Here is a 288,358-nt window from a genome sequence, read left to right as displayed (position 1 = left end):
CACAAGACATGACGAAAAAAAGACCCATCCAAATGACTCCATCGACCCGAGACGTCACCCACACGATCAAAAGACACGACTAGAGACCAAGACAGATGAACCCCCCCCCCCCCCTGACCGAGATACCAACCAGATACCAGCCACAGACCTAAGACGCCGCAACACATGAGGGCATCACACCAGCCCATGCCATTCGGTCCGTGCCTCTGAGCCTCAGCCATCGGATGGCGACCTGTGGCCCGGTATTCTCCAGGGCAGGCAATATAAGCTCATCATATTGGTTGTAATCTGTTTTCTTCCCTGTCTTCTGTCTTCATTCATGTACTCACGCACATCATTTCATACATCTCTTCAACATGCTTTCTTTCTTGTACTAGATCGGCGCCATCTCTCGTTGGCCCCGAGTAGTGTTACGGATGCCCCCCCCCCCCCTCCCTCCCCTCCGGTATTCTTTAAAATCGCCTCGTCGTCAGCGGCCATCTTCTGCCCACTGTCCAGCTTGCTGCCTCGCAACAGTATACTAAATAAAAGCTCAAAAATGTAAACACGTTTTACGGTACAATACATAAATGAGGTCACAGAGAATCGGTAAATATAAAAGTATCCACCCCAGCTACATGTCAAAGCACAAGAAAAGCAACAAACTATATCTCAAGAAGCTCGAGAAGGTACGGATATTTCGACCACCTGGAGTTCTTTAACGTGAGCTTACATCATACAACACACGGACGCCACTCCGCTTCGCCTCCATCAAAACGAAGCCGCCGGCGGTCGGGGTCGAACCCAGGTACTCTGGCCATAGGGGGTACCCATGACTGCCCACACTTATTCCAGGAACTCTGCTGCTGGCTACAGGGCTCTACAGACAAGGGCTATAACAGGGGACAGTTGGTTCCTTACGCTGGTTACAGCAAAGTGGACAAATTGTCCTGAAGAAGGGAATACCATTTCCGAAACTGTCGACAAAATAAACTGTGAAAACGAACAGCCGCGTCTGTCGTAACGCTCTACTATATATATATATATATATATATATATATATATATATATATATATATATATATATATATATATATATATATATATATATATATATATATATATATATATATATATATATATATATATATATATATATATATATATATATATATATATATATATATATATATATATATATATAGTGGAGCAGCCGGTACGATTTCCCTTTTTGCTGAGTGCAACCCCTCAAGGGCAACCGAGAGCCACCACGGATTTGACACCGGTCCATCGCAGTTGCAGCCGCCGCCTTCGAGGTCAGTCGTCAGAGTTCGGGCCTCTTTCCTGCACGCCTGTGGCCAACATGCATAGATCTAGCACAAACATTGCTGCTAACGGAGAGTCTTCACCCCAGTTCGTCGTCCTCCAGTCTCGAACGCCACCGTCCTTCCATGGCGAGCTTTATGAGGACGCTGAAGACTGGCTGGACCAATTCGAACGGGTCGCCAATTACAACGGCTGGGATGAGCAAAGGAAGCTCTATAACGTCTACTTTGCTCTCGAAGATTCAGCGCAGACGTGGTTCGTGAACCACGAAACGACACTATCAACATGGGACCTCTTTCGTCGCCAGCTGTTGGCGACCTACACCGCCAACGACCGAAGAGAGCGTGCGGAGTCGGCGCTGAAATCTCGTATCCAAGCCCCAAACGAGAGCATTGGAATGTTCTACGAGGACATGATCCGCCTTTTTAGGCGTTCTGATCCAAATATGTCAGAGGAGAAGAAAGTGCGCCACCTAATGCGCGGGGTGAAGCAAGAACTATTTGCTGGGCTTGTGCGCAATCCACCTGGCACGGCATCAGAGTTTCTAGCGGAGGCCACCACGATAGAACAAACACTTCGACACAGGGCTCAGCACTATAACCGTAACGTGTCCGCCATGTCACCGGCCGTCTACGGTTCCGGCATCAACGGTTCTGGTGATGCCTTAAGGGAGCTGATTCAATCTGTGGTCAGAGAAGAGCTGAGACATATTCAGCTACAGGGTCTAACATCGTCGTCGAGGCTTCCATCACTCGCGGAGGTCGTTCGCGAAGAACTGAGGCAAGCCGTCTCGGAACCGTCTGTGCCTGGTGTGCAGCCACCGCCACCGAGTGTGCCAACGTACGCGGCCGTGCTTCAGCAGCATAACCTCTGTGATCCTCCAAGAGGGAACACCACTGTGCCGCATCCAAACCAGCACCATAGTGGGTACGGTTCTCCCAGAGCCAGAGTGAACCCCCCTACTCTTGATTCAAGCCCACGCCATCCTCCTCTTCTAGCCGAGGCACGACTTCGAAGAACTGACGTCTGGCGTGCTCCTGACAATCAGCCTCTTTGTTACCACTGTGGTGAGGCCGGTCACATGTTAAGGTTCTGTCCGTACCGCCGCGCCGGACTTCGTGGCTTCCATCCGCGTGCACGATGTCCTCGGAGTGGTGAACGACCACCCGAAATCTAGGAGTACCTGTCGACGCATACTAATCCTCCGGACGTCCCACAATACGGGTCCCGCGTCATTACTTCTTCCCGTTATCGTTCTCTAAGTACACAGCCCTCTACATACCGCACTAGCCGCTCAACGAGCCCCCGCTCCCCGAGGCTTCGGGAAAACTAGGAACAGCGACCTGCGGAGGTGAGGCCGCTGACGAGCGAAGGGTTGAACATCCTCCATCAAGTTTAGTACAAGATAACGGCTATCAGACAGCGACATGTAACGATGATCCTGAGTGCGCAGTTTCGGACATACCGGTTTCTATCGACGATTGTCTCATTACAGCTTTAGTTGATACGGGGGCGGACTATTCAGTTATGAGCAGTGGGTTAGCCAGGAAATTGAAGAAAGTTTTAACCGAGTGGACTGGGCCTCAGATCCGCACTGCAAGGGGATACCTTATTACCCCGGCTGGAAGATGCGTTGCGAGAGTTGCAATTGACGGATTTGTTTATGTTTGCGACTTCGTTGTACTTACCCACTGTTCGCGAGACATCATACTCGGCTTGGACTTCTTACAGGCTAATGGTGCGATAACCAATTTGCAAGAATCACGAGTGACATTTTCGCCGAGCCAAGGCATTGCGAGATCTAGCGTCGACGGTTCATCCACGTCTGCCTTACGTATTACAGCTGCTGACGTTACGGTCCCGCCACGGTGCCGCATTATGGTCTTGGTAGAAAGCGACTCACAATGCGCCCGAGACGTACTGGCAGAGACGAACGTGGGCTTGCTTCTTGAGAAAGGTATCTGCGCTGCAAGAGGACTTGTTCGCTTACGGGACGGTTGTACGAAGCTCTGGATTACGAATTTAGGGACCGAGTTTCAGCACATTGCGAAAGGAACGGCCATCGCGTATGTTGCCGACTTTATTGAGTCAGGGAACATCTGTACTCTGGCGCCGCCATCGCCAGCCAGATGTAATGCACCCGACATTCTATCAACTGTGGACATTAATGCCAATCTGTCGGTGGTTGAGCGGCGGCGACTCCTAGAACTTCTTCAGGAATTTGCTGGATGCTTTGAAACGTCTTCGAAAGTTGGGCGTACCCCAGTAGCCAAACACCGCATTATGGTTGACGCGGAGGCCAAGCCAATTTCCCAACACCCATACCGAGTGTCGTCAACGGAACGAGAGGCTATTCGAAGGCAGGTGCAGGAAATGCTTACCGATGACGTGGTACAGCCGTCTACCAGCCCCTGGGCTTCGCCTGTAGTGTTGGTGAAGAAAAAAGACAACACCTTGCGTTTTTGCGTCGATTATCGTAAGTTAAATCAGGTAACGAAACGGGACGTATACCCGCTCCCACGTATCGACGACGCAGTGGACCGGTTACGCAATGCCAAATATTTCTCGTCGCTTGACCTCAAGAATGGCTACTGGCAGATAGAAGTGGACGAAAGGGACAGAGAGAAAACAGCGTTCGTCACCCCCGACGGCCTTTATGAATTTAAAGTGCTTCCTTTCGGTCTCTGTTCTGCACCAGCAACCTTCCAGCGAATGATGGACACCGTTCTCTCTGGACTGAAGTGGCAAACGTGCTTAGTGTATCTCGACGATGTCGTCATTTTCGCGGCTAGTGAGGAGCACCTTGACCGACTGCGAATGGTACTACAGGCACTGCGTTCAGCCCAACTGACGATAAAACCACAGAAATGCCATTTCGGATTCCAGGAGCTCCGCTTTCTTGGCCATGTTATTAGTTCTGAGGGCGTGAAACCAGATCCCGACAAGACTGCTGCTGTGAAAACTTTTCCGCGCCCAACCGACAAAAAGTCCGTTAGAAGGTTTTTGGGGCTTTGTGCCTATTACAGGCGTTTCGTAGAGAATTTTTCAGTGATTGCCGAGCCTCTTACGCGTCTTACCCGAGACAATGTTCCTTTTGCGTGGCAAGATGATCAAGAGGATGCTTTCAACGAGTTGCACCGGCGACTGCAGGCTGCCCCTATACTTGCCCATTTTGACGAAAACGCCGCTACGGATATCCATACCGATGCCAGTAATTTTGGACTCGGTGCCGTTCTGATTCAGTGGCAAAATGGCACTGAGAAAGTTATCGCTTACTCAAGTCGCTCTCTTTCAAAAGCAGAGACAAACTACTCAACCACGGAAAAGGAATGTCTCGCGGTAGTTTGGGCCATAACTAAGTTCCGACCCTATATTTACGGCCGACCTTTTAGGGCTGTGAGCGACCACCATTCGTTATGCTGGCTAGCCAACCTCAAAGACCCCTCTGGACGGCTTGCAAGGTGGAGCCTCCGTCTCCAAGAATACGACATTACGATTGTATACAAGAGCGGCCATAAGCACAGCGACGCCGATTGCTTGTCTCGTGCACCAGTTGATGCTGCCCCTTCCGACCGAGAAGACGATGACTTCCCGTTTCTTGCTGTCGTCACGACCACCGACATGGCTCAGCGTCAACGGGCTGACCCCGGTTTACGCAGGCTTATTGAGCATCTCGAAGGCCTTGATGTAGCTGTCCCACGTGCTTTCGCACGGGGTTTATCCTCCTTCAGCATTCGCAATGGCGTCCTATATAAGAGAAACTTTCAGCACGACAAGGAAACCTTTCTTCTCGTTGTACCGTCCGACCTCAGGCCGGAAATCTTGCACGCATGTCACGATGAGCCTTCGGCTGGACATTTAGGAGTCACGCGAACATTAGCACGCATCCAACAAAAGTACTATTGGCCTAAGTTGCTGCCTTCAGTCCAGCACTACGTGAGAATATGCCGAGATTACCAGCGGCGAAAGACACCTCCGCTGAAGCCTGCAGAGCTCCTTCAGCCGATACCTCCGCCAACAGCCCCTTTCCAGCAAGTGGGTATGGATCTTCTGGGCCCTTTCCCAACGTCCGCATCAGGGCACAGATGGATAGTAGTGGCGACGGACTACTTAACGCGATACGCCGAGACACAGGCACTTTCCCGTGCAACTGCTGCAGAAGTAGCCCAGTTTTTTCTTAAGACCATCGTACTGCGCCACGGTGCCCCATCGGTTATTATCACTGACCGCGGTACAGCCTTTACGGCTGAACTAATGCAGGCTCTCTTCAGTCTTATCCGCACAAGTCATCGTAGGACTACTGCTTACCATCCGCAAACAAATGGACTGACTGAACGCCTCAATAGAACGCTTGCAGACATGATTTCTATGTACGTCGACGTTGAGCATCGCACGTGGGATGAAGTCCTTCCGTATGCAACTTTTGCATAAAATACGGCTGAACAGGAGACGACGCGTCTTGCGCCATTCCAGCTGGTCTACGGTCGTCCCGTCACCACCATGTTGGACGCTATGCTACCCATAAGTCATGGCGACGATGTCACCAACGCCTATGCAGACGTCGACATATTTCTACAGCGGGCCGAAGAAGCGCGCCAGCTCGCACGATGCCGTATTCAACAACAACAACATCGCGATGCCAGTCGGTACAACCTCCGACACAGAGACGTTCACTACCAACCTGGCGACCTTGTATGGGTGTGGACACCAGTGCGCCGTCGAGGACTCTCCGAGAAACTACTTCGCCGTTACTTTGGGCCATACGAGGTCATTCGGCGTCTTAGTAACGTGACTTACGAAGTTGTTGCTCGGAGCCAACAACCTTCTACACGGCGGCGCTCAAGTGCTGAAACTGTTCATGTAGTGCGGATGAAACCGTATTATGAGAGGCAGTGATCTTTTGCGCGTGTGTAGCTTTGTGTTCCCTGCTTCTCCTGTGTGCATAATCGGAGGACATTCCCAGCGTCGAGTCGCCGCTTTCGAAGAGGGGGGGTAATGCCGCGTGCCTCTCTGAAAAGAGGACAAAGAAGAACAGAGGACAAAGAGGACGAGACTGAGTGCAGCGCGTGGAACTGTTCGGATCAGTGATCGCTGCCTTGTACTCGTTACAATATATATATATTAGAAAGGCATGTGGAATTTTTGAGGCAGATCTAGAAAAATGTGTTAGTGACGCTTCTATCACAATGACTAAAGCTGAAATGGAATTCATGTAGCTGAAATGGAATCGAGGTGCGGAGATATGTGCCTCATGCATGACAATGCAATGTCAGAGGATGAGCAAAAAATGTATAAAAACATGCCTTGCACCTTCATTAAACCATTGTGAGTTCGTATTTTGTTAGGCCTGTCTGTTCTACGTTCCATCATATGTTTAGTAGTTTGATCGTATAGCGCGCTGAAGTTATCGTCCTTGCAAGATGCATACATTGTTGAGGATCCAGGATAGAACGAGAGAAAGACGATTGCTACACAGTATGCAGGAGAACTGAACAAAGGCTGAGGGGGAGCCTGAGTGCGCAGGTCAAGCTAGCGTTTCAACCAGTCATGCCGAAAGTTGGGCGAGTTGGTTAACATTCATGATGGAAAATAGCGCGAAAGTACACGAAAGTCCGTGTCTTACTTCCTTCCGTCCTTCGTGTACTTTCGCGCTATTTTCCATCATGAATTTCGACCAGTCAACTTCTTTTCGTCAGACAGACGGAGACAAGCTCCCTGGTCTAAACGTTTGCTTGGCTTGCGAACAAAGGCTTCTCCTCAACCTTTGATCAGTTCCCCTGCATATATTGTTGGCACATTCTTGGGCGATTATGCCTCTATGGCTCAATTCGCCGCGCCTGAGCGTGAGTGCATTTTGTTGGAAAGGACTGTGCCGCCGCTCGATATCCTTCAATATCCCAGTAGTTTTAAGCGCTCTTTTCTTGAGTCGATAAATGATCGATTATTTGGCCGCTAGAACTGCCTTTGTAGAAGCCCACAATGGCCTCCCCGGTAAATTGGTAGCCGATATGAAAATCTTCGAAATTTTTACTTGAAGCACGATTGTCACTTTATTTTTTTTTTATACATACTCGGCGCGATGGCTTATCGCTACGACCTGGATCCAATCTGAGCAGCGGCGACCGCCAATCACAAAACGCAAAAAGCTGATTTGAAATCAGAAAAAAAATGCTTCTGTGGTAGCAAAACTCCGGGTAGTCGATGCGTATCTGCAGCATGCAATAAAGCAAGTCTTATGTGCGATCTCGAGAAGGCTGACCTCGCGTACCTTACCACAGTTTCGGCATATGTTCTCGGCTTCTCCTAGGTAACTTTCTTTGTGTGTGTAGGAATCTGCGTGCGCCAGCTGCTGAGCTCCCTCTCCGTTGGTTCAAGACTTCATTGTAACAAATTTATTTCTCATCATCAGTCTTCGTGGAGAGCTGAGCTGGTGGTGGCAAGGTCACTGTTAACATAACCATCACGAGATTGCAGCCTCGTAACCAGACAACGCATGCGAGTCTGCACGGAGCGCTTGCTGAACCAATGTAAACAAGATGCGATCAGACAAAGACGAGGCAATGAAAGAAAAGTGGCTACAATCGCACCCGAACAGTATTCGAATGCAGTAGCATTACTTACCGGGGTGAACGATTTCGGCGATGTGTCTCGTGGTCTTCATGCATTAAAGAAGCATAAAAAAAATCACCAAGACAAATTTCCTTCGGAGCTTATTGGAAGCCTAGAATTTCACGTGGGAAGCGAGTACAGGATCCAAAATCCGCGGCGGCGCCTTGTTGCATTTCAAAAATATAGGTGAACCTAATTTGCGTTTGTTAGTGAGTGATAGAGAGGCGAGCTCTTAGCAAAACGTAATACGTTTGGAATATAGTGCGGTATATTCAAAATATATTTTAAATATAATTTGTTTTCAAGAATGGGCTCAAAATATATCAGATAGGTTTTTTTTTAGTTCAGTTCAGTTGTTCAGTCGTGTCCGACTCTTCGTGACCCTATGGACCATGTCACGCCACGCTTTCCGGTCTCTCACTATCTTCCTAACATCACATAACTCCATGTGCAGTGCCTCGAGGATGCCATCTAACCATCGCGTTCGCTGCCTACCCCTTCTCCGGCGACCCTCAACCTTTCCCAACATCAAATCTTTCTCCAGCGACTCCTCTCTTCTCATCAGATGACCAAAGTAGCTGAGCTTTAACTTTAGAATTTGACCCTCCAGTGAGCAGTCAGGGTTTATGGTCGAAATATCGACTGATTTGATCTTCTGGCAGTCTAATGGTATTGTGACTGGCCATAGGGTTTTCTTGGCAGGAAATACTGGAGTGGGTTGCCATTACCTTCTCCAGTGAATCACATTTCGTCAGAACTCTCTGCCGTGACCTGTCTATCTTGGGTGGCCCTACACAGCAGAGCTCACGACTTCATCGAGTTTCGCAAGCCCCTCCGCGACGACAAGGCAGTGATTGCCCAATATTCCAAAAATAAGGGGATGGCACGCTCACACCTTCTACTGTTAAACACGACAATCGTCTGTGGATTCTGCCCTTGGCCTTTCAAATCCGAGGATCATCACTTCGTATCGGTGGACGCAGCATTTTCCCACCTGGACGGGACTTAATGCATACTCCGGCCGCCCAGCTTGTGGCCGGCCAATGTCGACAACAACGTCACGGGATATAAAAGCGCGCCCACCTGGACGACACCGCGACGGGGATGGCACGCTCACACCTGCTACTGTTGCAGGTTAGTTACTTTAACGATGTCCCCTGCATCAGGAGTAATGATTATTGTTTGATATTGTTGTCGTGCCCAGCTGAGTGGTGTGAATTAGTGAGGAAACGACTACTAGCTTTGTCGGACTCGTGTTCTGTGTGCTCTGCTTTTACTCATTTGATATTGCTACTCTCGGGTGCGCAAGATGTAGAAATGAACCCAGGGCCTCCAGGGCCTACTACAAGATCTAGTATGGATATAGTGACACAATATGACACTACGCCATAGGACACACATAGTGACACACTAGCGTCGGTTCTCGACACTGTTCACAGACTTGAGGAGGGTCAAGTAACAACCCTCATTGAGGTAAATGGCATCGTGGACAGGCAAGAGGCTACAGATGTTGAATTAGAGCTTTTGACAGAGAGAGTAGCAACGCTGTAAACGTCTCTTGCGCTGCTCAAATCCTCTGAAGACGGGGTGTCTAATACGTGATTGCTGATTATTGATGAACACCTCAGAAAAATAACATCGAGGTGCGACGACGCGGAAAACAGAATGAGCTGGTGCAATTTGCTATTTTTCGGTATTGATAATTTAAAGGATGAGGACTGGACTGTGTCCGAGCAGAAAGTAATAGATTTATTTTCCGAACACCTGGGTATCACTATCAGAAGCACGCAATTTTAAAGAATACACAGGTTGGATCAATTTACAGAGAACTGCCGGTCAAAAATTGCGAAGCTCGTCCTTTTTAAGGATAATCAAGCCATTCTGTCATTAGCGCACAAACTAAAAGGAAAGGATTTTGCCATCGGGGAAGACTTTTCACTATCTACACGAAAAGCAAGAAAACATCTGGTAGCAATCGCCCGTTCACTCGACAAACCTTCCAAACTTGCCGTTTACAAACTGCACATGAGAAAGAAAGCTTATATTATTGATTTTGCTTTCAGCACGCTTGTTTTTCAGAGAAGTTAACTATGGGCAGAAACGTGCTCACATGCGCACGAGTACGCAAACCCCAGAAAACCCCTTCCATATCAATTTCCTTTACTAACATTCGAAGTGTGCTTCACAAGCGAGATCAGCTCAGCTGTATCATTGATAAAATTGACTCAGATATTATCGTACTTACAAAGACATGGTTTTATGGTAATATAACGAACTACGAAATCTTTTCTGACACTAATAGGTTTATCATAAGCAGGTTTGACCGGGCAAATGGAAAAGGTGGTGGTGTTTTACTCGCCATAAATAAATGTATCCACTCTGCTCCGATTGATTCTAACTAAAATATAGAAATAGTGTGCGCGAAGTGTTTCAACTCCTCTAGCAGTTTCCTTATCGGAGTCTGTTATCGTGCGCCCGATTGCAGCACTACCTTCGTGGAAGTGTTTCAGCTCCTCTGGCAGTTTCCTTTTTGGAGTTTGTTATCGTGCGCCCGATTGCAACAGTACCTTCGTGGAAGACCTTCACTTTAGTATTGCCATGGCGATGCAGTGGTCGAATGCTGATAGCATACATCTCCTCGGTGATTTCCACTACCCGTTAATCAACTTGCCCGACTCATCACCTTCTTTTCGTTCTTCGGCTGCATTCGTTAACCTTACTTTAGACTTCAACCTGTCTCAAGTAATCAGACAGCCCACCCAGGCTTTCAATATTTGGGACCTTGTCCTCATCTATGATCTTAACACAATATGATTAGTATGATACTTTGATGGCTTTAGCGATCATAAGCTCTTGCAATTTACAGTTAAAATTTTGTCATCATTTCCAGGTGTAATAACTAAAAAAATGATATTCCAATAAAGCAAACTATGACGACATGAATAAGGAGCTAGGGTTTTTTAGGGAACCCACGGTTTACTAGGTCTGTTCGAAAACTATGGAATAAAAAAAAAAACCTTGTATCAAAATGCAAAGAGTACGTCCAATATATCTGTTAAGCAATAATACAGAGATTGTGACAATACGGCTCTGCAATATCTACCGCTAAAGATAAATATTATTTCAACGACTTACCTTCTATGCTTAAAACAAATCCAAATAAATTCTGAAAAGCGATATCTCCTGATTGCGGCATCGTTACACGGTGATGATGACATTCTTACCGACAAAGGATACTCATCCGCATTTATTGCGTTCTTCTCGTTCATGTTCACCAAGGAAGATCATTCCAGCGTTCCTTTTGTAGAAGAAATAGATTACAGATATATGGAACCCATAAGTATCACTACCGACGCCATCGCTCAACTCACTACAAACATTAAAACTTCAACGTCTGCAGGCATCGATAACATCACTGCAAAAATTTTAAGAAATACTATTTCTATTTCCAGCCGAATCCTTTGTCAAATCTTCCAACAGTCACTCTCTTCCAGACAGCTACCAGCTGGCTGAAATATTGCCGCGGTTATTCCAATTCATAAAACAGGATCATAACCTTACCTGGCAGTTACCATCCAATTTCACTAACTTGCATATGCTGTAAGCTGCTTGGACAAATAATTGCTTTTAACATTTACTGCCATTTAGAGTCTAATAATGTTTTCTTCGTTAATCTACAAGGTTGTTTTTCATGCGAAACGCTATTGCTTGAATTTACTACTGACCTGACTTGACTGACGATAAAGCGCACGGGAAGACACACACAAGAGAAGAAGACACAGGACAAGCGCTAACTCACATCTAGGTTTATTTGCAGCAATAACAGCAAATATATGCTGAAAAGGGGTCATGCGCAGTACATAACAATCACATAAAGACAGAGAAAAAATATAAGGAATATTACAAAACATGATCAAGGAAAATCACAAAACCCGATCAAGAAAACTGATCTCTGCCTTCCAGAGCCGCACCGACGTATCGCTGACACACCTATCTCCCCTTTTCCCTATATGGAATGCCTCCAAAAGCTCACGCGCTGTCTTATCACGGCCTCTGCCCAGAATCTTAATGTCAGCCAGTCGCGGCTCGCACGCAGTGCAGTTCGCGCAATGCGCTGCCAAATTTGTCCCTCCACTCCTTAAAGCCCGCAAATGATCCCCTGCTCGATCATTAACACAGCGCCCGGTATGGCCAATGTAGGCCTTCCCACAGATCAGCGGGATCTCATATACGACCCCCATGCAGCAGTCGACAAACCGCTTAGCATGTTTTTTCTCACAACCGCTCGGTTTTCCAACACGCGAAATGCGTGAGCAAAGTCCAGCGCCACTAGAGTGAAGGCTAAAGCGGCTGCCTTGTGCAAAGACTTGGTTCTCGACAGGTTAGGAAATGATATTGTTAGTACTAGGTGCAATGCCCTCTCAGTGTTTTTTACGGCTAAAACACATAAGCTGAATGTGCCTTTTAGGTCTGTTGTTAGTGAAAATGGTACTTGGCAGCATGTATTAAGCAAATACCTTCAGAAGCATTTAAATTTACTGCAGTTTCAAGACCACTTTTTAACGAAGAATTCGAATGAAGTGGTGAGCTTTCTCGAGGATAATACGTCGATTGGCTATGTATTCTCTGTAGACGTGGAAGATTTATATTATTCGGTGTCTCATGCTGCCCTGTTCGTTGCTGTGAGAGATGCTATTGAAGAAAGTGGGGTTGTGCAATTTCAGAACTCTAGTGGTCTAACAGTGGATAATTTTATACGTGTGCTTGAGTTTTATATTGGTGTTACGTTTATCTCTTTTGAGAACAGATTTTATCGCCAGAAACAAGGGATATGTATTGGTTCTTGTGTTGCCCCGGTTCTTTGTAATGTGTTTTTAGCTTTTGTTGACCGCGCCCTTGAGCAGACCTTTAATGGGAAAGGTGTGCTAAAGGTATTTCGGTACGTGGATGATTTTCTGATTGTTCTTAACAAGCTACCAAACTCGACGAACACTGACGCGGTGGGTGGGATTTTGGACAACTTTCGGCAGAATGGGAGAGGTCTGGTTTTCACTCATGAACTCCCTTCACAGGGTTCATTGCAGTTTTTAGATATTAACATTACTTTAAGGAATGGTCATGTTTGTTGGTTGTACGCTCCGCGGGCAAAGAAAAAAAGTTTGCCCTACTCTTCGGCACATTCTAAAACTGTTAAAAGAGCTATCGCTAGCCAATGCTTAGGGTCTGCCCTCATGAAGTCGTGCCCGCATGCTGTGCAGTCGAGTTTTAATAGGCAAATACAGCGGTTGCTGTCTGCTGGTTACCCCTGCGCGGTCATTATGTCGGTGACGGAAGCCCTGCTCCGGAAAACCAAGCGAGCCATGTTTGGGAAGAAAACTGCTCCGGTGAGAAATACGGCTAAACCTGTTGTGGTACCGTATATGCATAAGGTTGCGCACCACGTGAAGAAAGTGGCGAACAGACATGGCGTGCCGGTGGTGTTCTCCGCTCCGAAGAAGATGGCGGAGCTTTGCTCACGCATTTCGCGTGTTGGAAAACCGAGCGGTTGTGAGAAAAAACATGCTAAGCGGTTTGTCGACTGCTGCATGGGGGTCGTATATGAGATCCCGCTGACCTGTGGGAAGGCTACATTGGCCAGACCGGGCACTGTGTTAATGATCGAGCAAGGGATCATTTGCGGGCTTTGAGGAGTGGAGGGACAAATTTGGCAGCGCATTGCGCGAACTGCACTGCGTGCGAGCCGCGACTGGCTGACATTAAGAGTCTGGGCAGAGGCCGTGATAAGACAGCGCGTGAGCTTTTGGAGGCATTCCATATCGGGAAAAGGGGAGATAGGTGTGTCAGCGATACGTCGGTGCGGCTCTGGAAGGCAGAGATCAGTTTTCTTGATCGGGTTTTGTGATTTTCCTTGATCATGTTTTGTAATATTCGTTATATTTTTTCTCTGTCTTTATGTGATTGTTATGTACTGCGCATGACCCCTTTTCAGCATATATTTGCTGTTATTGCTGCAAATAAACCAGATGTGAGTTAGCGCTTGTCCTGTGTCTTCTTCTCTTGTGTGTGTCTTCCCGTGCGCTTTTTCTTCAGTCAAGGTGCAATGCACCATCTAGCCCAACATCAAGTTTTGTTATACTACTGACCTGCATTTGAATATGGACGTTAGCTTTCAGACTGAATGCATCTTTCTTGATTTTTCGAAAGCATTTGACCATGTAGCTCATCGCCGTCTGATATCTAAACTTTCTGATTTACATTCATTCATTCATTCATTCATTCATTCATTCATTCATACTGTCAGCCCTGGGCGGGCTATTACAGGAGTGGATATCAAACTTGAAACAGAAAAAGAACACATCAAAGAAACACTGAGATCAACACTAAATTTCATACATAATTGTGTTTGCCACTTGAACAAAACAAAAACATTGTCATAGAAATCAAGCAGAACATAAAACATTGTGCAGTTTATCTAAAAATTCGCTAAGTGATTGTGACGTGACAACGGAGTTTGGTAACATATTCCATTCCTTAATGGCTCTCGGGAAAAAACTAAATTTAAAGCAATCATTTCTGACAGGCGGGATTGGGATGTACAAACTGGGACGATGGCGTGATGTTTCCCCTGTTTTAATTTCAAAGTATTTTGTTTGATCGATTTTCAAGTAGTGGTTAGCGATCTGGAAAAGAAATTTGAGTCTGTCGCATTTGGTTCTAATGTCAAGTGTTTGCAAATCAGCAGATTTACACAAAGAAGTTGGAGAATCAGAATAACGATTCCTATTAAATATAAACCTTGCTCCGAGACGCTGGATTCTTTCCAGCTTAGAACAGTTGGAAGCAGTGTACGGGTCCCAGACAACTTTTGCATATTCGAGGATAGGCCTAACTAAGCTTTTGAAAACCAGACTTTTTATTTCAGGAGTTGCACTGCACATATTGCGTCTCAAGCTCCAGAGTGCCTTGGAAGCCTTAATACATACATTATCTATGTGTGAATTCCAGCGTAAGTCAGATGTGAGTGTTACTCCAAGGTATTTAAAATTACTTACTCTAGTTAGTAATCTACCATTAATGCTGTAACTGTAATCAAGGACAGTTTTCTTTCTTGTAATGGTCATAAAAACTGTTTTGTTTGAATTTAATACCATCTGCCACACCTTACACCATTCATGTATTTTCTGCAGGTTTTGATTGACTTCTGCCTGATCTTCTGGAGTATTAATTTGTTTATAAACGATGCAGTCATCTGCATACAGTCTAACTGGAACGCTCAAACTAACAGGCAAGTCGTTGATGAAGATCAAAAACAAGAGAGGGCCCAGAACGCTGCCCTGGGGAACACCGGAATCGACTGGCATGATGTTGGATTTATACTCTTGAACCTGAACATACTGTACTCTAGACGAAAGATATGACCTGAACCACTTAGTTATAGTTTCATTTTTAAATATGGCGCTGATTTTTAGTAATAGTTTAGGGTGCGAAACCTTATCAAGCGCCTTTGCAAAGTCCAAAATTACGATGTCTGTTTGCATGTGGGAATTAATTGACTGGGAAAGATCATGTACAGTTTCCGTGAGTTGTGTGATGGTAGAAAGCCCCTTGCGGAATCCATGCTGGTTTACAAATAGGTTATTGTTACTCTCAAGAAAAGTTGATAAGTGAGCGTACATAATATGTTCGAGCAACTTGGAACACGTGCTAATGAGGGAAATGGGTCTATAATTTTCAACGTTAGAAGTGGGACCATTTTTATGCACAGGCACTATTTTCGCACATTTCCAGGCAACGGGAACACAACTAATATCGACAGACGATTGAAAGATTTTGGTAAGAAATTTAGAATTCCACTCTGCATATCTATATAAGAATTCATTCGGGATACCGTCCGGTCCTGAGTGAGTTCTTTTTTGTGTTGATATTCAAAAGGAGTTTGAGAACTCCTTCTTCACTTATTTCTAAATCTGGTATAGGAGGGCAACCTGGAGGCTCAAAAAACGGTGATTCGCCGTCATCTTCAGTGAAAACAGATGCAAAAAATGAATTAAAACTTTCGGCCCTCTGGGGGCTCTCTTCTCCATTAGAATGGTGAGATTTACCGCCGCCATTTATATATCGCCAGAACTTACTGGGCGCTTCAGTAAGAAATCTGGTGAGAGTCTGACTGTAAAAGGTATTTTTACTTTCTTTGAGGAGTCGCTTTAACTCTTGGCTCATACGACATATGGAGGTTTTTAATTCAGGGCTTGGGTATTGTGAGCATCTTTTTCGTTTCCTTTTGAGCTGTCGTTTTTTGTGAATAATGTCTCTATTAATCCAAGGATGCTTCCTTTTTGTTATTTTCGTGGTTTTAGGAATGAACATCTCAATTGATTTCGCTGTCATGTTTGCAAAAAAGTCCCACAACTTATCTGTGCCAAGTCCGTCTTGATATAAACACATGAATTCATCAAACGAGATTTCAAGGTAGTCCAGTAATCCGACATCATCAGCAGCCGCAAAATTCAAAACAGTCTTTCTGCAAGATTTGTGACATATTTCGTGAGTCATATTGAGCGACATAATCACCATTTTATGGTCAGACAATCCTTCTTCAACATCACAACTCAGCAAAAACTCTAGTAGACCAGATGACAAAAAGACAAGGTCTAGTATCGAGGATGTTGTCATACATACTCTCGTACTCTTTTCAACAATCTGAGTCAAACCATAGCAGTAGGCGAGTTCGATCAGATGTTCACTGCTAGCTGTATCAACTCTGCCGGGAGAAAGCAACATCCAATCAATTCCTGGCAAATTAAAATCACCTGTCAGAATAATATTGTCACCAAAGTGCACATTTAGGTCCAGTAACCTATTTAGGTTATCAAGCACGTCTATGGTTGAATTGGGAGCTCTGTAGAAAGCACCCACTAAGACAATACGACCATTCAGTCTGGTTTTAATCCATGCACTTTCTAAATCATCAAACCCTTCTATAACTGAGAATACTATATTACTCTTAACCAGTATTGCAACACCGCCACCCCTCCTTTCACGGTCTTTTCGTACTATGGAGTAGTTTGGGGGAGCAACTTCACAGTCTCTAATATCTTTATGTAGCCATGTCTCTGTGATTACCATAATATTGGGTTCATGTTCAAGGCATATACTTTCTATGGCGTCAACCTTGTTAAGCATGCTCCTAGCGTTCACATTTATAATTTTAAAGCAGACCGTCTTATGATTGTTTAGCCACTCATTGCTAGTGCTAGTGGCAACCTGGCATTTGAACCGCTGCTTGGTCTCCTCGTTCCATGCGTATAAGGTATTCTTGACTTTTAACTTATCAAAAATTAACTTAGCTTTCACGCCGTTCTTTCGTTCATCGGCACAGGAGTTCCAAAGGTTTTTTCGTATTTCCACAAGCCTTTTAGAAAAATCTTCATTTACACTAAAGTGAGTGCCTTTTAGGTTGAAACAGCTACTCATTATTTTCATCTTATCCCTAAAGTCAGTAAGTTTAATAATAATCGGACGGTCTCTACCTGGTTCCCTCTTTCCAAGTCGGTGAATCCTTTCAATAGTGTCCACCCTTTGTTTCAGAATTTTATCAAAGATGTCATTGTTTACTTTCTGTAGTAGGTCCTCTTCACTCTCTGATTCCTCCTCCTTGACTCCGCATACAATCAAGTTATTGCGCCGCGAGCGGTTTTCCAACTCATCAAGTTTTCTCGAAACTATAGTCATTTCTATTTCACATCTTTCAGCAAAAGTTTCTAGTTTCGAAAGCCTATCCCGAGACTCGTCAAAGGTTTGTAGCTTTTGTTCTATAGCAGACAGCCTGGATTGCATGTCCAGAATTCTTGCTTCAAACGATGTTTGGTTTTCCTGTATTTCGCTTAATTTGCTGATTTCAGTTCGAGAAGCAATTACTTGTTGAATCATTTCCATTGTATCCGGGCCAGGATTTTCCTCAACATCACTGGATAACTTCAGCAACAGGCCTACAATTGAGATACAATCACTAAAGCAAACCAGCAATGTGCGTGGACACGGCAACATGATCAAAAGAAGGCAGTTGCTAGGCAGCAATATTTTCGTCCACCAACGTGCACAAATAGTGGCACATCAGTTGACATTGTCACGACGGGGTTGCCGTGTCCACTGCTGATGGAAGGCGCAGGCGTACCTTTCATAGGCAAAATCCGGGCTGGAAGTGTGGATGACGTCGCTGTGCTCGAAGAGTGTGCGCAGAAGGCAGTGTCCACGTGCCACGACAGCAGCTTGCAGTGTGAAAAATGTACGCCCCCCGCGCACGGCAGTCGATAGGCATCGGCAGAAGCTGGGTGACGATTGAAGCCGCTGTCTGCGCTTACTGCACGGCCCAAGGCGATGGAAAAGAATCCGGTAAGTACCTGCACAAATAGTGGCACATCAGTTGACATTGTCACGACGGGGTTGCCGTGTCCACTACGATTAGATTCATGCACGTTGTCATGGCTCCGCAACTCTTTGACCCTTCGCCAACAGTTCACCGTTGTCAACAACGCTTCATCATCGTTTTCTTATGTTACACCAGGCGTACCATAAGGCATTGTTCTTGGTCCCTTACTTTTTCTAATCTATATCAATGATTTGCATAGTAACATGTCCTCGAACATCAGACTTTTTGCAGATGACTGCATTTTGTACCGCCCCATCGTTACTACAGATGGCCAACTCTCGCTTCAAAGGAACCTTCACATCATCAGCCAATGGTGTAAATATATGGCAGATGAGTCTAAATATATTAGGTGTCAAATAATTTCATTTAGCCGTAAGTGGCATCATATTATTTTCATTACCAACTTCACAACGCTACGATTACCCGTGCCTTAACATACAAAGACCGTGGCGTTCATCTTCCAGTTAACCTCAACTGGCCAGCTGCGCTAAGTGTTCTAAAACGCTAGGATATCTACGTCGAAATCTAAAAAAATCACCTTCTAAAGACCGCAGATTGGCCTCCCTAAGCCTTGTAAGTTCCCAACTCGAGTTCGCGTCATCTGTTTGGAGCCCTCATCAACAGTACTTAACTAATATGATTGAAGCTATTCAGAATCATGCCGCAAGATTTATATCCAGAAACCAATACCGCGGCGCAATTATAACACAAATAAAACTTGACGTTAACTTTGAATCATATGTATTCGTCGTTCTGTCTCTCTTCTTTGCTTACTTCATAGACATGTGTACGGTACCCTCCTGTGTCCCCTTCCCCTCACTGCTCGTTCACGAATATCTCGATGGTTACATAACTAACTTAGTTTCACGTGAGTCATTGGTACTACCCGGACATTCAATTCATCTGCGCTGTCTTGGACCATATGAGTTTGGAATAATCTTCCTGGCTTTAACATTTCTATAGCTAACCGCGACACATTTCGTGACTCGTTTTTCAGTCATTACTCATGACACTATTATAAAACTTGCACATTGTTATCGCTGATTCCGATCAATTCTCACACTATCTTTTTTTTTCTGATACTTACGCAGTTTGCCATTTTAATTTACATTTCTCCGCTCTGTTTTATAGCATATCTTTTAGGCAGAATTTGGCGTCTACTATTTCGTTCCTGTGCTGTATTTTCGCATGTTAAGTTTTTGTATTACACTCTATTTTTGAATTGTTTGTCAGCTGTCATTTTATTTCATTGCCTCTGTGTTTCGTTGGTGTCTAATTTTCAGGTTTATTTCTATTCTGTATCAATGTGTCCACATTTGTCGCCCCCTTACTCACTGCTCCCCATTGAGGCCTGTAAAGTATGTTGAATAAATAATTAAATGCTTGTAAAATATGTCACAAAATACCACATATGAAAGTACGCTTCAAGCATACTTCGAATACGTGAAAATACATATGGGCTTTTACAATGTTGGGAATGAATTCAAGAGGTGCTTTTGTAGATATGAAATTATTTCGCCTGAAGTAAATTTCAAGTCTTTCTTGATATTCAATATATATTTTAATATTTGTCGAAAATGCAAGACTTGAAAGTACATTGCGTACTTTCAAATACGTGAAAAATACATGTGTTTCTAGCATATTGGGAATGTATTCACAATGTACTTTTGTAAATAAGAAATTAATTCGTGTAAAATGCACTTCGAGTATTTCTTTACACTGAGACCTATTCTTAAAATGTGCGCTGACTCCTTCAGCTCTAATCTCTGCAGCGTCTAACTTGAATAACAACGGTATGCTGCTCTAAACTCGTGCTGGCATGGCATCCCCAGGAACAAGACGCTAAGAACGGTTGAGGAACAAGTATCAGATACATGAATCTCATAGCTAGCGCCACAAACATTTTCGCCATGAACGACATCTATTGCTACGCGATGCCCATTGCTCCCGTTAAGTGGCATGTAGTTTCCCCACACATGCATATAGATGGATGATTTATCGTGTAATGCCCGGGGCTAGCACAAGGCTAAAGATCTATTTTCGCCTGAAAATGCCTGTAATGTCAACTTGCTTAAAATTTGCCAGTCTTGGTAGCAAGGGGCATGAGAGCGGAGAAGACGTTGGCCTATAGGAACATTAATGAATAATAGCTTTTATTTCTTGTTAGCCAGCTCTGAAAATGCTTCGTGTTTATTTTATTACAGCAATAATAAATATATTTATTGTGCATTTTGAATGTATTCCAAGCATGCTAGATATTGCCGCGAACTGACACATTATTACTTTTGACACATTATTCGTATACTTCCTACCAGCACAAAAAAAAAAAAAAGGTCACGAGTACGGTAGCAATGCTTTGAAAGTAAATTGTCACTCTATTGTTGGAACATTTTTCATGCTTGCTTAACAAGCAGAACTTTATAAAGTCAATTTTCAATATGTTAGAGATACACTAAACCGGCAAACAAAGCTATTTTAACATATTTGAAAAAGTGTGTATTGTTGTACTCCTAGTATATTTATAATGAATTTATTCTACCTTTTAATTAAAGGGGCAAAAAATAAGAAATAAATGTGAAATAAATACAATACATTTCAAATACATTTTAACACGTCCTTTTGTTTTCTATAAGGTATATGTCACGTGATATTAAGGTGGTATAAGGCTTCGAAGAAGAAAAAAATAGTAAAATTGCTCGGCGCCGATCACATGTGACTATCTTCGTCAGGTTCGTTAGCAACAGCGGCGGCTCTAAGACCATCGCGTTCCTTTCTAAGAGTGAATGAAAGAAGGTGTTTGCATGGGATTACAAAACTCGCTTCCGTTGGTTTGAAACAAAATCCTAGCAGTCGTTAGTGGGACGAAAGGCTTGTTAGCTCGTTGAAAATTTGCTCTTCCAGAACTGGGCCTGTCTCTTTTTTTTTCTTTTTTTTTTTAGGGGGCGGGGGGAGCATTTAAGAAAACAAGATGACAATTCGCATGGGTTTTACATCATTTCTCACGTTTGTGATTTTCAGCGAAGCCTTTTTTGTGTGTGTTGTGTTCCTCTGACAAAACTGGGAGAACAGGGCCTCGTGAGTTCCAGAAATTGGTGACTTATTTTACTGCTGATAATATTATTAAAAACTCAGGAAGGATTCACAGAGCAGAAACTTCCTTTGGCCTATGGCATTCTTTTTATTTTTTTTTGGGGGGGGGGAGCGGAAGGAGGGGGGTGTTGTTATAATAGCATTAATATCTAACAATGTTCAATTTGGGACAATTTGAAGCTTCAGTGGGAAAGAACTGTGGTCTTCATTATAAGATCCACTAATGAAGGAAGTGCCGTTGTGACGTCGCCAGACCAGAACTAACGCTTTCAAACTAGAAGTAAGAACTACATCTTTCGAAGTGCGGTCATTGCGTTTGTGTCGCTACCTCCAGCGACCATAAGAAAACATGTAAGCTCCAGCTACATGACCTGAAAAGATGTCTGGTTTTGTGCAGGCAGAGGGTACGTAATCGCAGCAGTAAAATAATGTACAGAACTCGTTCATGCCCCCCCCCCCCCCCCCACAATATAAACATACGTTCCTCGCACTTCTTTTGCGGGGATGCAAATTTTCACGCGTTATCATTAATGGCCCCATGTCGCATAAAAGCCGGTGTCGATATCAGCGTTAGCGTTCTTCCTGAATGGTGACTACGTGCCACCGACGGATTTGCACAGTGCGAGCACTCAGCTTATTCAATGTATGACACGCCGTACCCCCTTTTTTCATCTTTGTTCTCCTACTTTCACTTTCCCTCCCGGTCTCCTGTGAGAGTGGAGAAGATTTTAATCTCTACACTTTGCCAATGGAGAACTACGGCTCCCAAGAACAAGACGAATATATTTTGCAGACATGTGGTTTCTAGCGCTACCGCATTAAAAATAAGTTCACGATATAAGAGGACCCTGCAAAAATTTCTGAATACGGCTTGTAGACAAGCCCAAAAGTTAGATCGTGTTAAAGTCCTCTTCAACGTCGCCTCACTGTGCACCGTTGAACAAGAAATGACGTTAGAGAATGAGGTTTCACTTTTCTTCAACTTATTTTTTTAACTCGCACCTTCTTCGTGTAACGCCTCAACTAGAGTATCTGTTGAATAAAGCATTCTTGAAAAACATTTTAACATCATGTAGCAACAAAAGTGGTCGTATTCAATAAAGCTCACTGACCTGTTATTCTTGTATTAAAATATTATGCAGCGATCATCTTATGTCCGTTTACCAGAACAAATATTAAAAAATTTTAGTAAGTTAAAACCTATCCAGCTCGTATAGTCTACGATATACTCATATACGCGATGCGCAAAACGCCGACAACGCCGCCTGTCGCCAAAGCCGCAAAGCGTAGGCGGGCTCGGTCGGGCGCTGGTCATGTCAGCGTGTATGCGCGCGCGTCGTGTTTTTGTCTTTGGTAGCGGTTTAACATATATAACGCCGCTGTCAACCTTTAACAATGTCCTGGAAGAATTGCTGCGTAACTGGTTTTTCGAACACACATAAAACCTTCCCAGGAACACGTTTGTATAAGTTTCCAGCGATGCTTCACGAGAACGACCGCGGCCGTGAATCGTCGCTGTTCAATGCCGAAAGTAAGCAATCGCACCTAATGATATTTGTTCAGGTTAATGTCATTTTTTCGACGCGATGCTACACGACCAAAGCTAATGCCCTTTCCAAATTATGGTAACTGCGATTGATGTTGCGAATTAAGATAACTGCGATGTAAACGAAAGCGGCCTTTAAATTGATATTCATGCCTTGCATGCCTTGTAACCAACCTGTTGATTAGGACTCTCAGTTACGAAGTTAGCGGCAGTGTCGGCGGCGTTTGTTTACGAAAGGGCACGGAAGGTGCGCACGTCTGCGCTCGACTGCGAAACGCGTACGAGTTACAACAACATAAACTTTGCGCACTAAAGCAAATGTCAAGAGCAACACGTAAAATAGGCATTATCTAGTGTACTGTCCGACGGCGCTTTTATAGAACCTTCGAGTATCGCCCTACGGTCCACCATACTACAGCCCCGTTGACTCCAGTACGCTTTCGCCAGATCGTTCGCTCGGCGTGTTAAGGGCCGTCGAAAAATGCTCGAGCTTAGCCTCATCAAGAAAGAATACCGCAAATTCGTAACGCTTGCCACATCGGATGCCGCGAGCTTACCGCAACGACGCTGGCCGCGAAGCGGCCGACTACGGCGTTCCGGCCGTGTGCTAGGCCCTAGTCATCACTAGGCCTAAATGGTTTCGCATAAAAGCCGTAGCTGGACGTGCTCTGGAAATAGTAAATTTCCTATTCATAAAACTGCCTTACTATAAGTTCAATTGTCTAACAAATCGTCTTACAGTACACGGAAGCTGTAACTTCGGCGACGCCTTAGCAGCGGAGCTAGAGAGCGAAACCGGATGAGCTGCATCACACCGGCGGCAGCTGCTAAAAGCAGAAATTTGCTGGTATTGCGGTTGTCACTTCTTCCGAAATCTCGTTACAAAACAGCGCTCCTCCGTAAAGATAATTTTTTTTCCTCAAATTAAGCGGGTATTATTTAAGATGAACAGAGCATGCTTTTCTGAAGGCGGCGAAAAAAATCCGTTGTGTCGGCAACTCTACGCCGACAGACCGCGGCAGCAGAAGCGACCTGTTCCGCCCGCACTGAGTGCAGTGGCTACGGGTTGGCTGGCAGCGATGGGTGCCAGTTATTTTTTGTTTACGATGCTATTTAGCATATTTCACATAGATGACTGGCTGCAAAATTATAGGAGCAAAGTATACTATTTTATGCGGGTGACACTTTTGTAGTTTATTTTGGGTGTATCTTCTCACCGAGTGTCTGGTGTCGACAAAGCACATTTCCTCGTTGATCGCATTTGGATGAGTTCCACAAACTCATTCGATACCTAATGTCGTTTTCATCGAATATCATTATATATTCTCATGTAGCAGCAAACAAATATAATTTTGAACGAGCGTCATTCAATGGAAAAGGCATAAATTTGCCATCTGGCGGGGCTAAGTAATAACCATTTTTTAGTGTTTTCTGCTTGTCAGTGCACCTTCCGTGAACACTTCTTGTCTAAACTGGTCGCTTCCGCTAGCCGGGAAGATACAGTAAGAATTAAACTGGTGAAACGCTTAGCCGGAGCATCATTAGCGTGCACTGACATCGCACAACACGCGGTTACATTTTGCGTTTCGCCTCACCTAAACTCAGGCGGCGCGGTTGACTTCGGTCCCGATAACTCGATCCTCCTCAGTAGCTAGCTGAGCCACTACAGCGGGTAATGCCAATATGCATTTTCAAATTTTCCATGCGATTCATTTGAAGACCAAAGCCAGAGTTCCTGTTGTTTGGCAAGATTACGAAAGCATAATAGGTCGCTGCACTTGCTATTCAGACTAAGGGCTCTAGAGCTGATTACAAAGCGCGCTGTAATTCTGCAGTTGGGTGCGAGGGTAATACGAATGAAATAAACATAATACCGCAATAATAAAATAGGATATAAAATTTAAATCTGATATGCACTTGGCTAACCTGTGATGCAGCTTTTCAGATATTGCCTCTGCTGATATCTCACCCCCCCCCCCCCCATGAAAATATCTACCCACTCTGCCTTTCTGACGACGGAATGTATGAAATCCATGCTGTACAAGCAGTGGTAAAGTGCAAGCGAAAAAAAATCTGAACTCTTTCTGCAAGAGCCCAATATGCGCTATTTTTCTGATACTCAGAATGATGGTTTGCAAGCTTGCCGTCTTTTCCTACGGTCGCACCGGTACGAAACCGCTCGCAGTTTTGACGACGCTGCCTCAGTTTACTGTAGCAATATATTTCATGTAAACAAATCAAGCGTGTACCCTTAAGCAAAGAAAGAACATTGGTTCGTAGGTCAAAGAATAAACGAATTAGCGGGGCGTTGTAATGAAAGCGGGGCACTCAAAATGAGCTCCACTTCGTACGCAACCTTGTTGGCGCTCGGTAGCAGCAAACACTTGGTGCATATGGAGGCGATGTAGTCCTAGACGGCTGTGATATCGAACACATGCCCACTATTATACAGTGCGATCCTCTTGCGCACACTGTTACCGTGGAAGTACCCGAGACGCGCACAAACGGCAGATCGCACCCGCGCACCACGGCCACGCTTGCCACAGGAGGCCCGCCTCGGGTTCCGACGGCCGCCGCTACGCGGCTTTCAGTGGCGCCCCTATAGGCTCTGCGCATGGCGTATAGACGCACCGCCAAGTGAAAATGTTTGCAGTCCCCTATTCCGTTCACCTCGTTGTGGTGGCGCAAGGGTTAGGGCGATTGACGTTCGTGCCCAAGGATGTGGGATCGCATCCCAGCCGCTTCGCAGCATTTCGGTAGAGACGAAAAGCAAAGCGACCATGTGCTGTGCGATGTCAGTGCATATAAAGAGCCCCAAGTGGCCGAAATTTCCGGAGTCCTCCACCACGGAGTCTCTCATAGCCTGAGTCGCGTTTTGACGTCAAGTCCCATAATCCAAACCAGCCCAAACTCTATACATTTGGAATCAGCGCGGCGGTCAAACTTTTGGAAGGGGCTTTACGTAAGCATTTAGCCTTTTTAGATGCGGGTTGTTTATTATCTATAAACGGAGGCGGCCATGTTTCTCACCTAAAATTCTTAAACCGATTAGGAAAAGGTGACTTTTGGAACGTAATAGGAATAGGGGCGGTCGGAAAATTCTCTGCCCGCGCCTATTCCGTTCTTGGCGATTAGTATAATAATAATAATAATAATAATAATAATAATAATAATAATAATAATAATAATAATAATAATAATAATAATAATAATAATAATAATAATAATAATAATAATAATGAGAAGAATAATATTGATAATAATATAGTTATAATCATAATAATAATAACAACCCTTATAGGAGGAACATCGTGTCGAACATGATGACATGGGGGCCCGGAGTAAAGGCTGCATGTTGACAGCCTGACAAAGCCCTCGACCACGTACACGTTTTGGAAACAGCAAGGAAGGTCAAAATGAATACTTTTGTAGAACGAGAGAAAGAATATGGCTGGGCACAGTAGGAAGAAGGCATTGATCAAGGGTAGAGGGGGAGCCTTAGTTATGCATGTCCCCTTTCAAGAAAGGCGTGTCAGCATAGAACCTGCTTTAGGTGTTGACTCTAGTTTCTCCTGCTGCTGCCACTTTTTTTTTTCTTTTTCAAGCCCCGGAACCATCTGTTCCAGGCTGCTGAAAAATACATACCGAAGGAACATTTTTACACTCCTTAACCTTCTTTATCCCCCACCATCCTACCTCCCCCTCCGTAGCTTTTCTTCTTCGGAAGCAAAAGCGAAATTTTAAGACAAATCCACTTGTCGAAACGTTGGCTCGGCTTGCAAACGGAGGCTCCCCCTCTACCCTTGCTCAATGGTCTTTCATAAAATGAACACTTGTCATTATGACAAAAAAAAGGACATTATGGTGTCGCAGCGCTGGAAGACAATGATAAAGGACTAGGGACACACACAACTGCGCTGACAGTTGTGTGTGTCCTCAGCGCAGTTGTGTGTGTCCCTAGTCCTTTGTCCTTGTCTGCCAGCGCTGCGACACCATAATGTTTGATAACCACCACCAACTAGCCCAGCAGTATACCCTACAAACAAAAGGACGACAGCAGTACAAGCAATCATGGAGTATTACTTCGAGGAGAAATCTACGCCATCGTTAGAACAAAACTAAGCATATGGAAATGGCAATATTGGCATATATACCCCGCAGGGGTGGCGCAGTGGTTACAGCGCTCGACTACTCTTCCCAAGGATGCGGAATCAAATCCCGGCCTCGGCGGCCGCTTTTCGGTGGAGGGGAAAAGCAAGGCCCCGTGTGCTGTTTGATGTCAGTGCACATTAAAGAACCCCAGGTGGTCGAAATTTCTGGAGTTCGCCACTACGGCGTCTCTCATAGCCTGAGTCGCTTTTGGACGTTGAATCTTACAAAACCAAACCATTGGCATATTTAGATTATAGGACAAGTGAGTGAAAACAATGCAAACAAATAGCACTATCACAAAATATGTTTTTAAGGAACAAGAAGAAGATAAGAGAAAGAAAGGTCAAATGTGAGGTACTGATTTATTCGCCCAATATCTATTATGTGTGCTTTCTATTCTGCTGTGCATATCCATGGCTACTCATTTGCAGTACTGCCTTCACTGAATCAATTCTCTGTTCTTGATCAATTTTGTTACTTAATAATAATTTGGGACCATATATGTCCTAAATATTTGACACATGGTAGAGAGATAAGAGCACATAAATGGGAGTCTTGTAGAACACAATGAAAAATGAGAAATGGTTTAGGTGTGTACGCTAGCCTACTACAATTGAACTTGCGTGGTCGGAAGAAACTTGCCTTCGTCGAAACGTTGCCTAACAAGAAGCGCTTTCCCCAACCACCCAATATCGATGTCTGTGCTTGAATCTTGTCTTTTGTTAGGCTAATCTGCTAGAATGCCTTCCGATGTATGAAGTATCAGTAAAAAAATAGGAGAGTGGAAGAGGAAGAGCTACCTCTAGGCGCTCACAGACTGGGTCACCCGATGTTTACTGCATCATGAATGGAAAGAGGTGCTTAGTGATGTAAACAAGATGCGCCGATGCAATTGAAAGCTCAATTGGGTTGGTTTGGTTTGGTTCGTGGGGTTTAACGTCCCAAAGCGACTCAGGCTATGAGAGACGCCGTAGTGGAGGACTTCGAAAATTTCGACCACCTGGGGTTCTTTAACGTGCACTGACATCGCACCGCACACTCAATTAGTTTAATTATGATATTCGAGTGGAAAGATCCTCAGAGTATGATATTCGAGTGGTGAGATCCTCAGAAATGCCCAGATATGATTTGAGCGTGTTAGGGAGTGCGAAAAGAAAGGAAAGGGACAAATAGTGTGGACTTTAGGTTCCGAATCCCAGTTTATACGCTTCTATGAGACACAATTTTTTTTTCAGGCGAACTTTTATGAAGCATTCTTCATTAACATCGATTAAATACCTCATATTTTGAAGATTTTTATCATGCTGCCACAACTTTTAATGGCTTTCGGGAAGCTACTGCTTTACTGCTAGTAACTGATTGGACGAAGCCACCCGTTCTCGCCACAAAAGAGGACGTTACACGCCTATCCCTGTATCAAAGGTAGATGCAGAGGTAGCCGCTTACGCGGTAGCCTACACTTATTTCATGGAACTTGAATGGCATCTTCGACCATCACCTTAATACACCTGACCTTGGAGTGCACCTTCTTCTGCTTTGCGAAGGGAGACTTGAAACAACGCTGCTTTGTCATCTGTGGAACAGGTTACTTCTGCAAAGCAGTAGTCACTGCGTATTGGCATGGTCGACTGCCTTGCTTTTGACAAGTGTGGCACGGAGAAAACAACGGAGCGAGTCTTTTTCGAATGTCTGCATTTAGCGCGGGAAGACATACTCTGTGCTGTCCTCTAAATTGGGTTGACATTCTCGCTTTGTGAACGATATTAATAACTTCAAACCGCGTCCAATGTGGATGGTGCTCTCAAAGCATACAAATCACTTCTTCAATTCGGGAGGACGACGAGCTCATGCGACAGACTATTATTTGGCTGCACGCCTGTACTTGCTCCCCATACCATCTTTTTTTTTTTCCTTTTACAATCCCCCAGTGCGCGGTAGCCATGAGAAACAATAAATCTGGCTGCTTTCCTTCCCTGCAAAAAATTTCTGTGCGGACCAACGATATGGAATTATGCGAATATGGAGCCCATGAGGTAAGCAAAAATATATGGAAATTCATATCTTTTCCGTGTACATGTCCGGATGACCCAGCCACTGTAGCTATGCTAAAATTAGTATAACTAATCGTTTATTTAAATTGTTACTTTGATAAACGATCCTTTGCGATCATTTCGTTGTGAGCTCAGATGCGTTTGTTCTAACCAGCCATGGTGATACTATAACCTGCGTCGAGAAAATGGCTTTGTAGGCTAGTCGCGATGTCTATCGTGTATTATAGATATTTCTGCTCAACGTTCTCTAGATCAGCCTGAATCCCTGCACGTGAGTTTCAATACTGGTTACATTTTTACCGTCTACTAAACCTCCGTCGTGGTGGTGCAGTGGATCGAATCTCGGTGGCGGCAGCCGCTTTTAGATGTAGACGAGAAGAAAAGCGCCTGTGTGCTGTGCGATTTCAGTGCACGTTAAATAACCCCAGGTGGTCGAAATTTCTGGAGCCCTCCACTGCGGTGTCTCTGGTACACTGAGTCGCTTTGGGACGTTAAACCCCCTAAATCCAAATCCAATCAGTCCTCTACGAAGCGCTCATTGGCACTGATATGAGACTTTTCTGCTTGCCAGAAATATACATTTTCATGAAGGTCTAAATCCCAGAAATAAAAATGTATTCAAATAAAAATAATCACGGAATTCGTATGCTGCGTCAGCCGTTTCCTCGATCCTGTATTCTGAAAACGCTACTATGCACCTTAATCTTCGTGGCGATACAGAAAAATGCTCCTCCTTCATTCCCGTGCAGAGTGGAATGTATGTCAATATGCAACAGGGGGCACAACAATACAACGCTTCAGTTTTAGACCACCGCCAGCGATATCTCGTGTCACAGCATCCAGGAATGCATAATTTCGCAGAGGTTGCAAAACAACACCCTACAGTTCGGATAGACCTGTAGATGCCCTCGAATGAGGTACTCACGTTCATGGGATTGAAAGTGTTGAATTCCTAGTGATTTTTTAGACGTACAGGTAATTGCGCACACCGCTCACTGTTCTATCCCCCCCCCCCCCCCCCCCGCCGCCTCTTTACCCTACGCATAACGTCTCCTCGAGCCTGCACATGAACAGACGATAAATAGCAGGATTAAGATGAGGGTTTATTATCCAAGCGCCACAAAGACGACACAACCGGCAAGAAAGACAGGACAGGCCTGTTGTGTCTTCTTTGTTCCGCTTGTATAAGTATGCGAGCATGAACCAACCAGCCCCGCAACGCATTTTATTATCCAAGTTAGCGTTCAGTAAAGAGTTGCGCCGTTACTAAACAGTGTGCCTAATTATTTCAAGTAACATTAAAAAACAAAAGCACCGTGACTGTGCCATGTCGTCAGTAATAAAATCTGTCACCGTATATGAAGAATTTCTACAACGTAATAATGTGCGGAAATAATTAGCGGCTTATTGATTCAACTAGAAAACAATGGAACTCAATTCTCGTATGTGCCAAAACTGCAACCGAAAAGATTGGGCTGCAGTTCTCTTGAAGAATAATGCAGTTGCTTGATTCATTTATTTATTTATTTTTCAAAACCCCGCCAGATCCTAATGGAAGCCTATTCTTCCGGCCTTAATGTGAGCCCATCGCTCACGCGATATTGGCCGTTAGTCCTGAGAGGTGGCGTTGCGCAGCTGTAACTCTGGCAGTTAAGACAAAATTCATCCACGTTCACTCCCCCTCCCTGTCGACACAAGATGGAACCCCGGCTTCTTGGGACTAATGTGCCACTGTCGTCTACATTGAAGGCATTCCTCGTGAGCTTACGAACGCTCCTGCCGGTATTGGGGCAAGAAAAACGAACGAGCAAAGAACGAACAATTTCATTTTAGCCCCATCAGTAAATTGCACACCTGGGAATAGGTGCTTCCTAGCCATCCCAGTAACGCTGGGAAGATGCCAGCTCGGCCAGGCTTCAGCCGAATTTTTGCCAGGAAAGTAATCTCCCGCATAGCGTTCGGCAGTAAATCTTCATTTTCTCACGCGTCAGTCAAACAGCCCTGAGGTTCAAAAAATGAGAAAATAAAACGTATCCAATCAAACGACCTAATGGAAAGTTAGTAATAGGGGTTATTCGTTAAACTCTGTTGGCTGGTGGTACGTACGAAAGGTCTCCCAAACAAATAACGCAGTAGGGACGCTTCGTGGTATGGAAGCACCATTCTGCATGCGCAGTTTTACCAAATGTCACTCAGCAACACACAATTTATTTTATCGATAATTGAAATCGACTAATGTTTTTACATATTGCTAATAATAATTATCACGATGGGCTTTACTGCATACCTGAATATTCACTTACGAAACGGTGACTCTCATCCTACGTCATAGCTGTGAACTATACTTTGGACGAGTATCTTTTTTCAGTATCTACAACATTATTTTTTATGTGCCTTGCCAGATTTGCGGACCCTTTAAGGAAGAAAGAAAAACTGGCGATTCTATACTGGTTCTTGCCAGGGAACAGTGGTAAAGATATAAGATGAGGCTAAGAAAGACCCAGCACAAGCCCTGACGCACTACTAAGTGTTTAATGAAAGGCATTAGGTATACAGAACGGCAAAAAGAAAAACAAGAAACGGCACAACATTAGCAAAACAAAATGCAAATAATCCACTAAATAATATTTAAATAAAGCTTCAGCATTAGTAAGGTCTGAAGATGGAGGATTTAGTGGAAATCGTAAATCGCGTCACTAGAAGGCTTATCTTTGTATCTTTGTCTTGTATTCAAGGGTTCAAAGAGTTTCCTAGAGTTTTCTTCAGTCCCTTTTCTGATGTTGGATCTTTTACGTACTTTTTTTTGTAAACCATGTCCTAAATATTACACATAGTGCAACTTCATTAAAGTAATAACTTTAGCTTTGCACTGGCTAAGGGGAAAGCTTTTGTCTAGGCCCTAGCAATGGTTTGTCTGTGCAAAGCAAAGCAAATGGTTTCGCAATGCTTCCTTACTGATCATTCAGTAAGGAAGAAACGCAGACTGCTGTCTGCCTTTACAGCAGACAGCAGTCTACTGTAAAGGCAGTCGTCGACAGGTCCTGGGTCACAGACACCCCTATAGATCGTTAATCGCAAAACTCGTCATGTTCTTCAGAGTAAGAAGTTCATCGAAGGAGTTTTTCCTACATTTGCGCCAAACTATCGCATATGATAACATTGTCAAAACTCCAGAAACGGCAGAAGCTCCCCATATCATTTACAATGCGCGAAAAAAGAATTAGTTGTGGTTTAACTACTCTGGTTAACTCTAGTTGACCTTGGATCCGAAGTGAAATCATTCGGTCTTTTTCGGGGTTGTACCCTAGCACTGCTTTGCCCATTCTTCTGTTTACTGTGAAAGCAACCCCATTCCTTCTCCTGGATTCGTGCCCACAATAAAAGACATAATGGTCGCCGAAATTAAATTCTCCCATTCCGGTCCACTTGAGCTCGCTGATATCCAAGATATCAATGTTCAGTCTGTCCATTTCTCGCTTGACGACATCCAGATTACCTTGCGTCATAGATCTTACATTCCATGTTGCTACGTGATATATCTCCTTGCAACATCGGACTTTCCGGTCACTTCCCGACACATCCACAGCTGAGCGTCCTTCTGGCTTTAGCCCAGCCGATTCATTAGTCCTGGATCTACTAGGAATCGCCCTTTGTTCATTCCCAGTAACATGTGGAACGCCTTCCAACCTGAGGGCTCATCTTCCGGCGCCCTATCCTTAATGCTATTGTGACTGGTCATAGGGTTTTCTTGGCAGGAAATACTGGATTGGGTTGCCATTACCTTCTCCAGTGGATCACATTTTGTCAGAACTCTCTGCAGTGACCTTTCTGTCTTGGGTGGCCCTACACAGCAGAGCTCACGACTTCATCGAGTTTCGCAAGCCGCTCCACCACGACAAGGCAGTGATCCATGAAGCGTAGATTACAACAGATTGTGGCAAGTTCTCCAAGAGATGGGAGTTCCAATTCACCTCATCTGTCTCCTCAGGAACCTGTATGAAGGGCAAGAGGCCACAGTCAGAACTGGGCATGGCCGTACTGATTGGTTCCCGATTGAGAAAGGAGTGAGACAAGGCTGCATACTGTCGCCATGCCTATTTAACCTATATGCTGAGGGCATCATGAGGAAGGCTGGTCTAGACGAGTCTTCAGCTGAAGTGAAGATTGCTGGAAAACGTATCAACAGACTTAGATATGGGGATGATACCACTTTAATGGCAGAAAGTGAAGTGGAACTCAAGAGACTTTGATGCGCGTAGAACAGAGTGAGAAGTTTGGGCTTAAGCTGAACATTATAAAGACAAAGATCATGGCGTCTTGCCCTATCAAGTCCTGGAGCATCAAGGGACAAGAAGTGGAAGCTGGAACAGATTTTCTCTTCTTGGGCTTCAAGATTACCCCGGAAGAAGACTGCAGCCATGAAACTAGGAGACGCCTACTTCTGGGAAAGAGCGCCATGGCTAGCCTTGACCGCCTAGTAAAAAGCAGAGACAGTAGACTGCCAACCAAGATCCGTATAACTCGTGCTATGGTCTTTCCAGTCGTGATGTATGGATGAGAGAGTTGTACTGTGAAGAAGGCTGACAGCCGAAGAATTGACGCGTTTGAATTTTGGTGCTGGCGGAGACTCTTGTGAAAGCAGACTAGAGTTCCCTGGACTGCCAGAAGATCAAATCAGTGAATATTGTCGACCATAAACCCTGACTGCTCATTGGAGGGTCAAATTCTAAAGTTAAAGCTCAGCTACTTTGGTCGTCTGATGAGAATTGAGGAGTCGCTGGAGAACGATTTGATGTTGGAAAAGGTTGAGGGTCACCGGAGAAAGGGTAGGCAGCGAACGCTATGGTTAGATGGCCTCCTCGAGGCGCTGCAGATGAAATTATGTTATGTTAGGAAGATAGTGAGAGACCGGAAAGCGTGGCGTGACATGGTCCATAGGGTCACGAAAAATTGGACACAACTGAATGACTTAACTGAACTAAACCCTAGTTGAATTGCGATAGCAAAGGCGGAAGATTCTTTTGCCTGCTACATTATTCCCCTATCAGTGTAAGGTGCTACATTATTGGGGGCACTTAAGCTCATCCTTTAGGAATATGACGCGAGAGTATAAGCTACCAGCCCACATATACCTGAGAAGGGTTCAATGCTGCTGAACCGAATGTGGAGCGAAAGCATTTGTTGGGGCGACCGAATGTTCTTCGTCTTCTCCTTCTTCTTCTTCTTCGTCGTCTTCATCTTCGTCTTCTTCTTCGCCTTCGCTTTCTGCATCTTCGGCTTCGTCGTCTTCGCGGCTGTTCAAGGTCAAACGTGGCCCTTTCCGAGACCTTCCGGTAGTATTGCTGTCGCAATAAAAAAAAATCTAATCACCGCCGTAAGCACATAACGAATGGGATGTGGGCGCCGACTCAAAAATTATTCCTGGTCACCAAACTGCTATCCTACGTGAAAAGAAATTCAGGGCACTTGCTTTTCTATCATTGCAGTAACAGGATTGCAGAAATTAAATTACCTTAAAAAATTGCTTTTCCATGCAATTTGCAATCTATTGAATTTTTTTCCGGTCGGTAATTTTGTAATGTAGTAATATAATAATTTAGTAATGTATTGATGTAATTTAGTAATGTAGTAAGGAGTAATTTTGCAGCAGAAGTAAATAATTCGTTAATATTACTCTGCTCAAGTGCACCAACGCTCTTTCAATCGGCAAAACGGTAAGGTGTCACGGCAAGCAGGAACGGCGCGCGGAAAGCCTAGGCCAGCCTAACATATCTGCAAAAATAGAGAGAATTGAGTGGAATAGTGCTTCTGAGACCTGCGGTTTCCTGTGTAGCCGGGTCACTTACTGCGACTGTTCTATGGTTAGCTGCAAGCATTTCCCGGGCAGCTAGACTTGAGGCGTTAAGGGGCGGCCGAAGAGACAGATGGTCAGCCAGTTCAAAACTAGTTAGGAACGCGCCGTAGCATTCGGCATGCCCTAGCCGAAAGAAACAGCTTCGGCGTTGCCTAGGCCATGCCGTGTTTACATGAGACACTATAGCAATTCGTATTTCATACCGTATCACGGGGATGCGATGCACCAGCGTTTACATGTAGCGCCTTATCTCTGGCGCGATAGTGGTGGCACACGTTGTTCCATCCGAACATTTTATTCGTTTTTGTTTTTGTTTTGTATGTGATTTCTGGCTGGCGAGAGGGAAGCGGTGCTCGGCGAGTGCACCCGTCATTAATAAGAATGCTGGGAGTCATTAACAAGCTGTTAAGTGGAGGAAATCCCTCCATGAGAGTGTCGTGTGGAGGGCTACAAAAATCCTTCCGTAGACCTCCAAGTAACAGCCCCTCTTTCGCTGTTCCTTCTTTCACTTCCTCCTAATTACCCCCCCCCCCCCTCAAAGCCGTGTTCTGTGGAGGCAGAGCCCAAAGACACTCGTACGCTTTATGATGGCCCTTAATGCTTCCGAAATTAGAAACTAAAGCAAAGCCCTCCTCCGGTCCGGTGCGTCTTTTTTCTTACCACACAGCTTCACTTCGTCCCTATTATGCCTTGAGGTTTCTGTCGAGAAGTGAGACAGTGAATGCGCGATTCAGTTGCTGAATAACAAAAAAATAGTGTTCTCAGGAGCGGGGTTAAGGCCTCCTCATATAAGTGCCAGTTGCTGCTCACTTGCTTCCTCCATGAAGCAATGTCTTTGTAAAGAGACACCATTGGAACCCTCGTTACAGAAGAAACTCGGTGTTGTCAGTCATGAACGCAGTGACTGGTCGAAAGTAATGCTCGTGGTCATGTGACGTGATGAGGTTACTTTAAAACGGATGATACACTTATTACCGGCCATGGTATGAATGCGATCACTAAATTTTTAAGCCCTCTCGACCTGCTTTTGTTCAAAACATGCTGATGCATGTGAATAGCACTACTCCACCTTCAGCGACGTACTTCCGGGTCGTCCCTTCCTCTTGAGAGCCCGCAGGGGACAGAGGTGGCGTTCATTCTGGTCCCGTTCTATTTTGATACGTGGAGCCATCTAGCTGTCCAAAGTCAACTAAAGAAATAATCGAGCATAGTGACTCACAAAAAATTCCCGTATTATAATTAAGATCAAAATTGAACTTTTTTGTCAACTCGTTTCATATCTGCTAGAGGGGATTGCAATCTGTAAAAGATCCTGATATTTTATACGAAATATTGTTGGACAAAATAATACAGTTGCGTAAATGTGATTTCCCAGTTGTACCAATAGCTGAATGCAGTAAAGGAAGAAAGCCTTGTATCACACGATATCTGCTTAATTAAGCGAATCAAAGCAATAAACTTTTCAGCCAATTTGCAAACTCGAAAGATTTGACATTCTTGAAAGAATATAAAAAGATAGAAATAGGTTAAGTTCTAACGTAAAAATTCTGAAATTAACTACTATGCTCAAAACTTCACGTATGTCTTCTTTAATCCACAAACAACCTGGCGTACAGTCAAATATCTACAGATACCGGGAAAAATGTACCGACTCAAATGACAATTGGAGGAACCATTCTTAATGTTAAAGATCTTGCCAATGAGTTCAAGAGACACTTTTTGGCATCTGGAGCTATTCGTACAATAACGACCAATAATGTTAGACAATGCGTAAAATCAAGTTTCCAACATAGCCTTTTCTTTATCCCGCCTCTCCTTTAGTGGTTGCAATGACATAACACAGGGCGTCAAAAATAACTGTTCCTGTAACTTACATAGAATGAAAGTAGCAACAATTAAAGTAATTGCTGGCCTAATAGCTCATCTACTCTGTCATCCGACAAATCTCGTCTTTAGAACAATGTTTTCCTCAACAAAATGAAGATAGAGTAGCTGTTTTGTACTTATACGCTGTACTTTTACTTATCCTTTGTACTTATACGCTGTTTTCCTAGACTTCAGTAAGGCATTCGATTACTATATTAAACTTCAGTTAAACGTCTTAGCAAATTGTCATATTATGAGATACGAGGCGATTCAGTTAAATTATAGCTAAACTACTTTTCATGACGCTCTTTATTTGTTTTAGTAAAGGATTACACATCAAGTTTTGAGCTCATAAAATTTGCGAATCCTCAGTGGTTAATTCTAGGGCCTACTTTATTTCCTCTGCATATTTTGTCTATCCCGAAATTTCCCGCTGTTTTCCTTTACGCTGACCATAAAAGTGCACTTTTTTCAGCGCAAAATTTTGACTCTTTATTTCCTCATTTAAATACGCGGCTTAAGAATTTATCTGAGTGGCGTGTGGCAAATGAGCTACCATTAAATGTTAAAGAATTACATTGTCTTTACTGCGCTTAGCAGGCCTGTTCATCGAAGCAATGAAGTAATATTTCAATCGCGATCACCAGAACTAGTTTCAGAAAACAAATTTTCGAGTCTCATATTCAGGAAACCCTCCGTTGGTCTTCTCATGTTCACTTTATTAAGCATTGTGCAATGTTGCACAATGCATTGGCATGCTTTCTGAGTCGTGTGCGTTTGTCCTTCATACGAAGTTCACCTGTACTAAAACCATTTCATCCGTTACAATGTGTTCCTTTTACTGTTGCTTCGTTATTTAAGGCATCAGCTCTATTTTAGTACATTTCACTTGCAGCTACATTATTGCGTGCTTGTGTGGGGATCCAAAACTGTATCAGATATAGAAAGCCTCCGTTTATTGCCGAAACAAAATGTGCGCGTTAATGAAAACTTATGAAGACTTAACTCAGCATCATTATATTTTAAGGCCGAATCCAGTCCTGGACATTGAATCACTGTTTAAGCTGCGATTGTAACAGGTCGCTTTCAAAGGTATTAAAAACGAACCAGCTAATTATCTCAAGATATAAAAGAATGAGCCACAATACGAATTTAGGAAACCCAATCTTGTCAAAAATAAATGCATGAAAAATTATGGAACACAGTTGTTCTGTTGGCAAATTTCTAAGCTGCTGAACATCTATCCTGAGCTGACTGATTTCATGAAAACTTATTCCTCTTTATCTGCTTTCGTAAAACAGGCGCAGATTTTTTTTTTCATTATGTTGAAATCAGCTAGTGGGGGTAACCAAGCAATGTCGGTATATATTTGTTATTTTGAAGATTATGCACCGATTCTTGGGTGATCTTTTTCTCCCTCTGATAAGTGACCTTATTCATGGTTATTATCCCCAATGAGATCGTTTTGTACTTCCCATAGTTATTTTCATTGCTATACATAAAAACTTGCAGTCTTAGTATAATACTGTGTATTTTTGTCACATTGTATTTTAATTACGTCCAAACTGTAGCTATATGAACGCAGGGAATCTATAGGGCCTATTCAGGTCACCATGTTAGTCACATGTAGCCCCATTCACCCAGACAATTGTATTACAGACAGCGCAGATGACAGCAGAATAGACAAACACGGCGCTGCACACAGCGCCGTGTTAGTCTCTTCTGCTCCTTGTCGTGTCCTCTGGGCTGTTTGGGTTACTTCTCGTTATGTATAGCCACCAACTCGCCCAATATGCCGTTTTTGTACAATTGTACTTTCTCTAAATTTCAACAGACTCAAACGTCTGCATACGACCAAGCGCATAAGCCAACTGCCGTCGCACCCACCACCGGGCTTCCGTCTCTGTCATGTGACCAGCGCACCTGCTAACGTTGTTGTCACGTGGTCCCATATGGTCACAAAACCCGATGATCGATCAGCTCTAGCCCATGTTACCTACCAACTTCCAGCGCACCTGTCATTCTCAGCAATCTCACATGATATCCTGACGTCAATCATCCCGCTGCCAAACAGCGCATGACCATGTTGCGTGACCTGACAATGACATGAGTCAATGAGCCAAACTGATGACTAACCTCTGCAATAAAGCTTCGGGGCTAGCCGCACTAAATGTTTTCTGCGATGATGTTATTACATTCATAAATATACATTAACTAAAATAAATCCATGGAGCGCGAATCGAACTAACGGTGGCGCGACCATAACGGCTCCACTGGCTGCACACTTATAGCACTAGTCCATCGCCGAAGATTTTTTCATTAAACGAAAATGCTGCCAGCAATGGGAAATTCAAACTTTTGTGTATCAAAAAGATACAGACTGGAAAATACGGTGCCTACACATCCCTGCACTTTACTGCACCACAAAAATGAAAATTATGGAACTCACAGAGACGCTTAGAGATAGGGCAGCCAATCATCAATTTATTCCAATTAAATATATGGTCCCGTACAAAAATGTGCACCTATCGACACCAGACTTCAATGATCGTGGTGATTGGGCATGTCGAGCCATAATGTAGTTCTTCCCCAAAATATTTAGTCCCATCCACACCGTAACACAGCCCTTCCCAAAAGGCAAAAATATAATGCTGCACGTATGTTCCGGATTAGGAGTCCTTCTTAAGCTTTCGATGGAACATACCCTAGCAGAATATAGCATCATCGCATGGAATAAATCAACGATTAATAATTTCTGGCATATTACACAGGCAGCAATTCGGCACTAATCCCTAAACATGTTGCTATCATGAAGACCCGCCTTGGCATGAACCGTTGGAGCGCAATTTAAAAACGAACGTAATTGGGGCAGATTTTACGAGAACTCATTTAAAACGTTGTAAATCATTGAAGCTGAGAAACGCTATACAAGAATGCCGAAGCAGCGATACAGGGAATGAAGACTCTGTGAGAACATGAACCCTCTGTTTTCAAGAAACTCTAAAGAGCTTATCTAGAGAAAAATGCACAGTGAAGAAATTGAAGGTGTCAGTAACTTCCTTAAATTGCATAGAATTTTCTATTCAGTCAGTCCACTCGCCGCAATTATGTAACGCAGATGGACAGTAATACGCCTAATGAGCGCTGCTATGGTATATATGGTGTCCCGATAGGAAAATTAAATATGTGAAACAAGTTAAGTCACGAAATAATAAACGATGGTTACTCCACTAGATTCAAGAGCGACAACCATCTAGTTTGTCTTAGTATCAGAAACTAATAGGGCATAGCCTTGTGTACAGCTTCGAACTCGCCACTGGCACTAACCACCCAAGAGGGTTGATTAGAAAGCCATTTAGTAAACTTTGGTGATTATCTAGTAATCAGGTGCGTTTTACCATTTACAGCAACTGACGTTCAATGCGGCGGAGAGTTCGTTTCTTGGTTTCTAAATGGTATCTATTATATCTTGAACACCTTTTTTTTTTTTTTTCAGATTCATAAAAAGCTTTTGTTGAAAATTGAGGTATCCCTTGCTTTCCTGTGTTTCCTCGCAAAAGAGGAGTTCAAGTGAATGAGAAAAAAAAAACTCTTTTAAAGGGCTTCAATACTTACCTTTTACGGCAAGCTTTTTTTTTTTTTTTTAGTGAGACAAGTTTTAAAAAGGCTTAATACTGTTACTTAGGCGATATGCTTCCCAGATCTCCTCAATAAAGTTCGTATTCCAAGGTACTCTTAACTGCGTGAGAGTCATCAAGTACTCTACAAGCACGTAGATAAGCCGCAGCAGAACAGCCTTACTCTCTGCTAGTTTCATTGATCCAGGTTCGTTTGTTTGGTGTTGAAGTCGGTACTCGAGCATTTTTTCTAAATGTTCAATCGTCAAGCGCGAGATAAAGGAGAGGTAAGCAGGACCATAACATCAAAGCCTGGGGGGGGGGGGGGGGGGGGGTACCGTACGCCTCTTCATTGAATAGCCCAGAACCTCAACAAGCTTCAAGGCTTGCGTGACCCATCTTCACACACTCTGCCCTTTCATTAGCAGAGATGAACTGCCCGATACAGTGTTAAAGAAGCACGCATAACATCACTTTGAGGCCCAGGGGCCATGGCCTATTTTGGACCGAGGAAATTCAAATCCTTTCACTTGACAACTCCAGCGGTAACACCTGCCGGTTCACTGAAAATAATACTCATTTACATCTTCTGTATGAAATGCGCGTTTTGCGAAAGCCTAAAGCCATTTGAGGTCTGACACTTCGGATACAGGCAGCTACGCGAGTAACGTTACAAAGTCTACTGGCATGTAGGGTTTGATTTCATTTCATTTCATTTATTTTCCTTAAAGGCCCTGTGAGGGGCATTACATAAGGGGTGGATACATCATTGTAGGCGGCAAGTGTTAACACGATGAAAATGAGCATGAAGATTGTCAGCGAAGGTCGCGGAGCACATGATGGCTGCAATGTCTCTGGGAAGGTCGTTCCAGTCAACAATGGTACGGGGAAAAAATGAGGCTGCAAAAGTAACCGTGCGGACACGTGGACGAGAAACCTGGGAAGGATGACAAGTGCGATGAGATATGCGGGTTGGCGGGACGATGTAGGGCGCGCAGGAAAGTGAACTGTGATAAAATTTGTAGAATAAGCAAAGGCTGGCGATACGACGACGAACTGAGAGGAGTGATAACCCTGATTTATCTTTCAACCCTGACACACTGATGTCGTAGGAATATGAAGAATGAATGAACCTGGCTGCTCTGTTTTGTACTGCTTCAAGTGCGTTGATAAGGTAAGCATGATGAGGGCTCCAAATAGGTGAGGCATATTCTAATTTTGATCTGACAAGTGTTTTGTATGCTAGCAGTTTTACGTGATCGGGGGCATGGCGGAGATGACGTCATAAGAAACCTAGTGTTCTATTAGCAGTTGAGATAATATTTGTGATGTGTGCACTCCAGGATAAGTCGTTACACAAGGTGACACCTAAATACTTATATGATAGACAAGACTGGACAGGGATGTTACTAATTACGTATGGGAAATGAAGTGGATTATCGCGGCGGTGAAAAGACAGGGTGGCTGCGGCAGGCTAGTCGAATGATTGCCGACTTTATTCATACGTCATGCTCAAATATCACCACCTTTAAAAGCGGTATTAAAACTGCGTAGACTGCCGAATAAGGATATCTGTCAGGTGCCAGCTTCAATCACCTTGCCCCGGAAAATTTTCTAGACTCGGCAAGGCTGTTTCTTGGGCTAATTAGTAGCATTTTCTCATGTTGGCGAAGCCTGAATCGCAAAAAGGACAGGGACGTGTCTCTTCTAAGTCTCTTTCTCGCCCCTGACCTTTTTTTCACGTCAGGCTTCTCCACCCAACTGTGTTTCCGTCATCCCTTACCAAGTTTGCAGAAGTGCTGGTCGAACGCTCTGTACATTCACTCCTTTCATTGATTACTACAGGGGTAATATGCTCCTATCAGTACCCAAAAAGATCAGTATCATTAACGTATGTACTAATGCTAAACACGGCACCTCGCAATGTGTTGGATTCGTTATCGCTGCGCCATCTCGTCATCGCTACAGACACGCACTTAATTGCCTCCTGTCGGGCACCAAACGTCCTGTCATTAGATCTCACACGTGAACAGCGCAGACCCTTGAGTGAAATTTCGTATTTCCCCACCGCAGCGGGTGCATTCTTTTGAAAACGAAATGCAGAGGAAGCCCGTCACGAGTTGCCCGATATTAGTACACGTAGGAAGACCTCGAGGGGTCGGAATTATTTCGAAGCCTTATCGCTTCTGCATTCCTCACAGATCAGAGCACCGCTTTGTCACGCGAAAAGCTATTCAAACAATTTCGCATTTTCCGTGAGTTCACTAACAGGGAGAAGAAAAAGTAAACAGCACATTGACGCATCACGAACCCGTCGCTTTATCTTGATAGCGGTGTTATGGACAAAATCCGGAAACATTGGAGCCGACGCTACAAAACGAAAGGAAGAATGAGGAGGAACATTCGCCGACGGTAGTCCGATCAGTAATGGCGCAAGCTCTGCCGCTGACGTTGGAAGCAAGTAGCGCTATCGGCGGCATCTATAATTCTAGGTCCTGGCACGCGCGTCGATAATCCGAGGCCTGCCGCCGCCCTGTCTAGCCGCCGCACAAGTGAAATAAAAGTTCGATCCCTCGCGTCTGACGTCAATCTCGGGAACACTTAAGGCGTGGACCTGTTTACAGAGGCTGGGGAGGCGCGAGTAGCGGCGGGTGTACGCACCAGCGCCAACAAAGTTTGGGCCCGCGTTTCACAGCACCGGCGGCAGGGGGGAAGGGGAGAAGGAGGGTGGGGGTAGTCATCGATTGCCGATGATCCGCTTAGGTTGGAGTGACAGCGGCCGCGTAGGAGGAAAGGAGGGGTGTTTGAAAAGCGAGGCACGAAGCGAATGTTGTCCGCGGGAGAAACGGGATCGCAAAACCAACCCTTTTGTTTCTTCGCAAGGACCCGTTGGGCCGACTTGCTGGACGTGCGCCGTCGCATCGGATGCTCAGCGGACTGTGTAGGTATGTGTGCGCTCCGGCGGACGCTGCGCGGCCCTGGTCAAGCTTGACACGAGCAGTACTCTGTGAACGGATTTTTTTTTATATAAAATTCACGCTGCGATGAGGGGAGCACGCGCTGACCAATTTGTTTTTCTTTTTTTCAACGTACTCCCCTTGCCAAGAACTCATGCGCCATTTCCAAACTGTCACTATGCCTCAGAGACTGTGCAGAGACTCTAGTGTGAGCGGGCAGCTGTGTGAAGCCCCTGCCTTCCTGAAGACCTAACTAACTTTGCTTTCGACAAGGTCAAGGGAATATCCGGCACCGAAGTAGTTCTCCGCGCTGTGAGCTGAACACCATGGGTGTGCCTCTAGCAGGTGACAGCTGTCAAGTCACATAGCCATTATGCGATAGGCCAGCAGGTTGTGTCACCTGACGAGATCACATGAGTAGGCTGAGCTATCAGGAGCTGTCGAATCGAATAGCTTCATCGAGATTGGGAGGCCGAGATGCAGATCGAACCCGGCACCATTGAATTCCTAGTCGGACACGTTACGCCTACGCCACGCATGCACTCTCTTGCTTCTTTTTACTACCAGGGCTTTATCTCTATGTCGGGTGGCCTTGCACTTAATGTGGACATGTGTAATCACTCGTGTGGGTGAGATAATATACGAAAAATTTAATGTACAAACGACATGCGAGTATCAAAGTGCACATATAGATGAAATAGCATCCTTCAGGGGAGCTCGAACACGGGAGCCAATAACGCTGGCACATCATACGGTTAAAAGCTGATCATCGGTGTTTCCTACATTTATTTATTTATTTATTTATTTATTTATTTATTTATTTATTTATTTATTTATTTATTTATTTATTTATTTATTTATTTATTTATTTATTTATTTATTTATTTATTTATTTATTATTTATTTATTTATTTATTTATTTATTTATTTATTTATTTATTTATTTATTTATTTATTTATTTATTTATCTTGTAATGAAGCGGTTTAGGAGCTCCCAACCTGGAGCTCCGCAGTCGAACCTTGCCCGGCTCTACCATCATGACAGACGCCACGACCCAGTCTGGCCCGCTTTCACCCAGCACCTCCACCAAGTGTAATGAAGTGGTTTAGGTGGTTCGCACAGAAATATATTTATCTTACGTAGCAGCTACGACGGCCAGCGTTCACAGCAACAGCTCGAGCTTCGTCCTCTTTGTCGTCTTCACTTTATTGTTTTCGGCGCGCGACGTCTCTGATTTTCTCTTCTTTCCCCTTTCCACGGGTCATGCATCTCTATTACATATTATTAATTTGCGACGAAACTTCACAAGTATTCTAGTTTGGTTCATGCGGCTTAACCTCCTAAAGCGACTCAGGCTACGAAGGATGCCGCAGTAAAAGGCTCTATAGTTTAGGTCACCTGAAGTTCTTTAACAAGCCCTGACATGCGACTGCGCACCAAACCTAAATGACAGGACGTTCGAAGCCCTACCTCCCTCTTTTCCTGCGCCACTTTTCTTTTCTTCGACATGGAGCCGTGTCAGCGGGCATTGGGCAATAAAGGGAGCGACCACCTTCTCGAGTGTTCACCTTAACGGTGGACGGCCCTGTACATGTGAATATTGCTTTTCGACTACATCGTAAACTGCTGCCGCGGCTGGAATTAATCCCGCGCTCTTGCTCTGAGCAGTTGAACTCCCTATAAAGCCACTCATCCACAGGGGCAGGCACCTCACAAATGACGCGCAACATGCCGTTCCGGGACAAAAATATGAATGCTAAAGTTTTTGAGATTAGCTAGAGCTTGAACATTACGGCTGCGTTTAACCATGTTTGCTAACCAGGGGTGCAGCCAAGCTATGTACCCCATTTCGATTAACACTGACGAAATTTTAAAACCGTTTGTCAGACTGGCATAGGTAATTATTAATTTCTAGCTGAGCCTCAATCCTGCAGACTATTATGTGGTAGTTGAGCAATCCTTGTCGACTGCGCATGGTGTATATTCGAAGAAAATATTGCTGAAGTCTAATATGCTCGAATATTCGCTACTCGGTTATACTTTGCAATGCGCCCTTTGAAACGCCATGAAATGGATTCGAAGTCACAAACAGCGTGATACAGCCGATATGTCTACCGCGAAAAGTTTATATTTAACTCTCATTCCCGGTGTCCGGAAATAAAGACAAACAGATCATATTTTTGAAACCCTATATTCATGTACGTGACTGAGAACAAATCTGACACCACTGAAAAACCCGTTATTGCTCGTATGTGCTTTATTTCTTTACAGTTCCATGTCTTTAAAGTTCCTTGTAGTTGAAAACGACCACCAAGATAGATTGCTCTTTTATAAAAGTTAACTGATTCGTACAGCTTGCTGAGAATTTGGTGCTCGTTTGGTCGTCATTGAAGGCTATCGCTACACATTCATAAAAGTGTATTATCATTTCTTGCGCTATATCTAATGGAAAGCGTAGCAGGTGTCGGAAGAAAATTAGGTGGGTGGATGAGGTTAAGAAATTCTTAGGGGTCAAGCAGATGCAGCTAGCACAGGGCCGGATTAATTGAAGAAAAATGGGAGAGCCCTTCACCCTGCAGTGGACATAGTGTAGTGATGATGATGATGTCATAGCTCATTTATAGTCAGCACATCAGTGCTTCCTGGACAGCGTGTGCGGAAGTCAAGCAAAAAAGCATAGTAAGCAGCGGTGGCTCACGCCTTTGTTCAATAAAGTTAATTCAGAGCCTGCACTCTATTATTTGCGATGGATGTTCAGGGTGCTGACTTGGAGAAGTAATACTCGCATGACAGATACAATTAGTAGATTTAGATTGGTTTAGCTTGGGTTTGGGGTTTTTAGTAGGCAGCAAAACAAGAAGCAAGAATAAAAGGAGACGAGGATTTGGAGGAAGAACCACTAAAGACGAGGAGAGGACCAGGCTTGGTTCGATCATTCATTGCTTTTGTAGTATCGCATTCGTAACAGCTCGAACTATATTCCGGCATGAAACAGCGAACATCATGTTCCCTATGCACTCACGACAAACAGTACGAATTTATGGGCGGTACCTGCGAAGGGTATTTGGTGGGGATAACTGATTCTTGGCCGTTTCTGTCCACGCCTATGCTTGTTGAATCGAAGCAACCGCTTGAGTGCTTTTCACTCGCACTAGTCGCTCTCTTGCGCTTTAGTCCTGCTCAGGCTTAGCATGACGTGAAGTAAGTTTAACTAAAATATATGTTCGCTGAGGAGTGTGGGTTGCAGGTCAAGTCTCCGACTCACAACTCATCGCAACCAATGAGCCTCTGTTTCATTCGAGTGCACTCCGCGCCCGCTGGGTGTGTACATATGTGGGAATTTCTGGCTGCTAACAAAAGCAGTACAAGGATGTAGCTAATTTCAGAGGGTGCGTGAAAAATGCAATGCTGAAAGGTTTAAAGGTATGCAACCACTGGCACCACTACACAAATAATGAGACCACTAATAAACTATTTCAAAACGTGTTTTGAAGTTGTTCCCGTTATTAGCCAGATCTATGGATTGTAATGTGCTTTAAGCGGAGCATTTCGATTACGGACCATCAACCACCAAGGAAATCCAATCTAAAAAGTTTTCTGCCGACCTCCCGAAACATGTAACAATCGCGTTTAGTTTACTCCTGGGGCATTGTTAGAAAGTTTGCGTTAATCATCGCGTCGCGCAAGTTATTTAATATTTTAGTATTAATTAACTCGCAAATGCACACAAACGCATCCAAATATATATATATATATATATATATATATATATATATATATATATATATATATATATATATATATATATATATATATCCAGGCTGGTGAAAGGACACTGAAACTGGATATCAGTAGGATTATAATAGCATTGAAAACTTTTTTTTTTTTACGTGGTGCACTGATAACGACAGAGCCGAGGCAACTGTCCACGCAGCTTCGGTGGTAAGCCCTGAATGCTGCCAGACGTCGTATGTTCAAGCACAGGCGCCTATTTCGCGCTTTATTAAAGCGAGCGCTTTACTAAGCCCATTACGCGACAATCCGGTCGCCGGCGTGTGAACTCGATGGTACTCAAAACGACTTAGATGTCCACAAAAACAAGAGTGACAGATTCAGCGCCTCTCCCTTCCTGTGAACCAGTTATTAAGGCTGAACCATTCCTAGGCTCGTTGTACGCGAGATGTGCCAACGAGATTCCACAAGTGACAGATACTGCGCATTTCCTTTACTGCAAACCAATTCTAGAACGCCAATGAACCTTGATGCGTTCAAGGGAACGCTGGTTGTGTTCGACAAGGGGCGCGCGAAGTACCGTCTGCAACAGCAACGCACATGCCTTCGCATTTCTCTACTGCAGCTTCTACAGTGCTCTCGAAAGAAGTATGGCGAGGAATTGATTTCTAAAACTTGTTGCGCTTTTAATGCGGTTCCTAGTCATCTGTTGGGGCCACTACCAGATTTTCTGTGACGCTAAGTCAACCTGAAGGAGAGAAAAATAAAAGACTTCCATATGTTTCACGTGCCCCTCTTGCTGCATACCTTCTTCTCCGCTATTTGGTAACGTAAAAAAAGCGCGTAGTGCTTTCCGCGTTCGTAATTACGTTCATGCTTTAGCGAGCTGCCAATCTATTCGTTTAATGAGTGAACTACATAAAAATGTCATTCTCACGCCTTAAACATAAAACGCCCATTTTCTCAACAAGTGCGGCCGTTTCTTTTTTTTTTTTTTTTTTTTTTTTTTTTTTTTTTTTTTTTTTACTAGGGAACATCATGCGACCAACCTAATAGCAATATGTCCTGGAAGTGAAATGAAATCCGGACACGCGGCATTTGATATGGACTGCGAACTACATTTGCGTTACTGTCTATTACCTACCTATCGATTGATTGGTAGTTTAGTACCCGCTAGCAGGGTGGTGCATCGCTGACTCGATAAATCCGTTGCTGGAATAGAACCTTGTGCGAAACAAGATCAAGCTGTTAAACCGGAGACTGATGTCTTTACTGAGCTCCCTGGCTGCAAAATGGCGAAGCTTAATTCGGAGGGCATTTCAATGCAAGTGGAAGAAAAACATCTTCGTAGGCATCCTTCGCAATAGGAAGGCTTTTTGGGGGTCCATTTGCATTGGGGGACTATTGGCTAGGGAACATTTGCATCACTCATTCGGTATTGCCAAATATGTTTTGAAGCACTTGCAAATCTCTGCTCAGAATTTCGGTATTCAGTTTGGCGTTGCAATCGCGAAAACCATTACGCACTTCTGTGCTTTAACAAGACGCAGCAAATGCGACATTAACCGATTCGCCTCATTACATGGACAACAATAGAAACAGCGGAAAATATTGTCTAATTTTTATTACTCTCTAGCTCAGCGAAGTGTCATGATCGCAGACTATGAGTCGGGGGAAAACCAATCACAGGTTTCTATCATGCCCTGTCTGACTGTGCTAACTTTTCGAATCATTTCATCTGCGGGAGCTGTGTATTGGTATTCCACATGCAAGGCGTTCTAACGAAAAGCGCAGCTTCACAATGCCAGCCCGAAATCAGCGTTGATCGAGGTTTGCTGTGCACAGCGCCCTCCGTGACTAGCACAGCGTTCTAAAGGAACGAAATCGCGCGCCACACATGATACCCGCTTACATTTTATCATCCCAAGAAATGTAGCGAGGGAGCAGCCTTACGTCACCAAGCTTACACTCGCAGCCAGCAAGCTGGGGCCACTGACAGCGACCGCCCCACCGCCGCTCGGCCCTGAGCTTTCTCTGTCAGCCGGCTGGTCTGCTCGATTACTTTTGGCAAAGACGGTACATCACATTTCCTTCCGTTTTCTGCAAGCCACTAAGAAAAGATTAGAAAAGGCCACGTGGTACCGCCTGCTTTCCTGTATGAGAAGGTGTGAATTGATAAGCGAAGTAATCTCATGGCAAAAAGAAACAAAATGCTGATACGCATTTAGTCTAATCAGTGGGCGTATATCGCATTCCATCCAGCGCTAGCTCTAACACCTGACCGCTTATTTATAACTTGATAGAAACGTTTGGAAAAGAAAAAGGATGATGACGATAATGGTGCTCAAAAGAAGCAGAGGTGAGGTCCCGTTCCCAGAACAGCCTGGCAAAGGACAGCTACACCGAAGTGCTCATGGCGCGCACGCGCGCATTCTTGCTCATTTCGCTGCTGTGCTCCGTCATACGGCGCTTATCGACTCGACGGTCGACGTTCGTGCGTTCAGGTTAAAAAAGTAGGAGGGCGTACATTATGTTCAGGTTAATGGGGCTTATATGGGCACGAAAATAGGCCTTAATTATGCTAATATTTTTATGGGTTGCTTTGAAACCGCGTTCCTAGACAGCTAGAGTTTAAACCCGTTCTCCTATAGAAGATTTATTGATGACATCTTTCTTGTCTGGGATCACGAGGAAGCAGAGCTAGGCAAATTCATTGCAGAGTTAAACCGTTCCCATCCATCAATCTCTCTTTCGCACTCTTACTAAGCTTTAAATATTAATTTTCTTTCTGTCAATGTCAGTGCGTAACGGTCAACTATTTACCAGTCTCTACGGACTGCCATCAGTATCTACACTTTAATAGTGCCGCGAAACCTTCAAAACTGTAATTGTTGTCTTTTTTTTAACAGCCGCCGGCATGCGGCCTTATCACTGTGATTCTGGCATGCGTATCAATTCTGTATCCCGTGTTTGTTCATGCTCGTTGTCGCGATACGACGCGTTATCATTTTCTTTGTCGCGAACGATGCACCGAGATCTGTCTCGAAGATTCTGATCACTTGCGTATGTTTCTACAATGTTCCAGTTTGTACTAGTAGCAGTTTGCGACGTTATCTAGATTGTTCTGAGCAACCTTTATATTGAGCGTTGACGAGTGCGACGGGCATTCTTTGTTCGACGATCGATGAGCACGTTTGTTGCTATCGCCGCCGCCGAGTTGCTTAGTTCTTTTGCGGGCGCAAGTCAGCCCAATAAAGAGTTCATTTCGGTACCATCAAGCCTGTGTCTTCTTTTGGTGTCAACGGCCTTGTCACCACTAGGTGACATCTGGTGGAGGTGCTGCCTTTGATCCTTCAAGCGAAGAGTTCCTGTTACCCTGGAGGACCAGCCAACAGGCCACCGAACCAGTCGCCGGCTTCAATGGCTCCAACCTGAACACGGTCTGCTGCCGGACTCCACTACTTGACAATAGTAGCCACAAAAAAAAACATTGAAAGACGAGCATTCCTTGCAGTCAAGCAATCCGCTTTAAAGGAATAATCTCCGAGCCCTCAGACTTTTTCCACAACTGTGAAAAACTTCGCGAAGAGTTTAATAAGCAAAAATATCCGCCAAAGATGAATAATGACGATATTAAACGAGCAGACGCACTTGACCGTAGGACCCTTATTGGCAGACCTAAAGAACATACTCCACAACAGCCAACTAACCTTGTGGCTAACTTTGTCAATGGCCAATGTAGCCGGCATTCTGAGAAGGCGTCACAATATCCTAATACAGAGGGAGCCGCTGAAGTTTATCTTTCAAGAACCACCGAGAGCAGTCTACCGGCGTGCTAAAAACCAACGTGACCTCTTAATTTCCTCCAAAATAACTACTCCAGTTTTTAGCCGCTGTTCGCCTTGCAAAAGCTCCCGGTGTAAAGTTTCTTTCCAAAAGACCACGTCACAAGTAGCCGTCAACACCGCTTTTAATTACATCATCATCATCATCATCATCATCATCAGCCTGATTATACCCACTGCAGGGCGAAGGCCTCTTCCATATTTCTCCACTTAACCCGGTTCTGTGCTAGCTGCATCCACTTGACCCCTGCGAACTTCTTAATCTCATCCGCCCACCTAACTTTCTGCCGCCCCCTGCTACGCTTTCCTTCCCTTGGAATCCAGTTTGTTACCCTCAGTGACCATCGGTTATCCTCTCTTCGCACTACATGTCCTGCCCATGTCCATTGCTTCTTCTTAATTTCTACTAGAATGTCGGCAACTTGAGTTATTTCTCTGACACACTCTCCACGCTTTCTATCTCTTAATGTTACCCCTACCATTTTTCGTTCCATAGCCCTCTGGGTTGTCCTCAACTTAAGTAGAACTCTCTTGGTTAGCCTCCAAGTTTCAGCCCCATAGGTGAGTACAGGCAAGATGCAACTGTTGTATACTTTCCTCTTGAGCGATACCGGTAAGCTGCTTGTCATAATCTGCGAGTGCTTTCCAAATGCGCTCCATCCCAATCGTATTCTTCTTGTTATTTCCTTTTCGTGGTCCGGATCTGAGGTTACTACCTGTCCTAAGAAGACATATTCGCCTACTACTTCCAGTATTTCGCTACCTAATGTAAACTGCTGTTCCTTTCTGAGGCTGTTTAACATTACCTTAGTGTTCTGCATATTGATTTTCAAGCCTACCTTTTTACTTTTCCTGTCTAGGTCATCAATCATTATTTGCAGTTCATCCCCCGAGTTGCTTAGCAAGGCAATGTCATCAGCGAATCGCACATTACTGAGGTATTCTCCATCTACCCTTATCCCTAACTGCTCCCATTCCAAGTCTCTGAATACTTCCTCTAAACAAGCTGTGAATAGTACTGGGGAGATTGTGTCTCCTTGCCTAACACCTTTCTTTATGGGAATTTTGTTACTTTCTTTATGCAGAACTATGGTTGCTGTGCAGCCGCTATATATATCTTCCAGCACTTTCCCGTATGGCTCGTCTACCCCCTGATTTCGCAATGCCTGCATCACCGCCGAGGTTTCAACTGAGTCAAATGCTCTTTCGTAATCAATTAATGCTATGTATAAGGGCTGGTTATATTCCGAGCATTTTTCTATCACCTGATTGATGGTATGGATATGATCGATAGTAGAGTACCGTTTCCGAAACCCTGCTTGATCCTTTGCTTGATTGCAGTCTAAGGTTGTCCTGATTCTATTAGCGATTACCTTAGTAAATACCTTATACGTAACAGACAGTAAGCTGATTGGTCTGTAATTTTTAAGGTCCTTAGAGTCCCCTTTCTTGTGAATGAGGATAATGTTTGCATTCTTCCATGGTTCCGGTACCGTCGATGACACCAGGCACTGCGTATACAGGGTGGCCAGGTTTTCTAGCACGATATCCCCCCCGTCCTTCAGCAAATCTGTAGTTATCTGATCCTCTCCAGCTGATTTCCCCCTTTTCATAGTTTCTAGTGCTTTCTTGACCTCGTCCTTCGTCACTGGTGGAACGTCTGACTGTTTTTCCCTACCGCCAATCTCATTACGGTCCTGACTACTTTGGCTACTGTAGAGACCTGCATAGAACTCCTCTGCTACTTTGACTATCTTTTCCATATTAGTGACATATTAGTGAATTACATACAAGGTAAAGATAAAAGGCAATTACACATGCGACACCGAAAATTTAGTCTATCTGCTTGAATGTTCTGTCTGCCGGCTTCAGTATATTGGGCAAACTGCGGCATCATTTCGGATGCGGTTTAATAACCACAAAGCTCATAGCAGCGGCCTTCCTAATTTGCCATTATCCAAACTTGTAAGCCTTCAGGGTCACTCATTTGATAAACTAAAGGCTACAGTTTTGGAATCAGGATTTAGATCACACCACGACCGAGAAGTCAGAGAATCGTTCATAATAAATTTAAAGCTGCCTCGGCAGGCAATAATGAAAGCGTTGGAAAATTAACCTGCCTGTCGTAATTCGTCCCGTTGGACGACCTGCCAAATATCAATGGGGCCATGACTGGTGTCCTCTTTTTAAACTGCGTATACGTTAAAACATGTGCTTTTGCCACGCGCGTTTTCATTTGTATTGGTTAGTTTCCCAGTAATCTCATAAAACATATTTATCACTACTGTGCATTATTCTCAAACACGTATTATTTTTTTTTTTTTGCTTTTATACAACCAACGCGTACTTTGTATCGCATTGTGCTATACAGTTTCATGTTACTGCTTTGCCACGTGCCTTTTTGGGACTATATATGTCTCTTTTTGTTATTTTCGTACCATGTTGATATCACCAACCTATCTATATATATGATGCAGCTAAGCATTCGCGCTTTTTTCTGGCGAAGGCCGGTCCGGCGGTCGAAACGCCATTAAATTTTTCTGAGCCACAAACGTCGTATATTTTTTGCATATATTTCTAACTAGGCATGAGGAAGTTTATATATATTGTTACGGGGAAGTACTTGTCGGGACTTGCGCTGTGATGGCCGAAACTCGGCGCATATGCTTCAAGGACCATCGAGCACCCACACTGTCTGCGTCATCGTCTTCTTCTAGAAGAGCCCTTCATAGTTCACGCCTTCCTCCTTTGTCGTCGTCGTCGTCGTCGTAGTCTACGAGCACACCACTTAGTAGGTGGCGTGCTCACACACCACACTATTCCCCTAGCGAAAAGCAACGTTCCCGTGCGTGTTAGGCGTGCAGTGTGGAGTGGGAGTAATGTGGCTTGAGGCGGGCCACATACACTATTTGGGAAGTGGGTGTAGCGGACGGTGACTTTGGGTGCAGCGACGTAATCTCATATATTACGTTGGTCACTGGGCGTATTACACGATAAGGGCCGATGTAGTGCGGTAGAAGTTTTTCGCACAACCCTACATGGTGGTTCGGGAGCGAGAGCAACACCAGAGATATGGGAGGAAAATGAACATCACGGTGATGAGCGTCATAGCGTCGTTTTTGAGCTTCTTGGGAGGCAGAGAGCTTGTAACGAGCAATCTTCCGGACGGCATCAGCTCGGGCGATGGTGTAGCGGGCATAAGTACTGGCGGGGCCAGTTGTGGGAGGCAAAGTGTCGAAGGGCAGCAATGGGTCTCTTTCAAACAGAAGATAGAATGGACAGTACCCAGCAGTATGATGACGCGACGAGTTGTATGCGAAGGTGACAAATGGCAGGCTAATGTCCCAGTCGCGGTGACCATCGGATACATACATGGCGAGCATGTTGGTGAGTGCGCGGTTAAGACGTTCCCTAAGGCCGTTCGTCTGAGGGTGATAGGCCATCGTGAATTTTTGACGAACGGATCACGAACGAAGTATTTCGTCAACAACTCGGGAAAGAAAGCAGCGGCCACGGTCGGTAAGCAGTTGATGGGGAGCGCCATGGTGAAGTACGACGTCGTGCAGAAGGAAGTCACCAATGTCAGTGGCGCAGCTGGTTGGAATGGCGCGAGTGATCACGTACCGTGTGGCATAATCGGTGGCAACAGCAATCCATTTGTTTCCTGAAGATGACTCCTAGAAGGGCCCTAGGAGGTCAAGGCCAACACAATACAATGGCTCAGTCGGTATGGCAATTGCCTGCAGGTGTCCAGGAGGCAGAACAGAGGGTTACTTTCGGCGTTTACAGAAGTCGCAAGAGGCTACATAACGTTGGACGGAGCGATAGAGGCCAGGCCAGAGGAAACGCCGGAGCATGCGGTCGTATGTGCCTGAGAGGTCAAGATGACCAGCAGTAGGAGCGTCATGCATTTAATTGAGAACAGCAAAGCGAAGGTGTTGGGAAGAAGGAGGAGGGAAAAACTTTATTTAAATAAAAAATATGTAAACACTCCCAGGAGGACCTCTTAGTCCAGGAGCCCTCTGAATGTTCCTTCTAGCTTAGCCCGCTCGACCAGCTGCAACTGATCAGCAGGTTGCGTGGCTAGAAGAGCAGCCTCCCAGGAGGAGGGGGTGTGGTGTTTGACGGGAGGAACGCGGATGGGATGTGGACATTCCCATAAGTAATGGTAGAGGGTGGGTGGGGTGGCGTTGCATGTGGTGCAGTATGGTGGGAAGTCCGTGGGGTGAAAGATGTGGGCATATTGTGGAGATGGAAACGAATGTGTCTGGAGTTGTCACCAGTACGTGCTGTCGATGTGAGAAAGCGTGTGATGTGGTGGCGGGTACGTGGCACGGCAACGATGATAGTAGTGAACAATTGTATTGTAGTCAAGAGGTTCGATGGGGGTGCATAATGAAGGTTTGGGGAGGACATCCATCGGCGCCCGGAAGCTTAGTTCTCGTGCAAACGCATGAGCACGCTCATTTCCGAGAATGTCCTCGTGCCCAGGAACCCAACGTGATGGTGATGAGATCGGGAGAGGTAGGCAGAGTAGATAATATTTTAGCAGATGAGTGTGGGAGGGTTCCTCGCAGTAAATATCTGTATGCTGTTTGGGAGTCTGTGCATATTGTGGTGTTCTGAGTCTGCAACTGACTGATGTGTGCAATAGCGAGTGTAATGACCAAGCATTCGGCCTCGGCGATGCTAGTGCAGTGGAAGGAGGCGGCATTGAATGTTGAGCGGCGAATGTCCGTGAGAACAGCAGCGCAGATGTGAGGAATGTCCGGATTGTGTGAAGCATCCGTGTAGATGATGTCCTGGCGTGTAGAGTATTGTTTGGAAAAATATGAGGCACGGGCTGCGCGACGGCCTTTGTGGTGTTCGGGACCCATATTTCGTGGGAGGGGTTTGAGCTCGAGGAGGCTCCGCAAATGCGGAGGGATGGCTATATGAGTATGAGGTGAGGGATCAGGGGTATTGTAGCCCATTGAGCGCAAGAGATGAGTGCCTGTAGTTGTTGTGCGGAGTCGACGTTGTTGGCTGGAGAGGTGCGCCCCTATGATCTCCTCAACATTGTTATGAATGCCCAATTGAAGGAGCCGAATCGTGCTGGTATGACGAGGTAAATGGAGGGCAGCTTTAACGGCTAAGCGATGTAGGACGTTAAGTTTATTTAGTTGGGTTTTGGTGATGTGATGGTAGGGGATTCTTAAAGTGTCTTTTCGTTCAGGCCTTGATTGTGGCTTGAAATGCGACGAATGAGATGCGTGATCTGGTTGATTTGGCGCTGCAGAAGGTATATGGTGTAGGTGGCTCTAGTGTCATGTTGAATGTGGAGACCCAGCAGTCGGGGCCGTGGTACTTTGGGAATCGGAGCGTTGTCAAGGAGTACGGTAATGGTTGGGGCATGTGGGAAAGGCTTGATGACTAGGAGCTCAAATTTCTGCAGTGCACACGCAAGACCTATAGCCTGTGTATATGTGTGGATGGCATCTGTAGCGAGTTGCAAAGTATATTCAACTTGGCCAAGGCAACCCTTAGTAGTCTATAGTGTGATGCCGTTTGCGTATATTGCTTGCTGAAGGTCAGGTATAGTCTCGAGTACTTGGGCTAAGGGAGTAATTAGGGCGATGTTAAAGAGGATGGGCGAGAGGACTGAACCCTGCGGTGTGCCCCGGTTGGGTAAATAGATGATCGGGGAGGTGTAGGACCCGAGTGTGATATGAGCCGTGCGTTTGGTTAGGAATGCCTCAACGTAGCGCCAGATGCGTAGCCCGCAGTTAGTTGTGGCAAGGGTAGACAGAATGTGGTCATGGCTCACGTTGTCAAATGCCTTTTGTATATCAAGTGCATGTATGACCCGTGTGGCATTTTTAGGGAGGGTATTGTTTAGGACGGTCTCTTTCAGGTGCAGTAGAATGTCTTGGGTGCAGAAATGTGGGTGGAAGCAGAATTGGGAGTGAGCAAAAAAGGCGGTAGATTCGAGTATGGTTGAAGCCGTCTAAGGATAACGTGTTCATAGAGTTTGCCAAGACAACTGTGAGAGAAATGGGGCGTAGGTTGTCTAAGGAAAAGGGTTTTCCGGGCTTAGGAATGAAGTTGATTGCAGCGTGTTTCCAAGAGGCTGGTAAAGTGCCCTCCCTCCAGCGTTGGTTTTAGTAAGCTGTGAGTTGAGAGAGAGCGATGTATCATCGAGGTTTCGAAGGAGTTTGCATGTAATTTGGTCGGGCCCGGGTGCGGTGCTACGAGTGATGTGGGCGAGGGTGGCCCGTACCTCCGCGGTGGTCATGTCCTCACCTAGCCTTAGGTTAGGTGGGGGAGGGGATGGGGTCGTGGAAGAAGGTGGGAGAGGGACGAAATGTATCGCTGTGTCAGGTTGGGGAACGACCAGCAAGTGCAGAGCGTCGTCAGGTCACATGTTGCTGCTGTACAGGGCGTTCCCATGCAGCAAGTACATGGCGACAGAAGAGTCACAGCTTCTGTGCGAAGGCAGTCGATGAGAGAGCTGAGGGTTGGGTCTAATCGCTGTTCGTCGGCGATGTGGGAGAAGTATAGAGAAGACACAGGCGACTCGTGGTCTGTAGGGAAAGGGGAATCGACGGGTAACGTGACACGCAGTCTGCATCCTGGTGGAGCCGACCGGAATTGAGTACAACAAAAAAGGTATGCTCCCGCAAAGTATACTCCTGCAAGCGTAGTGCCCAGTGGCCGAGGCGGCCAGCAGGATCCTTAAAGGAAGGCAGCCCAAACAAGGCGTGGTCGGCTAAACAAGTGGGGTCGGAATTTTCCAATGGGCCGAACGAGAGCCAGGCACTCCACTCCCGTTCCGTAATAGAATAGTTCCGCTTCGCTGAAGACAGAAGGCGGCTGGAGTACGCAATCACGCAATTGTCGCTGTGCAGGAATGGTACCAATCCCGTGGCCACTGGCGTCGGTACGAAGTTCCGTCGGGGGAGACAGGTTGAAATGGGCCAACACAGGAGGATTGGTGAGAACAGCGATGAGGCTGGAGAATGCGTTAGTCTGCTCTGGTCCCCAAGAGAAAGGAACGCCTTTCTTCAGCAGGTTGGTGAGAGGGCGAGCGATGGCTGCGAAGTGCGGGACAAACCAGCGAAAATAAGAACATAGCCATAAAAAACTGCACACATCACGGGGTGAACGGGGAGATGGAAAAGCACGGACAGAGTAAACTTTGTCGGGATTGGGTTCCTCGCTGATGGCATTTACCAAATGCCTAAGCACTTTAAGTTCGCGGCGACCAAAACTGCGTTCCTTTGAGTTCAGTGGAAGTCCGACACGGCGGAAAAGTGCCAAGATGGACGAAAGGCGATGCATGTGGCTTGGCGCGTGAACAATCACGTCATCTAAATAACAAACAAGTCGTCCACTTGAAGCCGCGGAGTAAGGAGTCCATCATCCGTTGTTAAAAAGTCCCAAAGGCATGATCTTAACTTGGTAAAGTACATCGGATGTGGCGAAAGTTGTCTTCTCGCGATCTTGTTTGTCATCAGAGATTTTCCAGTAGCCACTACGTAGGTCGATAGAGGAAAAGTAGCGGCTCCATGTAAACAATACAAAGCATTGTCTATTCGCGGAAGCGGGTAGGCATCCTTCTTTGTGATCTTGTTCAGAGGTTGATAGTCGACGCAAAAGCGCCAACCGCTGCATTTCTTTCTAACGAGCATGACAGGACATGCACAGGGGCTGTTCGAAGGTTCGATGATATCGTTGGCTAGCATCTTGTCGACCTCCCGCTGGATTACATGGCGCTCAGAAAGGGACACACAATAAGGCCTCGGATGTACAGGTTTAGCATCGCCGATGTCAATGCGGTGAGTCACAACTGATGCTTGATCCAGAGGATCGGTGGAAAGCCAAAAATGTCAGTGAATGACAACAAAAGGTTGTGAAGGTCCTGAGCGTGCTCGGGCTGAGGTCGGAGGCAATCGTCGCGGAAATAGGGTCTGTAATTGTGGTGGGGAATCGGGTGCTTGAAGGGCACTTGAAGGTGGGGCCACGCTTGAGAGCAGACATGGTGCAATCTGTGAGTGGGGACAAGGTAGCAAAGGATATTATTTCGGGGAGAACATGGGGCGACTATTCGAAGCTCAGGATAGGAATGTAGATGCTATTCTAGGTAACGCGGACGATGAGGTAGGGAAGAACGACGTTGCGGTGGAAAAATACCTCTGTGATGAGGCAGGCAATATAGTCACCGGCAGGAACAAGCGGGAAAAGTCACAGTGGTAGGTAAACAGCAGAGTCGGGGGGGGGGGGGGGAGGCATACGAAAGAAAAGAACTCAGCGGAGCCAAAGCGGGGTGAATATTGAGGATGTTCTGGGCCGGCAGGGACATCCAAACGAAGAAGGCCGCGGGAGCAGTCGATAAGGACAGAGTGGCCCGTTAAAAAGTCAAGACCGAAGATCACATTGGGAATGCACTGGTTGAGGACGGTGACCAAAACAAGGATGTGATGACCGGCAAGGGCGACTCCGGCAGTGCACACCCAGTGACGGAAGCAGTACTGCCATCGGCAACAGGAACGGTGGGCAAAGCGACGGGGGTCTCCGCTTTTTTAAAGCAGCTGCAAAAAGGTGAGCTCATGACCGAGTCTTGGGCGCCAGTCTCAATGAGGGCAGACAGGGACACCATCAACAGAGATGGAGAGGAGATTACAGGGCGAAGCAGTGGGCAGTAGAAGATTTCCAGGTCGGGGCACCAATGCAGCGTCACCTGCGGGTTTCCCGTGAAGCGGCGGGCGGAGGATGGCGAGGAACTGCGACCAGGAAGAGGCGAGCGGGAACGGCGGACTGGCGGGGAGGGAGAACGGCTGGGCGCAGAAGGAGGCGGAGTGATCTCGGTGCGGGGCGGCTCATAACGAGGCGAAAAACTGTGCGGGCCATAGTCGAAATAGCAGTCAATGTAGAGAAAGGGTCGAGGTGGTGAGGACCATATCTCTCGCGGCAGTGGCGAGAGGTGCGGCCTACACGCGAGCACGTGAAACAGGTCGGCCGTTTGTCAGGGGTACACCACTCATCAGGATTGCGGTATCGGTAACGTTGTCTGTAGGTGGTTTGGGGCGTAGAGGAAGCAACCATGGGAGGGAATGGGCTTGGACTCTGGTGTTCCACTGTGCGGTTGCAGGGGACGTTCAAGTTGGAAACCTCCTGAAGGACGACGGCTTGAACAAGAGATATAGTCGCCAGGCTGCTGTCCGAGAAGGGCGAGCTAGATTGAGCAGAGGCGAGTGCTTCCAGTTCACGATGCACGATGTGAGTCCAGTTTTCAGAGTTTGAAGGCTGCCGTAGGGTCGGCAGATCCTGCACGTGGAGCTAGCGGCGGTGTTTGGAAGCCGGCGAAGCGGTGTGCAGTGTGCCTGTGCTTGGCCTGCTCGAAATGTCGACAAACCTGTAGAACCGTGTCAACCGTAGAGCAGTCCCAAAAGATTAGCAGGTTAAAGACATCTTCCGCTATGCATTTGATGATGTGCCCTCACTTTATCAGCTTCGGTCATATGTTCATCACTTTACGGCACAGCGCCAAAACGTACTGGATATAGGTGACGTAAGACTCGATAGACGTCTGAGCACGAGTAGCAATGTGCCTCTTGGCGGCGAGCTGACGGCCAACAAGCTTTCCATGTAGTTTTTATTATCGGTGCAGTGCGTATATGAAGAGGCCGAGAAGAGACACAAACACAGCGCTTAACTTACAACTGACGTTTATTGAGGCTCTCAGTTCAGTTACAGCACGGTTACAGATAGACGTCTGCTCTCCGCCAGAGTGCCCACTGTGGAAGTGTTTTTTGGAAGACCAAGGCACACTCTCAAAGCTTTGGCCTGCATGGCTTCAAGTAGTTTAATGCTTGACTGCGAGAGGCCTTGAAGAACAGGGAGGCTATAACGCAGAAGACCTTTACAAAGTGCTCCATAAAGCCGTAATAAGGAATCGGTAGAGCAGCCTCTTCTGGTCGTTGAGAGCATACGGAATATAGATACGTATGAAGAGAGTTTGGTCTTAAGTTGTTGAACGTGTGGTGACCATGAAAGAGACCTATCAAAGGTTACACCTAGAAATTTTTGATGGTTGACATACGGTATAGGAGTGCCAGCAACTTTCACTACATAACGGGAGAGATCACGTCGTGAAAATGAAATTGCTGCGCACTTTTCTGGAGATATGACAAGACCTCGCTTGTTTAAAAATAATGCAATGCCAACTATTGCTTTTTGTAGCCGAGCATGCACAATGCGCCTGTTTCTTCCGGAGCACCATATGCAGATGTCATCTGCGTAGAGGGAGATTTGAACAGTTGGTGGCAAGGACCTGTCCAAACCAAAAAGAGATATATTGAAGAGGGTTGGACTTAAAATCCCTCCCTGAGGAACGCCACGAGACACATAATGTAAGGACGTGTCACCTTGATCCGTTGACATGTATATGGTCCTATCACGAAGATAGTCAGAAAGCCAGTTATGCATTCGTCCAGCAATGCCAATTGAACGCAAGGCTGAATGAATCGCCTCGTGCGTGACATTATCAAATGCTCCTTTAACGTCAAGAAAAACGGCAATAATTAGAAACCGCCCAGCTTTGCTGCGCCTGACACAGTTGGCAAGAGCAATAACATTATCAATACTGCTTCGGCCTTTTCGGAAGCCAGACATTGATGGAGGGTAAATTCCCCTATTCGTCAAGTCCCAGGTAAGGCGTGAATGAACCATTTTTTCCATCAATTTCCCAACACAGCTTAGCAGTGCAATAGGACGATAAGCGTTTAGATCAATTGATGGCTTACCAGGTTTAAGAACGGGTATTACGCGCGCAGTCTTCCAGCTCTCTACAAGGCTGCCAGCTATCCAAGAGTTGTTATAGATGGTAAGCAGCTGAGTTTTGGCTTTTCTTCCAAGACGCGACAGCGAAGTGTAGCTAACATGGTCAGGCCCTGGGCAAGATCTTTTGTTGGTAACTGCTAGCGCAGCTTGAAGTTCTTCCATAGTGAACAATTCGTCTAGGAAAGAAGTGTTGGGCGACGGGACAAAGGTGGGGAGCACATTTTGCAGTGAAGGAGCTGCTAATGGAGCAATCATCTTTGAACAGAAAGTCTCTGCTACATGAAGACAAGTAGTATTGGCATTTAGAGCCACGCACTCGAAAGGATGTAGTTGTGAAGGCTGACTTCTCAAGCTTCGTACAATACTCCACACTTTAGATAGTGGCTTTCTAGGATCTAATTTTGCACAAAAAGATGTCCATTTCCTTCTTTCTAGCTTGTCCAAATGGCGTTGAACGTGTTTTTGTGCTCGCCTAGAAGTCCGGATATTGTCTCTAGAAAGTGTCTTGCGCGCTCGTCTTTCTGCTCTGCGACGTATTGCTCGAAGTTTTTCATATTCGGCGTCAACAGCTGAGTACACCTTTGGCAGGTGGAGGACTCTCGTGTGCAATGTTTGAGCATGTGCTACTGCAGCAATGAAGGAGTCATAACTTAAGTTTGACAGATCCTGCTTTTCTACGGCATCAGCGAAAGCTTCCCAGTTCGTGTAGCGAACTTTATGCCGCTGAGAGGCGAGAGAAAAGCCACAAACCTCAATATATGTAGGTAGGTGATCGCTGCCATGAGTCTCGATGTTCACAGACCAGGTTGTTGAAGCTGACGGATCAGCAGAGATCATGGAGATATCAAGAGCACTGGAGCGTGCTCCTTGATAGTAAGTTGCTTGGCCGTCGTTGAGAAATAATAAATTGTTGGAAAGTGCGAAGTCGAATAGCTGCCGGCCTCTGGCTGTCGATCTGACGCCTCCCCAAGCAGGATGATGTGCGTTGAAATCTCCCGTTATAATGTGCGGCAAAGGGTACTTCGCATGATATCTTGTAGGCGTTCAATATTGAAATTAGCACGAGGTGGTATGTAGGCAGCAATTACTGTAAACTGCATGTTCATGCACTCTAAAGTGGCTGCAACGTACTCATTATGTGGATCAGTTGGTATGGGATGCTGGATGAAGTTGACGTCTTTCCGGATAGCCAGAAGAACTTTACTGAGGTCTCTACCAGTTGTTGATTGCAGTACTGTGTAGCCTGAGAGACGGATTGTAGTATTAAGCCGAGATTCTGATATAGCAATTATAGGGAAACGATGCTTGAAGACGAAGTGTCGAAAGTCAGAGAGACGGGGGCGGAGGCTGCAGGCATTCCATTGAAAGATGGTGGCCTTATTTCGGATGGCTTGCACGCTGGGTGGAGCAGACGACTGATTGTCTGCTACCGCCATTGTGCCAGGAGAGGAGATATGAAATCAAGAATTGTAAGGATGGCTTTCGCCACCGGCGAGGAGAGTGGTATAAGAAAAGCACGAAGAGCCTCAACAAGTGAGCACAGTTGGGAACTAGAAATGTCAGAGTTTCTGCGAATAGAGGTTTCGCATGAGCGGTTCCGGGATGCACTCCTCGAATGAGGCTGCTTTACAGTAATTTTTTGTGGGCTTGGTACAGATGGTTGTTGAACCTCTGATTGTTGTGGAAGAGGAGAAAATTCAACCACGTCATCAATTCTCGGATGACCAGCATCATCTTTCTGTGACTGTCCTTGTGATTTCTTTCCCGTCAATGGTTTTTTTCTGTGATGACTACTCCTGATTTGATCTTGGTCAATTAAAGCAGCTTTTGCTGACTTGTAGTCGGTATTGTTGGATATCTTGTACTTATAGATTAGTTTCTCCTTTTGGTAGGCAGTGCAGCTGGAAAACGTTGCCTCATGCTGCTTTCCGCAGTTGGGACAAATGGGGATGTCACTTGGGCACGTGGTACGGTCATGATTTCCCCCACAGCGTGGGCAGCGCAAGGCTAGTCGGCAAGCAGTAGTCACATGGCCGAAGCGATGACATCTACCACATTGTCGTGGTTTTTGGATGTATTCATGCACACGGTATCTTGTATATCCAAGAATAACGTATTCTGGCGCAGATTCTGTCACAAACACAATGCGGATATTTTCGGAATTTCCCAGACGGCGCACCGATTTTATTGGAACTCTCTGTAATAGTGCCGAGTAGATATCTTCTTGAGAAAGATCCAGGGGCACACCCTTGATTACTCCTACGCCACAGTTGTTTGGTCGGGGCTCGTATGCTTGCACTGCAATTCCTGCTATTGATCGTATTTGTAAAAGGCGTTCAGTAGCGACCGCGGTTCGGGTGTCAACTGCCAGAAGATTAAGCCGCTCGTTGGGGCGAACTTGAAGGACGGCATCTGGACCCAGAGATTCAAATGCTTGCCTCATTGCCAGCGGATTAAAGCGAGTAATACGATATCCGGTATCTACTGGTTTTATGATTACTGTGAGGTTGCACTTGGGCGCTATAGAAGCGTTAGTTGCGTCGACACTGAAAATCGACCGCCTCGAGCTGCGGCGACGCTTCGATGGCACTTGAATAAATTTGTCTGGCTCTTGAGCAGACTTCGCCGCAGCATCTATACAGGTAATGGCAGACGAAGTACCTGAGCTATCAGGAAAATCATCCTGACCTGTAGGCATCAGCCGATCCCAGCTTGCGGTAGAAGGACCAGATGCGTGTTGTAGATGAGCATCAGAGGGTGAGAGTCCTGAAGTACCTGGTGATGACAGGTGACCGCATGATACACAGGTTGGGATGACGGGTGATGATTGCAGAGCTGGCACAGTCTGCAGAGGTAGGCCTGACGCGATGCCAGAAGAACACTCAGGTGATGATCCAGGGTGCGGCATCGGTGGAGCCGCACCCGCCGCTGATAACATGTCAGGATCTTGCAATATAGGCTATTTGGGACATATATATCGAATATTAAATGGAAAATCAAACAGATTTCGCAGAGACGAGCAGGCAGCCTGACAGCTCCCTGACTTCTTCGTCTTCTTATCTCTGTGTAACCGTGCTGATACCGCAGGAGCTGCTTCGCGCCCCGCTGCGCTTTGCACGTGAACCTACCCACCCGTTTTCAGAGCAAAGCATGACATCACTCTCCAATCTACTGCCTGCGCAATATCAACGCGCAGTACCGTCATCTTTCCCACCATGGAGGTTTGCTTCATGGCAAATTTCGACAACTATACCTGGCATCAAAAGAAAAGCCCACACCCCAGGACCCGCACTTAAATACTTCGCCCTTGAGCACATCTGTGCACGCTACAGTCATCATTGCCACATCTATCTGATGGCTCTGTCACAGCTATTTCTTCATCCATCGGCGTGTGGATACCATCAATGCACACCACAATCTCGGCAACACTCAGTCATCGCCCTTCAGCTGTGGCTACTGAGTTAACAGCTCTGAGAGAAGCAATTACATATATTCTACAACAACGCCCTGCAGCATGGGTTATCTTCAGCGATTGTCGCGCTGCACTACAATTGCTTAAATCATCAAGAATTCAGGAAGAGCTCGTCATTGACATAAATAAGCTGCACACAGAGGCCTATGACCTGAGTCACAGCATTGTGCTACAGTGGTTACCTGCTCACTGCGGCATCGCGGGCAACGACCTCGCAGACTGCCGCTGCAAAAGAACTAAAAGATTCCACAAGGACATTATCAATACCATTCTCACGAAGAGATGCAGCAAGACTTGTAGCAACCTGAATCGTGGCGATTGCAACGCTCTCTGTGGTGTGACCCGAACCATCAATATCGACCTCTGCACCGAATAGATCCCACTTGCGTCTTTCGAATTCCTCACAATTTGAACAGGGTGGCATCGAAACTGTCTACACAGAATCCGCTTAAATGTGTCATACACAAACTACTTCCTACATAAAATAGGCATAGCGAGCAGGCCTCTGTGCTCTACATCTGATGTGTGTGAAAATTTTGAACATTTGGTAACCTCCTGTCAACGGTTTACTGCACATCGCAGGACACTGCGCAATAATTTAAGCTTACCTAAAGAAACAACCTTGCGCCTTGAACATGTCCTGGGTCCTTGGTGCGACGGATCGTCTGCTGCGCGAGCTACCAAGGCCTTACTAACTTTTCTGAAGGACACAGGGTTGATTGATACCCTTTAAAACTCATCTGTGTGTGATTATGTGCGTATGAAAGTTAACCTTTTTCTTAAGGACTCATCTGTGTGCGCTTATGTGCGTGTGAAAGTGTGCGACACCGATTTTCTTTTTTTTCTCATTTATTTCCCTTCCCCTCCCACAATCTGTCACCCTCATCCCTCAACCCTCATCAGGAGTAGCATGCTAGGCTTACCACCAGGCAGACATCTCCTGTTGCCATTAAAATATATATATATATATATATATATATATATATATATATATATATATATATATATATATCAGTTCAGTTCACTCGTTAAGTCGTGTCCGACTCTTTTTGACCCTACTAACCATATCACGCCAAGCTTTCCGTTCTCCCACTGTCACACAGCTTCATCGGCAGCGCCTCGAGGATGCCATCTAACTAACCATCGCATTTGCTGCCTACCCCTTCTCCTGTGACCCTCAATCTTCCCCAGCTGTGGCTGGTCATAGGGTTTTCATGGCAGAAAATACTGGAGTGAGTTGTCGTTACCTTTTCCAGTAGATCAAATTTTGTCAGAACTCTCTGCCGTGACCTGTCTGTCATGGGTATCCCTACACAGCATAGCTCACGACTTCATTGAGGCTCTGCCGATAAGCTGTCTAAGGCTTTGTCACTTGGTGAACTCTGGTAGCACAAGCAAGGGGGGCTGAGCTAAGAAGCATAAGAACGAATTTGTAGTTTGCACCGTCAATGTCGTGTACAGGCTTCCGCTTTCCTGTGGTAAGCACCACACGGGCTAGACAGGTAGATGTCTCTATGACCGATTACAAGAGCGCAAGAACAAAGTAGAAAACAATGTTTCCGGTCATCTTGGCATTCATTGTAGGGACTGCAAAGAGGAAAAAAAAGAGAAAGAAAGAACCATGTTTCCCCATTTTCAACTTTTGCGAAGTCTTAACTGTTAGCCGCGTTAAAATTGCGAGAGAAATCATAGAGGTCTATGAAATACCAAAACACCAAAAGCAATGCGTAAGCACCGCGTCAATTGCTCTATGTGAAAAGAAAATGTGTTTTCTGAGCCACCATTCGGAGATTGCTCACTGCTTGTCATGTGCCACTGTCGTTCAGAGTTTTGGTCATTTATGATAATTTTTGTGTTTGTTTTCGTCCTTTTTGAGACTGTCTGCCGCTGTATTTAAACAGAGGCAGAGCCTCAACAAACGTCAGTTGTAAGTTCAGCGCTGTGTCTGTGTCTCCTCTCATCCTCACCGTATATGCGCTGCACCGATAATGTCTAACCAACATGCCCAAGCATCTACCTTGTTTCCAAACAGATCACGAAGTTTTCTCTTTGCAAACATCTCAGGAGGGAATGTCTGCTTCGTGTGTTTCGAACCACACGCGTGAGGCGCCGGTGAGGTAGGAAATTACATTGGCCAGCAGCAGCGTGGTGTCCCACCTGTTAAACTGCCTAACACGCTCATAAAGCGAGAGCCACTCCTCAACATCCACCTCATCTGTACCGCAGAATGGGCCAGGGTTACGGGGGTGGGCCACGACGACAGTGGGAGTTGCAGAGGTTGATGGAGCCGCGTCGGTTGTCATCGCGACGGTTCTGAGGTGACGACCGCTGCGGAGATCCAGCGTGGGGTTGTCTCGAAATCGCGACCTCCGCCTAAGATGTTACGGGGAAGTATATGTCGAGACTTGCGCTGTGATGGGCGGAACTCGGCGCATAGACTTCAAGGACCATCGAGCACCCACACTGTCTGTTTCGCCGTCTTCTTCTAGACCATCTCTTCGTCATTCACGCGTTCCTCGGTCATCGTCGTCGTCGTCTGTGAGCACACCACATTGTCGGTCACGCATTCCCCGGTAACAATATATATGAGCCACAAAGTTTTAGTTATATTTTCAGAAAACATTCCAGCCGTAATCAAAACAAAAATGAAATGCTACTGAAATAACAAGGCAATTTGGAATGTTCTGAGCACAAACATCTACTTGATAGCTACGAGTAGTATGGAAAGTACTGAGCAATAAGGATTTTTCATGTAAACTAAATAAATGTCAAAAATGAGAGCTTATTGGTTTATAACACAACTTTTATCGACATTTTCGGCCAACAGCCTTGGAAATGAGCGTACAGAAGTTTCACGCATGCTTTTAAGACAAATACAATTTTTGCCTGCTCTAAGCTGTATTCAGCACAGGTGAATACCGGACGCTCTCTGTCACGCTCGTCGTTCACTTTCGTTCGAGTGCGCCAGCGAAATTCCCAGCGTTGCACAGGTGACGAGAATGGCAGTTTTGAAACTTTGACTGTTGATATATATTTTTTCACAGTGGGCCTCGCGCCTCTGAACAGACTCCAATGGGAATATCTCATCAGTAAAGTATTTATAGTTACCTAACCAGTCTGCTGGATAACATGTCTGTTGTATCCTGACGCAAGCTCCCACTGATAATGCTACGGCGATGAAATTGTTCTTCGAACTTAAAAATCCAGTTTTTAAATATTTCAAAAAAGGCCTATAGGTGAAACGCCCCGTATAGTGCTACTTCAGGGTACACTTCGTCCGACTAAGGATGTAGAATATTAGTAGAAACAAAATCCAAAAACTAGAACAGATCGAATATTATTTCTGGCCTACAGCACCGATCCGAGCCCGTATTTTTTGCCGCCCCCTTGTACCTGAACAGAACAGGCCCAATGCGCAGAATCACTCCGAATCGGTTCGGACTCAGCCCCACCCTTGGTGGAGTGCAGGATGCTTTCTTTAAAACAATAAACAAGAGATCTTACAAAAGATCTCAAAGATATCTCTTGAGAACACCTCAAGAGAACCCTACACTATGTGCATGGAAATAAGCGTGTTCCACACTGCGAAAGCGGTTTCCACAGCCATCGAAGCCTGGAAAGCAGGAAAAGACAATTCAGTCGCAGAAGTGTAACTGAACATGTTCGCCGACCACCAGTGCTATAAATTTTGCGCGAGTAGTCCGGTATACGTCAAAAGCACACAGCTCACGCACTTTAGACAAGTGTTTTGTATTCACCAATATATTGAATGCATACAGTTTTCATCAAAATCGATCAGCACTTCCAGTGGTCTTAGAGCTTCGCCATATGTTTGAGCCGGGGACAGAAGTTGCTCTTCGAGGCAACACTGGCAATTCAAGGCAATGGAAGCAGCGCCAGAATGCAGTGGCGCTTCGCTTACTACTAGCATTCATAGCACAGCAACCGCACGCGGGCGAACCGGAGAAAAATAACACGAGAGCTACGCTTTCATTAAACGCTCTGTTGGCGCGCATTAAGTTGTAATAGCAAGCACAGACTGAAAAGAAGGAAGTCATGACTGCTAAGCCGTTATTGAATCCAGCGGCCCGAAATCAGCTGTGCGCTTCGGATTCAACTGTGGCTCGTGAATTCCTTCTTTCCAAGCCGTTTTTCCTTTCAAAGCATTTTCAAAGTGTTTTGGGAAAACGTGGCGCTCGTGCATGTTTTTTTGTTTTCTTTCTTTTTTCTTGAGCCCCGAGTGGCTGTCGTGCTATGAAGGTTAACAGAGACTACCCACTCGCCGCAACCATCACACCGCTTTATAGCGCACGCCATAGAGATGTGTGAGGGTGGAGAAGGGAAAAGCTTCTCCAGAAGCGAAAATGTTCGAGTCGGTTGGTTCATCGTCACACAGAAAGCCTAGCGCAGTAAATTAAAAAGGACGAAGAGAACAGTACATGCGCTTGTCCTCTCCTCCTCGTTGTTAGTCGTTTTACTGTGCTATTCTTTCTGCATGAGGGTTAAGGCAAGTGAGGCAAAGCAAATTGAGGCACATTTAGGCAGTACATTTTCTAGCATTCATCCAAACAAGAAATTCTTCTTGTATAACGAGGGAGAGAGAGAGAGAACTTTATTTGCCCCAGATGTCGTGCATTAGGGCAGGTGGGTCTCTTATCTGAAATGCGCTTCATTCAAAAGCTGTATTTACTTTCCAGCGTGGAAATTACAGAATAGGTACTGGGGAGGCGTTCTTCAACAGTTGCGCACAAGTGAAGACCTCGGGAGAGAATTTTGCTCCAGCCTTGAAAGTGAACGACTGCGCACTCAACGCAAACGTCTGGCGTAAGCTATGCGGCATGAAATGCAGCCGTCGAGCCTCCTGTTGTCTTTGGTACAGACGCGCACTGTTGGAACAGTATATGGGACTGTATTGGGTCTATTGATGTGGGACTCATCTAGAGTGCCTCAATATCTTTGTGACTTCGTTTTACGTCTCGTTCATCACGTGGACAATGCTATTGAAAAGTGTTTTAATAGACGCTTAAAAAGTATTTACAGCTGATCTGAAACACCCGAGCGCTGAAGCTATGGCGGGTAAGTTTAATTTTGGTTTGGTTCGTAGTGTTTTACTTCCCAAAGCAAATTAGGCTATGAGGGACACGACTCCGGAAATTTCAACTCCTGGCGCCTGGGTTTGTTTACTGTGCCCTGACATCACACAGCAGACAAGTTTAATTTCAATGTACAAGCATTCATTTGCTAATAGCTGGCATAGACAGATTGTGTCGCCTAGTGTCTGCACGACCGGGCACTTAAGAAAAAATCGTGTGACCTCTAGGCACCGAACCGCCCTATTTCCGCTTAGAAGCCAAGCTCTCTAACGACCACGCTACGCCAACTTTCTTTTTATGAAAAAAATATACGCTACGCCTTCTTTCTATTTAAACGTGGTATTTATCTCTCAATTTTTTTTATATCTGCATGAACTGTTAATAGAGGTTTTAAAAAAAGCCACAAAAAGACACCTCAACATACAATGAAACAGAAAACCAGATAGCAGAACATTTTACTAAGAGCTGCCACTTCGGTCAAAGTCGGTCTGCTCAAACGCCTCCCTCAGTTGAACATTCATTTAACAGAAATTAGATTTTGTCGAAATAACCGATTCGCAGCTTCGATTTCAACAGCTGCTAAATACTTTCACAGCTTTAGCAGATTTTGCAATCCTTACGCCATGAAGGTTGCAAGTAGCTACTGGCAGGTATGCGACGCATCCTGGTCGCATAATTAAAAAAAATCCCCAGGTGATTTGCAAAGACACAGTGGCATTGTTGGTAACGGCGTATCCGACAACGCTGCTGAATAAGCATGGGGGGGGGGGGGGGGGGGGGTGCACGCATAGACCGCATTCCACTGAGTAGAGTAGACACTGCGAGACAAAGTGATTTCGCACTCTTGCCTGAAACAGAAACCATGCTTCATGGAATACTCAGGCAAACTCAGGGTGCCACTAGCACATCCTTGACCCTTTATTACAAACCAATCTACCGCGTTTGGCCTCATCCTAGACGATGCAGCTCCTTTACGCTGGAATGACATTCCCAAATTCATGCTTATTCCAACCTTCTTATAATGGCGGATTTTCCAATGTCTCACCACTGACTATTCGGAGACGTAGTTGAGCTCGCACCTATACTTTGAGTCTACCTCGCTGTGACCTTCGAAGTTTCCGTGGACGCAGAACTCCACAACGTGGATAAGCGTCACCTAACGAAGGCTACTATTTTTAAACCTTGTCCTCAAACTGCATTGACTTAGAAAGCTATCGAGGTGCCTCTAGAATATTCGATTGACACTTGGGCCTCTACGGTGCAGTACATTCTCTGCGCGCGTACTTAGCGATGACCGACTGAAAGAAAACACGGATAGATTTCGTACCCCAACCCAGGCAATGCTTTCATTCATCTTCTATATCGCTCCTTTTACCTCCTTCCCACGCGTACGATAACCAATCGGCCGTTACCTTATTAAAGTATAGGCCCTTCTTTTTGCCATCTCTCCCTTCAGCGACAGCTACGTGAACTCTTCATGATTAACGCGGAGTTTAGAAACAAAACAAGAGATTGAAAAGCATGCGCTAACTTTGTGCCCGTTTTGATATAGCACGTGCAGATTTCTATTATTTAAAGTATGGCCTTCGTTCATTACCTTTTGTCCACTTTGTTTGTGTGTGAAAGGATGCGAGTCCTTTCTCCAGCGACAACTTCAAAAGGTACGGACGCTGTTCCTTGCAGAAATATGGCTGATGCTGGCTAATAGTCTGCAGGGCAACAAGCATCTTCACAGTACTCCCTATACACCTTGAACACTTTTATTGCCTCGGTGCGCCTGCAGTATATAGACCACTAGTCAGGTAAACGTGATCGGTAAAGGTTCATTTGAATGCTAGAGCAGCAAATAAAAACGGGAGATTTCCACTCTGTAGCAAAAGCACAGCGTGGATCAGTTAGCAAATTCTGCACGGCGGCACAGATTCATTGAAACGCTTCCGCTACTGCAGTTCGGATACGGTTGCTTACATGTAGTCAGCGTCACTGATAATTCATTTAGAAAATTCCCCCCTTTTTAGTTCAAAAAATTTAAGGTGCAAAACTTGGAGGCCGAGCAATTTAAGTCGAGTGTCAAGGATTTCTAAGAATCAACGCTATTTTAATATTGCCAAAATGCTGATGCTTTCGAATAGCTACAGGGAAAAAAAGGACCTGGAAAATATTTCTGTAGAACTAGTGGGAAATTGAAGATGCGGCATGGTAACGTCACTATAGTCAGCGTCGTCACCTTGGCACACGTTTGATTTCTTTTTTTCTGTCATCACTTCCTTCAAGTCTTTTCTCTGTAAGGGACAGTGGTGATAATGGCCAGTCCACTAACCTGTTCATCGCGTGACCGCTAGGCAGCTCCGTATGTAGGGCGGAGTTAAAGCACAAAAAGGGGGGGGGGGGGGCAGTTATTGATGTAATCAGCATTCACAATATCGCCCTCATTCGATACAAGGTGACACACTGGTTTGGCGTTTAGTGGCTGAACTCGAAGATGCTAGATCATATCCCAGCCGTGGCAGCCCCATTTTCAAGAAGGTGAATCTAAAAAATCAACCACGCTGTGCGACATAAGTGCATGGCCAATTACGTCACACATTGTGTTTATATAAGTTGTGACCACCTAATGGTACCCATAAAAAATGGCGTCGCAGCAGCTGTTTTCAAGCCAGCGAAACGCCAATTGGGACGACAGCACAACATAGACCTTTGTGGCGGGGCTTATCCCACTTCCCTCTGCATTTATTTTTATTTATACTAAAGAGGCATACTGCAATAGCATGAAGGGATTTTAGCAGGGTGAGAATGCACAAATAAAGAATTATAATTCATGAGAAGGGGGAGGGGGATAAATGTAAACAACGGCATGTTTCAACAGTGCAAAACTATATAAAATAATAGCATCAAGCACAGTGACATGGCATGACAAAAACAAACAGAAGACCTATAGATGGCAGTCAAATAACTTTAAGGATGGCTGAAGAACTTCATCATTGGCGAGTAAATTGCAGCCAGTGAGTGTTCTTTAACTAATTGAGTACTTAAAGGTGTTGTTAGGCTAAAGCCTTTCTGGGCTCATGGTGAAAATCTCGCGTTTGCGAGATGAGTTCGCAAAATCCCGCGAAATGTGTATGGGAGACGTCACAATAGATTCTGACGTCAACATAATTTCCCTCGTCAAGACGTCGCATTAGGTTCTCATTCTTCCTTCCTTCATTCTCGAGTGTTGAGGAGAGGAGTCCTGAAATGCCGGTGTCGCCGACGACGAAGATAAAGAAAAGAACGAAAGGAAATGAAATTGTAACTGTTACACAAACACGCAAGATAGAGAAGTAGGTAGACATAAGAGGTAGAGGGAAGAGATATAAGGAAGGAGGAGGACAGGCTTTCAGCAGTAAACCCTTAAGCGAGGCTAAGTGCAATCCTGTAATATTCATTTGCGTGCAAAGGTATTATTGCCAGGTCATGACGCAGTCTTGTGCTGTATACCCTGATGAAAACGATATAATGTTTGCAAAATTTACGCTGCAATGTCCATTAATTGCTTGATAAAGGAATTGAGGACGCGACATAGAATATATGTTAACTAATGAAACTACACCTTGTATTGTTAGCAGTGCACTTACAGATGCTCTCCAGGAGGTGTTATATTGTTACGGGGAAGATCCACAAGCGATAGCAGTCGAACAACTAGCGTTGATGGCAGCTCAGATATGTCCACCCTCAGCGTCGTTGTTTTCAAGCAGACTGTCGCACTTCGTCATACTCTGGAGCACGACCAGCGAATCACCCAAGTAACAATATATAAAGCGAACAGCCCTTTTCTGCACACTTTCAATTTTATTAATATTAGTTGCTGTGCACGATTCCCAAATGATGGCATTATAATCTAGTATTGAAATAACGATGACTTGTGTCGAATAGGCAAGCAAACGCTAGGAGTGGAAGGCCCTAAATACTTATACTTGGATACCTCTTTTAATATTGTAATATTGTAATTTTTTGGTTGTAGGAGTACTGGAATTCTAAAAATACATTTTTAGGTTAGTTTACAGTTTTTTTTTTAATATTTACAGGCATTTCCCAATTGTCACACCAAACAATGCATTGTTTAAAGCTATTTGGTCAGTAGCACTGCTCTATTCATTGTAAATAATGCAGTCATCAGCATACAATTCAATTTCATAGGAATATCATGCACGGTATCATTACTGTGCCTCGTAGCAATATAACAGAAATAAAATGGGTACAAGTACCAAGCCTCGGGGAATGGCAGAGGCAACCGAAAAAGTATTAGTGTTCGTGACTGAATGCAACAAATTGACGGCTATCGTGAATGTAGGCATATATCAATTGTACGAGCTGCAACGTTTGGAGCAATTTATCCAAGTTGAACGATGATCTTTTGTTAAAAACCTTGTCGAATGATTTGGAGAAGAAAAATAGCATCTGGTTGGATACCGTTATTTATTGATATATCAATATCGTGCGCGGTTTCAAATAATTTGTCCTTGTTTAAAAATCTCTCCTTAATCTGGTTGAAAATTTGGTCAACACAATATGCTTATCTGAACATTTCGAAATGTGTTTATGTATAATATGATCGAGCATTTTGCAAACTAGACGTTATTGAAATGGGACGGCAATGAACAAAGAGGTTTTTCTTCCCGTCTTTATGAAGTATCTTGACTCTGGCGGTGCTTCAGTTCCTCGGAATCTGACCTCTTTTTCAAAAACAACACGTATAGATATTTAGCTCCCCATTTAGCATACCATTCCAAAAAAAGCGTTGGGAATTTGATCAGGACCCGAAGATTTGTCAGTATCCATATTTAAAAGCCTGTTTAAAACTCCCTGTTTGTTGTATACGACGCTTGGTATAGGCGGAAAACCAGAAGCTAAATTGGGTAACGTCTCATCATCTCTTTGTGTAAATGAAAACCGATTTGTAAATAAAGATACTTGTAATCTTTATTTACAATACTTACAATAATTGTAATTTGCCACGTGTTTGGAGTCAGGTACTAGGTTACCATCAATTACAAATGTACCGCACTCTTTTATAATACGGGGAATAGCTCGCCAGAAGTTTTCTGGTGATGAAGCAATGTATCTGGGCAAGGAAATATTATTTTTTTTTTATCTAGAGCAATTTCATTTTCAAAATCAGGAATCGAAGTAGATTATTTATTTTCAATGATGTCACAGCTATTATTATTGTGTTTTTTTTAGCCATTTTAGTTTTCTATTGAGCTGCAGTTTAGAACAACTCAGCCAGGGATTGCCACGAGTTTTATAACGACCATCAGTACCAAACGGTCAATACATTCATTCACAAGAGCCGTAAAAGAGGACCACAGGTTATGTACCTCAGCGGTGCTGCTATGAAAACTGTCGAAAGAAACTGATATCATTTCAATAATTGACGCATCGTCTATACGAGAGAAGTGATAGCACCAGGATAGCACAGATAGCACCGGGAAGCGAGGAGGTGGAGTATTGGTATACATCATAATGGAGAAAACCTTCAGCCCCATACCTGAATTTTGTGCAATGCAAGAAGATGCTGAACTCTTAACGGTATCTTGCGGCAATCATTTATTTGTGGCAGCCTGGCGGCTCCCCGCGGCTTCAATAGATAATTTCAGTGCTCTTCTGGAACAAGTTCTTGATTACGCGGCACAAAATAACCTAAAGGTTTTTATTGTCGGAGACATAAATATTGATTCGTTGTCGAGTAAATCAGCGACCAAAGCTTTTCTTCGCATGCCACAGAGTCATGGCACTGGAAATCTGATTACAGCACCCACAAGAGCTACAAATAATACTGATAGCCTTATCGACATGTGCATTACCAACGTAACCTCTACCAGAACCATTGCTTTTGTTTTGAAGCTAGTCATAGGTGACCACAGGCCTATTTCTTACTTAATGCCATATTATGCTGAACATAGCATAAACATGATAGAAAAACAGCGCTACAGACGTGGACGGAGGTGAAGAACAAACAGGACGGGCGCTGATACAGAATAATAAACAAGAAATGCCGTAAGCCATGGATCTCGCGAGACCTCTGTAAGAGGATTACTGAAAGAAACCGTCTATTCTCTGAATTCATTCAGACTAAAAATTTAGATATATTTCGTCAATTCAAAGTAATCAAAAACAAGCTAGGCGCAGATATCTAGAAAGCACGTAGGGACTATTTCCAAAGAAGGTTTGCGATCTCTAATGGCCCTCGGGAAACATGGGGCAACTTTAATAAATTACTAGGTCCTCAATCCCAAAACTTGCCGACTTCCCTTAATCTAGATGGTCAAGTTTTTGAACGTGAAACTTTATCAAATAAAATGAATGCACACTTTTTGAGCATAGGAACCACCGAACGGATTGCTAACGGTGCTAAATATCCAGTTACTTACCTGCAGAATAGCTATGCGAGAACAATGTTTCTCACACCGTGCAGTGCTACCGAAATTAAGAAGATTTAGGACTTAGGACATACCCAACGAATAGCTAATGTCTGGTTGGCAGAACTGTTAGTACGGCTCAAGTCAAACAGGCTTGAACTAAATGTCAAGAAAACCAAATATGTACTCTTCAGAGCTAAAACCAAATCTGCACCAGACAACTTCGTGCTGAAATTTGATGATAATGTGCTTAGTCGCGAAAAGTCGATAAAGTTTTTGGGCGTGTTTTTTCAAGAACACCTCTTATGGTCCGATCACATAGATTATTTGAGCCGTACGATATTCATTTCTATCGGCATTATAAATAAGTTTAGAACGCCACTACCGATAAAATTCAAACTACAGCTGTACCGTTCACTTGTTTATTCATACATTCATTATGAATTGCTGGCATGGGGAACCGCAACACAAACGAACAAAACAAAAATATTTCTACTACAGAAAAGAGCTGTTCGTGCTATAGCAAACATACCTATTAAAGAAAGCACGAAAGAGTATTTCCAGATTTAAGCGCATAGTTTTCAGCGCAAAGGCACGCGGCCAAAGGAAAGAAGGAAGACTATAGGGACGAACACAGCGCTGACTCACAACTGTTTATTTTTCGACGCACACAAGAGTTATATACAAGCAGACGCGCAGGCGCATACCGTGCCAGGGAAAAGATAAACAAAACGAAACGCATCACACCTTTTATCTCAAGAACTTAGAAAGAAAAATCTTTTCTGCGTTGTGCAATACAACTAAGGTATCACTAACACAACCTGACCCAGCCCTCTGAATATAATATGCTTCTATCGTTTCCCGGGTGGTTTTTAATCTGCTTTTGCTTAAAATCCTGACTCCAGAAAACAGCGGTATACAATCCTTGCAAGTAGAGCAGTGCGCGACAAGGTTAGCACCTTCCTTATTCTTTAGATCATTTGCGTGCTCCCTGAGCCGGTCGTTGATGCTACGCTTTGTTTGCCCGATGTACAATCTGCCACGCGTCAGGGGAATTTCGCACACTACGCCAGTGGCACATTCCGCGAAGCGGTTCCCATGCCTCTTTTTGCACCCGGGCTTTTTATTATCCCTGGTGATGCGTCGGGCCAATTGGCCAAGCTTCCTAGGGGCAGAAAAGACCAACGGCATGTTGTGCCGGTTTGCCACCTTCTTGAGGCCATGGGATATTTTGTGCACGTAGGGCATCACTTCAGGCCTTACTTTAGCCTGCGGAGGGATTATTGCCTCCTTCTCTGGACTTCAACTTCAAGAGCGTTTCTGCAACAGAGACAGCAACCGACCCAGGGAAACCAGCAGCCTCAAGCCTTTCCAACTGACACCTGAAGCTCTCTTGCATATCATGTACACATGATTTTCGGAGCGCAGACTCCAGGCAGAGTTTAGTGACCCCCTCTCTTAACAATGTTTGAATGGGATGACGTATATGACAACAGCTCTTTTTCTGCTCTAGGTGAGTACGCCCAGCAAACGTGATTATTCATGAACCTGATTCCTAAATCCCAGAATTGCAGGCAGGCATCCACTGAGAGTTCGTACGTGAAAGTGAGCCCCCTGCCATGCTTTTGAAAATCATTTAGTACACTCAAAAGTGTATCCTCATTGGGAATGGTACTAGGTATGTTTATAACAATCAAAAAGTCATCTACGTAACGAAACACTTTTCGAACGCAGTTAGTGTTAGATTGTTTAAAATGATCGTGTAAATGGCCATTAATGCTGGCTAAAAATATAACACATAAAACCGGGGCAACACATGACCCAATGCAAATCCCCGAAAAGTGAATGCTAACATTTCTTCAGTAATCTTATCATTGCAGTTCTTGAACACGCTTGGGCATTTTATCTTGTGCATATTGGAATCTCCAGACCGAATTATCCTATCCTTAGGCTTGATATTCATGACTTAGTATTGCTTTAATTCTTCCATAAACAGTGATGCTAGACGTTGGGAGCTTATACAAAGCCCCCCGCACAATACACGCGCAATTTGCCCATTGTCACTGCGCCTTCTATGCCGTTATTTTTTATTGCGTAGCACTACTAGTCGCAATCACGGATTTCGCCAATGTCTGTCCGAAGCCGCTCTCTCTCTCTTCGTGAACTTGAAGTGGGGACTTGCGTGTCCCGCGGCTCAGCACTGAGAAGGCGGAGAAGCCGCACAGCTCCAGCACAAGCCGCTCTCTCTCTTTCTCTCTCTCTCTCTGTCCATCCGTCTCTCCTTGAACTTGAAGAGGAGAAGGGGGAAGTGGGGACGCCCGCATCACGCGATTTAACACAGGGGGGCGGAGCGCCCGCATAGATGCACCGAGTGAGAGAGTAAGACAGTGAGAGAAGGGCGTGTCAGTGGCGGACGTGGCAGCCGTCACTGGACGGTTGGCATAACCTGTGTCCTTGTACCCTCCCCTAGTAAATAATTAATTGATAGTCCATACAACTACAACAACAACAAGCATGTGTCACTTCAGAGTGAGCAGCCGTGTGTCGCTCGCGCGTCCTCAACTTCGGCATCTCTCCCCTCTCATCAGTCACTACTCAGCCTTCACGGACAGCTGACGTGCGCGCGCGGTGCTCCCAGCCGCTCGCCGCGCCGTTATTAACAGTGCAAATCAGCTGTTATTTTTTTTTCATGGCTACATGACTACTTCATAGTTGTATACAGCTGATTTAGAGCAGGGTTTCTCTTTTTTTATTTTAACTGATTGGTCGCAATGTTTCTTTTTTGTCTATATTTATATTGTGTATTGTCCATCATGAACTTGTCATTGAAGTAATTTTTCGCATAATGTATGTATGCCGTACTTAGTCAACATTATATCATTTTTCACACACTTTCCCTACAATAAGGCCCTGAAGGGTGCTGTAGGAACCTGTATAAGTAAATAAATATTTTGAGACAGCATATAAAACATTTATTGCATTACTCAAAGATATATATTCTGTTTGCTTTCCCTACAAAATACATAATCAACCTCGAAGAGCTCGTAAACCTTGGATCAACACTGCGCTGCTTAAACGTATAAAAGAAAGCGGTAAATTGCACAGCCACTTCTAAAAAGGATATGTCCTGACGTATTAAATTCATTTAGAAATAAATTAACAAAGGAACTTCGTGAGATAAAAATGATTACTATTATGACAATCCGCCTATTTAATTTATTTCATCGCGCAATTGCTCAGAGGTGACGTGAACGAAATTAAACACTGTCATAGGACATGTACCAGAACCAATTACGAAACTTGTTCTTGGTGGCGTAGAATTTGAGGGACGTGAACTCACTAACGCTTTCAAAGATTTCTTCAATTATGTTTCCCAAAAACTGTCTACTTGCGAAGATGTGCCCTTGAGCTATTCTCACAATAACTCATCCATATTTTTAAATCTTTTTCCTGAAGGTGAGGTGGTAACGGCTTTCAAGCATATTAACAATACAAATCTGTGGATATGATGGTGTGCAGATAGTGCCAGTAAAACCTGTTATTCAAAAAAGTACAAAACTTCCTGGCATATATTTTATACTTATGCTTATCAAAAGGTGTGTTTCCAAGTAAGGTGCAGTCAGCGAGGGTCAGGCTAATATAGAAAAAAACGCGACAAAAATTACATTTCCCACTATAGCCCAATGTCTACCCTACTATACCTTAGCAAAATGGTTTGAAAAGTTCATTCTCACTCTTTTTACGTTGTGGTTTTCTACGTGGACATAGGCCACCAACCACCGCGGGTTCGAGCGTCGCGCGAGCCGAAGCCCCGATCAGCCGTTACCACGCGCACACTGAAACACCACGGCGTGCACTCAACCTCCGCAGGGAGGAGAGCGCTTCGCCGCAAAACACAAGCCTCCTAGTGACACAGAAGACGTTTATTGAACGCCGTCCACCAGCGGTACACAAACACTCAGTCACCGCGTACCAGGAGCGCGCGAGGAGCAAGACTTCGCTGAGCGCTCGCAGTGACAATGAATGCGCGCCGCCAGCACGCAAGGGCGTGCTGTGATCTCTCTCTCGCAGTGACCGGAGGGTTCCTTTGAGAGAGAGTGGGCAACCACCGCAAGGTACGCCTGTCGCGGATCGTTGGATCACGATCGACAGGCTCGAGCGTCGCTCTCAGGTACGACCCGGAGCAGACAAACTCGAGTACACGCTGGTCTGCGCGGACAAAGGCCGGCAGACAAGAACAGTAGTGTACGCACCTTGCGATGTCTCGGAGGCGTCTCCTTGGGCCCCGCTCGGAGGGTCGCGCTAGCGCGGCCGTCGAAGCGGTGCCATCTTCCCGTCAAAAGGCGCCAATGGGAACAGCCACTGGGACGCCAGGGCGGAGCTGTGGCCCGAACGACAGTGACAAGTCGTCCGAGCCTCCTCCGCCGCCTCAGACGGGAGAAAGGGAACGAGGAGAACAACTGGGAATCGGGCGGCGGCCGCGCAAAGAGAAGCCGCGGAAAGCCCGAATCCCACAACGTCCTTCATCAATAAACCCAATATTTTTAATCCCACTCAATTCGGATTTGAGAAAAACAAGACTACTGAGCTTGCCCTTTTCGCTCAAAAAGAGTATATTACCACACCGCTGTCTATCTTCTGGCGCCACCAAGTGGCTGAATGTCTTGGCACGTGGCTTATCGTCGTCCTCGTCTCTCTCGAGCTTCACTTCATTAAAAGGGCCAGCTCGGTTGTTCTGCTGCTTGCTACGTGTGTTGGTGACATTTGGTGGAGATGCTGGGCGCACATCGGTTTGAATGGCTGTAGACGTCGCATTGTCGAGGTCTGACGTGTTGGATGAAGAGTATTGGCCTGTACATTCTCCAAGTTCTTCAAAATAAGCGACTGTCGTGTTCGCCGTCAAATGTTGGGGTTCACACGTGAAGTTTGTCGCTAGCACTTCGGCCTGCCCACGGACAAGCTCGACAAGAACCCGAGCTACACAAACTTGTCGAGTGAGAAGCAGCAACATGTTAGCTTCAGAAATGCCACGCGGGCTGGTTCTGTAATCACATTTGACTCTGACGAACTTGCTGGCACGCGGAGGGATCGTTATGTGGTCGTCACAGACGCGCAACATCGTTTTCCGGAAGTGCGTGTCGCTATCAACGGCTCGTTTGGTTGAAAACGATACCATGAGGTGCTCCCAGTGGTCTATAACAGCACCATACTCTTGAAGAAAATCCATGCCGAGGATCAGATCTTTGCAACACTCTTGTAATAAGGCAAATGTGCCAGTGAAAGTAAAACCGCAGATATCTATGCGGCAAATGCACATGCCAATCGGCGTCATTACATGACCACCGGCGGCGGTGCACATCATTGGCCTAGACCAAGGCGTCAGAACCTTATGGAGTGCCGTGGCTAGCTGGCTGCTCATGACGAAAAAATCGGCGCCGGTATCCACAAGTGCGGTCAATCACAACTGTAGGCGGTTAAAAACATTTCCCAGGAAACAATGCGTTCGCAGCTCGTCGGTAATTTCGTCGGATTGGGTCGTTGCTGCTCGAGCCGTCGCGTCAAATCGTCGGGTGGAGGCTGTTTATTCTGAGACGTAGCGGCGACCTCACCCCCGGAGGTCGCCATGTTTAGTTTTCCCGGCGAGGGGACGCACATCTGTATTGCCCAGAGGAGGAGTATCGACTGGGTGAAGGAAAACGCCTCGGGATGACGATCGCGACTGCCGTTGCAGTGACGTCGGGTGCATCTCGTTAGCAGCCAGGCATTTCTTAATCTCCTGTGGTCTTTCGCCATAGCGGGGTCGAGGCGCGTTTGGTGGAAATCGCCTAAACCTATTCTCCGGTATGGACAATTGCGAAGAATGTGGCAAGGTTAGCCGCAGTGATAACAGAGCGGCCGTCTGTTGAGCGTGCGCCACAAGTGCGCCTTGCTGATAGCGGGACGCTAGTCTTGCTGCGGCTCGACGGATCGCAGATCTTGATGCTGCTTGACGGGGCGCAGGTAGCGAGGCGGTGGTCTGGCGATGGGGTGGAATGGATGGGGCTCGGGGGCAGGTCGGCGTAGGACATCACTATAAATCATAATGCATGGCTCCCGTTGTGGTGGGGGGGGGGGGGGGGGGGGGGGGCTGCACCACTAGCCTGCTCGTCGTCCCATTGTTTGAATGCAGCCACACGGTCAAAACAGTCCAACCAGCCTTCCACATCCTCTAACCGGTCACCGTGACGAACGGTGGGGCGTTGCTGGAATACTGACTTGTCTGGCTGCCCGTCGTGGATATCACGGCTCGCAGAGCTGTGGTCAGTGGTTCGAACGCAGATTATAGGCCTCGGAGGCGGTAGCTCCCCTTTATGGACGGGAGTGGCGTCCGCGCGTCGCTGATCAGCGTCACTGACGTCCCTGCACAATCCACCACATGTCACCAACGCACGTATCAAGCAGCAGAACAACCCAGCTGGCCCTTTTAATGAAGCAAAGCTCGCTGTAGATAACTTTGAACAAAAGAAACTCTTCTTGGACATATTCTTAGACTTTTTGAAAGCCTTCAACAACATCAATCCCAAAACGTTATTCAAGAAAGTAGACAGCTATGGCATACGTGGCACAGCCTGCTCTTAAACATTATCATTGCACATGTACCGCCTTTGTCAAAAAGTTTAGAGCCGAGAGGGTTGGCTTTTAAGCCATACTTTAACTTCTTTAACTATCGTGGAAGTCCTTTTCATTGGAGAGGGTAGGACGAAAAATCTTCTTGCCTTCAGCAAGTTTGGAAACCTGGGAATTTATTACGAGCCACATGACATGGCTCAGGAGTAGACCCCCTGGACTCTACACTTTTGACAAATACCAAAGCCAATTACCAAAAGAATGCAGTATGTTGAAATAAATTGTCCCTTCTCCGCAATAAAGCCCGTCCCCTCGGGAGTTCCATAAGGCAGTCTTTTAAGCCCCCTTCTTTTTACTCTCTACAAAAATCGTATTGTAACCATTGATTAATCAGCGATATACACAATTTACGCCGACGATGAAAGTCTGTTTCTTTTTCTGGTCATTCAGGCGCAGAGTTATCTAACCGCGCTATTACAACCTTAGCCAAATTGAAGACTAGACGTGTTAAATAGTTTTATTGCATAAGCAATACTACGCCAGGTTTCAGCCCGTCGCTTAAACCCGACCGGTAGCCACGTTTGATCTTTAGAGCGACCGCAGATGGGCCCCCTCTTCAAGCCGTTGGGTAAGCCCGGTCGGTAGCCACGGCGCGCCGCAGAAGAAAAAAGGAATAAAAAGAAGGAAAAAAGAAGAAGAATGAAAAGAAGAAAAAGAGGAAGAAGCAGAAAAAGAAAAAGAAAAGAGAAAAAAAAGAAACTGGAAAAGGAAGAACAATAGGAAAAAGAAGAAGGAAAAGAAGAAAAAGAATAAGAAAAGAAGGTGAAGAAGAAGAAAAAGAAAGACAAAAAGAGAAAGAAAAGGGAGAAGAAGTAGCTACGTCGGCTTTCTTACGCAACCTGCCAGGTTTACCTAAAGCTAAATCCCAGCTAATTTTTTAACTGAATATCAGTAAAACAAAGGCCGTTCTATACCTCCCCAAAACCAAAACATTTGATTTGCCTCCTCTGGTACACTATGATACCCATGTAGAAACTGCCCATTCTATGAAAACGTTAGCCATGTATTTCTCAGAACATATGACATGGGGTGTTCACATGTTCACAGTTAGTCAGGAAACTATCACACACAATTGGTTCCCTGCGACGGCATTGCTCAGTATCTCCACTTTTACCTAATATTCTACTTCATATTTTCGAATAGAGGAATGATGTCGTCTATCTAGACTTTTCTAAAGCATTTGACCATGTCCCTCATCAACGTCTTATGTCCAAACTTCCAGGTCTTTACCTTCACCGACTTGTTTTAGACTGGATTCATAATTTCCTCACGGCTCGCTCTCAGTTCACCGTAACAGGCGGTCTTCCTTCAAAAACCACTTGTGTAACTTCCGGTGTGCCACAGGGGTCTGTGTTGGTACCGCTGCTCTTCTTAATTTTTATTAATGACCTTCCCTCCAATATCTCGTCCACCATCCGCCTCTTCGCTGACTACTGCATTATTTACCGACGTATAAGTACTAAAGATGATCAAATTGCCCTACAGAACGATCTAAAGCTAATTGAAAACTGGTGCATATTGTGGTTTATGAAGATTAATACTAGGAAGTGCAGCTATATGCAAATTTCAAGGAAGCGCTCGAACTTGATTTACCCTTACTGTTTGTTTTCTGAAGAGTTATCGCACGTAGAATATTATTGTTACCTTGGCATCACTATTAATAGCAAACTCACTTGGGCAGACCATATCCCAAAATCACGGCGACGCCTCACGTACAGTCTTTGTCAAAAATATACAGCCAAAGGGTTTTGCTTCTAAGCCCCGTAACGGGGCTTAGTACGCATCTACACCATTCAAAATCTAGTAGACGACAAATCTAATCATCATTCTTGTCTATGCCTATATATTCCAGTATTGCTTCCAGGGGCTTAGTTAGAGCGCTTTGAAGCGAACCCCTTGGGCCGTATAGTTTTGACAAAGGCTGTGCATTTGGTTTCATTAGACTATCACTTTCTATTTCCCCTCCTAACATACAAAAATTGGCATATGAAACATTTGTTCGCAGTAACCTTGAATACGCATCCGCAATTTAGGCTCCCCATCAGTCGTACCTAATTAACATTCTCGAATCCATTCAGAACCGTGCAGCCCGCTTCATTTCGTCAACCTACGATTTTCATGCCAGCATAAGCTAAATCAAATCATCACTTGGCCTCACTTCTTTAATTCTCAGACGCAAAGTTGCGCGCCTGTGCTTATATCATAAGTTATATTTCAATTTATCCAACCTTCGGGGTTTCCTCTTAACTCCTCCCATTCGTACATCACGCCGTCTAATTCCAATAGCGTCCAAACACTTCATGGTTCTACTAACGCTTTTAATAAGTCTTTCTTCCCGACCGCAATTGAAGAATGGAACCTGCTGCCCGAACCAATCACTAATGAGACTGACGCGACTAGGTTTAGAGCAACGTTGGTAAATTACCTTCTGGACTAGCATGTTGTTTTTGCTTCAATTCATGTTCATGTAATTTTTTTTCTTCCATGACCTTTTCTGTTACCCACTGTATTCTCAACCTGCTGCCCGGACCTATCGCCAATGAATGTGATGCTCTCAGTACTAAAGCGATGTTTATAGCCCTTGTTCATGACTAGCGCGTTCTTTGCTTCTTCTTATGTTTTGTGTTATCTTGGTGTATTTATATTGACCTTTGCTCTGTCCTTATTTTGTTTACGCTCCCCCCTTATGTAATACCACAACAGGGGCATTTAAGGGTTAATAAATAATGATGGTGATGATGAAATAACAGTTACAAAATAAAATTCTTGGTATTTCCTGAATTGGATTTGTAGAAACTACTCTAAGCTTGTGGCACATGCATCGATAGACCTTTTAGAATACTTGTATATAATATACATACGCCTTCGTGTACACTTCATCGGTCTTTTCAGCAAACACTGTACCCGGACGGCGCAAATTTGCTATCATAGACAGCGCCACTCAGCCACGTCTCGGTTAGCATAACAACCTCTGGATCATTGAAAATAGCAATACCCTCTAACCCAGTGGACTTGTTAACGACACGGCCGTTTATGTTCAGTGTGACAGTACTTTCCGCTGAGAATTTCACCGTCAGTTGCTGCTTTCTTTACCTAATTTGTAGCGACTTCCTTTGACCTCGTCCAAACCTAAATTCACGCTGTCAGCACTGTGATAGATGAGTTTAACCTTCACTCCGTTATCGTTATCCTCTTAGCGCTTTTCCATAGCTTTTCCCACTGTTTACGAACTACTTGTAAGACGTCTTCTGATATTGAAAGCAAAATGTTTTTAAGCTTGTAGGCAGCGCTTAAGGCGGATGTTTTATCTTCGTAACAAAGCCTGTTTTAACTACTGGCCGTGATTTGTTCACGTTTACACGACAAAGCTTGTGTATACGTTCAGTCCGCATGCAGTTTGCCGTGTTTATGTTCTATCACTTCATCTTTTGATGTTATTTTAGCTCATAGGACGCCTCGTTACTGGACCTCTACATCGTAAATGATCAAGTTGTTTTGACGGCTTCTGTTTTCCAGATCAACTTCTTTGCATTAAAGCACAGATAATTCGCTCTCCAAATTGACAGCTTATGCTCGAAGTTCTTGACTTCATCAGCCAGTTTGTTCAGGCTAGAAAGCTGGTGCTCGAGAACATCAATTTTAACGATTACCTCAGCGAGATTTGTTTCAATTCTGGCCTCGAATTTCTGCATTCCTTGCACTGTATCCATCATAATTTTAAGCTGCCCAGTGAACAGTTCTAGCAACAACTCTTTTTCCTCAAGACCTGGATTATCCTCTAAATTCCTGCACAGCCCTACGGTATTCACTACAGACATAGTACATGACAATATTAATTGGATGCACATGAGCAAGGCAGCAGAAATAAACAACGATCATCGCTTCAATACCAATAAACATGAGCATTACTACTAACCTGCAGCACAAAGCGAAGCATCCCACCGATACAGCTGCTGCCTTGCCCACTCGTTACGGCCTCTAGCAGGCCATGTGCTTGTACGGAATCACTGATGGACTTTCAAATGGTGACAACAAAATTTCTCTTTTTTTGCACCAATTTTTTTCCTTGACCATTCTTCGTGCAGCATTCCGAGTGAGGCCATACCATTTCGCTTCCCACCTAACATGCATCTGTTAGTCAAACTGCAGCGAGCTTAGCGATAGTGATTTCAACTAACGTCCTATGCCTTAATCACCTCACCACATCAGGGGACCTAGTGCCGTGGACACCATCGGATAAGTAGAAAGAGTACTGAGGGCATCGCATTACTGGTGACGTGGTGGCGCGCCACAGGATGAGGCGTGGGGAAGGGCCGTCTGGGAAGCGCGTCGAGCGAGTCAAATTTCGCTTAATACGAGTAGGACGATTGTAACTGCCTGCATCAACTTGTAAATTGTAAATCGATTTGTAAAGAAAAGAAAGCCGCAATATCTGTCACACTTCTGGCTGACACCTGACCCCCCCCCCCCCCCCCCCCCCCCCACCCCCCCGTACGGGAACGGAAGAAGGCGGAAGTGAAAGAAAGCGTAGAAGAGAGCTTGTAGTGATAATATAATAGATTATGCAGTATATTATTGGATAGCTGCTGAAGAGTACATTATAGTTGCACCATTTCTTAGTTATTGTCAAACCATTCAAAACATCTTACGCTGGATAAGCATGGTTTGACCGCGTTGAATCCTGCCAATTTTTGCAATCAGTTGTTCGCGGTGATTGCAAGACTGGACAAATGTTCCCTCATAAAGTAAAGACCAGCCATCACGTACATTATGATAATAGGCTCGCGGTATATGGACCATATTACTCATGTGAATCGTAAAAGCCAATAGACCCAGAAGTTAACCCAGACGGACCCCCTATGTAATCGCCTAAATTGTACATGTGCTTATTAAGAATAATAAGTCATCATTTAGACAGCACCTGATCTAATTAAGAACAGTGCAACAAATGAGAATTTCCCTCGCTGGGGAGAAAAGTTTCGTCCTCTCGTACACCATGACAACCGGCTTTCTAGCAACCAAATTTCGTCCATCGCCGCACTGGTATTTCTTCCAGAATCCCATTCTCAGCTTTCTGATGGGGTTGCATTGGCACGCGCACTAATTCTACCTGCCGCTAGAAGTTGCTCTTTCGTTGGTGACCTGTTGTAGCGGCAACATCGCAGAATCGAAACTCGCACCTGCGCGACGATTGTTCGTCGCTCACGAAGAAGCAAAGTACACATTTTGCGAAGCAATGTAGCGAAATAACTGAAATCATCAGACACCTGCAAAATATTATTGTAGTTTTTTCGCTACGATTCTTCCACCACAGACTCATGTGCCGCCACGTCCTCGCTTTCGTCGGAATCTGCCACTCGGAAGTGATGGACGAGATGATAATATGGAGCAAAAGAAAACAATCGTTCTGCAATGTCAGTCTCATTTCGCGACAGATCGATGGTGCTCGTGCGCTAGCAGCGCTGAAAAAACAGTCCCCGAAAGCTGTCGGTAACAAAGGCATTGTTTAGCTGCTAAAATCCCGTTTAAAGCACACGCCACGTTGTGCCTCACAGCTGCCTCCAGCTTTGAACGGAGAAGTGCTCGGATGTAGAACTATGCCTGGCGGGGCTGACTATACGCACGCTGCTTGAGGCATTCCCGAGCTTCAAGCTTTGTGTGCAAGCAGAGCAGAAGTACGCTTTTTAAGAGAGTGACAGCGGTCGCCTTAAAGGCGCAGTCGCACCACCGTAGTGAAATACGCCAATAGTTCTAGGCGAGGACCGACTGCACTAAGTGAAGCACGTCGGATGTGCTGGGCCATCAAGGACGGAACAACAGAGTGACGGACACTCCGGCGCCTACCAGCTTGCAGTTCTAGTTCAGGAAGCACGAAAAGGTACGGTTGAACAGCTTGGATAGTAAATGAAGAGTATGAAGTGTCAAATTAGCCATGCAAGAAAGGAAACAGTATAATATCTGACTGGGTGCCCACAGGACAGAGCAAGATGTGCAAATTAGGTGCAAAATAAAACTAAAATCCAAGAAAACGTTGACACAGCAATTAAAAGCCACATGAAGTATAAAACCATCAAAATCAAACGCAGGTACACAAGCCGAACAGGGAGACTCATCAGAGTTACCCGCTTACCAAACAAGTCCGCGACACTATGTCAGCGGGTTAGCTCTGATGAGGCTCAACGTGCGGGGGGCGGAAAAGCAAGCACTGGCTTACCCAATGCGAGGTAAATATTAACGCAACTCTGCCGTCTCTGTGGGAGCTCATAGATAGGACAAACGGGATTGTACATCAGTGGCAAGTTACTCGAGCTGTCAGATCTCTGGGACTAACAACAGTAACCTCTTCTGCGGTCTTTTTAGAAGTCGTTACGCCCAATAGCTCAGGTCATGGATGAACGCCATTATTGGCATGAGATTAATATTTTGGGAGCTTCGGTGATCGAAGAGAAAGAATAAACCTATGTGAGAACGCTGTCTGTCACCTTGTTTAAAATTCCATATCTTGACCATCAACTGACTCGCGTCTTGGCTGTACTAATTTTATTTCTCTCTCTCTCTCTCCGTTAAACGCTGTGGCGTTAGAGGCCTTCTCCAGAAACTCTGAGCCGACGTTGTCACCGCAGCACTAATTTGTGGCTGATTCCACGTTCTCGCGCCAATTACAAACTGCCGTTTTTGAAACATAATCTTCCACAAATTTTCAATAAACATGATCAATTTAGCAGCCCCAACCTAAACCGAATAATACAGTATTTTTTATCAAATTAGATTTTAGTGGTTGATATTTCCTGTTGTCCCGATGCTGAGAAGCTTTGGATATTAAAATACACTTGTCTCCTGTATGTTTCCTTTTTAAAAGTATTTGCCTACCTTGATTGTATTGCACCTGTGCGATGTGTTTTCTTTTTCTTGCATTTAATTTTTGAATGATCTCATATCTGTTTACTTGCAAACATGTATCCATCTCCTGATATATTTGCTTTTTCACATGGACAAATCTGTGCGGTGAATTTGCGCATTATATTATTTTTTTCACTATACTGCACTATGCGTGTTAGACCACCATGCCCCGCCTTGTTCAATCAATCAATCACCTCTTTATTTCCACTTATATCAGCACTTGGGCTTGACAAGCAGGCATGACATCTTTTAGTCCAGGTGACCCTTTAAAATTCTCTGAAAAATAAATAAATTGAATTAAAATTGAATTGAATTGATAGCGTATGTAGGTTAATTGGTATCCGCAAAGGAAGCCATAACGTTTCCGCATCATACCCTTAAAGTCTTCCTCGACGAAGTGGGAGAAACAACGGACGACACGAGCGCTGCTTTAAGGCGAATCCTTTCCAACTGGCCCAGTTTTCTGTTCCCCTTAAACGCGTAGCTAAAGTGACCCCCAATTATTTTTTCGTCCCGCTTATGAGGATACGCATGTTTTGTTTAATTTTTAGGAGTCTGAGTTATCTTCCTTTGCTTTTAGCGATACCCTTAGGGGACCTTATTTCTCACTCCTTGGCAGCTTATCTGTTTATGTGCTTAATTTCTCCATCATCCCTGGTTGTGCGCGTCCATTTGTCTTTGTTTGGTCAATAACGCTCGTAGTTAGGAATATTTCCTTGTACCACCCTTCGCGCTGTTTCAGGCATGAGAACGGAATTTCATGCTTGCTAGTATATTTTCAGTACTTCGTACAAAACTTGCATGTTACACGTGCAGGCCGGTCTTCCCGTTTCGCTAAAAAAAAAAAAAACGATACCTCGCGCCCGCTTCAAATAGCCGAGGAAAGCATTCTATCTCGAATACGTGGCGCACGATATTCCGACGCCGCTTTGGGATTTTATTTATTTTCGTCCAGCCGTACTGCCAACTACTTTAAATAAACGATTGACAATACTCAGACAAATGCCAGAGGAATGCGACTTTTTCGGTACAATCGTCAGCACTTGTGTCTACAGCGTTTGGTTACCTCTCTGTAGCACGAAGAAAATGCGACAGAGAGGTAGTCGAGCGTTCGAGTGTTTGCCTTTTTAACAGCATGTTGCCGGTTGTAGAAGAAATTAGCGGATTTCACATTGTTCGCTCCGCTGCATACCGCTCCAGCGCTTTACATCTGCGTACTCATGACTACACGAGATCCTTAGTTCAAATCAAGCGGATATATACACACACTGCAAGTTTCTGCGGCAGGCACAAGGTCAAGCATGTATCGCGATGATCAAATTCGTCGTCGTCATTGGCCCAAAAGCGCAGACGTATCAATACAGTCCCATTTTTAGTCCCGGTGCGAAGGAGAGCGACAAGAAAGGCGCAACACTCGAGTAGACTCCCTATGCGCATTTCGTTTTATCGGTCACTGATGGGTGCATAGAGCAGTTTCAGGTATGCTCGTTTCCTGGCCAGAATATCAAGTCGTGCGTAAATCACTGCTGCTCAGTCCACCTGGCAGACATGCGTTTGGGACGGAAAAGAGAAAACAAGAGGCGGAAGAACTTGACCCGTACAATTAACGAGATTGACCAGATGCGTTAGCTGACAACAGCCGTTGTCGATTTCGGAGTCAGCGTTTCGACGAAATTAACGCTCGATGTTAACAGGCGTCAAACTGAACGCGCGCGCGCGTGCACTGCAGCCTCCCATCTCCTCCACGTGTCCCTCCGGCATGCGTCGTTTCTTCCTGTTCGCTACATTGGAGCGAGAGAATGCCATGGGGCCGATGCTGCGGTGTCTCCTCCCTCCGGCATTACGGACTCAGCTGCCGATGGCGTCGGGAGCGCTATGCTAGAGCTGCTGCTGCTGCTGCTGCCTCGCAGCTGCAATTGTGTGCGACGGCATCGGAGGTAAAGGACAACGCGCCGGCTTCCCGATTCGAAGGCACAGCTGTTGTACCTCGTCAGTGCGTCTGCGAGACGCACGTGCGTACGCAGACCGACCCATCGACGCCGGCACGTAGCCGCTTCCACCGGAACGCAGACCGCGATCCTTTTGCTCGGCGCACGTGTTGACTGGCGCCACGCGCGCTATAGGCTCGGGGACGACGGCTGGGACAGCACGAACAGTGTACGTATCCGGCATCTCGGCGGTGGTGGGCGAGCTTTTGCTCACGCGGTGCATTCGGCATTGGGACTACAGCCAAAAAGCTCTGGTGGCAAACATGACGTAATGCGCGTTAGACCTGGGCAACCTGAACTTCTTTCGTTGCCTACATAGTTTATCTACCGTGCATACCTTTCCACACTAAAAAAAGTATCGCAGGTGAAGGTGAGTGCGAGGTAGCTCAGTTGCGTTATAATGATGGGCGCCTCTGGTTCCTCCAGGACACAAAAGATGAAGTTCGAAATATACTTCCAGTCCACGGAGTGCTTGCCGTTTGCCACATTTCTTGGAGATCGCGACTGCACGACGGCACTGATTAGCTGGTATCGAAATTGTGCTATCGTAAGAAGCTACGTAGCTATAGCGTAACGTTTCTTCTTACCAGCTAAAACAACTTCGAAACAATAAACAATAAACATTTGCATTCCAGGTCATGTAGGCCCCCGGATGACATGCGCTTGAAATCGGTTTGCGATAAAGTGGACTCCCACTGGCCGTAGACAACTCCGGAAGAATGAGGCAAATTTTCAGATGCAAAGCCGAGTGGTCCTTTCGATAATGTTGGCACTTACTCTTTTGGTTTATTCTTCTTGGATACTTGTCCTCTCCGCGGGCAGTGCGGCCCAGCGAAATTCCTCGGTCAGCCCCACGTGCAAGTATGTATGCAGTATGCAAGTATGCAGGATGTGATTTAATCAAGCGGCCGAGCCGTATGAATATGAAGCGCGATTTGCCAAGAAATGTGAGCACTTTTTGCGCTGCTCTTTGGCTCATATTTCTTTTGTAATGATCTGTGTTGTTTCTGTGACAAGAGAAGCAGGCCAACGCGGGCATCTCGATTTTAATGTCAAAATATTTCACCGTTTACTCAACGCATGCGCTGAAGAGATTCAAAGCAGTCACACAAGTTTCCCAAAACGTGTGTTTGATTCTGCATTGAGCTTCACTATGAGTTACTCGCTTTACTGTCGGCCGACGAAGATCAATGTGTGTGTGTGTGTGTGTGTGTGTGTGTGTGTGTGTGTGTGTGTGTGTGTGTGTGTGTGTGTGTGTGTGTGTGTGTGTGTGTGTGTGTGTGTGTGTGTGTGCGTGTGCGTGTGCGTGTGCGTGTGCGTGTGCGTGTGCGTGTGCGTGCGCGTGCGCGTGCGCGTGCGCGTGCGCGTGCGTGCGTGCGTGCGTGCGTGTGTGTGTGTGTGTGTGTGTGTGTGTGTGTGTGTGTGTGTGTGTGTGTGTGTGTGTGTGTGTGTGTGTGTGTGTGTGTGTGTGTGTGTGTGTGTGTGTGTGTGTGTGTGTGTGTGTGTGTGTGTGTGTGTGTGTGTGTGTGTGTGTGTGTGTGTGTGTGTGTCGTAACAATCCTTATTAATTATAGCGTAGAATACAGGGACGAAAAACTTGCCTGCTTTTGTGCATTTTTCTCTGTGCGCATGTGAAGGCGGCAGAGTATTTTATCCTTCTGAGATAATTCTAAAATTATTACAACGAGCTGCTACTACTCTGTTGTCTCGACTCATATGAGAAGAAAAACCCGCAGGCGGAAAAGCTCGATCTGTACGTGACAGTTTTCAACAGCGAAAAAAGCAGTTCCCCGTCAGTCAATGGGAGTATTAGGAATACGTGGTTGTAACTGCCCTTTCACTGATTATACCATTCCGTGGAAACCTATGTAGTTCACCACCAGTGGAACTTGCCTGAGCACCCGTGAGCCACGCGTCATTCTGGCGACAGCAGATTTCGCTCGCTGCTAAACTGAATTCCAGTGAACGTACCATCACGGCTCCTCACTGTTTCAATGCCGATAGCGAACACTTATGGGTATATCCTAGATTCAGGCCTGCAGGAAGATGCAGAAATCTTCCGCCATCTAGATATCCCACAAACGCACGCCCTGCCTTTCCGGGGGTGATTACTGGACCTTAGGCAGACACGACCACGGTGACTGAGTGTATCTAGATGAAGCGGATTATAGCGCCGGAAAGATATCAAAAATGCTTTACATGCCGCGTTTTTTTTTTTTTTTTCTCCTTAAAGAAAGCCCTCAAAGTGGCAAAGAGAGAGAAATAAAAGAAACCTTAGCCTATCATGGCTACTCGTCATTTGTAAATCCAGGTGCGTCGTTTTGTTTACCTAAATGTTGTCTAAGTAGGACATATCTGATTTCGCTTCAATTCACAACTAGGACAGCGTCTTCTAATTAGTTTTGCTTTACTCACTGCTTTAGCAGTGCTATGTTCACTGGCAGAAAATGTCCTGTTATGTGTATGCGAATCAGCCTCTAGTTTATTCAATCCCACAAAAAATAAGTAGTTTAGAATTATTACTTTGTTCTGATAGTCATAAAAGTGGGAGAGTAGCCGAGTTCTTGACGCCAAGGTGGGGCACTCCTCGCGATCTTTTAATTTACTCGAATTTAAAGAACACGACTTGCATTGAGAGCAATACAATGGGCCCGACGTGGATGAATGTTGATTTGCTGACATTTCGTGGGAACTATTTCTGAAACGAACGCCCCGCTGTTAATCCCATTATAGCCCACCGATGTTCCCAGCGCAAGCATGCATGTCAATGCGATGTCGTCAGCTCTAGATATGTACAAGGCACGCGCTTTGTATAGCGTCATAACATGTTCCGAGATTGTAGAATACAAATATTGTATGCCGCGTTGAAACTGTACATTTCCTGCGGTATTTGATAGTGCACTCGCGTCATCATTTTGAAGTGGTTTGCGGCTATAGGAAATTTTGCGTAACAGCAAGCACTACTTTGGTGTTTCTATCTATACAACACATGCCAATTGATGTTCTCTTTTATCATGCAGCAGTAAATTAATAGTACTTTTGCGCTGCTCAGCCTTCCTTGCGTTGCTACACCTACATTATTTCCGTTCCTATGTATCAAATCCTTCTTCAGTGACTAGTCACTCACTGCTGTACTGCTATAAACTGCGTCACATACCAAAAAAGAAAAAAAGAAAAAAATACGTGATTCGGTAATGTCAAATTGTAGATATTGAGCTTATTGCATTTGATTTAGTTTTATTTTTCCAGTAGCCTGCAAAGGTTCATGGCCATTAAAATGTGAACCAGCGCTTGACACTTCTCAAAAAATCCTTACAGGCCCACTTCAACCACACTCGATTCATTCAAACCCCAATGTGTGCACGTGATGCGCCAAAGAACCTTTGTTTTCCTGCTTTTAGCACTCGTTTGACCTCGGAGACTTCGCGCATGCGCAGCCGTTATACTTCCGCTCTACTGCCTCTTCCTTGCAACACTTCCTTGCTCGCTGTAACGCACCAACCTCTCATGGCTCTGGGTTGCAACCTCAAGCTTCTGATCAGAAAGCGGAGAGTGTGTAAGAAACGGCCATCTGTTTGTTTGTTTGTTTGTTTGTTTGTTTATTTGTTTGTTTGTTTGTTTGTTTGTTTGTTTGTTTGTTTGTTTGTTTGTTTGTTTGTTTGTTTGTTTGTTTGTTTGTTTGATTGTCTGTTTGTTTGTTTGTTTATTTTTCTCGTTGTGGTGTTCCATGCCTGACCCTGCGAACGAAGTGGGGTTGAGGTCCAGAATCAAACTGTCCTCCCTTCCAATGTACTTCGGCACTGACATCATCGCTCCATGGAACCCCAAAGGTACTCGAACGCGAGCGCACAGTGTCAAAGCAGGCGCGCTGTTCACAGAGGACATTCTTGGACAAGCGTGGAAGCAATAATATTCACGATTAGCTGAGCTAACGGGAGAGTATTGATTGTCGAGAGGAGGCCAAAATTCTTCGGCGAGGTAGAAAAATCAACAGAACGGCTGAATGGGCCTCAGTGGGTGTCCCAAATGACAGTCATGTATCAAGTGCGCTCGATAAATTTGCACAGAGATGTGGGAATCGGATTGAATGCATCGACGCTACAATAGTAGCAATCAGCTCTAGGCTTGACGGCATGCGTTTTGGCTGAAACGTCATAAACTATATAAGAGAGTGTGGGGCCTTACAAGGCCAAGGCATCCAATAAATAAGTAGAAAATTTCCATTTAAATTTCGCATGCTTGTTTAGCCCGCGTCATTGGGATCTAGAAATTCAGTGGTGTCCGAACTTCATAACACACCGTTCTCTGGTCACTGATTATTTTTTTTTTTTTTGCCGGCATTAAGGGAACGCAGTGAGCATATTGATACTTCAAATTCTTTTAACATTATGGGACATTTTGAGACCATCATTCAGACTAATACATTCAGCATGCCTGGAAGCCATCCAGAAGAGAGACTCGTGAATCGGGGTGAACAATACGGCTCCATCAGTTCTTTCTAATATTTCTTGTCGTGATCGTACATTAAACTGGTGTAGTGAAGATGCTCTACAGATGAATACCGCTTTTTTTTTTTTCAACCTTTGACATGAAGAGAGCTGGACGTAGAGACAACAGTTTGCAGCTCATGATGTGGCTTCCCCATTCCTTATTGCGCTTTCACATGCGTCGTCAGCGTGACGTGGCAGTTATATCCACCGGCCTGATTTCGATTTCTGTCGTTCTTTTTTAAGCCAATGTGGAACGGAAATACCGCCCGTCGGTCTGTGTGAGGCGCCGAACGACGCCCGTCTGCGCACGTGTCCCGTGCCTCTGCTTAGTACATCGAGCTCTTTTAACGATATTCTCACCCTAGATACTTCGATGGGGTCGTTTCCTCCGATCTCTAACCTCAACTTTTCGTCGACATCCATTTTGGAAACAGGGCATTTAGTGCGTAGAGAGGACAACCGATGGTCGCTTAAGGTAACAAATTGAATTCCAAGGGAAGGAAAGCGTAGCAGGGGGCGACAGAAATTTGGGTGGGCGGTTGAGGCTCAGAAGTTCGCAGGGGTCAAGAGGATGCAGCTAGCACAGGATCGGGTTGACTGGAGGAATATGGAAGAGGACTTCGACCTGCAGTAGGTGTAGTCCAGCTGGTGATAATGATGACGACCATGACGCAGTGCCCTCAGCTACTGCGCAATATCACATTCTCAAACGTGCCAAAAATGTTGATTGAAACAGAAGTATAACGCTCCCGGCTGAGAGAGACCACCTACAGCAGTGAGCAAAAGTTTAGAGACCACGCGCTTCGGAAAAGCGCGCCAGCTTTTTCTTGAAGTGAAGTGGTTATTTTCGAGATGTTGATTAAGGTACCCTCCTTAATAATCTTGCCATCTTATCAAATCAATTTTGTCTTGCACATGTTTTTATATAAAAAAGTAATCGTAGTTGTTCGCTTGGCCTCTCCAATTTTACTCCCGAGTGTCCGAACCAAACCAACTAGCCCAGCAATTAGTTTTACTTGAGTACATTATATTACACACGGACTCACGCTCTGAAAAACGCAATATGTGCACCCTGTCACAAAGCGCTGAAAATCCCGACCCTGGGCCACTCTTCATCCCTGCCAACATAACCACGCTGGAAAGTCAAACAATAAAATATTCCATGCTTTAAGCCGCACAACTCACTAGACACAAAACACCAACACCAGTTACAGATTTTCACGAAATCGACGACTCGCTGCGATGGCGACGCGAACTGGTATAAGAAGAATCGTAGCGTGAGAAGCCTTTGTTTGGTGACTCCTTTGGGGGCGCCGCTTTATCGGCTCATTCACACGTTGTTGTCATAATATGGCTATGAAATCATTGCCGATTATTCTTCATTGACGCCACACTGTGGCCGCCTCGATCCCGTCGACGGTGAACTCGCCGATAGATTCGCACTGTATTTTGCAAAAAGAAAAAAAAAACGTAAACTGAAGAGCACTTCTGTGCGTCTTTCTGTAATTCTACGAGATGTAAAAGCCGGAAGATATCATTACATTGCTTTCCAGCTGCCAGCAGTCTCCGCATAATGCCGTTTTGGGTGTAAACATCGTTGCTGGCAAATCAACGTCTATGATCGTGCATATGTTCGCCGCATTTTAAGGGAGGCGACCTGTTATCTTCAAGCGAAAGCCCGTACCATACCTTTGTTCTCTTTTAATGAATTCTCGCTGCTCGACTTCTTTGACATCTGGATGCAACCGTATCGCTCGCCAAACTTATAACCTTTGCTCGATGACGTTGTTGACTCGAACTCACTTCTGCACGCTTCGTTACTGTTCCTTGACTGCGCTGTGACTGGAAACATGCACAGAGTCGGGCGGACGGTAAGAAAATAATATAATCGGTCTAAACTATTGTAGCATTGTTGCCTTACATTCATTACGCTGCTTCCTTCCGTTGCTTACGTACACACAGGCAGAGCCAAGTGCCGTCAGAGTAATATCGTGTGAGGAAAGCAATCTCGTATCGTTTTCGCTTTTCACCTACAAACGGCTTTAAAAATATTCCATTGTGATGGCTCACTGGTTAGTGCGCTCGAATAAGCCAGGGATCTGGGATTAGAACCCGTTGCAATTAAGGTGAAATGCAAGGCGGCCGTATATTGTGTGATGAGAGCGCACATTTACGAACCTCAGGTGGCCGAAATCGTCTGGAGTCCTCCCTACAGCGTCGCTCACAACCTGAGTACGGTCAGGATGCTAACCCAGTAATCACAATTAAACAAAACACTGCTAAAATTGAATATTCATGTCTAAAGTAGCATGTGTTCATCAAAATTAATGAGTACGAGGAGGCGCAAAAGTGGGAACATTTACCGGTTGAAACTGTAGTAACGGAATCCTTCGATTCCTGTACTAATACATCTATTTGTAGCCTGTAAGTATATCGAATAAATAAATAGTGCGACAATGACATAGTCCCTCTTTGTACAAGGCGCGTGTCATTCGCTGATTCTTGCTTACCGGCAGCGTTTGATGCAAAGCAATTTCGCATCTAGCTCTGTTATTCACCTACTTTACGCTTTTTGAACGTCAATGCTATTAGTTTTGATTTCTCTTCAAGAGCACGCACAACTGCAGCCCTTCGCCAGCCTTTTACACACTCCGGAAAGCGATTTATTTTGGCCTCTCGATCAGTTGGTTCGCACCGTCAATCAACAAACTGCTGACTCGCAACAAGTCACGACCATGAACAAACATTAAAATTGATTTGATCGTGGAATTTTAAACAGGAACAATTTAACATAGGCTGTACCGAGTAGCAGTTGTCCATAGCGGTGCTATATTGACGACACTTAAGCACCCCCATTTGGTAGCAAATATTGGTGGTATTCCCGTTATGCTGCCACTGTCTGCCCTTATTTTCCCTGCCCTGCTGCTTCCTTCAGAGTGGTTGACTTTTTGTTCCGGGGGATGACCCCCGGGTGTGAGATGAGCAGCCGCTCCTTTTCGCTGGCTCTTGATGCATGCTGGAATCAATTGCTCTTAACTTCTTTTCGGACGCCTCTGCTTTCTTCTGTACCTCTTGATGTGTTTATTTCTTGTGAGCATGGAATCATTCGATTCGACTTTAAATGATGTTTCGGAGTTTTTGTTTTACTTCGATGACTTGTCATGTGGCATGCGATGGGGCTTTCATTACTCCGCATAATATCCAGAGAGCTATTTTCATTGAAAAGCCTACCTATAACTCGGCTTCTGCTGATCACTGTAAAACAATTCTGTACTTTTATAACAGGATCGTTCATAATTAAGTTGCAGCATGCACACTGAAGCGTTCGTATCTTGAATACGAGGCTTTCAACACTAGCAACTGTACACATGTGAATATTCGCATAGTGAGGAGACCGCGCAGCACTGATGTGGTGTGTCTCTAATAACAGCTATCAGCAGATTCACTCAAGAAATTGTATTCATCACTTGCGCTATCACTTCCTAGTCGTAAAAAAACTACAGAATTGTGTCAAAAATACGACAAAATATCGTGTAGTTCTGTCGTAACCATCAGATTTTTCTGTAGTTCTGTAGTACTTTTCTGTAGTTCTGTATATATCTTTTGTAGTATATTTCTGTTGTCTGTAGTTCTGTAGCACTTTTCTGTTGTAACTACAGACATTTCTGATGTTACTACAGAATGTTCTGTTGTCACAACAGGTTTCCCGTCAAAAACCGCACAGAAATTCTGTCGTAATATCAGAACATTTTCTGCGGTTTTTTCTGACTAGGTTCGGTCGAAATTAAATGAAATAACTGAAATAAATGGGAGCGATCATGTGTAAGTTTATGAAACTGTAGGTTGTGGATGATGTTATGAAAACTTCTGACCAAAGGCACATTATTTCAAGTCCATACACCATTTGCAGTCACTGAGCTCTGCAATAGATTCACGCATAAGTAAATATTCGTAGCCGCCACGGATGGATCGTCTCCGTTACTACGGTGAACTTGGTGAAAGCAATTGAGGAAAAATTCTGCAGACATTCCAACCTCGATCGAAAGCTTTTTATGAAGTACAGACTTTTTCAAAAGTGTAGCGCCCGGATGTCTGCAGCTGAGACTTGTAGCGGCGCTGATTTAGCATTGGTGGATGAAGTCCTTCCCATTAGAGAGGGTAAGACAAAAGATATTCTTATCATCAAGAGATTAGGAACGCCGGAAATGCATTACAAGCCGCACGAAGTGACTCAGAAAAAGACCCCCTGTGCTCTACAGTGTTGAGAAAGACTGTGCGGTTGCGATTGCTTCTGCATCCTCCAAAAGGCGCAATTTAGACGCTTCTTAGATCACCTGAACAGGGTAAAGGCCATCATTGAATTAACTGTTGAAGACGAAGCAACGGAAGCATTCCATTTGTGTCTCGCACTCCGTCCTAAAGTTTAGCGTGTACAAAAAGCCCACCCACTCGGTAAGGTGCCTTGATTTCAAATCTGTGCACCCTATTAAGTCACACTCTGTAGTGCGTCACAGCCTCAATCAGGAACTGGAAATACAAGATAATTAAAACCCATGCAGAAAATGCATTAAGATAATGCGAAAGCATGAGCATTCGCGCGACGTAGATGGCTCCTAGTCGACGACTTTCTACATCTGCTTACGAGAATTCCAGAATCCGGAGAGATTGAAGTTCTGGAACAGCGCCCAGTTCTTCACACCGGGCTTTGCGTTACTCACGCCTTCGCGGAGCTCTTCGGCTTGAGGGGGTGGCTCAGTTGGTTATTCAACTGATAAGCGTTGCAAAGTCCTCCCCCTAGCACTAAGAGACATCAGAGAGCGATCCGTATAAACACACAAAGCATCCGTCCATGCTGCAAGTCGCGGGAATACAGGCGCACAACCTGGCGCTGACTGAATAACGACGTTCAGCAGCGCGGAGACAGACGTGCTCTCTCGTCCAATGCTGGGAAGCAACTGGCCCCAAACCAGAAGACGCCATTTATATACACCGGATACCATTTCACTCGTATGGCGTTATATAGAATGCCCTAGAACTGCTTTAAACCTGCATCTCAGTCGTTCGTGTCTAGCGGCATTCAGTGCACTCTTTGGCGTAACTTCTTAATTTGTTGCCTGGGTGACCTCATGCACCAACTACCGACGACAACACTCCACTAAAGGCACATAGTTGTGCGGACGACTGGCTACGACGACACCAAACTCTGGCGTCATTTAACGCATTAGAGACTCAGCACTTTTTAACGCATGGCTCATATGACATGGCTATTTCATATTAAATGACGAATGACTCATGGCTCGTACAGCACTTATTTGTACCATGACTTACAACTATCATCCGGTCATTGATGACGTCACTTGATGACGATGTCACGAGGGGGCCAACTTATGGCGGCACATTTTTCGGACGCTTCCGGCACCAACATAGACTACCAATGCTTTCACATAAATAAGAAAGGGCGTTTTCAGGTTTCAGGTTTTTTTATTTTCAGAAATGTATTACACAAATTAGTATGGTTTATTTGGTACTGAAGGAGGTCCCAAAGCGAAGCTGTCAGGGGGACCTCCTATAACAAAATGCTTAAAACAAATTCACAAATATGGCAGAAATTGAACATTAAAATATGTTAAAATCCATGAACAACAAGAACAACAATACATAAAAAAAAGAAAAACATAACTGTGTGGTTATAATTACTTCGTTAATAAGAATGTTTTGATGTTATTAGGGAAGAGCCTATACGACCGAACCGTTTTAACATATGAGGGTAGTGAATTCCATAGAGTTATAGCTGAAAACAAAAGGGTTTGTTTGCCATAATTAGTGTTAACTCTGGGAAGTAGCAAATTGTCGTTTTGGGAAAATCTAGTCAGATTACTGTTTATGAGGGAAATGACGGAAGCGCAGTAATGACAATGTCACCATTGCGAGCGCTGTATATAAGTGTGGCTAATCTTAGGTGGAGCAGACTCAGTAAAGGGAGGATATTAAGATTTCGATATATAGGGGCAGCTGAGGCAGTGGACGGGGTTCGGGGAGTATCCGAATTGCAGAGTTTTGTGAATGACGGATGCTTGACATATAAGTGAGATATGTAGTTCCCCAGGATGATATGCAGTAGATTAAGTGACTGTAAACAAATACGAAATAAAGCGTCCGAAGAATATGTGGCTGAAAGTAATGACGAGTTCGAAGAAGCACCCTAATGCGAAAGGCAACTTTTTTGCATAATGATTCAGTGTGAATGTTAAATTTTAATTGTTTTTAAAAGAACATCTGAAAATGTTTATTGAAAGTGTTTATTAAAAAAAAAAAAACAGAGCCCTGTGGAATCTACACTACGGAAGTGCAAAAGCCGGAGCGTTGCTGCTGCATACGGCCAATCGCGTTTGCTCTCATTATCAACTAAATGCACCGTCATTAACATTGCTACTGACATCATTGTCATTATAACTAATAGCAGCGTCATTGTCATCGCTTCTATATTATCCTCCCTGTAGACAAGGAGAATTACGATGTGTGTTTCACGATCCCGGGAGGGGTTCAGTTAGTTATAGCGCTCGGCTGGGGATCCAAGGGATGGAAGTCCGATTCGTGGTGTATACAGGATTTTTATTTTTCTGATGATGTCATCAGGACGATTGACAAGTGACACATAAGCGCCAAGATCCGACGCACAGATCCCGAGGCACATCACGCGCACAACTTGTGCACGGGAATTCGTTCCATGAGTCTAGAAACGCTTTCGCATTAAAACCGACAAGCATTCGCCGCCGGCGCCACCACAGTGCAACGTAGTCATCTGGACCAAACAGCGAGTCGATTTCGTATATCCCATGCATAAGCGAAGGACTGGCATGGCTTTTAAAGAAACACAGTATTCATGTGCCGGCCAGCAAATTGCGCGGGGATCTCCTGAATAAAAGAGAGACTATTCACACCGACATGGACCTCGAGGCTCAGCTAGGGGGAGGGTCTCCCCCTTGCTAGCTCTCCTGCGCCGTGGCCACAGAGGTCTTTGAGTAAGCCTCCTCCGCCAGGCATAGGAGGACCTTTTGTACATCCGCATTCGGGCTGTAGGACTTCCATGCAACTTGATTAAGGTGGCCAGTCTGTTTAGCTCTCGGAGGGGCATTGCCAGATTAGATGATTTTAACTCAAAAGTACTTTCCAGAGATTTCAAGCCTCTGGGTCTCCTTTAGGCTCATTATGCAGAGTAACATTACGGAAGAAGCTATCGGCCTGAACTTTTCTTCAGGCCTACATTCCGAGAGTGTTATGAACCTATCTCGTGGTGGATAAATCATTCTGCTTAGTCTGGGAGTCTCACAGAGCTCCTTGTAGGTGATTAGGGGGTCTTTGTCTCCGGGAATTCGGGGTCTCTACGGCCGCTCGAATGTATTCATCTCGAGCAAGGCGATGGGCAGCCTCATTTCCTGGTAGACCCTCGTGAGCTAACGCAGATTATTGAAACTTCCCGGTTTAGCAGATGCTTCCTCAGTAGGCTGGTCCCCTGCTTGGAAATTAGGCATTTGCCCAAGTTCCTAATAGCCTCCTCATTTATTGTCTGAGAGAATAGTTTTGGCTCTAGTACCTGCACTACTAGCGCTATCGCAGCATCTTCAGCTATTAAAGCTTTACGCGTATTAACGGATCCAATGACTTTCTGGGAGTGGTTTCCATCTACTACTGCTATGACCGTGGCCCCTTCTAGCCCGCAGGCAGCATCGTAATAGGCTGATTCCTCAGGAGGGCCTCTCAATAGTTTGCTTTGAATAAATTTTGTTCTTAGCCCTCTTCATTCCTAGTTGCGGATCCGGTGCATATTCTTAGAAATCGGTGCAATTTCGAATTGTTTCCGCGTCTAAAGCTCCAAGGGTTCGGGCGACATAAGGCGGCTCTCCTGTCGGAAGCTGTAGTTCTTGTAGTATTTTTCGGCCCGCTACAGTGAAGTTGAGCCACCAGATCTGCGCCCCCCTGGCCTCTTTGGAACGCTCATCCCAGGTATTAAGGATTCTTACAGTTAGAAACTTCTCTGTCGAGGAGTCGGGGGATACTTTAAGCCCTTCTGAATGGCGTTCTGATCATTATCTCGAAATCATCCGCTTTTCCAGGACTGAGATTGAGAAGGGGGCGGAAGGCATAAGCTATTCTGCTGATTATGAAAGCACAAACCGATATACGTCTGAAGCTTTTTAAGGATAGAGAGGTTTTTCCTATTCTGCTGTTATAAATACTCCAGATCCTAATGGTGCTGACTTTTGGTACCTTATTTCCTCCCCCGTATACCTCCACTGGTTTGCTTAGGTGCCGTTGGTGAGAATCTTGGGTTAGTTTGCATTGCTGCACATTTAGAATGGTTCAGACGTCTGAGTAAAGCAAGATATTCCTCTATCTAGGGCGTAGTTCTCAACTATGCACGCCGCTTCCAGCTGCCTATGCGGTATATCGGCGCTGGAATCTCTCTCGGTCTAAAGCCTCTCGGTCCAGATTGTGAGTCCATCTCTATAGATGCTATGTTTGATTCCTTCTATCTTATCCAGCTGACGCGAAAGAGCTTTAATTGCAAAACTGAGAAGTACCGGGGAGGCGTCCTTCTGCCCCTGGTACTGATGGGCTGGGACTTGAGTCCCACGAAGCTGACTTCAGTTTTCCTGCAGGGAAGGAAATCTTTGACATATACAGTTTGAGCACTTGCTTCCCATTCCAGCCAAGTGGAAGCCTTCGAGAACCGCTCTGTGCTTAACTTTATCAAAAGCTTTAGTGAGATTAAGTCCCAGAATGGCGCTATATGATGTATCATCCTCGGAAGAATACAGGATGTCGTGTATGTCATCCTGGGCACTTAATCCCGGCATGTTCCCTACCATATATGCACTGACCAGAGTTTCTTGGTTTCCGTATGTCTAGAGATTCTAAGCTGGACAATTCTTTCCCACGAGCTTTCCCAGACAGAAGGTGAGAGATATATGGGCCTCATGTTGGATAGTTCAGGTTTATTGACCGGTATCTTCTGAATGTAAATCATGCTTTGGCAGGTTCGAAATTCCCGGGTATCGTATATACGATACCTTGTGATTATTGTTATTGGTTATAAGTTATAAGAGAAATTTGCCAAAGCGGCTAAAAGAGCCCCGCAATTATGTCGCCATAAACCGGAAAGCGTCAAACTCTGTGGCAGAACACACGCAAAAATAAGGGCATGAAATCACTTTGGGTGACGTAAAAACCGTTGCTAGCGAATTAAGTCTATCAAAGGGGCTGCACATTAGGGCCCAGATAATGCAGTCAACGCCGAAAACTATCGATAGAGCAAAGCGAATCTTCATCCTCCTTACGCAAACGCAAAATCAATGCGTTGAGCTGCCAAATATACCTAAGCTGCATCTTATTCGACCGATCCTTCATTGTGAACCAAGAACTCGTAGAAAATTTGAAACGTCAACTAATTGTTTTTTGACAATTGGTCATTGACCCAGGACAGGTTACACTAAGGATAATGTTGCTACTTTGTGAGGGTGTGCCGTATACGTTTAAGTCTCAACGCACTATAAGCCGATAATATCTGCTCTGTAGGTTATCCCTACTAAGCTGCAAGTAACTTCCCTAATGCAGTACACGTAGCCAGTTTTACAAATTTTCATTTTTTTTTATTCAAGATGTCCTTTTTAAAACTTATGGAAATTGCTCGGAAATAAATAAGTTACATCTGTTTACCTAAACCAAGAAAATTTTTATAAAGATGTTTTTTTTCGTCAGCCACAGGCTGATTGATTGATTTATTGATTGATTGATTGATTGATTGATTGATTGATTGATTGATTGATTGATTGATTGATTGATTGATTGATTGATTGATTGATTGATTGATTGATTGATTGATTGATTGATTGATTGATTGATTGATTGATTGATTGATTGATTGATTGATTGATTGATTGATTGATTGATTGATTGAAACCTTTATTGAGTGCATGGGAATTCTCAGAGTTGTGGGTGGTCCGCTTATTCCGGCAGCCCAGTGGCCTTACTTCAGCCGTGGCCACAGGCTGAAGTCTTCTATGAAGCCGTTAATGCAACTCCTTGCAGCCGAATTGTTCCTGGGACCCTTGTTTCGGTACTCGTCCGCAACAGTTGTGGACGTACACGTCAGTGGCGGGTATGGTTATATTTGTGGCATGTTCATAGGCACTATTTCTTCTTGAAATCCCCAGCAGGAACGTCAGGGACGGGGTAAAGGCCATCACAGCCCTATTCATTCTAAGGCGCATCTCCACCGGTGTCATGAAATAGTGATGGGGATAGTGCACGGAGTATTATTAGACACGTGTATGGTTTAGTGGCTGTCGGTTTCGTATTCCTCTACTTTCCCGAAACAACCTTTTCTAACGAGATACGTTAAAAGCTAAGTTCACCGGCGTTGGAGCTGTGAGCGAAACACGAGCAGGGTGCTAGCAGGCGATATCTGAGAAACAAGAAGGCGTGCCTTTCAGATATCGCTGTTGCTTTAATGTTCAGTTAGGGGTGAAAGGGATGGAGGTGATTGACTTGGGAATTTTCACTTTTTTTTTATCAAGTTTGTTACATATATCAAGGGTAAATTCTGCGCTTGCATGAGTAAGGAACGCAGTTAAGATTGCCTTCGCCTCCTGTTCCGAAGAAATGGTACAAAACGTGGGCGTTTTTCTTCTCTTCCTACTGCTGGCGTTGGCAGTGGGGCTCCCAACATCTGTCGACAGCTCGAAGCAAGAAAAGGCAGGAAATCTGCCGTGGTCGCTATTTTTTGTACTCATATGATTGCAGCTAAACTTGGCAGTGCGTGCGGAAATTTTCAGATAGTTCAACTGTATCGTTATTGTGCTGAGTAGCACTGCCATCGTGGTTTAAGACATCATTACCCATGTAGCTAAAACCGTGTACTTGGAGCCATATGTTTGTTTTCTAATAAGGCTGTCAGCACAAAGGCGACCACCGATTGAGAAAAGGTCATGAGCTGTTATATGTCTTTCGGAGCCATTATCGCAGATGGCACAAATGGCCTTCCTATTCCTTCTTATTCTTCCTCACCGCAGAACACACCTGTAGCATTTTGGCAGCCTTCTTCAAGTGCAGTTTTCTTCATTAACGTTTGACGCCTTTATCTAGTACTGTTTCATTTCATTTCAATTTTCTTCTTATATAACGGGGAAAAGTCTTTCTTCCGTTCTGCTCTTTCGAACATCGAGACTTGAGACGCTGTTCAGAACTCATGGTGAACGTCAGTTTGACCTTTCTGTGTGGCTCTATGTTTTCACCTTTTATTGCGAACGAAATAGCCATGATTTTAACGGACCCCTCAATTGCCGCACAAGCGCCTCGACGAATTTCTCTCCGTGAACTAATGCTGACGCGACTTCACTTTAAGGGCGATATTTTTATTGTTTAGCATCGGAGAAAAATGTCTGCCTCATTAAATAGGGCGCGAAGGTCGTGTGGAGTCCACTACGTGGAGCTTACCAACTGCATATATGCTTGGAAAAAATAACGAAGAATAAGAAAGAAGGAGGCACCTTTCACCGTGTCGGCGCCTGGAGCTCTCCGTTCACACTCCGTAGCTCGTAATGGTCTCCCGCGGTTACTTGCCTCAGCATCATATATATGTGGTCTACTTTTTTGTTGTTCTCTCTTGTAAATGTCTGTTCCCTTCCATTATTTCATTTCGTCTGCTTTGTGCACAGAAATGCCTGCCCTCCCTCTTCTTACGTTTTCGGTGCGCAATCACTAATCCTACAAACAGGTCTTTTCTTGTATTAGCGGCTGCCCAGCAGTCATAGCCCTCCACAAACATAACAATAAGACTTCATTAAAAAAGGATGTTATGCAATGATATGTAGCCTCTTCAGTACTATATTAACCGCTAGCTTAAAGCAAGTACTCAGAGAGCTGGAATGTGGAGAGTTATAATTCAAGATTCACCATTGAGTATATACCTATGTAATCTGCGATTCACTGATAAAACCGCCTTGATAAGTGGCGAATTGCAAAGGATGATCAGTGACATAGACAAAGCAGAATAGTAAGCCTAAATGTTAACACGCACAAGTTTATAGTAATGTTCAACAGCCTCTGAAAGGAACAGCACTTCGCGATAGCTGGTGAGGCGCTAGAGAGGGCGCCTACTTAGGACTGGTAGTGTACGCAGATCCAGAATATTAAAGGGAAATAACTAGAAGTATAAGATCAGGGTGGACCGCATTTGGCAAGCTCTTGCAGATTATGACTAACAGCTTACCGCTATCGCTCAAGAGGAACGTATATAACAGCTGCACCTTTTCGCTACTTACCTATGGGGCTGAAACGTGGACACTAAGGAAAAGGGTTCTACTCAAGTTAAAGACAACGCAGAGAGCTATGGAACGGAAAATAGTAGGTGCAACGTTAAAAGATAGCAAGTGTGCCGAATGGCTCAGGGAACGAACGGGAGGTAATGACCTTCTAGTTAAAATCAAGAAGAAGAAATGTGAGTGGGCAGGACATGTAACGCGGAACAGAGGATAACCGGTGGTCTCCAAGTGTGCAGGGGATTCCTACAAGAAAAGGGAAGCGTAGCAAGTGGTGGCAGAACGTTAAACGCGTGTATATAATTAAGAAGTTTGCGGGGATTAATCTGATGCAGCTGGCATAAGACCGGGTTAACTGGAGGGATATTGGAGATGTCGTTTCCCTGCAGCGAGTGTGGTCAGGCTGATGACGATGATGATAATGATGAATAAGAGAAAATTGTGTTTCATTTCGGCCATGTACACAAGGTACACAACAGAAGAGCAAAATCTTTGCAGCATGCCTTTCTCACGGCATTACCATTTTAGCCAAAATTCTTCCCTTTTTTCGATGGTTGGTTTGGTTTGGTTTATATGCGGTTCAACAACTCAACTCAGGCTATGAACAACTCACGCTACGGGAAACGCCGTAGCGGAGGGCTCAGGAAACTGAATGCGCACTGACATCACACAGCACATGGGCGCCTTGCTTTTTGCCTCCATCAAAACGGCCGGGATTCGATCCCATGTCCTTGGGCACAGCTGTCGAGCGCCCTAACCCCTTCACCCCCAGGCGGGTCTCTTTCCGTGACAATTTCTTTCATACCACTCTCGGTCGCCATGTCGTCTTCATGTGAAATTAACTTGTTTCGTGTCAGTTTTGTTTGCTGCTCGGATGACATGAGGACCCTGCGGCTCAAGCTTAAGTTTGGAACCATTCGTCGAAAAAACGTACATATTCGTTTCAAAACAAGAGATGCGAAATAAGCTCACATATTCGTGTTTAAGGACCATGTTTCAGGTCCCCGCCTTAAGCCACCTTTGGCGTGGCTCCAGTCAGCGCGTTTTTACGTGCCCGTTCTTCGACGATGGCTGCTTTAAATGGCCAAGTCTGTGATCATACCCTTGCATAACGGCTTTTATGACGGGGATAAATACAAATATTTATAACTAATGCCACGAATGCCGTTTTGACTCGCAATAAGGATATGCGAAAAGCCGACATAAATAGTTTAATTGATCATCTGAGTCTGCGGTGAAAGCCTCCCAGGCGCTGCTCCGCTCTATGAAAAGCACAAGCCTAATCGAAAGACTATGATTTGCTGTTATGTTACGTGATATGACTGTGACGTGATGTGATGTGACATGTACGTAATGTGACTGTACTAACTTCACCCATCCCTCTCTCACAACTTTTATATCCACTCACCGCTTCCCCCCAGTGCAGGGCAGCAAACCGGTTTCTTTTACGGGTTAACCTCCCTGCCTTTCCTCCTCATCTTCCTCCACCTGAGATAGCGAGCCTTTCCATTCTACTCTTTAATCATGGTCTCAAACTTCCGCCCACAGCAGGCAATATTTCATGAAATGAACAGCTGTGATTCCTCTGGAAGCACAGCTAACACCCGGCTTGTTTGCTGCTGCTTCCTTGCATTCTGTGTTGTTCCGGGTGCATATAGCCAACCGCTATCTGCCTATTTTGCCCTCTATGCCTTCGTGTGCCGGGATCCACAGAATACTGTGGCGGGTGTGTGTACCAGGAGTGCGAATTCTCATGACAGGATAGCTCGAGGTCGTACATTCCGAGCCCCATCGCAGTCCACCTTCGAACCTTCATCTCTACTAACATACAGCGAAATAATAAACCACCATCGACTTTTTAGCAGAACATACGCAGATCCCCACAAAGACCTCACTCATCAGGAAGCCACTATATGACGAAACATGCAAGCCCGCACACTACCAAACCCAACCTGACACAATAAGAATTGGCCCGCGCAATACCCCTCAAATGCATGTCCGGCCTGCGGAGAGATATCTGCCATCATCCACGTGGTTTGGAATTGCCCCGAACAATTTAAATGGCACAGTTTGCAGACAATTAGCCATGAGCAGTGGGAGGCGAAGCTGGCTCACACAGAGCTCCCCATTCAGCCCCAGCTGATCGGTCACGCCTGGAGGGCCGTATTCGCCAATGGTTTCCCGGACCTGGGTGAACCACCCGCGCAATCACTTTGATAAATAAAGTTTATTATCTCTCTCTCTCTCTCTCTCTCTCTCTCTCTCTCTCTCTCTCTCTCTCTCTCTCTCTCTCTGCCTATTTTGCAATACGTATACGCTTCTTTAGTGTACAGTTTCCACAAAAAGAAAATGAAGATATCACGTGGCTTGGAGCTGATTATTCCGACAAAAGCTGGTAACAGTGTACGGAAGCATTTTCAAACATGTGCCACTCATTTTTCACTTTTGATGATCAACGCCAGCTATGTAGACGTGTGTTTCGCTTGGCTTTGTAGCCTTTTTGTATCACTACACGACCCGCATATTGCGGTCATGTAGTGTGGTCGTGGACAAGGCGGTGTAAAGAATATATAAAGAAAAAAAAACTGACAACCCCGGAGCTCAACTTCGAAAACGAAAAAGGGCCATTAATCTGAGTACAAAGAAGAGGAGAAATACCGAACTCTTGCTACCGAAAGAACAGCCAGCAAGTGCCAGCGCGCTCCTAGGTTTCGAGTTACCAACCGAGGATGGCATGGTCCACTTTCCCGAAACGACCGGGGAGCGCGCGCTTGGGAACAACAAAAGTCGGCGAGGCACCCCGCGGAGGAGACGAGGTGCCTGGGTCGAGGCTGTGCGCTCATGCGGGGTGCGAGTCCTGCAGAGGAACGACTGGCCGAGAGAGGGGGAGAAAAGAAGAGCGCACGGGACAGTGCTAAAAGAGACTTCGTCCGAGAAAGACGCGTGTAAACTTGGCTGAATATATCCAGTGTTTTTGTTACCGTTAAACAGTTTTTGTCCGCGTGTGATTTCTTCAGTTTTATTCGAATCCCCTGAAGTTTAAAGTTATAGTAACAAAGTTCAGTCCAATATCATCATCAAATCAAGATCTACTACAGGCGGTGCCTGTTTTTCCATTTCTCGGTGCTATGGTGGAGCGCTTTTCTTGCTTGCAGGAAAGGGTCTGCGCGGATCTGTGCATGGTGTCGGACTGCGACCGAACGCGGGTAGGTTTTATCGACGCGTGCATTCCGTTCACTCCTACGCCCTTGGGTAATTCCCCATCTATTGCATCTGCCTGACACGTCCCGCTTAGAGCAGGACCGATTACCCGTTTTTCTTCGATGCCGTAATGAGTACTCGAGTCGAATGGGCAATGCCAGTTGTGTTGCATAGCGTCTGTCTATAAGATAAGGTGACCTCGGGGAGCGTGCGCCCGTTAGGGAGTTCGTGCATTGGATAGTGAGCACCTTTGTTTCACCATGAAAGCGTTTGTCTAAATGGCTTAATTTGGCTACATTATATATTGCAGGCTATTGTCATCTAACAGGAAAATGTTACAGACGCAAGAGTCTGCTTTTTTACACGGAATTTAATGACTCAGCCTATGAGAGTTGACTTAAAATATATAGGTTTCCTGATAATTGTAGCCCCGCCTGGGATTTTAGCGTTCGCTTTTAGTTTTAGTTATCGCTTCCATAGAAAAGCGGCCGCCGCGGCCAGGATTGAATCCTCGTCGTCGGGATAAGTATTAGAGCACCCTAGCCACTGAGCCACTGCGGGGGGGCTGAGGCATCTGTGATTATTAAATTACTGAAAACGCGCACTATGTTAGCTGCGGTTCATTCGATGTGAGAGATAGACGGCAAACAAAATTGAAGGCGATGTCTTCTAGAACTTTCCAAATGCTTTTTACCACTTCAGTGTAGCAGGCGTCTGCCAGTGCGATTCTGCTTCTAACTGCATACATCTGCAACGACAGCCCGTCGCAGTGATGCAATGATTAGGGCGCTCGGCCATTATGCACAAGGATGCAGGATCGTATCCTGGCTGCGGCGGCCGCTTTTCGATGGAGGCGGGAAGCAAGGCGCCTTTGTGCTGTTCGATGTCTGTGCACATTAATGCACATTAAAGAACTCTAGGTGGTCGAAATTTCCGGAGTCCTCCGTTACGCCATCTCTCACAACCTGAGTCGCTTTTGGACGTTAAGCTCCTTGAACCAAGTTAAACCGAACATATACAACGACACTATGCGCACGGAAGAGATGAAGCGGATTGCAATCGGCAAACTTGTATTGGGTGCACATAAACGTGAAAATAAGATGAAAACGAAGCAGGTCAAGGTGAACCGTTCTAGGCCCAGGTGCATTAAGTAAGCGTTAATACCAGTAACGGCCGAAGTTAATGGAGGAGAAGTGCCTAGTTTGGTTTGGCTTGTGGGAAGGCTATGAGAGACGCTGCATAGTGGAGGGGTTCCGGAAATTTCGACCACCTGTGGTTCTTTAAAAACGTGCACTGACATTGCACAGCACACTGGTGTCATTGCTTTTCGCCTCTATTGGAAAAGCAGCCGGAATTCGATCTGGAGGAGAAGCGCTGGATTTCGAAAGTCTTCATGTACCCTATAACTACAGTATGAATATTATTGGAGCAAGGAAGGAGCATGGCTCGCAAGTAAACGCATATATGTAAAAGAGAACCAGTGGTACTATGGTAACCGTGAAACAGAAAGTATAAGATAGTGCATATTCACTGCAATGAACGTATACTTATGCCTTTATAATTTATAATAATAGCAAGTAGGGGCCTTCGTTTTCCTTCTACTCTGAATATATTTCTTTAAAAATTCGGTCAAATGCTATTTCTACTCTACGTACGTCTCCTAGAAACGCATATTTCTCCGGGCACAAAGATGTTCTGGGCACTTCAATGTAGCTGATCATACACTAGGTTATTTAATCAAGAAAAACAACTGCAGTGGATGGGAACAGATAAACATATAATCAAAGAAAATTACATAGTCCAGTTTTTTTTCCTGCAATTGAGTATGAATGAATTTTAACTGTTTTTTCAATGGAGAATGAGGTTCTACTTAATACATACTCTAATGACGCTACGAATGTTACTTGATTGTCCGACATCAAAGTTCCGACATCAAAGGGCGAAGCAGCCCCGAGGAACCAGCATAAGAGATGGCTGCAAGGACTGGCTTAGTTTTGTACTTACGCATGTTTCACTTCATTTGGCAGCCATTTTAAGAATTTTTTTTAATGTTTGCAATGCTATTTGTCTCGTTTGTACGGTTTTTGCATCATTTGGACAAGTAATGTTACCGCCTACGTAGGGAAGAGTTCGCCCGACAGTCTCGCCTGAGGGCGAGCCGGAATATAGAACGTACTAGAAATTGCTTCTTTGGCCGGCAAAGTGTGCAATATACTTATGGCCCTGGTTACTTCAAAAGTATTTGTTATGATCTGTGCAGAGATCATTGCCGCAAAGGTCAATGTTTCTTAGACTTACGCAGGGGATGCAAGCAAACCTTGACATATTTTGTTCAAATTTTGCCGAATAACTTTTGTTTCACAAAGCAATTTCGCAACAATATACCATGAAACACTTTACCAATGCTCACATTATTAAACCTTATGTGTCCTGACCTTCATAGCGGCATTCTGCGCTAGATTTAAACTTTATAGTTATAGGATTAAAATTTTAGTGAAAACTTCCAAATACGTTCATTTTCCTTGCGCTAGAAGGAGTTGGGATAAACCGAAGTATAAGGCAAAGTAGACGACGAAGCGACTCTGTCTCCTATGCTTCCTAATCATACCATCGCTCCCCCTCGACTTCATAAGGCTGGACTTTTTTTTTTTTTCATATCATTTAAGACTGTCTTTGCATCACAACATGGCATTTTATGCCTTGAAGCAATAAAAAAAGCTTATTTACCTTTTTTAATGTGTATTAGTGCACGTCGACTTTCTCAGCGTATACCATGCAACGTCAACCATAGATTTCAGAAGGCATGTACGTGCATGTTATCCAGTACCCAGTACCCAGCACCAACTCGCCCCTCAAGCTGTTAGTCTGAGATACAAGTGCATGTACAGGACGAAAAACGAGAATAGATGGTTGATGAAACAATGAGGTCTGGCTGAGCAGAACGCGAATTCGCGTATCATCAAGTACACACGTGGCGCTGCGTGTGCGCGCTTCCTGGCAAGTGTTTACCTTTCGTTGCTCCGCTTGATATATCTCGCTTGACTCCCTTTTTATTTTTTCACCAGGAGAATCGAACGCTCTGTACTGTGCCTGACATGTGGTCGACCGTTGCTGCACAGGGGCTCCGACGTGTTGCTCTCGTTTCGATTTTTTTTTGCCAGCGCCGAATCCGCGTCTCGTGTTTTACACGAAGCAGGTGGTCGCTCTCTCCTCGAGCAGATGACTGCAGTCGCTTTAATAACGACGGGCAATGATTTAGTTTTGTGACATGCAGAGTTGCTTACTTACTGAACAAATGTTTCTATTTTGCACTCTATTGACGCTCAACCTGTGCCCACAACGCGCGCCAGGCATAGGTCATGCTTCTCTTTGTCGTTTCATTTCAGCCGCTTGAGATAAATGCGCTCATTTAGCACATGCGCAAACGGCGGAAGAACGTTCCACTGACATCCTCACAAAGCTAACTATGGTCGTTTTCAAGTGCGCTTACTTTTTTATTCTACAATGTGCAGCCTATTTCCTGGCACAAAATCTGCCTTTACAAGTACAACTAAACGCACACGTCCATATCATGAGCCTAAATCGTCACGGGGTGTCTGCATTTTAAAATGCGTAGAGAAGTTCGCCCTCAGTAGAAACCATATAAGAATTTTGGACAAATTCTGGAAAAAAGTTGCTGAACGTAATTTTTTCACCCCATTTGTAGAAAACTGCACTGGCCGAGTTAACAGAACAAAAGAAAATCTTAGAAAAAAAAATGATATTTCGACCCCGATACGGGTACCTTGTATACCTCGTAAGCTATTGCCAGGCATGGCTGGATTTATTCAGCACTTGAGTGCTCAAGACAGCGTCTTGGAAGTAGCAAGCGACATATGACGTCAGCCAGCTTGTGTTCCTTCCAATACAGCAGCTTTGCTATTCTAAGACAACATTTGGTTACTTAATTCGCAGCCGGAAGAGCTATTCCTTGATCCCTTTCTGCCTGTTTAGAGAGTGGCAAGTGGGGGGCGTCAGGTTCAACAACGTAATTATTCACGTTCACGGACTGATTTAGAAACCAAGTACTTTTAGAATGTCAGCAAACAGTGTCCCATCTTGGGCCTTCATGCCGCCTTTCATGACGAATTGCCTTTCTTGTCATGATTTTTTTTTTACTTTGTCTGATAGCACGAAACTCTCAACAGACTTTTAGGTGTCGCAATCCTAATGGATTACATTCTTCTAGCCAGAAACATATTTAAGCAGAACGACTAAATGCTAACCATAGCATCGAGCGGGTCAGCATATAACGTATGTCACGCTCAATAAAGCAAACTGCGCTTGTCCTCAAAGAGGTCTTATTAAAGGCAGCCAAGAGCTGGGTCCGAACAAAGCCTTAGAGAATTGTCAAGTATATAGACATTATATAGCATTATCGAGCTGCGCAGCTTGCAAATATATCGAGTTGCGTGGACCAGTTTCGTCTCGTGCCTTAGGTGGATAAGGCCATTATGGAGTGAACTGAAATTGGTAGTGCTTTAACGCCCCGAATTACAACTCAGGCTGTGAGAGATGGCGTAAAGGAGGAATCCGGAACAATTTCTACCTACCTGGAAACCATTAACGTACACCGGTGCAGTACAGCACATGGGCGCCTTTTTGCGTTTGGGTTCAATCGAAACGCGGCTGCGAACCAAAAAGTCAGTTCACCGCGTTGGATTGCAGTTTATTCTACTTGTGTTTTGGCCTATTCTAAATGTGGCTTTTCTACTGCACGGGTACGACAAATATTACAGTGCCGAAACCCCCAAAGACACTGAATAGACTTTAGACCCACCTCATCAAATCATAAAATTTTGAATCTGGTCAGCTGCGCGCATTTTTGTGTGCAACCCGCTCATTCTTATTAAATCGCTTTCCGCTCTTGTACATGTTACAAAAAATAAGTAACCAATTACAATCCCATCTGAAATGTACCTAATTAGAGTTGTAAATTACAACCTCGCATGTGTAATGGAACAATTACAGAACCGTTATCAAAGGTGTTTGCTGGGATATAGCGTAACAAATCTAAAAGTGCTCGGAGAGACAAGAAAGGACGAGGGAAATTGGAGGAACAAACGAGCGCTTTCAAGTTTATCAAGAAAAGAATAGTACTCGACTACCATTGCGTTACGTTTCTTGGAACTTTATTGCCTTAGCACAATCTTGCTCAAACTGACATAAACTAGCGTGAGGTGAAGTGAGGTAAAATCTCCTGAAGTGAAAAGGATAGGAAATGTGTAAGTGACGAGCGTGTTGGTCGGCTACCTTAGTCCCGGGTTCTGCTGGCTTTTTGCCGTTTCACGGACCAGGTGGAGGATCCTACGCGTGTAAATCGTATGTGTGCTCTGTAGGCAACAAGTTCGGTGGTTTTGCTGTACACCCCTCGCATATGTAGAACATATTTGGGCAGGCGCCACACAGGGGCAAACAGCTGTAGCGATGGGGGTATATGTTACTCGTGACATGTAAGGTAGAAAAAGAAGAAGGAAGATAGTTCCACGGTATGACAAAGAACTGAGCAAGGGCTGATAGGGAGCCTCAGTTCGCAAGCCAAGGCAACGTTTCGACAAAGGGACCTCTCTTTGTTGGCCAGAAGAAGAAAGTCTCTTTATCGAGTCATTTACCTGGCTTGCGAACTAAGGCTCCCCAACAGCCCTTGTCCAGTTCTCTTTTACCTGACATGTAGGCTGGGATAAATGTTCGTTTGCATGACACGCCAGTCAATGGTCTCGGCATCTGTCAGTTTCTTGTGTGGCGGAGTATATTTACGCCTCTCCAACCTAGGAAGGAGGTATGAGGGTGATGCCTGGTGGTTCGCCTGGCTAACTCTCTGGATAGGCCACGTGCCCCCCCCCCCCCTCACTTCCTTGAGTCCTTAGGGCCCAATGGTTCCAATGACATGATAATATTGTTACGAGGCGGCAAGCCGATGAACGCAGAAGGACCAAGAGAAAATAGCTGATGACTGTGAGATGATTTCATGAAATGCGGCGGGCCTAGCTCGAGCGCTCCTACCAACGCCACTACCCACTCCATAACATTGCATTACATGAGGCCACCGAGTGATTGTCCCGATCGTGGAAGAGGAAGTTTGTCGATGTCGATGAGATCTATGGCATGACGATCGGCATGACTGGACGGAGAACAGGGAGAAGGAAGAAAACTGCGTCTTGCGCCGTGATGATTCCCGATGAATCCTGGTCCACAACGCTTTCGAGCCACAGGTCGCCAGGTGCCGATAGCCGAAGCCCAGGCACGCACCGCATGTGGTGTCGTCTTGGGTCGGTGGGGTCTTCTGATCAGTGTCTCGGCAGTGGTGTCATCAGGTCAGCCGCGTCTCTCCTAATGCCCTGTGATCGTGTGGGTGGCGTGTTGGGTCGGTAGGATCATTTGGTCTCTCCTTCGTCGTGTCTTGTGGTCGGGGCGGGGGAAGGGGCGGGAGAAGGGGCGGAGGAGCGGCAAGGTTGCGTCGGGTCCGGCAGGCTGGGGAAAGCCGGGTGATGTGCTCCATGGAACTCGCTTCCGAAGGCGCAGGCAGACACAAGGCGCCGAAGCTCCGGGCCAGGATGACGAGTGATGACGATGTACCCCACACCTCCAACCAGAATGCTACGGGGCGGCAAGCCGATGAACACAGAAGAAGAGAGAGAATATGGCCAATGACTATGAGATGAATTAATGAATCGCTGCGGGACTAGTGCGAGCGCTCCTGCCCACGCCACTACCAATTTGTTCCTCGCCCGTAACAATATTGTTTTTATTTGGCTGAATTGAGAAGATCCGATAGTCTCGCCGGCACTCGGCCTTGTGGGATAGCGACAAGCAGCCTGGTAGTCCGTGACTATAGTGGGTGAGATCCCTGCCATCTCTCTATATCTGATAGCCAAGGTCACTGCTGTGGTTTCTTTCTGTTGTCGGTGATTCGCACAAATGGAGGCCCGTATGACTAGTTTAAGCAGTGAGTTCAAAACTGTCACTGCGAACCTGTTTGATTCTGGGTAGACTCCTATGTCCGTATACAGGACGTGTGGGTGTCGGTTCAGCTTCCTACTCGAAACTTTTATACTTGTCTGCCTTCTGCATTGATGCCCACTGTGGCGTCATATGGGATGGCATGGGCGCTCTGATGTGGTCTCGGACGTGCAAGTGTACGACAGTGTGGCCTGCTTGAATTTTTTCACACGTTAACTCTTAAAGGCCCACAGAAACGGTCACCAATAAGGGTAAACAGCGCCGTAACACTAATAGATATTGAACCACCCATTATTCTCCCGCAAAAAATTTCGATCTAGCTTCTGCAACACCAGAGATATCGGCGATTAAAAATGGCCCATCCAATTTTCCCTCTCAGCTCGTACCGGAAGGGAGTCATAAAAAAATAAAGAATACTAGCAAGTTCAAAGCTCCGCCCAGATATACGTCACTTCGACGAACTTCGACGACCCGAGTACGCCAGCCGCGCGCTCTCTGGCTGGCGTACTCGGGTCAGCCCGTCCTCGCTCGCACACTGAGGAGTTTGCCAGTTCGCGCAGCGTAACCGCGGTTACGCGAAACCGTGGTTAGCCCATTTTACACGGCGGACCAAACCATGGTTACACCACTAACCGCGGTTATCGCAAACCGAGATTGGCGACCTCGGTTTGCGTCGTTAGCCGAGGTTATGGCGGCGTCTGTTGACGAAGGCTACTCGTCGGCGCCCGAGTGCGCGAAACGTACGAGCGGGTCTGCTTCACAAAGTTATTCATTTTCCCGCTGTATCACGTTTAAAGATAGATGTATAGAATATGCGGTGTCTATGGTGCCGCCCGACGTCTTTGATTACGGCCGACTGAAGCCTTATTGTCCTGCCTGCAGTATCGTTTGAACGGCTTCTTGCTGAGGCGCAGAACGTCAACAAATGCGCGGCCTTAGCTGTAATGAAAGTACATGAGTTTGCAACGCTTGCAGCACGGGATGCCGCGAGCAGGCTGAGCTATGTTACATTTTACAGCGGGGGTAGGGCGCGCGAACGCGGCGAACGACGGCGCCATGCGTGACCGTCCCTAGTCGTCGCCAGGCCTAAATTGTTTCGCTTCGAAGCCGCAGCGGTCGGCGCTTTGGAACTGATCAACGCTGTCGTAAATCGTCTACTTATAAAACTGCCTCATTGTGAATCCTATCCTGCCATAGTAAAATAATCATAGGATTAATTCTGGCGACGCATTAATCGCAGAGCTAGTACGAACAGATCGGATGAGCCGAAATGCACCAGCGGCAGCTGGCTTGAGCAGAAGCTTGTATCACGGCTATCGCTCTTACTAGCAATTTTCTGCTGGCTAGCAATTCTCACGAGGGCTTCATACTTGATTTTCGGCTCAGTATTCCAGACGCTAACAATTTTTAGCACGCTTTATTTCGGACCTCGGCGCTAACGATCCGCCGTGTCGTTCGCGTACGGTATGCGGGGGGAGGGACCACAGCGGCGGTGTTTACGGCGGTCGAGGAGGTGCTACCATCGTGCGGTACTTGACCGCCTGAGGAGGCGCCTGAGGAGCTCGCGCAGCGCACGAGCAGACGACTTTCGCAACTATCGGAAGTGTGTCCATGACGTCATGGCTGCAGTGGCCGCAGCGAATGGCTAGGGTAGCCTAGAATGGCAGCTTCTAGCAAGCCTTGCCAGCCAACTCATCCGTGATGTCACGGTTTAAGGAAATAGTTCCATGCGACACCGCCAAGTGACCTCTCTGCCCGCGAATTTCAAAAAACGCTGTTTTTAAAAATTAATAATAAATCGCTGGGTTTGTTCCAAGGCGTTATACTTTGGGTTAATGCTCATAAGGATTCGTTCTACACACTGAACACGTTTATCAGTGGCTTCTTAGTGACGTTTTCTGTGGACCTTTAATGAGAGCTTTTTTTTTTCTTTTTTTTTTTAAGGTTGTCGCTGATTTTTCAACATTTCCTAGTGAAGACATCATCGGGTGCACTGAACACTGTACTGATGTGAGTGCGAGAGTACGTACTGCCACGTTATACATTGTAAGAACACCTTGTGCGCCCGCTCGTAGTGACGAAATGCTTTAATACCTGTTTCTACGCATGCTTTGTGGGCGTCGCGAGCGTTTCGTTTTGGCGCTGTAGAAAGGCGCTGCTGGTAAGGCTACTGAAAACCATAAACAAAACGTCTATAAGTATTGTTAAGATAATGAGACGTGGCATACTATCACAAACATTCCAGTTTCTCAATGTTCCCAGTTGCATGGTATACGCAGTTGTGCATTGTTAATAATATAACATCCGTTAATATGGAAATAATAAAACATCCGTGAATATGGACGATTTGCATTATATGGACAATATTTCCGGGGACAAAACATGTGCTATGTGTTACTACATTGTTAAAGTGGAAACTCGCTCTCCCGACGGCTGACAAAAGAGAATGTCCACTTAACCCACTGAGACCCGTGTATTTTCGTCGAGTTATTATGAAGGGTGACAACAAAACCTCGACTGCCCCAACCAGTTTTTTCATTTCTCGTGTGCTGAGTGCACCACACTAGAGGAACGCAGACAAATTTGGCAATTGCTGAGTGATAAATTTCTCCTCTAATTTCTTGCTTTACAGTGAGAAGTTGTACAATTAATTAGCTGACCATTTTCCGCATTGCCTGAATGGCTGTGCACCAAACTCTGCAGGTTGTAACACAATGAGAGCAGCTTTAAGCCGGCCGAATGCTGCGAGTTTTCGGGCTAGTTGGCTTGAATCTTGTAATGCCGTGAAAGGTTATGCGCAAAGAAGACGACACGAAAAAAGATAGACACGACAGGACGAGCGCAAACTAACTAGTTTATTCAGAGTTGACATTTATAAATATAGCAAGCGCATGCGCGGCGGATATACCCACAGCATGCCTGGTAACAAGACACATCATTATACCGTATACAAGACGGACTTCAACTACAAGGCATATTCGCTTCTGTATAAGACGAGACGTATCGCTGACGCAATTGTACGCGCTCTTTGTCAAAAAAGACTCCAATTTCATGCGCTACGGTGTTGCTGCCCCGACCAAGTATCTTCATTTCAGTAAAACACATTGTTGGGCTAGTTGGTGCACTGCATGGAGAAATACTAACCAGCCAAGAAGACGCACACAGGGAAAAAACAGACGCAGAAAGAAAGACGGTCTTTCTTTCTGCATCTGTTTTTTTTTTTTTTTTCAATGTGCGTCTTCTTGGCTGGTTAGTCTATCTTCGTGCAATCTTCATTTCATTCAGTCGCAGCCGGCATTTGCATTTTCGGCTATGTTCAGTCAAATTCGTTCTACACTCCTCACCTTGTAAAGTGCGTTCATGCTCCCCTCCACGATCATTAGCGCAAGCGCAGCGTCCTGTTTGGCCAATGTAAGCCTGCCTACATGTCAGTGGAATTTCATAAACAACCCATTACGCGCATTTAACGTTGGGCTTGCCATGCTTCTAGGCACAACCATTCGGCCTGGTTTTTTCCTTTGCTGTGCGAGAGCAGAGTTGGCCTAACTTCACAGCTAGGTGCTGAAAACACCGTAGGCTCTCCGTACCTTTTTGCCATTATTTTCAAGTTGTGTGCCACCTTATGCATATAAGGTACTACTAAGGCTTCGTACTAATCTTTGGCTCCCTCTTGAGCGATTTGCTTTTCATTTCCTGCAGGAGGATTTCACTTACCGCCGCCAGAATCGTGCAGGGGTTGCCCGCATTGTCCCAACGGGACAGCTGCTCCAGTAAACGCTCACTGATTCTGTGCTGGCCTTTCATAGCATCACACATTTCATTACACGTTTCACGGCATTCCAAAATGGGATGTGAGCGTTTGTAGCGACGGTTAAGTCATTTATCCACGAGGTACCATGAAGCGTATCATAGACCACTAGATTTATGGAATTCACGACTATTACGATGAACAAGACGTCTAGGCTTCGTCTTAAAGAAAAGCCGACATCTCGACCTCTGGTTGATGTACTCCCAAGAACCTGTATTGCATATACGGTAAAACAAGAACTGATGGGCACGATGGTCAGACATGATTTCTCGTGCAATACGAGGCCAGAAGGCATATGTCTCGTTCCTTCTTGTCTCCTGGCATCGTGCCGTTGTGCTGTTGCACTAGAATACATATACGGACGCGTAGATTATCGAAAACTGCGGTAGAACTGCAGCTATCATCCAGACACAAGCTAAACGTGCATAAAAAATAAGTATCAGAACCCCCGAGCCCGCTCGTGAGGAAATTTTATGTAAACCGCAATGCTATAGAAGCAATAAATAAAATAGAGTCCAACCTTAGCCGTCATAAAGCAACTGAAAAGAATGACAGACTTGTCCAGTTGCACCACTTTATTTTAAAGATTCTGGTGACCGGTACAATTCGTTCCCAAAATTAAGCCTATAATTTAAGCTTCACTGGCGTCTACTATGCACAAAAGCAGACTTTATTTATAATCTGTTTAATATTTTATTTCTTAACATACGATCATTTATTTTGGGCGACTCGATTTACGGACAGTTCTCGGGAACCAAAGTTTCCATACTAACAAGCCACGATTTTATTTCTACAAAAAAAAACATTTAAAGACAAGAAAATTGTTCTTTTTTTTCTTTCAATCCAACGAATTAGCTAGGCACGACTTCTTTGAAAAAGCATCCATAAATGGCGCCAGCTATACCAAGAACTAATCACGTATTCGGCAGTCTGCACTCGTGAAGTTTTCTATACCACTCGTGCAGTGCCACACTCGGGCGTGCCACTCGTGCATCGCATTACGTTCGCCTATGACGAGCACGATACGAGAGAGCGCCACCGTGCCAACGCAGAGACCGACAGTGAAACGTGCATAGGGCAGTCCGGTCGTGTAGCACGCGTTTTACAAAGGGTCCATCCAAGTTAACTTTAGCCAAGGGTTAAAAATTAAACATTTGAGGTGTGCCAGAGAAACCACTTGTGTACATCTGCCAGACATGTGGCGCACAACAGAGAATTATTTTTTTTGCAGTTAACTGATTAGCAATTGAGATAATTTTTCTAATGTACACAAGGGACAAACTTCATGTCATGATATATTTGGCAATCTTTCATTTTTTTGTATTCGTTCTTTTTCTTCCTTGGATATCCTATCCAACATGGCACAAATTTTGTTTAGCTTATTAGGGGCATAAAAGAGTACATATACACCATATCTACCTGCGTCCTACCTACTTAAAACGATGGGACAGATGGTGAACGTAGGGCAGGACAGCTTTTTTTTTCTCTCTCTTTACTTGGAGGTTCGGGGGCTTCATGCCTGCGTCATAATTTTATCTTTTTTTATTATCTTATTGCATGCTAGTAATATGGCTTCATCTGTAAATCATGCTGCCCTGAGCCTGTTAACTTGATGGTTAAAACTGACCTACAGCATGCATACTTGACTTATCGATCGCAGACGCAAGGCAAGAAACAGCTGTGCCAGTCTCTTGGAATGCCCAGAACGGTAACTGTGCGAGGGCTTTTTCGACCTCTGTAGGAAAGGCCAACAAACGTGGTCCCGCTGTAAAAACAATTTTATGTCCAGGAATTGCGGCTCACTTTGGTCCGGAGTTTCATAGGTGAAGTTTAAGCCTTCTCCGCCATCCTGACAAACACTTAAAATCTCATCCGATTGTTCTTGAAGGTCACCGTGGTCAATAAAAGCCAAGTAATCATCTACATACCTAAAGATCTGTGACTAAATATGAAGCCATATTACTAGTATGCAATAGATAATAATAAAAACACAATTATCAAGTAGGCATGAAGCCCCCGAACCTCCAAGTAAAGAAAGAAAATAGCTGGTCCTGCCCTTGTTCACTACCTGTCCCATCGTTTTAAGCAGGTAGGCCGCAGATATGGTGTGGATGTACTCTTTAATGCCCCTAATAAGCTAGGCAAAATTTGTGCCATGTTGGATAGGATATCTAAGGAAGAAAAAGAACGAATACAAAAAAAAAGAGAAAAAAAATGAAAGAAAGAATGCCAGAGAAATCTTGACATGGTTCCTCCTTGTGCCGCAGGCGCAGTTTATGATGTTTCCTTTACGCGTGAACAAAGCTATATAGGCCAGACGGGCAGGTGCGTTAATACCCGCATACGTGAGCACAACACTTCTTTTGATGGGGCCCCTTCCTCGAACTTGGCCTTGCACTAAAGGAAATGCCGTCGTAGCCCTCCTAATTCTAACGCAGAATCATGTAATCCGCTCTTTAAAGATTCTGTTCAAGCACCGCGACAAACTAGCCAGGGAAATCAGCGAGGCATTTCACAAAAACCACGACACATGCGTTAGCACACCATCTGTTCTCGTTCATGACTGTGAACTGCGGTATCTTGATCGTTAAGATTCAAGTTATCGGGTATCAGTGCTGTTAGCACTACTCATGCGTGCTCTTGGTTGTAAATTGAGTATATATTTGTGTTCTTTTATATAAAATCTTCAGTTGCTAGTCAGCGTTTGTCCCGTCTTCATTATTCTCTCTTGTATCCGCTGCTGCGCTGTTTTCTTTTTTTTTTTTTTAATTATGTACCAACTCACTCAACTCGCCGTTTTGCTCTCCAACTTTACAAATCACATTTATTGAGTAAAGGAAAATCCTTAGCAAACTCGAAAAATTATCTCAATCACTGATTACCTAATTGAGAAAAAACTTCCCTGTGGTCCGCAGATGGCTGGCAGCTGTATACAAGTGGTTTCTCTGGCCTACCTCAAATGTGTTATATTTTAGCCCTTGGCTAAAGTTAGCTTGGACGCCCGAGGCTCTGCGGACAGACAACGCTATCGACGGAGCGGTGTTTCACTCAACAGTGGCCGATAGCTTGCTTTAAACAAGAGAAGAAAAGATACTAGGCATTTCAAGTTGGCATGTTTTAAAGAAATGGTGAATATGTTATCAACTGCAATGGCCGCCAGCGGCCGCCCTCAAGCAGCCACCAGTCGACGACCCGTGAAGCTGAAGTTGTACGAACAGTACAATATATGCATAGACACCGTCAACGATAACGCCTTGATGGGGTTCCGACAAACCTGCAGCCCCGTAATCGCAGCATTTCCCGAGCATGCACTGGCGTCCCTAGTTACCACTCGTTGCACGCCATTGTTACAAACGTAAGGTGGCCTCCGAGAACTCCAAGAAGAGTGTTGGTAGGAGGCCCCGGAGGAACAAGGGGTAAAAACCAAAAACAGCCGCATTCTGCGGTTGTTTCGCACGTTTGGCTGGGGTGCATAGGGGCGTCTGACTCGCGTCATGTTTGGTACCACTTCCTACGCACCAGGGCGGTTCAGCCAGAACGCCGTTAATACCGTGGAGGGCGCTACACGACAGGCGGCCATGCGCACCGTCAAGCGGTTGAAAAAAACTGACGCAATCACATCATCAAGGATGCTTCGCTCCTGCAGCCGTTTTTGTAAAGAAGCACTGAATTACCAGTAATCAATAGCAAAAAATAAAAAACAAGTAATTACCCGAAACATAGAAGAGTAATCAATTGATTGCAAAATTACACAAATGTGTATAATATTCAATTACGTGCGACACTTTTTCTACGCATGCGTATTTTTCCCACCCTTTACAGCCGAGTTTCGGATGCTTAGAGTAAAGTTTTTCGTTCGGATGTTGATGGGTGACTGGATGGTGGAGCAAGCCAGTAAGCTGGTGGAGCAACTTGGTAAACAACCGGAGAACTTTATACAAAAGAACAAGAGGTGGTACAAGAGTCAAGCCGGACTAGCTTCCCCAAGGGAGCAACAATCAGAAACGAACGGCAACTGGCCGCGCCGGCCGCGCCGACCGCTAAAGCAGAGCGACAAGGGACTCCGCGTCCCCGCAGTTGAGCTGGCGCCTCTTGCCCCAGCTCGAAAGCAACCACTACTCCCAGCGCTCGCCAGCGCGAGCGTCCTATCCTAAGGAGTAGCTCCTGCAAAAGACACCCGGGCGCAGTACCGCGCTCCTGAGATGAGCCGGGAGCATGCCCCTTTCCACAAGTAAAAAAAAAATAAAAACACATTTACTGCAAACTGTCTCCTCGGCAACCTTCGCAAAGCGCACCAGATGCACGCTACACATCGCAGTGCAGCGCGACAAAAGCCTGACCCCCCTTCGCGGGTTTTATGGCCTCCGGTCGCTCCCACTCGTGCGACGGCACAGCGGGAGACCGCGCTAATGAGGTCCGAGGAGAGGCAAAAGGGACGCTTCTCCCATCTCCAATAGCAAAGGGAAAATAAACTCAGAGGGGGGTACGAAGGAAGCGCTCGCATTTTAGAGCTAATCCTCTCCTTCTAGGAACTAGAACGCGACACGCAGTTCAACACTAGGCCACCCAGCTGAGAAATTCTCCCAAAACACAAGTACAGATATACATCAACACATACACGAGGGTCTGGCATAGAAACTTACACAGACAACCCAACAACCATTGAGGCCGAACAGAGCACGGGCCTTACACTTAGTTTTGGTGAGGCAATGTACCGAGATAAGGGCTGAGAAAAAGCTATACGCGTACGCACAAGAGAAAACGACGGCTGTAAACCATATACGGGGAGCGCGGATGTTTCATCGGATATTTGGCAGTCTAGGTATCCGCACTGTTGGAAGTGGCTTTAAGAACCATCGCGGCTATGTTAAAATAAAAACAGCAAACGCCACTTGACGTTACACTCCCGCATGCTCGGAGTTCTAGAGATTTCGAATTTTCGCTATCACTTCCGTGTTGTGTCATGTCATATTTCTTCTCGCAGCTGAAGAGTGCCCACGAGCACCGCTTCTCGCCGATAAGTTATTAGTTGCCTTGTCCATCTATAAGGTGTCGGCTGTTATTTGCGAAATATTGTGTCCTTGGTCTAGAAAAAAGAGAATTTCCAGGAAAGGCTGAGTGTACGCTCAGAAGACCGACACATTTGCCTGCCATTGCGCAAGCTTGTCTTGATGGGAGGCGGAGAACGAAAACTTTAAGACTGTTTACAGACACGCCAACAAAAGAGCACTAACAGCGTTGTGCGATAATCTGCAATGAAACGCTGTAAGAATAATAAAAACAGAATGATTTAAAGAGAAAAAGAAGTCAGCAATATTAATTTATGCACCTAAGATATTAATGACTAGCCGGACAGCAACTCGCTATAAAACATTGCCGGGGTCCGTCGACCAGATGACCCAGGTTGGGATTGCATATCACGAAGAGGGGGACGCGAGGCAGCAAAAGAGTACTTGGTTTTAGAGTAGCTGTAAGGGCCTGTGCAAGGCGGCTAAAGAAGTGAAAGGCGATTAGCCGAAAACGCGACGACGTCCTAGAGGTACCAGGAAGAACGAGGGAAAGGTGGCTGCACCCGTATGAAAGAGAATCTAACAAGGGTTGAAAGGGAGCCGCATTTCGCAGCCAATGTTTCGACAAGGTGACTTGTCTTCGTCTAGGCATTTTTCTAGGGGTAGTGGGATTCTTCTAGAGGTAGCGTGACCACGAAGCACCAATCACAGACTCGCAGGTGTCAGATTCATAAATGGCCGTTCGTCCCACACTGCAATTTGGAGCCCTACCTCGACTGCCGTTGGGGGCCGGATAACGTGCTTACATATGGAGCAACTACCGCACAGAGCAAATGCAGCTAACTTGGATAAGTGACCTCGTTGTGTGTTAAACCGAAAAGCAGTTAAGAACCCCAGTTTCGAATTTCTAGTGGGAATCGCTTGAAAACTCGTTTTGCACTCTATACAATGGCTTGTTGCCAAATCGGCTCCTTCCTATGGTATTCTATGGTCCCTAGCGCACGTCAGTTGCTGCACTGTATGTCCGTATCATCATCATCATCATCAGCCTGACTATACCCACTGCAGGGCGAAGGCCTCTCCCATATTTCTCCAATTAACCCGGTTCTGTGCTAGCTGCATCCACTTGACCCCTGCGAACTTCTTAGTCTCATCCGCCCACCTAACTTTCTGCCGCCCCCTGCTACGGTGTCCTTCCCTTGGAATCCAGTCTGTTACCCTAAGCGACCATCGGTTATCCTCTTTTCGCACTACGTGTACCGCCCATGCCCATTTCTTCTTGATTTCCACTAGAATGTCAGTAACTTGAGTTATTTCTCTGACCCAATCTGCACGCTTCCTATCTCTTAATGTTACCCCTACCATTTTTCGTTCCATAGCCCTCTGCGTTGTCCTCCAACTTAAGTAGAACCCTCTTGGTTAGCCTCCACGTTTCAGCCCCATAGGTGAGTACAAGTAAGATGCAACTGTTGTATCCTTTGCTCTTGAGCGATACCGGTGCGCTGCTAGTCATCATCTGCGAGTGCTTGCCAAATGCACTCCATCCCAGTCTTATTCTTCTTGTTATTTCCTTTTCATGGTCCGCATCTGCGGTTACTACCTGTCCTAAGTAGACATATTCGCCTACTACTTCCAGTGCTTCGCTACCTAACGTAAACTGCTGTTCCTTCCCGAGGCTGTTGAACATTACCTTAGTCTTCTGCATATTGATTTTCAAGCCTACCTTTCTACTTTTTCTGTCTAGGTCATCAATCATTATTTGCAGTTCATCCCCCGAGTTGCTTAGCAAGGCAATGCCATCAGCAAATCGCAGATTACTGAGGTATTCTCTATGTATACCCTTATCCCTAACTGCTCCCATTCCAAGTCTCTGAATACTTCCTCTAAACAAGCTGTGAATAGTACTGGGGAGATCGTGTCTCCTTGCCTAACACCTTTCTTTATGGAAATTTTGTTACTTTCTTTATGCAGAACTATGGTTGCTGTGCAGCCACTATATATATCTTCCAGCACTTTCACGTACGACTCGTCTACCCCCTGATTTCGCAATGACTGTATCACCGCCGATGTTTCAACTGAGTCAAATGCTTTTTCGTAATCAATGAATGCTATGTATAAGGGCTGGTTATATTCCGGGCATTTTTCTATCACCTGATTGATGGTATGGATATGATCGATAGTAGAGTACCATTCCCGAAAACCTGCTTGATCCTTTGCGTGATTGCAGTCTAAGATTGTCCTGATTCTATTAGCGTTTACCTTAGTAAATACCTTATACGTAACAGACAGTAAGCTGTGGCTACCGCTCCACCTGTGTAGACGCATGTGATTTTTTAAAGAGAGTAAACAGGGCAGCGAGTACTTGGCGAGCTAGCTTAGTGACGTCATGCATGACGCAATATGATAACTCTGAAAGGCAAGTTTTAGGTGGCACCTCTTGTTGTGGACATTTCTGTATCTCTATTTGATCATGTTGAGTTAGCTAGCAGCAATGAACCTTGGTTCAGCCTACGGCTAATCATTCGCCACTTCTTAAGTGCTACCGAACGCCACAAGGTCATCTGAGAAGAATGAAAGCAGTGAGGAGGTGCATAAATCTAGGCCGAGAGTAACGGTATATTTTTGACACAGAATAACAATGTGCAGGCGCGTCCATCTAGAACGCACTCTCAATGTGAGCAGCAGCTTGGTAATATATCTCTGGGGAAATCCATGATCAACATGTCACGCCGCTACTCGCCTGCATGGCCAACGCCTGGACAAAGGGCAGTAACAAGAAATCTTCAGAACGGATAACATACACCACAATCAGCTATGGAAACGGAACTCTATAGATAATGCAGGGTCAGCTGCATCCGGTGCTGTGGCTACCGCTCCACCTGTCCTCCTCCCGCTTCCCTTCCAGCGCACAGCTCAAACGCATATGAGTTTCAAGATTGCCACATATCGTACGGCAGATGATTGAGGAACAGCATCCTGAAAGCTTATATTTTATTTTTTATTTTTTTATTTATTGAATCCTCAATGGCCCCATTTAAGGGGTATTACATGAGGGGTGGGCTTGGAGAACGGCGGTTACAATAAAAAATGTCTTTCGATGGCAGTCTTGAAATGATGAATGTCGGTTAGTGAGGCGATGTGGTCGGGAAGGTCGTTCCAATCCAGGGCAGTGCGGAGAAAAAATGACTTTTGGAATGCTGTCGTATGGGCGCGCTGGGAGTAGACGGCATTGGAGTGGAGATGACGAGATGACCAATGGGCTGGGCGGATGAACACGTTGTTAGGTGGCAAGCTGTGATAAAACTTATGATCAAGAGAAAGGCGAGCTAGTTTCCGGCGTAAAGCTAGATTGTGAAGTTCAAGTTTGGATTTTAGTACGGTAACACTGGTGCGATAGGAGTAATCTGAAAGAATGAAACGTGAAGCTCGATTTTGAGTAGATTCCAGTAAATTGATCAGATTAGTTTGGTGAGGATCGAATATAGCTTAAGCGTACTCAATTTTGGGTCTGACAAGCGAAGTGTAAGCAATTAGTTTGACAGAAGAGGGAGCTAATGAAATGTTACGGCGTAAGTAGCCAAGAACGCGACAAGCGGAGTTGGTTATATGAGAAATATGACTGGACCAGGATAGGTCACTGGAGATATGAATACCTAGATATTTGATAGTGTCAGTTTCAGTCATAGGAAAATCGTAAAGATGATAGGTAGAAGGTAAGTAGTTACGCCGACGGTGTAAAGAGACATGAAACGTTTTATTAACATTTAATGTCATAAGCCAGGTGTCGCACCATTCTTGCACGTTAAGCAGATCATTCTGTAGGATAGCGATGTCAGATTGGTTATTTATGGTGCGGTATATTACACAGTCATCGGCAAACAGCCGTATGTTAGATTTTATGCAATTTGGCAGGTCATTAATATAAATTAGAAAAAGTAAGGGGCCACGTACAGTACCTTGAGGAACGCCTGACCGGACTTGGGAAAGGATAGATGAATGGGAGTTGGCGAAAACAAACTGGAAATGATTTGTTAGAAAATTATTGATCCAATTCAATACACAAGGGTCTAAATTAAGGGTAGATAGTTTAAGCAGCAAATGGCGATGTGGGACTTTATCGAAGGCTTTTTCGAAATCTAAAAAAAAAGGAGTCTGTGGGTATGTTAAGGTCGAGGTTCGTGTGAATATCGTGAAGGAAAAGAGCAAGCTGAGATTCACAAGAGTAGCCTTGACGGAAGCCGTGTTGATTAGGATGGAAATAGCCAACGGATGAAAGGAATGTTGCAACCTGGGAATAAATAACATGCTCCATAATTTTTGAACAAACACTGGTGAGGGATATTGGTCTGTAGTTGCTGGGTGACGAGCGATTACCTTTCTTGAAGAAAGGAACGACCTTCCCGATCCTCCAGTCCACGGGAAGGGTACCAGTGTTTAGCGACTGCTGAAAAATGGGCGATAAAACAAGGCTACTGACATGTTTAGTGTTCTTAAGCACCTTAGCATTAATGCCGTCGGTTCCCGCCGAGGATGAATTCTTTAGTTTATCAATGATATTAGAAATTCCGTTCGGGTCAATAGTTAGAGGATACATTTCGGGATGAGCATGTTCTGGTGGTGAAGGGAGGTCGACAGAGGTCTCTTTAGTGAAAACAGCATGTCAGCGACTTCGTGATCTTGTGCATTGCTGCCGTCACTACGAAGCAAAGAAATGTTGGTTGAGACGGAGGGACTGATTGCCTTCCAAAACCTTTTGGGGTCAATACGCAGCATAGATGGCAGAGTGTTATTGAAAAAAATTTGTTTAGAGGAGTGTAATTGTCTTTTATACTCTTTAGTGGCGCAGAAATACTTATCCCATGCAGAGGCATTGCTTGAGCGCTTAGCAGATCGGAAAAGTTTTTTTTTTCTTATTGTTTAAACGTTTTAGTGCCGAGTTGAACCATGGCGACTGCGCACTCTCTGTTATTGTGATAGTGGGGATGTACTTTGCGATTAGACGGAGCAGTTCGTTTTTAAAAAGTTGCCAGCTAACGTCAACAGGCCTCTCTTCATAAGTGGCTGCAAAAGTGTCGCAAAAAGATTCTAGCTCAGAATTCATACTTGTGTAGTCACCTTTATCATAGAGTGTTAGGTTTTTCTTAGTTTTTTTGTTCCTGACCAAGCTGCAGTGGAGCGAGCCATTGATTACAGCGTGATCGCTAGGGGAGGGAAGAAAAGTAAGCGAAGAACAGATATCGGCATGTGTTGTTAAAATTAGGTCAAGAATATTACACGAGTGCTGTGTAATACGAGTGGGCTCATTGACAAGCTGCGTTAGACCGAAAGCCATGCACGTGTTCACGAATTCACTTTCACTGTTGCACTTTGACATGGTAGAAGCGGGATTGATCCAGTTTATGGAAGGATAATTAAAATCACCAAAAATAACGACGGTGGTATTATGATACATAGTCGTTAGCGCTTGCAGGGAGTCATGAAATAAAGATATAAAGGAGTCGTCATTAGATGGAGGGAGGTAACAAACACCAATTAGCAGGCGCGGAAAGGTAGCATTACAACAAATCCAAACCATTTCTGGGGGGGGGGGGGGGGTTAGGAACACTGACCGGTGTGCAGCGCAATGATGGGTCAGCTGCGATAAGAACACCACCGCCAAGTGTATCTCCAGGTCTGTATTTGCGAAAAATGTCGAAATGAGGGAATGAAGGCAAAATCTCGAGGTCAGTTATTGGTGAATTAAGCCATGTCTCTGTAAGAAGCAGCAAATCACAAGAAGAAGAAGATAGGTATGAGGCTGCAAATTTCATCACATATAATACTGCGGATATCATACCATGTTCGCATTAGAAGAGACATAAAAAAACGAACGCGTGATTTTCTCTTTCTGAACAAGCAAGGCGCCCGTGTGCTGTACGATGTCAGTGCACGTTAAAGAACCCCAGGTGGTCGAAATTTCAGGAGTCCACTACGGCGTCTCTCATAGCCTGAGTCGCTTTGGGATGTTAAGCCCCACAAACCAAACCAAACCAAACCAAGGAAGCGTCCTGAGTCGCCCTCAGTCCAGGGCTGCTGCAGCGACTGAGGTAAGCCTGGCCCTGTAAGTCTACCACCATGTGCAGGTCATGTCGGTCCGAGCTGGACAACACGGCTTCCTATTAGGCGGGGCTGGCGTTAAGGAGGGAATGCATTGCAATGCGGGCATTTCTTAGCATGGAGAGTGTGTTGAGTGTATTGGGTTCGTTTGTGGCACCAGTGCTGTACAAAACTTTCTTGTGGGACTTGCAACAATTTATGGAAACTGATAAAAGCTGCTTATATATCCATTAGAGGGCGGGGAAAGACAAAAGGGAACAAAAGGTGAAAGATGCGCGCGCGATCACAAAGAAGGCATAAGAAGGGGCATGGGTGATACAACGGTATCTAAAACGTATCTATAAACTTACACTCCTTTTTAGATATCATGAGTGAGGGACTCATGGCCGAAAGCTCGTACTAATACAATGTCGAACTAGCTGGTGGCGTAAGGTCTGACGGTTCTAGCCGCGTAGGGGGATACTAGTTCCGTGTGACAGTTTTTACATGTTGGTATACACGTGAGCATATATGCGAGATGTAATTAGTCAGAATTGCTTACGCTATAGTATGTACCGCCGGTGCTAGAGATTTGAGCTTATCTCTGCCGATTGAGATAAGACCGGATATGGACTATATTAAAACCAGTGAAATCATGTTTATTCATTGCAAATTACTGTAGGGTTAGTGCAGTCAAGAGTGGTCCAGAAAAAAACAAAGGATTTTGTTCTTCATTTCGTGATTAAGTTCTTTACAAATAAAAAGTAAAGAAATTCGTGAAAGAATTTGCTGCAGTGGTAGCAATATTTCTTCCTACCGTCAAGCGATATTTTAGTCAAGCAGTTTCAACGTAGTAGCGAATCAATTAAAAATGATTGGCGTAGTGTGTAGGCCATGATTTTCGAAGATCGTTGATGTTAAAGCTCATAAATAGGGCTTTACAGAAGGTACCGTTGTCATGCAGTTTCATTCATTTCATCTTCATGGTGCCCGTCGGGTCCTACGAATAATGATACTTGAACCGAAAAAACACTATCGCCAGGAATACAGACAGGATGCTCATAGAAAGTGCACGACGCTTTCTTTTTGGAAGTTACGAGTGATGAACCATAAGCCCATCACCACGTTCAGTATGGAGTCCAAGCATTGAAAGAACAAAGGTCATCAACTGCAAATAAATTTCGTACGCAGGTATTAACGGGATAGATTATTACAAAAGCTTTTAAAATGCAGGAGGCGTTTTTACTGAACAGCATACCACACAAAACAATGCAGCAGACAATATTTTTTCACAGCTAACTGTCAGGCCGCAACCTCGGGGTCCAACGACTCTAGTTTCTGCCGTCTTCTACGCCGTGCAACGTCGGACCTGCTCTCCTTGTTTTCCATGACACAGTGGTTGCGCCGCAGTTGTTGTTGCTGCGACTGTAGGAAGAAGGAAAAGAACTGCACAGGCCAGCTACTGGCTCTGTATCTGAGCCACCTCCGCTACCTCGTGCGGACAGAAGAAAATAGAAAAGAAAGAAAAAGGAGAGTCGCAACGGCCGTCGTCATCCACCGAAAAGGTGGCGGGTGCAATGACGGCGTACAACAAGTAGAACCATCGGTGGCAGGCTAGCCCGCGCTTCAAACGGCGGAGACCTGCCAGTCCCAGCTAGTCCCAGCAACCTAGGGACAGGAGCAACCCCTCTTCGCCGCCGTATCATCTCCCTGCTTTATACGACGCCGGGAACCCTCCCCCTTGCGCACGCGAGACTCCTCGGTAACGCGCGCATGCGTAGTAGACCACAAAACTCCTTGGTCAAAGGCGGGCGGCCGCGTCTTTTCCGTGCTCGGCGCGCCGTGCCGGCAGCTGCGCAGATCTGACGTCACTCGGCTTCTCGCACATGCGCAGTAGTAGACCACGAAACACCTCGGTTGGAGGCGAGCGGCGTCCGCTCCGACGTCGGCGCGGCGCACCAGCTGCGCGGCTTTGGCGTCACTCGGTTCCTTGCTCATACGCAGAGCTGGCGAAGCAAGTGCCACAGCGAAACGGCGAGACTGCGGGTAATGTAGCTCTCGCTACAAAAGAGATATAGCAGCGGGCTCCGGATGCGGTTGGCATTTAGCGGGCAGCACGGCCGGTCTGGTGGTGGTGGCATCACGTACGTAGCTCAATAGCCGTGTGCCTAAACACTGAAGCACCATTGCGGGTTGAGGTGAGCACGAATTTGTGTAAGTGTAGTTCAGAGAAAGGTAGCGTTTGAAGTGCAACGCGGAGCTGCGAAATGTTCATTCGCACACAGCCAGCTCAGCGCATAACGCGACATACAACTCTTTCGTCGCTTTTATACATTGCATTACATCATATCTTCACTACCTTGCGCAATGTTACGATGTCGTTTCTTTCGGTTTTAATGCACTTGAGTCTCATTCACCGATTTTCTGTCTGTCTGTCTGTCTGTCTGTCCGTCCGTCCGTCCGTCCGTCTGTCTGTCTGTCTGTCTGTCTGTCTGTCTGTCTGTCTGTCTGTCTGTCGGTCCGTCTGTCGGTCGGTCCGTCTGTCGGTCGGTCCGTCTGTCGGTCCGTCGGTCCGTCTGTCCGTCGGTCCGTCTGTCTGTCTGTCTGTCTGTCTGTCTGTCTGTCTGTCTGTCTGTCTGTCTGTCTGTCTGTCTGTCTGTCTGTCTGTCTGTCTGTCTGTCTGTCTGTCTGTCTGTCTGTCTGTCTGTCTGTCTGTCTGTCTGTCTGTCTGTCTGTCTGTCTGTCTGTCTGTCTGTCTGTCTGTGTCGATCGGCCGGTCTATTTAAAGCTGTTGGCAGGACCTGCCACATTGCGCAGAACTTCAGAGACTTCTGAGATGCGAACAGAACCCACTGAACCCTTGGGACCCCGAGTCGGACACACTACTCCTAGGCGCTGGAATTGGCGGGCTGGTTCAAAAGCTGGTAGGTGGCAGCTAGAAAAGGAAGTGGTCATAAAGATTGGATGGCAGTTTGTGTGACGTCACGAGACAGCATACCATGACCAAATCGGCAAGGTGGTGAACGTCAATTTTAAGATGGGAATCAAACCCACCGAGACCCATGGATGCCGAGTCAGGCACGTTACTCCTAGACCATACGGGCAAATTCGTACAGCTTGGTTAAAGCAGGGCCTCGTGGTGGCCTTTCACATAAATTGTATACTGTTGTAGGATATATATCTATAATCAGTGTGGGCGACCTCAAAACCGAAGTGAAAATTAAAATGCCATTTATACACTACAAATTAAAAAAAAAAAAGCATTTGCTTTTTACTCAGCTCAAGAGTAAGATTAGTGTATGGCATTTGGTGATATCAAGCAAGCCGGAGGCAGAGAAATTTTTGCTCTTATAATATGACCTGACGCTTCGATCTTTATTTACGCGACCAGAGAAGCTTAACAGCTTTTTGAAGATATAAGCACATGCATATATGCTAGCTGGGTATTCTTATTAAGGAGGTAGTATTTGAGGCGTCATCGAGGCGTATACCTTGCGTTCGGTTTTAGAAATTCGCTGATTGGTCTAGATTTAGGACGTCATCATGATTACATAACATAAAGGAACCAGTCATGCGATAGCGCCAAATTTGAAAGTGGATCCAAAATTAGGGGAATATATAACCCTTCAGCTGAATAAGAAATCCAGGGATCAAGACAGATTAGCGGGAAAATTAAGGAGTCCGATACAGCTCAATAATACATATATTATGGTGAGGCAACCCCCCCCCCCCAAAAAAAAAAAAAAAAACATAAAATAATGTGCCCGTACCACTAGGTATAACGGGCTTAGCTCAATAATACAGTAATCACCCCACAGAATTCCTACATGACAAAAAATGTTGTGCTAGCTTTTCTGATCGCCAGAAACAAGACCAAATTGTTTAGCTGCCAAATAGAAGAAACTCATTTCGTTTGCTGTTCAGTAGAGTAAATACACGCGTCACGTACAATCAATTATTCTTCACGCGTGCTGGAACCGAACTGAGCGCGGCGATTTTACAGGAAAAAGTAGCTTGTCGCACAAATTATGAGGAAGACCGATTTTAGCCGTATGACATCGGCTAAATGGTCTATATTAGCGGAGTGCCGCGTGAATTTATCGTTCCCCAGGTTTCACCGAACATTAGAACATTGTTATAAAATTATTTGCCTGAATGTCGCCTAACGTTTTATAGCATAGAATAACACTAGCACACGTTCAAAATAAACATTATACTAAGGTTGACTTTTGAACCTTATTGCAATATTATATAACGTTTTACGTTGTATAATTAACATTATTTTAATGTTAAAAGTTGTTTGAATATCTTCTTCTAAATGTTAGGGTAATGCTTCATTTATAACTGTAAAACAACAGAGCGAATATATTTCAAGTTCTGAGTCCCAGCACATTCGAACTTCTCCCACTACACATGTTTTTAATATAACTCTTCTTTGCAACTAAATCTTTGGGATGATGCGTGAATGCATTTCATCATCATCATCATCATTAGCCGGACTATACCTACCATACCCACAGCAAGGTGAAGGCCTAACCCGGTCTTGCGCTAGCTGCATCATCAAAATAACGTCCGACTGAAACAAAAATTAACACTGTTGTAACGTTCCGGTGTTACTGGGTCGGATCCTTTCTGCGGGCGTGGCTGTTTTGACGTGCTTCTCATTCAACCTGTCGTCACTGCTCGCTGCAGCGGTGTCAGAGCCGCTCAGCTAGCAGGCCCGTGCAGTTTTCTTTTCCTTCTGTCTGCGGTCGCAACAACAATGGCACCCAACTGCAAAGAAAATAGCATAACGTAGCAACAATTTAATTGCTAAGAATAGTAAGAATTACAGAAATGCTGTTAAAGAAGTGGTTATTAAGCAGACCCCAATAGTTTTGCTCTAGCTTGTTTTTATATAAATATTATTTCGGCGTAATTCTAGCGCCGCGAAATTTACCGCTTTCGCGATTCTGGCCCACTGATGCACGTGCTTTCAACCAGCAATGTCCACGCCAAAAGCGGTCGATCACGTCTTGGCCGGCAAGCAACAATGGAATTTCTTCTACGTGTAGTTAGCCGGTGATAGGGGGCGTTACTCGTCATCATGATTCTGTTGTAGTAGTGAGACCGATGCGAGTAGTTTGTTTTTTTAAGCTGCTTCGTTCTCGGATAGTTTTACGGAGTCAGCGCTGCTGGATTCGTTTGCGCAATGAAGTTAGTGTGAGCCGGCACAAGTCCGCAAGGCGGCCTTGCTTGTTTTAGGTGAGGCTGCCGACCAGAGCGACTCCCGAGTATCGGTAAGCACCGCTGCTCGCAGGCTCACGTAGCCACTTATTTACGTTGCGATTCCGTGGACTGATGTGTTTGTGCAGTCATCTGTGTAAATCACAGCTGGCTGAGAAATGCTACACAGCCTCTTGAGGACGGGTCGGGTCGACGGGACTCTCGCTGACCACCGATCAGCGTTTAAGATTCGCCTATTGCCCTTGAACCCACGGAGCTTCCCTATCGTGACCGGCATGGGACTGACTTCTTTGAGCACTCTTATCTTTCGCAACCCTGGTGGCACATTGGACGTGGCAATTTCGCCCGTCGATCGTCTTCAAGCGGCCTTGAGCAAGACATGCGGAAATAACTGTTGCATGTTGTTGTACGGGACCGAGTCGGACGTCGTTGGTGTTGTGGTTTAGCGCTTACTTCCGAGTGGTGCCCTGCGCCGTTGACTTGGCCGCCGGGCTCTTTCGTTCCGCGTTCTCAATTTCCTCTAAGGTTGGCACGTGTGTCATATCTCTTGCACAGTATCGGTGTCATGTTGATCATCAGTTGAGTTCAACAGTGTTGACAGTTTAGCTGCATCGTTTTCTAGTTGGTATGTTCTGCTGTTTTCGTCAGGTGATTCGCATAAGCGCGGCTGCAGTGCAGTATTCAGTGGTTTTACTTTCGTATATCTTGGTACTGGTCATAATTTTTTTTTTTTTAATCTGTGCTTGACTGACCTGTTCTCGTTTCTTGTTTCTTACAGCTATGACCTGGAGAAAATTGCTATGTTGCAATGCGTAAAAGAAACTTCTTTTTATTTGTTTCACTTGCATTTCTAACATGGGGAGGCATTACGTACCTTCTTTTTCTTCAGCGCCCATTGACAGGGAAGGTGAGTTCAGTTCTTGCTTTCCTCCCAGGCATGCGGTTTAACAATCCTTTTTTTTTTTTTTATCTCCGCATTTCATATTGCCTGTGTTGTCATAATTCATGGTGTCATTCTTGATTGCTAATTACAGCTGAACGTAGAACTTTCATTAAAGTAAAAGTATTTTGAACTGCCATAAACTTTTCTTGCAAAAGATGCAAGAGCTAAGTGTAGTAATGTTTATGGCTAAGGCTTATTTTGTATCATTTTGCTGCCCTGCAAATTCAGGTTTTTCGCCCTGGCAAAGTTCAAGTGCAGTTGGAGCAGTTAGAACAAGAGCTTGTCGAACAAGGTCGAGCAAACGCAAAGCTCCTCGGCAGCTTGCGCGAGCTAAAAGAAAGTGAGTACAACGTTTTTTGCTTACTGACATGTTCTTGTTTATCTTCTGTACTATTAGAGCTGTGGGCATCCTGAAGCCTATATCGTTAGTTCATCTGGTAGCACACTGTAAATGCTTTATCATGCAACAAGTTAAATTACTTGAACTTTACTAATTGCAGCTTTCACTTTGTGTGATGGGTTAGTACAGGAACAAAACCTTTGTGAGGACATTTTCTAATGTCTTCCACATTAGTCAGAGATAGGAGTGGTGGATCACTACCATTTAGTCGTAGACCAGGAAGAGTGTGCTGTGCCAGATTTGCTAATGGCGTAAGTGGGCAACTGATGTCGCTGGGGCTGTTGGCTATGACTGCAGTGGGCACAAGGAAAATGTCCATGTTTTCAACCTTTCTGTTTAAAAAAGTGGTGTTATTATAGAAGCTAAAATTACTTGTGATGACTGGTTCTGTTAATATCACGTGCATGCTTTCAAAGGGAAATTACTAAGCGAGATATTGTATCCCCTTAAATTTAAGTGTTTGGTTTAAGCTGACCCTAAAAAAATGTGAAGCCTTTAGATAGAAGAGGTGTATTTGAATGCAGGCTGATAGGCAGAGATGCGCTGAAATTGCACTGATGTTTATTAGTGGTTTGGGTGAGGCTCTCCTGTATCATGCTCATTGTACACTCTGTCTTTCAGTTGGAAAGTAGTGGTGTGGCAGAGGACCTTCTTTTTATTCATTTAATATGCCTCAAACTACAATCAATTTGAATTTTTAATGGCTATCAACTCTTTTCAGTCTTGAAACTGCTATTGCTTCAGCTCAATTGAGCAAGTGCTCTGGTCGTCTTTAACAATGTCTTTGTTTATCCATGCTTTACTTTCACGTGAAGATTCAATATATATTTAACTCATATTGTGAATAGCGCAAAAGCGCCCGTGTTATCTTCTCTTTCCTCGGTTCTTTGTCTCTTTGACGCTATTCCACAGTATGGACTACTTCCAACTTGCCCAATACAGCGTACTGTTAGAAAATATTTTTAACTGCTGGTAAGACTGTTGTGCTCAAAAGCAAGTCTAGTAACACTGTTGATTCAGATCCATTGTGTGATGGAACAAAATAATTATGCATCACATAAGTGCCATGCTCAAGAATTATATTGGTAGAGCTGCATCCTTGAATCCCAGCCAGTCTGCAATTTTCAACTCTCTTGTTTTTGTGAAAACCATTGCATGTGATTTGAGGCATCTAAGTATGCATCCATGCTCTTACTAGCTTTTGCAAGCTGTATGAAATTATGTAAAGCCAATGAAACATGCATACACAGTCTGAAGTTTCGTAAAGAAAGCCCAAATGTTCACAACTTCTCTGTGCAATTTTTGAAAATATCCACTGCTGGAGGTTTTCCACTCATTAGCTGCTTAGCATGGTTAACTGATCCATTCAAAAAAGAAGCACTTCTGCTGCATCAAGCATTGCAGACACACCAGCAAGCACATGTTTGCGTCACAGCTTTAAAATTGGCCGACATCACCAGACTTCCTTGTCTGCATGTGCTTCTTTCTTCTTTTCCTTCTATTTCTAGTGCCTGCTCCTTTATCTGGTTTACTCGCTTCTTGCTGCGAAGGATATGCTCGTGTTCATTGGCTGAGAATAGGCTGACTTTGCCTAAGGCTGTTGTCTTTTTCCTCATGGTCTGAGGCCTTCTTTGTGCTTCTGGTCAACTAGGTTATTTAAAGCTAAACATAGAAAATCGATTGCCAGCTGTAATTGTTTTTTTGTTTTCTCACCTTTCTTTCCTAGCATAAAGTTGAGTAGCAATAATGATACTTAGAAATTCAGTTACTTGTGGCATACAGTCTTCCTTCAGTAGCGGAGAATACGGACTCCTCTCGATATGTTATCTGTTCTTTCGAAAACACATGACCTGTCTGAACTACTCTGAGCGCGCATTTATTTGTTGGATGTTTTGCATTCCATTTTCTGGCAGAACCCAACAAAGCAAGCACATGTTGTTGAAGATGCGTCTATACGAGTCTCAGAATAGTGCTCACAGAGTATCGCACACACAAAAGTTTCCTTTAAATATAGCAAAAAAGAAATAAATTTGCTTTAGTTGAAACAAACATATCACGTGAAACTTCACATTTTTTGCACAGTATGGTTGAGAAATTGTAGGGAAAGGAGAGTGTTACTGTCATCAAGGCAGATGGACATAGGTAACAAGTCTCCTAGATGAATATTGTCACTTTTTTCTCTTTTTGACAATGTAGAGAATCTGTGAGAAGCATGCCACAGGTATGTGACAGATGGTCTACCGTGAAGGCTTGTTGAACTTTTTTATTGCCCATCTGTAAAGCTTGCACTTCTGGTTAATTGTATAATTTGATCAGTCAGTTCTGCCTGCACTCTTTTGTATTTTTTATTTGTGCTTTGAGTGGTTGGTCAAGTAGCAACAGTAATGTGACCTTGAAGGCAGAAATGTGGGGTATTCTTATGCCCAATTACTGTCAATCTTTAACAAGAGAGGCTTTTGCAAGGCCTGGAGGTAAAATATATATTTAACATACAGTATAACTGCCATTCATTTATCAGTTACTTGGTCAATAAATTTTACTGTGGCTACGTATCACAGGCGAGAAGTTGTAGGCCTGGGAAAGCTCTCTCTCTTCTTACTTGCTTACTTGCGAGTTAGACAACTGCTTCCCATTCATGACTTGCTATGAAATACTACCTACGGATTTCTTTGTATTGATGGGAAGTGAAGAGATCCTGCATTAGGGGATTAGCTTCTCAGGTAATAAGCTTTAGTCCTTTGGAGGGGAGGGGGAGGGGGGGGGGGGCTGTTTATAGTAAATGTAAAAAGACAGGAGAAGGAACAAACTGATGGCAACTTCTTCATGCAGATGTGGAGTTCTTGCAAAGTTGTGTATGCTGATGCATATACTTACAAATTTACATCATTTCCTTGGCAGAGTAATTGTATATAGTGGGTAGAATTTTGTCTTCCAAATTCTCTTTAGCATCACAGTGGGCGATATGAACGAGCCAGTCACAGCTGCACCCTCGAGCATTTCTCATGCTTCTACATATAAATTTTTAGGTGGTTTGTATGATATGAATGCCAAATGTTTTTCCTGGCCCTGGCAGATTCGTATCAAGATTGTACAGTAGTTGTACACCTGGATAGGCATAGTTAGTGTCTGCAGTAGAAACCATGTTTTGTCCTTTTAGTGCACGCTTGGAAATGAGAGCAGCCCGATGCATGGCATAACATGCGAGACAGAAATTTAAAAAACAAATGGTCGTCCCACAGGTGTGACAGAGGGTGTAAGAGTTTAGTTGCTCGCTCACGCATGCGTGTGTTGTCGTTTGTTCCCCAGAGCTGCTTCAAGCCCGGAATGACAGCCGAGGCCAGCCCCCCAAGGACACCCCTGTCATTGCAGTCCTCCTGTTCGCCTGCAACAGGGTCACGGTGAAACGCCCCATCGACCAGCTGCTCCAGTGAGTTGAGAACAGCTGCAACGGTTGCTTTCTCGTGTCATGAACACCTGTATGCGCATCTTTTATCTTTCTTGCCTTGAAATGGAATTGAAGACAGCATCATTTTTTAATGTTTTGAAATTGAAACTGTGTTCTCTCTGTTTAATGGATTCAACATGCTCGAGTTGAGAGCCTCGCATTAACTTTAATGCACTCTTTATTGTAAATTTCTGCTCATGCATCAGATGCTCAGAATACAAGTGTTTCAGCATTTCCTGTTTACTGATATTGCTTCTAACATAGCAGTAAGCCAAATCCATCACATTTTACTATTCATCTTAAAGCAGCGCGAAAACACAGAACTTAAAGGAACAGGAGACGACACAAGCGCTTTCTAACAACTGAATTTTTATTTATAGAAAGGTATAGTTATATAGGAACCAACCCAGATAAAATCAAGACGAGACACGTGAAAACCACCGCGGTGCCCTTTTAGAAACAGTGCGCATGCGCAAAGTCAGGATTGAACACTTTAACACAACTAACAAACCTATCAACCTCCCACATGACAAACACCCGCTAACACCTCATCGCTAAATATTCACTGAGAGCGTGAATCTCGTTTTCTTCAAGAATAACGGAAGGTGTAGCTACGCACACGTCAAACTCTTTATTTATCAGAAACGCCTCGACCAGCTCTCTGCATATCCGATCAGGATGACTGAACAAGATATTGGTCCTGTTCAAATGGGGCTAACAATCTTTACACTCCTGGCAATGAGCGGCAAGGTTGGACGACACAGCTCCTTTTACTGATCTGCGGTGTTCAAACAAGTGCTCATTAATACAACGGCCTGTCTGACCAATGTAAGATTTTCCACATGAAAGCGGGATGGAATATACCACAGCCGTGTCGCAGTCGATGAGCGGTTTCTTGTGCGCTGCTGTGCACTTCATCCTCACCTGGGCGCCTTGGGAATCCAGCTTCCTCCGCACTGCACTACAGATGATGCCCAGCTTATTTTTAGCTGTGAAAAGTACTTTTAAACCGTATCGTTCGCCAACCTTTTTCAAACGGTGTGAAATTCCATGTAAGTACGGAATCCCCACTTTTCTTGCGTTCTCTCTAACTTTATCAGACTCTTTTGCAAAATTTAAACCCGTATTCATTAACCTTTCTGATACTTGTGCCAACGTACCATCCGGAAACCCAGCGTCTCTAAGCCTTTTAACTTGCTCCTGGAAGCTGGCTTCAACCCTATGGGAGCACGACTTCACCAAAGAAGCCTTGAGTCAAGAGGTCGCTATGCCTGCCTTTACCAACTTTGAATGTCCTGAATTGTAGCTTAGGAGCGGCTTAGCTGTTCTTGGAATATACTCCCAACACACCCCTGTCTCATGGCATAAGACCTTCAAATCAAGAAACCGTATAGAACCAGAGTCCGGTAGCTCAAAAGTGAAACCTAGACCCTGGCCCCTCTCTTTGAAAATCTTAACTACATAAGTGACACTTCTGGGGGATCCTTGATTCAAAAACACCAAAAAGTCATCTACATAACGAAACAAATTCACAGCTATGCCATTCAGATCCTCTTGCAAAGTCATGTCCATCCTGCTGAGAAAAATGTCACTTAGCACAGGGGCTACCCGAGATCCAATACAAACACCGGACCATTGGACGAAAACCTTTTCACCCCATCCAACAAAGGTGGAACGCAGGTAAAAGGATAAAAGTTCAAGAAAACTCTCCACTGAGACACCACACCTGCTAATGAAGTCACGTTTGTCGTTATCTTTGACAATAGAATCCTTAACATTCTTCAGGAGCTGTGCATGAGGCAGGGAGTAAAAAAGATCTACGTCCATGCTGAAAGCATATTGCCACTTGTGCTCCTGTGCTGACAGAAAACGAATGACCTCCGTAGAGTTCTTAACTGCAAAAGAGTCGGACAGCTTCAGAGAACCCAAATGTCGCTGTAGATAGGAAAAAAGGAGAAAAGAAGGCGCCAGGGAGTCTGAAGGGCCTGATTACCTACTTGGCGGCTGAAGGCTTGAGACCTCTCCTGTCTGACAATGAAGGGTTCTTTGTTCTTGCACCGGAAGGAGTGTTCACCAAGAAGGCAGAAGAGGCGTTGGAAAAGAATTTTATAGAAGTGGATGTGAGGCCTGCTGCCACCAAGAGACAAGCCTTAAGTATGTTGCACGAGAGAAGTCTGGAAGGTCTGTATTCTGCCGTCAGCAAGAGTAAAGGTACGGTGTTGGATCTGTTTTTTTACAGTCAAGACCCACAAACCTGATGTACCTTTTCGGGCAGTTGTATCAGAACGTAATACCTGGCAGCATGTTGTCTCAGGCTATCTACAGCGACATTTGGGTTCTCTGAAGCTGTCCGACCCTTTTGCAGTTAAGAACTCTACGGAGGTCATTGGTTTTCTGACAGCACTGGAGCACAAGCGGCAATATGCTTTCAGCATGGACGTAGATCTTTTTTACTCCCTGCCTCATGCACAGCTCTTGAAGAAAGTTAAGGATTCTATTGTCAAAGATAACGACAAACGTGACTTCATTAGCAGGTGTGGTGTCTCAGTGGAGAGTTTTCTTGAACTTTTATCCTTTTACCTGCGTTCCACCTTTGTTGGATGGGGTGAAAAGGTTTTGGTCCAACGGTCCGGTGTTTGTATTGGATCTCGGGTAGCCCCTGTGCTAAGTGACATTTTTCTCAGCAGGATGGACATGACTTTGCAAGAGGATCTGAATGGCATAGCTGTGAATTTGTTTCGTTATGTAGATGACTTTTTGGTGTTTTTGAATCAAGGATCCCCCAGAAGTGTCACTTATGTAGTTAAGATTTTCAAAGAGAGGGGCCAGGGTCTAGGTTTCACTTTTGAGCTACCGGACTCTGGTTCTATACGGTTTCTTGATTTGAAGGTCTTATGCCATGAGACAGGGGTGTGTTGGGAGTATATTCCAAGAACAGCTAAGCCGCTCCTAAGCTACAATTCAGGACATTCAAAGTTGGTAAAGGCAGGCATAGCGACCTCTTGACTCAAGGCTTCTTTGGTGAAGTCGTGCTCCCATAGGGTTGAAGCCAGCTTCCAGGAGCAAGTTAAAAGGCTTAGAGACGCTGGGTTTCCGGATGGTACGTTGGCACAAGTATCAGAAAGGTTAATGAATACGGGTTTAAATTTTGCAAAAGAGTCTGATAAAGTTAGAGAGAACGCAAGAAAAGTGGGGATTCCGTACTTACATGGAATTTCACACCGTTTGAAAAAGGTTGGCGAACGATACGGTTTAAAAGTACTTTTCACAGCTAAAAATAAGCTGGGCATCATCTGTAGTGCAGTGCGGAGGAAGCTGGATTCCCAAGGCGCCCAGGTGAGGATGAAGTGCACAGCAGCGCACAAGAAACCGCTCATCGACTGCGACACGGCTGTGGTATATTCCATCCCGCTTTCATGTGGAAAATCTTACATTGGTCAGACAGGCCGTTGTATTAATGAGCACTTGTTTGAACACCGCAGATCAGTAAAAGGAGCTGTGTCGTCCAACCTTGCCGCTCATTGCCAGGAGTGTAAAGATTGTTAGCCCCATTTGAACAGGACCAATATCTTGTTCAGTCATCCTGATCGGATATGCAGAGAGCTGGTCGAGGCGTTTCTGATAAATAAAGAGTTTGACGTGTGCGTAGCTACACCTTCCGTTATTCTTGAAGAAAACGAGATTCACGCTCTCAGTGAATATTTAGCGATGAGGTGTTAGCGGGTGTTTGTCATGTGGGAGGTTGATAGGTTTGTTAGTTGTGTTAAAGTGTTCAATCCTGACTTTGCGCATGCGCACTGTTTCTAAAAGGGCACCGCGGTGGTTTTCACGTGTCTCGTCTTGATTTTATCTGGGTTGGTTCCTATATAACTATACCTTTCTATAAATAAAAATTCAGTTGTTAGAAAGCGCTTGTGTCGTCTCCTGTTCCTTTTAGTCCTGTGTTTTCGCGCTGCTTTGAGATGAATCCAATCCAACTCGCCCAATTTTCTATACTTGTGAAATTTTACTATGACAGGCACTTTTCCATTGCTAGTATTGCCCTTTACGGGGGTATTTGTGAATCAAAGGGTGCACAGAGGATGGCTGTGGCAAGTAGTATTTGTTTCAAACTGCGGCTTCAAGCAGTGTGTACCTTAAGAGCTTGAAAGGGATAAGTGCAAGTAATGGAACTATCATCATCATCGTCAGCCTAAACCAAATCCAAATCGCAGCTTCAACTCAAGCGGAGTGATCCTGGCAGCATGTCTTGTGGTGTGAGCCCCATATTTGAAATAGCCATCAAAAAAAGCTGCTACTTGCTTTATTCAAACTTCCATTTGTTCGAAAACTACAGGATATGTTTGATTATTTTTGAATAGTTTCAGCACAGAGTAGTATTTCATTTGATGAACTGAATACGAGAATATTCAGTGCAATATGAGAAATTTCTGATACTCGCACACTCCAAAAATGTGTGAATGTCTGATAGCATAAAGTGTTGCAGTTTTACATAACCTACCTTATCACATTACCTTTGCCATGCCACAGCATCTAGATGTATAAGCAAATGTTTTCCTATTTTCTTGTGCTATTTTGATTTCTTTGATTCACAGAAATGTGCTCCAGAAAAGATGTACTAACGAAGTTTCGGAGCAAGAAATCCTAAAGTACAGGATACCGATGGCACCGCATTTTGTAGAGCACAGATTCTACACACTTGGCTTCAGGTTACAATAGAAAGGCATTTGCAAGTCCATAGTGTGTGCATATACAGGCCAGAAAGGGAAGACCAAGAAAGGAAGCCCAGTTGCAGGTATAAAGGCCAGGCCATATGAAACAGAATAACAGCCTGAGGGGCGAGTTGGTGCATTATGAAATTAATGGCTGTGAAACAAGGACACAAACAAGAAAGAGACACCACATGCGCATGTGGTTGTCTCTCCCTTGTTTGTGTCCTTGTTGCACCACCATTCATTTCATATGAACCAGAAGTGTGAATTTGTGTGCAGATGTATGCCAGGCAGATCTATGCTGGGGCTCCGGGTTGATAGTAATTACAAGCTCCCAGTGTGGCTGTCATGACCGTAACTGGAAACTGTCAGCTAATGAAAGCTGAATGTTGAATGGTTGTTTCGAAGCTACACAGATGGAGTGTCTCATGCAGTGATCGCTTTCACTCAATTGTGGATGTGACATCCCCCACTCGATGTTATGCCACTTGGTTGCAGGAATGGAAGCTGTGTGTGCAAGTCAGTTGTGCTGCAGTTGCTATTGCTTACCTGCTAAATGCGTGACAACAGAGCTCGCATCATTGCTATTGGAGACGGCTATAGTCAGACGGTATCAGCTGTAGGAAGCACTTGCCTCTGTTATTGAACGTGAAAATGGAATAAAAAATTCTTGGGGGCACTTTGGACCACTGGAGTGTACAGGTGCAAGCTTGTGTTCTGTCAGCCTGTTGGAGGCAGAGACACTAGCTATGCAGGAGTATATTGTGCTGCTCAGTTGACAGGCTTGCGACTCTCTGTTGTGTTTCTGATGAGTCTGGGGGTGGAACTCATTAGAAGCTGGGAAACTGTGTTGTCCCCCATAGGTACCGGCCTTCCAAGAAGCAATTCCCCATCATTGTGAGCCAAGACTGCAACCACGCCCTGACCACCAAGGCCATCCAGGACTATGGCGACCAACTCACCCTCATCAAGGTGCGTGCTGCGGACACTCAAGGGATTGCTGAGCAGCTGCAATGTACAGATGTTCTCAAATGTTGTCAGGGCACAGCAACCTTGGAAAATAAAGGTCAAGGTGGGGTATAGGCAATGCACTGCACCCATCATTTTGTGGCTGCATGTTTAGGCCTCCAAATCTTTTATTTTGCATTTTCAGTTCACAGATTCAAAAGCCATACTCGAAATACCAAGATGCCTTCTCAAGGAAATGGTTTCATACATTTTAAAACCTGATGTGTTGCCCACACCATTTGGTTGGTGTTTGTCATTGCAATAAATTTTTACGTAGACATTGTTAAAGAACCAACCTGCAGAAGGGCAGATATACTAATGACCCCCAATATGGAAAGTATATTAACCTAAGGGAACAGTATCCGAAGGTCAAACATTCCAAAACCAATTAACCATTCCAATTAAGCATTTATGTATTTTTTTTGGTAGCGGTTTCTGTCTGTCAGAAGTGCCTCTCTTGTCTTACAAGCGTGCCTCTGACTGTAGAGTGTCATTACAACCTAGCCAAACATAAAAAGGACTACTTAAAAGCTTGGATAGCAATAGCTCATGCATGATACACTTGAATAGGGTGCTCTCTGTAGGGAAATATCTCTTTGCAGCAACCTGACCAAAGCGACATTCCATTGGTGGGCAAAGAGAAGAAATTCAAGGGCTACTACAAGATTGCACGCCACTACGGCTGGGCTCTTAACAAGACCTTCTTCGAGTTCAACTACGACACAGTACTCATTGTCGAAGGTATCAACCAGTACTTGAAACCTTTTCATTTCATTCTTTATATTGTCAGCCACCTTCTTCTGAGCGTTTTGTATTTTCCCAGGGGTAATCACTTTATAATTTTCCAAAATAATTCGTCAGCTTCATTGTTTGCATTGAATGTGGTAATGTAATAGTACTACATGTGACTTGTTAGGTGTGGTTGAAATGGCAGGAAGAACTCTGGAATTGTATCAGTAGCGTGCTGTTATTACAGGAATTGGTGTGTTTGCAGAATCATGAGTCAGTCCTATAGAACACCTAGTAAAGTCGCTCAGACTGGCAAAAATCTTTACTGTATCAGTTGGTTGGTGATGACATTGCCCTGAAGATGCTGTCTGGTAATTAAATAGCTACATACTAAACACATCTTGCTACTATAAAAAAAAAATATAAAAATTCTAAGAGCACTGTGGAATGCAAAAGCCGGAATTTTGCTGATGCACATGTTGCATCACGTTTGCTTGCTTTAATTATTATTATCAAATAAATGTACCATCATTGTCATTGCTAATATCATCATTGTCATTATCACTATTTACAGCATCACTGTCATTGCTACTAGTATCATCCTCACTGTAGGCAAGAATTATGATCTGTGCTTCACGACCCCAAAGCGGGGCGCACTTGCTTAACCCTTTTAACCACCAACCCCGAGCTGTACTCGTCATGGCAGATTTTACCAAAATCTCCAATGACGAGTTACACTCATCCGGCCCGATATTGCGGTGCTGCCATCTCGAAAGACGAGTTACGGCCGTCAATTGCATTGGTTGCGATTTTGAACACTAGAGAGAGGTCAGTTCAGTTCAGTTGTTCAGTCATGTCCGACTCTTTGTGACCCTATGGGCCATATCACGCCACGCTTTCCGGTCTCTCACTATCTTCCTAACATCACATAACTTCAGCTAGCAAGAGTTAGTTGACCATAAAAAACGCATTTTGCGCCTTTGGCGCCTATTTGAAGGCTCAAAAGAGTAATTGCACAATGCGCATGCACTGTGGGAAAGCCACCCTCGTGAACAGTTTTTTTTATTTTACTTTAGTGTTAATTTTAACCACAAAACATCGAAGTAATATATTTTCAGAACCATAATTACATGGAGAAAATTATGGTCACTTAAAAAAAATTGGCAATTTTGGTACGTTGTTCAGAAAATAAATTGGTGGTTAAAGGGTTAAAGTGCTCAGCTGGGGATCCGAAGGATGAAGGTTCGATTCCCGATGGAGACAGGATTTTTATTGTTCTGATGACGTTGTCAGAATGATTGACAAGTTACACATCAGCACACAGGTCAGATGCACAGATCCGGCGCACAACTCTCGCACATGGGATTTCGTTCCATGAGCCTAGAAAGGCTTTCACATTAAAAAAAAAAACACTCCAAAATACATTTAATCCTTCTCTTATCGTCTCTGTATGCAATTTCTTTTTTATAAGATTTTTTGTTCACATCTTGCAGAAGTACCTTTTAAGCATGAGGGCAATGTGGCTACGAATACAACCGAGTTTGATTTTATGTGAAAACCAAGTCCTTGCATAAACATGGCATTGTCTTCCGCGGTTTCTGTCATATAAGGTGCAACAGATGAGAAATGCATGCAACAGTCAAGCGTGGCAAAATCTTGCATGCCACGATTCCACTTCTTGCTAGTGCTGCCTCGTTCATTACGCTGCACAGTGGTGCGAATGTTCATCCATTTCTTCCCTTCCCTGCTTGCTTCACTTTTACTCTCTTTAATTTCTGAACAGACTGTGCTGCATTCTTTCCCCATTATAATCAGCTTGACTATACCCACTCCAGGGTGAAGGCCTCTCCCATATTCCTCCAATTTACCCGGTCCTGTGCTAGCTGCATTCACTTTATCCCTGTAAACTTCTTAACCTCATCCGCCCACCTAACATTCTGCCACCCCCTGCTACGCTTTCCTTCCCTTGGAATCCAGTTTGCTACCCTAAGCGACCATCGGTTATCCTCTCTTCGCACTACATGTCCTGCCCATGCCCATTTCTTCTCAGTTTCGACTAGAATGTTAGCAACTTGAGTTATTTCACTGACCTACAGCTTTGAGGCCTGCGTAAAGTCAGGTTCTCCTCGGAGCTGGGGTGCCTCCTTCTAAGCTAATTGAAAAAAAAAAAAAAAAAAAAGAAGAAGCGCTTGATTTTTTTTTTTTTTTTCTTTCAATCCCTAGTAATTCGAGGTAGCGCGCGCACGCCAACGGCATTTCATGGGAAGTACATCACCGCGGCCAGACGCAATTTAACAGATTTTAAAATGAAAAATGTCTTTGCTACAAAGGGGAAAAAAAGGTACAGTCATCTATGGAAAATGAACTGGTACTTCTGCCTCGCTTTACTATTGTGAGTTTACTGTAGCGGGGTTCTACTACTTCAAACTTAGGCTGAATATATGAAATTCAGAGTATGCATTCCTTAAATTAGGAGGATTACAGTTCGTACTGGCTAGCACATTTTTATTTATTTAATAAACACCGAAGACAAAAAGTGCTTACACACAGGACAGACTTAAATCTGTCCTGTATGTGTGTGTGTGTGTTTTTTTTTTGTCTTGGTCTTTATTTTAAGAAAAAAGTTTTAGCCAGTATGAATTGTTATGCTTTTCAATAGCCCAGTGCACATTCAGCATTAATGCTTGTTAAGAGAGACCATGTCGTTCAGCTTTTGCAGTACTTTTTTTCTTCTGATTCTGTAGTGGTTGAAATGCTCGCTTCACACATTTATTTATTTATTTTAATGTGAAAGGTCTCTGTCTAGCTTAAATTAATTTGTCTGTTGCCTTATTTAACGACATGCTGCATGGTTCTGGTTGACTGATTCAGGGTTCTTCACCTAGTGCAATTGATGCTGGTTGCCACAAGTTATTTTTGGTTCACCGTGTATGCATCAAACACAGTTTTTGTGAGAGTGACTCAGAATACCGTAGCCAAAGTAGTGGGCCAGTGTTTGTAGGCTTGTTCACTCTGTGTACAGGCGACGGCCGAAAATTCAGACACCTGATTTTTTGGACATGCTAGATTAATTCAGACTTCTTCGCGGCACTGCGACATGCATTATACAACTAATGTATATAAGCTCCCCAAATTCCGGACGCATCGCGTCTGATTGCTCGATTTCTTGGTCTTTATTCACATTTGCCGCGGCACCACTGCCAATAGCCAAGCCTCCATATATTGTGTTTTGTGGAACACATTATTCCAAGCTTCAAGGGTGTCGAAAATGAGATTATACAAATCAAATTTTAAGCTAGATATAAGGGGCCCTTACCGCAGCAAGACGCAGTAGCTGCACATACGGCCTTGTCGAGTTTCAAGTGTGCTTCACTGCATAGCAGATGAGGACTATGCGGTGAAATATTCTCAAAACACTGTGGTTTAGCAAACTCACAGTGCAGGTCCGCTTTTGCGTCTGACTTCGTTTAAGTCTGTGCGTTTGACCATGAGGTGCTGGCGGCAGTACAGCCATCGAATGCCGGTTGCCACCCATTTGAGTAAGCGTGTGGCGAGACCGTCAAGCACAGACTGGGCTACTGACCCCTTCCTCCACCTTAGTGGCAGTTGGAAGTTTATTGAAAGTGACTTTTCTTCAAAATATGGTTTTTCGGACGTTTTCATTGTGTCTAGAGAGTCCAAAAAATTGGTTGTCGACTGTAATTAACAGGCAATTCAGCTGAGGAGTGAGCACAGCACAAATTTATTTGTACGCTATGTGCCAGCAGTTGAAACCATGTCTATCAGCACCTCGTGTGTGTTATAATGCACTTCATTTAACCTTAGAGAAACAAAAGAGAAATTAACTGCGTTCCATTTGCGAAACGTGCTTTTCTTGTTCCCCTCAAACTGCATCATCTTACTTGGGACGATTTGATGATTTGCATGAAGTAAGGGAATGCACAAATGCAACCAAAATATTACAGAACTCTCACTAGTGTTTGCAGTTTGTACGGTGCCATGGGTTCGTGCTTGTGCTAACATGTACATGTAAATCACGCTCTTGCTTTTGTTGGGCAAGGCGTCACAGGAGCCACCAGAGCATGCTGCATATTTCATCTTCTTCTCTTGTATATATTTGTGTTCTTTTTGCTGCTGTTGTCATTACAGAACCTTATTGATACAATTTCCCGTTTCATAAGTTCAAAACTGCGGGCAGTAAAACATCTCCCATAGAGTTAACTATTTTTCTAGATAATACAATTTCCCGGTTGCTATGTTAGAAATTTTGACAAGTTGTGGTTGTATAATATGCTTTGCAATAAACCGGACATATGCTAACGAATGCTTACGACGTGAAAAACTAATCAGCCACCACAGCTGGTTTTCTGCAGTACTACTAGGTGCCCTGGGACGAAGGATGAAAGAACGCCAGCGAGCCAACATACGAGGCGCCTGTTCTCGCGGAAACATGATTCATGAGGAAAAGTGCAGTGGTTTCTTTTGCAGTGCCTTAGGGGCATAGGGATGAACCATTTGATAACTGCAACTGTATTCGCTTATGAGCGGTCTGGGTTTGAAGGAAAGCAGCATGAGCAAAAGTGCGGCGACTGTAATTTACTGTGAAACCTCGTTATAACGAACAGTTAAAAAATCGGAAAATAGTTCGCTGTATCCATAATTCGTAGCATAAAATTTCTTAGAAAATACATGCAAGAGCAGCAAAATTCAATCAGAAGGCGCAGCAACTTGGAGGATGCTTACTTCGGTCATGTCCATTTATTTGCGTGCAAAAAACTGCATTATCACGGCCTGCTATTTTTGTGTTGACCGCGTTCCGTATCACGCCCTGTTCTACAGTTTGCACAAACACTCGACAAGGGCAAACCCACTGCCCTCTGTAGCACTACAGTGGCGACGCAGTAAACCCAATGCAGCAAGTGCTTCTTGTGTAGTCTGAATGTTCTCATCGTCTGCAGGGTCAGCCTGAGCTTCGTCTGCGGGATGGTTCAAAATATTCCGCAGCGATTTCAGTGTTCGTCAGTACAGCCGTGGTCGCTGCGATGTCGTCGCCGCCTACAAAGTCTTCTAGAGTCATAGTTGTGGGCCCGCATGTCACCAACAAGACACGAAAAATCATTCCAGACTTCATCGAGCTTGTGGAGCTCCGCTTCTGCTTCGTCGGGATCGTCCTTATCGTCACTTGATGCACGGGCCTCTGCTAGAACAAAACCTGCGTGGCGAAAGCAGTTGGCAATCATTTTGCCTTTCACGCTGTTCCATCCCAGCAGGTCCAAGTCCGGCTTCATACGAAGATTCACAAGAAGAGTGTCAGTCTCCTCTTGTAAATTGCCTTGAAGGCCCTGATTTTATCTCGAGCTTGGTCTTTAATGCCAGTGCTGCTCATTTTTTCACGTTCACCGCCATCACAGCACTACGCACACACGCGCACCACACTCGACACGACCACCGACGCAGCCTCCACCAAACGCACGCTATGACGGCCATGGCCACGCCGTGACGCCGCTGCTAACACTAAAACGCAAAAAAGGCAAAAGCAACATTCAATAGTGCTGCTGCCGCTGTACTGAAGTGGCGCTGTCGGCGCCTGCGAGGTAGTCCTGAACGTTTGCTGCGCCGCTCAACACGCTTGTAGTGCAACGAAGCCTACCTCCTGCTATTAAAATGAGGTAGTGTTTGGCGTCGCGAAGTTCGTTATATCCGTTTTATGCCGAACCGCATTCGCTATGGGAAGTTAAAATTGCATATGTTTGACAAAAATATTTCGGAAGAGTTCGATATGTTCAATAATTCGTTATATGCGTGTTCATTATATCGAGGTTTGACTTTATTGCAATGGCTTCTCCTTATGTCACTGGTGTAAGTGGGCGAAGCATCCCGAAACACCCAAGGAAGCCATCCTGGCTTGTCATTCCTTCTATGAACCAGATCTGTTGCTAAATCTCATCCATGCTTAGGACAACAGAAATACGGACTAAATTCTGTGAGATTTAAAAAACTGGGCTATGCGTACTTCAGGTCTATAAATTCTAATCTACACTCTTATGCAGTGAAAGTCTCAATTCTAAATGGCTTTCTCCCTCATTCAGCAGCTAATGTTTTTACTATTAGGCAGTTTGGATCATACATTTTCCTGGGTAATATTTTTTTTTTTTGTGCAATTTTAAAGAAACTTATTAATGGGGTTTTACTGTGTTAGGCCAGCAGCATCCAGCAAATAAATCTTGTAGTGCATAGCTCTAGACCAGCAAGTGTTATTCATATTTAGCCAACAAGGCTGGCTATGCATCTTGGTGAAGTGCATTTGTCACCTGTGAAGTAGCAGTTACTGATTGTACTATTGGGCCATGGGGTCCTTTCTTCCTGGTGCATCCCTCAAAATGTCCTCTTCCTGCTCCCTGTTCTTTAGCAGCAGTGTTGAGCAGTGCTCCTTCTCTGAGCAGCTTTTGTGGCCCCACCCTTGGCATGATTTGTCCTCCTTCAGATGACCTTGAACTGTCGGTGGACTTTTTCGAATACTTCCTGGCCCTGCAGCCAATCCTGAAAAGTGACCCAACACTCTTTTGCATTTCGGCCTGGAACGACAATGGCAAGGCAGGGCTTGTGGCAGATGACTCAGGTATGTCTCCCTTTTTTTTTCTTATTTCTGACTGTGTTCTCAGACATCAGCAGTGGCTTTACTAAATCTGCTCGAAACTGACTAAACCATGTAGTGTTTGTCATTGTCAAAACAGGGACAGGTATGCGAGGTCAATGGGAGGAGTTATTGCAACTGGAAACAAACAGTTCTCTGTTTGAAGCTTGCTTGTTTAGCCATGTACAGTAAAATTTCGGTGCTACAAATTCGGTTGATACGAATTTTGGGACGATATGAATTCGCGAAATTCCCTGGCCGCAGTGCATTATGTACAATGTGCAAAATCTTGGATGTTCCAAACACTCTCCCACGCCAATACGGATGATGCGAACATGCAAAATGCGACCGCAGCCTTGAGCACTACACACTACATGCACATCGTTGACTCCGCGATCACCGGCTGCGCTGTATGTAAGTATCACGAGCAGTTTACGGTGATGCGTAATCCGCACCTCGCCGATGCGCAATTGTCTGTCGGGCTCACGTCGCAAAAAGCTTTCAGCGGCGTGTGGCCCACCGCAGACGTCGCAACTGCAGCAGCTAGCGGCTGCGCCACTCTGCCTGCACGCCGCCATCTCCTGTTGTGCTGTATCATAGCCTCCTTTATACTCTCTGTGCCTGTCAACGCGCCGCACGAACAATAGAGCGGCGCCGTCGGGTAAAGTTGCGCGGCACTGCCGCTCCGGGGTCGAGGCGTACGAGTCGCGCGGGTACGAACGTCGGCGCGGGGTGGGAGAGCTGTTATCTGCTAGCAGGATAACTGTTCCTAAGCATGAATCGTGCATATTCAGCATATTTACTTGTAAGGCCAACGTCCACTAAGCATAACAAGTGATCATACTTGTTAGGCAATAACACCAACGCTATATGGCATTTTTATGTCAGGCAGTTTCAAGAAATTACGCATGGCTCGAAAAACTGCATGACTGCTCCGCTAGCGCCAACGGTAATCGAAAAATTACAATGCTAGTCTACGCTGCAATAAAACAAAATTTAAGGCACCAGCATTTATTTGCACATTTCACAACAGCAATTGTGCTACAAGAGCACCATGTAGATGTGGTGTGATGAATAGTTGCCCCAAGTAGGGAAAAATGTTAACGGTGACTTTTGTCATTGATAGCACTTCAGAAGCAAGCTTGATTTACAGATGATTAGAACAACTGCATCGCAGTATGCCATTGAGATCTGTAAGGAGAACAATTTTGGTATCAGCTGTTACTTTCAATTATTCAGCGTGTCATACAAACGTTTTTTTAACTTGGAAAACAAGGAAAGGCAAATATACGCATTGCATCTTTCTGTTTCGATCACTCCAAAATAATCGTCACAATAGGCAAAGCTTGTGTTTTTATTTTTCACAGAATTGCGCAGTTAACGAAACATAAGTACTGTGCTGGAGCACATGTAACATTCCATACAGACGAGCTAACCAGGGAGGAAGTTAGCATCGCAGTCAAGAAAATACACGTGCACATTTGGCAGTGACTACAGTGACGGGGCCCTCACTGTAACACCCTTGTTAAAGTACCGGGCCCCGTCATCGTAGTGTATTGCTGTTAAAGTGACGGGCCCCCTCACTGTAACGCCCTTGTTAAACTGCCGGGCCCCGTCACTGTAGTCACTACCTGCACATTTAGTATTATTACCTTACTGACGCATAATAAACACACTTCTGGTGCTGTCATTATTTTTCACAGGCCTTAATGCGGCTGAGTACGAGTTATGCGGTTTTCGATGCTATAGAGGGACAGCGATTTAGTTGACAAGGAAAAACTAATATAGGCTTTGCACGATTCGGTTTAACTCACTTTAAAGTAGTCATCTTCACAATAAGTAAATCTTGTGTTTCTATTTTATCACAAAATTTCGTAATTAGCGTATACTGCAGAAAAAAAATAACTTCGCAGGAGCACATCTAACACACTACGCAGACGAGCTAGGCAGGTAAGCAATTAGCATTGCAGTCCAGAAAGCACAGGTTCACATCTAACATTACTATTGCAGTATTGAGGCCTAATAAACACAGTGTTTGGTGCTGTCACTATTTTTTACAAGCCTCAAAGCAGCTGAACACTACGCAGCGATTGCCGGAAGGACAAAGCAAAGCTGGCATTTACCAGTTGGTGCAATGCTGTATTCCTGCAGCACCCAAAGGCAGAGAAAAGTAGAGGCATGACCTTGCACACTGCAAAACAGTCCACGAAACAGAGAGAAAGCGGCAGCGCGTGGCTATCCGGACCGCTTTGCAGCACGGCGCACCCGGCACTCGCCTGGCGAGAGTGTCCCTACGTCGCTGTCGCCATCTCTCGACAGCCAGCGGCGTAACTTGTCAATGGAGGAGGAGCGGCGGCGACGGCCGCAGAGCGCGGAGTTGACAGGCACGGAGTGTATGAGTCTATGGCTGCATGCACCACGAGAAGTACGCGGAGACGAGTGGACTGCACATCACCGGCATCGTGATTTTTCCACGCCGCGAAACGTTTGCAGCGGCGCGTGGATGTGAGTAGTAGTCGGCGGCGCACGCTGCGGATACGTACGGGCCATGCACATCGTAGACTTCGTGACACCTAGTCACGCTGTACGTATCATGAGCAGTCTGCGACACTGCGCGGCTGGCGCGGCGCCATCTCTTGTCGTGCTGTACTCACCGTGAGAAGTCCGTGGAGGCACACCGGCCCGCACTTTGCCGACGTTGCAATCACCTGTCACACTGTGTGCGCTGCGAGTAGCGAGCTGTGACCGCGTGACCGTAATAAACCTTCTCGGACATAAACAGATCTGCGTGACTGCCTTTCCCATGCTTCTGCATACCTGTTTTCTTTCGTTTTGATGATACGAATGTTTGGATGATGCAAATTTTCTCGCGACCCTGTGAGATTCGTATGACCGAGGTTCTACTGTACAACATTCCTGTACTGTACTTCCGATGAAATACAAAGTTTCTGGATTTAAAGCAAGGTTAAAGATTGGGGGTAGAGTGCTTGAGTTGTGAGTGTGCTTTGCTATATTCAGAATTTCATGGCCAAGTTAGTCTGCATCCCCTTTCAATTTATGATTTTCTTTTTCTGCCATCGCTTGAAACGGTAATTAGAAATTATGTAACAAGGCCACGATTATTGCCATCTAATAGCTTGAGATAAATTCTGATTTGGCACCCCTGTACAAGAACTGAATGCGGCATGTCAATGTCAGCTTTCACCACTGTTGAGCCATATTAACGTGCAATATGAATGCAGCTTTTTTGTCTAAACAATGTGGTCTAATTTGGGAGATACTGTATAACATGGCGCAAAGTTTGCACAGTATGGTAATAAGCTTTTTAAAAATCCTAATGACAATTATGAGTTGCATTTTTGGTGTTCGATATTTTTTGTGCTGCTATTTTTCCTAAATTGTTTGAGGTTCTCAGAGCCAGCGAAATATTATATGCAGCGAAAGGTAATATGCTAAGGCCAGGAAGGTTGCCGCCACACTATCAGACTATTATTTTGCTCTTGATATGGCTCAAATTTTCTGTGATTGCCCTGTGTTGTGTGGCAAACATACTCTGGCTGTAGGTGAGAATGGCTCAAGTCCAGAGACGAGTTCTTGTGAACGACGGTGTGTTTGTGTTTCTCTCTTGCCCAGAGATGCTTCACCGGTCAGACTTTTTCCCTGGCCTCGGTTGGATGATGACCAAGAACATGTGGCTGGAGATGCACCAGAGGTGGCCAAAAACGTATGTTGCCCTGATCGTCTTTTCCTTGCTCTAACGTTGAAAAGGTGGTTGCTGTCTTCTTCGTGGCAGCAGTGACCATGTAATGGGGTCCTAACACCAAGTATCTAGTAAGGGTAACAACAAGAGAGAAAGCAGCCTAGAGTTAAGATTGAAGCATTTCTGGTTTGGTTGGGATTGTGGGGTTTAAAGTCCCAAAGCAACTCAGGCTATGAGAGACGCCGTAGTGGAGGACTTTGGAAATTTCGATCACCTGGGGTTCTTAACGTGCACAGCACACGGTCTTGCTTTTCGCCTCCACCGAAAAGCTGCCGCCGAGGCCGGGATTCGATCCCACGTCCTTGGGCACAGTAGTCGAACGCCGTAACCACTGCACCACCCTGATGGGGTGAAGCCATTTCTATGCTGGCTGGGACATCAAGAGGAAGCAATGGCATTATGCAGGCAGTGCACTGCAGATAGCAGACGACATGCAGTCTGTTGTGGAGACACAGGTGATGCACGATTTGTTGAAATGATATGCCTGGTGGTAAGGCAAGATAATTTGTTACAGCTGTGCTGTACTCTAATTCAGGCATTGTCAGACTGGATTGCCTGGAAATGCTTGTACTCCTTAAAGTGCTTTTTCAACTTCAAGTGCATGAATTCATGATTCATGCATGTCTCGACCTTTCCTTTAACTTGTCTGTACTGGGACTAATTGTGCTGCGATTTCTCATGGCTAACTGTCTCACTATACAGCCACTCATTATACTGTAGGACGCTGGTATACTATGGGACCCTGTATACTGTGGGACCTAGTGTCCAGCAACAAGGAAAACAAACTTGAATATGTTAATTTGAATCTGGGTGTGTTTCTGAGGAATTGTGCATTTGCACTCTTTTATTTGTGTGCATGTCGGGCAGCAAGAGATACTAGACACAAAAGTTCCTCTTCATCCTTTGAAAGGAATCAGATTTCCTTTGAGGGTACAAGCTAATGTTGATAGCAATAGTAATAATAACAAATTAGTAGCCATAGTAATTGCCTCCTCACTCCTGGTGGTCACTTCCACTGTACAGTTGGGAAAAGGATTGAGGAGGAAGCAGAAGCCCAGAGATTTTTTTTTTCCAGCAACGTGGTGCTCTGTAACGCCTCTTTTCAAAATATTTTTTTTATTTCACTTGTTCTGGTTCACGTGTGCTGCAAACCTGGTGAGAGCTGGCTAAACTCATATGGTGCATCTTCTCTGTCTTCTGTGTCTTGTTTCCACTGAGTCCGAGATTTCATTGAGAACCCTTGCTGTAGCAGCTACTTGGCTTGGCCACTTCAGCGCTTTCCCTGTGGCATTCTGAAAAGGCAAGCCACAATGGGCTGATCAAATTACTTTCAGCTCCTGAGCACTGGCCCTCATTTCAAGCTCACTGGAAGTTATTGTATTCTTAGGAAAGGCCTCCTACCTGAAAACAGGCAGAGATAATCGTGCGATTTGATGCAGCAAGTATGCATTGGCAGAGTTTAGTATGCATCCTCTCTACAATGAATGCTTTCCCATTCCATCTTTCATTTCCATCATTTGATTTTGTTTTGCATTTCTTTTTCGTTCTGCTGCTTCGAATGAGCCCCACTGTTGGGGTTCAGTGGTTAGGGCGCTCGACAGCTTAACCCAAGGATACGGGATCAAATCCTGACATCGGCGGCCGCTTTTCAATGGAGGCGAAAAGCAAGGCGCCCGTGTACTGTGCGATGTCAGTGCACGTTAGAGAACCTCAGGTGGTCGAAATTTCGGAAGCATTCTACTATGGCGTTTCTCATAGCCAGAGTTGCTTTGGGATGTTAAACCCCGTAAACAAAACCAACCAAACCAAACCGGCTTCAGATGGGCGGTACATTTTTACTATGGCTGTGCGAATATTTAAAATTTTTAATGTGAGTATGAATATTGAAATTTTTGAATATGAATAGGAATATGTTAAAAATGCTTTTGAATAATGAATCAAATACTGCTTGATCAATAGAAAAAAAAAACGGAGAGGTAGCAAACATTGTTCGTCTTGTTTTTTTTCATAGGATATGAAAATAAAATTAAACCATAATTGCGCAGATATGTATACACCACCGAAAAATCCAGTTAGATTCATAGATGATTCTATATTCCAGCTTTATCTCAGTTTCTCGAATACGAGTTGAATGACAAACATATTCGTTTCGTATTTCAAATTTTGAATATTCACACGCCGCTAATTTTCACCATTGCATACCCAGAGCTGCAGGCACATGAGGGAATCTCAAGCTTGCAGGCCTATAGGCTGCCCAGAAATAGCCTTAATCTGCTTGGATTTAATAGGAGTGCTGAAAGGAACTGGCTTCACACATGGCCAAGGCTTTACTCTTTTTTTGATAAAAGAGGAGTTTAGTCCTCATGCAGTAAAAAAAATTTAAACAATGGTACAGCAGACAGTGAACTAACAAGGGATAAAAGTTCATTTTTTTCTCTTGAATATTCAGCAGACTTTCTTCGTGTTCATTTCAGGACGGAAATTTTATTGTTTTATTTTTAGTAATTCTCTTCAACAAAGAATTGCCAGCTTCTTTTAAAAAATGTCCCACACTTTTCGCTCGAAAGTCTCGTCAAGTTTGCCGAAGAGGCGTTGGAAAAACACTCCAAAATGCCTTGCGTCCTTCTCTTATAGTGTCTTTATGCAAGTTCTTTTTTTTTTTCTCAGTTCTCTGATTTCTTTTCATTACATCTTGTGGAAGTACCTTTTTTGCAGGAAAGCAGCATGGCTACGACTAAAACTGAGTTTGATTTGATTTTGTCTGAAAAAAATAGCCTTGCGTGATCATGGCGTCATATTCTGCTGTTTCTGTCATTTAAGAGTCATCATCATCATCAGTCTGGCTATACCCACTGCAGGGCGAAGGCCTCTCCCGTACTCCTCTAACGACTATATGTAGATGAGAAATGCGTGTGACACAGTTGAGCGTCTGCCTTGTGCTTTGCGCTGCTCAGTGCTGCCAAATTTTGGCCGTTTCGCCCCTTGCCTGCTTCTTCCTGCACTTTTACTCACTTTCTCAACAGACCATGTCGGCTTATTTCTACGTTCGTAGCCGGCTTTGCTTTTTTTCTTATATGCCGCATGCTCTGACTCACGGCTCTCTTACAGCTGGCTTCTCCTTAAAGCTGCTGAGCTTGGTGGTAAAGCCATATAAATAAAAACAAAATTTGCTGTTATTGTTTTTTGTTTTCTCTAAAAACAAAGATTAAAATTTGCCTTGCGATTCCAGGTTTCGCGTGAGCTGTGATCTGATTCTGCAGAAAGTATGTTGCCGCTGCCAGATGCACTTGACCATAACAAATTTTTATCAAGAATGTCTTTTCTAAAAGGGGAAAAAAAATGTACAGTCTATGGGAGATTAACTGAAGCTCCGGTTTTTTTTTTCGTTATCAGAGTTTACTATAACGGGGCTCTACTGTATAGATAGTTTCTTTTCAATAATTTCAAATTTCTTACTGTGCATGCTACTTCCAAAGAAGGTGCTTGCCGTTAAGAATGCGCCTGTGTCAGAGTAACCAGCGCCAGCCTGTAACCAGCTGCCTAGTTTTTTATAGGGTACCGCACCTAATAATTCCACTGAATCATATGCTCAGTATACTGCGTACATGGAATACTTTAGTAGTGGTGTTACTACAGCAACAAATGAGTTAGCGGAATTCAACAGCTGGTGTCATTTCTTATCCATCATTGCAACAATATTGTCGTGGCATGCACTGTAAAATTATGCTTGTTGATTCCAAACCTCTCACTATGTGTGTATACTTCCCTCTTTTTTTTTTGCATTGTAATAACACCTTCATGAAACTGCATCATTTTCACTTCTTTGTCAACACCTGAGAAGAGCTTTGCAACTTTAAGTGGCAGATGGGTGGCATAAACTTAGGACGTTATTTGCAAAAAGTCATGTCGCAGTTTGAAACAGCCCTGCATTTGACACATCATTGCTCATATGTTTTCAGTGCAGAAGAAAGATAGCAGAATAATGTAAACAGGATCCTCAGTCCCTCGCAGGGCTTTGTATATAAGCAGTAACCTTCCCCTATATGTATGCGTGGTCTCTTTCTGTGTGCAGATTTTGGGACGACTGGATACGGCAGCCCGACCAGCGGAAAGATCGAGCCTGCATCCGACCAGAGATCTCTCGTACCAAGACCTTTGGCAAAATTGGCGTCAGCAAGTAAGCAGGGTTTCCTCCTCATTGAACACTTGAAAACTCATTCAGTTGCGTGAGCCTTCATTTTTATGAGAATGAAAAGTTACAATGTGTGTTGGGAAGTCTCGAAAGAAAATATTTTTTTGACCGTCAGGTTCTAGGGCAGTCTTACTTCTGCATCCAGCTGTTCTTTTAGATGTGCATTATTCTGCATAGGTCTCTCCTTTATACAAGAAAGGTTTATTAAAGCGTTCTTATCAAAATTTCCAGCATCTTGCCATCACTCTACGTAATTAAGTCATATTGCCCGATTATGCCACATAGAAATGTATGAATCTCTCTTTTTTTTTTTTTTTTTTTTCATTTTTGTTTCTGATCGAGTTAGCACGTGCTAGCCTTACAGGGATGACTAGACTCTGAAGTTTTCTTTTAGTGGTGCAAGAAAATTGCTCTGTCCCCCTTCAAAATTTTGCGTAAAAGCACAGAAAAGTCGTTCAGTAGTACATTAAATTTTGCTCGTCATTAAACGCATCGAACTGTGCCCTTTGTCCCAGCGGCACTCTTGGATTCCTTGGCGGGCAGGTACAGGGTCACTGCATGGCCTTGAGCACCTGTTGATGCCCCCATCACTGCGAAACCATGTTACAGTGCAAACATGGGGTGTGCTTAACAGGGGCCACGTTTGATCTCTTGTATTCATTTTCCCCGCCACGTCACTTTTATGCGGTGAAGCCAGGCTGACTTGCAGCAACTCTTCCCTCGCATAATTTCACTACACTCCTGGACAGCTTTTTGTGGCTAAGCAGGTATGGGAGCAGGGCTTTTGTTGTGCTACTGCACCAAGTAGGTACGGCATACCTGGCCTGAGCTACGGTTTCATTTTCAGTTCTGCCTTTACCTGAATAATAGATTTCAAGCTGCGAATAATGCAGAAATATGTTTCTTCACACCACTCAAGGCCTAAGTGAATGTTAATTAGTGGTTAATGAATACCCCACACTACATGTGTCGTTGGAACAAGCATGTTGCAAAAGCATAGCAAAACTGGCGGTTAGATGCAGAAGCAGCCAACGTAGGCTCTGCAGGATTCCCGACAGATGGAGTAGCCATTGCATATGCATGACTTAGCATACCGATCTTTAGAATGCACTACACTAAGGCTGTACAGGCTCGTATTATAACATAACCTTGATGTAATAATAATGTTAACAATACTCTAATTGTATAATATTCGAAGCATGATGCGCGAAATTTCTGCGCAGTGAGCTGATGCGTTTCGGCTCTTTGGCTGCATAGCCACAAATGGTTGTCCGGGAGCATGCCAAAAGTGTTGTGGAAGCTAACAGTTTGCTAATTTTAATGAGGAATTCTTTTATTTAAATATACAGCAGAAGGATGTTAGTTTGCTTCCATTAGCTGAAAAACTCGAACCGCCAGTGCAGTTCTAGCCAGTGCCCATTGTAAAGCTAAGGCATCAGATATTCTCTAGTTTACATGGCTTCCAACTTCGACAGCAGGTTGTTGAAATAGCCCTGCTCTAGGGGTGCACGAATATATTCGAAATTTCGAAAATGAAATGTACATGTTTCTTATTGATTCGTGTTCATATTTGAAAAACTGATTTCGGGATTTAGCAAATATTACAAAATTAATAATTAAAATTAATTGGTTAATTCAGACATTTCTTCAGGTCCGTTGAAGGCTGAATCAACGAGAGTTCACTGTATTCAGCAGCGGTAGGACAGCTGCACCCAGTTTTATGCATGTCCTTGTTGTAAAAAAAAAAAGAACAAAAGACTGGTGTACAGAATTCTGTACAAATTATTTCCTGGCTTTTCTGTAGGGTATACACTCTAGGCTATACAATTTTATTTGCAAGCGCCATTGCGAATTTCAAAATAAGCAAGACGGACAATATTTGCTGTTTTAGTTTTCCGTTACTTTTTTTACTCCCACTGATTAGTTATTCGATATTGGAAGGTATTTTTGTCCCATATTTGTATATTTGGTTTACATTCGAAAATTTCAGCATTCACACATCTCTATCCTGTTCATACCTGAACTGCCTGTGGCAGAGACCCCTCCACTTGTGTAACCTGTGTGCAGTGACAGGCGTAAAGAATAGGTACTGGGCAGCTTTGTCTGCGAGGTTAGGCCCAGTATTTCAGTTTCACTTTTCTGGGCTCAGTACCAGCCCGCAGCGGTGGTGACTAGCGAACACCTATCGGCCAGCGAACCGAGCTACCATTTGGAGCGTGGATTGGCAGCGTCTTTCTCGCGATTCTATCCGCATGCCTCTTCCATTTTGTTGAAGCTGCTCTGTTTGCGCCGTTTGTGCGTTGCACAGTGAAGTTACCACGCCAACTGTTGACTAATGCCGGGGAGGTCCTTACTGTATCGTATCGGAGCAGCTTTTATCATTTTTGTGGAGGTGGAGGGGAGGAGGGAGGGCTCACTCAATAATTTGAACACTTTTTTTGTGTTTTAATGTTTACATTAATCTTCTTTTACCGTACAGCATGAGACATTTTATATTGGGCAGCTCGGCAGTTCTAGAAAACCGTCCAGTGTGGCTTATTGTGAAGCAGGGTAGGCATAACAACGCCTAACGACCTGAGCACTGCCAGCACCGCAGGGTCTCTGCAAGAGTCATGCCATTGGCAGTGGTCTTGCTTTCTAGATTATAAATAGACTGTCATTTCTCATATATCAGGTGACCTGCGTATCAAACTATTTCATGATCTTCTTTGAGTTCATATATCTGAGTTGGGCTATATAATAAATAGTATGCACTACCAGCTAACATTAAAATGAGGTGATCTTCTATATTGTGCTTGAGTAATAAGGCTGCTTCTCCCTTGCAGTGGCCTCTTCTACGAGAAGCACCTCAAGTTCATCCAACTCAACAAGAAGTTTGTGCCTTTCACTAGCAAGGATCTCAGCTACCTGAAGAAGGTCAGTGGGGTACTAACGTGTATCTGCTGCAAACACAATTTACTTGTGTTGTGTTTTCTTAACTTTTGCAAAACCACTTTGTTGAACACTGGGTGAGCTAAAATTTTGTTTTGTGATGATATTCCGATGGCTTTTTTTTTTTTTTGGTCTGTTACAGTTAGCACCTCCCTTCAACAACTTGTTCATGCTTGTCAAAATAGATTGCACTGCATCGGATTATGAGCCTGGGTAGGGTGGATGCAAAATTCTTTTTATAAAAATCTTGCAAAGAAGCCCCAGAAGGAATTTCTTTTTAGAAACTTGAATTTTCACCTGCTTTCGTTAGGGTCACATGAATTCAGAATGACGTGAGTGTTTTGCTTGATAGTAATTTCACCATAAAAATCAGTTCAATTAGCATTCTAGAGGCCAGTATGGTGGCAGAGCAGGTCAGCAGATTCCCACAGATTTTGATGTTTCTTGCGAGTATGTTACACCACGACCGCTTTCATGAGTGGGCTGTCGGCACTTCGTGAACAAAAGAGTGGGCATGCGATGAAGCCCGCTCACAAAAGTGAACCACTCTGTGCATGAACTGTCCTCGAAGGCAAAGATTGCAACGGAGATGAGAAAGGACCGACATGTGGCCTAAACAAGTGTCCCGCTGGCATAGGCCTTTGTAACTAGGCCTAGCTACTCGCTTTGAAGAAAACTGCCATTGTCTCCCACTTGCTGTCTCTGTGAAGCTGTATATTTCCCACGTTCTTCACTGCAGCAACCTCGCATATTTGGGACAAAAGGACTTAGCAGGGATGAATTTGGCTGACTTTGACCACTATATTGAAGTTTTTAAATAGCAGACGACGTCCGAACTGCAAGGAGGAGCTCCCAACTATGTATGCATGAGGGTGTAGAGAATGTCAGCCTTGCCCCTTCAAAGGCTCCCTTTTAGCTTGTGTTCTGCGCTGTTCTATCAGCAATGGGTTCGGTCTACCTTTGAAGTCTGAATTGATGATATTCCAACTGTGCACGTTTATGGCAGCTTGGTTATTCGCATTGGCGCCGTGGCGAATGCAAACGAGACCTGACAAGCAGCTGTCAGTTGCAATTCATTCGAATTTTTAGGGGCTCTTGCTCATTAGTCGTACGAGGTGTGTGGTGGTTTCACCAAAAAGTAAACGCGTGTCAAAATCGGGTGTCTGCATTTTGCGATATGACTATTCGGACTGATTGACTGGTTGTCGTTTTTTCCTGCATTGTATAGTAGAAACCTGTCAGTGACCAAGTCAGGTGCTTCCAAAAGGAGGAGTGGTATCCACGATTAATGTTCTGGTTCCATAAAACCGCATTGGTCGCACGTTTGCGTTGCATAACTACTGGCAAGAGTTGACCCAGGTAATGGACGTTAAACATGTTGTGTGTGAACATTCTGTACATTAGCACACAAATGTTGAAGGGGGCATAGATATTTGGCCAGCTATCAGTTTAAAGCCTATTGACATGACTTGGCACGGGTTTTTGAAGAAATACCTGTGGTATCCTCGTTAGTGTTCGGCTTGGATAATTTGACCCACTCGAGTGAGCTGGAGGCATTTATAGTGCATATGCCTGATGTAGTGGTCTTGTGCCCTGCTTTTCTTTTTGTGCGTGTGTGTGTACGTGCAGGACAACTATGACGTAGCCTTTGTGAAAGAGGTGTACGGCTCGCCCCCGGTGACGCTAACACAGCTCATGCGGGGCAGCCTGGAGGCCAAAGGGGCCATACGCATCACCTACACCTCCAAGGAGCAGTTCAAGACCATCGCCAAGAAGCTTTCCATAATGGACGACTTCAAGGTATGTGACGAGCCTTCCTGCCGTCAGACACCTCATTGTACATTTTCACGAAAAACCTCTGTTTTTGATTATAATGCCACATCCTAGTGGTACAGGATTTTCTATTTGTCCCTGGAATCCTCTCAGTTACGAAAAGCTGTCTAGCATGTTTCAAAATGTGTAAATTGGGCCCTCATTTTTGCAGTACATTTAGTGAAATTCACTTTAAAAATTCGCTGTTGTTGCGCGTTGTTGCCACCACGTAGCCATGGTACCTTGTGGTGGAGAAATAGTGTGATGAGGGCAAAGAAATTGCACTGCACTTTACAGCAAAGGCCAACTCTCCCCTCAGATGAGAGAAAGACTGGGGGGAAGTGCAGGGAATGGGTCCGCTTGGTGTGGGTGAAGGTGAAGCACAGGAAAGGCTACCACTCATGCAAATGATCAAACTGATGGCACTCATGCCATTCCTCGGAGCACCTGCTTCCAGAGTTTCGCAATTTAATTTACGCAATTAACGTAAACATTGAGTGATTTTCACAGATTGCACTTGATACTCGCTGTACCATTTCCGTCATGACAGGACAAGATTGTTCTCTTGCGCAGTCTGGCGTACCACGGACTGGCTACCGAGGGGTGGTATCTGTCCTCTACAAGGGCCGCCGAGTGTATGTTGCACCCCCAGCTGAATGGAAAGGCTACAACAAGTCCTGGTCTTAGCATCACGCTCAACTCTGCTGGTGGTGGTGTACAGCATGGAAAGAGAGAAACTTGCGGCCATGCCATTCAGTACCTCCCCTCCGCAACATCTCAACATTGCGTGCAACAGAGCGGCTCCTCGACGTCATCTCACTCTGTCATCTCCCACCCCATTCTGCTCCTATGCATGTTGAAAAACAGCCCAGATATGTTGTTGTGGGGAAAAACAGCCCAGATATGTTGTTGTGGGACTTGTTCCACATCTCTCAACTTAGAGCCTCATCCCATTGCTGTTCTCCTTTTTTGTTCGTTTTGCCATGTTTTGTTTTTCATTCTTGCATGAGAGTACGCCTTGGTTATAATTCTTATGACATCAGTTGCAGGAGGCAGTATTCTGCACTTGCAAATATCGTGCTCTGCCTCCTGGGTGTCCTCCGAATCTTCTTTTAGTGTCTGACTGCTCGGAATGATCGCTCAACAGTCACCCCTGTGCAATGATTTTTTTTTTTTATGTGTACGTGTGTCGCTCATCTCTTCCAGCACGTGCTCCCAGCTCTGTTCCCCTCTCCTTGAAGAATAGTCATGTCGTGCAGGGCAGGACTGAAGCAAGTATACCAAACTGTGATTTTCTCGAGCGTACAGAAGTATATAAATAACTATTGTATATGGATGCATACAGGAATTGATGCTGGGTGTGTGCGTGCATGTGAAAACCTTTCCAGCCCGGTCTGTTGTTCGAAGTGTCCTCTTTGCTGTGCGTTCTTTCTACTGCGGCTGCTGGCAGGGCCAAGTGGCAGCTGTGTGATATGGGGCAGAGGTTCGGAAATTCCCCGTTTTTGTGTGTATAGCAAAACAAATGTTGAAAATGAAATAGGAAATACGCCCCTCCTTTTTTTTTTTTTTTTCTTCTGGTGATGGCTTTTTTTTTATCAGTGCTATCATTTCTTGCTCTTGATTGCCCCCCCCCCCCCCCCCACACACACACACACACACACACACATATTTCTCCGACTGCACTCCCGTTTTTTTTTTTTCTTTTTTTTTTTTTTGTTTTTTCTTTTTCAATTTCCTATTTCCGCATGCTCTCGCAGGCCTGAGTAGAGCAGAGGACAGGTGCTTGGAGTCCTCTCTGCCTTGAGCGTTTTGTTGTTACAAACTTTATGATCTATATTCGAAGTGGACGGCAAGGCTCACCCTGTTCACTGCTGCAAGCACCTCCCCAAATTTGTTGGGACGGTCGGTCTCTGTGGTTGTATATTGCATGTATATATACATACTGCGTCAAAATGAACTCCTGTGCACACACTGCAGTGACTGACATTTTAAGACCTGTAAAGTTGTCATCGTTTCTTATTTATGCGACCTGATTGGAATTATTTCGAAACTGGTTAAGTGCTATATGTTGCGGTGTGCTGCCTGAAAAGCAGGTTGTTGCAGCTGGATGTTGTGCAGGTTTTGAAATCCAGTGTGCCCTCTTGTTTTCTTTATTTTTCTGCTGCGTGCAGACAGGAGAGATCTTTGACATACCATTTTTGCGTGATGTTGTGGACAGGGACTGCATTTTCTGTAGCTGGGTGCCCTGCTGCAGCTGCATGATGCATTGTTGCTGCCTGTAATATATATATATATTAAAGCGAGACTGTTAGCAAATAAATATTTATAACTGCACATCAAGTGCTGTGTGTTTGTGTTCATATTACATACTTGCTTCCAGCCAGCATTGTAGCAGAATTTGATGTTAGTGAAATGTCATTAGGGTTTGTGAGACCTGCTGGCTTATAAATATATTCGATCTAGCCATAACTTCACATAGGGAGCTACGCTTGGAAGCACCAAGTATGGTCCTGTTTGGAAAGCCGCTTAAAAAAATATTAACGATGCCAACTTTAATGCAAAAGTGTTAAAATTTTCTTCAGAAAAGCCAGCATTTTCAGCACCAGCGTTGATTGAAAAATCATGTGCATGGTGTTAGTTGGCAGGTGACATGGCCTTGCACTGACTGGTCATTGGATTGTGTGACACCACAAGATGTAGCAGCACCTGCGAACTCTGTCTGCCTTTAAGACGAAAGGCTGAGATCAGAGTCCAGCTTTCCAGGACCCTTGAATCCCAAGTTACCACTTCCCTACACACTGCCCCACAAGCCACACAGGCACTGTATGCTAAGGAGTATGTGTGAGGATAATAAAGGTGAAAATGAAAAGATTATTAAGAGCGCAGCAGAGTGCATCTATGAAAGCAAGGATCTGCAAGGGACACCACAGATGGCAGCCATCATTACTGTTGTGTCATACCCTTGAAAGGCTATATACACCAAATTTTGGTGACATTTTCCTTGTTAATGATGCGGAACTCATTCCTGTATATCGATCCGAACGCATTTTTGTCTACGACCACCAAATAATTTATAATTGAAATTTCTTTTCTCCTCAGTTTCGGTTTCAGCAGCCGAGAGATGGCTGTGACATCACAATCAAGTCTTGACACGCTATAAAAGAGTGATACTATAATCGCTGATTCTTCACCTGTCGAGATTCCTGTTCTTGAGCCAGGCTGCTTCAATCTTAGTGGATTCAAATGACACTGGAATGATTATATCCCTGTATTATCACCCCTCGCGTGACCTAGACTTGACTTGTCACAGCCATCGATTGGCCGTTGAAACCGAGACAGGTGAGAAAAGAAATTCGATTATAAATTCTGCAGTCATAGGGAAATATGACTTGGTGATACATGCACAGTAATGTATTAGGCATCATTACAAAGGATAAAACACAAATCCAAAAATTAGGTGTCTATTCTTCTTTAAGGCGGAGCTTATGAGTCCCCTTCACTGTTACCAAAAACAGAGAGAAATGAGGCTAATATGGGAATTGGGGTGTGGGGCATATCTGCTTGCAATTCACATTACCATTCCACAGGCAAAGATTTTGCAGCAGGTGTGCTGATGCTTGATTATTTTAACTGCTTCTAAAGATACAGATGAAGCATGACAAATTGTAGCCTTCTTTTCTTTTACTTTTTTTTTAGTAATGAAATAGAAAGAAAATTCTAATATAATCAGTGACATCTTTGTCATCGGCAGCTGGCTCATGGGAGAACACCTGCTGTCGTGCGAGATCCGTTTATTTCAACCAGTTCTGCTGCCAAAGAAACAGCTTCAGCCTCGAACGAAATGGAAGTAATTGGTAGAGCCAAGTGAGGCAACTACATTAGGAAGAAACCAAAGGGCCGCAAGCTTTGTGCCCTTTTCATGATAATGCATTTCATTTTGACCTTATAGAGCTCAGTGTAGGGCCAGTGTCGAATATTCACATTGGAACGTTGGCATAGGAAGAAAGAAGGAATACACCAAATAGCCACAAGGAATTAAATGTATACAAGTATGTTGTATAATAAAAACCACTATAATGAATGTATTGAATTGGTCACTTAACTTAAGCAAGAAATGTGCAGGCTTTGCTAAATGTTGGCGCCAATTGTTTCATAGCATATCCAGAATTCCAAATCTCTTGCTGAAAATATGAAACTTCTGTGGTCCTGCCCCCTCAAAGGTGTAGAGCTTCCACGAATACCACAGGAGCCCTGCTACACTGCTTACAAGCCAGCACCTTGATCTTTAAGTTTTTAACAGAAACTGTACATTGCAAAAAATTACAAGAAATATGATCCCTAAAAAGATTGCTTGAGAAACGTGAAAATGAACAACATGAAACATATGTGCTTATGTTGAAACACAGAGCCATGTAAGGATTAAGTCCCACATGGAAGCCAGCGATAAAAAAAAATGACTACACTTTCTAGCAAGGTAAAGACTTTAGGAGAAGCAGGAATTAAATGCGATATGTAGCAACACAGCAAATACAAGGACGCTATACACCGCATCTGAAAAGCAAGGTAAAGACTTTAGGAGAAGCAGGAATTAAATGCGATATGTAGCAACACAGCAAATACAAGGACGCTATACACCGCATCTGAAAATGTAACGTAACGACCACACCAAGAACCTGTCGCAAATCTCTCACAAACCAATCAATCAACCTAGCTCCTATTGGTCGATTCTGAGTGGTAGATATATCGACCAACAAGAGCAGAAGAGGCGAAGAGAGGATAACCGATGGTCGCTGAGGGTAACAAACTGGATTCCAAGGGAAGGAAAGCGTAGCAGGGGGCGGCAGAAAGTTAGGTGGGCGGATGAGATTAAGAAGTTCGCAGGGGTCAAGTGGATGCAGCTAGCACAGAACCGGGTTAAGCGGAGAGATATGGGAGAGGCCTTCGCCCTGCAGTGGGTATAATCAGGCTGATGATGATGATGATGATGAAGAGCAGAACTGATTGAAAAGTCCATGACGTTTTCTGTGATTTCATCACTGTGTAACTCATCCCTTGATATCACCAGCCATGCATAATCATCCTGAGTATCCACCATTTCGTTTTTGCAGCAAGGGTAAGTTGCAGCACAATCTGAACACGTTAGACTTGGAGAGAAAGTTCATGTCCGGTCATCATCAGGAAGGAAAAAAAGACTCGATAATCTTAGTGGATGAATGCACACAATACAGTCAAAATAACAATAATAACAATCTTTATTTGGTGCGCAAGAAATTGAATAATAGGCCCAATAACATAATTTGATCCTGTGAGGCCTAAGCATGCCACAGCATATGCATAGCTAGGTGATAGGCTAGTTTGAATCTTTCTATTTCAAACAGGCCGGCTGCTTGTGGCTTCACGCCTAAAGAAAAATATAGGAAATAATTTGTGGCGTCATATGCTGACAGGCAGCACAACTAAAAGAAATTTAGAAAGGACTGACTAGCATATCCAAATATTCTAGTGTTAAACGTTGGCGTGAGTACGCTGGTGCATCCACAGCAGACTGCAGGCACTGCAGGTTCAATTCAGCATACATATTCATCTCTTGATCTATTAGTTGTTAGGGCCATTTAATTTTAATCTACACCAGGTATGCCATTGTAGGTATTGGAAGTTATTCTACACTGCATGATATATAGCTGGTGTAAGTTTTAAAAAATGGCCCTGAAAAAAGTTACCGCGGTAACCACAGTTCCGCTCACGATGCTCCACGAGCCGTAATGGTCGAGATAAAAAATTCGATGGTATTATATAGTATTCATTGTTATCATTGCTAAATCACTGTTATTGTTAAATTGGCAATAAATATATCTTTCAGTTATTTACAGCACCTTTTAGAGATAATTAAATATTTATTTAACAGAGTGTGCATGGCCAGTGGTGCGAAGGAAAAACTTTTGAAGTTTCGATTTTTAGCCAAAGCGGCGAATTTGCCGCCTGCGGACAACACAGCGCACCACACCGCGTCGCGGTTATCGCGGTGTTGTTTCATCGCGCGCCGGTCTCGGTTTCGCTGGTTTCACATCACAGATCGGGCGACTTGCTCGAGTATCGTTTGCGCTGCTCTGCGCAGTGTCACCTGCTTCCAACGACAGTGTTTCTATGCTTCCCTGAGACGTCAGAAGTTGCTTCGTTGAAACAGAAGTTAAAATAAGTGACTTACCGAGTCATGGCTTCTCTTTTCAAAAACAAGAGAACCACACTTGAGAGGGTAGAGAAGTTCGTCAGTCCTTTGTATTTCACCGAAGTTAATCTCTACGGGAGGACCTACCCGGAATCAAAAGATCTGACCAGCCTGGCGGTGTGGTCGACGCCTTGTCGCGTGTCGTTCGCTGAGGCATCCAAGCGGACTGACTATGTCAAGACGTCTGTTGGTGCTCAGTTCGGACCTACGTGGACGACGTGTTGGTTTAAGGTAAACAATGCTGTAGCTGCATGTTAAAAACAGTTGTGCGCCAGCAGTTCCTTAAGTGAAAAAATTCGGACATTAAAACGTCGTTTTCACTTGTTTGCTACTGATAGAGCTCTTTTTACCAAGTTTCAGCCAACAGTTTCCTCAGAAGAAAAACAGAGCACGGGACTGTGAAAAAACTGCTGCTTCATCTGGGTTGCTGATGAGGCGAGCATCAAAAGCGCGGCGCAGGTCATACATATGTCCCACATGCATTAGAGCTGTATGTGCAGATCAGGTAGTGTAGAGCGCGCGGAGAAAAACAAAAATTTCGTTCGCGTGCTTTATTTTACCGTTAGGGCATGTGTACGCGACTAAGAATAATTCCCTTTCTCACTCTCACTCTCACACTCTTCTCTTTTTTTTTTTTTTTCCTTCCTCTAACATAACAGGTTGCGATTGACATCCCAAACAAGTGGTGTGGCAGGGAAGTTCACCTGCGGTGGGACTCCGAAAGTGAAGCACTAATTTTCACCACAGATGGAAAGCCTTTGCAAGGGTTGTCAGGTATGGTATTTTCTACATTACTTACAGAGTAATAGATGACATATCGGAGTCATGAATGCAGTACGCGTATGCATGCATGAGCATCACATAGACTGTCACAACCAAATGACAACTGTGTTTTGTGTGCCGAGGTAGTTTAAGTATGCAAGAATTTTGCTTTTTTTCACTCACTGAGCACTTACACCAATGTTTTCATCCTAACACTGACATCATTCTGGATACAAGGATAGGAGCCATTAAAACAGCAAAAATCTGTGTTCACATCAGACAAAGACAAGTCCACTGGTCGCAACGTTGGCTAGTGGATTGAGGCCTCCCCTCAACTCTTGTTCAGTTTCCTTTATCTTTGCGATTAGAATATGGTAATCTATCAGCGCAGGTCAACCTCCCTATAGACATTGAAACTCCTTTGGATGTCGTGCAGACGTTTAGGAAGTCTTCAGGACATGCACTAGCGCTTCCGTGCCCATTGGGTCAGTTTGCTTTGTGTCCATTTAAATATTCGCTGTGAACCAAACTGCCAGGAACCATAGAAACAAAGTGGACTGCAGTGTGCTCAGGGTGCTGGAAAGTTTTACTGTGTTGGGCCACATTGGGCTCCAAAAGGGCTCACCTTGAACATGTGCTACTTTTTAGGTGGAGTGAGTCACCAGGAGCGGCTGTCCTTCACAATCACACCGTCAGCTAGTGTGTCCTGCCTTCACCATGAGTTTTTTATTGAGATGGCATGCAACCACCTTTTTGGTGCTGGAAGTCCCAGCATGATCAGTCCACCTGACCCAAAAAAGATGTTCACACTTAAGAAGGCTGACATCGCTGTTTATGACAGAGAGGTAAGCAAGAACCGTATGGGCCTAGCTATCATTCCACTCAAATCAGGCCAACTGAAAATGGCTAGAACACAGTTGAAAGTCAACTGAAATCTGACATGGTTCTATTTTATTTCTAATTGTTTCCACTTGTGTGTTGGTGAGATCTAAATGACCTTTTTTGACAGGGATGCATGCATTGTGCAGGATATGCAATGTAGTCAGGTAAGTTGTGTATTCATATATTTACCTGGTAGCAAGCCTAAAGATGAGATATGGTTATGCATGTCAAGGCTATGATTTATGGTGATTTCTATCGCTCGATTTTGATTGAGTTGCTGAACCAGTGCCAGAGCAACCGAATCTGCCACAGTGCGACCCAGTTCTGATCAACCAATGAAACACAAATGTCCTCGGGCAATGAGAACAATATGGAAGCTGTCATGTGCAATGGTTTCAGAAATTGGATCTGGAATTTTCATTTGGACATTTTCGCTTGACAATTCCCAGCTATGACTGCACAATTCATTTAGTTCATTCATATCTTACACTTCATTTGTGAGGCGCACCACATTCTTCCATGGCCAGCAGTGAATGATAACAGGACTGAACACCAGGAATGACTGCATGCCGCGTGTGTGTGTGTGTCCATAACCACTAAGTCTGAATAGATGCGCACTGCGGTGTTGATGCAAGCAGGGATATTTCAACCATTTTTGAGGTGATTCAAAAAGCTTTCTTTTAATAAATATACCTCTAAGAGAACATACACTTCACCATCATCACTGGTGCCGATCTCTGGGGTCCTTCAACCGCTTCCCAAATTCATCTTGGCTGGAAGTGAAGAAGCGGCACTCTTTGATCTGATGGCCCTGTCAGAAATGTAAGATGCTCGGCGGTAATCGATGGGAATTCTAACTATGCTAGGAACAAGAAAGCACAGCTTGGTTTTTCCATAAGTGACATCACCACACCCTCAGAGTTCTGGCTAAACCCACCACTTCTTGGTGGATCGTGACAGTGTTGCCACAGATCCATTTGCTCCAGTGCAACCAATTGAACTCGAGAACCCGATGAAGTATGTCAAGTGGAATGTGCATTTGCCGCCATGGAGCAAAGAAGGCTGCTCCAGAGCTACCAGTGAAATTTGCAATTAGTGGCTGCAGCACTAGTGCGAACACTCTTCCCACACCACTGCCTGCATCATCTTTCTTCCAAATGTGACAGTTTGTCAGAAGCACATTTGCCTTGATGTTTGGAGCAAATGCTCCAGAAACGACGACAGCAGGGTTGCATGAAAAGGCACCAAAAAATAGGTGCCCAAAGTTCTCAGACCACGTGTGTGATCACTTGCCAGCGTTCTGAAGAGGTCTTACAATAACCTACGATCATTTCAATTTAGATATGACACATTGGAGCAGCTGGATTAGATGGTATTGATTCACAAGCCATGAGTGAAATTGTGCCTGTGATCAACCTCATTGGTACACGGTATGAACTGCTATTGATACCTTATTTTTGCTGTTTTTTTCGTTTGTTTTGTCTAGGTTAATAGCTTGGTTACTGACTTGCAGCTTTTGACAGAGATGGCCAGAGAGTTACCCAAAGACAGCATTCGTTCATACGAAGCCATGTACACTGCCAACGAAATGGTCAACTGCATTGACATCAGTGACAGGTTGGTCTGCTCATAGAACATAATCTCACAGAGGCTGGAATCAGTAAGGGCTGGATTGCAAAATGAGTGAGTTGCAAAAGTAATTTTGTCAAGGAATACCTTGGGTTTGTAAATGCAAGCACCCACTGCAATAATCTTTACCCCCACTTCACACTGTCAGTCCGAAGAGTTTAGAGCTCATTTGTGTAATTTGTAGAGCTTGGCAAGCTAAATAATGGCTGCGTTTGGGCGAGCTGGTTAGATATGATAAACCTGAAAAGCGCATAAAAAGCACACGGACAACAGCAAAAGACGGACACACGAGCTACACAAGCTTTGTCCTAAAGAAAATGTTGGCCATACTTGCGTGCTGTGATTCCATGATGCAGTGTTTTTATGTTTTGAAAGACCCTTATGTTAGTTTAATTGAATATATTTGTGTGTCATTGTTTCGAGCCACCTTGTCTCTCTGCTCCCAGGAGTTCATTGAAGGCAGCCAAGGAGATGGCTGACCGTTTCTTTGCACAGCGAAATGCGGAAGGCCAGCACACTGTGGCAGCTATTGGGAACTGCCACATCGACACAGCCTGGCTATGGCCTTATGCAGAGACCAGGCGGAAGTGCGCTCGAAGCTTTGCATCTGCACTACTGCTCATGGAGAAATTCCCGGAATACAACTTTGCTTGCTCACAGGCTAGTGCTCTTTGGCAGTTGCTTCCCTTGAGTCTTAATAACTAAATAATAGCACGAGCTTTGATTAAGCAGTCATCATGTAATATGCAGTAATATGTAGCTGATGTGATGTTGAGAAACCTATCGGCACGACATAAACATTTGGACCGTGAGTGGGGTCGTGCAGAGACCTAGGGGACCTGCATGCCTTTAGTTCTTTGACAAAATAAAGTTTTTCCTCCTCCTCTCTCTGTTCGTGGCACAGCTGACAGAAATAATTTTAATGGTTGTCAGAGAAAGAAGGGGCTGTAACGTTTTTGCTTATTTAAGATTAATTTCATTCTCCTGGGACCCTTTAACACTTTGACTGTCGAATATTCCGAAAAAAACGAAAACACTCACCTCCAGTGTCGAATTTTTTTAAACGCTATGCGTTTAGCGCAGTACCTGTACGTCAAAATCAGTTATGGGGTTAATATTACATTGACATGACAGAGCACACAAGTGTTGATTTACATTAATTTTACCTTTTGCAACATTCTGGCCTCGGCTTCCAAGACTTGATCCCACAGCCATATGTTTATTCTTACAGCTCAGTGATAGCAAGAATTACCTTTTTTTTATTTTGGTGAATAAATTAAAACAAATTTTAGTCCTGCTGTACCATCCTAACTTCTTGGTTTAAATGCGAAATTCTATTGACCAAGGTCTTCATGCATTTGAGTTGGGCTTTTCGATTTCCTTTATTGTCTCTTGGTGAATTATTTCTTTTAAGTTTTGTACAAGCTCTAAGATTAACTTCGTGGACTCTTATTACGAGCTGCTGTAGCCTCTTCTTTTGGGGGCTGCCTTGTAATGAAAATGCATTGTCTTGCCAGCAGTTCTTGAGCTACATTAGGTTGGCACTTCTGTTGTTTTCCTCACTTTTTGACCTCAAGTAAACATTGTTTCAAAGTTGTCACTTTAAGAGTTTTTAGCATTCGTAATTTGAAGGCCTTTGTTGCTTATGGTGCTCTAAGTTCTGTGTTGATGCTTAGTTTTCTCATGTGGAAAGCAGCTTGCTCAGCTAGGTACGCTTCTCTTTTTTGTTATTGACAGCTTCTGTCATCATAATTCAAAGAATTATCAAGCTCTTTTAACGTTGTAACTTGCACATTACGTTAATTGTAAGGGAAATTGCTTCATTGAGCAAAGTGAAGAAACGGTGCTAATAGACAGGATGAGTGGAAAGGTGAGACAGACACATGCATATGTGTCTGTCAGAGACGGTCATATGACTTTTTTCTGTCTTGCCTTCCATTTGCCCTGTCTGTTAGCGCTGTTTCTTCACTTCGTTTAACATGAACCAATCAGCCCGACAAAGCCCTCTTCTTAAATCGCTACATACTCATTATTTCCTTCTTGTCACAGATACATAGTGCCATGGAACTTAGATACAGATACATGCTGCAAAAGCAGCTCTCAGTTGAGCCGAGTCAAGCTTCATGGTCATTTCAGTTTTTGTCTTCAAATCATCAGTTCCAGCTTGAATTTTGCAGGAGAGTGAGATAACTGCTCTGCTTCATCAGTATTTTATCAAATAGGAGAATGTTGCTTTCACTTTGTAAAGATAAACAACATGGCTTGACAGACCACTGGTTTCATTTATGATACACCCTTGTTTAGGTCAAGTATGACAGCCTCAGAGCCAAACAGCAATCCTCTGAGTTCTGTCGTGGACTTTGCTTTGATTGCAGTGAATTCTTTCATTTGAACCAGTATAAAGCTTCTGCTAAGCATTTAGGAATTCAGCAAAGTTGCAGGTGGGACATACTACTATATGTTTATTTTTGTCAAAACTCACAACAAGAACTGGTGATTTCTTAGGGTATGCCAGAAAGCAGTTGTGGCAAAGCGCTTTATTGAGGCTACTTATGCACAATGTTTGTTGTGACACTGCAGGTGACAATTTCTGTGTATAATTTCTGTTGTGAAAGATGCTGAAGTTATTACAATGCAGAACTTATTGCATTCTTAGTTCAAAGAGTAATGCTCACATACGAGGCCATGCGCAGTGGAAAAGGACTTCCATTGTTTCCAAGTGTCGGTTTCCGCTGTTGCTCAGTCTCACAACTTTGTGTGGCAGAATATATTTGTCTGAAGTTCTTAGTGGAGATTCTTTTGGTTGTCTTGTTGCATTTAATTCGTGATTGTGGACAGTTTTACCCATCAGGCATCATTTTACGTTTCAGGCCCAACAGCTGTCCTGGGTCAAAGAAGACTACCCTTCATTGTTTGAGAGAATTCAGCACTATGCTAAGAAAGGCCAATTCATTCCCGTCGGTGGCACGTGGGTTGAAATGGATGGAAATCTACCCAGGTAGGCCAGCTACTGATCTCTGCTTTTCTCCTCTTAGAGCTGTTTGACTGGCAATCTATCTTTGGCCGTAGAATATCAAATACTAAATTCTTCTGTGTAACGCAACATTGCAGTATTGTGCTCTGTTTTCCTTGTGAGGAAATTTAATGTTTATGAATGCCTATATTGTCCACAATAATAGAGAACTCGAATCATTAAACTTTGGCTTCATTTTGCATAAAAGCAAGCAAAACTGAATTTGAAGGATCGGGTCCTTTGCTGACCAAGTCTCGTACATAGCATGGAAAGCTGTTTTGTATGTCGGTTACTTCTTTGCCTGGTAGATGGAGCCACATGTCAAATCCACTGCTTTTTACAAATGGAGTTGCACTTGGCTGTAGTTTCTGTTTGGACAGTCCAGGCTATTGTCATCATCAAGTTGCTCCTTATACCTAATGAACCTTAATATGATACTTTGTGCGCAATATTTGGATGCAAATGGGCTAGTAATTTGCATGCGTTTTTTTTGTAACCCTTCGCCCAAAGAGGAATAGTGCTGTGCTGTGTTCTTATAGGTGCCTGCTATGTTCTTTATGTGTTTTACGGTCTTTATAGCATCATAATCAGCTCATTGTCACCCTGTCATCACTACTGCAGGTTGCAGTACAGTTTCTTGAGAACTTTGAGCATTCACTTTTCCCAAGCTGAATAGGTTTTATTGTGTGCATACACCTTGCAGGGAGACTCAGTATCATCCTTGGTTTGCCTCTAGTTTATGAATATTAGCCGCATACTAAGAAAACGCAGTGATAGCTAGGTACGGATGCCTCCATGGGTATGCAGTGTTGCACTCTGGTGCAACTGTTTCCTGCTGTTTCTTTTTCTTCACATACTATCAAGTTAGCTTCACTTTTGGAAACCGTGATGAACATGCAGTGAAATCACATCAATTTTTGTCTCATTAATTTGGATGATTTGGACTAGGAGCATGTAATAGAACATTTTAGCAATAACGGACAGCAGTATGGCGAATATAGTAACATAACGCCATTGCTAACTTTGCTACTTGCCAGGCTTGCCTAGTGGCATTTTCCAAATACGGTTGCAGTTACTGTTGTTGCCGCATTTACCGTGTGGTGATGCTAAAATGCTCTAATAGCACAGTGCTGGGCATGGCCATGCCAGCAACTGTAACTCACACATCTTCCATCTGTTGCAGCGGGGAAAGCTTTGTGCGGCAGTTTCTGTATGGTCAGCTTTTCTTTGAGAAAGAGTTTGGCAGCCGGTGCAAGGAGTTCTGGCTCCCGGACACCTTCGGCTACTCAGCACAACTTCCTCAGATCATGAGGTAAGGTCCTCCTGGTGAAATCATTTCAAGGGTTTCCACTGTCGTGTATATATGTCCTTCGCTGCTATGCTTTCTTTCTAAGGTCACGAAAGCATGGCAGGGAGCAGCAGAAAATAGAGGTGGGGGGGGTGGGGGGGATGAGGTGAGGAAGTTTCCAAGGGGTCAAGTGGATGCAGCTAGCATAGGACCCAGTTAATTGGAAGAAAATGGGAGAGGCCTTTGCCCTGCTTTCAGTATAGCCTGGGTGATGACGATGATGATGTATACATCCACAATACCAGTTACATTCTGAACTAGTCTTCTGTTTCCGAATGGGAGTAAATTGCATGCGAAGTATTTTGGTAGCACTTATTCTAGCTGAAGCTTCTGACTGGTGAGGTAAGGTTATAGTGTAAGGCTTGAGAAGTGATTTAGGAGGTAAAAAAGAATTAAAACGACTGGCGGGAGGAGTGGGGTAAAGCTTGCCTGTCATTGTTCTTCAGTATCAATGCACTGTCGGTGGGGTTCATATTGGGCGTGACGAATTCACTGCCTCTTCTGCTCCTCAAGTAGTACTAACGTGTATTGCCTTACAACTTCTCCTGGTATATACTGAAGTGATATTCAGCTTTAGTCCATGACTTGTGTTGCCAAAGGAGTGAAAGCTGAAGAGTGAAGGAATGCAGGGGGCGGCAAAAAGAAGTCGTTATGGAGAGTGAAATGATTATAAAGTTATGAAATAAGGTCAGACAACAAAATGATGGCGATATGATGGTGGTTTCAACTCGGCATGTTGTTTTAATGCTGTGACACTGCTGAAGCGTGAGTAATCGGAAAAGATGAAGCGAACAGCATGGTTTTGCAGGGATTCAATGTTGTTTATTAGGTACGCATGTTTAGCATACCATGTGGCAGAAGCATATTCAATTTATTTATTTATTTGAGGCAGTTAGATTTCATAATGCATTTGTGATGCAAATAAAGTTGTTATTATTGCTGTTATTATTAATGTGCGAAAAATAAAAGTTTTCATGAGCTCAGTGTCATCTTCCACTTTTTCTATCATGAGAGGCAATAGATGAGAAATGCGCATGGCACAGTTGAGCATGGCAAAACCGCACATGCTGCACCTCCACTTCATGTTTCGCGTTGCCTAGTGCTGTTTCACTGTTTTGTCCCCTGCCTACTTCTCTCTGCACTTTTACTCACTTTCACAACAGACTGTGTCACCTTCTCACGTTCGTAGCCAGTTTTACTTTCATATGCACCGCATGCTCTGCCTCACGGCTCTAAGACCCTCTTACAGCTGGCTTCTCTTCAAAGCTGCTGAGTCTAATGATAAAGCCTTCTAAAAAAAAGAAAAGTCACTGTTTTATCGTTTTCTTTTTCTCTAAAAGAAAAATTTATTGCAGGTTGCACGTGTACCGCAATGTGTCTCCATGGGAAGTACTTAACCACAGCTGGACGCACTTTCCTGTATTCGCATTTTATTAAAAATGCCTCATCATCATCATCAGGCTAGCTATACCCACTGCAGGGCAAAGGCCTCTCCCATATTCCTCCAATTAAAACAGCTAGCTGCGTCCACTTGACTCCTGCAAACTTCTTAACCTCATCTGCCCACCTAACTTTCTGCCACCCCCTGCTGCGCTTTCATTCCCTTGGAATAAAAAGTCTACTATAAACAAAAAAAAATGTACAGACATCTATGAAAGACAAACAAGACGACTGGGACTTCAGTTTCACTTTACTGCGTCAGAGTTTTACTGTATATTCGAGTTACTATAACAGGGTTCTACTATGCACATTAATTTTTATCAGTTCTCAAACTCCCCTGTCACATTAGAATTATGCAGTAGATGTTTTTGTGATGGGTGTCTGTTGAGATAAACATGGCAGCTTGCCACTCATGGCTGTTGACTGAACTAATTAATGCTTCTCGTGCTGTGCAGGATTTGCGGTGTCTCCCGGTTTCTGACCCAGAAGTTGAGCTGGAACCTGGTGAACAAGTTTCCCCACCACAGCTTCCTCTGGGAGGGCTTGGATGGCAGTACCGTCCTTGCGCACTTTGCACCAGCCGACACTTACGGGGCTGAAGTGCGGGTGGCAGAGGTGATGATGACCTGATCTTTGTAGTTGGCTCAGCATTCGGTGTCTTATATGCACTTTATGTGCTTTTATCTATGCAGCTTCATGCCTTCCCTGTTTCACTGCATACAGTATTACTGAGAACAGGGCAGTGCTGTAGTCGGACACAATTCAAGAAAGAAGCAACAATATCTGGCCATCTATGTACCACGATAAACTGTGTTACCACACCATGTCTTGAAAATACAGCGCTGCTGTTTCAAACTCGCAAGTCAATAAGTGGGAGCGTTTTGTGCATGTGCTCTTTCCACTGTGTGAGAGCTGACGAGTGATGTGTGCACAATGTCGAGCCCTAGCCATATCAGATATCTGTGCCAGCACAAGTGTGATGTTTCTTTTCCTTTTCCATACCAGCGAAGATGCTTCACCCCAAAAATAGGTGCTCCTGCAGGGCAGCTTCTACGTGGCTTTGTGTGGTGGTGCAGAAGGCCACCTTAGGGGGGTGGTGCTCTTTTCGTAGAAAAACTATATATACATGCACGCATGACATCAGAGGTACTAGAGTCATGGAAGAATGCTAACATTATCTTAATTCATAAGAAAAGGGATGCTAAGGACTTAAAAAATTACAGGCTTATCAGCTTACTATCTGTTACGTATAAGGTATTTATTAAGGTAATCACTAATAGGATGTGGACAATCTTAGACTGTAATCAATCAAAAGATCAAGCAGGTTTTCGGAAAGGGTACTACACTATCGATCATATCCATACCATCAACCAGGTGATAGAAAAATGCCCGAAATACTATAACCAGCCCCTATACATAGCAATCATTGACCATGAGAGAGCATTTGACTCGGTCGAAACCTGAGCAGTCATGCAGGCATTGCGAGATCAGGCTGTAGACGAGCCTTATGTGAAAGTACTGGAAGATACCTATAGTGGCAGCACAGCAGCCATAGTTCTGCATAAAGGAAGTTATAAAATTTTGCTTAGAGGATATATTCAGAGACATGAAGTGGGAGCAGTTAGGGATTAGAGTTGGTGAAGAATATCTCGGTAATCTACGATTCATTGATGACATTGCCTTTGTAAGTAACTCAGGGGACCAGTTGCAACGAATTATTTATAACCTAGAGAGGAGAAGCAGAAAGGTAGACCTGAAGATTAATATGTGGAAGACTAAGGCAATGTTGAACAGCCTAGAAAAGTAACAACAGGGTAAACTGGTTTAAAACAAGTACTGAAATCGGTAGGTAAATATGTCTACCTAGGACAGGTAGTAACCGCAGATCCGGACCACGAAAGGGAAATAACTAGGAGATGGATGGAGGAGTGCATGGAGGGATGGAGTGCATTTGGAAAGTACTCACACATTATGACTATAGCAGCTTACCGGTATCGCTCAAGAGGAAAGTTGAACCCCTTTATAAGGGACATGCACTGGGGAGCAGTTTTTGTCTCTTATATGAGAGGTTCCTTATAAGCAGGGTACCATGTTCACATTAGATGTTATTTCAACGTAGACATCCTACAGCTAAAATACACAAGAAAGAAGGCTATATCCTGTCGCAAAAGCGTTATTATAGCTTTCATTTGCATATTGCATTTGCTTGATGGACCACCACACACTGACAATACTTCGCAACTTACATTTATTTATTACTGAAGTATTTGCAAATCTTAGTAGGCTTCTGGGCTACATTGATGCTATTCAACACAGCCTCTTCCAGCTTGCAAATCGGACCAAGAGCCTCATGGCTGCTGGGCCAAAGCTGTATATTTTGGGGAACTGCATTTGCGGTGATTGCAAAGTGCGATCACGATGTGACGTGGCACCGCAACTAACGATTCGCAACTAAGTTATGTGTCTAGTAACACTACAAGAACTCAAGTCAAAACAGCGCCATGAAATCATAAAAGTAGCAAAAACTATAAAACATCACCAGCAGAAATAGGTATTACTCAGAAATTTATGCTTGTTTGAGAAATGACAACAACGGCTGTGAGTAACAAGTCTGTGAATGTCGCTACTCAGGCAAAAAATGAATGGAAAGCGAACGAGGCATTTCTGAATGAAGTTGGAACTGGTCGAATAGCAAACAGAGCAGCTTATTTGTCCTCGCCAGAGCCAACGCCACCTCTATACTTTCTGTGCCTGGGAGAACGCTCTGCTCAGGCTGTTAGGCATTGGGCCCGCTGCTGCTCGGAGCTGCCGCTGGGCGGCGTTGTATGAGTAGAATACCCAACGGAGATCGGCCGCGAGCAGTGCGGACCTTGCTCATGTGTTTGTGTTCGTGTTTGGCTGCATTTGCACTTTTATCATGCTTTTGTAAGTACGTATTCTGCACGCAGCCTGCCTGATCGTGCTGCCAATGTGAAACTTGCATTTGTATTTGATTGCATTCATGCTTTTTTTTGGTGGCTATTGCACGCCCGTGTTCGCATGAAATCCATCCGGTCAGGATAACAGTGAGAAATTTGTATTCGTGTTTTACACGCATGTGTTGCAGAAATTTCTGGAGTTGATGTTGTCGTTCTAATGCGAAAATCAGCAGGAAGAAAATGAATAAAAAGTCTTGGAAACTTACGGAATCGAACTCTCAGTTATACGCATGTGGCTTCCCATATGTGCAGCCGTTCTTTGTGCAGCATTCAGAATGATGTCATACCAATTTGGTTTCCATTTAGCATCAATCTGCTACAAAATGGGAGACTAGTTTGTGATCGAAACTTGAACCTGTGTTATATGTACCTCCGATTGCATGTCATTGGTGTAAGTGTAGGCATGTCCACGGACACGGCACCTAGCTTCCTTTCCGCAAATCAACTTAAACCAAGATATAAAAATGGCGCAGAATGAAGAGGTGGTGTTAAAGGGGCTATCACGTCTACTTTTAAGGCGAAGCTGCAGCGTCTCCGTATACTTTTCTTTTTCAGGCTTTTTGAACAATGCGCCCCGCATGCCTCAGTTTGTCATATCGTTGTGTGCTATTGTGCATATTGAACGGAAAGAAGAAAGTCACCGGTCTGTCCTTCCATGAAATAGCAGCCGCCACCGGTATGTGAGAAAAGTGGCTTGCAGTAATTCAGAGGGATAGTTGGTGCCTTAATACGGCATCAAACCACTCGAGTATGCAGCCGCCATTTTAGAGCTGAAGACTACATACAAAGTCAATTAGTAACCAGCCCCTCCTTCAATTCACTCACAGTCAATACCGAAGTGGGCTGCTCTATCTGTCGAAACAGCTCTTCTTGTTCTTGACTCTTTAAGAGCTTTTGCTTACCATACACTGCAGGAAGTTCCGACCTTGTAGAAGCCACCGGCTGCATTAGTCGTGTACGCTGTTCCTGGTCTTTGTGCATCAAAACTGCTAATGTACAAGAGCAATCGCAGTGACGAGCACAGGCATAAGCTCATCAACCTTATATCAGTTCCTTTCCTGCGTCCGCTTCTCTTCAACTGCGCATTCAATGTCACCGACAAGTATGACGCAGTTAAATACTTCGCAAAAAAGCCCCCTTCTCGAAAGTACGTGAAACTGTGAGGGTAATATGGAGATGTCTCCTCAATCGTCTTTCTTTCATACGTGAGTGCATTTGTATATATATCACCAGGTATCTTCCTTTTTAATGAATAGGATACGTTTCACTGGTATTTGGGAGTTACAGCTTCCAGAATAAATGCTTTTTTCTAGTAAAGCTGTTTTCACTCACAATTTACTAATTTTGAAAAATAATCCTCTTTGCCCAGTGACATCTGCATGCAGATTGTTACGTACCGACAGCAGGACGCATTTTTCGCGCGTACCACATTGGCTGAAATTAATAGTCAGCAGTGCGACTATAGCTTCTAATCACAGCGCCTGTTCGCACACACAGCCTAGTGCTGCAGGAAGTAGGTGGCAGGGCGCGCTGTTTTTCACCATCACAGTTTAACCTGCTTTAAGTTCTCAATGGTGAAAACACACAGTCTATCGCATTTCAGCCATTTCAAAAACGTTAAGGAATGAACACGGGATTCTAACGGTCATGGAACAATTTTAGAAGCTTCGCATTTGAACAGGCGCGCGCTCTCAATCAGCGCAGCAGACAACGCACGAGCGCATTGCACAGCAGTAGCGGAGTACGACACATGCGTCTAAAATGGGCTCGTTGTACAGAGCGACAAGTAATTTAGGGTTCCCTTTCAAAAACGTTTTGATCATACTTGTTAAAACACGAATACAGTCGAAAAATTGCCGATCGAACAGCTGCAAACGCAGCCGCAGCTGGCGTATTCATTAGTGCTGGGGCGAGCGCCAGCGTGACCTTGATCAGCGTCTTGGTCCTACTCTGGTAATGGCGCGTGGCAGCGAAAGGCTGTACTACCACCGAAAGGCTGTGCTAGGCCGGCTCCCTTTGTTCTCCACACTTTTTTCCAGGCACAGAAAGTATAGAGGAGGCACTGCCAGAGCAGAGCCACTTTTGTTTTTATGTCATTTGTTTTGGTCTTGGCTTGGCTATGTCTTGCTTGCTAGGCACAATGGCTTGTTTATGTCAGCAGCACAAGCTGAGCGCTTCCTTTGCATTTACCAGATAGATTTGTCGCTCATACTGAAATGCAACGTAATAGACTATTCCTTCTTTATTCTTCAGACTAGTGGACACAACACCTACGGTGATTCTTGATAGGAGGCTCCACTAATTGGAGAACCCAACATGCACTCCCGGTATGCTCGCGCTGATGCTCGCATGTGCAGTCACGCTTGTGCTCTTTGTGGAAAGCCTGGAGACCTTCTCTACATTGCATTCCCACTGCAGGTGCTTCATATAGCTGATTGACCTGCTCTTTGTTTGCTGAAGTTTTAATTAATAATGACGGCTCAGGTGTGCCTCTCTTCTGCAGCTAAACCTGGCGATGGATTGTGCCGCATTTAATGTTAAAATGTCTGTTACAAGCAAGATTAAGTACCAAACTTTAAGGCTAATTTGTCCTTTATAGTCAATTGTCTTCTACATCCAATGTCTGTTAAAAAAAAGGTCTATTTAACGAAAGTCATTGGGTGGCCAACCATATGGGTGAATGGTGTCTCTTATACCCGACTGTCTGCTACATCCATGTCTCTTATAATGGAGTTCAGCTGTAACAGTTGCATCTTACCTGTACTCACCTATGGGGCTGAAACGTGAAGGCTAACAAAAAGGGTTCTACTTAAGTTGAGAAAAATGGAGTGTGCTGTGGCACGGAAAATGGTAGGTGTAACGTTAAGAGATAGGAAGCGTGCAGAGTGGGTTAGAGAAATAACTCAAGTTACTGACATTTTAATGGAAATGAAGAAAAAGCAATGGGCATGGCCAGGACATGTAGTGCGAAGAGAGGATAACCGATGATCGCTTAGGATAACAAACTGGATTCCAAGGGAAGGAAAACGTTGCAGGGGAAGAAAGGCACAGGATCGGTTTAGTTGTAGAAAAATGAGAGAGGCTTTCACCCTGAAGTGGGTATAGTCCTGCTGCTGCTGCTGCTGACGATGATGTATATATATATACATGCTGTTTCTTTAGTTCTGTGCAAATTCCCATGGGGGCCATTATGTAGGGCAGCCATGGTTTGCGTTGGCTCCAAAATGTTTTAGTGAAAGTGCTCGCGAAACTGTTCATTTTGATTTTATTTATTAGTACCCTGTAGGCCATTGGCATTACGGAGGGAAGTGAGTAAATACAAAACAAAGCATTTTGTCTTAAGGGGCTTTTTTCGTGCATTAAGCCCTCTGCAAAACCAACCAAATGGTCTCGCGATTTTTATTATAACCGAAAATTCATCCTAAATCAGTTTTGTTCATCAAAATAGTACTCTATAGTAGTCTTCAAGGAATGTTCTTTGCCCTCTTGAGCACCTGTAGAGTGCAATTTGTCATCATCCACCAACCAAACAGGTGCTGAAGTCTGTTACAAACCTGGAGGACAAAGGGAGGGTATCGCACAGCGTTCTTCTCTTTGGCCACGGAGACGGAGGTGGGGGTCCTACAGAAGGCATGCTTCGGCGTCGCGAAAGGCTGCAGGATGTCAATGGGCTTCCCAGGTGAGCTGTTCTTACCCCTGTCGTGCAGCTCTGGACCAACTGTAGGCAGAGGAGGAATGCTATGGAGGTTGAGTGTGAAAATTCATGTAGTAACGCGACAGCATTGAAGATTCTATCCTGCAGAAAATGTGATGGCATCAGCATTGTCGACATTCTGGCAGGACGTGGCTGGTAGGTGACATGGCCAAGCTCTGATTGATTGCTGGGTTGTGTGATGTCACGAGGCCACATAACTTGGCTGAGATGGTAGGTGATACCAACTCAGGCAGCTCGTTTGAGGTGGGTGAGTTGGGAATAGAGCCCTCGATCTGAGACCCTTGGGTCTTTATTCAGACACACTGCACCTAGGTCACGCAGGCACATTTGCACAGCTTGGTTAAAATGGGGCTTTATACCTGTGCCAGATGGTTTTAACACAGTGTGACAGCTTACAATTGTACACTAATGAGTATATGTGAGAGTAGTGGTTATGCAAGTAGCAGAGGACATGTAAGCAGACAAGCATCCGCATGGGCAGCTGTAGATGAAAGCCATTGAAGCTGGTGTGCCATACTGGTAAATCCAGAGCTTGAGTGCTCAAAAACATTTACGCTAGTTTATAGGAAGGAAAGGTGCACTATCCATCAACCACTCAGCGGACACCTGAACCACACGAAGGGAAGAAGGGGGGAGTGAAAGGAGAAAAAAAAAAGTGCCGCAATGAAGGCCTCCAGAATAAATTAGGCCAACTAGGGATCTTTAACATGCACTGACATAGCATAGCACGCAGACGCATTTGCGTTTGCCTCCATCGAAATACGGCCAGGTTTGTATCCCGGTTCAGTAGGCGCTTGACTACTGAACCGGAGTACCTGGATTCGAATGCAACAGTGGTGGCAGCGGCATTTCCCAATTTTTTTTCTAGGAACTTGAAGTGGTTAAAGTTAACATGAAGCCCATAACTACAGAGTGTCTCGCATATAACACCATTGCCGCCCCTGGGGTGTCTTAGAATGCATCGTGAAACCGCGCTAAAATACAAGGGACAAGGAAGAAGGCAGCAGGATGACAGGTCCCTTGTCTTCTTGTGCGGTTTCATGATGCATGATGCATTCCAATACTAGTCACCAACTAGCCTGCCTCTCACTATTATACTCACTATTATTATTAAGGGGAGGGGGGGGGGGCATTTTCTTGATGCATTATATCCTTATTTCTTATGTGCTCTGGAAGTCAGTCACAGCACAGGGTAGCCAGAAATTTACATATTGTTCAGAACAGATGGGCCAGTAGTATGTGTCTTCATGTATCTAAAAGCATATTTTCGTGAATGCATCGAGCTCGGTATCCTTTATGACCGTGCTGTTGTGCGAAAGCAACTGTAGCACATGCTTGCAAGCTCTCACATTGGTCCCTAAGTAAGAGTGTACACAACAGGCACCAAGCAGCAATGGGGGGCAAAAGCCACTTCACAATGCTGTCATAAAGCCAGCAGTATGCAGCACCTTGTTCAAAATGTGACCTTTGGTTTTGCCATCTAACCAGCTGAAATGATGGTAATAAGTAGTAATAAGCGAGAGGAACAAGAGAGCCATGTAAGATTAGTTTGCGAGAGGAACAAGAGAGCCATTAGGCATAGGGGAGAAGGTGCAGGTTTATTTCCGCATTTTTCCTTGCTCCACGGGAGACATGAACAGGTTCCATCATGAACTGCTCAGCAACCTTGTGATAACTCATGAAATTCTAAGCATTTCACTTAAATCTTAGTCATGTTGCAGCTGCTGTGTCGGCTGGGAAAAGTGCAAATTTGAGCGTGGATGAGTGTCTGCAGCAAGGCGCATGAAGTCCACCTCTGTTTTATTATATAGTTGCTTAAAATTTTATCATGGTCGCTTAATTTGGCTATTAATTTAGTTTTCTATTCAACGTTTCTATGCAACCTTTCTTACTATACACGGTGGCATCTTAGAGTCTTCTGTGTATGCTAATTTTCTCTTATTTGCAACTGCTCTTTGGTCTTCCTGTTATGATCCACTGCAGGCACTGTTTAAGAATTCAACAATCATGCAAATCAGATAAGGAGTGAGAGAGAGAGCTAAGAATCAGTGTATGCTCTTTGCAGGGTGACCCTGTCCACTCCCGATGCTTTCTTTTCGGGTTTGGAAGCAGAGTCACGCAACCTGTGCCGCTGGACGGGTGAGCTGTTCCTGGAACTGCACAACGCAACCTACACCACGCATGCGCGAACCAAGCAGCTGAACCGCCTGTGCGAGCAGGCATTGAGGGATGCGGAGATGGTCTGTGCAGTGGTGTTTGCCCTCGCGCCCAAGGAGGCCCCTTACCCCAGTCAGGAGTTTGAGGCTTGCTGGAAGGATGTGCTGCTGAACCAGTTCCACGATGTTCTGCCAGGGAGCTGCATCGCTGAGGCACGAGACGATGCTGAGAAGATCAACACCCGAGTGCTCGAGCGGGTCCGACAGCTCAGCGACGGTGCTTTGGAGAAGCTCTTTGGTGAGTTGAGACAAGTGTGTCTGAAAACCGTTAGGCTCATTCTTGTTTGAGTGAAGCTGCAGTCATGTACTTAGTAGTAGGCTTACTGTATGGCCAATCTGAGGTGGAAATTCAGCAATTCGTAAAGGGTATGCTTCGTTACCCTTACAGTAAAAGGGTAGGGGTAGTGTGCCATGAGGCGTGCATCATCTTCGTGTGCCTCAATGGAATGAAAACGAGATGCTGGATTGCCTTGCTAGGCTTTGTCTCTTTGCATTTGCTCCATAAGCAGTCTTTACCTGCCTGACATTCCACCATACTGCTTCTCAAGTCACTTCTCTTTGTCCTCTTCACTGGTCTTGTTGACTTTGTGCTAGTAGATCATGCTACCATTTCTGCTTGCCACTTGGGTCTTATTCCTTTCAGACGTCATTGTTTGTTCACATTGAACGGAAATATTTTGCCAGCTAAATCGTAATTTCAGGCTCTGAAAAAAGACAACTTGTTAGCTTTCCAAGGTAAAATACCAGCAAATAATTTTTTGCAAGGATATGAAAATTTTCATACAAAGCATCATAATTGATGGAAACAGCAACATAGAAAAGTCATGACTTATCATGTCGTGTTTCTATTCTATTTCTATTTGGAAGGTGCATATTAGGCTTCAGATTGTGAGAAAAAAAGTATATATATATACATATAGTGCGTTACAGCTTTCGCATGGTGTGAAGCATAGCAGATGTCAATTAACTTGAAAAAACTGTACTAATGAGAATCACTCAGAAAAAGAAAGTCTTACCCTTCGATTATTGTATTAACGGCATGACACTAACTGAAGTGACAGAATATAAATATCTAGGGCTCTGGGTCAGTAACAATCTTAGTTGGAATAAACATGTTGATCTGATAACGTGTAACGCTTTCCGTAAACTCTTTTTCTAGAGACGGGCATTGCGGTTGTCTACCCCATCTGTACGCCTGCTTGCTTACAAATCTATTTTCTGCCTACCTTAGATTATGCTTCAATCATTTGGGACCCGTTCACACAAACTAACATGAATAAATTAGAGAAAGTTCAAAAGAGGGTGGCACGATACATATATAACAATTACCGGCGTACATCAGTAACACACGTTTTAATTCAAGCTGGCCTTCCGACAATAACTGAGCGAAATCGTTGTGCACGACTTAAATTTCTATACCAATTAATTAAAAGACACTACAGATCAGAACTCACCGATTTGCTTGTTTTTTCGTCCGGATACGCAACCCGACAACGACACCAGCTAACTTTAATTCCTTTTCGCGTTCGAAATAACTGCTTTAAATACTCATTCCTTCCACGAACTATTTCCGATTGGAATGACCTCACTAACAATGAAGTGCTGCAGCCATCACTGACGTTGTTCTCGCAACATATCACCTAGTTTCTTTTTATTGAATTTGTTATTTCACTGCTGTGTTGTCTATGTTTGGTTTTATTCCTAATTGTGCAGAAGAGCTTCAACTTGCACTGTAATTGTTTATTTTTGCCTGTTTTGTTAAACTGCTTAGTTTGTATTCCCACCCTGCTAAAATCCCAACACTGGGATTGCAGTATTGAGAGAGAGAACAACTTTTATTTAAAATGCCTGCAGAATCGGTTAGGCTCCCTCCAAGGAGGGAGCACAAGCTTTTACCGTGACGTGGCCACTACGTCAGTCTCGTGCGTTGTGCTCCTTAAGGTCTAATAAATAAATAAATAAATAATTTGGCCTTGCTTGCGTGCTTATCCCTCCAAATGCACTTTTCAATCTTTAGGCAGACCAACGATTCGCATGCATTTTTTTCCCTCTCAGAGAAAAAATTTATTGAAGCATAAGCAAATGTTTGTTTTAAAGGAACTATGTAAATAGTTTGAGTGAACGTGGAAAGTGTGCGAACAATCGTCATTCCATCGGTCATTACCGCAACGAAAAACGTTTTTAAGCTAGCCTCACTAACATTGAAGATGTAAACAATACAAAATGATGCTTCATCTTGCCCTCCTCAACTCAACACACTTGTAACATGCACGAAAAAGACTTGAGAGCACTGCACAGATCTGCGTTGGTGAATTGCGAAAGCATGTGCATTGTCTGCTGTTTAGTAGCTCCTAGAGTGTCATGACTCAAAACTTTTGTGAGTCGTGATTAGACACTAGTCATGGTCATGACTGATTGACTTATACAAGTCATGGACTCCATACTCATGCACATTGGATCTCTGATCTGACTGACTCATGACTAAACTAGAATGACTTGCATGACATGCCTAGGTACCACTTGTCATTAAATAGACATTCACAACTACCAGCCTCATATTAATGCGACGTCATATCACACGTTACATTTTTCTTTCATGTTTTGCTTCCAGTTTTTGCGCCCCTGTTTTGTGGACACGTTTTTTCAAACATAGTCAAGTAAAGGTTTTGCCTTAATAAAGAAAACGGGCTGTGATAGAGTCCCACTGCACCCCATTTTGCCCGTGGCGCTTGGGCACGCCCAGTGAGAGCGCCATGGTCGATGCCAACGGGGAGAGGTGGCTGACTATGTGTGCTAGGAGTTCATCCAAACCGATTGTGAGCGATCGTGAGGATGAACTTAAAAAAATTAACTTAAATAATAAATAAAGAAATTGCATAACATCACGTCAGTGCTGAATGTTAGCCCTATCAAAGCACGATCGCCTGCTCCTGGTTGGCTGCTGCATGTGCTAATGACATAGAATGCTTCTTATGCGAGGGCTAAATTAGGTAGTGGGTGTCATCATAAGTGATGGTTGAAGGCCCCATTCGGTAAAGTCACGTGGGGCTATTTGGGAAAGGGCACAATTTTTGAAGGAAGAGGTACTCTGTTAGTCCAAGAGAAAAGGGTAAAACTGTGGGCCCTCTTTTCTTAACTGTGGGCCCTCTTTTCTTTCTTGTTTTGTGCACACAGGGGCCTGTGATGATTACACGTCTGGTGACCTGGTGTTTGTGAACAGCCTGCCCTGGAGCCGGTCAGAGATTGTTCAGGTTCCGTGGAACCGGGATGAGCTCTCCAAACGGTGCTGGATTGAGGGTGTGGACGACAATGCCATGCAGCAGGCCGAGCACGGCACGCTGGTCTCACTGGTTGCCGCACCTGCAGGATACAAGGTCCTGCGGGGGATTTCGTCCCACAAGGTGTCCGTCCTGGCTGGTGGGTTTTTCACTGCTGAAGGATGAGGCTGCTCTCATTTTATTTTCCCTTATGTCACTGAATTTTGTGCTAATGCACAATGCACAGCTGCCAATGCAACAATAAATACAAATCAGTGTTTTCATGTCAATAATTGCAGAAATGCTCCCCTGGCTGTAAACAGAACTTTTGCAAGTTATTAAAACAGCTAAAAAACAAATCAAAGGCAGATATCATTGCCAGCTGCTTTGCACTCAAAACGCACTTTAAGAACAGTTTTTTTATGAATATCCCTGAGAATAGAGGACATCCCTCTTTACTTCCAGACAGTGATCAGAAATTCCTTTTAGTTCTTTGCATAAAAATTTCAAGTAAGAAAAAATTTCAGGTGCAACTTCTCAGCAATCAAGTACCTTTTGCAGGGCCAGGAGGAGTCATATTATCTGATTTTCTCTAAAAACAAGCGTCACTAAACTTTAAGGAAATTACGAAAAAGTTCAACATAGTATCATACAGTAAGTTGATTTATAGAATTTGAAAGTAGATAGATTTTCTTTTTTGTGACCTACAAGCACAAATTCTGTGCACCCACTCTATCTGTATGTTTTTATACTCTATCCCATAACTAACTTGCAGCACTGTATAATCTAGAGATCTCCTCAGCTGACCAGGAGAGTATATTAAGCGTGTTCCTCCACGCCTTGTCGTCTACACATCGTCTGCTTGCAGCACATGCAGATATGATTGGAGAAGAATATGAACAGACTCTGTCTACATGCTGAACACTGAAAGACATCAGGTTGTTTTAAAATAGCATTTTGTGTCACGTGCTGTTTGTCACATTTGCACGTTTAACTCAGTACGCAAACGAAGAATCAGTAAAAACTACGTCGTCTGGTGGCGTCATCTGGCTTTTAGCAGTGAAATCATTTTTATCAGTCACCCTACATTTCCCTGCTCGGGCAGTTTTACTAAGTATATTCACATGGCTAGCACTTCAGCAAGTGTCTAAAGCTGTGCTGTCAACATAGGTCAGTGTGCAAAAAAAGCTATCACTGGAGGTCTGTTAGAGATGCTGTGCTTGTAAGGGTGCAGTGGGCGGTTTTGTCGAGCAGGACCTTGTTAATTTAACCCCTATTAATTCTGAAAGCTGTATAACATGAACTGCTGTGGCCTGTCTTGCCAATGCTATGTAATTCTATAGCTTCAAATACCAGACTCTTTCACTGGTTAATTTGAAAGAATTCCAAAGGAGGCTGCATCCATATGCGGCCAACACCGCAAATGATCATCAAATTATCCCTCCTCAAATGGGAATTGCATGCCACAGAGATGTACTCACAATGGCAGCCGTGATAAAAAATTATCATTTTCAGGAAAAGGGCTTGGTTTCGGTGTGGCACGGTAGTTTTGGTTTCACTTTTCTGACCTTTGTGCCAACCTGCAGCAGTGGCAGCTACTTCCCTGCTCATCAATGCCTGAATTGAGCCTAACTGCCGTCCATTTTAGTTGTGGATTAGCACCCCTGTGCGTTTTCGTCATTTTTACGCTTCGTTGACATGGAAACACGCTGCCTGGACGAGGGAAAAATGCACGGAGCCAATTGGGACTCATATGTTTTTATCTTGTTAATATGTGCAGAAACATCTGTTCGGGACTGTAGAGACTTCGTTCTCAAGTCTCTACTGTCCTGAACAGATGTTTCATTTTCCTGCTCTTCGAGTACATGCTGCTATAGGTATGCAATTAGGAAGTGCAAATGACTAAAATGACGGCCCTTTTATTTTTTTTTGTGGTTTCATGTTTACAGTGCGAAGTCGTCTAGTTGATGCACCTTAAAATTTTCTGTATTGTGTGAATGGCTGTGACGAAAACTTTCTGCAGCTTGTGCCGCATAGAAAGTTGCATTCGATAGCTTTTAGCCAGTTGGGTGCTGACATGTAACAGTGGTTTGTGGGATATGAACAGTTGTAGTGGAAGTTCTGTCATTTATCTATGAGAGGCCATCAAATGCATCATAGACAAATAGACATGTCAGGTTGAACCTCATTATTTCAAGTATAATTGTGGCCAGTTGCTCCAAAAGTTATATCTAATACATCTTTGCTTGCCTTTTATTATGTGCTAATACAGATTATATGGGATTTTTCGTGTGTCTTTCCCCTTCGTAACAGGTGGGCAGTAAAAGCTGTAGCCAAGTCCTGACTGTGGTGGTGTCTGCCCCATGACATCACCAACATCATCTGACTCGTTAGCCTTTCCAGTTCTCGATGGCATTTTATTGTCCCCACAGCCCTTTCACCCTGCTATGGCACATCACTGTCTACTGTATTGTCTCCTTGCAGTTGTGTGAAAGTGAAATCTAGCACCTGTAGACCCATCTCCATCTCCAGTCCAGACACTGCACACGCAACATCCGCATTGTCCTTGCCATCGATCTGCCTATGCCATTTCTTTGTAGCATGTTTCTTTCTTTTTATAATATCTTCGTCTTTGCAATTTGTTATTATGGATGGCTTGCTTTGTTGACACTATTGCTCGGGAACCGAAGTGTCCGTGTTAACATGGCCCAACTGAACTGCATATGAACAGTTGATGCCCATTTATTTTTGATGTCTTGTCTAAGTGGCAGCAGTGACCTCACAGTTCACCCAAATGCAAGCTTTGTGCACCAGCAATCATGCTGGAGGCCGTTATTGAGCATAGCAGTGCTGGAAAGTGTAGCCTCTCTAACGTGGCTTGCTTGGCATAAAAATACACCGACTCGTGAGCTGGAAATATAACTTGCCTGCACCTGCATTTTCTTCTCTTGTTCTATCTTACACAAGAAAAGGAGCATTGTTTTGGCCCTGGAGATTGTTTTTGCGATGCCCTTGTTCTGTGCAGTGGAGACTGTTCCCGGCGTGATTCGGCTGCGGAACCAGTTTCTGGAGGCCCGACTGAACAGCCAGTGTGAGCTGTCCTCGCTCAAGCTCCTGGGAGGCTCCAAGGAGTTTGTGGCCCCTGACAAAATGGCCAATGTGTTCGTCATGTTTGATGACGTCCCCCTCTACTGGGATGCATGGGATGTCATGGACTACCACCTAGAGACACGGAAACCGGCTGTCAAACAGGTACAATGTGACACAGTTCTCAGCTGCGTTCATGTCTAAGCAGTTCAAGGGAACTGCTAGTAATATCTTTTTTTGCTTGTTTTGACAAAAACTTGTTGCATTAAAATTAACTATGTTATGCCACGAAACTCGACGTAGAAGTTATGCGTTGGCAATATTATGTCAGTAGTTGTTCCTGCATTGGAGTAAATTAAAAAAAGTAACAATATTAAAATGATTACTGCATAACTACAGTTAGCAAATTAGGGCGAATTTTGAATAACAAAGATAAATTAGGGCTATGCACAAAATTTAGACATACAGTGAAAGCTCGTTAATTCACAACTCGTTAATTCGAAATTTTGGATAATTCGAAATAGTCATCGTGGTCCGGTCCACAGTGCATAGAAGTCTATGCGCGTAACAGCTCGTTAATTCACTCAAAAATTGGCGCCGCCACCCATAATTCGAACTGCGCGCCGCCAAGCGGCGCTGTTAAAAACCATCGTTGGAAGCTTTCACGGCAGAACGATAGATGGCACAACCATCGGGGCGCCGCTAGGGTGCTGGAACAAGTACTAAACAGTCTTTCCTGCTGCGACTCCTTCGAGGAACGACGTTTTAGTGTTATCGACCACGGTTTCGTGTTGCATTTCGTGAGCCCTCGTTTTGCACGCCGCTTGTTGTGAGCTTGTGTCCGCGAGATGTGTTCGCGTGGGAAATACTGTGCCAAGACGGTGAAGGAGAAAGTGGCTATTTTACGCGAGGTGAATGAACGGAAGGCCAGCAAAGTGAAAATCGCGAAAAAGCACGGGATTCCACCAAGCACGTTGTCGACGTACGTCCGAAATAGGAAGGCCATCGAGGATGCCTATGAAGCCGAAGATTTCGCCAGCAACAGAAAAAGGCTTCGGTTAGCAAAGTATCCGGAAATTGAGACCGCTGTGATCACGTGGGTGAAAGAAATGAGAAGCGCTGACATTCCACTGAGCGGCCCAATTACCATGGCGAAGGCGGCCGATTTCGCCCTGCGCTTGAATGTGGAAGATTTTGTCGCCTCCGAAGGATGGTTTCACCGTTTTAGAGACAGACATAATCTTGTCTTCCGGGTGTTGTCTGGAGAAGCCAAAGAAGTGGATGCAGAAACTTGTGCCACGTGGCGAAGCGGTGCTCTGCAGCAGTACTTAGAAAGCTACTCGGCACATGATATATTCAATGCTGATGAGACGGCTTTGTTTTATAAGCTCCAGCCCGACAGAACAGTAACATTTAAAGGGGACAGCTGCGCTGGCGGCAAGCGAAGCAAAGAGCGGATTACTGTTCTGGTCGCCGCTAATATGACCGGGACGGAGAAGGTCCCTCTTTTTGTTGTCGGCAAGGCACATAAGCCTAGATATTTCAAGAACATTAGGACGCTGCCGACGGAATACTCCGCCAACAGCAAGGCGTAGATGACGGGCGAATTGTTTAAAAAATGGCTCTTGAAATTCGATCGGAGGATGGAGCTAGGGAAGCGTCAAGTTCTCCTCATTGTGGATAACTGCTCGGCACACAAAGTCGACGCCGAGCTGAAAGCCACAAGGCTCGTCTTTTTGCCAACCAACACGACTGCGGCCTTGCAGCCGATGGATCAGGGGGTGATCAGAAACATCAAATGTTTCTATAGGCACCACATGATCGAGCGCATGACTTTGTGCACTGGAAACCAGAAGACCAGCACCATCACATTGCTCACAGCAATGCACATGTTGGTGCGTGCATGGGAGCAGGTCACGCCGTCCACAATTGCAAACTGCTTCCACCACTGTGCTTTGCTGCCGGAAGTATGAAAGAAAGTGGCGACGATGGGAGTCCGGAGCCTCTGCCTGCGGCTGTGCGTGCTGTGCTGCAGGACGTCAGTTTTGATGATTACGTTGGAGTAGACAGCGATGCAGCAGTGTGCGGTGCCCTAAGTGATGAGGACATTGTCGCTGAAATTGTTGGGGAGCAGTCTGTCCCAGAAGAGGCAGAAGACGAGGACCACGACGAGGAGCAAGAGCCCGTGCGTCCATCCGCGGCAGAAGTTATGGGAGCGCTGAATGTCGCGCGCCTTTTCTTCAGCTTTGAAGAGGGGGAAGAAGACTCCCTGCGTCGCATTCGCATGCTAGAAGACCGAGTGAGTACGGTAGCCCTCAGAGAGAAGAAGCAGAAAATGATAACAGACTTTTTTGCTAAATAAATGTTTTTCGTGCCCTCCGGGCATCAAACGCCTTCATTTTTGCTCACTTTCATTAGTTCGAATTTTGGTTAATTTGAACTGGCCTGGCGGCCCCGTGGAATTCGAATTAACGAGCTTTTACTGTATACAGTGTTTGTAGTAAGGAAGTGAATGACTCATTGTCATCCACCTAAGCTAAAACTAAACAACCCTAAAGCTGTAAAGCTGTCTCATAAACTTCATAATTAAAGAAAAATTCGTCTTGGTCCGGGGTTTAAACCCTGGACCCTGGACAACAGTGTATGAATTTCAAAATTTTGAACTTTTCCATCACCACCCAGAGTAGCAATATATAATTACAGAAATGTTTGGTTGCTAGCTGTCTGGAATTAGGTTTTCCCGGTGGCTTACCTTTCTACGGGCCTCTTGTGTCACTGATGGCAGAGACATTGCTCTGCTTTGATGAATATATTGGAAAAGGTTGTTTCTGTAGGAGTCTGGGGAGTGAATATTCTTCTTAAAGTGTAAACAAAAAACTAATATCCAGTTTTTGCTGTTTGTGTTACTACATGGCATGCCCATAATTAGAGGCTTTATTCAGGTTACATTAACATAGTCGACTTGTTGTTTTGAGCAGTGCGTAGGTATCTGTTCATAATTATAAATTGACTACACACCTGCTATCTGGTGTATATACCTTTGACCAAGGTTTTACAAAAAACAATGCCAGTGTTTGCAAATTACCATGAAATTACTGAAGCAGCTAGTGTGTCCCTGTTGTGAGCCATGACACTTCTATGTGTCTCATGAAAGAAGTCTTCTTAAGATAATTGAGCAATCATCCTTTTGACCTTGGACAGTGTGGGTTGTGAACCAGAGCTTGTCCCAAGGGGGTCCTGTACACGCAGTGTTTGTGTCAATGTGCCAGCTGCAGCCATCCCTTTGTCCAGTTGCTTGAGGCGGCCACCATCTTGGAGCAAGGCCCCCTGCAGGCAGCAGTCAGGGTGAAGTTCGCCGTGGGAAGCCGTAGTGTCGTCACGCAGACAGTCATCATTGACGCTGTCCACCCTTACCTCAAGTTTGACACACAGGTGGAGTGGAGGGAAGATCACAAGTTCCTCAAGGTAATCTCACATGAGATTCCTAGCTAACATTTGGAATATATGTGCTATGGGAGCTACAAGAATGCTAAAATGTGACCTCAGAGCTGTGACCCTTAGCCCCACGGTGCGATGAGTCAGCACTATGGCAGGCATGAGCCAGAGGGGACAAACACGAGCAGTCTACTCAAAGTAAAATTTACCGTAAAAATCCGCATACTACTATATACTATGAGGATGTTTTCCTGATTTTACCATGTCAGATTTCTGCCTTGCATTTGCAGTCAGTCTTGCATTGGTCTCTTTTGGCAGACATAATTTGTGCATGGGCCCTGGCCGGGTGGTGCTGTGGTTACGGCACTCGACTAATGTTCCCAAGGATGCAGGATCGAATCCCGGCCTCGGCAGCCACTTTTCTATGAAGGCAAAAAGCAGGGCGCCCGTATGCTCCAGGCGGTTGAAATTTCTGAAGTCCTCCACAACGGTGTCTCTCATAGCCTGAGTTGATTTGGGACGTTAAACCCCACAAGCCAAACCAAACCATAATTTTTGCATGGCTGCCTGGCAAAAGACAGGAAGGCCTCAGGAGAAATGTGCTCTCCCTGTCTGTGGAAAGGAGTCCCCTCCAGTCCTTAAGAGGAAAGTCTCTGGGGCAGCTGTGCAGGGGATGAGAAAGATGGCAGCATGTACCCCTCCACCGAGCACCTCCTAAACAAGACACACGTAACACATTGCATTGCAGGATAATTGTGTGCTCATTACCATGGGACAGAGAATTTGTGTTGCCCCCCCCCCCCCCCCCCCTTCCCTCGATGCCTGGATAAATAAATAGAAAGAAGGGGAAGATGCATTGCAGAATATGCATGTGTGTTTATGTGCATCCATGCGTGGCATTTTGCTCTCTAGACAGTTGAAGGAAGTGCAATGTTTTAGAGGTGGGTTGGTTGTGTTCTCACCTCAATTCAGGCATGCCTCAATGTTCTCTTCTCCATTTTCCTTTTGTTTCTGCACACTCATTTTGCATGCATATGGAGTTTGTCAGCCCTCCTTTACAAGCTTTTAAGGTTCTTTCCTGAGGCTAAAAAAGAAATTGTGAGAACCAATGGTTTTCAGGAATTCCTCACTGCGGGGTGTTGTTGAAGTGGGGCTACAATTTTATTTAGCGCTGGCTGGGAAGAACACTCCCCTAGACTCTAAGGATGCTACAAACCCAGGAGCTGCGACTACGCCCACCAAATGCTTCCCCTTGCATGGCCACCATCAGGATTTCAAGTCGTGTATACACACCACAAGCACTGAGCTTATTTCTGGGGCTCCAACTAATTTGGTCTGCTTTGGATTATGCACATTTGGGCCAAAATGAATACTCTTTGCCATAGTGTGAGATTTGTATTGCTGTGAGATTCTGCTGTAATGCTCAGAGTGCAAGAAATGCCGCGAAAGATGAGTAGCGCATTGCCATGTGTGCTTGTTTTGTTTTCCCAGGTGGAGTTCCCGGTTAACATCCTATCCCGGCAGGCCACGTACGAGGTTCAGTTTGGACACGTGGAGAGGCCGACGCATTTCAATACCTCCTGGGACTGGGCAAAGTTTGAGGTACGCACTTGACCAGTGACGGGCATGTCGGGATGGTGGCAGTTTGGTTGGGCTTCAAAACAGCCCAAGCATAATGCACAGCATGAAGACATGTACAGTATTCAAGTGGCCATTGACTGTCAATCATATAGTATGTCACATCTTTCTAAACAATGATGTCATGGGCAGAGCGTACCTAACTGGTGTTCACACTGAGCAGCATAGTGAGGTCTGTATGAAGGCAAATGGGGTAGGGGAACAGTGATAGTCAGGTGGGCAAAGGAGTCCATTAAGTTTCCAGAGCTTAAGTCCTATGTGTTCTCTCCTTATCCATCTGTTTTTCATTCATTTGCTGCGAGTTCTTCCTTTTGTCATCGCCTACCTCTTCATGCTGTATATGACGACATCAATCCTAAGTACAGATATGTTATGATGCTCGAAGTAACATGCCCGAAGAGATGCAAAATAGTCCATAAGTATTTAAACAATAGACAGCTAGGCAGATAGCACGAGTGCTTTGGATTTATATGGACGCTGCATGGTGACTATGGAAAGGTTAATGTAAAGGGCTAATTCAGCTCCTGATGCATCAGATTTGAATAAGGCCTCTCATTCCTGCCAGCACTGCTGGCTGAGGCTTCTAAAACTTTTGTTCATGTTGCAGAAGACTAGCCCAAATTAACAAAGGTCAACAATTTTCACAGTCAGCTCCTCCTTATCAGCCAGTCTGTATAGAACTACCAGTATGTCACATGCATGATAGACAACTTGCACTTAAAGGGGTCATGCAATGCCTAAAATGGGGTAAAGCAAATCGGTCGAGAGATAGGTACTCCCTCAAAAGTCAATTCACTGCAAGAATTTATTAGCTAGCTTCATTAACATCAGAGATATCGGCGATTAAAAATGACGCTCCTCCTCGCTCCCCTCAACTCAACACTCGGAGACACCAGAAAAAAAAACGAAGAAAACAGCTCGGGAACTCCGCCCCGCTAGCCCCGCCCACGAAGCGTCATCGGGTGACGCTCGGTTCTCAGACTTCCGGTCGTCGCGCCTGTTTTCCCGGAGCGTCGCCCATGCATTCACGGTCTCTGCCTTTCCCGTCCCGTCTGCGTTTGCATAGCTTTCAACAGTTTCAACCTTGTCTGCTGTCTTCCTCGGCCGCCGGTTTCTTCAGTTTCTTGACCTCTCGGAATTGTATGCGACAGCAGCCCGAACGACTTGGGTCGTTCGCGAGCGCATACCTGCAGGTGGGAAGCTGCTGTCCACACATACCGGTGGCCGCCGCGGAGGGAGCACTTTCCTTCCTATCCCTGTCCCATTCAGCGCAAATTAGCGTGCACTCCTGCCGAGCACGACTTTCTACAAGACCGCTTTCTTCTCTCGCGCTGCCTGGGTCAGTCTCTTTGGTACCGTCTTCTGCAGTTTGACCCACAGCGGCCGGTGACCCCTCGCGGAGTTGACGCGATAGCATCGACTTTGCATGGATGCTGGCAGACGATCTAGCGTGCGAGTTGCCCGCATGCAAACATATGTCGTCGTCGCTTTTAGTCCGGAGCTGCTTTCATTATGGTCGGCGAGAGGTATCTCTTGTGCATAAGGAATGGAATGTACCGTATTTACTCGCATAATGATCGCACTTTTTTTTTAAAATACTGACGCAAATTTCGGGGTGCGATCATTACGCGGGGTAAATTTTCTACAAAAAAAATTTTTGAGCACCGAAAACGCAAACAAGTTGCAGGTCAGACGTCTTAGAACATATATCTCGATTACAACCAAAAATAAAAGCTGAGTAAGGCTTACCTTCGCAATAAACACGCACATTAAGCATCACATGGAGTGCACAATGCCCATTTATTTTTTTTCGTCAGTACTCTAATCAAAGTCTGAATCCTCGCCATCCTCGCTTTCACTGCTGCACGACTCATCGGAAACGGCAGTGTCGTCGCTGGGAGCATCTTCACAATCCCACAGGAAGTCATCTTCCGTTCCATCCGAAGCGTTAGATATGCCTGTCTTCTTAAAACTCTTAGCCACTACCTCGTCGGGGTTACTGCTCCACGCTTCTGTGATCCACGAGCACAGCATCTCCACGGATGGCCTTCTAATCTTTCCGCTCGGCGTCAAATCATGCTGGCCCATCGCCATCCACTCAGCATAAAGTCGTCGAACGTTGTCCTTGAACGGTTTGTTCAAAGACACGTCGAGAGGCTGCGGCAGCGAAGTCAGGCCGCCAGGAATGACTGCAATGTCCGTGCGCAGCTCTTTCAGCTTGGCACGCACGCTGTCCACAAGGTGACCCCTAAAACTGTCCAAAACCAGAAGCGAGGGAAGCAGAAATGCTCCTGGTCTTCTTCCCCAAACAGTCTTGATCCAGTCGACCATCAGGTCTGCAGTCATCCACCCTTTCATCCGTGCACGTATATGGATGCCTCAGGGAAAGTCCATTCCGTCGCATAAAGCGAGTCGTCCAACCGGAGCTAGCGCGGAGATCCTTTTCGGCGATTCCCAGCTTCCTGGCAGTTGTGCGCGCCTGCGTCTGTATCATTTTTAATGACACTGCACAACCATCCTTGCGCAGGTCCCTCACGTATTCTAGGACCGCCTCCTCAACACGAGGGAACTTGCCCGTTTTGGGTCCACGGAAAGCCCACCGTGTCTTGTTCGTAGCCATCAGATTCTCGCGCTGCTTCTTCCAATAGCGTATCCTCATTTCGTCCACGCCGAAATGCCTACCAGCAGCGCGGTTGCCATGCTCCAGTGCATAGTCGACAGCCTTGAGCTTGAACGCGGCGGTGTAACTGGCATACCGCCCCATGGTGAAATGGCGTAAACTCGCACAAAAACACAAAGCACGCTACGACGCTGCCGAATTGCAAAATGGCGAACGCCGCAAAGCATGGATGGATGGATGGATGGATGATGGATGGATGATGGATGATAGTGGCTCTGCCCTTTGTATCGGACGGCAGCTTGCGCCGCCTAGCCAAAAAATTAAAAGAAATATATTTATCTCTTCCCTATTTTTAGCTTCTAATTCGCCCGTATCTGCCCCCCTCCCTTTTTTTTTTTTCTTCTCTTTATTCCCTTGACTTTTTCCACCAATCCTCTAACCTCTCTCTTGTTATCAAAACGCGTTCCTCATCCATTCGTCCATCTTCCCCAGCAAATCCCAGTGCTCTCTCCAGATCTGCTGCTTTTCCCGCGGGAAGGGCAGGACGAAGCTTTTGGCACCTTAGAACAACATGTTCCGTTGTTTCCGCCTCAGTTCCGCACGCCGCGCATAATATATCTACTTCCTGAATTTTTTTTTTTTTTTTTGGGAACTCCAACGTTACTGGACTAGGTTGGGAACTCGTCGGAATGCATTCGCTGCAGGATGACTGCAGATCAACCACCAGGCGGCTCCATGTTCAGGGTGCGATCATTACGCGGGGAATTTAAAAAATGGAATTTTGACCTCAAAATTCAGGGGTGCGATCATTACGCGAGTGCGGTCATTATGCGAGTAAATACGGTATACGCGTACGTATCACCGACGAGAGCACGGACTGATAATCACTACAGAGTTTGGATATTGGATGACAGCTGAGCACGAATTATTCGTCCGCGAATCTTAAAATTGAGATTAACAAAAAAGATAGTGTAGTGTTTTTTTTTTTTTTGACGTCCTTTCGCACATCGTTTAGGAAGTGCCAATGCGTAACGTGCACGCGTGTTTTCTCATGTGTACGCATCGTCCGAGCCCGAATCGACGGCGCAAAACATCAGCAAAGCAGCTCGGCACATTCAGTTAGGCAGCGCAGGTTGTCACTGATTTTCGCAGCGACACGCAAGAATCGTGCACAGGAGCACGCGAGCGGCTACGCTAGAGACGCAGCGAAGCGGTCGATTCCAAAACATCGTCCGCCGTGGCTTCGACACAAATAAACAAGGCCTAGCGACAACCAGGGAGCAGCGCACGATCGGAGTGCCGTCGGCCACAGTGCCGTGGACGGCATCTCTGCGGTAACCTGGCGGCTTCCGGTGCTGCACATAAGCGGTGCGAATTTGTGTACGTTCGCGATGAAGCTGAGGACAGACCTTTTTTGACGCACGTTTCATTTACACGAAGGTTGATGCTGCCTTTTTAATCTGTACGGTGTTGAATCGGACCAGCTGGTGCTCTTTTCGCACTCCTGCACCGACGCGCACTTTCACTCGGACGCCACCACCTTTTCGGTTAACATCGCGAACCGAAGCGCCAAGTTCGGGTTCACGCATGCATTGCAGCACTCGAGCAGACGACTTTCGCAGCTACCGGAAGTGTGTCCGTGACTTAGTGGCCGTCGCGGCTGCAGCCAATGGCCGCCTGTCGTGGCCCGTCACTCTCGTGACTTGATACGTAGGTAATCACGGTAGAATAGTCCCAAATCTCGCCGCCACGCGAAAATGGCACAGCCCGCAAATTTCAAAAAACGGTGTTTTTAAAAATTAATAATAAATCGCTGGATTTTTTCCGAGGAGTTTTACTTTGGACGAATGCTCGGAAGCATTTATTCTACACATTGAAAATGTTTGTCAGTGACCTTTCTAGCCGTTTTATGCCCCCTTTAACTACAGAAGCTTAGCTGGGTCTCAGTAACAAAAGCCTCCCGATACTCCCCACTCTATTTTGTCATTGCAAAGATCACAGGAGCACATTTACACCTCTTACTAAAGTGCTTGAACTCAGCTTTCAGCTGAGTGAAAAGACTGTTATATTTACGGTTAGTGTGTTCTTGCTGCAAAGTCATAGGAGGTGTTATCAGAGCCTGTAGCTTCTGGTGCACATGCATTCGCCAAAATCGCGCAGAGTTAGGTGTACAGCAGTACCAACGATGTGGTTTTCCATGAAGGGCTAGAAGTTTTAATTCACGTACGCACTAATTATCATTTTTGCATCTGTAAAATGGTAGAAAGGAAAATGATTAATATTTAATGTGAAAGTGCTAATTTAGAGGTTCGCACCATAGCAAAATTATCTAGCTATGGTGCACTTGCGTGTTTGTTTCTAATTCTTCTTAAAAAAAAAAAAAAAACGGAAGAAGACGCCAAGTGGATTCAAACCTAAAAATTCCTTGTGGAAGGCGAGTACAGAATGTCGTAGCTATCACCACAGCTGATCGTTTCGCATGCAGACTGCAAAACAGTTTCTCGCTGTCATTGCACATCATTATCCCCATCGACTTTAATCTGTGCACTAGTACACTTTTGTACGCGTAAAAAGCCACCGTGTTTGCAGACGTCTATCTCAAGCAGGCAGGCATCAGATGACACAGCTGAGTCGCATCTGCAACCTCCTTGCTTCAGACGCATCAATAGATGCGATGGCTTTTATATGTGTACAAAAATTCGTTAAAAAAATGCAAATGCAGTTGTTTTTTTCCATTGCGTTGCTAAAGAAGATGGTCAGTAGCATTTCAAATTTCCACGTTAATCATCCACCGTAGCAGCGGGTTTGAGGGGCGCTGTGGTCGTTTTGGGGTTAGCTGACGTCATATAGGCAACTGTTTTGGCCCACTCCGCACTGTGCAGTTTCCAACTGTCTGTTATCTAAGAACATTGTGTTCTACAAGGCTACAGCTCTGCTCTCAGACCCAAAACACCTCTCTGCTAGCTGCTCAGACCACACATAAGGTCGCGAAGAACGCCACACTGAACCACGCTGAGTCAAGCTGTTTATCTGGACTTCCCAATGTTCCTCAGTAGTAGCAGCAATCGTACGCTTTGATGTTGCTGCATCCTTTCCCTTGCTGCTGCCAAGGCTTCCGATCGAGACGAGAATACAGGGGGAATGAGAGGCTGGCAACCAGCCTATGCCAGTTTGTCTCAGCCCTGTTCTCTCCTTTATACAGTCCAGCCCACTTATAACAGCCGCAGATATAACGAACGCTCGCTTAGTACGAACAAGGGTGGTGCTACCGTCAAAATATATATTGGGGCAATAGCACAGTGTCTCACATAGAACAAACTGTTGTGGCCTCAACACTCGGTTAGAGCGAACGCAAAGCTGTCGGGCCCCCGTAGTTGACTGAGCCGGCGGTGTTTGGCACGGTTTCGCTTGACTGCGAACCCGCGGCAGGCGAATTTCGCGCACTTTGTGTTCCCCTGACACGACGCGAACGCAGAACGCACAAAGCGTCCCCCGGTGCTCCTTTGCAGGTAAAATAAAGTAAAAAAAGAAAAACCGCGCATTGAAAAATGAAAACAAAAAAGCGCGCGCACGGTGACGAAAGAGAAAGTGGCACCGCCCGGGTCGCTGTGATGCATCCACGTGATCTGCGTCAGCCAATCCGGAAAGTCAGGCGCCTGCTCTACCGGCTCAAATCGGTTCTCCATTTGTTGCTCCGTTGCCACCCCGCGCTGAGGGCATTGTACCGTCGATTCTTTCTGTGCGATGGCACTGCGTTGACATCGTTGCCGCATCCTTGCCTTTCCCAGATCGGGGAGTTGAAGGCTGCCTCAATGCGCGAGCCCAAGGGCTTGACTTGCGCCTGGTGCGATGGAGGACTGTACGCCGACCTCTTCAGGTGCTAAAAGAAAAGCTGTCGACATCGCAACGAAGATGGCTATTGTTAATGAACTTGCTCAAGGTGCAAAAAACTGCGAACTGGTCAAGAAGTACGGACTGTCGAAATCGGCCATTTCAACCATTGCTAAGGGCAAGGAAAAGATTCTTGGTGCTACCGTGAATGCCGACCCGACGACTAGAAAGTGCCTTCGGAAGGCGATCTACGCGGACGTTGAGGACGCACTGCTGAAGTGGTTCGCTGACGCCTGGTCTCGCAACGTTTTGATCAGTGGACTGCTGATGCTCTCCAAGGCTAAAGACTTCGCCTTTCTTTTGTACTTTCCCGATTTCAGCCCAGGTAATGGATGGCTCCACCGGTTTAAGGCTCGCCACGCAATTGTTTTCAAGCTGGTCGTCAGCGAGCCCGCGTCTGTGAACAACAAGGACGTCGATGCGTAGCTTTCCGACAACCTCCCAACAATCACGAGCTATGCTCCACAGGACGTTTACAATGCCGACGAGACTGCATTGTTTTATCAGATGTTGCCATCTAAAACGCATGCCTTGAAAGGCGACAAGTGCGCAGGAGGGAAGAACAGCAAGTTGCAGCGCATAACTGTTCTCCTGTGTGTCAATATGGACGGCAGTGACCGGCGGCTGCCTTTTGTCATTGGCAAGTCACGTAAGCAGCGATGCTTTGGAAACTATGTGCCGGTACGCTACAGGAACAATACAAAAGCCTGGATGAGTCGTGACTTATTTGCCGAGTGGCTTGTCGAGTTCGACCGCGACATGGCACGAAAAAAACAGGAAGGTCCTGCTCGTGCTAGATAACTGTGCGGCGCACCATGTGCACCCTTCCTTGATTGCGTTGACAGTGCTCTTCTTGCTTCCCAATGCAACCTGCAAAATTCAGCCGCTGGATATAAGCATCATTCATGCGTTCAAGGCGGCGCGTCATCCAATGCTTGTTGATCGCGATTGATGTTGCCATGCCAGTTCGCATCAGCTTGATTGCCGCCGTGGAGATGTTGAAAGCGGCGTGGATGGAACTCACCGCGGAGTGCATAGCAAATTGCTTCCGCAAAGCGGGTTTTATGGGCCCAGGCACCGAGGATGCCATAGATCACCCACCGGAAGGCCGGTCGCACGAGGACTTGTGGCAATGCGTCGTTGACACACAGCTGGCCGGACCTGACGTTGCCTGGGACGATTTCGTTTCTGCTGATGACGACGCCGACATTGCGGAGCCATGCACTGACAAAGCTATTGTGCGTGAAGTGCGAGCCCTTCCTGACTGCCCAGAGACCGACGAGGATGCTGCTCTACCGCCGGTTGCTGTGAACGATTCAACTGCGATCGGTTACATCGCATCGCTTAAGGAACTCGTGTGCAGCAGAGGCCTTGGCGATGAACATATTACCGTGCTGGAAAAATTAGAAACGGCAGTGATGCGATCAGCTTTGAAGAAGCAGGCATGCATCACAGACTTTTTTCAAAAATAAAGTTAACTTTCGTCTCGCTTGCTCTTTTTGCCCGTATTATAGGTGGTCCACTTACTACAAACTTTGGATACAACGAACAAATGCTGCGTGACGCTCAAGTTCGTTATAAGTGGGCTGGACTGTAGTTCTGAGGGAAAAAGGCGAGGGTGTTAACACTTTCCTGTCCACGGGAAACGTAGGGGTTTTTGAGTGGTATCAAAAAATTGCTTTTTTTTTTACAAGAACTTGCTTGCTCCAGGAGTGTATAGTAGCAAATTATAGAGGAGGAAATTCTCTTCACAATGGTATTCGTCGCAATTAACATCTTTATTGCATAGGTGATGAAAAAAAATTAACGAGAAAAAATTGCAGTTAAAATAAAAAAATTTATAAAAACAGCAAAAATCTTTTACACAAAGAAAACCAAAAAATTTGAGATATACGTTTTTTAGAACAGGGACCGAGGTAACAGTGCTGCAAATTCCAGCTTTCTAAGTACAGTAAAACTCAAGTTAGGAAAGAAAACGTTACACAATATGACTATCGTGCCACCCCGCGAAACAGTTCCTTGTTGCCGTGAAACAGAGGTTTGCTGCACGTCTCACAGAAAACATTTGTTTTTTGTTCCACCTTTCTTCCTTCATAGCACAATTTGCAGTTCTAGTACTTCTTCATTTTTTGGGGCTTGTGCTGCAGCCCCTGAGGTTGATGATCAGGTGGAAACAGAGGGTGAACATCGGGGTCTCAAGGTTGTGGCTCACCAAATCCAAGCAGTTGCTCGGCCAATTTTTTTTGTTTTTCATCTCTTCTGGTGCGACAGCTCACTAAGTTCCGTCTTTTTCGCCGTAGGAAGGTTTTTCCAAAATATGCATCCACGCATATTTGTTCCTGTGTATACATATCTTCTTGATGATCTCCATGGTGAAAAATAGCAGAAAGAAATTGATGGCTCTAGAGTAGCGCCGTGCGGTGCTGCGGCGCGCAATGCCGAAGTCGACCCCGGCTGCCTCCTAGGAGAAAACAGAGCTCTGCACTGCCATCGGCAAGTAGTCCCGCCCGAATGACGTTGATACCCTGCAGATAACAGTTGTGACCTTAAGAACACTCTGATTTCTACCTATCAGCGCGCAGCAAAAGCGGAACTTTTCGAAAGAGAAAACGAAGCCTATCGGGGCATGATCGTTGACGTTCCTGGTCGGTTTGATGCAGTTTCGCTGTCTGTGCTGAAGTCTGAAGAGCTGAATTCGTTTTCCGAGTCATCACTGTTGCTGTTAGCATCCACAGATGAGCACTCAGATGCGTCATTATTCGTGGAAATGGCCCGCTTTCGAGCAGCAGCAGTCCGCGACGTCGACGTCATTTTGCAAGCAAGGAGCACCGGTTACGTCACTAGAAAATTATAAGAACGGCTACGACGCAACGAAAAAAATAAAACCTAAAGCGAAATTGAAAAAAGGGTTGTTCTATTACCCACTGGATGCTGCCACTTGTCAAGGAGTGCTTCGAAATCGGGAAAATTCGAATCGTGAAACCATTGATAATGGGTTATCGATTGGAATAGGCGCGGACAGTAAAGTGTTAAGAATAACAGCTGGCCTCGATGAAGAGTGGGAGAGTGATGTGTGTTAGGGGCAGAGGGATGAACCAATAGCCACAACCCATTAGTATTGTTACTACTGTCAATATTACTGGTATTGTAGTACCACATACATTGCATGCATATGATATTGCCACAATCATTCAAATCTGCATTTGTTATTTTTTCGACAGCCGCTGGCATGCGGCCTTATTACTCTGATTCTGACACGCAGATCAATTTTGTATTCTTTGTTTGTTCATGCTCGTTGTTACGAGACGCAGCTCTTTATCAGTTTGTCACGCAAGGTGTGCCGAGATGTGTCTCAAAGATTCCGGCCGCTCGTGTGTGTTTCTGCAATGTTCCAGGTTATGCTAGTCACGGTCTGCGGCTTTATGTAGAGGTTTCTTCACCGGCTTTAATTTGAGCGGCTTTATGTAGACGTTTCTTTACCGGCTTTAATTTGAGCGGCTTTATGTAGACGTTTCTTCACCGGCTTTAATTTGAGCGGCTTTATGTAGACATTTCTTTACCGGCTTTAATTTGAGCGGCTTTATGTAGACGTTTCTTCACCGGCTTTAATTTGAGCGGCTTTATGTAGACGTTTCTTCACCGGCTTTAATTTAAGCGGCTTTATGTAGACATTTCTTTACCGGCTTTAATTTGAGCGGCTTTATGTAGACGTTTCTTTACCGGCTTTAATTTGAGCGGCTTTATGTAGATGTTTCTTTACCGGCTTTAATTTGAGCAGCTTTATGTAGACGTTTCTTCACCGGCTTTAATTTGAGCGGCTTTATGTAAACGTTCCTTCACCGGCTTTAATTTGAGCGGCTTTATGTAGATGTTGCTTCACCGGCTTTAATTTGAGCGGCTTTATGTAGACATTTCTTTACCAACTTTAATTTGAGCGGCTTTATGTAGACGTTTCTTCACTGGCTTTAATTTGAGCGGCTTTATGTAGACATTTCTTTACCGGCTTTAATTTGAGCGGCTTTATGTAGACGTTTCTTCACCGGCTTTAATTTGAGCGGCTTTATGTAGACGTTTCTTTACCGGCTTTAATTTGAGCGGCTTTATGTAGATGTTTCTTCACCGGCTTTAATTTGAGCGGCTTTATGTAGATATTTCTTTACCGGCTTTAATTTGAGCGGCTTTATGTAGACGTTTCTTCACCGGCTTTAATTTGAGCGGCTTTATGTAGACGTTTTTTCACCGGCTTTAATTTGAGCGGCTTTATGTAGATGTTTCTTCACCGGCTTTAATTTGAGCGGCTTTATGTAGACATTTCTTTACCGGCTTTAATTTAAGCGGCTTTATGTAGACGTTTCTTCACCGGCTTTAATTTGAGCGGCTTTATGTAGACGTTTCTTTACCGGCTTTAATTTGAGCGGCGAGCGGCTTTATGTAGACGTTTCTTCACCGGCTTTAATTTGAGCGGCTTTATGTAGACGTTTGTTCGCCGGATTTAATTTGAGCATTGACGGGTGCGAAGAGCATTCTTTGTTCGACGACCTGCAAGCACTTTTGCTATTATTGCCGCCGCCGAATCGCTTATTTCTTTTGAGGGCTCAATTCAGCCCAATAAGGAGTTTCTTTAGTGCACTCCCAGACTCCTCATATGTTGTCATCAGCCTTGTCACCACCACATGACAGTACTGTCAGCCCCTCCAGCCCCATGCATGTTGGTGAGAGCATACTGTGAACAGGCCGGTAAAGTTTGGTCCACTGGTAATATATATCATCCACCCATCCATCCTTACATTCATTCTTCTAGCCTCCACTTTGCCAACTTCAAATGCCACGGAGTTCTTGAATGCACCGCCTGTGAATTGGGGGTATCTCATTCCTTGGAAATTCCCAGTCAGTTTGCAGAGTGTTCCAGTTACGAAGAATCATGGGTCTTGACTTTCAGCTGGGATCTAACAAAGTATACTGATGAGCTGCGCTGTGCTCTCTCATCTCTATCCACGTTCATATCCCTCTGCCTTTCTTTCTTTTTCCCCTGCTGCGATCTCTCTCTGCCATTTCTTGCAAATGAACCGCTCTCTGCTCATCTGCTCTGCATCCCACCATCGTCTGCGCAGGTGTATGCCCACAGGTGGGTCGATCTCAGTGAGCACGGCCATGGTGTGGCACTGCTCAACACCTGCAAGTACGGCCATGCAGTTCACGGCAACGTCATGCGGCTCTCCCTACTCAGAGCACCCAAGAACCCCGACCCGGACGCAGACATGGGCCACCACCACTTCACCTATGCACTCATGCCACACCAGGGTGGGTCATCATCACCTCACTTGCTCACTCACTGTCCATCAGGCGGGCACGCATTTGTGTGGCAAACCTTCGCCTGATAAAAAAAAGAAAAATGAAGTAATGCAAATTAATATACTGAATTGTGTATATATTTTTTTATTGTGTGCTCTTATAAATGTTGTTTCATATATATATATATATATATACAGTCGAACCCGGTTATATCGAACCCGGATATATCGAATTTTGGTTATATCGAACTCACGGAATATCCCCTTGAAAATCCCATGTAAAAGTATAGGAAAGCCGCGTCGTATATCGAACTTAATTTCACCCGTCGTTCGATATATCGAACTCCGCACCACGCACTGGAAAGTGTGCCTTCCCCAAAGACGATCGCATCACCCTTGGCCGTTTGCCGCATGCCGTTTTCAAGCCACGTGCGGAAGGAATGAGAGGGGACAGTTCGGCGACGGCTGGTCTGGGCAGCGCCGTGCGCATCTGCGGTTATCGTTTTCCGCGCGCCAACACATGACGTTTGAAGCCATGTGCGTGGGTGTGCCCATCCTTTTGCCAAGCTATCTCTCTCCTTCAGCACGTGCTACGCATGTGCCAAGCCAGCTCAGCCCGTTTTCAGACAGACGTCAATGCTTTCTCCAGCGAGCGTGTGTTGCGAACCCTCTGCGCGCGCGGCGGCTGAGGTGGCTATGGTGCCTGCGGACGTTAAAAAGCGGCAGCCCTCTCTCTCTTTTTTTTTTTTTTTGCGAGTCATCCTTTCTTAGCGTTGTGCTGTTCGGACGTTAAGAAGCGGCAGTTTTTTTTTTCTTTTTTCTTTTTGCGGGAGTCGTTTATCCTTGCATGTATGAATCAACGAAAGCACACGGTCCGCTGCTGCAATCATGACGCCCGCCCCAAGCGCGGCGTGATAAATCGAACCAGGCTTGTACGTGCAATCAAGCCATCACGGGCACTCTGCCAAGTTCGCTCCCCGCCACCGCAGGAGCTATCAAAAGATAAACGCGCCCCAACGTTATCGCTGGGCAGCATCTTGGCCCGCTGCCAAGGAATGAGCTGTGAATGAGACGACCGAAACGGAGTGGCGCGCGCTTCCGACATGCAGCGAAAACGCTCGCGATTTCTGCCACGGCGACACACAAACCTTGTTCCGAGCTGCCGCGGTGGCTCGAGCGGCGAGAGGGACGCAGTTCCAACAAGTTGGAAATTTTTTGCTCTGTCGCTGCCGCTCGTGGCTGAGATCGCTCAATCGCTTGCATGTGAGCGAGCTGGCCTTAACGCTTTTTTTTTTCTTTTTCCAAATTCTCGGGTGCAAAAGTGAAGGGTGGGTTCATTATGCGAGTGGGTTGATTACGCGACAAATACGGAGTCGTTTTTTCGCATCGTAAGTGCCGTCACAAGCCGATTTCTGTATATCGAATTATCGATATATCGAACTATTTCGCGATCCCTTTCGAGTTCGATATATCCGGGTTCGACTGTATATATATATATATATATATATAATATACCATTAATACCATATAATAGTAAAACCTCATTACAAGAGACACTCAAGGGACCTGAAAAAGATGTCTCTTGTAAGCAAGGCCTCTTGTAACGAAAAATTCTAAAAGCACTGTGTTGATCAGTTTACTGCACATCAGCATGTATAAATGCATTTACACGCATTAACAGGAAATTGTTCAGGAATGCTTAACGAAGTTATTCATACAAGTATGTAATTTTGTGAGTGCAGAGTGTATTCCTTCCCAAATTCTGGAGGTAAAGCACTTCACTTTGCAAGCCTTCCTGTGGCTGTAATACCTTTGAAGCACTCTTGCTTGCTTGTCACCCTCAGATGCTGACACTTCTCCTCATCTCTCCTCTAAAATGTCCTCGTAGTCATCCTCTATGGCCCATGTGCCATTTACTTGCGTGAGAATTGCACAGTCTGTAAGCTCTTTGAGAGCACACAAGATCCACATCTGCAAATACGAATTCCTCAAAAGATTCTGGTGCCTCAGCAGTCTCTTGGATGCTTGCCCAAGCTTCATCTTTAAGGAAGCTTGCCACAGTATCCATATATGGGCCCTCTTACATCATGTCACCACATTTAAAGCCTTCTTGTCTGAAATGGTTTTTCACAGCTTCACTTCTCAGGCCATTCCAGACACCTGAAATCACTTGAACAGCAAACTTCGCATCAATTACTATTGTACAGTCTTGCTGTCTGTCGAGCTACAGACGTTCTACCAAACTTGTTTTGTACAGCAACTTGACTGAGTGCTTGATACCTTTGTATATTGGTAGAAGGTAGGGTGTGGAGTTTGAAGCGAAAAAATAACTGGTGGCTGTGAGCACGAGAACTTTGGTGCTGCAAGAAGCATTGTTCACAAAGAAAAAGACATCAGGATTCTGAGCTTTCACCTTGTGATCAAATTTTAAATAGCGAGGAGTTAAAAATGCTGGATGTCATGCATTCATTTTGATTTGCTTCGTAGGTGACAGTAATGCGATGCCAGTGGCTGAAACAGTGGGGTCGTTTTGACTTTCCAATAAATGGGGAGCACTCCTCAGTTCTTGACATATACAGTCGAACCCGGATATATCAAACTCGAAGGGGATCGCGAAATAGTTCGATATATCAATAATTCGATATACAGAAATCGGCTTGGGACGGCACTTACGATGCAAAAAAACGATATCGTATTTGTCGCGTAATCAACTCACTCGCATAATGAACTGACCCTCCACTTTTGCACTTGAGAATATGAAAAAAAAACATTTAGCGTTAAGGCCAGCTTGCTCCAGCGACGAGCGGCAGCGACAAAGCAAAAGATTACCAACTTGTTGGAACTGCGTCCCTCTGGCGTTTGAGCCACCGCGGCAGCTCAAAACAAGGTTTCTGTGTCACTGCGGCAGAAATTGCCAGCGTTTTCGCTTGCATGTCGCACTCCGTTTCGGTCGTCTCATCCACAGCTCATTTCTTGACAGCGTGCCAAGATGGTGCGCAGCGATAACGTCACGGCGTGTTTATCTTTTGATAGCTCCTGCGGCGGCGGGGAGCGAACTTGGCAGACTGCCCGTGATGGCTTGATTGCACAAGCCTGGTTCGATTTATCACGCCGCGCTTGGGGCAGGTGTAGTCCACTGCCACGAAATCATTGGAAAGCGTGATACAGTAGCTGAAAATGCTGTTTGAAGCGAAAAATGCTAAAAGCCGGTGTCATGATCGCAGCTGACGTTTGCTTTCGTTGATTCATACATGCAAGAGTAAATGACTCCCACAAAAAAAAAAAAAAAAAAGCAAATGTCACTTCGTAACGCCATATCTTACGCTACGCTGTGCGTACAGCACAATGATAAAAATATACGAATCTCGCAAAAAAAAAAAAAAAAAAAAAAGATCTGCCGCTTCTTAACTTCTGCAGGCGCCATAGCCACATCAGCCGCCGCGCGCAGAGGGTTCGCAACACACGCTAGAGAAAGCGTCCGACGTTCTGTCTGAAAATGGGCTGAGCTGGCTTTGCGCACGCTTAGCGCGTGCTACTGCGAACGAAGGCCGGGAAAGAGGAAGGAGAGAGATTGCTCGGCAAAAGAATGGGCACACCCTTGCGCATCGTTCTGCCGCGTTTTTCCCCTCTCGTTCCCACCGGTTCTCTCTGGTTCTCACGCACATGGCTTGCAAACCTCACGTGCTGGCGCGCGGGAAACGATAACTGCAGATGCGCGCACCTTTCGGGAATGGGCACGGGCGCTGCCCTAGCCGAACTGTCCCCTCTCATTACTTCCGCGCGTGGCTTGAAAACGTCACGCGGCAATAGGCCGAGGATGATGAGATTGTCTTTGGGAAAGGCACTTTCCAGTGCGTGGTGCGGAGTTCGATATATCGAACGACCGGTGAAATTGAGTTCGGTATATGACGCGGCTTTCCTATACTTTTACATGGGATTTTCAAGGGGATATTCCGTGAGTTCGACATAACCAAAATTCGATATATCCGGGTTCGACTGTACAACAAAAAGGATGCTGATATGGTGCAGAATCCAGCTAAGGGAATCTGAAGTGCATCATCTACGAGTTGGCACGCTTCAGCTGCAATGCATGAGCTCACCTGGGTTGTGTCTTTTCCAAATAGTGAAGAATTTACTCCAGGGACCTAAAAAAGTTGTCCTTAGTAACCGAGTGCCTCTTGTAACAGTGTGTCTTGTAACGAGAATTAACTGTACCATGTATATATATATATATATATATATATATATTTATATTTATTTATTTATTTATTTATTTATTTATTTATTTATTTATTTATTTCAGTACCCTCAGGGCCCGAGGGCATTACAGAGGGGAGTGGGGTACAATAAAAGAAAGAGAGAAAAAAAAAAGAAAAGAACAGCAATCAGTATTAAAACAAATTTGAACAGTAGTATGGTTGAAACACATAAGCAAGTTACAGCAAAATAAGAACACAAATTATTAGCTATTGACATAGACGTATGAGCGAATTGTATAAGCACATAAAATATACCACGTGATCAAAACAAACAATTTTACTAGCAGGCAGGAAACAAAGTTGCTGAAATATACCATCATACACGTAATCAGCAGCACGATTCGGGGGCAAAAAGAGAAAAAAAGTTTATAAAAACAGCAGATGAACTAAAAACAATAAACAAATGGCAGTGTGGGAGAATTCAATGTTCTATGTTAACATCAGATTAGCTAAAGCAGATTTAAACGCAGAATGGTCACTCACTTCAACAACCGATGGGGGAAGGCGATTCCATTGTGCCGATGTGCTGGGGATGAATGAGTTGTAGAAGTGATTTGTTTGGCACGAAGGAATACCAACCTTATGACGGTGATCGATCCGAGCAGACATGTAGCAAGGAGGCGTAATGAATTTTCTCTTAAGGATGGGGTTATTATAGTAGATCTTATGAAATAGACAAAGACGGAATATATTTCTACGTTGAGACAGTAGTGGCAGTGATAAGCTTGATTTCATAGCAGTGACACTAGAATTACGATGATAGTTAGATAGAATGAAACGGGCCGCACGGTTCTGAATAGATTCGAGTTCATAGATTAGTGTCTCTTGATAAGGGTCCCAGATGGATGAAGCATACTCCAGTTTACTACGAACCAACGATTTGTAAAGGAGCAATTTTACGGAACTGGAGGAAAGACTAAAGTTACGACGTATGTAGCCTAGCATGCGATTAGCGTTGTTGGTTATGTGATCTATATGAGCCTTCCAGTTAAGATTATGGGAAATAAATACACCTAAATATTTATAACAAGGCACAGACTCAAGGCTACTATTATTAAGAAGGTATGAGGGTAATAAAGTGTTACGACGAGAGACACGCATATACTTGCATTTGTTAATATTTAGTTCCATGTTCCACCTGTTAGTCCATTCAAGGGCATGATTAATATCGGATTGAAGGAGAGCAACGTCAGAATCACTGTTAATTTCACGGTATATGACACAGTCATCCGCGAAAAGATTTATTGTTGAGCATAAGTTATCAGGTAAGTCATTGATATATATAAGAAAAAGAAGAGGCCCTAGCACAGAGCCTTGTGACACGTCTGATCCAACTGGAGAAGTGAAGGATGATGTGTTATTAGCAGTGACAAACTGTGAACGATCTGTAAGAAAAGAATGCAGTCACCTGAGAACGTTAGGGTCAAGGTTAAGTTTACTTAGTTTCAGAAAAAGCAGTTGATGAGAGACCTTGTCAAAAGCCTTTGAAAAATCAAGAAATATGCAGTCGACAACGGAACCCCTGTCAAGGAATGAATTTAGATCATGCGGGAAAGTTAAAAGCTGCGTTTCACAAGAAAACAACTTTCGAAACCCATGTTGACTGTCAGTAAAAAAAATATTAGAATCAAGGAATGATGCAAGGTGAGAGTAAATAACATGCTCCATGATTTTACACGGAATGCTTGTTAGTGAGATTGGTCGATAATTATGTGGGGAATGTTTATCTCCGGACTTATGCAACGGAATCACCTTCCCGACCTTCCAGTCCCCCGGTATGCAGGCTGTTTGAAGCGATTGCTGAAATAGGTTAGATAGTATTATTGCGCTGTACACTTTGGTTTTAATCAAGAACTTGGAATTAATATTATCAACACCACATGATGAAGAAATGTTTTGTTTTTCGATTATTTTTTCCACACCAACAGAATCAAAGACAATAGAATCCATTGGCAAAAAGTCAGCACTGGTATATGCAGGGGTTTCAGAACGCACATATTTAGAAAACGATTACCATATTATCGTTACCATATATACTATTAATACCATATAATATACCATTATATATATATATATATATATGGTATACCATGGCATGGTATATATTTATATATATACCTGCTTTAGGATGCTGTATGTGTTAAAGGGACACTAAAGACACCCAAATATGCTATCAAAATCTAATAAACGGCATTTCGTGACACTGGCGCCGCATATCCGGCAGCAAAAAATCGAATTACTGCTGAGATATTGTGATAAGAAGTTGAAAGCTTTTTTTTTCCCGCCGGTCGAATTCAAACTGTTTTCTCCTACTACGTAAGTAGGGTAGAATGACGCACACTATGACGCAAGAGGAGACTCCGTAATCGCTGGCGCGCGAAGAGCGAAAGTTGAGCCGGCGCGGCCCGCGGCGTCGACCGATTAGCATCCCTCAGGGCTCAACATGGCAACAGCATACTCGCAATCGACTATCGGCTCACAATAAGTGATGGCCACAGCCAAAATAAATAAAACAGTGAAGAGAGTAATTTACCGAGCGATGGGCCCATGAAAAAAAAACATAGAGAGCTTGTAATACATAATACTTTACATGTTTCTCAAGCTTTTGCGCTCCTTCTTGCACTGCGTATAAACAAACCGAGCCCTCGGTCATCGCAACGCTTCCCGAAATGTTTACATACAAATAAGATTTAGTCACCAGCAAAATAGTGTCCTCGTTGCTGCGCTTGCCAGTTTTGAAGCTTCGTCGCACTTTTTTCCTTGAAGGTTTGTGCTACACAGCTCCGTGTTCAGCGAAAATTACGCCTACGGTAGCAGAGCATGACCGAAGAGCTGGCACTTCTAAATTTGCCAGCGCTGTGAAATTCCACATGTTAAAATTATTCCAGTGCACAGTATAGTGCGCATAGGCATCCAGAACATTAGTTGCAAGTCGTGAGAGCAGGCAGCATGCTCCGATGGTCAAGAAGGTGTAATTTTTAGACCGGCAGCAATGGCCTGTACACCTCGAAACATGAAGTTTCATTATAAATGCGGCTATGACATAATATGCAGAAATATTTCCCGGTTTCCTATGTCTCGGCATGGCCGAGTGGTTAGCGCGGAACGTTGCAGAGCAAGAAGTAGCGAGTTCGAATCTCGCTGGTAGTGTCGCTTTTTTTCTTCTACAAATTGACTTTTTTTAGGTTTTTTAATGTATATGTGGTGCTTCGTTATTTTTTATTTTTTTATTTTTTCCGAGGTTCTTTTTTCGCCGGGCGACCAGCGCAATAGGCAAGGATGTCCTTGGTATGAGCGGCAAGTATGCCCCTTTTTTTTACGATGCCTGCCATTAGTACGTTGAAGCTCTTGTTGCCACAGTATGTGGAACAGATGTGTCATGATTTAGTGAACAATTGAATGATAATGCGTTTTTCCTTCGGCACTTAGCATATGTATGCTTTTCATGGCGTACGTAGCTGCAGTCGAGCGGTCGGGTCAGGGTTAATGAGAGCTCGCATTTGAAGCTGCGACGGCGGCGATATGTTGGCTCAGAAGTGTGAACAAAGGAACATGTCAGCGGCTGCGGGTTTCGCTCGCTCGCGTCTCTGAATGCTTAAATGTCAAGGAGCCAGGCGCATCTGCTGCTCAAAGCTCGTATTTCAGGCACCACAAGTCCAAAACGAAACTATCCGAGCACGCACTAAGTGCCTGAGCCGGAACATAACCGAAGCTACACCGAAACTGAAGTGGGTGCCTGTGGAGCCTCCAAGTATATTTTTGTATTTGCCTTGCAACGTTTACGTTGTTCTTTTCACCGTCGTTTACGTATGATAAAAGCATGTTATCATATTCGAGACAAAACCTACTACCGCATTCAAACGGGCAACATAATTCGCATTTGTCAACCTCCGGGATCCCTTGCGCGTCACGTGATTTGTAGCTGCGAGTCTCGGCTGTTTCGGCTGTGTCGGCGATACCTGTATTTCTGTTCTTCATTTTTACTACCGTATAACAGTTCTGTTTTCAGTAAGAGTGGTCTTTTTGTAATCAGGAACTGGCATTCTATCGATGCAAGCCCACTTCATTTCTCTCTTTAGTGTCCCTTTAAATTTATTCTTTTCAGTACTGCAGAAACCCCACAAAGCGCTGACAGTATCAATAAATAAGTGAATAACTTTGTGTGTTGACAGCTTGATTTGTCATGGACACTTGCAAAGCCACAAACAATGCTCCAGTGCAGTAGAAGGTGTTCCACATGATTACTGCACTTCCAGGACACGTAGATCGCATTTAATGGTCATGTAAAGTTTTACATGACAAGCCGAAAGTGATAAGGCCATGTGCAGGTGCAAGAGAAATAGTCATAACAGTGTTTCATGCCAGAACCAAAGCAATTACTGCGAATAATAATGGTAAAGAAAAAAGTAGACGTCAAACACACTGACCTCCCATTTGACTGTTTCAGGAACCTTCCAGGAGGCAGGGGTAGTTCAGCAGGCATACGAACTGGGATCTCCGCTCAGAATGGTTGTCTGCAGTGCAGAGTCAAAGCTGTCGGGGGTCCTCAGTTCACAAAAATCACTGATGGAGACTGGCTCGTGGTTCCAGGTGAGTTACAAGGAAGTCAATGCCCTTCAAAGCGAATGCATAGTATAAAGTTATTGAGTAGTAAACAGAAGTGCAAAGAGCAGGCTACGTGGGGTGAAGAAAGACGTCCACGATAAAGTCTGCTTCTCTGAGAATAGAAAATATTCCATCACCAAGAATGTTCTAAAGACATCACTTTATGTCATCTTTGCATTGGATACATACACTCTTTGCAGAGTAGAGCTTGTGATATGTACACCTGGTCCTACTGTCGTGCTGGAAGCTTCAGCAACTGAGAAAAAAGCATTCATGCTATTTTATGTACATTCCCTTTCACTCTAGCTCACATTTAGGCCAAAAATCAGTTGCAGGCCTATGTTTGAGTTCTTAGAGTAAGGAATTACTTTGGAATAAATTTTACTTTCTAAAAATAGATTTTCTAACCTCTTGTTTTTTACATGATAGCTTTAGTGACTTCAATGTCGCAAAGCTGAATAATCCAACTAACCAGCTTCATACTTATTTGACTTGCACATACTGAAATGTGCATTCTTGCAGAACAGGAGAGTAAGACAGTAGTAGACATATGTTAGAGAGGGCTGGAGACAGATAGAAAAATAACAACGCCTTGCTTATTGGCACAAACAGGCGGTACAGTAAAATCCCACTATTGAATTGTAGGGTGCTGCATTTTCCCAGCTACTGAGTTTTTGTGGGGTGGTAGTACTGTCCAAGCTCGTGTGAAAACCCATTTGACACAAACTCTGCCATTGCATCACAACTATGCCAGCTTTCCTGCATGCTATGTCACGAATGTCACTTTGCAAACAGCCATCCACCTTGTAGCAACATTTTGCGATGGCCTGTGCGCGTGGAATGCTGATGGGGCCAGCATGGAACTCTAGACTCCATTGCCACTTGGCCGCCACTCCATGTTCCTTGGCTTCCTGTGCATTGCGTCCACACAGGGGCCAAGCACGCTCGTGGGATGTGTCAGTTTGTGTCAGCAATTTCATCACGACTGCTGGGGCAAAGAGCCGTGAAACTATGTCGCGACAAGTGGCTTACAGGCCATTTTCACAGCTGCCTTGCTTACACCAGTGGTTGCTCAGGCAGACGACGAGCCATTTTTTGGACTTTCTGTGCATGCAAACAATTTCGGTGGAGCAACAAAACCTTGCAAGTGCTGGATAAATGTCTCCCTTACTAGAAGCAAAACAGAAATGCAGTGGGCAACATAATTGTTTTCTTAATATGGGACTTTCATTTACTTCATCTCCCAGCTCTAGCTCTTCTTTTTTATTTTGCGTACAGTCCTGTGGAAAAATGTAACTGCAGGGATTGTGCTATAGTGAACAGTCAGAGACAGCTCTCAATAGAAAAAAAAACTGTTGTATGTACTGCGTCAGATCAGTCACATTCACTGCAACTTATCAGAAATCTATTTTAGCTCCTTGATTGGAGATGATTGGTTTATAGGCTTGTATACAGCATTCCAAAACAATTCAGACTATGCGGAACGCTGTAATAGAGGGCTCCAGATGATTTCGTCTACTTGGGTTACTTTAATATGCACTGACATCGCACAGTACACTGGCACTTTGTTTTTTTTTTAAACAAGTTTATACAGGCTGTTGCATGTAGGTTTTTAAGAGTGCAAGAAATGGTAAAAAAGATGTTGTAAGGGTTACCAGAACATAATTTGTTTCGCATATACTCACATCATGATCATCATCATCAACAGCAGCAGCAGTCAGACTGCACCCACTACAAGGCAGTGACATCCCCCATATATAGCTCCAGTTAACCTGGTCCTGTGGATTGACCCCTGCGAATTTCTTAACCTCATCCACCCCCTGCTACGCTTTCCTTCCTTTGGAATCCAGTTGTTACCCTAAGCGACCGTCAGTAGCCCTCTCTTCACATTACATGTCCTGCCCATGCCAATTTCTTCTTCTTGATTTCCACTGGAATGTCAGTAATTCAAGTTACTTTTCTGATCCTCTCTGCACTTTTCCTATCTCTTACCATTTTATGTTCTATAGCTATTTGCATCGTCCTGAACTTGAGTAGAACTCTTTTTCTTGTGGTTAATTTTTAGGCTCCCTGCTGACCTTTATTTGTCTGTATATTTTACCAGTTCCACTAATCATTGCTCAAATGTGCTTACCTGAAAACATTGCTAGCAGATTAACATTCTCTCGTCATTCTTTACAAACAGCTCTTCTCTCTGGACTCCTCTTGTAAATGTGCTGAGAATAGCAGTGGGAAGACTGTTTCTTCCATCCTGGCACCCCATTTGATTTGTATTGCTTCTTCTAGCAAATTTGTTTGTAGGAGATCCTCAATGTCCTACTGCCGTCATGGCTGCTACTGTTCCTACTGAGTGAAGGGTCTTATTGCGGCCTGTCATGGCCACAGTGTGTTGTATTTCGTGGGTTTGTTGATAACTCCGCTAATGATGTGAATTGTGCCTTGTAGTAGTTGAGTACTCTATTCAAAGCCCTGCCTTCTGGCATTTACCTGATTCCAATAGCAGTTACCTAGACAGATGTGATCTGTAGACGATGTAGAGCAATTTAATATGTTTAGTTCTTTAAGCCATCTATCTTGTGGTGGATTAATAGAAGCGCTGGTTACTTAGATGTTGTAGGCATGCAGTGTATTCTCCCTTTTTCTACTGATGTGCTTAAAAGGGAGTTGAATGGTTGATATTGGAGCTCATGCTCTGCACCTGAGACTTCAATTTAGCTGAAGTTTTGGACACAGGGTGTCTCGGCTCTTGTGAACATGAATGGTGAAGTGCCATCATCATGCCGTGCTTGCCTCTCCCAACAGGTGTCCTGTCCGGCTGTGATACTGGAGACGGTTAAGCGAGCTGAGCGTCGTTCAGATGCTCTTGTCCTCCGCCTCTACGAAGCGTATGGTGGGGAGGCAGCAGTGGCAGTCACCACATTCCTGCCGGTTGCCCGGGCGGTCACTTGCAGCGCCCTCGAGGATGAGAGCTCTGAGCTGCCCATCAGTGGTGGCACCATTCAGTTGGTGCTCAAGCCCTTCCAGGTCGTGTCTGTGCTGGTATTTCTAAAACACCACGCCAAGTGAGCCACTCTCTGTGCTTCATCAGTGGCGCCATTGCTTTTTTCTGAGAGTTTGGAATGTCTAACCCATGGTGCATGTTCTTGGGGCCCATACACGGTTGAAACTGCCTCGCAGTTTGCGCGAACTTCTTTGGTTCGTGATGCAGTTTAGCCTCGTTATAACAAAGTGGGACTTGCCTATTTATTCATTGCAGCCATTGTTTTGTTGTAGCTGTTGGTAACCTTATCACAACACTCGCATGCCTATGGGCTTATCGACTGCTGTTCAAACTGAAGAGACTGCAATGGGTGCCTGATTCAAAGCCATCCCAGTTGGATGATCACAGTGAAATCACTGCCACGTGGCCAATTTTATTGCACATTGTATTGGCATCAGTGCCCTGAAGACTAGGTAGAAATCTCTGAATACTTTTCCTGGCCTAAACGACGCAGTATGTTAGCCTTTGCCTGTGAACACTTGTTTCATTCTAGGCTGTAGCGCCTGCAAAGTGAATCTTCGGTATTGAAGAGGACTGGGAGAGACCAGTTTCATATATTTAATTCCATTTGTTTCACACTGAAACCAGTCCAGATTGCGATTATGGAGAGCACATAGTGAAACCCTGACACGAGTGCCTGCTCAGTCAGGTTCGCTTTCTGACATAATGCTTGAGCGTCCTAATCACAAGGGTGCTCGTACGGGAAGAATAGATGTGCTGAACCAAACTTGGCTGCCATTGCTTTAATCATATCCATCTTTTGGTGAGCAGAAACTGTCTTGCGAGTTAGTTTTTCACCAATCCACTCATCTCAGCTTTCTGAAACGAGCCATACATGGATACCATCAAGCAGCACTGCCAAACAGCATCGCACCGCACGTTGTGACCACTGAGTGAAAATGGCAAGTAAGCATGTACTTGCTGTAGGCTGTGTGCAGTGAGACAGGCTGGAGAAAAGGGGAACTCCAGTGATTGTGGTAACTCTTAACAGCCACAGGACACCTTGCATATACCATTCTGTGTGACATCACTCAGCTGGATGAATACTGAGGAGTTTCGGTGAAGACGGGTGCACTGATACCAAACTTTAGGCCTGCTAAACTGCTGATTGATTTGAAGAAGCTACAGAATCATTCCATACCCTTATACGTAGATCGATATGTGCTCAGCACCACCAAGCAGCCAGAATGTATCATTTGGGCTTTATCGTACCATTTTGCGTGAACTTGTGCTTCATAAATACAAATTGCCGAATACGTGGTTTTCTAAGGGTGCTTTTAAGAGCTATGCTTTTGTTGTCAACTATTCCTTTGTGAACCATCATTTTGTTATCGCGAGGTCTGACTGTAAACAGTTGGTTACTCAGAATTGAAAAGTACTAACCTTGACAGTTACTTGGGTTTCCACCTGTGGGTAGAGATAATGAAACATAGCACGATGCAGTAGTTCACCCTATGTGGAATCCTGAAGATACAGCTTTTCTTTCCATTTTCAGTACTGAAAGGGGGAGATTAAGACTGATATGGGCAGAAAGGGAAGCTATGAATGTTGAAGAGCAACTTTGCAGAACAATATGTACGTAGTACACGCTCACAATTGTCTCTCTAAAAGCGATAGTATGTAGTCTTTCTAACGTCCCAGCTTCACATAGTATGTGCTACTGAAGGCCTGCAAATTAATCTCGACTGTTTGGAACTTTTCTTTTATATGCTGTGATGTTACAAATCACGCAAGTGTTTTTACAAATGCAGTAAATGCTACTGCCAGGGTTTGATACCATGACATTGTGCCCAGCCGCCCAATGCCAAAGCATCTCAACTACTATAGCAGATGCAGAGTAAAAAAACACAGACAGAGGAGAGAAAGAAAATGTAAGTGTAAAGCATATCGTGCTGTTATTTCTTTACGTTGTCTGCATCGTTCCTTTGCTCTGTCCTCATTTTTTTACTGTCTGCTCAGAAGCAGTTTGTACTAAGAATCAAGAGATCTCACTGTGGCATCCTTCATAGCAAAGTTTTAGCCTTATTTGAGACATAACCAACCATTAGCATTCTGACATCCAGTGCATCTAGCACGGCCCACACGTGCTTTAATTTGCCATCATATTTCTCGAAGAACAGTTGCGGTATCAAATGCCACACCTGTGAAAAATATGCTGAGTGATGACTGAAGCCTCTAATTTTCTGCCTGATGAAAGCATAAACTTAAATAATAATAATAATAATAATAATAATAATAATAATAATAATAATAATAATAATAATAATAATAATTGCAACAACAATTGTTGTTAATTATAATTGTGAACAGACAATCTTGCAGTATTCTGCGGAAAGTCTCCCACGCATTAACACATGTGACCTTTTGCGCAGAACTTGTGGCTCACTTCACCTTAACGGCCTAAGGTTAAATATTGCTGTTTCGTGCAGCTTATAAGTACCATGCAGAGCTCATTTTTGCAGCTAGAAAAACACACACAAAAAAAAAACTCTATATCTGTCGTCATTTGGTTTCAGATATATTGCAATGTTCATTCCAAAGCCAAAAGAGCTCAGCAAGACTCTCGTGCTAAATTTATGCAATTACAGTAACAGTGCTTGCGACAGTTGTCAGCATTGTGATTAGGTCTATGCAAGTAATAGATTTCCTATTCAAAGTGAATAATCATCATCACCAGCCTGACTGCATCCACTGCAAGGCAAAGGCCTCTCCCATATTTCTCCAATTAACCCAGTCCTTTGCTAGCTGCATCCGCTTGACCCTTGCGAACTTGTTAACCACATCCGCCCACCTAACCATCGGTTATCCTCTCTTTGCACTACATGTTCTGCTCATGGCCATTTCTTCTTCTTGATTTCCACTAGAATGTCAGTAACTTGAGTTATTTCTCTGACCCACTCTGCACATATCTCTTAACATTACCCCTACCATTTTCCGTTCCATAGCCCTCAGCGTTGTCTTTAACATAAGTAGAAGCCTTTTTGTTAGCCTCCATGCTTCAGTCTCATAAGAGAGTACAGGTAAGAAGCAACTGTTGTATACTTTCATTTTGAGCGATACCGGTAAGCTGCTAGTCATGATCTGTGAGTACTTAGGGAATGAGCCCCAAACCAATCTGATTCATTTAGTTATTTCCCTTTTGGGGTCCGGATTTGTGACTACTGCCTCACATTCACATCCAATCTACTCACATTCTTAACATTTTTTTGTTGTTCCTACTGATGCCATTAACATAACAAAGAGTTTCTAGCTGCTAACGTACAGTTGTGTGAAAAATGCTTAGACAACTTTTTTTTCCCAAGTCACAGGAAACTAGAGGCCTTTATGATCACATTGTGCAAAAGATTACTGTTATGGTGATTTGGCTTTAAAATTTTAACAAATGTTGCGAAATAGCTATTCAATGATTAAATAGTTATAATGTTAACTTCCTGATTCCCTTCCTTTTTTAGTTCACTTCCATTAACAGTCTTCAGTATACGTTTCCTCTTAAGAAGTTTTATTGTTATTAGGGGTGTGTGAATGTTCGAAATTTCGAATACAAATCAAATATGTTTGTTATTCAATTCGTATTAGATTTTAAAAAACTGATATTCGTAATTTTATAATTCATAGCAGTTTCACTGCAGCGCGCACTTCACTGCAATGCTTAGCCGTGTTGACTGTGTGGCAAAACGTCCTCAAAATGCTCCATGGTCTTTTTGTGAAGAGGGACCATTGCCACCGCTTAGCACAGCGGAAAGAGTAGTGGAGGTCTTCCCTACTGTGACCACAAAGCAAGGCACATGGTGAAGCTGGGAAAAATTGTTGGTCTTTCTTCGGCTACATCTTAAGCACAGACAACTGTCATGCAAATGATAATCAGGTAAAATTATTGTGACACAAACAGTGTTCGGTAGCTTTTTCAGGCCAATTCTATAATTCCAACTTTTGGCTAATTCAAACATTTCTTCTAATCTTTTCAAGGTCTGATTACTGAGATTTTACTGTATACAGCAGCAATATGAAATCTCCATTCAATTTGAAGAAAGTCCTTCCTGTACAATAAACCAGTGTACCGAAACCTGTATAATATTTGTGGTGAATTTTTTATAGGGTGAATACTTCTGTGCACTTTTAGTTATACATATCTGTTTACAAATACTGCATGTATTCTAAAATAAACTAGACAAATATAGTGATTACTACTTTTAAATTTTCCGTTTTTCTTCACTGATCAGATATTTGATATTTGAAGGTACTTTTTTTGCATATTCATATTTAATTTGTATTCAAAGATTTAAGTATTTGCACACCCTTAGTAATTATGATAAATTGCTTTTGTACATCACTCAATCTATTTGGTTCTTAGAGCCGAAGTTTTTAAATTTTCACATATTTTTATTTATGCCAGCACTTCAAGATCATTGTGTAAAAAAGCTTTCGAAGTAGGTGGAGAGGAAGAAGGTGGCAACACAGTACGAAAGAGGAGTGTTCATGGGGATCCTCGGCTTGCGAACTGAGGCTCCTACTCAACCCTTGTTCAGTTCTCGTTTATATGGGCATTCAAGTTGTGTTCTCTTCCTCAGCTCTGACCTTTTGCCTATGTTCACCAGGTAGAAGACCAGCTTGAGGCATTTATTTCAACCTTACGGCCATGTCAAGTGTTGAAGCATTGAGAGCAGTAGCGAGCGAACAGCTGCATGTCGTAGATGGCATGATTTTTGCATATGCACCACTTGTTTTTTCTGTTTGTCTGTTTGTCCCGTTTTTTTTTTTGTTTTTTTCATAAAAGTTTTTTGTTATCCCAGATAGCGCCTTCAATACCTGGTAGCTGCCTGAGAAATGACGCTGTGTTAGTGGAAGGACCGTGAATTTCTATATTCTGCTTTAACATATCGATGTTTCACTTAACGGAGGCGGCATGGTAGGAAGGTGTTTCTTCTGAAAGCACTCTGCAACTTGATGAGATTTATTTTGTTTGTGACAGTGTTCAGTGTACATTTCAACAATTCTCAAGACTGGGTAGTTCTTGTGGGCCCAAACTTTGCAGGAGGTTGTGCTAGTGCGTATGTTTTGAATTTGTATTGTGCATTGTGCAAGCATGCTTCTTGTAATGCATTCCTATTTTATACATTTATAGCTTTTTAGTACATTTAGCAGTCTGTTACTTGTATAACGTTTTATTGAGCTTTTGTGTTTTTACTGAAAGGGTGTCGTTCATAGACCATTTGCATGCTGAAGATGCAAAGAATTGCACTGATGCCCTTTTTACTGCTGGAATGCCTCTTGCGGAAACCTGTTTCCTAGCGATAATCATGCAAGCTTTCCGACCATGTCGGATGAAGAAACATATTTTTATTTAAAACAGAAGCCTATATTTCCCCAAAGCCAGTCAGGTGTGGGGTGTGTGTGGCTCAGAAACAGTGGAACAGTGTATTTAACTTATGTGTTGTACCATTGCTTTTGCATTTTATTGCTTCCACAGTGCTCACTGTGCATAGGCATTTGAAGCTCGCTTTATCATCTCTGAGCTTGTGGTGATAGGGTTGTTAGAGTGATACTGTGTGACGGAGAATGTGCCAAGTTTGTATCAACTTAGATTATCAGTATTTTTACGGTACAGAATGGGGTCATGCAGTCAAAGCAAACAAATTTCTCTAATGTCTTTTAAGCTATTAGAGATGAGATGGCTGTGGTCCATCGACTATATTGAGAGAGTGATGCCTAATGTTGTGATGATTATTACTGCAGCAGTGTGTTTCATGTTGGAGCAGGCTTATGTGCCATACCTATGTTGTGGAGTATGACAGAGAGCAGTATGGATGTGCGTGCAAACATTTTACGCTGAAAAGCACAGAGGTTACATGATTTCATGATGAGAGGCCAGGAATGCTTGTTCTTATTTTGGCTTTGATTTTATGAGTGGGCAGTGTTTTGTGCTTTGAAGCCTGTTTTGAATAAGTCAACAGCTGTCGTCAATAAAAATGCATTTCTATAGACTTCTGCCCCACGTTACTCCTTGAGGCCCTGTGTGGCTGGTCTCCAAGTTATAGCAAATGTGGTAACATTATTGCTGTCACCATCTGGCCCTGTCATTCTTATTGACCCACATGTGTGGTTCCTAAATTTGCCTCTGCATGTTTGCAGATGCCAATATGTTACATCGGTCACATGGCCGACCTGCTTTGCTTGGTCCTGCACTTCATCTCAAAAGCAGTTTTGCAGTACTATAGAAACTACAGTGATCTGAACCAATCAGGGTGAGCCATACTGCATAGGTAGCCCTTTACACATGTACTCGACAGAGTCAGATAGAGTTTACCTTTCGAGTAATAAAACATTTATAGGATCCATGTATTTGCAGTTAGGTCGAGGAAAGTAAGTGTAAGAGCAAGTTGAGGTAACTTGTTTCCATGGGGTAGGTCAACTCACTTGGCCCGCCTGTCTAAAAGCATGTAAATGCTGTCGAGTCGAGGAGTCAAGTTATATTAGGAACTCTCGGATCAAAAGCTTCTGCCACGGATAGGAGTGATAACGAAAATGAATGCCTTTTAGTCCTCATCAAAGAAAAAAGAATAAGTGAATTTCTCAGTAGTAAAATTGTTAAAAGGCAACGGAATGGACGGGAAGCTCACACAGTAAGTGCAAATCTCGATGCTAGGTGCTGTGATGATTACTTACAAGTTCATGTAAACGCCAAGCGGGGTGAGTCAGGGGGACCTCCTCATCTAATGCTGACTCGTGCCGGTGCTGTAGAGTCAATGTATAGACCTTTGCATCGGGCGAGGAGGATGTCAAAACGCCTCCTCTTTGGACTGTTGCAAACAGGTTCCGCTGCCGCTTCCACTGTGCTGACATCAGGCGCACACAACAGCCCAGCGAGCAATATGGCGACGCCTAGGAGGCCCTCGTTGCAAAGGTCTATACAGGGCTAAAGTGTTCCTTCATGTTGGCCACTCCACAACTGGTGGCTCCACCTCTGGGGAGGAAGGGTGCTTGGTTGACTCGGTTTGCAAATGTCGGCACACCACTTCATAGAAGTGCTCCGCAATGATGTGTTCTTGCTGACCTTCTCTGTTATTTTAATCAGGGAGTGAAATCTTCATTGTGATTACAAGAAAAAAGGCAGACATGCCCTTCAAATTACGTAGTGCAATAAACAGTTTAAAAGTAGGTCAACAATGCTAAAGTATTAGAAGAACTATTTGTCTTGCTATTGCAGTCGTTAGCACCGTAGTGCTGCAGGCAACTTTGATATGGAGTGTAGGTATGTATGTAACAACTAGCGCAGCTCACTCCATTTCTTTGGTGGATACTACTGTCACTAAGCCAGCTTATAAAATGCTAAGCTGTTGATGCTTCCATCAACATGAGAAACACTGCAAGACTGAACCAGGACGTTCCTTAAAGGGCAACTCCGGAGGTTTTTTGACATTCGAATATTCTAGTAAAAATTTTACTGTAGGTTCTCCTCTCCGTCCTGATGCATTTTACAAAATTTGGGTGCCGTACGAAAATCTGTTCACGCGCAACACGACTTTAAAACATGCCGTTTTCATGGCTTAAGTTGAGACTATTTCTGCGGACAGCACTGAGTTTCTGACGTCACAAACAGTAAACCGGCGTTACTGTCCCCTTTCCGCGTAATTATGAAATTGTGAGGCTTATATTGAACTACCTCAGACATTTTATGCAGTGTGTCATGATTTCTATACTTTATTTTCACCATCCAACGCACGTACGAGTGTTTTTCTAATACTGAGTGTGACGTCACCGATTTGTCAACTGGGACGTCATTTCTGGCTGCGAAAACAGTTTCGGTTTCGATTTTTTTTTTTTTCCTTTTTAAAAATACTAATTGGAATTTCAAAAAGCAGTTTTTTGTGTTGGAGTCAGGACGAGCCGAGGAATGTAATTCAACCAAGAACACAAAATGATGAAAAAACCAGCGGAGTTGCCCTTTAAAAGTATATTATAGGAAGGATATGGGACCGAACTAATAGCTTTTCACACACAAAAAAAAAAAACGTCTTTAGCATTATTCTATCATTGATGGCGTCATTATGATGCAAGCGAAATTTTATACGACATGCTGCGCGAAAAGCATTAAAATGACCGGAATTGCGCCAACCTACCCCAACCTGCACCAAAAGAGGCCAGGTAAGCGCGACACGATTTTACTTTTTTTTGCTTGTCCCGCAAATCGTGGCTTCCAAGGTTGTCCGAACTTCCGAAATGGTTTCCGATAACGATTGTTTTTCCATTTGCACTGCAGTTATTGCATATAGTATCCGATCAATGTGAGTATTCGGAAATTACGAGATTTTTTTGTGAGTCTCAACTCGCTGCTGGTCATTACGAATCCCAAAGGGCGTTCACAGGCCTTTATCGAAACGGGGTCAGGATCGAGCACGGGTACTCCTCTTGAGTAGTCTGGTATCTTAACCATTGCACCACTGCGGTGGGACATTACGCTTGAACTGCTTGCTGGTCACGCGCTGTTCGCCAACCGTGCAGTGAAGCATTCTCAAAACTCGACAGGGCTGTTTGTAAGCAGCCACTGTGGGCGATTCCTCTGCCCGAGGTAGACACAAGACACACACACAGTGGGCCGTGGAAGAAATATCTATCTCACTGTCGGGAGGTGTCCATGCAGATGCGGGGTGTCAGGGGTCGTCAGGAGAGGAGCCAGGCAGCGGCCAGCGGGAGATCCAGGAGTGAAGAGTGGAAGCCAAGAGAGAGAGGCGACAGCGTGCGCCTCTCTTTATAGGGTTTGAGCGGGGACCGGTTACCTACGTCGGCGGGGAGGAGAGGGGCAAAGTGCAGCGCGCAGGGAGCTGAAAACGACGTGACGACGACTTTTGTTGTACTGATCCGCCTGCTCCATGTGCGCGACATTGAGGTTTTCACGAGCCGTACGCTGCGCTGCCTCAAGGCGCTCGCGGAGCTTTGCCGTGTAAGCGGAGGGAGTGCGGGCCCCGCCGCGTCAAGTAGAGCATTCTCTTACGGAAAAGCGATCACTTTCCCAAAATTCAAGTAAGTGGGTCAACCACCGACCTAGCTGTTCACGGTTGTTCTAGTGGCGAACGCCAGTTCGGACAGCCGTGCGTCCCAATCTCTGTGCTGCTCGGTCGTCGCGACCAGCATACTCTTAACATTCCGATTCACTATCTAGGTTATGTTGCTCTGAACGTGGTAGGGACTCGTTTTCCTGTGGCGGATTTGAAGCGCTCGACAGGAATCCACAAATCAGGTCGGAAGGGAAACCGAAACGAGTGAAATGTCTCCAACAGTTTCTCCCGAATTTTTTTCCGACACAAGCTTCCTAAAGGGGAATAGCTTAACCCACTTGGAATAGTGGTCCGTTATTACCAGGATATATTGGTTTCCGCGCGCGGAGTGAGGGGTCCCATGATATCGCACGCGACCACTTGCCACGGATAGTTGCTACTACCGGCTTCATCATGCCAGCGGGCTTCCCCGCCCGAGGCTTGGCTACCTGGCAAGCAGGACATGTACAGGCGTAACAGCCAGCACATCCTTTCTCATACCTGGCCAGGTCGCGACACGGCATAACTTGTCATAAGTCCGCTGCCATGGCCTGCCATTCATGAGTCATGAAAGTACCAGAGGAAACGTTTCCGCAACTTTCTCGGGACCACGACTCGGAAAGGGGATGCAATATCCTCTTCCTCGTCAAGAATTGGGGGATGCAGCGGAGCAGTAAATCATCATCGCCCAGCAGATACGCATCGTACTTGGCCTCAGCGTTCCCGGTGCAAGCTGCACTACTCGCAAGTTCTGTCAGCACCCATTGGCATAAACCGTCTGCTTTCTGCGCCTCAGTCAACTCTTCCTTACTGACCGCTACTCCCCAAGACAGATTTCTCTCTGCCTCATTTCTTGGCAGGCGAGTAGTCGCCGCCACCAGCTGATGCGCCTTCTCTCTCTCGCAGAGCGCGGCACCTCTGTCTGCATCCTCTCTCTCTCTCTCTTTAACTAAGCAGGGCGCGACACCAGAGCCGACACTCGCGCCCGCCCTCTCCTCCTCTCCAATAGTGGCAACGCCGCTTTCAGCAGTGCTGGACTGCGCCTCTGATGCGCTTCCGCCAGCTTCCCAGAGTGCGCGCGATAACGTGTCGGCCACGTATTCATGCTGCCCCGGCGGTACTCAATGGCGTACGCGTAACGTTGCAACGTCAGCGCCCATCTGCCTGCGGGCGGGGTTTTTCAGCACCACGAAAGTGCCTGATGATATGTCTGCACGGTGAAAACCGCTCCGTCTAGTATATGCCGAACTTTGGCATTCCTTTTCGGTCACAGAGTAATTCCGCTCCGCCGATGTGAGCGTGCGGCTGCTAGCGAACGCGACAGGGCGCAGCTTGCCCTCGTGTTCCCGCAACAAAACAGCTCCTACACCGGAATCACTATATCATCTATCTGCAAGACAAACTGTTTGTTCAGGTCGGGGAGGCAAAACTAACAGTATTCGCTATCGCGAGAGCCAAGGCAACAAAAGCGTCGTTCTGTTCCTTGCCCCAGACACTTCGAGCTTTTACGCAACAGCTGGTTCAACGGCCTAGCGAGCTCTGAACAACAAGGGATGAATTGTCTGTAGAAAGCAACCATTCCCAAAAACCTCTGCAAGCTTTTCACGTCCGTCGGGCAGGGGTAGTTCAGAATTGCCTGCAGTTTGTCATCGTTCGGTCTCAAAGTGCCATCATCAACCACAAATCCCAAGAGGTTCACTCTCTTTGATGCCAACTGCACTTTCTTTGGGTTGATCACTAGAGCCGCACGTCTCATTCTTTCAAGAACGGAATTCAAGTGAATGAGGTGCTCTTCGAACGACTGTGAGAATATCACGACGTCGTCGAGTTACGCCATCGCGTAGTTGAACCCTTCATCGCCCGGCACGATGTCTATCAATCGCATAAACGTTCTCGGGGCATTAGACAAACCAAACGGAAGTCGAGTAAATTCGAAGAGCCCGCGGTGGCAGGTGAATGCGGTTTTCTGAATGTCACCTTCCACCACCTCAATCTGCAGGTACCTACTTGCATTCAGGACTGGGAAGAATCTTGCGTTATCTAACGTGTACATCACAGCCTCGATCGACTGGAAAGGGTACGCAACCGTAGGCGTCAGTGAGTTGAGCTTTCGATAATCAACACACAGCCTGACCGAACCATCTTTCTTTGGCGCTAGAACCACTGGGGACACCCAGGGACTTTGTGAGGGTCTCACTGCGCCGGTATCAATCATCTCGTCAAGGGCGCTGTCGAGAAGCTGTCTCTTATGAACACTTAATGGCCGCGGGTTACACCTGAAAAGGCGCGCATCACCCGTTTCAATCTGTTGCACGTCTGTTCCGCCCGGTTTCTCTGCGAAGCAATCCGAAAACGGGAGTAAAGTTTCCACAAGCCTTCGGCGCTGACTACCGTGTCCTGAGAAATAAGCGATAATTGCTTCTAATGGGCTACCTTTCAGCGTCGCGGGGAAGCCGTCTGCCACACAAGCGTGGACGCTCGCCCGCTGGGCGGTGCATTCCTGCCTGAGTGCGCTAACAAAGGGAATGAGGGGGGTGAAGGGGCTGTAGCGATAGCCGTTCTCCGCCATGTCGAGCACAATGCCTTCGCTTGAAAGAAAATCTTTTCCCAGAATAACTGGTATGGCTAAGCCGGACAGATAGACGAAGCGATGCCTCCGCATTCTGCCGTCAAAGCGCATCACGAGACGCACTGCTCCCTCCGCTTTTGCCGTCCCGGCCGCTAAGCTCAAAGGGGTTTCGGGTGGCCTGACACGGATGTTATATTTATGGCAGACCTCGAATACGTCGTCACCGACCAGTGATAGCGTTGAGTCCGTATCAACGAGTGCAGAATAGCTTTGACCAGCTAACCGCACTAGCATAAAAGGGCTTGAGTGCGACAACACTGCTTGCGCTCTACAGGTGAGGGGGACAAAAGCCTCTGCGCCGCCGGTGCAGTCGCCCCGTGATGCGGCGTGGGAGTACATTTCCCATTTTCCGCCATGGCTACCGCGAAATTCTCCCGCCGACGACGACAGCTAGGCTGGTGTTACCATTTACCTCCGCCGGCGGTCCTTGTTTCCCTGCATATGCCTTGCTTGACACTCGCGTGTCACGTGGCCCGGCTGGTTGTAATTCCAGCAGAGCCGATCGTTCACCTGCCGCGCGGTCGGGGGATTCCGCGTTCCACTAAGCGGTTGGGGACGTTTTTCCCTTCTCTCCGCTCCTATGCGGATGTCGCTGACGAGCCCAGCTCGACGCCGCTGCTCGAACGCGTAGGGGTCAAGAGCGCGGGAATAGCGGAGTCTTCCGATGGCCTTTCTTGCCCTATACCGCCATTACGTCTGCGCCTCTGGCGCGCGGCGCGGAGTCTTGACCTCCGGCCCAGTCGCATCGCGGTTCTAGCGATTCCGCTGGCCTGGGGGGTGGCTGGTAGCGCAATTCAGCGAGTAAATCCGCCTGCACTACCTTCGCTTCCTGTGCTAGGGCCTCGAGGTTTGCAAAATCACGTGCCCGCAAATAGGGCTTGAAGCGCGGATGGCATTGCCTGATCACGCGCGCGACCTGTTAAAGATCGGTTGCCGTGGGTCCTGCTCTCTTGTAGAACTCCTGCATTGCGCGAAGAGGCTCTCCTATGGGTGCTGTGTGCGCAACGCGAGCTCCTCAAGCATCCTGCGCTCGTAATCGGGTGGCAAGGAATCGGTGCGGAAGCGATCAGTGAAGTCTGCCATCGACTGGAAGGCCAGCTGGCAGCGTCTCCATCTCGCCGCGCTCTTAACAAGTGCTACGGTAATTACCTGCGCTAGCACTACGTCGTCTGGAGAACCCAGTGCCGTCTGATAATCCTCGAGTTCTTGCAAGAACTCGTGGACTGACTTCACGTCCATGTAACCGGAAAAGGAGGGGACCTCTACATTTATCCGCGGACGCGAGACTGTCACCGCAGCTGCGGCTTGCTTGGCGCTAGCCACCGAACCGAGCTGACGGGTGAACACAGACAACATTGCGGTCATGTGCTGCATATAAGAGCGGCTGCGTCGGGAACCTATGCGGGCTCTGCCGCGTCCCTTGCCTCACTCCCGGATGCACCAGCATCCGAAGCGGCGGTCCTGTCTGCCACGTCTTTTCTCGGCGGCACTCTCACTCAAAAACTAAGGCCGGCCGGAAAGCGCAGAACAACGTTCTGCACGTGCACGACTACCACCAAGCCCGCGTCAGGAGGCTAGTCACAAAGGCTAATCGCGGCGACAACATTTCGTAAAATTAACATATGCAAAAAAATAAAAATTCCAACGCAAGGCGCCCGACACTAAAAACACATACCCATAATCCAAAACAAAATTAAAACACTGTACAAACACTACTATACTACATTCCGCCTAATCAGCCCACACGATAACCCTAAAGTCAAAATGGTGTCGCGCCTATCACACAAAGGACGCCCGCCGTGAACCTTGTCGTGCGCTCCCACGTCGGCAGAGGAATCGTTCACATGCGTGCTAATTCAGCCCCAGTTGTGCCATTTTGTGGGCGATTCCTCTGCCCGAGGTAGACGCAAGACACACACAGACAGCGGACCGTAGAAGAAATACATTTATCTCACTGTCGGCGGTGTCCATGCAGATGCGGGGTGTCAGGGGTCGTCGGGAGAGAAGCCAGGCAGCGGCCAGCGGGGATCCAGGAGTGAAGAGTGGAAGCTGTCGTGACGTTGGGACTAAGTCGACCCGGCCTTCACTTGGTACCGTGCAGAGACTCCGGGTTGATAAGGATTGAATCTTCGAAGTTGGTAAAATATATACAAGCAGGTTTAATGGCACTTTGAGAAAACTTATTTACATGAAAAAAAAGGGTATTCAGCAAAATGGCAAGCGTTAAGAGTTCATAGCGAGAAGCGTCTGGATGAGCCGTTTACCCAGGGCTCAGAGCGTCATTTCGTGCTCTGCAACGTCCTTAAATCCCCCTATGTCCAGCCCCTCTCTGAAGATGCTGACCAATCAGTTCTAGGGCACACCCCTCAGATATCGGCAACCAATCGAACACATCACTGCACTGATGGTCTGATGCACTGACTGGTCCAGTATTGTTTCGTCGGGCGTGGTCACTTGTTGTGGGTAGAGCTTGGGAACGACGAGGAGGTATATTTCGATTCTTCTGCAAAGATCCGCTATATTGGTTCCGGCAAGTGGATTTCCTTCTCAGAAACCCAAGTGTACGTGCGCGCCACGAATACTGCTCCCAGCACTGTCCCTTTCCGGCAATTGCAACTCTTTCCTGCATTCACGGGAAATCATCTAATGGCCGTAATCCTCATTCTCCTTTCCTCTCCTGTACGTCAGCGGACGCGTCACTCCGATCGTCTCCTTTGGACAATAGGCATTCCTCACTTGACAATAGCGCCTCTCGACGGGAAGGGTGAACAGTTGAACAAAAGCACTTCCGGCTATTTCTCACAGGGCGACGTTTCTTTGTATTTTTCTTGACGTTCCCTTGACAGGGCCAATTTGGCAGTTGTAGGATTACGACAAAGCAAAGCATGCTCACAGAAAAAGATTCATGTGAACACGCTCACTTAGAGCCCTTGCACAAACAGCACATATCAATACCATGCCCACAGGCGCACAATAGTGCGCGCAAGTGCGGACCATGCACGGTCACAACAGCCTCCTCCCCCGCCAGAAGAGTCACGGAGGGCAGCAGTCGCAGCTGCTGCATGAAGAGACGACTTAATGGCCTGCGCATGAACGCTTGAAGCTCGCTGTCGCTTGTCGCGTTGTCTTGATTATCGTAGGCCAAATTGCTTGAGCTTTCTCTGAAACTCAACCATATGTCTAAGCAAGCACTCGGCTCCCGTCTGAAGAGACCAGGTCAAAAGAAAACTGCCTTCGTTGTCCGAGAAAAGCCCACACTCAAGACGCTCAGGACCCACGTATGCCTAGAAAACCAAACGTGCTGCTTTACATAGTCACATATATACAAGCGCACGAAAAAAAAAGAACCTGAGTATCAATTTGGATACAGGGTGAGGAGCACCTCGGACCGCTTAGAAACAGCGGCTAAGCGCGTCCGCATTCCCATTTAACTTCCCCTTTTTGTATCTTATTTCAAAACTGTACTGGGGATTTTCACTGCGTAGTTAGTGTTAGAAAGCTTTGCAACGACTTCAGCAGGTCCTTCCCATTGTACTTCTAGCTTATTCTGCCTTGAACCTCTCAGCAACATCACCTGGTCCCCGATACGAAACGTCCTTTGACGGGCTGACTTATCATAGTACACTTTGGAACGAGCCTGTGCTGACTTCATGCTGGCCTCAACGAGTTCCTTAGTGTTATGTAAGCGATTCAGGAGGTTCAGAATGAATTCTACTACTGTTGGGTCTTCTCCGCGCCCCTCCCAGGCTTCGCGCACCATTCGCAAAGGTGAGCGCAGTGACCTTCCGTACACCAACTCGGCTGGGCTAAATCCAGTGGATTCGTGCGGAACTGACCGCAAAGCGAAAAGTGCTGCAGGCAGGCAGGTATCCCATTCGCGCTTGTTTTCATAGCACAGTCCCCTCAGGACACGTTTGAGAACAGAATGCCATCTTTCTGCGCTGTTGCTCTGCGGATGGTAGATCGAGCTGTGCCGCATCCTTAATGCCGCATCGCTCGAGAAATGAGGTGGTGAGGACACTTGTGAAAACGCTACCCTGATCACTTTGGACCTCGGAAGGGAATCCAACTCGTGCAAACACTGACAGCAGCAAATCCACTACACTGTCGGACGTCACCTCGCGCAACGGAACAGCCTCTGGAAACTTTGTGGCTTTGCATAACATAGTGAGGATATAACGGTACCTGTCATAGGAAGTGGCCCAACTACATCTATTACTAACCGGTGAAACGGCTCGGTAATGATTGGTACTAACACCATCGGAGCTTTCCACTTATTTTGCGCCTTTCCAACCCGCTGGCACGTGTCGCATGACCGTACAAAATTTTCCGTGTCCTTGAAAAATCCAGGCCTATGGTATTCTTGCAGCAGCCTCTGCTTTGTTTTCCTTATTCCAAGGGGACATGACCACGAGCTGCCATGGGAAAGTCGCAGTAAGTCTTCGCGGTACTTTTGGGGAACGACTAATTGGTCCCGCTCTACTCCGCGCTTATCCTTGAATAAGCGATACAGCACTCCCTTTCTCATCTCGAAAGAAATATTCTTTGCTGTCTTAGTGGCGCGGTGGCGCTCCCTTATCTCCTGTATCTTGGGATCATTGGCTTGCTCCATAGCTAAGTTCTCTCGGGTTCCACTTAAAAGTCTCGTGAGGTTACTAGACACTGGCGGCAAGAGGTTACTCTCAAGAACGTCCTCATTCCGCGTCTCATCAAGCTCACTTTCAAGTTGACTTATCTGAGATGCCTCGCTCTCAAAGTTTTCTGACCCGCTATCTTCCGCATCGACCACTGTTTTAACTGCCGTTTCCTCCGCTGTGGAATTTTCTGCAATGAGCAGTGTAGCTAGTTCTCGCGCCTTTGAACGTGTTAAGGCTTGCACAACTCGTGTCTCCGAAAAGGATGCCCCTCTTTCGCAGCAGCATGTCCAATTTGTTGGAAAACAAATACGGATAGCACTTAGGAAGCTTTCCTGAAACGGCAGCCTCGGTTGTTAAAACGCCGAAAGGGCCCTCGATGACCACGTTCGCGATTCGCAAGCACACACTCTGTTCCTCCACTACCTGTCGGATCCATGCACACTGTCCTGCATAGTCGGAAGGCGACACATACGCCGGATGGACAACATCCATCGTTGCGGCCGAATCGCGCAGTACCTTGCAAGGCTTCCCGTTGATTACTAGGTCATGCATGTAGGGTTTCAAAAGCTTCATGTTTTTATCGCAGTCACTGACATACGAGAAAGCAATCTTTTCTTTCCGGCAGTTGACGGCAATATGACCCTGCTCATTACACCTAAAGCATGTGAGCGGCTTCCTAGCCTCAAGCTTGTTCTTTATGTTCTGCGCATTGGTCACTTCCCCACTTTTCTCACTGCCGTCCTTTCAAGGGAGTTTGCCTGAAGAAGCCTTCCTTTCTTCGTTTACAACTCTAGCAAAGTGCCTTTCCTGACGGTTATTCACACTCAACTTGGGATTGCGGGGCCTATCTGCTGCTGGGTTGCTGAATTGTCGGCGCGAAGCGTACTCCTCAATAAACTCGGCAGCTTCAGTTGCCGATTTAATGTCGCCTCGGTCCTGTAACCAATTTCTTTCTTTTTCTGGGAGGCAGTTATAAAACTGCTCCAAAAGAATGCGCTCGACTACAGCGTCCCTATCACTGTAGGAATCAGTGCTCTTTAGCCACTCGCCCAAATTGACTCTTAAATTGTACAGGAATTCAGGGTAACTCTCGTCTCTGGACTTAGTAGCGTTCCGAAAACGTTGTCTGAACGCCTCGGCGCTAAGCCTATACTTTCTCAGAAGGCAAGCCTTGACCTTCTCGTAGTTGTCCGCGTCCTCCTTGCTTAGCCGCGCGACAACCTCTGCTGCCTCGAAGGGCAGAACCGTCAATAATCTTTGAGACCAAGTGTCTCGCTGGAAGGACAGTTTTTCGCAGGTTCGCTCAAAGTTAGCCAGATACAGACCGATATCCCCTGATATCACATATGGCTGCATGTACTTTGACATCTTGAAATCTGTCTCCTTGTTGAGAAGAGGTACCGCTAGCTGGGGACAATTGCCCGACCTCTTGCTAAACTCTACTTCTAATTTCCGGAGCTCGATTTCTTGCTCCAGTCTTTTTGCTTCTCTCTCAATTTCACGCTCACGCCTCTTTTCCTCTTTTTCCCTCTCTTTCTGCTGTCTTAGCTGCTCCTCCTTCTTTTGACCGATGAGGTTCCATGCTTCACTGAGCTCCTCATCATCGGTTCCCAAATCAGTGATTGCATTTAAAATCAAGGGTTTTCGTGCCAAACCACTTGTATCAACTCCCAATTCCTCACACAATAGCAACAGTTCCGGTTTCTGCAGTTTTTGTAGGTCCATGATCGCTCCGAGTGTCGGCTACTTCCAAAACAACTGTGCAAACTACCAAACCTAAAGACGTTTCAACACTCTTTACCAGTTCTAAAATCTAACCCTGTTCTAGAACCTGGTCCACATCAGAAGAAAAGCCAAGCACTCACCCAAACATGCGATCGATGTTCCGAGCTGCTCTCTTGTTGGCCGATTGTTGCTCCTGCTTGTTGCTTGAGATGCCACCTCCGATCACCAGATGTTGTGGCTGGTAGCTTCAGATGCCACCCCCTATCACCAGATGTTGTGGCTTGTAGATTCTGATCCACCTCCAATCACCAGATGTTGTGGCTTCTAGATTCAGATCCCAACGCTGGTCACCAGTTGTCGTGACGCTGGGACTAAGTCGACCCGGCCTTCACTTGGTAGCGTGCAGAGACTCCGGGTTGATGAAGGATTGAATCTTCGAAGTTGGTAAAATATATACAAGCAGGTTTAATGGCACTTTGAGAAAACTTATTTACATGAGAAAAAGGGTATATCAGCAAAATGGCAAGCGTTAAAAGTTCATAGCGAGGAGCGTCTGGATGAGCCGTTTACCCAGGGCTCAGAGCGTCATTTCGTGCTCTGCAACGTCCTTAAATCCCCCTATGTCCAGCCCCTCTCTGAAGCTGCTGACCAATCAGTTCCAGGGCACACCCCTCAGATATCGGCAACCAATCGAACACATCACTGCACTGATGGTCTGATGTACTGACGGTCCAGTATTGTTTCGTCGGACGTGGTCACTTGTTGTGGGTAGAGCTTGGGAACGGCGAGGAGGTAAATTTCGATTCTTCTGCAAAGATTCGCTATGTTGGTTGCGGCAAGTGGATTTCCTTCTCAGAAACCCAAGTGTACGTGTGCGCCACGAATACTGCTCCCATCATTGTCCCTTTCCGGCAATTGCAACTCTTTCCTGCATTCACGGGAAATCCTCTAATGGCCGTAATCCTCATGCTCCGTTCCTCTCCTGTACGTCAGCGGACGTGTCACTCCGATCGTCTCCTTTGGACAATAGGCATTCCTCACTTGACAATAGCGCCTCTCGACGGGAAGGGTGAACAGTTGAACAAAAGTACTTCCGGCTATTTCTCACAGGGCGACGTTTCTTGGCATTTGTAGGCAGTTGTAGGGTCATGACAAAGCAAAGCATGCTCACACAAAAAGATATGTGAACACACTCACTTAGAGCCCTTGCACAAACAGCACATATCAATACCATGCCCACAGGCGCGCAATAGTGCGCGCAAGCGCGGACCATGCACGGTCACAACAAAGCCAAGAGAAGGAGGCGACAGCTTGCGCCTCTCTTTATAGGGTCTGAGCGGGGACCGGTTTCCCACTTCGGCGGGCGAGGAGAGGGGAAAAGGGCAGCGCACAGGGAGTGTTGGGAAGTGGCGCGGCCTTCAAATGTGGCTGGCGTGGGCCCCACACAACCTACTGCTTTGCACTGGGAAGAGGATAGCAGAGGCTTTTACGATTTCCCCTCTTCCTCCGTGGCGGCGACCGTGCGTGTCCTTCGATTGCTGTGAGCGCTCCTGCAACCACTATTTGCCGCTGCCTGTACTCCCCCCCCTCCCTCCCTTTTCTGCGTGGCAGCGACGGTGTTCTCGGAGTTCTCCGGTTACCGAAGCGCCGGCTCGCTATCAGCGGATCACGGTGCGTGTATCCAAGCCGAAACGCAGAGCCACGTTTCGCTAGCGGTGTCAGCGGCATTCAGTCGCTGCTATCTCTTCGCCGCTCAACTCGTTCCTATGGCCCCACGCGCTGCCTCCCGATAACTTAATTGCTCTCTTCATTTTTTTAGTCGATATTTATTGCCTCAGGGCATCAGTAGGTTATGAGATGAAGGATGAATAAATGATTAAATGAATGGAAAAAGGTTGGCTGATTTTATGAAGTCGAGAAGTGAGCGATGATGAGGCCCCTGCGTCCAAGTGACGTATGAGGCAGGATTGGTTGCTGAAAGGCCAGCTATGCTCAGGTGCCGGATTCGTGTTGGCTTGAGTGCTGGGCAGTCCCACAGCAAGTGGTGGATGTTGGCCTCGACATCTTCGTTGTTACAGATCGGGCATCCTGGGCGAGGATATAAGTGTTGGAAGTATGACCACGTCCTAGTTACAGCTGGTGTAAGGGCAACCCCGACCCGGATCTTCCTAAGCGCAACCTCCTCTGCACGGGTGAGACCGCGGGGAAGGGATATCGCACACGGAGGGATAAGTGCACGTGTGCGGCGCCGGAGGTGCTCCTTTCTTGACAAAAGGAGGGTAGCGTCGTCGACTTCGAGAAGCCGTGGGATTGATGCGTCTTGGTTCACGAGGCGGGTTGCAAAATCAGCTTGACTTTGGGAAGGCAGCAGATCCCGTGGGACCCACTCAATGCGTATTGATTGTGGGATGCGCGCCGCAAGCTGGTGGATGTCCTGGCAAATTTTAGGGCAGCGGCTGACACGTCGGAGCAGACGTACTGCTTGAAGTGCGTCAGTGCGGATGACAACGTGGGCTGTAGGGAGCATGGTTATAGACGTCACGGAGCAGAGTGCCTCCTGAACTGCCACAAGCTCAGCGCAGAAAGATGTAAGTGGTTCCGAAAGCTGAAACGTAGTTGTCTGATTCAGGCTAGGTCTCCGTGGACAGTAGATTGCCGTTTTGGCTTCACAGCCTGGCTTCCATCTACGTACACTACTATGGAATCTGAGGCAGGTTAGTATCTTGCTCTTCAAATCTCTGGCGTAGCAACGATGCAGAGTTGGCAGACGTCGGTCTGCGGATGTCAGTTGGTTTGTTGTCTCCTAACTGAATAAATTTCCAGGGAGGGAGAACTGGCGCAGGTGGCTGAAGAATAATGTGTGACGTTGCATACGCCCTCAGTGCTTGCGTGGAATGTGACAAAGTGGCCTTGAGTCTGCGAGCATCACGACGCTGCTGCACCAGTTCATCGATGGTGTTGAGCTGCGCATTCTCCTGTAACGCTACGACCGGTGTGATTCGTGGGAGGCATGTTATGGTCCTCATAGCTTCTCGATTTACGGTTTCAAGGCGATCCCATTGTGCCCTTGTAAGATGCTGGAACTGGGCCTGATAAACAATACGGGGCTGCAGAACCGCCCTCACTAACTGGCGTGCAACAGACGAGCCAGCGCCACCCGTTTTAGGTGCAATTCTTCTTATTAAACTTATAGTTTGAAGTGCTTGCTTTTTTGCCTGAGAGAGCCAAGCAGTCGCTGATCCTGATTGGTGAATTGTTAAGCCCAGAATTTTCAGGCTCGAACTTTCTTGTATTGGGGTGCCTGATAGAGAGAGAGGAATTGGATTTGAGGCAAGTTTACGGCGTCCCCAGCGGTTGGCGACTGACGTGTATGAAATTTTACACACAGAAAGTTGAGGGCCAATGGAGGATGCGTAATCAGAGGTTATGTCTAATGCTGACTGAAGGGCGGCCTCTTGAGTGAGAAGATCATGGTGAATGCTCCATACCGTGATATCATCTGCGTACTGCAAAAACTTGATTTCAGGGATATCATGTAAGCGCCACGCCAATGGGATGAAAGTAATATTGAACAACGTCGGAGACAATACTGATCCCTGGGGACGCCACGTAGTGAAACGAATGAACCAACAGTGTCACCGCTGAGGCGTATTGCAAATTTTCTTCCGTCCAAAAATGATGCGACAAAAGTGCGTACTCTCGGAGGGAGATGAAGCATGTCAGTAGCATTCAGGATTGCAGCATGACTGATGTTGTCATATGCCTTTTCAATATCCATTGCTAATATGGTACGTACATTGCGGCTGCGGGTAGATGATAGAACTGCTGATGCCAAGACAGCCAACCCGTCCTCTGTACCTATGTATGGACGAAATCCAATTTGAGCAGGGTGATAAAAACCGTGCTGCTCAAGCCACCAAGAAAGTCGTGTGGCTAGCATTTTCTCTGCGAGCTTGCAAAGCGTTGATGTTAAGGAGATTGGTCGTAAGTTGGCGAGGTCCGTTGGAGGCTTCCCAGGTTTGGGAATAGGGATCACGACAGCGGTTTTCCAGCTCTCGGGTACGACACCATCAAGCCACACTTTGTTTATGGGGTCTAGTAGTTGAGGAAGTGCAGCAGTACTGAGGTTCTTGTAAACCTCATACTGAATTTTGTCCAGGCCGGGCGCTGTTTTCCGTTTCGCATCGTAAATTGCAGCCAGCAGCTCGCACATCGAAAAGAGGCTCGCAATTCCATCAGCGTCGGCAGCAGATGGTAGTTTCCATGCGTCTGCAGGGATACCTGCCAAATTAAGGTTTACAGCTGAAGGAGGCAGTATATCGTATTTTGGGAAAAATTTTCGAGCAGCTTCTTTGGCGAAATCGCCCGGCGACAGATTAGCCGCAAAGCATGCTGTTGCTGCTGCGTCAGTAGAACGACGACCGTGTTCCATTGCACGAAACGTTCGCCAGAGTGAGGCATTCGATAATTTATCAGAAAATTGTTCACACCATGCATGCCACTGGCGTCGCGAGAGATCACGTTCATATCTCCGAGCCTTCGCGGTAAGATAATTCAGTCGTGTACGGGCCTGCCCCGAAGTACGGTCTCGCGTAGCAGCCAGCTCAGCTTGACGGCGGGCTGCCCACAAGTTTAGCAAGCCGAGATCTGGTGCCGGTCGACCTACATCAATCCAGGTAGTAGTCGTAGTGATGTTTAGTGCTCTCTGTATACGGTCAACAAGGAGTGATGGCGAATCTGAAGACTACTGTCGAGACATGAGCGAAAGCTGTCCCAGTTTATCACAGAACATTTGCGGCGTAAAGGGCGGAGACGGGAGGGATGGAGACCCATGAGGATAGGGTGGTGATCACTTCCCCAGCAGTCCGGCTCCTTGTGCCATGAGGGAGTTCCTGCGCCCAACCACCACGTCAAGTCTGGAGCATAGGCAGCACTACGTATGTGACGCACAGGCCGTGTTGCTGTCCCAGGGTGATTAAGCAGAACAAACAGGGCATCAGTGAAGGCGTCCTGCATACGCCTACCACGAGGGCTTGCAGTCGGATACCCCCAATCTGGGTGAGGGGCGTTAAAGTCGCCTCCGACTAAAATTGGACACCCGGGGTATTGCCGACGAACACTTAATAACCAGCCAAGATTAATACGGGAAGAGGCGCGTCCAGCTAGTCGAACGTAATAAGAAACAAGAACAACGGTTCCTTTCAGAAATTTCGCAGCAACTGCTACTACCTCTTGGTATGATGTGCACCAGTTTTCGAGAGAAAGGCGTACATGAGGAATACGCGTTTCAATATATATCGCCGCCTTTCCCGGGGGAGAAGCAGTCTGCACCTCGACGGTCGGTCATTGAAGGAGACACGTAGCCGCTGAAGCCAGGAATAGATGGCTAGGCGTTCGTTTCCTGAAGTAACATAGCCCACACCCGAAGCTTGTTGAATCGCAGTCGGGTCTTGAGCTCGGCCACCTTCGTGGAAATGCCTCTACAGTTCCACTGTAGTACACCAGGACGACCGGATTTCGCCATTTTTGTGTGCTAGTCCAAGCGCTGTAGTATCACGGATGTCAGGTTGGACAACTGGTTGACCATATAGCGGAGCAGCGATGTTGCAGAGTTATCATTGGGCGTTGTGGTACTCTGGGAAGAGGCAGCAAATGGCCCTGTTGCGCGGGATGGAGGCGGTTGTGTTGGGCAATTGCTAGATTTGGCGGTTACTTCTGCAGCTCGCCGACGTCGAGCAAGCATTTCGCGGTGTTGTCGGAGCTTAGAGACTTCTGCTAAGAGACGATTGATTTGCTCATCCACTACAGCCATATCGTCGTCTGGTAGATCAGTACGCTGCTGTATTGGCTGTTGTCGAGGGCGTTTCTTGAGCACCGTATCATTAGACTTTGTCTTAGCTGGAGGTGCATTCGAAGCGGGCTCAGGAAGCTCTGGCCACTCGTCATCATCATACTGAAGAGCTGCAAAGCGATTGGATGTCTGCACCGGTGTCATGTCCTCTATTGGCCAACGCATAGTGTTCCGAAGACGAGCCTTCTGCGTTGTCTTTTGCTTTGTCGGACAACTTGGAGATGTTATCTCGTGGTCATCCGATTTGCAGAGGCCGCATCGGTACGTAACTTTTCCTTCAGACGCACCTTCATCGGCAGTAGCAAAGGGGCAAGATTTGCGCATGTGCCCTGCCCGAAAACAGTTATAACAGTAAACCACACTCGGTTTATACGGCCGTGGCCTTAATATGCAGCCGTAGTAGTACAGACAGGCTGGGAGTGTCGGAGGGCCTTGCAAGGTGATCATGCAGGAACGCCCCTTTCCTATGTGTCGGGCCTGTATGACTCGGTGCGTTGGGCAGTACAGCTCACTTTGAAGGGTGGTTCGATCTTCGTTTATATTGACGTTGTAAACGACGCAACGCTGCAAGTCGGAGCCTTCAACTAAATACACTTGCACAGGCACTGAGATCTCACTTGTGACTGAAATATAACTAAGCGCTTGGACACGTTCCACCGCAGTAAGTGTCGGGAGCCACACAGCTATAGTGTTTGACTTCTTCCTTGCCGTGAAGCCCCGAAAACCTCTGGTTCCGAGACACGCGTCCAAGTTGGCCTGGATGATCCTGTTTGGTATATCGGTGAGGCTTTTGTTGGCTAGAGATTTAATCGCCACCTTATAAGATGACGATCCCGGTGTAGGTGCAACCTGGTTTTCGATAGTTAAACAGGAGCGCTTTCCTTGATAGCCACCTCTTGCCGAGGACGAATTCGGTTGATTACCTTCCGAAGGACGCTTGTGAGGGGCACGGGTGCTCGTTGATACGGATGGTGGAGCGGATAGGTCCATTGGAGAGCTTGTCTCCTCAGGTCGCACTGTTGGATGTGCATCTCGTCGTGTTAGCTGAGTGGCCATAGCCGTGCTCCGCCCAGAGAACAGTTCACTTACGGGCTGTTGTCCATTTTGGGAAGGCTGAATGGGCGCTGGTGCTGAAGAACCGGGAGCACCAAGCTGGACCTGAGGCCGATGGTCAGGTTGAGGTGTCGACGGCAGGGCAGGAGTTGCAGCGAGCAACTCCGGCGAAGCTACCTCTGCCAGCGTGGCAGCGGCAGCACTAGGCCTAGCCTCCGTGCCGACCTGAGCTGCAATCATGCATGAGTAGCATGCGCCGGAGGTCTCGCAACCTGACGCGGAGAGGACGTCTGAAGCTTCCTCGGAATTAGAAGATCCACGTCTCTGGAGACAGGACAGGGGCTTACAAGGACGGCAAGAATTTTCAGAGGAGCGATGAAGCCACCTTAGCAGGAAGACACTTCTTCTTCTTCCCTCTTCTCTCTTCATTTCTCCGACCACAAAGCTTTCTTCATGACAATCAAGAACTGTTAGTGGAGTGTTTCTTGGAGGAATATGTGTGAAATATTAAAAATGTTTGGTTTGGGGGTTTAACGTCCCAAAGCGACTCAGGCTATGAGAGACGCCGTAGTGGAGGTCTCCAGAAATTTCGACCACCTGGGGCTCTTTAACGTGCACTGAAATCGGACAGCACACGGGCGCCTTGCTTTTCGCCTCCACCAAAAAGCGGCCGCCGAGGCCGGCATTCGATACCGCGTCCTTTGGGAACAATAGTCGAGCGCCGTAACCACTGCGCCATCCCGGCGGGGCAGAAAAGTCTGTAATTGTATACATACATGTCTGGCTCGGAATCTTTGCCTCAATCTATCGAAAAGGTGAAGGAGCTGACGAGCTGCGCTCAAATTTCGCATTAGGAAGTAATCGTCCGCAATGTTTTTTCTGCGGCAAAACCTACTTTGGCCGCAGTTTGGCCAGCCATGACCGCACATAGAGTTGCACGACGCTACGTTTGGAAGAAGATGCCAACTCAAACCTCGCTTTTCATATCGGAGGGTCATATCAGAATCAACCAGCCAGAACCCATTCATTCACGTCAAGCGGGACTTAATATGTGGGCTGGTATACGCGCTCTCGGGTCATGCCACCGTCATCAAATATATTAGTTTTGTAGTCTGGCAAATAATTCTGCACCTTATTATTCTATTTCCGAAATTTGGGCGCCCTAGACGCAATCGTTCTTTCGAAATAAGTGGCTGAAGTTAACACCGCGAAGCTCCCAACGACAACGGTCGCCATGTTGAAACGCTTGGTGATGTCACAAAGTGACGCCTGCCACCGCATCGTCTGCTGCTGTGCCGGAGCCGATAAGCTGCCGATACGCTGTGCTGTGTTCACGCTTGCTAACATGACTCCAAATAAATGTACTCCGTATGTTTCCGAAAACAGAATACAGACTGCAGTGAGGCGCGATTTAGTTCTTGCCCAAGCATCCATCTTCGGCGCGACCGCAGCCAATGTACTGCCCCCACCGCCGCGCCGGCCGCGCCTTCCGCGCGGATCCCTTGCCTCAGCGTCACAAAAGGCGTCGCCGAACCTAATCATTTTCTTTACTACGAAATAGTGGAGTTAAGTGTAAAGGAGTTTGATTGAGTGGCCCATTTACTAAAACGCCTCGCTGATCTATTGCATACAAAGTGCCGTCCGCTGCGGCTTCACTGTGATGTAATTTAGGCCTGCAGCGACAAGTAGGGAGAAGCAGACAGCCAGAGCCCCGTCGTCCTTCGCTCTCGCAGGCGCCATTGCTGTAAGCTTGCGGCATCCGGTGCTGTAAGCCTCTTGAACTTATCGTCTGGTTTCTTGATGCGGCTAGGGTTTAACTTGGGCCCGTTAACGAGCAGCGTAAATGATATGCTGGTATGACGGGATGGCCGGGGTATCGGGTATATATGTAGTGCACCGCGCCCAATACGTTACGCTGCTGTGCGGTCGGGCGGTACCCGAAGATTGTAAAAAAGCGCCGTCGGATGGCGCTATATAATTTTCGCATTTTATGTGTTCCTCTTTAGACGTGTTTCAGTGAAACATGTATACGCTGTTCGAGCAGTTCGATAAGGCCGTGTGCCTTTCGTACTCGGGTGCCGACGCGCACCTGAATCCCGCCCACAGATGCCGCTATATTCCCTAGGTTAAAAGCGCTAACAGAGATTGACGAAAAGCTCAGTTTGCGGTAACCTCGGTAAGCGGCATGACTGCTATTTGGCCGACATTACCGCGGCTTCGCGTAACCGCCATTTACTCTGCTCGTGCACAGAACATGAAGCAGACGACGCGGCGCTGCCTATGTCTTCACTGGCTGCGCCCGTTGCCAGATCAGCAAGCTGTTCGCGAAGAAACGAAATGCTAGTTTTAAAAATTTTTGCAGCTCCAATGCAGCTGAAACATTGAGGTTTAGTTGCTTGGCACATCCGAAATAAGCTGCAATAAACAGTTTATATTCCAAAATATGTGTCATGACCCCTTTAAAGACGAGCAGAAGTGTCTTCCATAACTTTTATTACACGATAGTGTACACAGCTCGTTACGCCGAGTCGACTGCGGTCAGCAAAAATCCCAGTTTGGTCGACAGGGTCGTGATGTCCCAACCACATGATTTCGCTCGAGAATTTCAAACAGCCCACATTCAAATAAAACTAGTTAGGGAGGGTCCAAATGAAGCCAAACCTGGTGAAGAGGCTCCTCTGGGGGGGGGGGGGGGGAGGGTATTTCAGAAGAAAGAAATAATTGAATAACATCAATTTTTTGCCATCGTGTGTACGGGCTTGTGCCCTCTACATGCGGGCGGGCACGCTACACATAGGCATAGGCCTCGAAAGTTCGTTGATGCTAAGTTTATTGTAGTTGGGCAGTAAATGCACTGTGGCGAATATGTTACATGTGTTTGACATGTGTACTGATGTTAGAGTAATAGTAATTTGAAGATTTAATATAGTTGAATAAAGTATTTGTAAAGATGAAGATGAACTTGTCAAGACGAGAAAGAAGATTATGCGCGCTGTGTTCAGTGTTATCGCTGCGATTGCTTGGGCTTGACCTGCCTGTACGCGGACAGTTCCAGCCGTGCTTCTCGAGTCCCATGCACTATCTGTAATAAACCCCATCCTACATTTGATGGAGTCGCCGGGTAGAAATGTCGGTTCTGGAGCTCCGTAGCTGCACTCTTCCCACACCTGCAATGCCAGACGGCGTCCAGCATTAAAGAGGCATGACAGCTAACGTTTGAGCACAAACTGATTATTGCATTTCACTCCTTACACGTTAAATTATAACTCCTCGAAATTTGAGCTCATTCGGTGCAGTAGATAGTTTTAAAATTAATTTTTATTATTAATATCGGAATCAGCTTTCTGGTCTGGCAACCATTGGCCACTGACGTCACAACGAGATATCCCCATGTTGTCTGCTATTCGCGGTGTGGGCTGGACTCTTATATGCACGCCGTGGATGGTGGCCACCGAGTTTTTTTTTTTCAGCAAAAATATTTTATTAACATATTCTCTTTTCTTTGAGAAGCCTTCACTATAATATGCGACCTTAGTGGTCCTCGTACTTATTTTGGGCTCCGTCCAGAGATTGCCGAGGAGGCCGAAATCGACGTGCTCATGCTGTATAATTTAGGCATACAATCAGAAGCATATTATTCTTAATTTAACTGCATGCGTTTAGCCTGACCATTTGGGGGGAGTTTATCGAGCTGCAAAAGCAGGAATCTGCCGCCACCCCGGTGGGGCCCTCTTTCTTACCAAGCGAAGTGCGTTTGCTTGGAAGAATTTTCGGGGTTTCCTGTCAGTCCGTCTGTCCAGTGCTGTCTGGAGAGGAGGGGCAAGGGGGAAAAGCCTAAAATATGTAATGTGGGATGAAGACCTAAATCTCCCTTGCCCCTTGTCACCACCACGCCATCCTCCACCTCTCAAATAGTTCCGCCGCTGTGCTTCTCATAGGACGTGCTGCAGTACCCAACAATGCCTCTCATTCGACGTTTCTTTAGCGTGATGGTAATTTGGGCGGGGGAGGATGAGTCTGATGGTAGAGTCTAGGCAAAAAAGGAAGGAAGACGTACCACGTGCTTTTGTCCGCGTGCCGTGGGGCATGGAATGTTCACTGTTCGGGCTAGGGTTGTGGAAAAGTGAAGGAGGAAGTTGGAGAGCTGGACACAAAGGCCTGTCTCCAGGGCCCATTCCTGCCTAGTGGCTGCACACCCTCGCGCGCGCTCGACTGAAAAAGTAGGTGACTGGCCGCCAAACTTTCCAGAAAGAAGTAGAAAAAGATGACTCAGAGGCGACGGGGGGCGCGTAACTTCGCCCGCGCTAGGAGTCGCCCTCTCCCCTGCGTTCTCGCTCTGGGAGTCGACGGGGCGAAATAAAAATTGAGAATGTCTCAGAACAAACGATTGCTCCTAGCCAATAGGAAGACGAGACCGGAACGGGAGGAGTGATATATATTTTCGATTTCAAGCAACCCCTGTGCTTTCCCCGCGCATGGCTTTTCTGATTGGAAACGAGCAGAAAATGTTTGCGCACATGAAAATAGCGTCGAGCCCCGGAACTGCGTGGCAGCATGGCTCGCCCGCCCTAACTCGAGCAGCACAATTGACAAGGAGCTGGTTAAGCATCTTGTCACTGAGACTGCTTACTGGGCAGAGGTGTTGAAGCGCGTAGTCGTTGTAGTTAAGCTTCTAGCTGAGCGCACCCAGTCGGAAAAAACTACAGAAAGTTTTCTGTTGTTACAACAGAATTTCTGTGCTGTTTTTGACGGGAAACCTGTTGTGACAACAGAACGCTTTGTAGTAACATCAGAAATTTCTGCAGTTACGACAGAAAAGTACTACAGAACTACAGAAAAATCTGACGTTTACGACAGAACTATAAAATATTTTGTCGTATTTTTGACACGGTTTTGTATTTTTTTTTTCTACTGGGTAACCTAGCGTTTAGGGGCAATGAGGAGATTTTTGGTTCACCGAGAAATGTCAGTTATATGGGAGCGCTTGAGGCCATTAGTTTGGTCCCTTTCTATAGGAGCACATCAAACGCTGCGGAAACAAAGGAAAAGGTCACCCATCGTATCTGTCAAAAACCATTTGTGATGAGCTTATCGAGCATATGGCAACGGCTGCCAAGGAACGCCTCGTTGAAGAATTGAAACGCTCAAAATAATTCTCTTTAATTGTTGATTCGACTCCAGACCTTACTCACGTTGATTAGCTGTCAGTTGTTCTACGATACTATTTAAATGGGAAAGTCTAACGAACGCTTTCTTGGATTTGTTCCAATTGAATCGCATACTGGCTTGTATCTTTTCGACACCGTGATGCCCCTCTTGACGACCAATGACATCTCAAATGATGATTGTAGGGGCTAGGCTTATGATAATGCGAGTAATTGGCCTGGAAAATACAAAGGACTGCAAGCTCGAATCAAACACCTGAACGAATTGGCAGTCTACGTCCTGTGTGCTGGTAATTCACTGAACTTAGCTGGCGCGTGTAGCGTTGACAATTGCCTTGAGGCAGTCAAATTTTTCACTGTAATTCAGAGACTGTATGCGTTCTTTGCTGCCTTACATAAGCGATGGAGGTATCTTTTGGACAGCATGGACGGAACTGACCAGCAGCTTGTTTTGAAAAGTCTCTCTGAGACCAGGTGGTCAAGACACGCTCAATCATGCAAGGACATTCTGAAAAATATTCAATGCAGTCTTGTGTTGCCTTGAAGCTATATATCAAAGAGCGAGGAAGAAAACGGTGACACTAGGAACGAAGCGCACTCTCTCTCAAGAAAATGACAAAACTAGAGACTGCATTCATGGCGATTTTCTGGAGTGAAATCGTGGAGCGCTTTGACAAAACGAGCGTAGAACTTCAGAAGCCATGCCTAGACATTTCAGCTGCTGTAGACCTGCTGAGCTCTCTAGAAGGCTTTGTGAATTCTTTGCGACCTCTCTTTGATACCTTTGAAGAAAGAGCACGCACGCTAAGTACCAATCATTGTTATCAGGATGAGGGCAAACGCATTGCTTTGTGTAAACACCCGAACGGTAAAAGCGATAGTGCGCTACAAGGTAGAAAAAAAAGTTTATCGTAGAGACCTATAATGTTGTACTTGACAGTTTAGGCCCTGCTTTGCGAGTGCGAAAGGCTGCCTACACTGAACTCTGTCAAAGGTTCGGATTCTTAAAATTGCTGACAGAAGTTGGGAGAGAGGCCTTTCTGGCACAGCAGGCTTAGAAGTTGGTGAAAACCTACAAAAATAATTTGGAGCGAGCATTTTCAGCTGAAATCGTTCAGTTTGCGAACTTTCTGCACACCTCTGTGTGCCAGGACACAAGTCCCCTGGGAGTAATGAAGTTGCTGTACGAAAGAAAGCTTACTGATGTGTTTCCGAACCTTTCTTTGCTTTGCGAATGTATTTAAGTATGCCCGTGGCAAACTGTGAGACCGAAAGATCGTTTTCCAAGTTGTCGATAATAAAAAAATCGCCTTTGTTCGAGCCTCCTTGACGACAAGGTGAACTCGCTTGCCATAATGTCCATTCAAAGTTACCTCCTCCGCGATCTATCCTTCGAACAGATTGTGTCTGGTTTCGCCAAAGCGAAGGCGAGAAAGATGCCATTTTAAAAGAGGAGTGTTCGCGCTATAGAATAGTTCCAATAAGTTTGTTGTGTCACCTCCCAGCCTTCACGTTGGCAATAAAGCGCTGAGCAGTGTAATTCAAGATATGCAAATCTTCGTTCTTTGTCTCTTGTTTGTTCTTCTTGTGATATTTAGCGTGCTTATAAAGAACTGTATTTTTGTTGTTTTTGATAGTGCCACGTTTATTTGATATCGTCCTTGCTTGTCTTACCTTTATGGAAAATATTTTAATATAATGTTTTGTAATTAGAGTTGGTAATATTCATCTGTATTCTAGTGCATTTTATGCTGTTTGTATTGCCTAAAGTATTGTATATATCTATTGCATATTCATAGAGCAACGTGTATAACGATTACTGCAGTCTGCTTGAAATTTAATAAAGAATGTTTTGGATACAACCATGCGTCTTTTCACGGGATTAAATTTAGTGATGAAAGCAAAGCCTAGCTTCAAAAGGATCGACATCTGAGCTGTGTTGTCTTGTCTACGATCTTGTTCGTTTTGAGTGCACTAAACCTTTGCTTAAAGCCTAGCTTTTTCTCAAATCAGAATGCAGATTAATCACAAAGTGAACATATGTGTTGGTGTTTGCAACAGCACGCGTTTCAAGGAAGTTTTGTTGTTTTCCTTATAATAATAACACCAGAGTTTTTTTTTTAGCTTTACCAAATGAAAAACAAATCAGGCTGTGCTATAGCTTCTTGAAGGTCCCACAGTATCAGTGCTCCGGCGGCCACTAGGAAAGCAAAACACTCGTTTATGGGTTTATGTTCAGGTTTAAGGGCTTTAACATCCCAAATGAACTTCGGCTATGCGGGACGCCCTAGTGGAAGGCCCTGGATAATTTCGACTACCTCCGGTTCTTTAAAGTGCACTGATATCGCATAGTGCATGGGCCTTAGCATTTCGCCTCCAGCGAAATGCGAGCACCATGGCCGGGACAATTTATTTTGGTCGTTCCTTTTTTTTATTAGTTTTGTAGAGCCAGTGAAAAAAATTGTGGGATTCAACGCTGCTTGAATCTAGTTATACGAGCGAAAGCACGCGTTGCTTCGGCAGTCGAGCTTCTCACTGTTCATCGGTCTCTGTTGACAACCTAGAAAGCTTCTTCAAAGTTTCAGTGTGACGAGCTACATTGGCAGGACGACCACACTCAGCCTGGCGCCCACAGTGAAGCGTTGACATGCTCGGCCCTGTGCGCGCTTAATCCATGGCGAGACATTGTGATTTTTGAGGCAAAGAAAGACGCAGTAACTGTGCTTTTTTTACGTGAACACCGCAACAATGCCATGAGCAGAGAAAGGAAGGAACGCCGGCGAAATTGTGCGACCATCGTTGTTTTTCTGAAAAGGAAATACACCGTAAACGCAGCGAAGAGTTAACGTGCTGGGCCCGTCGCGCTCATCCATGGCGAGACCATTGTCATTTTCAAGGAAAGGAAAGACTCGATACCTTTCTCGCTGTGGAGGAGTCTGTCTTTGGACTCCATCTTACCTTATGTCTAGGCTAACGTAGCGAAGAAGACAATGAAGGCTTGCGCTCAGCGCGAGCACGAGCTGCAAAGGTTAAATCTGCAAGGTGAAATCTGCACGTTCGCCGAAGGCTGCTTTAGGTACCGTAGTGAAGCTTTCGCTTCAAATTTTAAATTTTTGTGGAAATTAAAGGCCCAGAAATGCCTCACATCTAGGTGGGCACCTCAACCGCGTCTTGAGGGAAGGGAGGAAGGTGGGAGTTAAAGAAGAAAGGGAGAAAGAGGTACCGTAGTGGAGAGCTCGGGAATAATTTCGACCACTTGGGGATCCTTAAGTGCACTGACGTCGCAAAGCACAAGTGCGCCGTTTGCATTTGGCCTGTATCAAAACGAAGCCGCCGTGCGGCTGAGTTTGAACCCGGGTGCTCGGCTGAAAACCAGGGTGCTCAGCCGGGTGCCGCCACGAGCGGACACGCGTCGCGCTTTCCGAGAGTCACGTTGTGTTTTGTGCGCTGTATAACTAATTAGTGCTAATGCGTTGTTGCATGGATCCCGTTGATCGCACTTCGTTCTTTTTAATTTGGTGGAATTAAAATGAAACATGACATATTTCCAGTAGCGTAGCAGGCGACAGAGGGGGGGGGGGGGGGATCAACATAGGGAAAGGGGGCCTAAATGCACATTAGCCCAGGGCCCCCATTTTTCTTAATCCGGCCCTGACGCCAACTCATCAGAGGCTGATAAGATCAAACAGACCTTGAAGAGTATTGACGATGATGCCTTCCAGGTGTTAGGTGTTAGTGTGCGACTTGCGTACTGTCACTGAAGTCTGCACGCTCTGCCAGAGCTTCGAGGAGCTGCGCAAGAAAATGATGTTCACGCGTCAGCCCCACGAACAGGTTGAATCGCTTGCCGGACTGATGCCTACAGCCGACAGCCTCTCTTTGCTGCAGCTAATTAAAGCCTTCATTCGTGAAAAGGTGGCGTGTCAGCTTTCTTTGGTTCCTAGCCCCCAAGAGCAGCCACCGCATTTGGCCCCGGCCTTACGGAAGGCTATTCTGGAGCAGGTTGCTGAGGCACTTTCATCTGCCATCAACGGTCGCTGCTGCTCCTCTGGCGTACGCTGATTCAGTTCCAAGACCTATCGCCGTTATGACCTATGACGCTGTCATCTCAAGGCCTGTTGCCGGCCCCTTGACTTGCGCTGACATCGTTGCACGATATAGGCCGCACCTGCTTACATCCTACCATCAGTGCCTGTGCGAGCGTCAGCACCTTATTTTCGAGCGGCTCCAAGACCACGCTATTCCTGGCGTACGACAGGTAACCGGCCAATCTGCTACACTTGTGGTAGGGTGGGCATATTAACGGTTATTGCTGAAACCGTCTCCCAGTGTCAGCACCACCTGCCGAAGCTTCTGGGTACTGGTCTTCGACGCCTCAGTATCCCGCGCCTACGAGCCTGCAGCAAGTCGTCATTTAATTATCACCAGACCACTCAGCCCTCTCCGACCGCCGTTCACCCTCGTCGATGCCGCTTCATCTTCCCATTGCTACGCCGACCGAACGCTTCTCGTCGGGAAAACTGTGGAATCATTACAGTCTGTGGAATAAAGATCGGTTTTAAAGGCTGTCGCCCACCTATAATAACGATGCACCACTCTTCTCGGACCCCCTTTTAGAGCTTGTTGGGGTAGCTATTCCGGTTTCACCAAGGATGTCCTCGATTAGCGTGACAAACTCCTTACGGGACAAAAGGAGGGTGGTCGTTTGGTACCTATACCCAGCTCTCGCCTGTTGCAAGCCACAGAATAGACGGGAGTCAGAGCCAACAACAAAACAAAGTTTATAGAGTTAAAAAAATATATAGAGGAAGGTCGCACGAATATTTCGAACATATTATACACACAGAGAGCTCGTAAAAGTTATGAGGGACACTTAAGCTCCGACTTTAAGGTTTATGTGGCGATAGCGTAGGGCATCATCATCATCATTATCACCATCAGCCCGACTATACCCACTGCAGGGCGAATGCCTCTCCCATACTCCTCCAATGTACCCGGTCCTGTGCTAGCTGCATCCACCTTACCCATGTGAACTCTTAACCTCATCCGCCCACCTAACTTTCTGCCGCCCCCTGCTTCGCTTTCCTTCCTTTGGAATCTAATTTGTTACCATAAGCGGCCATTGGTTGTCCTCTCTACGCATTACATTGAATTGAAAAATTGAAAAAAAAATTATTTCCAGTAATATACAGGAAATGGGCCTCGGGCGAAAAGCTACAACGATAGCTTGAGAGATGCCCGAGGCCCATTAATGGCAGAGCAACAGGACGTGTGACATTAAGGCGAAGATATAATATATAACATGGAAATTATGAAGCACAGAAAGAGCACATATATACAAATGAACAGCAAGTTAAAAACCAGCACAGTAAATTAACGGCCCACACTGTAGCAGTACGCACGAAATATGGCAAAACGTAATGAAAATGAAATGTCTTTTCTTGTAATAATGTTTAAGGCAAGGAACGGAAAGTACAGAGAGACAGTGCGGAATTGATAAAATATAGCTTAAAGTCCTTAATTGACGTTGCAAAGAAGTTTGGGTTGTGTATGCTATAATGATTTAATATGCATGGTAAAGTAAAACGAAGGCTCTGGTTACCGTATAACGTCCTCGTTCGAGGAACGTCCCATATTTGTTTACTTCTGGTGTGAAAGGGTTTTTCATACTTAAGTTCAGATATATTCTTCAAGAAGTCAGTTAAGCATTGAGGTGACAATTTAAGGCAGTGAAGTAGACGATACTCAAACATGGTATGCACACGATGAATCCTATATTTCGGAAATAATGTTTCTGTGCGGGCAGTGTAGCATGCACCAACGATCAGTCTAATTGCCTTCTTTTGGAAACCGAATATGATGTTTAGATTTGTTTTGGATGTTGTACCCCAAACGAGGTGACAGTAGTTTATGTGTGATTGAATTATAGCGTGATAAACAAGGAGCTTATGCTTTGGGGAAAATTCGTTACGCAGTCTCGAGAGGAAACCAACAGATCTAGTGAGCTTGCTCTCAATATACATTATATTGTCAGACCACCTCATGCGAAAGTCGAATACAACACCGAGTGATTTGAACTTGTCTACAATTTCAATAATGTCATTTTCTAGATGCAGAGTATTGTTTACTGTAATATCCAGACTAAGGAGATGAAAAAAGACTGCTTTGGTCTTGTTAGAGTTAGCTACCAAACCATTAGCTATGGACCAATTTTGGAGAGCACAAAGAACCAGATTTGCACTATTGATTAGTTCATCGGCAGAAGATCCCCTAAGAAAAAAACTTGTGTCGTCAGCGTACTGAATACAACTTGTATGATAGGCTATGCTCGGAAGGTCGTTAGCATAGACGTTAAAGAGGAACGGTCCAAGAAGGCTACCTTGCGGGACACCACATTCAGTGAAAAGGGAGCTAGACTTATGATTATCGACCGAAACGACCTGCTGGCGCATGTTTAAATAAGAACGAAAGAGGTGGAGGGAAAGACCACGGACATCATAGCTTTCAAGTTTACAGAGTAGTATTTCATGATTAAGAAGGTCGAAAGGTTTGGTAAAGTCGATGAAAATACCAAGGTTCAAACTTTTAGCTTCGATATTATTTAAAATAATTTCTTTTTGCAAGAGTAAAGCAGATTCCGTGGACTTGCCCTTTCGAAATCCAAACTGACTGGCATTTATTAAGGCATGTTTAGAAAAGAACCCATCGATTCTCTTGAGCATTACTTTTTCAATAGCCTTTGAAAAAACAGGGAGAATAGAAATTGGCCTATAGTTGGTTATCTTGTTTCTATCGCCTCCTTTGAAAATAACAGTTAAGTTTGCATATTTTATTCGTGCAGGAAATATTCCTGATGTGAGCGACAAGTTAAAGATGTAGCTTAAGCATGGTGCTAAGAGATCCGCAACAAATTTAACTGGTTTAATTTGGAAGCCATCGAAATCGGTGCAACTTGTAGCTTTTAGGTTCATTATAACGCTAAAAACTTCCTCGCTGGTCGTTAAATGAAAAGCAAAAGTCTCTAAACCTGTATTTTGGAGAAACCGAAGTGCTTCGACCGCGGAACCACTCGGTCTAAAGCTTGTGAAGAAGTCATTGAATTTTTCTGCCAGCAAAGAGCGGGAATAGGGCATGCCATCGATCACAAGCTGACCTAAGTGCGTATTTTTATTCTTGTTTAGAAACGATTCATTTCAACGTTTCCAAAATGCTTTCGGACCTTCCCTGCTAGTGAGGATACGCTATTGATAGGCAGATTTAGATCTTCGCAGTTCGTTAGTTAACTTGTTGCGGTGTTTTTTGAAAGCTGTAAGGTGATCAGGGTTCCGAGTGGACATAAAGCGTTTGAAGAGCCTAGACTTATGATTCATAATTTTGACATGTGTTGGAGTCGCCCAAGGTTTACGGAGTTTCGTGTCTGATTTCTTTGATTTCCAGGGAAAACACTTATTGTAAATGTCTTTCAAAGTACTTAAAAAGAGCTCATAAGATTCATCAACGGAAGAACAGGCAAAAACACAGTTCCAATTTGCAACGCGTACAGATTCGCGAAATCAGGCAAGTGTCACATCAGTTATACATTGATAAGCAAAACTATTTGGTTGTGCGTAACTTGGTGAGCAGCCATGTGGCACGGATACGAAAATGGCACAGTGGTCACTATGGTCACAAGAAATAGTACCAGCAGAAATAAGGGGGAGACAATGTCTACTATAAAAAGGTCAACTGTACTGATTGACGTCGTTGTTATCCTTGTGGGTGTAGTGATAAGATTTGTAAAACCATTGGAAGCAATTGTGTGATTCAAATGGCGATTTGTACTAGAAGGTTCAAGTGTATTAATGTTGAGGTCACCACCAATAATAGTAGAGTGTTGGACTTCAGCGGCAAAATCAAGAAATTTGTCGAGATGTGTTAAGAACTTATCTGGGTCACCTGACGGCGGCCTGTAAACGACCGAAACCATTTTGTCCGCAGTCTTCAGCGCGAGCATTTCACAGCCTGGTGTCATTATAGAGAACTCAGGTAATACTTCGCTATGAAGGCCACTGTTCTTTACATGCCCTGCCCATGCCCACTTCTTCTTCATTTCCACTAGAATGTCATTAATTCGAGTTATTTCTCTGCACATATCTTCTAAAGTTATACCCGCGTGCCGGACTCGGCATCCAAGGGAACTGAAAGGTTAATTTTTACTCCACCTTCCCACCTCAAATGAGCAACCCGTGTCGGCATTTCTTCCCAAACCACTGAAGAATCAGTTCCCCGCCATGTCAGTTACCAGCTGCCACCTGTCAGCGCCATTCCAGTTATTTTTCGTTCACAACGCCGACTCCTACGCCAGATTTTCGGCGTAACGTTCGGCGTTAAAAACCATGCAAAGGGCAAATTAACGGATGCTTTAATACTGAGAGTTGTTCTAACACGCATTATGAGAGAAGCAGACAGAAATAAGAACCCCATCAAGCCAGCTGAAGCGCCGAGTCATGGCTTAGCGTAGGTGCCAGGCGAACGAGCACCGATGGCTCCGCGCCTGTTAATGCGTCGAAGTGGTTTTAGAAAGCTAGAAAGGAGAGAGAAAACTCTTTAATGAAACAGATTTTAACCGGCGTGAATATTCACTGACATGCTACTCTGCGTGGGGGAGGGAATAAATACGGAAGAAGGGCTAGAAGAGAGTGCGGTCATTGAAGATGCATGGATGGATGGCTTTTTGAATAAGACCGAAGTCCAGTCTGTACATGTACAGCGGTGTGATAGTGTGAGTGAGCAATTTATAGTTTGCATAGAACACGAATAGCATCGAAATAGATAAATAAGAATATCATTGCACCGCGATACTCTCTGTAGCAGCCTAAAGAACATAATATAGAGTCCACTGTGAGCGGCACTTGGGTGACAGTCAGCATGCATTGTTCATAATTGGCACATTCGTTAGCGTACGCTGGACATTAGAGGCGTAGACTGTTTATAAAGGCAGCATTAAACGGAGACGATGATGAATTGTTTCTAGCTGAGGCGGCCGGAAGCCCGAGTGGTAGTCTTGATTTGAGATGTGGGTCGATGGAATGGAGAAAGGGATAAAGATGATTTGGTAAGTTCCAGAAGCGGTTCATCTCATCCTGAGTATATCGCTTGGCGAGTTGGGACGCATCTGATTTTGTGGAGAAGATGCGCTTATAATTATGACGCTGTAGACCTTTATGGGCCGCTTCGACTGCTCTCTCGTTGGCCAGGATGCCGCAGTGAGGCGGAATCTGTTTAAAATTTTAGCGTGACCTTCAGCAACAGCCAAGTGGTGCAAGTATCATATATCATGAGAAACTGGCTGGTGATTTGTTCTCTTCAGTAGATTTGCTAAGGTTTCTTTGCGAGTCCGTGAAGATTACCCAGTGTCCTGGGTTATGGCGCAACATATAGGAGATAGCTTCTTTTATTCCTTATAGCTCTGTCGTGGTGGAGGATGTTCTACGCTGTAGGTGCCATGATAGCATTTGGCCTGAGGAGGGCACTTAAAGTCCGCATGATGAGGAGTTGGGAGAAGTCGAGCCATCAGTGAAGATGTGTGTTTTCCGAATACTGCTCTGCTAATTAGGTCAGAGCAGCTTGCAGCAGCACAGCCTACGGCATGCCATTCTTCGCAGTGACACTCGGCATAAGCTTTTTGACAGTAAAAGGTGAGAGTGTCCAAGGAAGAAAGGTTGGAGCCAGTAATTTACGTGGCTTCTTGATAGCAGGAAGATGCAATAGCTGCACAGCCTGACCAAAGTCAGAGTTGCCGTGGGTTATATGGACTCGACGCAGGAAGTCTTTCTTCCCTTGAAGTAAATGACGTAGTAAAATTTCGGTTGCGGCTAGTTGGTGCATTCAGTTCAGTTTAGTCGTTCAGTCATGTCCTACTCTTCGTGACCCTATGGACCATATCACGCCATGCTTTCCTGTCTCTCACAATCTTCTTAACATCACATAACTTCATCTGCAGTGCCTCGAGGATGCCATCTAACCATCGCGTTCGCTGCCTACCCCTTCTTCGGTGACCCTTAACCGTTCCCAACATCAAATCTTTCTCCAGCGACTCCTCTCTTCTCATCAGATGACCAAAGTAGCTGAGCTTTAACTTTAGAATTTGACGCTCAAATGAGCAGTCAGGGTTTTTGGTAGACAATATCGACTGATTTGATCTTCTGACAGTTCAAGGAACTCTCAAGAGTTTCCGCCAGCACAATTCAAACGCGTCAATTCTTCGGTATGGATGCGAGAGTTTAACTGTGAAGAAGGCTGACCGTCGAAGTTGGTGCATTACTCCTAAGGTAAATTGAAGCGCAAAAGAAGCGTTGTATAAACGAGCGACTCCGGGAGCATGCGCGAAATGTAAAAAAAAAACAGACGACAAAGGTCTGCATCTCGTGTCACACACTCTTAATCGCAGGTGTGCACCGCGTTTTTCTGATACGGTGATTCTGGGCAAAAGCAGAGATGAACGCGCGAAGTTGGCACTGGAAGCCTATCACATAAAGAAGAAAGCAGAAGACTGCATTAGCGATACTTCCACTTCACTTTATACGCAGCCGAATATAAGTTCATGTACTCGCAGCGTTGTTGACTTCATTGAGTGACTTGTTATCTTGCATTGAATGAGTGTCGATTTTTACTTGTCTTGCTCTGCTAGTGCTGTGGTGGCTTAAGGCATATATATGCGTTATCATGAAGAATAAAGCAGTTGTTAGTTAGTGCCTGTCCTTGTGTTTGCCTCTTCTTTGTGGACAGTGTTTCTTTTGCGCTTCAATTTACCTTAGGAATAATGCACCAACTAGCCCCACCCGAAATTTTATTGAAGTTCCTTTCTAGTTCACTGGGCCCTTCTTTTTGTGTGTCTTCCCCATTTTCTTCTTCTGCCATCGACGCATTGATCAGCCATATCATCCATGCCACTTGCCGAGAAAGACAGTACGGGTTTTCGCTACGAAAAGGACTCGTCCCAGCAGATGTGAGTGCCTTCTATGGTTCAGTTTCACCTTCATGGGCTCATGCCAAGAGACTCTGCAAGCTTATCCACTCGAAGCTTTGGAGACAAGTCCGCCTTTACCAAGACGGGCTTTGAGCGCTTTGCCATTCTGTGGACTCTGAACGGCTTGCTATTAGGAAGTTTGTACGTCTTGCTGCCCAGCTTACGGAAGCTAAATGGACTTGTGTTTTAAAAGATCTGTGCCGTGCAGAAAAAAAACACAAAGTGTACTGAAAGAGAGGGTGCTAAAGTGCTTGGAAACGTGAGCCTACCAGAAAATGTCGCCCGCCTGCTGGAAAAGGGTCCCAAGTTCTGTGTTCCTTTACACATCCCTGCCCATGAATTGGTAGCAATGAACAGGTGTGTGGCCTCTAAGGCGAAGCAAGAAGACCAAGAACGGTGCCTTCTTGAAGGTATTGAGTGTTTGGAAAAAACTGCCCCCAAAGGAACTGCCCACAGCTGGGTGGACATCGTTCATCATCATCATCATCAGCCTGACTATACCCACTGCAGGGCGAAGACCTCTCCCATATTTCTCCAATTAACCCGGTTCTGTACTAGCTGCATCCACTTGGACATGGTTAGTAATGTACTATCTTTTTTGAAAGACAAATGTTTGCGCCTCTTGCAGGCAGACAAAGCGGGAAGATTTGTAGTGTTAAACAATGCAACGTTTGATGAAAAAGCATTGCAGGCTGTGTCAAAAAACTTTGCGCCGGTTAAAAAAAGTGAGGTCAGGGTGAAAACCAAGTTCACAAATGTTTGCAAAAAACTAGAGCTGCCCTCGCTTGCAAAGGACATTGACAACAAAAGAGGCAGATTTTTATCTGAATTTTTTACGGCTAAGACGCACACGCCGGACATTCCCTTTAGAACCGTTGTAAGTGAGACTGGATGCTGGCAGCACAGTGTAAGCAAGCCAAAATAGGTTCTTGCAAAAGACGTTGAAGAGGCTCCTGCAAAAGATACGGCGACTCTGGGCAGAATCAGAAATGAACGCGCAAGGTTGGCGCTGGAAGTTTATCACATAAAGAAAAAAGCAGAAGACTGCATTAGCGATACTCCCATTTCACTTTACGCAGCCGAATATAAGTTCATTTGCTTGCGGCGTTGTTGACTTTCATTGAGTGACTTGCTATCTTGCATTGAATGAGTGTCGATTGTTGCTTGTCTTGCTCTGCTTGTGCTGTGGTGGCTTAGGGCATATATATGCGTTATCACGAAGAATAAAGCAGTTGTTAGTTAGTGCCTGTCCTTGTGTTTGCCTCTTCTTTGTGGACCGTGTTTATTTTGTGCTTCAATTTACCTTGGAGTACATGACGTAGATCGATCAGAACAGTTTCTTGTGCGGCGATGACTTCGAGCGGTAGACACCTTGCTTCTGCAACTGTCTCCAATGTGGAGGCCAAGACAGATCCGCAGGCAGGTGTTCTGCGCTGTCTGTAGCATCCGCCTAATTGTCGGGGATATTTTCTCCAAAAGTGGTAAACTGTGCCGCAAAAGACCATCAACTTAGAGCCCTTTAAAGGAGTATAAACACTTCATTTTCTAGTTCGTGTTTTATCTTTTGTAATTACGCGTAAGACATTATACTGTACATGAATCGCCTCATGATATGAGCCTACGGCTGCTGAATAATTCATAATCGAATTTTTTTTCTCACCGGCTTTGATTTCGGTTTGAACAGTCGATTTTTTTAGTCGATATTTATTGCCTCAGGGCATCAGTAGGGTATGAGATGAAGGATGAATAAATGATTAAATGAATGGAAAAAGGTTGGCTGATTTTATGAAGTCAGAAGTGAGCGATGATGAGGTCCCTGCGTCCAAGTGACGTATGAGGCAGGATTGGTTGCTGAAAGGCCAGCTATGCTCAGGTGCCGGATTCGTGTTGGCTTGAGTGCTGGGCAGTCCCACAGCAAGTGGTGGATGTCGGCCTCGACATCTTCATTGTTACAGATAAGGAGGCCCCCTTGTCCCCGCCCCCGGCACTCAGGCCTAAGGGACGGGAGTCGGGACCTCCGCGATCAGAAGCAGGCAAAGGGGTCTTGCTGTGACGTCAAAGTCAAGTCTAGGTCACGTGAAGGATGAATAAAACAGCGATATAATTGTCCCTGTGTCGTTTTAATTCACCAGAACGCTAAAACAAGCCTGCCTCAAGGACAGGAATTACAAAATGTGCAGTGTCAGCGATTATATCGCTGTTTTTTTTCATGCCGCGCGTGACCGAGACTTGATCGGGACGTCACAGCCATCTCTCGGCTGCTGAAACTGAAACCGAAACTGGCGTGAAAATAAAATTCAATTAAAAACTACTTAGCAGTCGTAGGCAAAAACCGCGTGCTGATCGATCTATATGCAGGAATCTCTGGCGCATCGTTAACAGAACAAAAAATGCCAACAAAATTTGGTGTCTATAACCATAGAGGGGCAATTGCAGCCAAAAACGTGTTTCAGCCATACATTTGAAGATATATGATGCTGCTGCTATTTTAACATGGGTACCCAAGAAAGGTTACGGTCGATGACAAAACCGAGGTATCGTTGGGTCCGTATGTAGCGTAGTCCACTCCAATGTCCACTCCATCAAGTAGGAGTGGACATTTAGTCATTATTTTCCTGATGAATGCCATGACAACACTTTTCTTCGGAGAAAGCTGCAGTCCTCGGGTAGCCGAATAGGTGGGGATGTATAGTAACGCTTTGTACAGTAACGATGTATAGTAACGTGGCGCAATCTGGATTCGCTCCAGATGCAGATATCATTTGGATAAAGCGTAACGTGGACTCTTTGCGGTAGGTTTCGTATTAGGGTGATATTGAACAACAAGGGGATAAGCACAGCCACCTTTGGTGCGCCCTTCTACTGCGTGAGACAGTGTTAGGCCGTCTGTGGTACTCAATAATTTTTTTTAGCTATTTTAGGTAATTTTCAATCCACTTGTACAGCTTGCCTCCTAGTCCAAGACCGCCCAAGGTTGCGCGAATGGCATGGCGGAAAACAGAATCAAAAGCAGCCTTGACGTCGAGAAAAATAGCGATGGGGATGCGACCAGCATTTAGGTTTTCTTCAAGTGATGCGAAGAAGGCAACGCATGGTCAGTTGCAGACCTCTGCTGATGAAACCCATTAATTCCTTGGGAGTACTCATTGTGGCATTCGAGAAACCGGCCATGTTATGCGTTTGTGGATCATACGCTCCATTAGTTTACCTACGTAACTCAGCAGGGCAATTGGAGGGCTGCTTTGCGGGTTTTCAAGTGGGAATAAATTTATCCAGCTTCCACTTCGCAGGTATCTCACCAGTAAGCCATGAAGAGTTGTAATATTCAAACAGTTGAAGCTGGTAGTTTTGAGGTAGCTTTGCAAAAGCTCCATAGCTCACCTCATCATTTTACAAAGACGTTCTCTTGTTTGACTGCGCGATAGACGTCTTTAGTTCAATTATTGTGAACGGTTGGTCCATCGCAGCTACTGCTGCTTGTGGGAAGGATGATTGGCAATTTATGTTTGGTGCCGAAGGCTGTGAACCTGCTAATCAGTATTCTTCCGAAGTTTCTTTTAAGATACTTCCGTTCACGCAGGCGTGCGCATACCTCGAAGCGTCCGCCAAATTCTGGCAGCCGGTTTTCGTACATCCAACGTTGAGCATATGTCTCGCCACCTTTGTCGACTAAGTTTGTATAGGTAGCGCTGAATATGTCTTTGCGCCCGTGACCAGGCCCGGAGGTTCTCAAGAGTTTTCGTGCGCAAACATTTTCTTTCGGCGTGCCTGCGCATCGCACAGCATTTCGTATTCCTCATTACTTAACGGCATTCTGTCACTTTTGGCTGAGATGTGCGCGCTCAATTCCAGACGATGAGCTAATGTGGAGATTACGTCCGTATTGTGGGTTGTAGTTGTAATTCTCCTGCTCACCGCATTGTTGTAGGTATCCCAATTTGTGGACTTTATAAGTTTCCTCCTCATGATATCTGCTCATTGTCCGCGCACATGAGAATTCGGTAATGATCATTGCCGCGTGTTTCAAAGTCGGTAGGGCAGGAGAAATTTTAAGCAGCTGCACTTGTTGCGAAGGTCACGTTAATTCAGCTGGCAGTCTTCACCCCATGGAAGTAGGTTATGTTGCCGTCGTTTAGGGGCCCAATTGAATGCTTTGCAGAAAGATTGGCCAGTTTCGCACTTCGTGAGTATGTGTGTGAGCTGCCCCATATTTCATTGTGAGCGTTAAAATCTCCCCAAATAATATGCGGGGAAGGAGTTGTATATATTAAGTGTTCAAGCCTTGATATGTCTATTGGCTTGCCTGGCTATAAATATGCACCAAAAAGAGTGTAGACATGCTTACCAATTACTGTCGGGGCCCACACGTACTCCTCACTGTGAGGCCGGGTTTCAACCAAAGACAAGAATCACCACTTAAAAGGTGTGATACAGTAAAGCCTCGGAATAATTTCGCCGTTAACCTATTATAAATGTCCAAACGTGTAAACAGGGCGAACACGAAGAAGCTAAATGACAGAACGCCTTGGTATATAATAGAAGGTACCGTAATCAACCAGCCCAACAGAAAGGTCTCTAAATTAAAGCATTAATTTTGCGCAGACAAGATATTTTGCTCGAGGATTTGCGCCCGCTGACTAGCGAGGCAAATATATTTATGTAGCGATTCGAATGTTTTCATTTGAGGACCACAAAGGACAGCTGACCGTGCCATCTCTAAGGAGGGGCTGACACTGGCGCTCTTCCTTTGTTTCCGGTACATTGTGAGGTCAAAATCTTTGCACTGCCAAATCGTTTCTTTGCACCGAACACGCGTTGACACTATGAGTGGCAATTTGAAGCCTTTGTGAAAGGACTGCGCACTTCGAAGAGGGAGGGCCACTGCCATTCAAAAAGAACAGAGTCGATCGCTGAACAGAACACGTCTGTAATCAGCCTATCGAATTGTGCAGGACAGTCAAGCGGTTTATAAGCACGGCTGACGCAGCAATGACCCCGCCGACGTGCGTCACGTGCAAGCGATGTAATAAGGTTCATGTAGGACTTTTGATTTGAATAATTAAAAAAGTCACCTTTACATATTGATTGCGACACCTGGGGATCTTTAATGTCAGCGCACGTTAAAGATCCCCAGGTGGTCGAAATTACTCCGAAGAGCCCTCCACTACGGCTCCCCTTTCTCTCTTTCCACTTTCACTCCCGCATTCCTTCCTTCCCTTACGGCGCGGTTGAGGTGTCCACAGCAAACAAGTGACACAGTTACCGCGCCTTTCCCTTCCTATAAATCAGTCAGTTTTATTGCATTAATATATGGCCATTAGAATCATTTGGAGTTCCTTCTAACCATATTTTTGCAGTTATCATTGTTGCCATGAACAATAGTTTAAAAAATCTAATTCACGTTCTGTACAACAGTTGTATGTCCGAGTGAAAAAAAAAATATTCTTTCCACCCTGTCTTATGGTTGCACGTTATAAGTCTTTGGTAGGTTCCTTTGAGGCATCAAAGAAGAAGCGTTATCAGTGCCACCGTGCAAGAAAACCTTATGGAACATATCTCGGTTGCCACTCGATTTATTGATAGAATTATGCATAGTCCTTTTCCCACACAGTGGAAATACACTTCGTTCCACTGTTTAGTGCGCAAAGTCAGCTGCGACAGCGGAAATATTGTTACATGTCGGGAAGCGAAGACAAGAAGCTCTTTCTAACAGCAACGCCCTTGTGCGTGCGTGAAGGGCACAACTAGAGGGTCATGAACAGGCCTCTATTCGCAAGAATAAACCCCTGCAATCGCCAACATAAGCCAGCTAGGGCAAAAAACCTGGTCCACTGAAAGTTCTTCCTCCTTGCCGTTCCATTTCCGTGATAGAACGGGGCAGAACGCATCTTTTCCTCAAAGTGCACGGCTCAGCATCTTGCATATTTCTCGCTCCACTTTGTGTTAGATGTATAGGCAGAGGGAACAGTGCCACCTTTGGCCTCTTCCTTCTTATCAGTCGTATTTCGCGCCTTGTGACAGGGTGCACAATGCAAGGCAGACGCGTTTCGGTGACAGCTAAGGCGAATGCTCGGGGAGTTTTTTTCTTTTTTTTTGTCGGTCTCCAGGCCGTCGATTCTGTTGGTGTGTCTCCTGAAACATGACCGGGTCGCATACGGAGCCGGTACAGGTGGTACTTCCCTGAGACTGGCAATTTTCTCAATTACGAATCTGCTTGATGCGTTCGCGAGAGGGGCTGCTTTACGATACTATCAAAGAAACAGTTGGGCTAGTTAGTGCGTTTGGTTAACTGACTGCAACATCGCCACTAGAGTGGAAAAACACAAGACGAAACGACGTTAAAGCGTGGTGGTGTGTGTGAAAATTTTTAACGAGTGAAAAAAAAAATGAGAGTGCAGGCCCAAAATCGCCCTCTACACGAGTGGAGTCCCTAGTCCGGGAGCCCGCTGGACAAAGCAGTCTCCCTTGCCTGTTTGGCCAGAGCCTGTTGGGAATCTAGCGATGAGCAGCTGGGCAGGGCTGCCTCTCATGCCTCTCGGATGGGGGAGAGTACGTGAAAGTGTGGGGCTTTTTGACATGTGCACACCTTGGGGTAGAATTTGGAAGTCCCTCCCGAGTGTGGGCACCGCCCATCTACCTTATCGAAATGCCTTGCTAATGTTCGTTTGCAGGAGCCGCAGGGTTCATTCGTCCGCCTTATTCAGTCCATTTGCTGGAGCTGAGTAAAGCTGATGTTCGTGATAACGTATCAGAATTTCGCGAAGCGGCAGGAGCAGTTGTCTAGGCTCAGAGCCGGATGAATCTATGAGGAGCCCGGTAAGTAAGCGCTCGGCAGCCGCGTCAGCGGCTTCGTGTCTTCGCAGGCACTCGTGGCCCTGAGTTCAAACAGTGCGTTTGGGAGAGGGTTCCCATTCTCTGAGAGCCTATCTTAGGAGGTGGTATGCTAATGATGAGACCTCGCTATCCACATAATGCTCACAGGCTCGTCGTGAGTCTGTTACGATTACTTCCGAAATCGCGTGCGAAGCGGCCGTTGTTATTGCCATCTCAGCCTCCGCAGAATTTCGAGCTCTATAGAAGAGCCCGTTTACTATGCGGTCCGTGTGGACGTACTATATCTGCCGTATAGAATCAGGAGGGCAATAGCACTGCCACGTCCACGTAGTAGACCCCTGCCTGACCCGTGCTGATATTTGAGTGCTCGAGTGCGTGCTGCTCGTCTACCTTCATGAGTTTGCTTGTCCATATTTCCAGGGTGTGGTTGGACCCAAAGCTTTTGACGCCGCAGTTCCGGTAGCCGAAGTGTCCCTTCTGGGGTGCATTCGTGTTGTATACGTATAAGCGGTCTAGCAAGGGGCACCCGGCTGTCGTCTGCGATAGGGTGCCTCGATGCGCGTCAGCGGAGAGCGGGCGCCCATCGAGGCACCTTATCGCGAATTCGAGTGGGAGAGCAGGCGCCTCGGGAGCACTTCAAAAGTGCTCTCAGACGAGCGGGTGCCCTCCATTGGGAGCGCAGAAGTAGAATCACTGGCTTCCAATGGTAGAGTAGGAGGGCTTTTCCTTCGCTGAGAGCACCCGAATGCACTCTCGGCTGCTCCCTCGTCTAAAGCGAGTGTAGAGGAAGTGACATGGCGACGCGGCTACATCAGCCGACGCGGCCCGCGGCGACATCCCTCAGGGGCCAACATGGCAACAGCGTACTCGCAATCGACCTTCGGCTCACGATAAATGTGACGGCCACAGCCGAAATGCTTTCGATGCCGTGACGCCGTGAAGCTATATTGTGTATCTTTTTTCGGCGGTATCTTTTTTCGAGAGTTTCCACGTTTCGTTACGTCGTTTCGAGCGTTTCGAGAGAGACGATGATCGGCACGGCTGTGTATCATAACACACTGGCGATGAACGTACAACTGCATCTGGAATTGAATAATGTGGTCTACATGTATAAAAATCTTCACAACTGTTCTTGAGGCCACTCTAACACGATGATTACTGCCAAAATGTTCACTACAGGCTCAAAACGGCCAACACATCAGAGAGCGTAGCAGAGCATGACCGAAGTGCCGGCGCTCCTAAATTTGCCTGCGCTGTGAAACTCCACATGTTAAAATGATTCCAGTGCACAATATAGTGAGTATAGGTATCCAGAACATTAGTTGCAAAGTCCTGAGAGCAGGCAGCAAGCGCCGATTGTCAAGAAGCTGTAATGTTTAGAGCGGTAGCAATAGCCTGTATAACTCAAAACGTGATGTTTCCTTATAATGCGGCCTTGACAAAATGGCGCTCGACGGACATGCCATATATGCCTGAACCTCGAGTCCGGGTAATTTCTTAACAAAAATGACACAGCTCGCAGACGTGCCAATTGCGTGGCTCACTACTGCAAAATACCTAGACGTGAAAGGTCGCACCATGTCACCGGTCTCTTCTTCCCCATCAACTTTCGTTTCCTGCACGGACAGGACGTCAATGTCATGCTCAGTTAAAAGGCGGTACACCTGGCCCTGCTTCTTCTTACTTGCCAGTCCCCTGACATTAAGTGTACCTACTTTTATCGGAGCCGCAGAAGCCATTTTCATACAGAGGAAAGAGGCCGGTAACATGGTGCTTACCTCTCGCGTCTAGCGCGTGGCTAGACGACGTCTTTGACACCGGAGCCATCCGGTGCTGGCGGCAGGCCTGACTGCGGTGGCGGTTTGTCGTGGTCTCTCCTCTCCGCTGACACATTAGATCGCGGCCGCAAAGTGGACCGCCGTCCTTGGCTGGTTTTTGCCGGCGGCTCCTCGACGCTGGCAGCTGTCGCCTTATCTCCCTCAGCACTGGTCTGGGCGTGGGGCCGCTTCGATGGGGCAGGAACACCGGTGGAGCGGGCGGTGTTCTTGTCATGGTTCTGCTCAAACAGAGACGCTGGTTCTGCTTCCTTGAGTGCCGGCCCACTTACGCCTTCAGTCGGCTCCTCCATCTGGTTTCCCGCAGGTCCTCCCGCTTCAGGTTTCCGCCCGGCATAGCTTCTGGAAGGCCCTGAAGAGTCCGTAGCGTCGGTTTTCTTTTCCTGTTCCTCAATGCCTTTTGCGGATTCTTCGGCCTCCACTACGTCCATCAGGAGCTCCGCCGTGTCGTCTTTTGACGCTGCACCCGTAGCTGCCGCGTAAGTGCGTACACAATCGTTGTCTGCGTGGCCGTACCGCCGACATTTCGTACAGCGGGGGACTTTGCATTCCCGGCGCACGTGACCGGTGCCGTGGCAGCGGAGGCACTGCATCGGGCGTCCAGGCGCCACGACAAGGGCCAACTCTCCGGCGACGCGTACCTGATGTGGCAGGTCGCCCACTTTCAGGCCCGGCTTCAACTTTAGTAGGACAGTCCTTGTCGTAGAACCCTTTTCATTGACGCCTTGTATCCGCCGCCGCTTACGCGCGACTTCCGTCACTTTGCCAAACGCCGCGAACGCCGTCCGGAGGTCGTCGTCAGCCACGCCGTGAAGCATCCAGTGAAGCCGCAGCTTTACCTGCTGGTCTTCCGGGTCGATGATAAGACAGCGGCGTTTCTTCACTTGCAGCTTCTTGAAGGCGAGCAGCTTCTTTGTTGCCTCCGCACTCCGCAGGGTAACCGCCCAGACATGGTTGATTTGGTACGCCCCCAACGCAACCACGTCGGGGAGCGTACCGGACTCGGCCAGGGCGTCTCGAAAATCTTGGACCCGGAAAGGCCTCACTCGTACATCACCGTGAAGAAAAACCGTGTTTAAAACAACACGACCGGTTGGCAGTGTAGGCAAAATAATCTGGTAGTCCTTATCTTCACTTGCATCGATCCTGTTTCCGCGGCCGTCAACGGCAGCTATCGCCGCTCCGTTTGAGCCCATGACCCTGCGTTCCGTTCAGCGCAGATGTGTTTGGGTTGATTTTCTGTACAACAAAAAGTATTGGCGCATTATTAGTGTGTACGCTCCAAATGTTGTGGATGAGAGGGTAGCCTTTTTTCAAAACGTACAAAAGTACATCAGTTGTAAGAAATCCCTGATTGTCATGGGCGACTTTAATTGCTTCTTGAGAGGCTGTGATAAATCCAGTACAAGAGCGTTTAGGGACAGAAGTACTGAGGCTCTCTCAGAAATTATAGACACTAGCAACCTTGACGACGTGGCGGAATGTTTGGAAGGATCGCGTTGTACGTGAAGTTTACACATTTCCAGAAGTCAAGCCACGCGCGGCTGGATCGCATTTATGTGTCTACAGACGTCATATCAAAATGCAGTAGTTACAATGTAGTACCGATTTCATTTTCTGATCATTGTTTAGTGGAGTGCGGGATAGGGACAAAAAAGCGAGGAAATCAGTTTTCATGGGAGACGTGGAAATTAAATAATAAGCTCATTACAGATGATATCTTTGGTAGGAAAGTAAGCGAAGAAATTGACAAAATAGAGTCTAGGGGGAGATGAAAATATGGCAGCAGTGGTAACTTTGCAAAGAGCCAATAAAGATAGCAGCAATCGAACGGTCAAGCTGTATACGACAAGAAGAGAAGCGTGAGGAGGACAATTTAAGATCCTTGCTGGCCAGACTACTTGAAAAAGAAAGCGAAGAGCCTGGTAAATGGATGGACGATATTAGGAAAATAAAAAACAGGATTGAACTGTTCGAAGAAGAGCGCTATCGTGGTGCGCTTGTGCGGGCGAAGGCGCAAGATATAGCTGCTGAGGAGACACCGTCGAAACGAGCACTAGGAATCGAGAAGACGCGTGCTCAGAGAAATCACATTGAACTGATCGAAGGGGGCGGAACGTTATCTGGAGAAAGTGGTCATATCCAGCAGGCGTTTCTTGAATATTATCGAACGCTGTTTACAGAGCAAGACGTGGAAGTAAACGCATTCAAAGGAAAGTTTCTGGGCGCTTTACCGCGATTAGATGATGAGCAGAAAGATAGGCTGGAGCTGTCAATAACCGCGTCGGAGGTCGAGCTTGCCATAGAAAAATTGAACCCGGGAAAATCTCCCGGCCCCGACGGGTTAAGCGCGGCGTTCTACAAAGCATACAAACATGAAATAGTGCCGGTACTGACAGCCGTGTACAACGAGTCCTACAACGTAAATATATTGTCCCCGTCTTATGGCAAATCCCACACAGTGTTGGTTCCTAAATACAATAAAGCAGATAAGTTACAACAGGTTACAGCATATCGCCTATCGCACTCACGAATGTAGACTACAAAGTGTTTATGAAAATTCTAGCCCGTAGACTACAGTTAGTAATTCAACAGTTAGTTGGACCACACCAGACGTGTGGAATCAAAGGTCGATCCATTGTTTCCAATGTGCATAAAGTGAGGGGTGTGCTTGAGTGCTGTGATCACACAAACAGTTGTGTAGCCATCCTTCAGTTGGATCTAGAGAAAGCATTTGATTGTGTCTCACATGAAATCCTGTTCTGCATACTCGACCATGTGAATGTAGGGTCCGTCATTCGCGAGGGAGTGGCCATGGCGTACCGAAGCTGCACAACAAGATTGATTGTAAATAAGAGTTTGGGGGCCCCCATAAACGTGCAGCGATCGGTGCGCCAAGGTTGTCTCCTCAGCCCTCTGCTGTTCTGCATTTACATCGAAACACTGTGTTTAAATATCATAGAAAACGACAAAATTCGTGGCTTCCAATTGCAAGCCGCAGAGGTTAAGCTGCTGGCATATGCGGACGATGTGGCTGTATTCGCAGTGGATCGCGAAGGGGTAATCGAGGCCGTGTCGTCTGTAAAAGAATTCACAAAGGTTTCCGGCAGTAAAGTTAATTGGTCAAAGTCCCTGGTGCTTTGGCACGGAGAATGGCCAACGGCGCCCGAGAAGTTCGCAAACATGTCCTGGGTGACAACACCAGTAAAGTACTTGGGAGTCCTACTAGATAGTTATCGCGATAGCGAATCGTACTGGATGGCACAGACTCAAGCCATGCGGGAAAAGGTGGAGGGGTGGAAGGGGCAACAATTGTCAGTTTTCGCCAGGGCCACAGTGTGCAATATGTTTTTATGTCGAAGCTGTGGTAAGTGATGCAAGTGTTGCATTGTGCAAGGATGAACGTACAGAGACTGCACCGGATATTTGCCATTTTTGTGTGGGCAGCAGAATGGGAACGATGTAGCCGGACAAGTTTGTTTAGGCGGGTGAAGGACGGTGGACTGGGTTTGGGGCATTTGTTTCTACGACAGATTGTCAGCAGATTTCTTTTTGTCCGCGATGTAAAAGATCCATTTTTGCGTACTGTGTGCCAATTAAGGCTCGGAAATGCACTGCCGGACTTTGTTGTCTCGACCGAAAGTGTATCGGGACGCATTTTTGGTTATTTTAGAGAAGTTGTCGCTAGTGTGCGATTCCTGTCTGTTCGATTTTCTTATGAATATTTATCTTGTGTTAGCAGGAAGAAGCTGTACAAGGATTTGTGCGACGTAGTTCTACCCATACCAATTTACAGGGCCTTATACAGTGGAGGACCAGGACGCGACGTACTTAAGCGGGTGAAGGCGATGCAGGTCCTGTCAAATGTAAAAACTTTTTTTCTTTAAGTTACACACGGAAACACTGCCAGTAAAGAAGTTCTTGGAAAGGAAGAATTTATTTTTACCTTGGGGTTCGCATTGCTTAATTTGTAAACAGCCAGAAACTATAGACCACGTTTTCCTACATTGTTGGGAAGGGGTATACTTTTGGGATATTTTACAAAGGACTTTAAAAAAAGGAATTTCCATTAGACTCGCATGGTATTAGGTACTTGCCAGTAGAGAATGAAGATGGGGTGCCATTTGACCTTATTATGCTAATGGCCCTCCATTGTATTTGGCGCTCGAGAATGGCAGGATACCATTGCGATCCTGACGCACGGCCAGCACGGATATATTTTCGGGAAGGCATGAATAGATATATTGAAATTCAGAAACTTGCTCCTGAAGCTCCCGAGGGGCTCGGAAGATTGGAGTCATTGGTGACCCTAAGAGAATTTTAGCACGACGACGCCACAACCCACCTGGCTGATTGTTGTATTAATGAATGCTCATTGTGCCCTGTAAGTGGTTTTGTGTATTGTGCTGAAGTCAGGCAATAAAAAAAAAAGACAGAATGGCGCTCATATCTCGGCGTGGCCGAATGGTTAGCGCAGAATGCAGTGGTAGTGAGTTCAAATCGCGTTAGGAGTATTTTTTTTTCTTCATTTTTTTACCTTTTTATAGTATTTGAGGTGCGTCGTTACCTTTTAGTTTTTTCCTTTTTATCCGAGGCCCCTTTTCGCCAGGCGACTAGCGCAATAGGGAAGGATGCAATAGGGGATGACATTTTGGAATATATGATAGACGCTGTCCTTGGTATGAGCGGCAAATATGCCCCTTCTGTTTACTATGCCTGCAAATAGCACTTTGAAGCTCTTGTTGCCAAATAATCATCATCATCATCAGCCTGACTATACCCACTGCCTGCCCATATTTCTCCACTTAACCCGGTTCTGTGCTAGCTGCATCCACTTGACCCCTGCGAACTTCTTAATCTCATCCGCCCACCCAACTTTCTGCCGCCCCCTGCTACGCTTTCCTTCCCTTGGAATCCAGTTTGTTACACTAAGCGACCATCGGTTCCTCTCTTCGCACTACATGTCCTGCCCATGTCCATTTCTTCTTAATTTCCACTAGAATGTCGGTAACTTGAGTTATTTCTCTGACCCACTCTGCACGCTTCCTATCTCTTAATGTTACCCCTACCATTTTTCGTTCCATAGCCCTCTGGGTTGTCCTCAACTTAAGCAGAACTCTCTTGGTTAGCCTTCACGTTTCAGCGCCATAGGTGAGTACAGGTAAGATGCAACTGTTATATACTTTCCTCTTTAGCGATACCGGTAAGCTGCTAGAGATAATCTGCGAGTGCTTGTCAAATGCACTCCATACCAATCTTATTCTTCTTGTTATTTTCTTTTCATGGTCCGGATCTGCGGTTACTACCTTCCTAAGTAGACATATTCGCCTACTACTTCCAGTACTTCGCTACCTAATGTAAACTGCTGTTCCTTCCCGAGGCTGTTGAACATTATCTTAGTCTTCTGTATATTGATTTTCAAGCCTACCTTTCTACTTTTTCTGTCTAGGTCATCAATCATTATTTGCAGTTCATCCCCCGAGTTGCTTAGCAAGGCAATGTCATCAGCAAATCGCAGATTACTGAGGTATTCTCCATCTACCCTTATCCCTAACTGCTCCCATTCCAAGTCTCTGAATACTTCCTTGTTGCCAAATAACGTGGGTCAAATGTGCCATGATTTATTTAAGAATTGAATGATGGTGCATTTTTCCTTCGGCACTTAGCGTAGCTGTATGCTTTTCGTGGCATTCGTAGCTGCAGTCGAGCGGCCAGGTCAGGGTTAACGGGAGCTTGCAGTCAAAGCGGCGAAGGCAGCGATATGTTGGCTCAGAAGGGTGAACGAAGGAGCGTGTCGGCGGCAGCTAATTTCGCTCGTTCGCTCCGCCGAATGCTCAAATGTAAACGAGGCATCAAAATGCCGGCTGCAAAGCGTCGGCGCTAGGCGAGCGGAAAACATTGCTCAGGTGCTGTATGCATGTTTGAGAGTCGCTGCTGGCGCCGAAAGGGCCAAAGGAGGTAGATCGTCGCGCCGTGAGAACAAAGGCATAGAAAACAAACGGCTCTACACGGAGCGTTGGTCTCTCCTCGGGATGCAACTGCCACCACTGCGGGCAGGCGGAGAATGCTGAGGAGAGAAGACCGGTCACATGGTCGTGGCGCGCTGCTCTCGACCCGCAGAGAGTGTTCCCGTGGAAGGACAGTTATAACCTCGCTTGGCGTGCTCCTGTACTGCTCTGTACTGCTCGGCACCTCTGCTCTCGTCCCCCCAACCGAATGCGCGATTAGTCTGCGTGAGTCGCGCGTATTGGCTCTCGAAGTGAACCTCCCGTAACTCCTAGTAAGGGTTTGCACTCTTAGTGCGGACAACCTAGCATTAGAGGTGGTAACTTGGAGATCCAATGCTCGCTTTCTGACCTTCCTAATTGTGGCGGCAATGCGTTCCTCGTGCCGTTTTGTTGTGCGTAGGTACGGCACGGAGTATAAAATCCGGCTGGTTACGAAGGTATGGGCGAGGCGAAGCGCGTCCCTGGCGCCGTAACCCACCGCACTTTTGTGAAACGTGGTGGACCATACGTCCAACCTGTCCACCTATTCGCTTGATTTTGACGAGAGTAGACTCCGGACTGCGTTATTGTGAATGAATAAGTCACGATGCGGAGCTCTCCAACCTATCTGATGGGACCTCCCGTCAGATAGATGTACAGACTCGTGCTATCTTTTGGGTCTGATCGAATATGTAAGAGCTCATATTTCGCGGGAGTGCATTGGAATCCACAGCCAATGACGTAGCCATCAACTATTGTGGCGGCCCACTGTAGGTGGTCCCCCAATCTCAAAGGTTCCCTCGTTCGTCCAAACTGTTATGTCGTCCGCGTATAATGCGTGGAGAATGGTTTCGCCCGGGACAACTGGAGTGGAATCTGCTTTCATTGCAATATTGAACAGAAGTTGTGAAGACCGGCCCTTGGGGTGTGCCCCCTATTGCAAAAACTAGCGTCTCCAGTGCGAAACCAGTAAGATTTTCGCGCTGGTTTTGCACTGGATCTGCTGGGCACGCTGGAGGTCTGCGATATTCACTGGAGCAGTAGCGGGAAGACACTGGCTGCACTGGTGCGATGGAAGAAAAACGCTGGGATTAGACTTTTGACGCTGGGTGTGTCGCTGGCATCCGCGATGCACTGGGAGAAGCGCTGTATGTGCGCTGGGCCGCACTGGTCCCAGTGCCCCAGTATAGACGGTGCGGCGTGCGGCGTCAGCCGGAGTAGCATCCCTCAGGGGCCAACAGGGCAACAGCGTACTTTCAATCGACCATCGGGGGGCATATGAAAAATATGGTTCAAGCAAGCGCTTTTTGCTGCGAAGTCGTTGCGCATTTGTAAGAAAACAAAGGCAGTATCTTTTTTCTAGAGTTTCCATGTTTCGATAGGTCGTTTCGAGCGTTTCGAGAGCGACAACGATCGCCGCGCCTCGATCTCATGACAGACTGACTACTAACGCACTACTAAAGCTGGAATTGAATAATGTGGGCTACCATGCATAACCAACTTCACAGCTGATCTTAAGGGCACTCTAACACAATGATTACTGCCAAAATGTTCAATGCGCGCTCAATCGCAGGCGAGCGTAGCCTGCACCACGGCCCAGTATAAACAGCAGAAAGAAAAACTAAAACGAGGAAGAGAGTAGTTTACCGAGCGATGGGCCCATGAGAGAAGAAGCAACAACATACAGCGCTTGTAATACATAATATTTGGCGTGTTTCTCAAGCTTTTGCGCTCCTTCTTACTCTGCGTATCAAGCAGCCGAGCCCTCGGTCATCGCAACGCTTCCCGCAATGTTTACATACAAATAAGGTTTAGTTACACGCAATTAGGGTCATCGCTGCGGCGCTTGCCGGTATTAAAGCTTGGTCGCAAGTTTTTCCTTGAAGGCTTCTACTAAAGCTCCGTGTTCAGCGAAAATTACGCCCACGGTAGCAGAGCACCACCCAAGAGCCGGCGTTGGTAAATTTGCCAGCGATGTCAAACTACACATGTTAAAAATGATTCCAGTGCACAAAATAGCGCGCATAGGCACCCAGAACATTAGTTGCAAGTCGTGAGAGCAGACAGCAAGCTAAAATCGTCAAGAAGTTGCAATTGTTAGAACGGTAGCAATGGCCTGTAGACTGCAAAACATGAAGTCCCAACCTTATAAATGCGGGTCATGACATAAAACGCAAAAATGTTTACAGCAAATCCAGTTCTCGGCGTGGCCGAGTGGTTAGCGTGCTGAGCTAGTAATTGGTATGTGCCGAGGGACTTAGTTCGAGGCACGCTTGGTGCACTAATTTTTTTTTCTTTTTTTTTTACTTTTTAGGTTTTTTATGTACCTAACTTGTTTCGTTACTTTTTACTTTTTAATTTTTATCCCACGCCTTTTTTTTCCGGGCGAACAGTGCCGCCAGCGCGGAGCGTCCCAGTAAGCCGCGTCCCAGTGCGCCCAGTGTCCAGCGTCATACTGGGACCATAATCAGGTATGGCGCTGGGGCGCTGGCTCCCAGTGGCACTGGTTTTTGCAATAGATATATGTTCCCATGGTGTATAGGGTCCGTGTTTTTCGTCCCCGATCCTGAGGAGAGCTTGGTGCTTCGAGAGAAAATTCCGAATGTAGGCAAATGCTTTATGCCCAGAGTCCGTTAGACTTATGTTAGGACAAGTGGGCCCGGTGGCTGTGCAACCGCACAGTCTAACCATTTTAACGCGATAGCCTTAAGGGCCCCGTGTCGCAGAAAAGTCGGTGTCGTCGTCAGCGGCCGCCGTCCCGCGTCGTCCGGCGTTGGCCGTGAGCGAAAAATTCCAGAGGCATTAATAAATAAAAACGAGTAGGAAAAATTGCCGACCTGAGGAACGCAGGCCTCCGGGGTGCGAGACGAGCACGCTAACCACTCCGGCGTGCCAGCTAGATGGTTTGAAATGGATTGCGCGTCTATTGATTTCAGTGTTGTCTCAGAAATGTCCCTTAGAGAAGTGTATTGTGGCGTACAATAATAATTATGAGGATGTAAATTACAGAATTACAGAACACGCAGTTAAGCGAGTGGCAAATTACTTTTTCGCTTTACTTCCGCTTCGCTTGGCGTGCACGTAGCGCCATCATGCGTGTGGCGCACGGGATAAGATAGACGGGGCATGGCCTCCGAGATCTTCATCGCGCCGGCTCGGATCGGCAACGATGTTGCCGACGAAC

The 288,358-nt window shown here is 45.4% G+C and overlaps 2 protein-coding genes across 6 annotated transcripts; both read left to right on the top strand.

The window, feature by feature from the left end:
• Positions 1 to 92,387: 92,387 nt before the first annotated feature.
• LOC146187341 (alpha-1,3-mannosyl-glycoprotein 2-beta-N-acetylglucosaminyltransferase-like) lies at positions 92,388 to 172,426 on the top strand. Of its 5 annotated transcripts, none has more exons than XM_084607646.1 (12): positions 92,388 to 92,561; positions 140,299 to 140,427; positions 140,692 to 140,803; positions 144,170 to 144,290; positions 149,884 to 149,992; positions 150,631 to 150,769; positions 157,242 to 157,376; positions 161,025 to 161,115; positions 165,224 to 165,328; positions 168,169 to 168,259; positions 169,904 to 170,074; positions 170,660 to 172,426. In XM_084607646.1, exons 2-12 carry the CDS (start codon positions 140,329 to 140,331, stop codon positions 170,771 to 170,773), a joined length of 1,287 nt encoding a protein of 428 aa, XP_084463772.1. In that variant the 5' UTR covers positions 92,388 to 92,561; positions 140,299 to 140,328; the 3' UTR covers positions 170,774 to 172,426. The 5 variants fall into 5 exon arrangements, with proteins under 5 accessions (XP_084463772.1, XP_084463774.1, XP_084463773.1 ...); XM_084607648.1 differs by lacking the exon at positions 92,388 to 92,561 and adding an exon at positions 136,346 to 136,492; XM_084607647.1 differs by lacking the exon at positions 92,388 to 92,561 and adding an exon at positions 139,357 to 139,538.
• A 3,645-nt stretch (positions 172,427 to 176,071) lies between these two features.
• On the top strand, positions 176,072 to 232,088 carry LOC146187340 (alpha-mannosidase 2C1-like). Its single transcript, XM_084607650.1, has 17 exons — positions 176,072 to 176,543; positions 176,972 to 177,086; positions 177,723 to 177,919; positions 179,443 to 179,573; positions 180,032 to 180,245; positions 182,456 to 182,583; positions 183,782 to 183,910; positions 185,842 to 186,001; positions 191,898 to 192,043; positions 194,145 to 194,533; positions 197,470 to 197,712; positions 200,578 to 200,804; positions 203,931 to 204,104; positions 205,566 to 205,676; positions 217,335 to 217,524; positions 226,221 to 226,363; positions 229,181 to 232,088. The coding sequence occupies exons 1-17, from the start codon at positions 176,298 to 176,300 to the stop codon at positions 229,442 to 229,444; spliced, it is 3,207 nt and encodes a 1,068-aa protein (XP_084463776.1). The 5' UTR covers positions 176,072 to 176,297; the 3' UTR covers positions 229,445 to 232,088.
• Positions 232,089 to 288,358: the final 56,270 nt, after the last annotated feature.

This window comes from Amblyomma maculatum, chromosome 6 (genome assembly GCF_055883805.1).
Source record: "Amblyomma maculatum isolate TAMU_Amacu chromosome 6, ASM5588380v1, whole genome shotgun sequence".
Taxonomy (NCBI): domain Eukaryota; kingdom Metazoa; phylum Arthropoda; class Arachnida; order Ixodida; family Ixodidae; genus Amblyomma; species Amblyomma maculatum.
Note: the sequence above shows the minus strand (reverse complement) of the source record. Positions and strands in the feature narration are given on the sequence as shown.

Coding starts and splice junctions, on each gene's coding strand:
- LOC146187341 (XM_084607646.1), top strand. CDS start 140,329: ATGCGTAAAAGAAACTTCTTTTTATTTGTTTCACTTGCATTTCTAACA. Junction 165,329..168,168: donor GGCAAAATTGGCGTCAGCAA/GTAAGCAGGGTT, acceptor TCTCCCTTGCAG/TGGCCTCTTCTACGAGAAGC. Junction 168,260..169,903: donor ATCTCAGCTACCTGAAGAAG/GTCAGTGGGGTA, acceptor GTGTACGTGCAG/GACAACTATGACGTAGCCTT.
- LOC146187340 (XM_084607650.1), top strand. CDS start 176,298: ATGGCTTCTCTTTTCAAAAACAAGAGAACCACACTTGAGAGGGTAGAG. Junction 192,044..194,144: donor GATGTCAATGGGCTTCCCAG/GTGAGCTGTTCT, acceptor TGCTCTTTGCAG/GGTGACCCTGTCCACTCCCG. Junction 197,713..200,577: donor CAAGGTGTCCGTCCTGGCTG/GTGGGTTTTTCA, acceptor TGTTCTGTGCAG/TGGAGACTGTTCCCGGCGTG.